Genomic DNA, 282517 nt, shown 5'->3' on the forward strand with positions numbered 1-282517 from the left:
GTGCAGGGCATGGGTCCTGGGCTCCATCCCGCTGCCCCACGGGCTCCTGCCATTTCCAGTGAGTGGCAGAATCTCGCGCCGCCACCTTTATCAAGTGCGGCTGCCGTCCTGCTTGCTTCCCCAGCCCGTGGCTGTCTAGCTTTTTTTAGAATGTGAATTTATCAGAACAAAGACTCTTTTCCTATGTGTATTGAGAGCATCTGGCACCAATTATGAATCAGGCTTCTAAGTGCTTAAATACTATAAATGCAAACCAAAACTGCCAAAATCTCTTTTTTTTTTTTTTTTCGTTTCTATGAAGCTGGGTGAGTTTCTGCCATCTTGTTATCATAAATGACCTTGCTTTGACTTTGTGATTTATTTGACACAAATTTAGTGGGCGCAAAAATAAAGTTACCTCCTTTGATATCGCCATACAAAATGCAGAGCTCTGCATATAAAACCCTTGCACTCTCTGCCAGTCACTGTGCCTGCCTCCTGGAAGCTGTCAGTATTCCAGGCAGGTTGAACGTCACACCCAGAGACATAGCTGTTCCCCAAATTTAACCAAACTTTTTTCTTTTTTTTTTTTTTTGCTTTTCTTAATCTTGGTGATCAATAAAATGCAATTGATTTTTACAGGCATAAATCATAAGTGCCTCTTAGTGCACAGAGAGTACACTCAGTCTTGGTAATGAGACCGAGTGATGTCCTCTTTGTTTTGCTGGATGAGCTGTTTGTCATGTGGAAGAGGCTGCTGTGAGTGACTCACTTCACTTTGAACAGGGTTTTGTTTTTATAAACCATTATTCCTTGTCGTGCAAAAAACATGTTCCCCTCCACCTCGGTGAGATGATTTTGATTCACGTTTCCACAAAGGCTGCGCAGGGTGCGACCCGGGTGCCTGTCCCTGCTCCCGCAGCGCTGGGGGCATCGGGGCTGTCGGCACCGGGTCCTGCCCTCTGCGAGCTCCCTGCTGCTGGGGGGGCTGGCAGCCGCTCGGGCTGTCCCACTGCAGCGCTGCAAGTGCTGATCGAGCTCATTCCCAAATATGAGAGAGAGTAGGCAATGCTCGTAGGCAGTACTTCGCATCGCGAAGCCGTCGGAGTGATGTAATTCCCAGGGGAGACGGGAGCATATGTGGCCTCCAACTTACAAACCCGAGCTGTTCGCGTACCTCCCAGTTGTGAGCTCTGCTCGATGGAAAACAGGTTGGCGGCTGCTGCTGCTCTGTAGCAAAATTAAGCATCCACTTAGTTCTGCAATCCAAAGTTTTGGTAGTTTGTCCATTACTGCTGTAGGACTTTTGTCACAGTGAGCGCTGGAGAAGCAGGCTCTTCTTTTGAAATTCATTTGTATAAAAAGTAATATCCACCTTGTCTGGGATCTTCTTGACAGTGACTTATAACTGATGTTTCAAAAAATATGCAAAAATTCTTGCAATGTCTCTAGCCTGTCAGCAATATATGCAAGAAAATTGCTTCCTGACCTCCATCATTTCATAACCTGAAGCATGAGGACTCATAATCTCAGTAACTGTATATGCTACAGCTCCTGAAGCTGCCGATTCTCATCTTATTATTATGGACAGATTGGACGCCAAATAGTTATAGCTTAATTTAAATGTCCATTCTAATCTTTACTCTTTACTTCCTCTCCAGCTTTTATTGAAGTAAACAATCTATTTGCAAAATGAAATGCTTAAAACAAAATATGAGGGTTCTCCTGTGGGGAAATGCAGACCTAGAATTATTTATATTAGCTGGTCAGAAACTGGTATCTATTTTATTTGAGAAGTTAAAAGCTTTTTAGACAGCTTTCTTTGCCTTCAGAATGTAAATATAAGAACAGAGTTCAGTTTGTCTTAATGTTTTGTTGACAGGAACTAACAGCCTTATGGCTGCATGCTAATGAATAGTGTATTAGGTGTACATTTCATTTTTGCTGCCTGTTTTCTTGAATTTTGGTGTTTGTCTGCATGGCACATGCCATTCACGACGGCACAGCTTGGCCGTGGGTCAGGCATTTCCAGCACCCTTCCATGCTTTGCTCAGTGCTCGCTGCCACCGTGCCCGGGGCTGATGGCTTTGCTGAGCTCCGTGTCTGCTCTTCTCCCTGCTGTGCATTCAGGTGCTGGCTCCTCCTGTCCCCACTGCAGTTAGCGAGGAGTGCACGCATTGATTTCCATGTCTGCTCTGATCAATATTTATGTGCATTAGGATTTTGTTCCCAGCATCTCACCAATACGGATGTGAAGCTCTAGCAAGCTCCCCTGCCTCCGCATTTTAACATTCTGGGTAGCATTTTAACTCCCAGGCACCACCTGTTGGGAGCGTTGACGTAGCATTAGGTAAATGCTCAGCAAACCACGGGAAGACCGGATTAACAGAGCCGAATAAATCTACCAAAGACCTTGCTTCCTTCCATTTTTCTAATCAGGAAAGTTGCCATTTTCTGTGACAGATTATTAGTGCTACACACAAGCCTGTAATAGAGATTGTGTTTTTTCATTCAGGATTTTGGCCTGATAAACAGGCTGACATAGACAAGTTACCCCAGTCATTGCACGAATGTTTGCCTTTAAACTCAGCCAAAATCTTGAGAGCCGCTGGCCCTGGTCCAGGAGCCCTCTGTCATCCCTCCTGGCTCCTCCTCTGCCATCCATCAGCAGTGACCCCTCACCCCGGCACCCACCCGAAGAAATCTGGCATCTGGCGCATGGTTTTATCTCGTCCTAGGTCCTGATGTCTTTCCTTTATCTCCGTGTCTCGCTCAAAGCTGCTGAAGCAAATGGAAATCTTTGTGTTGAATTCAACAAGCTTTGGATTACGCTTTTCTTTCCTGAAACGTGTCCTCTCTCTGCTTAGTTTTGATGTTCTATTATGCTAATTGTAAGGGAATGAAAATTAACCTTCTCTCTGTTTACTCTATAATTTTACTCCGTCTATTCTCCATGTTGTTTTTACTGATTACTCATTTCTAGCTGTTTACTTGAGCTATTCCGTATCCTCGGCATTTCTCGTATTATGGGATGGCTTTTGAGAGCTGGTAGTTTATGAGACACAGCATTTCACAGCTAGGTCGGCGGCTCAGGTAACCTAGTTCAGAGATGAGTACAAGTCGTGCAGATCGGGGCTTTTTGCTGGCTTCCACAGATCCAGGCTCTAGACTCCATGTCTGGAGCCCCCTTGGTGCAGGATATTTCCCTCGTGATGCTCAGGTCTGATGTTTTGGCACCTCGACAGCCGTGCTAAGAGTACCAGGAGCACAGTTATGCTCCACAGAGCACCGTGACAAACGGGGTGACCGAACGCTTAATGGCTCGTGGACCTGCAGTCACCCTGCGCGACCCTAAAGGCCAAGAGGAAGGCAGGCATCTCATCTATCACCGTGTGCTTTTGCTCGGGAGGCACAGCCAATGTTACCACGTAATTATCTGTTGCTCGCCTGGCTGGAAGTGGAGTGCCCCTCTGGCAAAGGTGTGCCCAGGGCTCCGGGCACCGACCTGAGGACACCACTGCTCCCAGCTCAGCTGCCCCCCAGCTGGCTCTGCCCCAAAATGTCTGCCGTGGGCACAGCTCCCCTCCTTCTGGGTCGGTTTGGGGCCGGGAGCTGGGAGCAGGGAGGTGCTGGGCAGGGACAACCTCAGCCTGGCCCTGCCGGGGTGCTGCCCGGGGAGGCTGCAGGAGCGCCCGCAGGAGAGGCAGCCCTAGCAGGGCTGGGGTGGTTCTGGGATGCCCCAGGCTCTCCGATGGCTCTGGAGGTGGACTATCCTCTTGCAGTAAGGATAAAGACAGACCCCAAGACATCAGGAAAGGCGCCTAAAGATAAAGAGGTTCAGCCCCGGAGCCTGTGTCTGCGGGCACGGAGAGAGCCAGTGGGTACAGCGTAGCCAGGCTCTGCAACTGTGCCTCCTGATGTGACACAGAAGCTGCTGCTTTCAATTATTCATTCGTGTGCCATAGTTTGTTTGTTTTATATTTAGTTTGACATGGTCTAGAGGTTGCAGTAATTTTCTAACTCACTGAATGATCTTTTTTTACTCTCTTAAGCACCTTCTCTGTCACACAAAAACAATTTTCAATCAGGAGTACGAAGGACCCACTTGCAGCAGACGGACTTTATTTCCTGCGAATATAATTTAGTAGCTTTGGATACATTTCATTTAAATACATTTGCGTGGCGAAGCTGCGTTAGCCTTTGACTTAAGGTGAACCAAGCTCCTTTCCATGCAAATACTTACAGAAGGGAGTGACCCCTGTTGCATCCAGGTTAAATACGCTTTTGCATAATGGTGTGTGCTCTGAAATGCAATTAGAATATTTCTGCTTTTTTTTTTTTTTTTTTACAGGAAGTGATTTAAAGTGCTTGAGTAGGGTTTTTGATTGTTGTTGGTTTTTGGTTTCATTTCAGGCCACGCTGCATGACCAGCCTTGCAGTGGAAGTGCCCTGCTGGCGGTGACAGCCGGTGAGCCTGGCCAGAGCTCCTTCCCTGGGCCAGCCTGGCGGAAAGAATTGCTGTAATGCTGCTTTCCTCCCCAGATTCTCTTCCTCTGAGTAATTTATTAATTACAGTATGTCCACTGGAGAACAAAACCTTGGCCTAATTTAGTTTTGAGTGCCAAGGGATGAGAGCTAGCTTGGAAGCTGGAAGCAGAGAGTGCAAAGGGCAGACTGTAGCTGGACAAATGAGGTTTGGAAGAGTGATATTTGCTGTTTTTCATTTCGAGATTTCAATGCATCTTATAGAAGAGGGGAAGGACTACTTTACAGGTTGGCGAGTTGAGGTATGGGGAATAGGAATGACCCGGTGAAGGGCACACAAAAAGTGAGTCACGGTCTGTGTCCCCAGGGTAGCTGCTGGAGTTGTGCTTCTTGCATTCATCTTATTTTCTGGCTGTGGGTTGTACCTTCAAAGAAACGGCGAGAGAGCATGTAAGTGTACAGCCAGTGTTATATGGGAGGTTAGATGCAGTAATTTCAGACTGTTGTGGCCTCTAAATCTACAAATTAATGAAGTATCATCTGGGCTGTGGTGAAGTTCAGAGGTTCTGGAGCAGCCCACCATGCAGTCAAACGTGCCAGACTGGCATTTTTTCAAAGTTGCGTTTAGATATTTTTGAGGAAAACTACTTTGAAATGTCAGAGAAATTATCCACACCAGCAATAGTTACTCACAATCATAGGGCATGAATAACATAATTAGCAATATGACAAACAGTTTATATTTGTAGAGAACCCTAAATGTCTGAACCACTAGTTCAAAAATATTGCCAAAGCATGTGAGAAAATCAAGCCTTGTTGATAAAAACCAAGCCTTGCTTTTGGAGAGTCTGAGGAAAAAGAAACTTGGAAGAAAAGGCATTTTGATCAGTTACTTCTAGCAAATCATTTGCTGAGCTCACCAATGTCCACGTTCTTCAGAAAAGCACTTAGAGGCAGTGGCTGTCTCCTAAAATGATCTGTGTGTTCAGCACCTTCTGCAAAAGAGGTTTGAGCTCTTGTCAGTAAACACTAAATAAATTATAACAATAATTAAGAACCTGCCACTTTCTATAAAGCCTGGCTTTTGCTCCACTTTTCCAAAGGTGAAGAAGACAGCAGCTGTTCACGGAGAGCGGTGTTTGTGGTCCTTGCGAATGTGAACATGAGCCAGATTCTGAGCACGCTGGTCAGTGAAGCCCCCACCAGAGAAACTCCACCCCGAGCAGTTTTGTGAGTGCAGAGGAGGAAACGAGCTCCTCTTGAACTCCCTGAATGCCAGCAGGACAAGTTCCAGCTCCCACAAGCATTTAGATTTCCATTGGTTTTTGCCTGATGATAGAAACTGAAGTACCTTGACGTATCTTGGATGTAGCACTCAGCCGTTGTTGAGTATTTTAAGCTTTACCTACTAACCTGAAAATTCATTTTGCTTACTATAATGTGGAACACTTCAAATTCCTATTGTTTCTAAAATCACTGCAGAAAAGTCTTTTTAGCTGTCTCTATAAGCCTTGGAGGTGTTTATATTTGCTGGAGTATTCACTGCTTAAAGGAGATACTTCCTTCTGCACTGGGGAAAATAAGCTGAGGCTTTTGGAAGCAGAAAATGAGCAGACTGTGCTACAAACTGGCTTTGCAATTGCAGTTGCTCCTTGAAACAGCACTGCACTCCAGCCATTTTGTTTTCATAATCCATATTCTTCCAGTGGTTCAACTGTATGACCCTTAAACTCAGGAGGGATCCAATATTGTGAATTTAATCTGCCTAAAACTGGCCAAGTCTGAAATACTGAGTCAAAATTGAAATACAGCTAATCTAATATGTATTGATTTAAAAAAAAAAAAAAAGAGCTTGCTGAGCTTGTCTAGGAAATGCTGCAGGTTTTCAAGAACTGTCTGTCAAAATTCAGTTATTCTTTTGTTAGAAAGCACGAATGATAGTTTTGCTATAATGTCAGTGTAATATTCAATCTGTACGTTTAGGAAAAGCAGGAGTGTTTTAAATCCAAGTTAAACACTAGATCATTTCAAGTAACTGCTTTCTCAGATTTGCTTCTCTTATCTCATTGATGAAAATGCATGTAACTGAAATCACCAGGATTCATTAGCTCACCTGAAAAGAAGCTGGTTGCTTTACTCCTCCATGAAAGGGCAAAATTGGTTACAGTACCACTAGTCCCTGATCAGTAGCTAAAGCTATTCAAGCAGCTGAGGTTGTTCAAGTCTATGGGTAAAGTTTTTGGAAGCTATCTGTAGAAAATCAGTGAAATTTGGGCTTGTCAGTTACAGCTGTGGAAAACCTTACCTTGCAGGAGTGAAGCTGGCAGAGATCCTTTTCCCCTCGTTTTTGGAGGGTTAAGCACTGAGTTTATAACATCACCTTTCTACAGCCCCAAGTCCCACCAAAAAAGTTGCATTTTTCTTATGCTTATTTGAGATAAACTATTTGCAATTGTTACATCCAGCCTCCATCACACTGAGGTCTAATAACTCCAAGAACAATAGAGCTAAATGACATGAGCTCTGAAAACATGTCAGGAGCAGTGAATCCTGCTTTCTGTGGAGGCACAAACCTGAACTCTAGCCCAGCTAGACAGAAGACAAAACTGACCTAAAGTTCATGGAAATCCCTGCAGTGTGTTAAAATGCAAAGATGTGTTGATTCACACCAGATAAGACTTGATCCAGAGCACGAGCTATCCTACTACTTAGCAAACCCACACAGAAATCCTGCCCAGAAATATTTTCGTAAAGAAGGCATCTAATAAATTGGATTTCTGCATAAAAAGATAAAACCTTTGAGAATATTTTGCAGCATGTTCCCATGGAATGTAAAAATTTCCTTGGCTGGGAAATGGTGTAACTATCATATTTAATTAATCTTCTTCCTCAAAGAGGTTTTTATCCTCCCACCTTTGTAATGCAGTTCAGGTCACTCTGCTGGGACTTTTCCCCCATGTCTGGCATTAATACCAATTCAGTGCCTCAGTTCAGATGAGAAGATGGAGGAGTTCAAACCAGAGGTGAGCTGGGGTTATGCAATTTGGAAATACGGGAGCTCTTTTGCTGAATATAGATACTGCCTCCCGATGCAGACTCAGGCAGGAGCTGTGGTCTGTTCAGCCTAGGAAAGGCGTCCTCTTATTGTGCTAACCTCGCCACAGCTCTCTGCTCCCTGCAGGGCATTTGTTTGTGATGCCTCGGATATAATATAGTGCTTCCAAATTCAAAACAGCATGCAAAAGCCAAACAAGTAATAAAATATTTTCTTGGTCTTTATTTATTTTCCCGTGCTCTGTATTTTCATTCCTTTAAGGCCCCCTCGGCTTACCCCTGCAAATGTCACGTGCAGTGCAGGCAGATGTTTCCAGTGGAGTGTGTGTTCGCTCCAGTGATGCTCCTTTTTGGGCCACCATCCTTTAAATACCTGCATCCTAATGTACTCTGCCTAGCCTCAATCTGAAGTGCATTACAGTGATGGGGATCAAATACAAAGTTTGGATTTGATTCAAATCCTGAATCTGTGATAAACTGAGGCTATTCTTATCTGAGCTTTTAGTTAATGCATTTAACAAGAACAATTCTGCTGCGATGGCTGCTCTCTTCTGCGCAGCAGTGAGAACGTGCAGCACTACAGACACGTCTCTGATTCTTGAGGTTCCTGCTGAAGCAAAGCCTCTTACTGTCTGCTCTGAATTTTCCCATCATCATTGAAAGAAGGTCTGAATTCAGTACTTTGCTAGTGGATGTTCCAGGCAGCATCACTGTCCAGCTAGCCATTGAACACCGCATTCAAACAAAGAAAGGCCAGGCTGATTTCTTCTCACCCAGAAGCATTATTTCTGGGTTAATATACAGCTTGGCTCTCCCATGCTATCCTCCTACAGAAACTAACAATATCATTTTCTTTTCCAGTAAGGTGCCCCTTAACCAATATGTGCACGTCTTTTAATATTTATCTTTGTTTAATTTAGTTCTCATAAAGCCCTGGAAGGCAGCATGGGTGTGCTTTGCAGGTCCAGCCTGGTGCTGATGTGACCCCTGCAGCTCTTGGCATCCCGAGGCTTGTTTTGTAGAGCTCTTCTGCTTCAGAGGTTACCTTTGACAGATTCAAATCTAGATTTATTTGCTGAGCTATCAATAAATTATCATGGCATTGGTGAACCAGATGAACTGAGAACACTTGGGGAAATAAACAGGCAATGAGAAATTTATGCCTTTACATAAACTGTCAAACCTCTGGATGATTTATGTCTGTCTAAATATGGTTTTTAATTGTTAACTTCTATTAGAGTTTCTATATGCTGATGGTGGGGTAAAGCCCCTAAAGCTGGTGTGTACCTGAGGATCAGCTTGTAGGCTTTGCCAGGGTAAATGAAAATTTCTTTGGGATGGAGACAAAGAAGTGGAAGCCATCAAGGAACGGTGACAGCGAAGCTGTGTGTTACCTTACTTTGTGCTTCAGCTCCTTTGAAACAGAAGGGAAACTTCATCCATTCTGACTCAATTTGTATCATGATCTAGACTTTAAGACATTTTACCTTTTACCTTTTACCTTTTTCCTCCTATGTACACAGGATCTAGGACAATAGGGTATCTGCCTATGAGCTGTTGTGGCACAAAAGTTGGGAGTTACCCCTTAGAATAGCAAATGTAAGAGCTGGGCAGATCACAAAAACAATGTCAACCAAAAGTTTTTTGGAAGGAAGTTTTCTTATCCTCTCTTCTGCAGTCTCTTGGCAAATGCTGAAGAGGCTGGCTCTTCCTGGCAGCAGTATTCATGTGAGTCATCAACAAATCTGTTCCTAGGACAGTTTCTCTCCAACAAAGGGTTAAAACCACAAACATTCACTGAAGAGAAGCTTTTTTTTTTTTTTTTTTTTCTGGGTAGATGGGCCAAGGAATACTTAATTTAACAAACCTTCTATTTCCTAAAGATGACTGAGCCAGTGAAATTCTCAGACAACCCCCCATGCTGTATCAAACACATATCTTATCAATTTTGAAGCACAATTTAAATTTTTTTCTGGAAATAAAGGATGCCCTTCCCCACCCTCAGTGCTGTCTCCTTCTGCAGAAACAAATGCCTCTTAAAACCCTGGGAGCTTAGCAAACTAAGAAAATCAATGATCTTCCTTTTCCCCACCAATATCTAAATAGACATTTTTATGTGTTTTTACATTGCTAGCTGTTGAACAAAAGGTCACTACTGATTTGAAGTCAGGCTTTATAACCCAGATGGCTTTCAAAAAAAAAAAGGCGGCATTTCTTTGGCTTTTATTTTTATCACAGGGTGAATAAAAAGATAAAAGAAATGTACATATCAGTATGCAGCATCATTGCAACAGCTATGTAAAAAGTCAAGCCGTTGACAAACTTGGGATACAGCCACACCAGTGGACTTGTATCTTGGTTGGCAGCAGCAGCCTGACTGATAAATTGGATTTGCATCAGTTTATAAATTGCAGATTTAGGGACAAATGTAAAAACAATAACCTCCCTGCCTTCTGGTACTCACCTCTTAGTTCGCATTGTAGTGGAGGATTTTATCCTGAGCTATTCCTTGGAAATGTATGCTGTCGAAGACAATCTGTTAGAAGTGCTGTCCAAATTTAAGCCAAAATGAAAGAGAATTGGGCTGAGACTAAAGGAGGAAGTGGAAGTTAGTGCAGTTAAACTGAACCTGTCATCTAACAAATGTCTGCATGTAGAATTGCCCCAAAGTGAGTTTTATCTGTGTGAACAACCCCCCCAGGTGTCTGCAGGGCAAGTGACTGAGCCAGGTTGGGCACCATGAGGACAAACTCAGGCAATTTGTGCAGGCTGGTTTCTCCTCTCGTCGCTCTGTGCAGTTCCTGGGCCTTTATACCTGGTGACAACTTCAAATACTTATCTTCTGAGGCAAAGCTCTGTTTCCAAAGCAATGCTGGTCAACCAGGCAGACCTCACAGCGGGGGTTTCTCCGAAGCAGATCGCTTTCCCTTCACCCGCACAGCGGGACGTGGTGCCCTGCGTCGAGGGGCTCCTGCCCCGCTCCGTTCGGCTGGCGCAGCCGTTCGCTTGGCTTTGTTCTGGCTGCTGGGGGCTCCCGGGGCTGCTCCGCTGCCTGGCAGCAGTACGAAGAGATGAAGTTTTAGTGACAAATCTCTTTTAATAAAGACAAACGTTTTTTACCTATAGTAAGGCAAACAAGTACCTGGGCAGATGTGGAGAGGGATTTGTGACTTGGGTGAAATTCTGGCATTGCTGGAAAAATGGTTGTTTTTCACTGGCTCCAGAAAGGCCAGAGTATTATTATTACCTTGGGCTTTTTAAGGGCAAACATCCTTTGGTGGACATACAGCAGAAGGCCTCGATCTGCTGGCAGTCGCGCCGGCTGCCCGAAGGAGCCAGGTACGCATCCAGCCACGGAGCCAGGGCTGGAGGGAGCCCGGAGATCTGCTGGGCCCAGGCAGGACCAAATCCCAGTAAACATTTCTGACAAATCTTTGTCTAACCAACACTTAAAAGACCTCCGGGGATGGATATTTCATAGGCTCCACAAACAGTCCCTTAATAACCTGCTACAAAATGAAAAGCAAATTTAATGAGGACTCCAGCAGCTCCCAGTTCAAACATCACTTTAGAAAGACAAAGAAGTAAAAGAATTGAGTCAATTTACATATTTTGGCAGGGAAGTGTAAGTCACTAGAAGGAAATAAAGGCATACAGTAAAATAGACCTTGGATAGTAAGAAAGGGAAACTGTCACAGCAGCTGCATTGACCAGCTGAAATATGAAAAAATCAAAATTGTCTGTAAAATATCAGCTACAGCTCATAGCAGTGGATATAGAAAGCCTAAAGGACTAAATGTCAAAGGGACTGCACTAAGTACAGTCCAAGATATACTGGGATGACACAGCCCTGTCCATGGGCTACGAGACATCTGACTGCCTGGGAAGGAGAAGGATTCTGTGCAGCCATACCTGAACGAGAGCTGCCACTAAAAAGAAGTTTCTTCCCTGAGAAAAAAAATCAATGAATGTCTATTGCTTTTATTTAAATTTAAAAAAAATGCAATAAGTTACAACATTAGAGGTGAATGAAATTATTCTTTGAAAAAATCCATTTGTAACATCTTAATGTGTCCTAAATATAGTAGGCTCCGAGGTGCATCTCCAGCTTCCCAATAGCATCAGTGATATTAATCACACTTGTGATGGGTGTGCGGCAGCTCTGCTTAGGACTGGCTTGCTCCAATATGATTGCTCTGTCTGGTGGAAAAAAGTTTAATGTGACATCATCAATCTAAGACCAAGAACAGGATAGATTTTCTGATTACGAGGTTAAGTGATGCATCAAGAAAGAGCGAAGCTTGGTCATTGCTAATCATTTAAATTTAAGAAGACCGAGGACCATGACATTATTGGCTGGCATTAAAGAGCAGCTCTTTGATGCCAGCCATTTGTATGTGTCCTTTCTTCTTCATGACTGTATTTATTATCCCAAGCAATAGGAAAAATAGGCTTGGGGAAGCCATTTTGTTCAGTCTTTTGGTCCTCGGTTCTGTGCAGCTGGTACCAACACCGTGGTGTAACCCAGAAACTGAAGAAATGCTTGTACACAGCCTGAACACAGCACAGGTTCTGCTCTTGGACCAGTGGAATCTCACTGAAACCATGGGAGAAGTGGGGAGCGTAACTGGCGTAAGGGAATTTGTCACTAGATTTGCAAACCATTTTATCAGGAAGGTGATATTACTGACGGTGAACTGAAATAATAACACATAAACAGGCCGGTTCACCCTTGTCTCCTTTACACAGATCTTAACGCTGTTCTGGTGTTAAATACAGCTTGCAGTCTCCAAGAGGGTTCTCACGTTCCTACCACCAACTCCGTCCATCCTGATGGCCTGAGTGCTTCATGTGCTCGTCCTCATCACGGAGCTCTGCCTGCATTGCTTCTTGAAAGACCGGGGCAAGACCCAGATCAGCTGTTGGGATTTTTGTCTTATTGCTGTGAGAGCAGAGAACAACCTGGGAACAAGCAATGAATGAAATGAATCTGACTGTCCCCCATGTTCTTGCTACATGACACCTTCTACTACGTGATATAATTTCTTTCAAACCACTCCAACAATTGCCACTAATGCACTTTCTGAAATGCCCTGCTTGCTCCCCGTAACGCCCCCAGACCTCAAAATTCAGTGAAGTGAGTAGATGAATCAAGGCAAACTGTCTAACTGAGGTGCTGACTCTATTTCCCCTGGCAATAATCCTGTCATTAAACCACTGCTCCCCTGGACCAGAATGTCATATTTTAGCAGAGGATGAGATTCCTTTTTTGTGAAAGAAAAAAAGACAAGGTTGGACCCTCCAGAGTGATTTTTAATTATTTTCAGATCTTCTGGATCATTAGGAAGATGAAAGATGGCAGCAGTTAAGATGCAGGCTGCACTGGTATAATGTAATTGATTTTTACATATATTTAACTGATGATTCATAAAATGTGATATGGCTGAAGCAGCACAGCCTTAAGTGCAGTGTGAGTATGAAAGATCCAAGCTCATAATAGAGAGATTACCGGGTCTGCATCTTCTGAAGGTGAGAGCCTGAGGACAGGATTCTTGACATTCATCATCATTATCCTTATTATTTATTATTTGTTATAGCAAGGTCTAGAGGCTAGGTCCAGATGCTGATTGTGCTAGGTGCTCACAAGTAGGGTAGAGAAATGAAATGCAAGAGTGCAGTCTTGTCATCAAAATGCCTGCTGGGGCAAGGATTTCTCCCGTGGAGCCTCATCCTGACTGCATGATGCTGTGTGCTCTCCAGAATCCATTAGCTCATTTTTTTTCTAACTTTATATCCACTATTTATAAAATCATCTACAAAAAGACTTCTTTCCTCCGAAATCTTTAGGTGTTCTCCCCGGCTCTGGCTTCCTGGAATCTAACCTGCCTGTGGCCAAACTGGGGGTGCTCCCGGGCAGCCCCCCATGCTCAGCATCCCGCAGAGCTCCCAGGGCGCTCTGCAAGTGGTACCGCAGGAAGCCAGGCTTCCCGCTGAGCTCTGAGTGCCCCTAGGAGCAACTCAGAGGCTACTAACAGCAGCAGGGCTCCTCTGCTATCTATTGCAGTGCCCTTTTCCCCCTCCTATGTAACTGTGCTACTTCACGGCCCCAGACGAACCAAGAGCCACAAGAAGAATATTTCTCAGGAAGCATCACCCTGGTGGAGCGAGCGGCGCCGTGGAGGCTGTGCCATGAAGGCTCCCTGCCCGAGGACCCCACCTGGCTGTCCCCACCAGGGACAGCTTGCAGGGCAGCGGGGCAGGCTGAGCCCACCTTAGGTAATCGGTATCACAACCGCTGTTTCTCAGGGTAAGGAGGCTGAGGCTTCGATCTGACAGCCAGCCCAGAAAACCTGTGCAAACTCTTCTCATCTTTGAGATGTTCCAGGCTCTGATAGCTTCAATTTTTCATTTCAGGGACTTGTATTGATTGGCTTAAGAATTACACACACACACACACACACATACGTGACATATGGGAAAAGCAGAACAAACTTTTTTCCAAACAGTCACATCCCGAGGGACTGGGAAGGATTGATTTTACACATTTGGCTTTTAGGCTATTCACAGCTCAATCCAGACAATTTTCTTTCAGGAGAGTCCACTACAGTCCATTTAATTGTATTTTCTAACCAACTAGTGGAGAGAGATTTGTTGGCTTTACTGTCCAAAGAAGACACAAATCTTTTCTTCCAATTTTTTTTTCCCTTGAGTTGATAATATAGTGAGTGAATTTCTGACCCTAAAAGCAATAAAATATCAAATTGTTGAGTCCAACACCAGAGGGAAAAGATTAGTTCATGGAGGAATTTAAAGACTTGGAAAGGAGGACCTGGCTGTATATTTTTCTATTTTTTATTGGGTAGCAATTACTTTTAGTATAACTTTCCAATTTGGTCAGGACAGTGTGCTAGGTTTGGTTCTGTACTTCACGTAATAACTTGAAAAAATAAGCCCAATATGAGCATTAAGAAAACATTCTTTATATATTTTCTTTGGCTCCAAGTTTAATAGTTGGGTATATCATACTCAAACAGGTTAGGTATTCCAATGACATCTTATAAATTGGGTTAAAAACACATTTTTTTAATACCTCCTATCCAAGTTTGGAAGTTTATTTAAGGCTCAGCAGTTATAAAATAATCAGTTAAAATGCCTGCTTTTATTTGCAAGTCACACCACACCTTGCTTACCTTGGAAGTGAGGCCACGAGACACAGTGATGTTAGAAAGATGTGGTTTTGTTGAATAACAACCCAGTTATCTAATCATCTAACCACTTGGTTCAGCACTTTTGCTCCACTTAGTGCCAGCCTGCCCCCAGGTCCCCCGGGGAAGCAGCGGTGCCCTCGTGCCTTCTCGCCCTGCCACAAGAATGAAAATAGTGAAAACTGGTGAAACGCGAAGTGAAGTTTCCACCCACCTCGTTTCTGCAGACAGAAATCTCTGCCCTGGGGGGAGGGAAGGCGGGGGGCAGTGAGCACTGACCCTTAAACGCAGCATTACACACATGAACTTGTAATAAGAGTTCCTGCGAATAACTGTTTATTCCACCCCAGCAAAACAAGCAAATAAACTGCCGATGGTGGTTTGAAGCTTCATGCAGTGTAATATTCCTGTAATGGAATGCTTTTAGAGAGGGGCAATAAAAATAAATTGAAAACTGCTTTTCTGCTGTATACAGCTGGCATAAGCACCATCTGAACAAACAGGATAACACGCAGCTTAACGTAACATCTCCGCTTTTATTACTCGGAAGCGACAGGTCTTATAATAGTATAAATTCACTTTTTAAAAAATGGGCCTTTTTAGAAGCCCTCTGTGTTAATTCTGAGGAGTATAATTACAGGTCTTTTTATGATTTAGGTTAGAGACCAATTAGCTTGCTTGTGAGACTCCAGCAAGACTTCTTCCCATTCCCATGCAAGTCTCGCTCGCTCTGAATGTATCCACATGAAGTAGTAAAGTGAAATTGTTCATAACCGAAGGAAGTGACTGTATCTGTTGGCTTGGCTTTGCTTTAAGTACATTTTCTGCAAGACAGCTGTCATAAGAAATGCAAATTAGCTACAAGCACTTGCTTCTGTAAACTGGAGTACATAAAATGGTTGTGCACTTCTTGGAAATCGGCAATGTTTTGCAGCCCTCTGGCTGTTCCCGTGTCACTCCTTCCTCTTCACAACCGATTCCCCTTTCCTTGTGCAGCCGTGTGCCTTATTCCGATCCAGATCTGAGTATGTGCACCCAACCCGAGCTGTCAGGAGTGCCCGACCCTCCCAGTCCTACCCAGAAGCTTGCAGGTTTCCAGCAGTTGAGGTCTCTCAGTGGGTTGTTACTGAAGGCTTGTATGCAGGAGGCTATATAAAAACACTCAGTGCCCTTTAGGAAAGGTGTTCCAAGTCTTTGCCAGGTTCTGTGTATAAATTAAAGTATAGTATGTCTTAGCAGTTATATAAGAAGTTGCTCAAGTTGGTATATTGTCTTGCTTTTATGTTGTTCTGCATCTCTCACCAAAATGTCCTTATGTGGGTTTTATGTGGGTTGCAGAATGCTCTTACCTAGCAGTTTCAGAGCTAGCTCAATTTATCCCTGTCAAAACTGAAAAGCATGTCTTACTATAATGACTATAGACGGATAGAGAGGATTTCTTATTATTAATCATGTTACTTAATTTTTAAGCCAGGTCTTTAGCTGGGATAAATTAGCGATATTCTTGCCCAACTCACTGCTCTTGCATTTCCTGCTGTGCTTACTGTCACCTACTAATGGCTCTTCTAGCACGACGCGGACTCATCTTAGTGAATCCGGAATGGGATTTCATGTGAAAAGTGCACAGAAAGAGCATGACCTCCTCGCTTACAGCTGTTCTTGCAAATAGAGCCTTTAGTCTTCAAATTTCCCTTTCGAAGGTCACAAAGAGTAAAAGCTGAGCTATAGCCTAAGGAACCTGCAGCTCTACCACCAAATCCTTTTGCCATTTTCTTTACTAAGCAACCACATTACACTTTATTTTCCTTGCCTCGTGCTCAATAGTATTTGATGGTAATCTTAATTTGCATTATTCTTTGAATTCTAGCTAAAGACTTTTACATCTACATTAAGGAGTTGCGTCATTGCTGCAATGCAGTGTTCTGTGGGACAGAATCTGTGGGCTGCTTAGCAGTACCTGTGCACAGCAGCAGTAGACGTGAAGCGACAAATCTGTTATTAATAAGTAGCCCAAGGGATCAATAATATCTTTCTCTTCAAGGTCACTAGTTCAAATACAACACAAGCTGGAAGTGGAAGTTATTACCATTTGATGGCTTTTTGTTAGTCTGTATAAAATTAAGATTGCCTGTCTTGCACATTAATGGACTTTCTCCAGGACATGTCTTAGTGTCATATACTTGCAAGATCTATCAGATGTGCACTTATGGTTCTTTAGCAGTGAGCAAACACTTTGCTCAGCTGGTGTTGCAGAACCAATGCCAATTTGCTGTTTTCATAGGCATAGTCCTGATCTCTATTCTGCTGTCTTCTCTAACATACGTAGTTTCTGCATTTGAGCATGTTATCGTGGGTATAGTGACACAATATGCTATAGGGAAATGCAAGCTTACAGTGCCTTCTCTTCAAGCCTTCTGATCTGGAGGCTGTACTGTCACACTTAACCCCATATCTTTGCAGGATTAATAGTTTGGGTTAAGTAATGTGAGGGTGCACAGCCTCTGGTCGTCTTGGAAAGCAAACATCTTTTACTTTCCTGCCTGGTAGTCCCGTGGTACAGGGAACAAAACAGGCATCAGTGCTCGGTCGATGCAGGTCTGCTGCTGGAAGGCTCCTAAGCAAACCCGACCTCGCCTTCCTGGGAGCTCCAGGAGCCCGTAGCAGAGCCAAAACCCCATCACATCTTCGTGATGGGAATTGCCATGGTCCCTGCGTGAGTGCAAGCTGACGGGAGCTGCAGCATGGAGCTTGCCTGCTTCCCGTTACTGCTTTTAATCGAGCGTGCAACTCTGGTGATTGGGTCTTTAATATGTGACAAACATCTGATCTGTTCCTCATTCCTCAGGCCTGTCTTGTTTCCTTTCTTGTTACAGGGGAATGACTACAGAGCACTTTGTCAATAATCCAGCAAACCTATCATAGACTCGATCAATGGGAGCTGGTTTTGTCCAAACTTGCCTTAGTTTGTGTCTGAAGAATGCCAAGGGGAGGGATATTGCTTTGCCACTTATCAGGAGACATTACCCTCAGAGATATTCCTCTCTGTCTCTTTTGTCTATATAAAACCTATTGTTGCTGATTGGTATCTGGGAGCTCTGCATAAAGCAAAATCCCCCGAGTCTACTCCTGCCATCCATCAAGTCATTACACGATTAGGGCTTTGGTGCGCAGGAGCTCCAGACCTGCACGTCCCAGCGCGCAGTGCAGCAGGAGGCGGCCTCCCCTTGGAGCTGCGGGCACGGGGCAGGGGCAGCAGCAGGGAAAGGAGGTAGGGGCTGCGGGGCCGAGGTGCCAGGCACAGCCCCCTGGAGCCCTGCTCTCTCGGGACGGGGTGCTGGGCACGTTTGTCCCTTGGAGATTGTGCCACACCTGTGAATTTGTGATAGGAAGAGGCTGGAGCTGTGGGGTGGGTGGCCTCCTGTAAGCGTCCTGCTGTGCCTTTTTGTGCTTTGTCAGAGGCTTCACTTACTTGAGGCAGTTGCGCTGGGAGCAGAGCTGCACGAGAAAGAGCCAGCGAGACCTTCCAGAAGGTAATGCAGCCCATCTGCAGCCAAAGAGCTTCCTGAGATGCCTTTGAACAGCTATTAGCCACAGGATTTCCAACTTGGAGACCTCAGTTAAGTGCTTGAAGTGTGGTAAGATGACTCCAAACCCTTAAGTTTCCATTCTTGCTCCTTTTAAGCCTCTTACGAATCCAGGGTCTCAATCCTGGCCATAATGCTACAGCATTTCTGTTTACTGGTAATGCTGCCGCTGTGGCCTCAGCGACTGTCTGTGACCTGTATTCACTAATTGTCTCTGCACTGCAGTCCTCCCCTCTACAAATCAAAAGATGAAAGCTGTGATAGTATTGCCAGGGTATAGGCTTGTTGTTTAACTTAACAGACATTTTAAAGAAAAGTATGGATGGAAAGAAAAATAATCTGTTAGCTGGCAATTTGTAGGAGCTTTTGGAAAAAAGTCCACCTGCCAGGGCTGTTTCCCCGGAGCAGGGGGCAGGAAGAAAGGTTATCCCATTTGGTTATGTGATCGATCAATTCCCGCAAGTCCCCAGGTTTGCTGCTGAGTTTTTTTTCCTTGTTAACCATGTGAAGAAGGTGCCCGATGGCTGGGCCAGTCATTAAGGTCCCCTTCTAGCTACGTGCTCTTGTGCTCCAGCTGTCTTACAGGCTCCTGTAAGCAGGAGGCTGGCAGCTGTCCAGCTGCAGAGCAACCCTTTACCTTATGTTCAGTTCAGGCCAAAGTTTGCTCCTGATAAGCCAAGGTGGTGGATCTGAAGGTTTCCGGCATAAACTGAGAGGTGTCGCTGGTTCTTCTGGGTCCAGAGAGAACTTGTGTAAAAGAAGGATGCACTGAATTTGATATCCAGGGATGCTGTCCAAGGACAAAACAGTTTGACCTAAATTCTTCCATGTAATGGCAGGGCTTGCGGTAATGAATTCTGTCTTATCTGTGTGATGGGGTTATGATTTGCAGACATCAAAATCTGTAATTTAGTGAATGCTGCTCTAAACTTGGGAAGGCAGCTAAATAAATAAAATTTGTCAATGCAGAATAATATGCTTGCACATGGTTAGCAATAGCCAGGCAACTGTATATCACAGCGAAGAATAATGTCAGGTTTGGGAATCAGATAAATTGCAAATAACAATGGAAAAAGCAACTGAACCTTGAGGAATATCAGCGGCTAGACTAGATGAGGTGGCTGCGAAAAGCCGTTGTTTGGGCAAGAGGAATAGAGACTGGCAAGAGAGGGAGGGGAAGAAATGGGGAGGGAACGGCAGGCCATAAAGCTGCAATCAAGTGCAGGAGAGATGATAAAAGGCTGTGGACAGCCCAGAAAAAATATTAAGAAGCAATAAAATGCAGCATCAGTGGAGATAAGATGATAATTTGTTATTCTCAGAGGAGCCATTTCTGCACTGGGGCTCTTTCTAGACTCTGAGCTGAGCTCGGTTCTGCCTTGCACCTTGTGCAGTGATTTACACCTTGACAAAGCGGGAGTAAAGTGCTCCGACCAGCATGTAAGAGTAGGTGCACATGTGCGTTTTGGGGTTGGGGAGGCAATGTAGTCATAGCAGAGCTTAGACTTATCCCTGAAAGGGGTTGAAAATCATTTCCAAACTGCTTTGGCCAGTAAAGAGTAGTGCATTCACAACCTCGGTGTAAATGAGAATCAGACCCACTTCTGCCTAGGAAAAAAAAAAGGCTTAGCTCGGCGGCAGTCAGCCATGGGAGTCTGAGACACCGGTAACTCAAAATAAAATAAAATATCATTGGTTTTGGCTGGCCGTTAGAGACTTGTGGTTAGTGTGAGCATAGGAGCAAGCGGGTGCAAGCGTCCGCGTGCCACTGGGCAGAGCCACCCCAAGGGGTGCAGGAACTGGCCCGGTGGGCTGGGAGCGGCAGGGAGCTGTCTCAGCTCCACCTCTGCAGCCCCTGCATGGTGCAGGCATTGCTCAGCAGTTCGCAAAGATGCTGATAACAATGATACGGATCCCTGATACTTATTAAACTGATAGCTCTTAAACATTAAATCCCTGCTATAATTAAATTAACTGAAATTGTTGTTGTTGTTCAAAAAAGAAAAGAAAAAAAAAAGAATTCTAAGCACTCCCCAGTAACATTTAAAAGGTGAGGGAATTGCCTGCAGGCCTAAATAAGCATTGCTGCAGATTGCATCCAGGACTAATTTGTGAGCTAATGACTGAAGTTGTAGTCGGGGCCTATCGAGAAGAGGGGGGAGAGGGAGGAGGGACAAGCTCCGTGGCTGGGGAGGGCTTTGTGGTGCTGCTGCTGTTTTTCCTGGAATGGGATTCCAGGCCAGCCGCCTGCAAAGCCAGGGAATTATCTGCAGAATGACATGATCATCCTGCTAATCAGGAAGTAATTTCTTATTAATTCTCTTCAGTTCCAAGTAGTTTTATGCAATCTTCCAGCTCAGATCTCTCCCGCCTACCCTCCTACTGGTTAGGGGGTAGCCATCCACCAAGGAAGAAAAGCAGTTAGCTTCTGGGGAGTTTTAGTAGATTTTACAGGATTTCTTATCCTCTCTGTCCCACAGGCAGCATTTGGGAGGGGAGGGGAGATGCCTCCCAGCGTGGTGCTGGTAGCAGCAACATGGGAAGGGATTTCCCCATCCATCCCAGCAAGGGGAGGTATTGTTCACGTGTGGATTTCTGATGTGGGGAAGGGAAAGCGGTGCAGGAGCCTCTGCTGACCTCAGCCTGGGTGTAGTCAAGAGTCAGGTTCCTGAGCAGGCAGCCTGGAAACTCTCCTGAGCCCCAAAATCCATTTTTAAAGAGAAGGCTGAAGGAAATGACAAACTAAGTTACACAGACTCTAACCTGGCCTGCTGTTCTGTATTTAAATCCATCGTTATCGCCTCAGGCATCCTTGAATAATTACTTGTGATGATAGGCTGTGACAGGCTCCACTTGGGTTTAGAGGACGGCACACAAGGGCATGCCATGGCTGAGTTCAGCAGCCCAAATGTGAGGCCGAGGGGGAGGATACCCCGCTGCAGGACGAAGCCATGTCCCAAGTGTCCCTGTCCCCATGTGCCTGTCACACACGTGTGCACGTCCCAGCCACGCAGTAGCAGCCACCAGGCCGCCCTTCACACCAGCGGCCAGGCCCAGGGCCTGGGGCAGCGTCAGCAGCGCCCACAGACGGCCCCGGGTCCCTTTGCTGCAAATGGGAACACAGAGGGGAAAAACAGGGCCTCTTAATGGCCTGTCTGTGAAGGACTTGGTGCTGGGTAAGCCAGTTGCCACTCCAGCAGCACTGGGAGGGCAAAATGCTCTGCAGGAGGCTGACGTGAGCTCCAGGGGAGTGCTGCCCAGCTAAGAAAATGCCAACTGGGAACTTCAGGGGACGGCTTGTGGGGAAACCGCAGGTGTAGGCGGCTCTGCCTAAATCCAAGTAGCCACAGGACAGGCATGCGCTCCAGGCTGAACTTTTTTGAGCTCAGCCAGGACGTGTGTGCTGTATCAGCCTCGTGCCTGTGCCCCAGCACGGGGTGAACTTCCTTCGTAGCCTGCTCGAGTGGGTGAGAACAAAAGTGACCGTGAATGTCAGAATTTGCTCTTTGGTTTGTAGCAGAGGTTCTGAGCTACAGCAAATGCTTTAGTCAAATCACCTTCGCCAGGATCACCTCTGCAGAAATCACTTCTGAAAGACATTTAACATTTCTGTTCTGGCTTTGAAGATCTGATTAAATTACATTCTGTTTTGAAGGAATTGAAAATATACTTGTTAATTTAATAGATGGCTTCCTTTGGTTGCAGGATTCATCTCTTAGGCACATCATTCAAGAATTATCTATTGTGGTTAAAAAAATAATTCCAAGACAGCTGGGTTTGTGCTAATATCTGTGAGCAGCAAGTCTTCAGTTTCCTTCATACTTCATTACTGGCGTGCCCCAAAAAGCAATCCTTCCTTAATCAGGGCTTGTTTCTCCTGTCAGGTTATTGTTCATCATGATGTATGAAGCAACAAGAAGACATTTTTGTTGATTTTCATAAGTTAAACTCACCGTCCACTGCTGACAACCCTGTTAAAACAGAGCAAGTTAAATGTTTAAGTCAGAGTTTTATATCATATCTATCATTTTGATAAAGTGGATATTTTTCCCTTCTTCCCACCCTTTGGACTCCTTTTCTGGTTGAATAGCTTAACCAGCACTTGGGGAGAGGAGAGAAAGGATAGGCAGATGGACAGAAGCACAGATGACTGACAGACTGACAAGGCCATCATGGACCCCAGTTATTACAATATCCCATATGATTTTCTGATTCCTAATGGAAGTCAAGAGTGTGGCAGGCTTGGAAATTGCACTCTTCCGTGTCCCATTTCATCTTCCTCTGACCCTCTGCAAGATAGTGACCTCCTAATTCATCACAGGGAAAGCACTGCAAAGATTAATCATTTAATACTAGTGCAGCACTTTGGATAGCCAAAGCACTACATACCTCCTAATGAACAGTAAGAGTGTCTGAGCCATTGAAAATTAACACACTTCATTTCCCAGTGTGAATTCGACAACATGGGCAAGTAAAGGATGGCTGCTTTATGGGAAAAGGGACAAGGGACACAAATTCCTGTCTCATGAAATGACCACAGGTGTCTGAACCCCTCTAGGTTTTCCCTTTTCTCTTCCTGTTGGGTATCCTCAGTGTATCCTCTCTGCTGTACTTCAGTACTATCAGGGCTGCTGGAAACCAAAAAGAAAATTTTGAGTTAGTAGGTGAAAATGCCCTGAAGTCACTGAAGATGCCCCATATAAATCTGTAAATGTAACCCAATACATCCAAAGAGATGTTTTTCCCTTGCTGAAGAAGTTGCTTTTGTTCTTTGCTCTGCCTTCTCACAGCATGGATGTGCATAGACATAATCTATGAAAAGTAACAGATACCAATCCAAACAGCAGCAACACCCAGCGCTTTATTTAGCATGAGAAGTAAATCACGGGGGTTGCAGCATACATCTTTGCTAACCTGTCTCTGTTCTGGAATGAGTCATTTTGACTTTCTTATCTGTACCCTGGAAACCTGCGTCCTTACATCTGAATTTTATACACTGATGCAGTATGCTAGGAAAAAAAAAAAAGTAATAATAAAAGATTGTATCTCTTCTACCCACCAACTGGTGGTTTCTTCTGTGCTCCTGACCAGTTAATGCCGTTAAGTTTATTTCCATTAGTTATGTTATTGCCCTTTATCTTCTTTTCCTCAGGGCACTTATTGTAACGTCAAAGCGCCAAATCTATTTTTATGAAATTGCCCTGTAAAAAAAAAAAATTAAATTGGCAAGAAAAAAGCTGATGGATTAGATCTTAAAGCATCTGAACAGCTCCTTAGACTCCTTTCTGCCACCAGCTTAATTTCTATTTCAAAATGTTTTGTTCCTTTGTCCCCTGATTTTCCATGCTGTTTTATTATGGCTTTTGTTATAGCATTCATCTAACACTATCTTAAGTGGGAGGCTCTTGAAGAGGCTCCACTTTGCGGAGGAGATGGCGAGGAGCTGCAGAGCTCCACAAGGCTGGAGGAGACAACACGTGGGGTGGCGGAGCCAGCTTCTCCCGTTCTCGCTTGGTTTTACCCATTGAAGTCTGTTGTTGACCTCTCACGGCCCTCGTGCCAGACCAGGCAGTCAGCAGTGCCGTGCAGGAGCACCTGGGACTTTTGTCCTCAGGTACTGCATAACCAGCAGAGCCCACAGCAGGAGAACAAAGCCACAATTGCTTTTCCCCGTAGGATCTTAAGGTTTACTGCGCATCCCCAAACAATAACCTTTGCTAAGTTATACATGAAAATAAATATTCCTTTAAAACAACGGAGGTAGAATAGTGTGGTGAGTTTTAGAAATGGAAAAAGACACATTGAAGAGCTGCATACAGAAGCAGACACTCAGTTCTCCAGTGGTATTTTGCATCACCAGCAGAGAGGCAATGGTTTGGAACAAAAATCTCAGACTGCAATCACGTTTTTTTCCCCCAAAACTGTTTATTTAGATATTCTTTCACCAGCCAGAGGTCACATTATCATGGCATCCCAAATAATAATATCATCCAAGAGGCACAGCTGCAACTCATCCCAGCTCCTAGGTTAGATGCCAGGGGATGTAATAAATGGGGCAAATGAACACGTGAATGCTGAGAGCTTTTTTGCACAGATCAGTTCTCTTTTGGACTGTGCAGTTTATCTATCACAGCTTTAAAAAAATAAAACCATAAAAACATTTAACTTGCAAAATGCAGTGGTATATGTGGTTTTCCATTTATCCATGTTTAGGAGGTGTTAAATGTACTGGAACACAGCAATAACTATGGACTGCAGCTGTATCCCAGGCTGAATTCGTTAAGGCAATAGGTGCTAAAACCAGAGACTCCAGCTCCTTCCTCTGTGTCGTGCCCAGAGGGAGAGGGTTATTTAATCCACCTGAAGGGCTGTACTTTAATGTGAAACTCATGCTTCTTGCTGGAGGTATCCAAGGTGGAATGACTCCAAACCACGAAGCAGTTGCAGCCTTCCCGTTCTCTAGCACAGACCTGCCAAACCCTGCTCGGCATGGACCACCTTGTGCTGAACGAGGAGCATCTCCATGGCATTTTGAGGGGGCATTCAAAGGCTTGATTGGATCTTTGAAGCAGGTTGCTCATTTTAGATGCGTTAAACTTGGCAGTCCAGTGCCTATTGTGCATCTACATTTGATGTCCTTCTGCCGCCTTGGCTGCAGAAGAGCGTTAGCATATTTCTTTATAAAATTATGTATGCTAAAGGCTCAATCTTTAACTCATATGAAACTGATTTTCTAGCATTCCTTGGCAACCTCAAAGCTGCTCAGCGTTACCTATCAACTCAGCTTATGCATGTTAAAACTGAAATGGAGAAAATTTTCTAATCCTGTGTGCAACTTGATGAAAACTTTAAGCTTTCATTGAAAATGGCAGCTGTTACATTTGGAGTTCCCAAGCTTCCCCTGAACTTGTTAGGATTTCTTTCGAAACCTCTAAATTTTAACTGCAGCTTACGCCTGTTCTTTCCTTCCTCACTTCGGCGTGTGACTGAAAACGGGGGTGACTTGGTGTGAATCTTGCTGGGACGCACAGGAGCAGGTTTTCCTCCCAGCAGGATGAAATCCCCGCTGCTCTCTGGAGCAGCTCGATTCTGGGCAGGGCTCTGCACCTTGTAGGTCGGGGTGTCAGGAACGGGAAGCAAAGGAAATGCCGGCTGCAGCACCATTAGTTAGAGCTGAAAGCTGTGCTGACATTTGGCCTTGTTTGGGAGCTTCAGAGGAGGGATTCTGAAAAGAGATGGAGAAAGAGGCCTTCGGTCTTTTTTCAAGTCAGATAAAACCATCTTAAGGACACCATTAAGTAAAGAACTCTTGATGATAAAGGCCAATAAAGATGTAGCCGAATCTTTATTCAGCTGGAGAACTACTGAACCAAGAGAATCAACAAAGTTATCTTTCTGGGCTTGTATTTGAACTTCTCTGTTTCATCTGAAAGGGATGGATTTGTGCTGGGTTTGGCTAGAGAGCTGGGTCCCACATTGCTGCCTTGGGAAAGGGGTGAAATTTGTTGTATCAAGGGGTAACCCGGCTGATGAAAAAATACTGGAACTGGACATGCTGGCATATAGTTAATCAGATAATCAAATCCTGGCACCTACAACCCTCTTAACAATGGAGACAAAAGTTCAGCAAGGCATGTTAACTCGTTAATTAATAATCCTGGCACTTAACTGGTCTGCTGCTACCCATTAAGCTTCTGCTGCCATTGATGGAGTAGTGGGGCACATCGCGAGTGGTATGTTCGGTGGAGCTGGTGAATGGTGCCTGGGTATCTCTGGCTCATGACGGATGCACTTTGTGTGTTGTTCACCTCCTTCAGCACTTTTCCTGGAAGTCACGTTTATTCTGTGGTTCTTCTGCAACCGCAGCTGGAATGATGAAGGGGGTCTGTTACCTGACTCGGGCGTATATAAACTGTCAAGCTGCCGTCTGGTTACACCGGTGTTGACTTCTCCATGCCCTTGGAAATAGCAATGAAGTCTGCCTCAGCCCCAGATAGGTCAGTAGCATGTCATAGTGCAGGAATCTGTGATCATCAGGGGTCTGTGGTTCTCTGAGGGTGAGAGGAGAAGACGCTCTGCCACCCAGGTAAAGTCTCTACGAGGGGAGCCGCAGAAGGCCATATGTTCAGAAGGGATCCTTGTGATAAGTGGAACCCTCTTGTCGGTAGAGGAACGCCAAAAACTGAAACAGACCATTCTGAAAAATTATGTCCCGTGCACCACCCAGCAAAAATACAATATACGAGCTTTGGATGAACTGAAGCGTGAGCAATGTGATCACTGATGTGGCTCATGACCTTTAATTGCTTTTAAATTTTTACATGCTGCAGAGTGTAATGTGATACCCTCAATGTGACAAAAATGTAGTGTTTCATCTCCCAAATGACCCAGAACATAGCCTGTCACATTCTTTTGTATTAGGACATCATACTATGCTCTTCTTTTAAAGTATTTCTGAGTAAAATTAAGTTGAGCCAAAGCTTATAATTCAGCTGGCTCCTACTCATCTGAAATTTTAGGGCAAGAGTCAAAACCGAAGAGCTAAGAATACCATAGTTTTGACCATGATACGACAGACGTGGCTTTCCAGAAGACTGTTGAACTGCAAATGCAAATTCCTACCAAAAGTGCACTTTCACACTATCTTTTCATCTTTTGCATAAATCATAGTGCCTTTCCCTCTGAGGAACTAATGCTCTTTACCATGCACTAATAGCAGAGAAAGTCAAAGGAACAATAAAGGAAATCCTTTGTTGTCTCTAAAAAGACAGTCGAAAGCCTGAAAGAATCTTCAGTGCTCTCCTCTATATCTTAAAAGCATGGATTCCTGGCTCAGAAAAATCCATGAAGACGATGAAAGTGTGTCTACAAGCTGAATGCTATCCCCCTGGTAAGGTGTTACAAGTAACCATAAATCTCTTGTCCTGACCACTCAGCAGGCTTTGGGCTTGCCCACAAAATATAGTACAGTAAATAGCTCTGAGCATACAAATGAGATTCTACTCCAGAAAAGTCTTTAATCTCCCTTGTTTTTATGGATCAGCAAAGGTGTCAGAAGTTTGACACTCTAGATAATTGAGCTCTTGCATTTAGAGCACAGCCTACAAATAATGGCAACTTTGCTTTGAAATAGTCTTTCTAAACTTTGGTTTGACAATTAGCATTTCAAAAGGTAGCAACTATGTAGCTGCCATCGCCTAATGCACACTTTGAGTCAAATGTAAGGATTAATAGCACAGCGCTAAAAACAACCATCAAACCTACCTGCCTTGGAAGTGTTCCTGCTAACTCCCTAACAGGTGAAAATCCCAAGCCCTGGTTCCACGAACCATCAGGTCTTCAGCAAAGCGCACCTCCTCTGCTGCTTGGTGCCCACAGAAGGTAGGGATGCGTCCTCTTATGGCCATGGTGAAAACAGAGCTGAGTCAGTGCTACAGATTTCATCAGCGGTCTCCGAAGTTGTCAAGGGAATATGTAAGATGCAGCCTGAACAATAAAAATTCTCCATCTGCAGCCACTGTAGCACACAAGCACCACTCAGTCCCACTTCAACACTAGCTAGGGATTCAAGGGTTTATCTTCAAGGGCACTGATGAACTAATCAATGCCATATGAATTTAGAAGACAGAGGTGGTGTATGATCAAGGCTAAAGCCCCACTGTGTTCACGCCGGGGTGCGCGGAGCTGGAAGCAGCAGTTTGGGTGCTGTGCTCGGGTGTTATAGCTCTGCGAGCACAGGAATGCAGCACAGGCACCAGAGCAGAGCTTCTCTGCTTGCAAACCACCAGGAGGGGAGAATGTTTGCTGCTTTTCAGGATTGCCTAATGCTAGGTAGAAACGCTATTATTATGGGCTTTTTTCTTCTCCTTTAAATGAATGCAAACAACAGGGGTTTTCTTTACAGCTCATTCTTTAATAACTTGGGTTAGTCATAATGAAATCCATTCTTACGATAGAATTAATATGAGATAGTAATGGTGATTAGGTAATTAGCAAGTACCAAGAGTATTTAACCTTCCTGGTGACAGCATGTCTGACATCACCTGAGCTCGTGCAGACTTTGTGAAAAGAATTAGCTATTTTAAATTACCCCATTTAAGTCATTAATTCTGAAATACAAATGGACCCAGAAATAACGCCAGTGGTGCCCAGTATCCTGGTAGTTTTTCCACCTCTGCATATCTTAAATCTGTATTTTCTGTCTTCCATTTTATTATAAAGTGGAAATAGGATTGCAGACATTGAAGGATGCCATTTGCACTGGCAACCATGGGCTACTCCTAGTGGTATCCTGCTGCCATGAGTGACCAAGAAGGAAAAAGGCTGCATTTTCTGCTCGCTTTACCTGAGAATGCAATTCCAACTGAAATGTTACAGTGGCCAAGCTTTTTGATCCTTTTTATCTTTGTGCCAACGTTTTCCTTTGGAACAACGTTCATTTTACTCGGTAATGTTTTTCACCTTGTCACACCTGCCTTTGCAAGAGGTTTTTGAGCAGCAGCGATCCGACGATACCTGGATTGGTGCCTTTGCAGTGCGATGTACCCGCTCCCTGATGCCTCACCTGGGACACACCTGAAGAGTGCAGCCTTTCCTTTCCTCTTTGCTTTGAGAAGCAAAACAGAACAGAACAGAACTGCCCCCACCAGCCCCTCTGACAGAGACTAGCAATGTGACTCTTTTCGGGACGTCTCACAAGCAAATTGTCTAAGATATTTATGTGCTCCAAATCCTGCTCCAAAGGAAGTTTGCAGACATTGGCTCCCATAATACATGCTTACAACTTTGGAGTTTGCTTTCATAAATTTCCTGCTTAGTCACACCATGGATTGTAAATGTGCGTTTGTGAGGGCATAAATCTTGCACACCCGTGCATACCTGTATGTTTCTGTCCCATCCCACTTGACCCTCTCTTTAGTGCACATTTATAGCTCTTCTCCAACTTCCTCACACTGCATTACAGTTTCTCTTTATTAGCAGCCAATAATGTATTAATGCATTCCTTGGTGGGAAGTGTGCTTCTAACTATTACCTTGGACACTCATTTAGTTGAATTTGATAGTGACAACACATTGACATTGGTAAGGTTAATGATCCAATACTTTATTTCATTGAACAAGTTGAACAACATTTAGTACATTGTTCCACAATGTCCTAGAGAGCTGTCTGTGCTATTACTTTAATGGTACTATGGCATCTTTGCCCTTTAAATAATTGGCACCGTGAAAATATTCTCCAGATCCTGTCACAATTGATTAGTATCGCACTGAATTACAAAAAAACCCACCACTTTTATTTTCCTTTTTTCAGTCTCTTTTCAGGGAAGGAAGAAAAGCAAAACTTGATCTTCACGGATATAAAGGGCTGACAGCACTACAACTAGAGTTGGGAGAAAAGTCCTGGCAGCTGCTTCAACTTTTTGCATCTGGAACCGACACAAAACTCTGCCCCTACCTCGTCCTGACCCGCAGAGCTCGTCCTTTCTGGATTTCACAAGGTCTGGGCCTCCCTTTATTTTATTTCTTTTTCTTCTCAGCCACGTTGAACACTGCAGCTGCAGGAAAGCAGCTCCAATGGGTGCTGTTGGTGGAAGGCTGGCTCCTGCACCAAACTGGAGCACACCAGCATCCCTGCACGCTCCCCAGTAAGACATGGACATTACTGGCTATGCTCATACTTTTCAGAGGGGAGGACAAAACGAATATGGGGATTAAATCCACTGATGACAGAGTACAGCAAGGGAGGCTCCTATTTGTCTCTGCTGCTAGACACGGTGACGTGATCGCTTTGCATCGTATTTGCCAGGAGTTTAGTGCAAAGTCATGACTCAAAAGCAGGGAATTCTCCATCTCCAAAAGAGGCTGGAGGATGAAAGGAAAGATGTGTAAGATGAATTCTCTGTTCAGTACAAGAACCAAGAGCACAGCTCTGAAATTGCAGCATCTGTAGAGACAGAAGTGGCATTTGGTGGCAGTGACCCGAAAGACAACCAGTGTTTTCAGCATGGGACTCGAAGGTGCGAAGTAGAACATCATTTTTGTGCTTGTGGCAACAACAAAGAAATTCTCAACTTTGGATTCATTTTGTCCTTCTATCACCTTCCCCCTCTCTTTTAAATTACCCTTGATTGTACAACATCTGCTCCCTTCATGCTTGCATATGGCTCTCTCCTTAAATCTGCATTTCTGTCTAGGGGCTGCATACAAATATCCAGCTGAAAGTTTTCTTTCAAAGATCTGATTAATCATCTTACTCTGGAAAAGGAAAATTAGTATCAGCTTAGCTGTGAGAGCTAGCAGTGGGGGCAGGGGGTACCTGTGCAAAAGGATGGTAATGACAGGAGTCAAACAGGGACACTGGCAGGGACCAAAGACAAAGCAAACGAAGGATCAAACCCTACATCTTCAGACAGGAGGTTGTGTTTCATTCTTCTATTTTAAAAATAAAATCCTCACAGATGTGGAATACTGAAGCATGAGAGGAATGTCATTCTTTTCAGACACATGAGAAAAATTCCTACAATTAACATGCTCACAATGTCTCCTCACCAGGCATTTGCTACCCAAAACACTCACCAAAGATTTTCAACAAAGCTCAGGGTTGCAAGTGCATAGGACGGCAAGGTAAAGGCATATTTGCATGTGAGCTCTGTTTAGTGAAAAGTTATCCCTCTTTTGATTTTGAACCTTAAAAAGTGACTATGTAAAAATACAGTATTGTCTTCTGATCATCTATATCTGCTTACAACATAGTTATGTAGCTTTTTTTTGCTGTCTTTATATGATACATTAGGTGTATCATTTTAGTTTTACGGTAGGGAAATAGATCCATATGTATACGGGAGGAGAAGGCTGAATTCAAGGGTTAAAGTATCAAAAATGGATTCCTTGCTAACTTACAGTGTGGCTGTAGGCTGCTTAATGAACTTCTCAGTGCTTTGACCTGGAATGTGGCAGGTTGTTCTGTTATCTCCTGTTCGAGTCCTTGCTTTATGGCCATCACCATGGCATCTGGCTGAGCTCTGTCACCCCCTGTGTGAGATGAGGATTGTCCAAGGGCACATCCTGGATCCCCTAGAAATAACACACAGTGAATACCCAGGGATCATCACAGATGAAATAACAGAATCATAAATACTGTGCTGGCAAGTTAATTCTTTCCCAGACCCATGCCATTTGTGTTTGACTTTCTTCCTGCCCAGAAATACCCTCAACAGTGGTGCTTTGAAGTCAATGTCACCCTGCAAGCCCTTATGGCTCACGAGAGGCTTTGGCACCCCAAGAAGGTGCAGGGCAGAGGGTAGAGGTAGGGCAGAGCCATTGAGCACCATGTGGTGAGGCAGAAGCATCTCCCAGACGTCACAAGAGAGAGGCCTCGTTGGATGACCAAGGTTATCCGGACTCTGCACCAACCCTCCTCCCTGCTGCCTTCCCTCCTGCTGCCCACCCCCCGGCCCCGTTACCTCCGTTCCCCAGCTGAGCCTTTCTGGAATATACTCTATATTTGTCTCCTGCTTCCCTGAACACCCATTATTATGTAGAATAATAATGCAGGAGCTCTGCTCGGCACCTCTGCTCAGTGGCTCCAAGTGGGTTGAATTGTAGCCAGCGGCAGGGGGTGATAAATGTAGCGTAAGATGCCTTTTCCACAGCAAACTGCAAATTGCCTCAGCAGCACGGCCCACAAAAGGTTCCTGCGGAGCAAATTTATCTCCCATTGTCGGCCCATGGAGGAAAGCAGAGAGGACCAGGCATCCTATTTTTAAAAAGTCACATTTGATCTTGTTCAGGCTCAGAGTCCAGAGTATTTTAAAGGACTTTTCATGGAAAATGTAGGCCTGAGAATGCAGCACAGATAAAGGGATTTATTTTTAACTGCAGCCTGGGTTCATGACCATGTAAGCATTTCAATTTTAAGCCACTCTGTTTGAATAATATATTTCGCCAAAGTGAATGTTATGTCATCTAATAACTCATGGGTGGGAGGAGGGATGGTGACTGGGGAGGGGAAGAATAAGGCTGTTAGAGCAAAATCACCCTCCAGAGATGGCCACGCACTTGTTAAGGCAAGGGGAGCATTGGAGCGATGCTTTGGGGTTTCTCTGTCCACCCGGGAGCTCATGCTGCACCTCCTCCCATATGGCTCAGCCCTTGAACAGCAGCATGATGGACTTTCCTGGGGAACGTGAGCTGATAGATAGTTGGAAACCCACGGTGATAGATGACAGAGAAAGGGGGGAGGATGACATTTGATGATTGATGGATAGCAGCACAACTGCAGTATCCACAATTAAAGCCACGAGACACCTCTGATATATTATAACATTAAACACCTTTGTTTTTGAATCTCGCTTGTCATGTTTCTGCTCTACTGTCCGTTAAATGTCAGTTGGTGAATTAGCTGTGGATATTTGGTATTGCTGAGCCTGGCAGCAGCAGGACCAAAACTGGGTTATTGGGGTGGCCAAGGAGGAGCACCCTTTCCAAGCCTCCGAGCAGGTTGGGCCAAGGGAATTTATGAGCACGTTTCCAGGAATATATGCGAATATATGCTTGGCTGCCTTTAATTGTATCCTTCATTAACAACTTCAAGTTATTGTTTGTGTTGCAGTAATTGTGAGTGCCCACCTCCGAGATCAAAGTTCAGCTTCGCCGAGCGATGGGCAGGCATGGAGCAGAGCAGCTCGCGAGCACCTGGGAGGAGAAGGCCAGGAGGGGAACCAGAGGCACCGAGAGGTGGGTGAATCGCTCGGGAATGCTCAGTGAAGGAAATGAAAAGGCAAGGCTTTAATCCTGCTGCCCCTACTCTGCTCTGTGCCTTCCTCGTGCAAAATCCCACCACGAAAAGACATTTTGCTCATGTTCACTTAACTTCAGAATTAGATTAATGACTTCAAAATCTGGTGTATGCTTCCTGTGTACTTTTCCAAAGCAAATTAGTAACTGCAAAGGAGTTATTCTGGAATTAGGAGTGAGTAAATGAAAGTAGATTAGTTCTCCTTGCCTCAGTGTACCTATTTGTGCTATAATGTTAAGTAAATACTTTAATGCTGGTGGGAAGTCAGGCTTAATTTATTAATGTCACGCCTAATTAACATTTCAAGATCCTTCCTCAGAAAGAGGATTATTAGTAACAACAATATTATTATTCTGCTGGTGTTGATTTTAGCTGAATTCGCACGCATAGATGATTAGTACCTGCGAGTCAGGAGGTGATTAGCAGAGCCGCTGGCAGCCTGGCCAGCGTCAGGCCGCTGGCAGTGATTCCTCCCAGATCTGACATGGGGCATGGTACGGGGCAGGAACGGGATCGGGTCTGCAGGCAAAGAGTCAAAGGAGTTAATAAGGAAACCTCTAGACTGACTTGCACTATATATTCATTTTCCCTTAGCTGAGTTGAAAACAGATCAACCTATTTACAATTCCAAGCTGAATTTGAGGGATTAGAACCTATTTTTCTGTGTTAACAGAATGAAAAGTAAATATAAAGTTGTGGGATTTTTTAAATGGCCTTTAAACTTAAGGTTTATTTATACACTATGCTTCCCAAGGACAGAAATGAAAATAAAGAAATTCACTCCTCGTCTTCATCTAAGATATCTTCGTATCTTTTTCCATGAAAATAATTCATGTCGCTGAGAAAAAAAAAAAAAAGCCTTCTGTGAATCACTGATGAGTCTTTGATGCTTAATGTGCTGTCCAGCATATGCGTGGAGTTCTCTTGGAATTTAGTTTAACAAGAGAATCTGATTTTCCTCCCAACATCATTAAAGTTTCCCCTTCAAATTTCACTTAACAAGCAAATGAATGTTCTCCTAGCATAATTATAGTTTCTTTTTTTGAATTTCATTAGAAAAAGAGTCAGCCTCATGCATTTGGTGTTTTTACACAACAAGGAGCCCAGCCAGCTGAACCATGCTGTGAATTACTTCCAGTATGGCCCACAGCAGGGCTTAACACACGGGTACGACAGGGCTCGGGGAGGCTGCTGCCCAGGCTCAGGGGGAATGCAGTGACAGCGTTCGGGTGGGAGCTTGGTGGCTTTTGGATCAGTTCCCTACAGAAAGCTAGATTCTGCTAGGCCAGCTTTTGTGGGCATTTGTTCCAAATTTCAGCGGGTGCTTGTCTGGAAACTCGTTGACCATACAGGTGTTTTGGCACGGTTGTTCTTTGTTCAAACCTCCGTCCTCACTCCTGAGTGAGACTGCAAGCACCCAGGAGCCTCTCCATTATTAATATACTTCCTTCTCTGTCCACTGGTAGCAGACTGGAGCTGTCACCACGCTGCCCTCCTGAGAGCAGAGGCGTTGATGGGTGCCATAAGCACTGGGGCCGGCTGACATCAGCTGATGTGAATTAGCCCCCTGCCACCAAAGACACCGCAGAGGTGCGGGGTTTGCACATTCTCACCCCGCACCCAGCAGCTCTGCTCCCCCAGTGGCTGGGCTGATGGGGTCTCACAGGGACACCAGCTCCTGCCCGCAGCCAAAAACAAGCCCCAGAGCAAGAAACCTGAGTGCTGCTGGTGTGGGGCTACATGCAGTGTAGCAGACTTTATCACCCTGATTATTTTCCCCACATCAAGTTCTTGCTCCTTCACTCTTTTCCTGGTACCTCACGCTCTCCAGCATCGCTGGCTGTGCATCCCTGCAGTGGTTCAGCCCCTTGTTCTTTCTACTGTGGGCCTGCAAATGATGTTCCTTTGGAATAAATGGCACATATCCCTAACATCTGAACTGGTGGAATGTGAATAATTAGAGCCAAGTGCAAGTAATTTTTGAGTCAAGGCCTTGGTGTGTCATGGATTGTAAAATTTAATCTGCCAGCAGCTCCTGGCCTCATATCAATTACATACAGTAAAATGAGGAACAGTGTCCCATATTTCTGTGCAGTTATGGGAAATGCCATCCTTGTGTTTGAACATCACATATTATCTCCGTTCTTGTCTGTATTGCTAGGTCACTTAGCCAGAAGTGTTGGGAATTGTTTCTGTTATATGCATGTAAGGAGTTATCTTTCTTAAAAGCACCCCAGAGGGCTTCTTCCTCTTCCCTTGGCGTGCTGTTCAGCATTTGTATTTGTAGTTCTTTGTTACCGATGATGGAGATTGCAGATAGGCAGGAACCTCCCTCCCCTGCGCAGAGAAATCAGGCCCTGTGAGCAGAGGTTGTCTCACTTGCTGTCTCACCCGGACAACTGGCCTGGGTGGCACTGCTGGTGTGTGTGTTCCTGGAAGGACAGCCAGCAAATAAAGGGAAGTTAATGGACAGTAACGTGGTGGTCTTTCGACTGATGCCATTTCTTGCCTTGTTGAAGTGTGATGCAATCAAAATAAAGAAATCATGGAGCAGAAGTGGAGGCAGATGGGTGCTGTGGTCTGGGTGGCAATCCCACGCAGGACGACTGGGTGCCGGCTTCCCCACCCTCCTCTGCCCCACCATCAAACACCTGCAGGGCACGAGCAGCTCCATCCAACTCCTCCTTCAGCTGGGGGTAGGCGCCCTGCCCTTACCTGGCCTTTTCCAGAGGCAGAAAACTGCACACGGACGTGTCCTTTGGAGCTGCTCCAAGTCCGAAGCCATTCCTGCCCCATCTTTGCTCAGGCTGCAAATCTCGCCCTCACTGCGTGTCCGCAGAATGGTTAAACAATTGCACTACAACTCAAATAATAATAAAATATATAATGCATCTCAAAGTGCCAGAGAGAGAATGAATAATTAGCCATATAATAGAATATATAAACAGAAACTGCATTAAAACCAGCTGAAAATATGTAGGGAACAAGCTATCATTACTGCTCTCCCCCCTCCCATCTGAATGTGGCTGGGGATGCTTAAATCCCTTTTCCTGAGGTTTGAAAAAAGTCTTCTCATTTCAACTCTATTTGTATGCTACTGTAACAGTAACAGAGAAATTAAAAATAATTGATACATTCGAGAAAGCACAAGCAGTAACTACTTCATATTTTTAAAAGCTTTGCAAATATCCAGGAAAAAGTGCTGCGCATGCAAAATACTAACGCTCAAATCTGCTCAAAGTGATGCAATGAAGTCCGCTTTTATGGGAATAGCTGGGACTGCATATAATGAACCAGTAGATGGAGGTTTTCTGTTGTAGCTGTGCAGAACCTGGAACGATCCCGGGGTTTAAGTACAGGAGCTCTTTTTGCTGGGTGGGACAAGTCTTTCCCTTCCATCAGCAGAGGTGCTCTCGAGAGAGCTCCTGGCAGCCGCCCCTTCCACTAAATGTGGACTCAGTGCTGGCCTAAGACACCCTCATTCTGTAATGACAATGTGTTAATTACAAGTAATTTGGAAGAAGTCTTGATAGCTATGCATGCATTAAATGGAACAGATTAAACCTGAGACCAGGCAGTTCTGTGTGATACTGTGGCAGCAGTTCTGTACAATATTTTTGATGAATATATAACACATCAGTGCCCTCAGCTGTACACAGTACTCTGCAATAGGAGTAATCATGCGGACTGGACCTCCAAAGGAGGTTGTTTTATTAGGTAAAAGGGAATGAAGCACAGAAAATAGTATTAAAGATGAACAAATGCCTCCATTATTTGGCAAAATTAAATGTACTTTTCCGAGTAAAGAAGGCAAAAGTCAGTCATTATCTGTCTGTAGTACATCGCAGCAGATAAAACAGAGAGGTTTATGATCTCTGAAAGCAAATTAGAGGATATTTAAACAACACATCTTTCTATAAAGGAACGATAATTACTAAATCAGGTCAAAATGCAGAACAATCTAACCCTGCCCCATGCTAATGTTACTTGAATAAGCTGAAATCTCCTACATTCTCTCGGAAGGATTCACTTGGGATGCAGCTGTTCTCATTATTGTTTATCATCTGGACTCCTAAGCCCTTGTTGGCGTGTGTTGGTACGTGTCGCATCCAGGCCCAGCCCTGCTTTCTCCGGCCCCACATCGCTGTGCTCGCCCCTGCCCCGGAGCAGGCACAAGGCACAGCTCCTTCCCGCTCCCACCTTCACCTCCTTCTGCATTTTTGGGTGGAAAACTCATCTTCCCCTAGCTTATAGCTGCACAGTTCCCACTGCTGGTACACATACGGTCCTGAGGTTTAGGATTCAAACAAATGCTGATTGTAATCATGCAATGCAGTTGCATGGTCTTCAGGGCACCTGGCATCAGGCATTTCGGTGTGCTCTTTTCACTGCTGTGTGCATATTCTTTTTTTAGGTACTGCTAATAATACATTTTCTGTAATACACATCTCCAACAATGTTTGCTTCAGGTTGGGCTTTCAAAAGGGTGTTTGGGTAACTTGCTCTGATACAAACTGATCATCCCAGGCAGCAACAGGAGCTGCTGGGGGTGTCATCCAGGCTGCACCCAAATCTGCTCCCACTGCACTTGGTGGGGTTTTGAGCCCCGTTCAGGTAGGGATGTCATCACTGAGCACATCCAGGGGCTGGAGCCCATGCGAGTGAGTGACAGATGCTGCATGGTTTTGACAGACAGAAAGAATTAGGTTCTAAATCCTTTCGTTATCTTTTGCAGTGTTACCCGTGGTCCATCCTGTAGTGATTTTAATGACCTTTCTGGGACAGCTGCTTGCATAGCAGGGGGACTGTGCGATGACAGCCACGCTGAACCTTGCAGAGAACGCATAATGATCAGTCCTTACTGGTAGCGACAATATCAGGCTAAAACAAGAATGTCAGATTCAGGACACCTCTTTGCTATCTCCCTGGCATATGAGCTCTGAATTATCCAGCATTCAGCAAAATACTTTAAGTTTCCCACTGGTTTAACCAGGAACAGAATTTTTGCTGATAACAAAGGATGAGCTGATTCCCCAGACTTTCCTGTTGTCTAATCCTCTGCGACCCACAGGACAAAAATTGAACTGATTAAAGCGCCAGAAAACGTTCTGTGGGAACCCTGCGTGCGTTTACCCCCGAGGGGAGACTGGAATGGCCTAAAAGGTCTTTTCCCTGCTCTAATTTCACCGATGTTTATGATCCTCTTTGCTCTGCTGTGGGAATAAAATGCAAAGGCAAAGCACCTGGACAAATTGTTCCTGGCCTTGGGTACTGATGGAAAGAGAAATGTCAGGGTGGCTGAGGATGGGGCTGCTCTTGCTGAAGGAGGGCAGTTGGGGGGATCAGCGTGCAGCCGCCAGCTCTGCCCGGCCTTTTGCTGGCATCAGGAGGAGAGCCCGGCACCGGGAAGGCCAGGAGCAGCATCACCCGGCCAGCTGAGACACTCAGGGAGGGAAATGTCTCCTCTTCCCCATGAAATCCTGTATTTTTTTTTTCCTTCCCAGCAAGAGCTGGGAAGATCAGAACCTCCCAGCTGCCTCTTAGCCCAGGTGTGTGTGCCCTCTTCCCTCCCAGAGGCTTTTCTCAGCCATCTCACAGAGGTGTCACAGAAATTCCTGCCCTGGGTATGAGCTGACGCCTTCCTGCCCCCAGGGCAGCTTGGGCTGCGATTCCCTCGAAGGATTACTTCAGCAGCAAGTGCAGCTTTAAAATTCAGCCACCTGTGGTGGCATTTTCAGACCACGGAGCCCTCTTTTGGGACAGATTGTGTTCACGGAGTGGTGGAGCACCGTGTCCTGCAGTCTTCACACTCGGCCTTCACCTTGAGCTGCTGCTGCTGTGCCTCCTGGTGGCACGTCAGGCCAGGTCCTCCTTGGTCCCAGACACTAAATGCCTGTTCGTGGCTGGAGAGCATTAAATGCAGTCCTGGAGCTCCTTTTCTGTTGAAGTTTGACCCAGAAGTAACCCAGTTCACGTGCTCAGTGCCTGCCTCACAGCATGGACCACCCTGTGCTCGATGGGGGCAGCCAGGAGACTGACTCCAGGAGCAAGCTCCTCATCGTGGCAGAAATATTAATGCAGCAGCATGCTTGGAGGAACTAGAGAGCAGTCACTAAACAAGCAGCATTTCTGTCTCAACTTTGCTCCCAGGCATCTCAGGATATGTCTGCAAACATTAACTTTCAGCACTCTGCTGTCTGACAGTTTGCTACTGGAAGCAGGGCCAGAAGAGACTCAGAAGCAGATCAGATGGGTGATAACTGTGTAATTTATGGGACTCTTTCTTATGTTACAGAAAACTAATTGCAGCCGCTAGCATAAAATAATGAGATATGTTTGTGCTGCATATTGTTTTCTCTTACTTATGGCACCTGACACACAGTGCCTGCACCGGACAGCAAAACATTATGGAAAGAGTCATTCATTACAGGGTGTAAGTAAGAAATAGTGATTAAACCTGAGCTCAACTTGAGCCTATAGAGTGCAATGCTCTCAGGTGTACCACGGTGCCACACCAGTGAGGAGCAAAGCCATTCTGGGAGAGGCGATTTAAATAACGGGCTGCCTGGCTAAGCCAGTGCTGGGGGGGAAAAAAGGCAGAAAATAAAATAAATAAATAAAAACAGCAGCCCAGAACTTCAGAGGAGGATTTCGTGCGACTTGGAATTTTTTCTAGTAAAGATAACAGTCAGGCACCTGGCAGTTCATGGGAACACAGTACCTGTAGGCTCAGAGTCACTCAGAACTGTCCAAAGAAAAACAGCACCAAAAGCCCCGTGAGTGCTAAGGTCAGGCTGCCCTACAACATGGCGCACCCAGTAATAATCCCAAGCAACTACACACTGTTAGCAATGCAGGGAAGGTGTCTTTCTTTAGGACAAGGTTTTTTACTACAGGGATTTTTCTGCTGCCTTTTTAACAGCTATGGCCAGACTGAGGAATACAGCCAGAAACTGTCTGCCTAGAAAATTCCTAAATACCACTGTAGGTTTTAATTGAACGCCTTCCTTTCTAGGTAGCAGCCATCACAGGTACCATTTTCTCCATTGAACAGTGTAATTTATTGTGATTAATTTTGTAGGTCTTATCAAGTACATGCCACATTGGTTACTTATTTTTGAAGCCCATTCCCCTAAAACACGTCTTTTAATGGATTTCCAGGGGAATGGAGGGAGGGGAGGAGGCCGACCACTTGAGATGCACCCGTCCCTCTTTCCCTCTTACAGCAGCTCCACCAGTCAGTGGTGTCACTGGGGTGATGCCTCAAAGGCTACAGCCTGGGTGCCCAGCAGTGTGCTGAATGAACTACTAAAATAACAGCGGCTTGAATCGTGGAAGTACCGAGGCACCGCTGGAATTACCTGGATATGTGAGAAGGAATTAGCTATTTCCCCGTCCTGGGAAGAACAGCTCTTCTGGTGATGGTGAGGCTCAGGACAAGACAGCGGTTTCGATCCCAAAAGGATCCAGGGAACCCAGCAGGAATAGGCAAGGGAGCTGGGAGCCCTCCCGGCCCGACAGAGCCCGTCCCGAGCAGCTGATCCGCCGGGTAAAAAGGATTATTTGGAGTCACGGCGCGTTCCTGCAGCCCTGTGTTTCCTTATGTGTCTCTCCAGTTAATTAGTTATGCTCTTCTTCCAGTTAATTAGCTCAAAGAAAAACAGCCCTTTGTACTTAGCCTTATAAATTACAGACTTTTACTGTCTTATATTTTATACGAGATGACACTTTCTGCATTTTCTTAGCAGGGTCACATTTACAATTCTTAAAGATTTGGAAGGAGTCTCGCTTAGCCGTGCTGCAGAGCATGGTCATGGGGAAAGGCGTTTCAAAGTTACCTTGATAACTTAAAAAAAAATTACCAGAGCAATGGAGAGAAAAATTTGTGAGGATCAAAGAAAATGAACTCTGTTAAAAAAAGACTAAGTAATGAAGTTACTGAAAAAAATACATGAAAGTGGCAAAAAGGACTTCAGATGTTCATAAGATACCATCTGCAAAAGACTAGCTAGTGTGCAATTAGCAGGTTGTAGGATGACAGCAGGTTGCTACAGTCATTTTAAGGTTGCGAGCTCATGGGAAAGGCTCAGACTCATCTACTAAAATAAAAGGACGTGCTGGCTTTTACCCCCCTGCTGGGCAAAGAGGAGGCACGAAGCTGAATCAGGTACACACCAGATCGCCTCGGGTTGGGGAGATACCGCTCAGCCACCAGAAGGAGCGAAGAGCTGAGCTCTGCCTGTGCTCAATGTGCTGTCCCTGTCCGACAAAGAAAGAGGCCGATCGCGGCCGGGACGTGTGCTCCTGTGCTCTGCTGCAGCATCGTGCCAGGGCCCGGCACCGACACCTGCAGCGTTCGCAATGTGTCACTGTCAGTGAAGGGATGAACAGGAATGCAGCCTTTTGCAAACTTGTCATCCAGGTTTCTGGGTGATTTTTTTTTTTTTCCCCAACACTCCAGCCAGAAGTAATGTTACACCAGACATCTCTCTGAACGGTGTTTGTTGTTACAGAAGATAGTCATGTGCTTTATCATCTCTTTGGGCCTTTCAGACTCATTCTGGGGACCGGACATTGATTTCCTCACTGCATTCAGGGTGCATTTCTTAAGCACACCATATGCTTCATAAAGGTAGTTGTGTGATATTGAGATATGAAGTTTGGGCTTGTGCTTTCAGTCCTCAGGCCCGAGCTATGCCATGGCAAATAAATCTGGGGGCCGAACTGAGAGCAGAGCCATCTGTCACGCTCGCCCTGCCTCCACAGGCAGGCGGCCTTGCACCGGGGTTAACTGAGAATGGGAAAAATCTTCCCCAGAGAGGGGTGGCAGAGCTGCAATGTGTCTTATTGATTGATCTGCACAGCAAAAGTGAAAGAATATAAAGAAAGAGTTTAGATAATATAAAGGTAGACATTTTCAATACCAATTTAGGGTCACGAGAAATTCTATAATCATAACTTAACTCATCCGCTTCCCTTAGGTCTTGCAGCACCGGATAATAAATGGCAAATCAGTCAGAAACCTCGGTGGCAAGCAGGACAATATTTTGAAAGCTGTGCCCTTGGAATACTGTCAAAAAAAAGGAAAACCAATGCATCATGAAGTACATTTATCTATCTCCAGACTATGTGCTCCATCCTCAACTGTTAGGAGAAGAGAAAAGCTGGGGTTTGCCATGAAAAATTCCCAGAGCAGCCGATCTCACCTTGATGTCTTCTGTGGGTATGGCTGCATAAATCCAAGCACTCATGGTTAGTGCTCGGCTGCAGCAGCAACATATATTGAGAGATTAGATCAGAGAGACAGCGCGGGAGAGGGAGAGGGAGAAGGAAGGGGAGAAAAAAGATTCAAAAGCAATCAAGATCTTAATCCCACCAGTGGAAAGCTGAGAGTTTTCGAAACAACCACGGAGCTGCTGAGTGTTATGAGCAGTGGGCACGTTTCTGATGCTGCCGGTGGTGGGATGAGCTGGTGTGCCAAGTGCTGGGACTAGGGATGGGGAAAGGGCCCTGAGTGGCTGCTCCCACCTTACAGCACACAGTTCAGGGCAAAGTCTTGGTGTTTGAGGATCGGGAAAGAATAATATTTCAAAAGAACTGATTTTCCTAGAAATGCGCCTGAAAGTTTAATCAAGCGAAACCCTTCTCTTCCATCTTGGACTGTGAGCCAGATTGGGCATTGGTCCCTGGCAGGGCGATAATAATTATCTGGCAGCCATTCCATGGGCAGTTTTTAAATTGTAGCCTGTCCCTTAATTATTTTGCAGGTTCACCCACAGACACGTCTTTCACCTCCAGCTAAACCCCCCAGGATGCCCCATCTGCTGAGGCTTTTGGGGTGCTCCTCCCAGCAGGGCTTGAGCTGCTCTGCTGCAGTGCTCGGAGCGGGGCAGCACTCATTGGTGCAGAGCAGACTTTGCTCAAGCCCTTTTGTCATTCAGCACCAAAATTCTAGAACCAGATAAAAATTTCGCCCTGGGATTTTTGGAAGGGAGCCTAAACTCCAAAATCCACATGGTTCCATTGTGCCTAATTACAACCTGTCTAAAATTCTAATGGATCCCAGCAGCACAATATTAATCGTAGAGAATTATTGCATTGTACGTACTTTACAGTTAATCTAGTTGTCTAGGTTATTGGACAAAAAGGTTCAATAATAGGAAAACAGCCTGCTGTTGGGTTGAATTTTGCTGGATTATAGATTGAGTTTTTAAGTTTAATGCAATGAGATGGTTGCATAGTACAAAGCGTATTTTAAGTATCTATTTATTAAAGCTGATTTGCACTAGAACTTGTGTTCAAAAGTACACCTGACAGCTAAATGAATAGCAAATTATTTCACAGCAATCTGTGCTATTTTCTGTTGTTTCTGTGCAGCTAGCTCCTGCATGCATTGCAGGTTAAAAGAATTTTCAACCTTCTATTTAATACAATGAAGTTTGTCAGATGTTGTTATTAGTTTTGCCAAATGCCATATCCGAGTGTAATATATGCATAAAAGCCTCGCTGACTCCTTGAGCAGTCTAAGTCTGGTGGAAACAGGCTGCAGCAGTAAGGAGAAACCGAGCAAGGTGGTTTTTGTTTAATCTGGTTCAATCAGCGCGTAATGATAGGCATTAAAATTGCTGGCAAATCCAGTAAAACAATATTATTCCCATTCACCAAGGACAACTCTGGCTGTTTTCTCTGCAGAGGGGGAAGCAGGGGCTGGGTGCCAGCGCTGCACGAAGCAGGATGCTCTAGGTGGGACAGGGCTCTGAGGGCTGCAGTGGCCATGGTCCATGAAATAACAACCATGTTGCAATGGCATCAACAGCCTGAGCACCCCAGGGAAGGGATAGACCCGTAAGCTTGCCAAGGAAGAGTTAACAAAGTGCAGCTGGGGGAGCTCCCCAGGTGTGTGCCCTCAGCAGTGAGCCCAGCTGGGAAGAGTCCCCTCGTCCTGCAGGGAGACCCCCTGCCAGCATCCTATAAAGGCCAAGCCTTCCCCTTAGCTCTGTTTGGGAACTCTTGCTGGGTTTCCTGGTGAGATCATGCATGAGAAATGATATTGAAAGAAGAAATGGAGACTTGCTTGAGGTTTGCTCAAGAGCAGGTTGTGGCAGCATGCCTCCTTCAACCAAAAGCAGGTATGAGAAGTAATGGGGGGATCCATGCTGTAAGCCCCTGAATGGTAGGAGCTGGTTGTGATTGATGCAGATGGTGTGCAGTCTTTTTTTCCCCCCTGTTAGTTTCCTTTCCTAACTTGCTGTGTTCCCTGCCAGGTGCCCCTTGCAGGGCAGAGGAGCTGGGTGCTGGGCCTGGCTCCTCAGGTGGGAGCGGAGAGCCCTGGTCATGGGTTGTGTTCAGAGCAGTGTTCCAGGTGAAGTGGGACCTGTGCAGGTCCTGCCCTGGGGATTTGCTACCTGGAGCCCTCCCCAGGGCAATGTGCCCTACTGCCTCCCTGCTCTGAGGGCCCCTGATCGATATTAAGCAGCATTCAGGCTGTGTTTAACATTGGCAATGCTGAGAAGTGGCTGGAAAGGGGAGGAGGGAAGTCACTGGGGATTTTTATGTGCCATGGGTGGGAAAGCTGGTCACAAGTTTGACCTGATTTATTTAGTTTTCTGGGAATAATAATAATTTTTCTTTGAGCTGACTGTCTGCATGTCAAAGTTTCAGCTCGATTTGAAATGGCTGAAAGATGAATCCCAGAGGAAAAATAATGCTGGTTGTGTCTGAGTGTACTGACAGTCTCTAACTGGAGAGTTGCTCTCCACCTTAATGCACAGCAGTAAAAATTACAGGCTCGTAGAAAGGTCTGTGTTTTGTGTGTTTATGGATTGTTTGCATTGCTGCCCAAGGAAGCAAAAAGGAGAAAAGTGTTTGGCTGTTTCATTGTTGTTAGTTTTTCTAGGCTTGCAATGGAAGGGTTTTAATATGGAGCTACTGAGATACTTGCAGGCAGGTTTTGATGACAGTGTAACTACTTAGGAGGGAAAAACTTGTACAGTAGCAATTCCCAGAGCAACAGCAGCAAATAGAAGAGAAGGGATAACTATTTAACTCCCCCTACCTGCATCTGTGTGTTGTGTATGTGGAAGGGAGGGCTTTGCAAATGCACTAGGAAAGTAATTGAACTCAGGGCTCATCATTATTAAAAGGGAGTTAGAGAAATGTTTCTGACTTTGGGATTATCTGTCCATCCTCGTTGCAGCATTATGTAAAGCTCGAGGCTTGGAGGGAACAAAATCATCTGCAGGAGCACGGACGTGTCTCTGTCTCTGGATAACAGCAAATTGGTGGTTCTGAGGGGCAGATGTATGACAGCACCTTGTATGCTCTGCAGCAGGGCCCGTGGTGAAGGGACAAATGTGAAGGGACATTGCTCAAAGGAAATGATGCAGATGAGAAAAGAATCCCTCTGGTTAGTGAAGTTATTCCAGCAAGTGGCTATATAAATGTCTTTATATTGTTATTTCTGATATTAGTTTGTTGTTCCTCCATGAAAGCTGATTTATTTGAAATGTTATTACTTGAAACACCCTAATCTTTTTGTAATAATTCATATACTGGAGATTACAGTTTTGGAAGGCAGCCCAGCTCTGGCTGGAATCCTATTTATGGATTAAAGGATTTGAACAGCATTGCAAGCTAGATCTCCAAATAGCAGGATAATGTAAACCTGGTTCCATATAAAATGCTTTACCTCTGCAATAGTAACCCCATTAAAGGCAGATTGTTGGAGGATGTTGGACAAGAGGACTTTCATTACAGTGAAGCGGAATATCTTGCACCCCCAAAGAGCAAGGATTTTCCGAGCGGGGTCTTCCCATTGCTCAGATGTCCTGAGCTGCGTTTTGTATCTCCTTTCTTCTGGAAGCCACCAAGCCAACTAATTACAGGGTCTTTGTGGTAGGTTCGAACAGACTGTCTGATGACAGAACCATTGTTCCTGGTGGGAATTGAGACACCACAAAAGGCAAATGAAGTACCCCAGCCAAGTGCTGCTCTCCTGCCCCATTATGGGAGGGAGGCAGCTGGGAGCTGTAATTTCCATGTAAGCAGCAGCACGAGGGCCCACCCCTGAATTCATTAGTGTCACTGGAGGGACAATCCAACCCCAGGAAACTGTAAGCCTTTGGGAGTGTTGTTATTAATTTACCATTTAATGTAATAGTGCAGGGGGAACCCAGTCACAGGCTGGAGTACTGTTGTGCTAATAAGTGCTGCGCAAAATCCAAACTAGAGGATGGCCAATGGCATAATTTAATTATAAGTATGCTTATAATCTGTGCAAAGATAAGTGCAGAAATAGTCTAGAAAATGACTGTGTGAGCCAACATTAAAATTAATGGTTTTAGGACACAGGCAGACTAATTGTTTTTGAGCCTTTTTCATACACTGCAGCAAGCAAGTTTTGAGATGAGGTTTGAAGGAAACCACTGAAGTGGCTCTGTGGGTATTTATGGGCAGCTTTTACCATGATAAATGTGTGCTGAAGCATGGCATTCTGAGCCAAGCAGGGAAACAGCAGCTGAACAAGAGGTGAGGAAGGGAGGATGGACTATGAAGAGCTCTGAAAACTAAAGCAGCTTGTTTGAGGCACTTAGGGGGGATGAGCCAGTGGGAAAGGGTGAGGCAAGCAAAACCTACTAATGCTCCAAAGAAGGATGAGAATTTTGTGGTGGTTGCAATAATTAGGCCACAAGATGATGAAAACCTGGAGAAGGTTAGCTGTGTGCCCTGCAGAAGGCTGAATCTTAGAGATAGTATGCAAAAATCTGCAAGATGTATTGCTACTGAGGATGTAACACCCTGGAGAGACTTTGCAGCTTAAGGTGATGCCCAGCTTTTTGTGCCTATAGAATTTGAGAAAGGCATTTGGGAAGAGTGCTTAGGGGAATATTAAGATCTGTGATGTATATGTGCAATGCTAACACTAAGGAGGAGATGGGGAGAGCATACTGTGACCAGCTGCACAGGGCTGGGGGTGTGTCTGTGTGTGTGTTAGAGAAGAAAAACATGACAGGGATCACCCTTCCCAGGATATCTCACTTTTATATGGTGCAAATACTAATCTGTAAACATAGTGTGTCAGGCTATAATAATCACTTAAAGATGGGGTTTGAGACACGTGTGTTTGTAGGTATCACTTATATCTGTCCACCCAAGTGTGGTTTAAAAGCAGCAGTGTGGGCTGTGGAGCTGGAAATGGTTGCAGCCCCCCTTCCTGAACTGCAGCGTTGCCCTGGGCAAAAATCATTTTGCTGCTCTGGATCTCAGCTTCCTCCTCCATGGAATGGGGTAATATCATGTGCATCCCAGAGGATTTGAGCATTACTTATTTCTATAGGGATTTGAAGGTTAATAGCTTTACGCAAGCCTAATTAATTGCTATTATTTAGTTTAATATTCTATCCAAGTGCTTGGTCCGTAGAAAGCTTGCTCTACCATCCTCTGTGCAGAAAGATTTTGAAGCAGCTTGGTGCATCTGTAGTGCATAAGTGTGAATCCACAAACAAGACTGTGCAACAACATACAGGTATAGTGGCACTTAGTGTGTGCTCAGGGTGTTTTGATGCAGGCAATGGTAGAGCAGCTCGGCAGTGGAAACAAACTCAGGTGGGACAACAAAATAAATGCAGATCATAAACACTCCCTCCTATGATGTGTGTTGTCTAAACACTGTGTTGCTGGTTATTGCATGGCCTTCTACTAATTGAAGATAGATTGAGAGACTGGCAGCTCGAGTAAAATTTCATGTCTCTTAAGACTGTTTTCAGAGAGACCAAACTTTTTTTAAGAACCATTCTGTTAATGTTTTTGCAATAATTTATGGAAGCTTTTGATGTGGCCATGTTCTGGCTGGCAGCCCTGAAGTTTAACGGGATCTGAGACTGGGCTTTGGACATCTGTACCACTTTGAATGCTTTTGCATGTAAACAGAACCAGCGTGGTTCCTGCTGTAAGTTACTTTATTTAGACCTGTGGTAGGAAAATCTTTGCATGCCCATTTGCTAGATCCTGCTTTCCCAACACCTCCTCTCTGGGAATGGTTGTGCAAGGCAGGCTAACTCTGAAATTGGGGTGCACTTGCTGATGCTGCTGTTGTCCTGTTGGTACCACTAGACAGGATGAAGGAGGCCGCTATCAGAACAGGAACCATGGACCAGTCCTGATTAAAGAAAATGTGATGTTAATAACAAACAAAAAGAAAAAAGCTTTAATGTTAGTGCTTTAAAAAAAAACTCACAAAGGATGCTGTAATGCAGTGTCATTTGAGTGGATGCGTGGCATGTCTGAGAAGAAAGATGGATCGCATACATGGTATGCCTGACAGTAGAACTAATAGCTATTGGATGGGGTGTTAAGTATATCATAAAATCAGTGTTAGCCACAGTCAAGATGATGCATTCAAACTGTGCTTTGCCTTCCTGTGCTGAGCCCGTGGGCAGCAGTGATGGGAGCTGAGGGGAGGGCTGAGGAGGAGCTCTCCCAGCCTTCAGTCCTGGCTGCTGCCCTGCAGTGATGGTGGTGCCATGGCATGCGGGGCTCTGGGGAGGCAGGGCTTGCTCTGATGGCACTACTTCAATGTGGCAGCACCTCCTGAACACCCACCTTCCTGTGGCATGGAAGCTTAGTGTGTTTTCTGCAAGTGCACTAGGTCTGAGATGAGGCCTTCCGAAGCAAGAAGGGAGCACAGACCGTCCTGGTCATTGCTCCACAATAACCGCTGCTCTTTGCAGGAGGCAGTTCTAATTTACCTGTTTTCGGCTCCTTCCCTGTTTTAAGGGCCTGTGTTTAGCAGACTCAGGATTTGCCTATGTTTTTGAAGGCTGCTGTGCAAATAGCAGCACTGCAAAGGGCCCAGGTGTGCTCACACTGGAACAAGTGGGAGATTTCCAGGTGCTGGCACCCTCTGGATCTGGTAGTAACTCTTTCCCCTGTACAAATGTCTTTCTATGAGGTAGCACTTTAAAAGAAAGGTTTCATGACAGTGTTAGATATCCATCATCTTCAGCCAGAGAGATGTTGTGTTCCTAAAATGTCTGTCTCATTGAAATCCAAACTATGTGAGGTGGCAATGTTTCTCTCCTCAAAGCTTCTGATCGCTGCTGGGTAAAACACACTTCATTTTATTCTGAGAAGAGGTAATTAAGGAGGAACAATTAACTGAGGGTTATCCCCACTGGGGAAGCAGTGGGGGGAGCAGCACTTGGAGCAGTGCCTCCCAACCTTTTCCAGCCCTGCCTGCACCTCAGGAGGCTCCGGCTCTGGCTCCTGACATGGCCCCGAGCGCTGCCCCCTCGCAGCCTGGCCGCTTGCCCTGACTTGAGCGGGGAGCTGGGCGAGGCGAGTGTGGTGCTGCCTCCTGGTACTGACCTCCTGCTCCATAAATACAGCACTTGTATGTACAGAACTGAGCATCCTGAACCCCCTCGTAGGGCAAGGATGTGGGTGTAAAAAGAGTGGTGCTTCCATGGAGGAAAGTCAGTGGAGACAAACAGCTTGTGCAACACTACCAGGTGCTCCTGCAAATGGCCCAAAATCCCAAGCCCTGTGTTCTCCCATTTGCAGAAGGCTGACATAATGTTTAGCTGTGGTCCCATGGGGGAAAGCTGGAGGAGCTTCTGGAGGTCACGGAACTAGAGCTGGGCTTTGTGCAGCTGCTGCTTTTCTCTGCAGGCAGTGGTATGGCCTGGCAGCCAGGCTGTGGGTTAGGCAACACAATTGGGGATTTATCCCAATGCTCATTTGGCAAAAAGATCTCAGTTACGTGGTGGCTAGCCCCAGGGGTTCATCCATGTTCCTTTACTGGAGCCAACATACTCCCTTGGAGTCTCTGGGATTTTCTGGGGGTTTTGTTACAGGCACTTGGATGCTGCATTGCTCTAACAGATGACAGGAATTTTAAAATACAAGGCAATGAGGAATGCTGTCTTTTCCCAAACTGTCACATGAGCTCCAGTGAGTGCTAAAGCTGATGGAAGATGCTGAAACCCTGGCTGCAGGTCTATGAACCAGTTCTCCAGCCCATTCCCTCCCTGTGCCAGTCGCTGCTGTTACCCAGCACGCCTGAAGCAGCTCTCATGGCTGCGGCCACCTCCTGCTGCAGAGCTGGCTTAGCTTCGTGGCACGGGGAGGTGATTACAAAAGCTACCGAGGGCTTCCAGCAGCACAATTTCCTCAAAATAACAGGCTTTGGCATTTTCGGTCCTTGCCACCAAGCTGAAGAGGGAAAGACGGAGCTGCTGTGGGTCCCATGAGTCCGGCTGCTCAGCAGGGCTCCTCTGGGGTGACCTGCAGGAAGGGGACTTCTGCTTCCTCGCAGCTTGCTGGAGAAATCCAGGCATGAGTGGTGAGGGCTGCATCACGGAGCTGCCAAGCAGAGCTCAGCACCATGGAGCTGCCTCCTCGTGGTCCTGGGCATGGAGCTGGGCTCTGGCTGGTGTCCCCCTGCACCGGCTGCTGCTGCCAGAAGCTGTTGCAGGGCTGTCAAAAGCCAGGTGTGCCCCCGTGTCCTCTTGTGACACTGGGTGGATGCATGGGGCTGGTGGGCTCCTTCCCTGGGCAGGTTTTGGTTCTCAGGTCTCTTTTCCTAAGGGTGTGCATCTTTCCCTATTAATAGTTCCTCCTGGTTTCAGCTGGTGTTCCCATGCAGTAGGGAAATGCAAATATAAAAAGTGTCCCTGTAATTCACCAGTGGCTGTGGAAGAGGCTGGGAGCATGTCCATGTCCATCCCTGGCCGGCAGCAGGACCTGCTCAGGCTGTTGCAATCTCCCTGGCATCACTGGAGCTCTTCCTGCTGCACACTGGTACCAGAAAGAAGGGAATACCTGGAGCTTAGATACAGTATTACATTGTAACTTCTAAATTTTACCTGGCTCTATAAATTTTTTATGGTAAGTTAATTAAAAGCCCAGTTATGGGAGCTTTGGAAAGAAGACATAAATATTTAATATTTATTAAAATATTCATCTGTTACATGTTTTTAATCTTGAATAAATATTTTTGGATAATCAGTTGTATTTTTGTTATGCTAAAAGTTTGCATTGTAAATCCAACCACGATTGATTAAAAAAATGTGCAATCTATTAATTATATAAGAGCACATATGCCACTCAGGACCTGGAAGAGATACAGATGCATGTTTTCCATAAGTTATCAAGGTAATTTGCTTATTGAAACTAAATGAAGGCTTTGATTCATGTAATTACAGCAAGATCTATACCTTCATCTCTATGCAGAGACAACTTTCACGTTTCTTCCGTAATTCTTCCTTTCAAATAAATAAGAGATGGGAAGGAATGATCCTTCCCAGAGGGCTGGGGATGCCTGAGGTCTGGTTGTGGTAGTGGTAGTGAGAAGCTCTCAAGCTCTATTTTGTTTATATACATGGTATTAACTGAAATACTGTGCTTATCGGTCATGTCTCAGGTTGGGATATGGCAGGTGTCTGCCAAACCCTGCGCACAAGGCAGGGCTCACAGGGACTGGTGCCTGGTGCTTGCAGCACAGCATGAAAGTTTTCACTCCAACCTTTTTTTTTTTGCAGTTCCTTGCTGAGAGGAGTATTAATGGCAAAGTAATTTACCAACCTTTTTTTCAGGGTTTTTAAGACCATTTCTAGTGCTTCTTGGACTCCTGTGTTCTCTGAATGAATCACGGTAGCACAAAGTTTCAAAGCAAATGGTACTTAGTGCACGTTTTTCTTAATGAGCTCAAATGCAAGCAGCAGCACTTGCTGACCCTGCCTTCTCTGTCCTGATTTATACGCAGCTTCGTACTCTGTCACTGAAGCTTAAGGATCCCTTAAGTCTCTTTTCCCCTTTGCAAGACAAATAAAAGGCTGTTACTGCAAATTAGAATGGAAGTCAGAGCTGCTGAAGATACCAGAAACAAAACAAAGAAAAAAATGCAAGGATTGTTTGGGGCTTTTGCTGCTATTCTCAGTAGAAGGATTACTGTTGATTTTTATGAAAAGTTCATCCTGGAGGCAGTAGGCAGTCGCATTACTTTAGCAAGATTGAGCTGTTTAAAATTTCAGGGTTGTCCGCCAAAAAAATAATAATAGGAAGTTGTATAGAGAGGAATGTGCTGACAGCAGTAATGTTTGGGTAATAATTCATGTGTTGTAGATGATGCTCTGGAAAGCTGCCCGGCTGGCTAATGCAGATTGGGGATGCTCGTGTGCTGATGGCTGTACAATTGATTGGCATTTCTGCTCCATCATGAAATCAGTTTGCAAATGAAATGGAGGTGGTTTCAGGAGGCAGGGGTGGGCAGGGACCTTGCACAGCAGTGCTGGCTGTGGCTGCAGAGCACAGGCTGTGTTACAGCCTTGGTTCAGCTTCAGGCCCAGGTCATCCAGTAGCACAAAAAGGCAAAAATTCTTTGTTTCTCCCACCAATGTAACCTTGCTTGAGCCTCTCCACAAGCTCCAAAATGGGGGATGTCTCTTAACAGTTTGTGGATTGCTCTAAGCCCAAACAAGGGGACCAAATGCCAGACGCATGATCTGTTGGTGATGTATTTAAAATTTCCTCGTAGATTCTTTCTTTAGAAGGGGTTGAAGTGACAAATAGCTGTTGTTATTTTGGCTCTGTGAACACTTCAAAGTCCCCATCAGCACACACAGCTCACTAAAATGCAAATTGCACACCATTGGCAACTTTATTGCACATGAAAAACAAATTTCATTTAGCTCATAAGTTATCAGGAAAAACAATTGTCTCTTCCCACTCCTGAGCAGAACTGAAAGAGGAGACAGCACTGTCCTTGAGAGACCTGGATGCCAGCCATGCTGTGAAATAGGCTATTGGGCACCACCAGCATTGCTTGGAGCATCTTCATAAATTATTAAAAAATAAGCAACACCTGAGGAATAACTAAGTGTGCTTGATGACCTGAGTGCTTTGTTCTGTGTTGCTCTTTGTTGCCATTATCACTGTTCAATCTCAGCTGCTGCTGAGTGTGCACAAGCCACTGGTCCTTCAGGATTTAAAAACAGGCATGTGCTGGATTGAGCAGGACCCTGCTGCACCTTCTGCAGGGAGCTGGAAGTGGGGTTACTTAATAGCACCTGGCTGGACATGCAACCAGGCACCTTCCTGGGCGATGCTCCTCAGGCAGTGCTGCTGCAGTATGTGCTGAGTGACAAAGGCTCAAAGTGATCTTACTGACTTCACCAGGTTCAGGGGCAGCTCCTTCAGCTGCTGCCCTGTCTTTAGGTGTTCGCACCCCAGCTTGGTGCAGAAACTTAGCACAGATAAATAATCTGGGGTTTGAGATTCCTTTGGATATCTATTTGGAGACATGACTGAGATCTGGTGCACCTACAAATGCCGAAATTACCCCTGCAAATCTCCTCCAGAGTCAGGATAACTTTAGTGTCATTTAGTGGTTTCTAGGAATTACAAGCACAAAAAGTATTAAGGCCTTTAAAACCTGACTGAGACCTCAAGTTAAGCCCCCAGAAATAACAAAGTTTAGGGAAAAACACACAGTAAAGCTGCAGAAAAGGATTAAGAAGGCGGGGGGAAAAAAAGCCAATGGGGACAAGTAATTCTGGCTGTATGTGATGAGGTGATATAATGTTTATGCTATTGATGGAGCTGGGGACTCCTTCCAGGTTTATACGCAACCACTCCTTTCTTTTTAAATCTGTAGTCGTTCTCCCATATTTTTGTAGGATACTGACATCATTTAAGAAGGAACTAAATTTTTAAGAGCAAAGATTTTGATCTATTTCCCAGTAGTATTCAGAGCCTGAAAGTGTTCTGCTGCCTCTGAAGCCCTCACCAGGAAAACAGGGAGCACTCAAAAGCCAAAACCCAGGGCCATGGTGTGGGCAGCTGCGGAGACCCAGCCTGAATGTGATCTGGCTGAAGACCCCAAAAGCCAAGGGAACATTTTGGGGTTTGGGGGCTCTGGCTCTTGCTCCCTGTCCTGTCTGGAGAGGCCTGTGTGTCCCAGGAGCTGGAGTGGCAGTGGATGCCTCTACCCAGGGCACCGCCACCTGTTCCACCTCGCCTGAATCTGAGAGTGTTCCTGTGTCAGATCATATTAAAAGGGTTATAAATTCTTCTGGCAGGAGTCTGCATTTTAGGATTGATGAGTGTGATCAGCAAGCTATTCAAATAAGTATGCGTATTATTAAAGCCCTGCTAGGAGCAGGATGACATGCAGAGAAACTAATGCAAAGCAATTTCTCCTTCATTTCTGAGTCTTACCCAGTTTTAATGGTGGATAATAACATTAGTTTTTAATTGTTTCTTTGGGTAGATTTACTGCTTTTGTTTGCATTTGCATGTTTCCACAACTTGGGATTTGTATGGCTCGTGTGGGAAGTGGACGTACATGCACAGACACATGCATCAAGCTAGCCAAAGGCATTTGAAAGACAGCCAGGGCTAGGACCAGAAAACTAAAATGGAAAAAAAATCAAGTAGCTTTCCAATTATCTACATTTTTATGAGCTTGGATGTGATATAATTCCCACCTACTGGGACAATTCCGGAGCTGTTTGTTCAATATTTATCTGGTTCCAAGTCAGACAAAGTCCCCAGATCTCCAGGCAATGTGAATCACCGTGGATCTGGCCACTTTGGTGACTTGCATTAGCTGAGATTTCACCCAATCTGCCCAGCAGTTCCAAGACACCAGGTGTACTACATGTGTGTCCTAATGTTAGAGAAGGATTTGGCTTGTGCTTCTGTAAACCAACAAAGAAATCTGATGAGTGTGTTGGGCAAACCACACGGCAGCCCCCTGGGTCAGACTTGGCTGCAGGAGTGTGGACCCAGGTGGTGCCAGCCCATGGCCATCCTGCCTGGGCTTGTGTGAGCAGCTCTGAATGCTTCCAGCTGCTGGGCTGAGCAGGGCACCCATGTCAGGAAGGTGTTTGGTGGGCAGCCAGCCCAGGGGCACCCTCCTCCAGTGCAAACGGGTTGTATCTCGTGACTGCAACTGAGAGGTGCCCCAGGGGAGGTGTTTTCTTTCAGAAGAAGTCTCTCTAGGTATGTCTAGTACATGTCTTTGTTTTGTTTCAGTCTTTTAAATTGATACACTCCCATTTCCTGAATGGCTTAAGGTGTTTTTCTATAATTACAGTAATAAAAACCTCTGACCAGCAGTAATTAGCTAGTTACAAAGCAGTCCTCTCAAGTGCCTCATCCCAAAGCCAGGCTTCTGCTGCATGCCGGAGAATTTTTGCCTGGTTTTCAGCACAGAAATTAGGAGATGGTATAAAAATCACTACTTTTTTGAGGTAGGCAATTTTTAATGTGGTAATCATCTGTTTCCTGAAAAAAAGTTAAAATGGAGACCTGGGGAAGAAAATGCCCTACAAAGTGTGAGCAAAACCCTTCGGAGCATCCTAAGGAAGCTCTGGGTTTGACCCTGCACAGCTGCATGCAGCTCTCACCAGCACAAACCCAGGTGCTCTGATTGCTAATTTAGGCCAAGGGTATTTTAAAATGGGACATCTAAAAGCATGAAGCCCAGTGGCATGGGTTAAGAGCAGCTGCTGCTGCTGGAAGGCCACCTTCCAAATGCAACTCCTTATAGATGATGAGCACTTCTGTAAAGTCTTGCCACTTATCTGTGAAACTCCAGCAGATCAAGACCTATGAATTATTAGTGTAATGAGATTAGGCATACATTTATACTACATGGTCTTAAGTTGCTTCAAATTCTGAAGATGAGATAGGGTCAAGCATGAGAGGGCGATGTGGCAGGTGCTGGCATCAGGCTGTGAGTGACTTGTCTTCTGATCTGCGCTGCCACCTCCCTGCTGGGTGCATTTCCCATTTCCTTCTCTCCCCAGGATTTGGCCGGGGAACTTGATCTCCAAAATTGGCAAGGAGCAAAAATTGTTCATGGGCACTTGAACTGGAGGAGGAAGGAATAGAGGGGAGAAGGGATAGAGGGAATTGTGAGACAGAATAGCGGGGATTGGAAGGAGGGATAGGGTGAAAGAGGCGGTGCTGTCAGTGCTGCATGGAGCAAGTGCAAGTGCTCTGGGTGTTTCCTGCTGTGCAGGTTTATGTTGTGCAGATTTATGCAACCTCTGAATGTCAACAGCAGCACCTGACTCCCCCCACCTTGTTTTCTTTCTGGAGAAGCTGAGATGAACCCCCTGAGGAGAGCCCTCAGTGTGCAGACATGAGAGCAGCAGGTTCCTTGTTGCTCACAGCTGCCTGGGGGCTTGCCCCACATTGCTGCTAAAGGTGGTGGAAGGATGGAGGGCAGCTCATGAGATCTTTCATGTCCTGCCTCAAAACTGATTTGTGAAAGAGATGCACCTTCTGAAAAAAAAATTGAAGACTGCTGTGTTGTTACAGCACCTCTCACCTGACAATGAGTCAGCTCACTGTCCAGCAAATGTCTTTTCCATCTCTGAAATCAGAGCATCCACAAAGAGAAATGAAAAAGGCTTAAAATTGTCCTGGTTTCGGTTAGGACAGAGTTAATTTTCCTCCTAGTAGCTGGCAGGGTGCTATGTTTTGGATTAGGATGAGAAGAGCGCTGATAACATGCTGATGTTTTAATTGTTGTAGAGCAGTGCTTACACCAAGCCAAGGACTTTTCAGCTTCTTGCTCTGTCCTGCCAGCAGGCAGGCTGGGGGTGCAGCAGGAGCTGGGAGGGGACAGACCCAGGACAGCTGACCCAAACTGGCCAAAGGGGTATTCCATACCATCCGATGTCATGCTGAACAATATATAGGGGTGGCTAGCCGGGGTGGGGGGCCAGCTGCTCGGGGATAGACTGGGCATCGGTCAGCGGGTGGTGAGCAATTGCATTGTGCATCACTTGTTTCGTACACATTATTATTAGTAATACTATTATCATTGTTATTATTATTGTTGTTATTATTTTCCTGTCTTAATAAACTGTCTTTATCTCAACTCACAGGCTTCACTTTCCTGTTTCTCTCCCCCATCCCAGAGAGGGAGGGGGGAAGGTGAGCGAACGGCTGTGTGGTGTTTAGCTGCTGGCCGGGTTAAACCACAACAAAATGTAACAGCCTCTAGGATATTTTGGTCAATGATCATGATGTAAAATTGTGTAGAGATGGATTGGTGAATGGATAGATGGTTATAAAGTTAAAGAAATGTCACAAACTAATTTTAAATTAATGACACCTTATAGGTCTTTACTGCCTTCCATCTGAGGATCTCAAGCTGACATACTGGCACTTATTAATTAGAAGTCATTTTACAAGAGAACAAGCTGAGGATGAGAATGGAGAAGTTGCTCTTGGCCCATCGTAAGTCAGATGCTGGTGATGAAGACAGCAATAAAAAACAAGGACGTGGGCTCTCAGCCGCGTGCTTGGAGTGTGTGGAGATGCTGATCAGAAAGGCAGGGGAAATAAATTCTGCAGAAAGGTGAAAACAACTCTCAGGTCAAATAAGATTTATTTTGCTCAGAGTTGAAGTCAACGAGGCTCTCTAAGGGAGAAAGGAGGTAACAAATTTGTGCCATGAAAAAAACCCCAATGTGAAAACCTGCATGCAGCATAACCCTGCTGAATTCATTACGGTGTGATGGGCTCTGTAGATATGCGATGTTCTGTTCATTTATCTGATCTCATACACACTCTAAGCTTCTTTCAATTCTTCATGTTTATTTGTATCTGCTTACAGGTTTAATTAAAAGCAAAACATTTTAAAAGAAAGAAACAGAAATGAGAAGTAACAAAGGTGAGGAGAGAAGTGAAGTGAGAGCAGAGGAGGGTGGGGAGAGAAGCGAGGGGCCTTGCTGACTCCTGGCTGCCTTTCACTCAGCTTTGAGAAGCCATCAGGTAAAATTAATTTTTAACAATGCAGACTGTACAGACTAATTTCTGTGCTGGGACCAGGCCGGATCCTTTCTTGATCAAGCTTAACAGGAAAGGATTTAAATTGAGGCTCTTGCACTGAAAAGATAGGACATTAATCTAAGCTCTTACACAAGTCAGGAACAAAGTTAATTTTTTTAATGATGAAATAGCTTATCTGCGGGAAGATATCCTCCCACACTGACACACTACCCACGACTGGAAGTCTGTGCAAGATTAATAAAGCCATATTAGGGGAAAATTGCGGGTTGGCCAAAACTGTAATTAGCTTGTGTCCTCTTGGGGCTGAGCCCCTTGGAGAGGTCAAACACTGGCTGGATGAGGATGCCCAGCTTTCTAAGATGGAAGTGGAAAGATGCTGGCAAAGCTGCAGGAGTCTGACACATCCCCTGGTGATGTGCAGGAGGCTTTGCACCAGGGCAGCATCAGCTCTTCCAAAGGTGCTTTCAGGGTTTGCACCGAATGAAGGAAGACGAGGTACCCAAACCGTGAGAACCCTTCAGCTGCAGAGGCACAGGGTGATGCCTGTGCTCCCCATGCCTCCCCAGGAGGTAGTGAGTGATGCAAAATCACAAGCAAGCTGTGAACTTTTTCACCCTTTTCATTAAATTAGCATTTGTGCTGCTCCAGGGGCAGATTCTTGGGGGGCAGAAACCCTTCCAGCCCTGCAGAGACCGGCAGGGCTGTGTGAGGGCCCATTCCAGGAGGCACTGGTGGGGTAGCTGTAACTGGGACCACCAAGCAGGGCCACCTACATGTTGCTTGCTGGCTGCGTTGTCAATCAGCGCTGTAAGGATCTTCTGTTGGGTGGTGTGCTTGCCACAGCCATGTTCTGATGCGATATCGTGCCACCAAGGTGAGATTTGCTCAGACTGAACAATAAGTCATGTGGAGGCAGAGCCAAAAAGATAACACTCGCTGCTAGCATTATCTTTGCTTTATTGTAGATGAGCCCTTTCCTTGTGGAGCCTAGTCATCTGTTAGCCCTGCTAGAGTCCAGAAGAATTTAAGGTAAATTACATAAATATTAGGGGTTGCCACTCTAAACATTCCAGTTTGGCCCGTTCTTTTTTCCCCAATGAGTATAGCTTGGTCAAACAAATAGCTCCTTAATTAACCACCTGCTTTGTTCAAATGGGGCAACTGTTTGATGGCATGGGAAGGATCAAATAGTATGCTTGATTTTAATTAAAAAAGGGGGGGGGGTTGAATAGCCCTTAATCCAGTTAACTGGAGAGTTAACCAGGTTCTGTTCTCTTCTGCACCGGAGTCATCTCAGTTACCCACCGACTCCGGGTATCTTCTGTGGCAAACTGGGGCAGCGTGCAGCCAGGTGCCAAACTTCAATATTAAAATGCAACAGAATGAAAGTGAAATATTAGTTTTTCCTTCTCACATGCAGCCCCACTCTGCCTTTGAAGAAAGTGAGCCACATGAAAAATGGATGAAAAGGTTCCTCTGGAAATTGCAGTGTTTGCCTTTAGCAGAGATTGAAATTTGGGAATAGGTCAACAAAAGTGCTCGGATACTTAAAGGGATTTACTAATTCACTGTGTAAACCTAAACAAGCTTTAGTTGCCACCTAATGAAGAGAAAAATGATTAGTCTGTTATTCCAGCCCTTTGTCTGCTGCCTCAGAATGAGCCTGAGCACCAGAGTGATGCCCCAAACCAGTGTCTGTGTTTATCCAAATCGGGGGGCTGTGCTCTGGGTGGGGAGTCCCTGGGGTTTTGGTGCCTGCCTCTGGGGATGGGGGCACAGGGCTGGGGGTGCTGGGGGGCCTGGAGCCCACCTCCACGGGCCTGTGCGCAGAGGGGCTCTGCGGGATTTATGTTAGCAGATGCTGCTTGGCTTAAAAATCCATCATGTCAAATGCTCTCACCCATTCAGGCATTAGCATGTGTTTATTTTTGTGGCTGCATTGTGTGATGGTCTAGGAGCCCAGGCTGGAGAATGCTTGTTGGTTTTTCACGCTGTGTAAATCACCAGATGTGCTTTATTTCTGCAATTTTGTTTCACTTTAGCATGACAGAATGGGACAAAAGGGTAAGAGCAGGATGATGGGGAAATAGTTTGGTTTTCTTATCAGAAACAAAACAAACCGCGCACACTATATCCATGGCATGACCCCAGGCACTGGGGCTCAGCCACCTAGTGCCAAGAGGTGAGCGGAGCTGCAGCAGGCGGTTCTCGGGCAGCTGGGCACACCCAAACCACCAGCTGCAGGTGGCTCTTGGGGTGGCCCCTCAAAAAAAGAAACACACTTTTTTTCTATCTGCCTCCCAGACCCAAACTGCTCTGTGCAAACCGTTGCTGTGAGGCTGAGCAGCCAGTGTCTGTCCCTGCAGCCGGTGGCGGGGATTGCTTGGTCCCTTCAGCCAAGGTTGCCTCCTGTGCTGGTTGTGCAAACAACTCTTCTGTCCTGAAAATGTTTGAGCTGGATGCTGTGCATGGGGTTGCAGCTGGAACATCCTGGGCTGCAGGACAGACGTGCTCCTGGACAGCTCTGCCAGATCCTGGGAAGATCCCCAAATCCCAATTCTGGGAAGCTGTGCGGAGCCAGCCTCTCCAAGCTGGTTGTTCATGAGGCTGAAGCCTTGCTTTGCTATGTGCTTCAGTGAGGGCCCATAGAAAAATGATCTGTCCCCTTCAGAGAGGGGCTGCACCAGGGTCAGTCACCTGCCGAGGTTTACAAGGGGATTCAGTTATCTGTGCTCCTCTGACCTTAAGATCTGAAGCACCAGAAAATGTCTCCGTTTAAGCATCTGGGGATATAACCGCATCAGTCTTCCTCCTGCGGGGTCCTCTGCTCTGCCCTTTTTATTGTCTGAGATCTTGTTCAAATCCTGGCTCTTTCACATGAGATCAGCTGCTGCTTTGCTGCAGTCAGACGGAAGGGAAGCCAAACAGACCTCTGTTCCCTGTACAGCTGCCATGCTGGGTCATACACACTCCTCTGGCTGCTTTTCCTGCAGAGGCTTCGAGCCCTCAGCAAAGCGCCTGCAGGACCCCCGACCCCTCCAGCAGGGAGCAGGACTGCAGGGGCTGGGAGCACGGCGTTTCCAGTGTGTGGATGCTTATTTGCTGGAGGAGGAACATCCCCTGTGCCAAACCTACCTGCGGGATATGCTGATGGGGGAAACCCTTGTGAAAGAAAAAAATGTATTTTTCTTCTGGTAGTAGTGGGAAGATCGTGGAGCAAAATCTGTGATCTAAAAACTTAACGGAGTGCAGCCAGAGGGGTGTGAGCAGTCCCAGGATGTGCTGTGGTCAGACCCGGGTTTGTAGCATACCTGAGTGGCAGCTGCATACCCAATGCATAATATTTCATTTTAATGGGGGATCTGCGGTACTCATGCTCCCATCACACACTTCACAGGCTGAATTAGTGGTAAGTATTTGGTTTAATTTTACAGAACAGGAAAAGCTGCAGTAATGTAAAGCTGCTGTGACATGCTTACACACACTCAGGCTCCCCTTAGAAATGATGGATCGTGTTTAAGTATTGGCATCCAGCTAACCTGCCTGCTGTCAAGAGCATACTATATTTTCTAGGCTACTTTCCATTTTCCGTATTAGCATACAGAAGGAGAGAGATCATGCTTAAATGAATTTGTTTAGCTTTAATAACATTTTTGAATGTCTCCAAAAATCACACCACCGCTATTGGCTCAGTGCTGTATTTCAGGCTTTGATTTAAATGTCTCTCCATTTGTTTGGGGTCAGATTAGATCATTAGCAGTGTGTGCGTATAGCTTACCATTCCCGTCTTGGGGAAGATGCGCACCCTGAGCACCGCATTAGCCAGAAAAGCTCATAGAAATGAGCTTTGCAGTGGGCAAGTCTGGTGTGCGATGGGTCTTCTGCTAAATCAGACCTTCAGGTCTGTGCTGGGCCTCCCCTGGGATTTTTGACGCTACAGCCCTTGTAACCCGTACAATGCATCCCATCCCCACGTGCCCTGATGACTTCTCCAGTTTATTCCCTTTTCAGTTCAGCATCTCTTGCTGCACAGTCCTGCTGCAGAGGTTCTTACCTAAGAAATGTAATCAATGACTTGATTTCAGTGCTGTAGGTGTTCCCTATAGAATTTCCATATTCCATCAATTAGTAGGACTGAATTTCATATTACTTAACATCTAAATGCCTAGAAGGCAGGCGAGTCCAGCATCTCCATCTATATTTGCTGGGATTATTGCTTAAAGGTGGCTTAGCTACTAAGCCACTGCTGTAAAAGCTCCATTAACTTCTTTACGTGTTGTACACGTGAGCTGGAAGGATTTCAGTACCACAAGTTGAATAAAGAAACCTGACACCCATTCTTCAGGCAATTAGACTTTGTAAAGTAAACTATCTGTATTTCATTAAGGAAATGGATCCTTCAGCACTGGGAATACCATTTATGAATATTTCCTTGTAATGGAAAAGTGAGCATGTTGACAGGATGAATTATTAGATGTATTTACAAACAGCTGTTAAAAAGCCTATGTGCAAGTCCCAGCTGTATTTCTTCCCTTTTTTTATGTAGGGTTTATTGCAGTTACACTTTGAAAAGCTAGCCTGATTGGCTTTCTAGCAAGGAGAGGTAAGCTTGATTAATTTATTCCTACTCCATGAGGCTGCAGTCACAACTGGTGGAGCGGTCTGTCTGTCTGCAGTTTATTCACAACTGGAATTAACCCAAGGGCAGACAACAAGTACGTGGCCTGTGTGTTGTTTAATTACATCTGTTGTGTACATCTGATACCGAAATCAATAACTTTGCATCTTTCTGCAGTCGTGCCAACTTCTCACAGAATTCTTCTTGTTCGTGTGGGTGATAGAAGAGAAATGAGGGCATCAGCGGAATTTGTCTGCGCACCGGCTGGGGACGAGGGTTAGGATCCCAGTGACACTGTGATGGCTCTGGCATGGTTTGCTGCCTGATACTGCAGGTTGCAGGGACAGATAAAGAAGGATTAAGACCAAGATATTGCCACTTGAGGTATTGTAAATGCTACTTCTAAATTTGTCAACTTGGAACTTATAGGATATACGAATCCTACAGCATTAGACAGATCACAAGTACAGAATATGCAATGAGATTATTGCCAAGAGTCAGATTTCTCCTGTCTGCACCCCCTCCTGCTGTCACTTCACCATCTCAGTCATTCTCTGCTTTGTTGATGAAAGAGATACAACAGCCCTTGGCTCTAGTGCTGCACCCGAAGGGCTTTGGGACCATGGATGCATGGCACTGCAGCAGCGCGAGCTTGACCTAAAATAGCTGCTGCTGCACTCCGCGGTTAATTTCACCCTGTATCCCCAGCCAGCCTCTAGCAGCTCTGTTTTTTTCTTTGACTAGACGCCATGTGGAAAGTTCCTTGTGTTGTTTCCATCTGACTGCAGCAGCATCTGCTGCTGCTGCTAAATCCGCGACGAGACTCGGGCACGGCGGTGCCAGCCTGGCACTGCCCGTGGGTGGCAGCAGCTGCTGGGTGCGTGCCGGGGGCCGGCGGGTCTCCGGGCGGTCATCACCCACCTCAGTGAGCCTCGGTCTTCTCATGTCTCCTTGTTGGTCCTCTTTGCAATGCTCTCTGGCATGAGCTCGAGTCCATCTCTAGCTACCAAGGCTGTGGAGCATCTGCTGGAGATCACAGTATGCCTGTGCTTACACATAAGGACATGCTTAAATGCGTTTTCTCTTTGGGGACCTACTGCCACCTCGGGTTTCCCTGGCCATCCGTGTTCTCAGGGTGTGTGTGAGGTTTAAACCTCTCCTAGAGGTTCTCCTGTTCTCTGCTCCAGGGCCGGTTTCACCGAGGAAGAGATGGTGGAGCTGGAAGGTGGTGAAGAAGGGGAGTACCTGGGGCATTAGAGCTGCTGAGAACATCCGGGAACAAGCTCTAGGCTTTAGTGACTTGGTTTGTGAGGTTGGTTTTCACCTTGTCTGACTCTGGGTCTCCCCTGGCTCCAGCAGGTATTCATTTGCCATACAGGACTGCAGGAGAACGTTGTTCCTGAATGGGAATGGGAGACAGGCTGTGTGAATTCTCTATTTATATCCATAGCTTTTACGCATTTACTCAAGCCAGCTCTGTTTTCATGTGTTATGATTCTGAGTATTTCAGGTCTCTCTAAGCTAAATCCATAAAACAAATGTCATTTTTAAAAGATTTTAAAGTTAATTAAAGAAATGGAAGCGTATACTTCTAAAGAGGTTAGATTTGCCATAGTACCTGTATATAATGCACCTAGTTTCAAAGGATGTCTAATGAAGGATACGTTCTCTCTCCTGGGTGCTTAGGTTGATGAGAAACATCTTTGTAAGGAAAATTGACTTTGGAAATGGTTCAAAGCAAGCGGCTTTTTTATAAGTTCATGCCAAGTGACTGATTTGGTCCATAGATTCATCAGATCGTTGCATCCAATAATATAATTTTGCTTATCTATTTTATATATGATCAATATGATAAATATTACAGAAACAGGGAAGTGCCAACTAGATTATTTCTGGCTGTAGCAGAGTGGCGAAGGGGCATGCTCCAGCTTCCACTGTGTGCCTTGTGAAGCAGAAAAGCAATTCAGTCAGGCTAAAGGCTACAGATGAGGCTGTATGTTCTCTGCAATAAATGCAAATGATTTGAATTCATTTCACTGGTAAGAGAAAAAAATTAAAGCTGAAGATGTTGCAGATCAAGGAATTCAACTTTAAACAGAGGCAAAATTAACATAAAAGAAAACATGGCAATAAAGAGAAGGGAAAAATAGATTTCACTAAAATAATCTGTTAATGAATAGACCATGATCTATTTCTGAAGTACCTCTCTGTGGTGTGTTTTCACCCCATCTTTTTTTTTTTTAGAGCATGTACAATAGCATTATGGCCTAACTGCAATCAGTCTGCTGCGAACAGCTTGTATATATTTGGATGTTCACTGGTCCATGAGAGCAAATCGTCCTCCCTTACCATCAAAGACCTTCTTTTCCAGTTCCTTTATTAGGTAACAAACAGTTCCTATTTGTTTTGTTCTTCAGTGTTGAGCACATTTGTGGTTTTTTTCTGGCTCTATTTTTATTTTTGTTTAGATTTGTTAATGAATTATGTTTTTTATTGTTTGCAAGGGGCAGTGTTGCAGTGTCTACTGTTTTTCACTAAGAAATACTGCAAAAATACCTTGTAGTGAAATACAGCGTAGAGCTTATCAATACAGTGTATAGACCCAACTGGGATTCTTCCATGAAACATTCGCTACAGCATGATGTTGGGGTAACTTTTCTAAAGCCTCTTTAGTGGAAAGTAAATTCTCACTTGTTCATGGCAAGTGCCATAAATACTAAATGAGAGCCCAGCATCTCACACACCTGGTGTCCAGGGCCACAAAAGATAAATGATAAAATCTTCTTGAAGTAAGATGTTCAGATTTACAGATAGCCTGCTCAAGTCCCTTGTTTAAATTTAGCTCGAATTCTTTCCCTGCTTGGGACTTCTGCTCATTTCAGCATGCGGAGGGGCGAGCGGGCAGGGCCGTGCCCCATGGTGAGGGCTCTGCATGCTTGGGAACGACCCCATCTGGCAGAGAAATGGGCTCTGAGGCACATTTTGGGAGTCATCATGAATAACTTGAAATGGTTCAAGCCCTGAAAATGCCATGGGATGTGAAGCCTGAGGACGCTGTGGTGCTGGAGGTGCTGAGGGGTTCAGAGATGGCAACCAGACATTGCCACGAGTGTGCATTTGGTTCCCCCCCTGCCCCTTTCCCCTCTTTCTGGGTTAAATCTCGGGCCCAAGCAACATCAGAAATCATGGAACAGAAAAATCCTTGCATTCGTAATTAGGAACAGCCTTTCCCCTTTGTCTGGGCTGGGTATATTTAATATTTAACTGCTCCAATTCCACTGCCAATGCATATTTGCCAAGGAAAACTTTCTCTTTTAAACCTTCCACTTACCCAAATAAAGAGGGAGGTGCTGGAAGTAGGTCTTGGCACAGCCATTGGGGGGATTTAAGCTGGGAAGAATAATACTCGGTCTCCTTATTTTCTGATCTTGTCCATTTCCCTCTCTTTGACACAGTGAGCTGCTTTGCTTATGGGGATGCCCAGCAGGCACAGACCCTGCAGAGCATGTGGTGGTGTTTCTGGTGTCGGACACGGGGTGGGAGTACGGCAGGATTTGTCCCAGCACAGAAACCACATCAGCGAGGATTTGCTGGCACCAGGAGGTGCCTTCACCACTACCTGGAGTTATTCTGGGAGAAGAACTCCTTGTTTTGGTCCTTGCCTCATGAGAAGGAACCTGCTGGGAATCAGAGCAGCTCCCTGAGGCTCGGTGGAAGCTCTGGGCTTGCTCCGAGGAAACTTGATGGTTTCTCCTGGCCTGGCACAGGCCAACATGGACTTCCATGGTGTGTGGCTGTGGGCTTGCTCCCAGTGGGAGCTGGGGCTGTCCAGGCTGATTTCTCCCAGGCCTGAGAGCTTGGGTCAGCACTGAATGGCTTCCTGCAGGTGGCATGGAGGGCAGGAGGCAGCTGGCTGCAGGGCTGCTGCCAGCTCCTTTAATTAGGCAATGCAAACGGGCTGCAAGGGAGAAGGTGCCAGGGAATGTAAAAGCAGCTCATGAAAGGGAGTGCAGACAAGGAAGGGAGAAATTATTCAGATAGCCCTAAAGTTTACTTTTAAGATGTCTTTTATTTTTTTCATTTTCATATATTTTCCTTGATCTTTTGAGAGAAAAAGATTGGTCCATAGACAGATCTCCAAAGAGATTATTTTTTTCAGCCTCGCTATTGCTTTAATCCGTGGTCTCTTCAGACAGGGAATATTTAATTGGTGCACTGGTGAAATAAAATGTTTAAATAGCTTGTACAGCAATCTTTTTCCCTCTGTTGTGGCATTAGTTCCCCAATATTCCTTGGCCGCTTGCTGGGTATTGAGGCAAAGAAAGGAACCAGAGGAGGTCCCTCTCTATAAATCTGTCTGTGATGTGAAAACTCCCTGGATACACTTATCATACATGATCCAATACATCAATTAACCCGAGACCTTGCTGCAATAATCACACACAAATAAATCACTCTCTGTGATGCATCTTTTTTTGACTCAAGCAGGTTTCTGTGCAGTGGGGATGCACTGCGGGACACAGGAGAGGTGAGCCTCAGCTTTGTGCTCAGCACTGGGCCCGAGCATCTCCCTGGATGCTTAAAATTAGGTGTTCCTTGGGCAGCCCTGCCTAAAACGCATGTGCACACAAGCACTGAGAGAGGTAGAGGGAGCTTCTGGAGAAGCAGATTAGATGGAAAGATATCCTGCAAAATAATGAGGTAAATTAAAAGGCTGGTGCACTTGAAGTCTATTTTTTTTCTCCCCCCCCCCGGGAGTCTGTATTCTTGGTGATTGTATCAAGATTGATAATAAAAATGTTCAAAATGAGCCTGTACCTGTTCTGGGTTTCTCTGACTTTGGCTGAATGCTCTGAAGAGAGAGGAGTTTCTTTTAACGTCTGCGTTTGCTTTTGACTATGAGTATCTCCCTCCCCACCCTTTCCTGAAAAAAAAAACTCCTAAAAATACTGAAAAGAGCATGAAATGATAAGCAGACTTCAGGCTCTGCATTCCTCAGTCACTTACAAAATGCTTTGCGGAATTCACAGCAGAAGATTAACAATCACAGAGCCACAAATCAAAGGATTTCCAACTCCATCCCCCTTCCCACCCATTATACAGTGAAAAAATCTCAATCTGCTCAGACAGGAGGGAAAAATCAGATGAAATTATGGCTTTAAATAATTTAGTTTTGCATTGTTAGTAATAAACACTGCCTACAGGAAAAATTAAAAAGACTGTTGTAGAATAAAAGGCAGAGCTTACAGCATCTTTGACAATATGTTTCATATTTTATGTTCATTAGGACAGGGAGCCTGAAGTACTCATTTCTTTATGATGAAGGAACTAAAGATTTCCAATGAACATGCTGCGATGGAGCAGGCAGGAGAGATTTATTGCTAAAACAGCTTGTTAATCACAGTGACCACCTTTCAGGCTTCCTAGTGTGCCTAACCGGGTCGTGTGGATGCTTCTCCCCAAAGACACCCCTTCCACATAAAGGAATAGTGGGAAGCCTGCAAACTTCAGTTGATCCCAAGGAATTTGAGATGCGGCTCTTTAGACCAGCAATTTTGGAAAACACCCAACCACTGCAGTTAAAGTGCTCTGTTAGCAGTCCCCACACACACTTTGATTGCCCAGCTCTTAAAACTGGATGGTTGTGTCACTAATGCAATTTTTGAGGATTTCTGCAAATCTTGTAGCCATTGGGGCTGGGGACCATGCAAGTCCCCAAAACCTCTCCGGGGTCCCCTGGGCTGGAGGTGGTGGGAATTGAGACTGGGATGAGGACCAGCTGCTGGGAACCAGGCTGGAGCATGGACCTGGGGCTGTGCGTGCGGGGAGCTCGGTGTGATGAAGCCTTTTCCCCTGCAGCCTCTGCTGTTACCAGAATAAACACAGACTGGAAGTCTTCAAAGGCTGCCCCAAGCTGTGGGCTTGTTTGTAAATGTGTTATTAGTAAATAATTAATAATGTAGACAAACCAATGACAGAAAATCCAGCTCTCTGTCTTGCTGCGCCTGCCTCAGCCAATTTATGCGAGCAGGTCAAAAATGGACCCATTTTTTTCCCAGTTTCTTGTGGCACCCACACTGGCCACGGGGGAAGATTGGGGCTGCAACCTTTGTGTCTGTGGTGCTGCACTGAGCTGGGCAGCACCGGGGCTCCCCAGGCGAGGTGAGTGCTCGTGTGCTGCTCACTGTAGGGAGACGTCCCTGCCTCGCTCGGAGCATGCCCCTGATTGATGGCAAAGCAGGCGCGCTCGTGTCAGAACAGGATTTGGCCCTTAGGAAATCATTAAGCTGTAAATCCTTGACGTGACAAGCTGGCGTAGCGCTGGTCTTCTGTTTCATGTCAAAGGCTGTGCAGAGACTCCTTAGTTAGCGGGCTGGTAATTGGCTCCACGGGCTGCAATTGCGCCCTGTGCCTGGCACTGCCCAGCCCTGCAGCCCCCCTGGGTTTTGCTGGATGCTGCCACTGGCCCCCAGCATCTCTGCAGCCACTGGGGTGGCAGCTGGGAGCAGGGGTCAGTGGTGGAGCTGGGTGACATTCTCAGCAGCTCTTAGGGGAAAATCCTGCAGAGCCAGAGGATGTCCGGCCCCAGGGGCCCTTTCTTGGGACAGTTTTGTTAGCGCGATTGACATGGCAAGAGCTGTCCGTGCTCCTGGCAGCACATTCAATGGGAGATGTGGGAAACCCAAGGATGCAGTGGAACATTTATGTAAAACAAGAGCGGAGATCTACACAGGGTGCAGCCCTTGGGTGGTCACAATATGGAGCCAAAGGAAGAGCCAGGCTAAGACGATGCAGTTGCCTTCTGGGGATGGGCCAACATGACCAAGGTTTCCATGCTTGTTTGTCTGGTTTTAAATAGCAAAGTGGAACTAGTCTTTTGGCAGGGTTATTTTGGGCTCTTCTCTGTACGATTCCTTTGGTTTTTTTCAGCTGAGGTAATTCTTAGCTATCCGAAGCCAACTCGGCATGGCATATTGTCTGCACCTTGCATTTCTGACACAACCTCAGCACAGATGTTGTCAGCAATTGTGTTTTTGACAGTAACAAGACACTCTATAACTCAGGATCCTGGGACTTTTTGTTCTCCTGCCTTTGGACTTAATGAAAACAGGGTTTGTTTTAAAAAAGAAAAAAAAAAAAGGAAAAGAAAGAAAAGAAAAAAAAAACACCTTTCAGAGTTAATTTCATCTCAGTTCGAGCCATGGGATACAGAGGCAGGAACCAAAGCTCACATTTATGAGAAAATCTGAGGAAGGGAAAGGACAAAGGGGGTTAGGAAAATAAAAATCCTTTCCATTTTCCACGAAGATAGTATGAACAGTAGAGGAAAAATAAAAAATAAAAATAAAATAAAAATATTTGACAAGGTTCTTGTCCAGAGGAACAGCAGGCTCTGCCCAGGGGCGCGGGGGGGCGCGGGGCCGGCAGCCGCCGCCGGGGCCTCCAGAGGGAGCTCGTCCCCTGCTCCGCGCCCGAGCGGGCACCGGCAAGGAGCAAAAAAGGAGAGGTCCTGCTTCGGGACTGAGGGAAAAGCAGAGTTTTTTTTTTGTTTGTTTGTTTGTTTTGACCCTTGGGGTGGCAAATGCAGAGCAAATGAGAAGGTCGGGTGCTGCTGCATGCGGCTGCAGGCAGCGGGAGAGGCATCAGGGAAGGCATGAAGCCTTGTGGGGTCTCCTTCTCTGGGGATATTCGTGACCCGTCTGGACGCCTACCTGGGCAACTTGCTCCAGGGAACCTGCTTTGGCTGAGGGGTTGGACCCCATGATCTCTTGAGGTCCCTCCCAACCCCTACAATCCTGTGATTCTGTGAAGCCGCCTCAGCCGGGCCTTGGCCAGAGAACGGAAGCAGGGGGAGAGGCCTGGGGCTGCTCCCAGCCGCCAGAGCCATGACCCTGTGCTCTGGAGCAGGGGACTTTGTCTCGGAGGGGGACAGAGAGCAATGGGGAATACACAGGCAAGCAATCCTCCACCGACACCTCGCCTCCCCGCTGCCCGAGGACTGCTCCGGCATCTGCGGTGACTGGGTGTGTGTAAATGCATGCAGAGGTTGTGTGGAGCTCTGGGTGCACAGGATTGCACACTTACGTGCATGTGCATTCTTATGCACTTGCTTAACTCGCTGCGTGAGTGTTTGCCACCCTGTATATTTGATGAAATTAGAGGCAGATCCTTTCTTCTGTTTGGGCTCCAGACTTTGATTCCAATACTTAGCACCTATTGTGCTTTTCAGGAAAAGGTGAATACAGATATCAACAGAAGGATTTCTGCAGCAGTTGCTTCAGCAAAGAGCTTGCTAATATTTAGAGCACACAGACAGCTCGTGAGACAAACAGCACATCCATCACCTGAGCAAACCGAGGTGAATCTCCACCTGTTTTGCTTTGCTCCCCCCCAGCCCTTTGCTCCCATACCCCATACACGAGCTACTCTGCGAGTCTCAGGGCTGCTCCCCGGCCAAGCAATCCTGTAATTAGCCTGAGACAGACTCTCCATACATGAACATAATTGACCATCAATAAATAATGTACAGAAGACAGGATGCAGACGGTCCTGCAAAGAGGAGAGAAATGGTTGTTGAGACACTCTGACCTGCCTTGTACAGCTTTCTGCGAAAGGGGAAATTGCATTAGTGGGATGCGCATTTAACCAAGGATGGTATTTGTAGTAGGATTTAGTACCATTCGCTGTGAATGCATGACACAGTAAATGTATTAGGGACAGAATAGTGAAAGAGAAAAGCTTGCTAAGGAACCAATGCTGCCATCCACTGAGTGTCTTCTGTTCCCTCTCCTGAGCTAAACAGATTCAACTTGCGGATCTCTTCAGGATGTCAAAGCGCCCTGCTCTAGAGCTCCCAGCAATGTCAAGGGGACCCTGTTCATGGGAACGGGACTGGGCTCTTGACTGTGCCATGTAGGGAGGTAGGCTCATGCTCCACTGAGTGTTATACAGGCAGTATTGGAAGGGAAAACCTTTTCTGAAGGATGCTAAATACGATTAGGACGGAGAAAGATGGGGAGAAAGGCACACAAGCAAATGTGCCATTTTTTCTCTGGAGCAGGGCAGTGCATGTCCTAGTTTACAGCCCTCCCAGGAGGGGAAAATCCCCTTGAAAGGGAAGGTGCAGGAACCAGAGCTGTGAGGCAGCACGCAAAGGTTGTTGAGCCCTGTGCTTGGGTCAGACAGCAGAACTAACGGCGGCTGGGGCTTCTCCCCTGAAAATACTCCTGCGGGCAAGGGGGGACGAAGCTCTTCCATCGGACTCACCCCTTGACTTCTCTCTGTTCCTCTGCACCTGGATGTGGAGCACACACAGAGGTTTTCTCCTCTGCCTCCCTGTCCCTTCAATGCCAGGTGCCAGCAGAGGGCAGCCGGTGGGCCACACCGCACAACCCGGGGGGTTTGGGGCAGCCCCTGGGGGAGTTCATGGAGTGGGACCCCTGGTGGGCCCCGGCTGGGCAGCGGGGGGACGGGGCCCTGTGCCCAGCAGCACTCATGGGAGGATGTTGTGGGGCCACATAAATAAATTGGAAAGGAATTCTGGATGACAAGAAATGCAAACCAGCACTCCATCGTGCCTTTGATTCCCTCCATCAGTTGCCATCCTAAAACTTGCTCCCATGCCACCTTGCTCGGACAGGCTTAGCTGAAACACAGAGCTCGTGGGGGCTCGGAGCAGCGTGGCCGGGCTGTCCTGCCGCAGGCTCCAAGCCTGGGTTGCTGCCCGAGCCTGCGCTGTGCCGTGCAGACATCACAGCGTGCTTGGGGCGAGCTTGGCTCCCAAACCTGGAGCTGCCCTGCAGCGCGTGGATGTGTTCCCAAGGCCCTGCAGGCCGGGAGGAGTGACCTGTGTGGCTCAGAAGGGGCTGAACAAGGGGGCTGCAGGTACCCTACAGCTTCCAGGCATTTCTGAAGCACTTGTGCTATGCCTGCAGGAGAAGCCAGGCGGTGGCTGTGCAGTGAGCCACTGGATCCCACGGAGTGATCCCCGTGTTTGGGAGCTGTGGGTACTTGCAGAGCTCCCATTCCCAGCCAGCTGCAGCAGTGGTCTCTGCTCACTTCTGGCAGGCCAGAGGTGACACGGCTGGTGGCTTCAGAGACCTGCAGGGCGTGCACAGCTCTTGCTCTGCTAGAGCTACGTGGCCTCGGTGGCAAACTGAGTTGTCAGTGTAAACCCATTTCCCACATGGGGAAACTGAGGAACGGAGCACTCGGGTGCCCCTCATCCTGCCCAAAAGGCAACAAAGGGCGTACCAGGGGGTCAGGGCAGCCCCCAGCTCCCCTCCCCGAGCTGGTGGGGGGCTGTAAGCCAAGAAGGGCACAGCCGAGGGGGCAGGCGGGCAGCCTTTAGGAGGCGGCAGCCCCTAATTCCCCCTCCCGCTTGACCCCCACCCAGGTGCGGTGCTGCCCGGGGAGGCGCAGCCCCCCTCAGCCCCCCGGGGGTCGGGCAGCCTCCGGAGCTGCCCGTTCCCGAGTTGGCTTTAGGGCTTTGTTCCAGCAGCACCGGGGCCGCTTCCCCAGCAGCTCGCTCGGCTCGCCGGGGGCACGGGGACGGCTTTGGCGAGCGGGGGGGCGGGACGGCGGCGCGCAGGTGGGCCCGGGGGCCGCGTTCTCCTGCTCCTCCTGGCCGGGGGGGGGGGGGGGGGCGGACGGAGGGGGCGAGCCCCGCTGCTCGGCGCCGAGGCGGAGGAAGGGTTAAGGCGGGGAGCGGGGGCGGCGCGGGGGCGGCGGCGGCGGGCGGGGAGCGCCGGGGCTCGGCGGCGGGGAGCGGAGCGGGGGGCTCGGAGCGGGGCTGCGGGGGGGGCTCGGAGCACGCCCGGGCTGGGCGGCGGGCGGATGCTGGGGAGGGCGGCCGGGAGCCGGCGCTCGCCGCCGCCGCACTCGGGCAGAGGCTGCGGAGGCGCCGGAGGCTGCCGAGGCACCGGAGGCTGAGCCCAGCCGCGCCGCACCCGGGGAGGCTGCGGGGCTGAAGGCGGACGAGCAGCGCAGGCGGCGGCGGCGGCGGGCGCCCGGCCCTGGATTCGCACGGTGGCGGGGGCCGGGGCCGTGCGGCTCAGCCCGCCGTGAGCCGGGGAGCCCCAGGAGGAGGGCGGCAGCGGAGCCGCGAGGTCTGGTGAGTGGCCGAGGCTGGCGAGGGGCTCCTGCCCCGCGGGCACCCCGGGGTGCCGCTGCCCGGGAGGGTGCGGGGGGAGGCTGGGGCTCGCCGCCGCCGGGCGCTGCGGGGTGCGCTGCTCGGTGGCAGGAGCCGTGCCGAGCCGTGCCGAGCCGTGCTGAGCCCTGCTTCGCCCAGCCGAGCCGTGCCGAGCCCAGCGCTCCCGCGGAACCGGCGCGGCCGGCAGCGGCTGGGGCCGGGAGCAGCAGCCCCAGGTGCTGCCCAGCGGCGGCCGCGGGGGATGCAGAAATCCCGGGGAGCTCCCCCGGGCACCTCTCCTTCCCTCCTCCCTTCCCGGTCCGTTCTCCGTGCGCGGCAGCGGTGCGGGTCCCCCCGGCATCCCGCCGGCACTTGTTAGCGCTCGGCCGTGCTCTGGAGCAGGCAGCGCCGGGACGAACTCCTTCCCGGCACAGCTACTGCTGGCGAGGAGGGGTTCTTAGAAAGCACCTCCTGAATCTGGGGAGAAAAATCCCTTTTAGAACTTTCCTAAATCCTTGCAAGACCTCTGTTGAGAGGCAATGAGGGAAGGGAAGACGAATGCGTTCAGGCTCCCTTCAGGGAGATCCTGACTTGTGTGCGGTGGTCCACGTCTTCTCCAGCCCCGGAGCTGTGTGCTCGCAGCAGAGGCTGCGCTGCGAGGACTCGAGGTGCCTCTGTCCTCTCGTCTCCTGACCTCCCTTTAACCTGGCCTGGTCAGGCAGTACAGGCTTTGTTCCCATTCACGCACGTTCCTGGAGGTGAAGTGAATGATGTTCAGTTAATCTGCGTTCAAAGGGGTATCAGAAAGTCAATAGTCTGATATTAAGCGACGCGAATAGTAAGTGGTGGAGGGGAAAAAAAACAGCAGACCCTGTACATCTGTGACCTGCAGTTCAAGATATTGGCTTGGAGGTGAGAAAATGTGAAGTTCGCAGAGCACCACGATACAAAAACCTGCTGCTGATCGGGTTTCCTTGCTATTTGCTGAGCACTTGATACTTCGCTGGTGGCTTGAATGTGCTTAATAGATCTCAGCTGGCTTCAGGGAGCTGGTCTTGGCTGTCCTTCTCTGCATGGCCTCATTGATAACGGTGCTTCTAAAAGTTAAATCAAATGACCTACTTTACAGCTGAAAGATGGATGCCTCGGAAGGAATCTGTGCTATCTTCAGAGCAGATGTTTAGCTTTTTTCCTTTAACACAGAGGTGTTAGATCCTTGAAAAAGTGATTTTTTTTTTCTTTATTGCTGTCCTTTTGCCATTTGTTGTCACTCTGAGGACCTCAAAGCTTAAATGTGGTTTTGGGGTGGTGCAGGGAACCAGATAAAATAGCTTTGACTTAAGAAACTTGGCGCCAGCAATGGGTAATGTGGATGCGTAACTGTTGTGAAATGGCTTATATAGGGAACCAGTCATGTTTCTCAACCATCTCCACAGTGCTTGTTGCAAGAAGACTAGCACAATTCACTTTTCATTGTTTTTATAGTGTTATTTGATGTAATTAATTGTGAGGTTCCCCCCCGGCTGGTAACAAGTTTGTGTGGTAGAAACAGGTAACAGATGCTGCACGAAACGTGCACACAATCCACCGATATGATAGAAACAGCTTTTCCTGGTGCTCTTATCACTCTGTCTTGCTCTTCGTGTTAACCCTGAGCTTCCCTGCGCCTCTCACAGAAGGGAATTTCGGTTTTGATGCAAAAGTGAAAATGCAGATCCAGGCTGGATGTGGGAGTCTAGAGAGAGAGAAAAAAAAAAAAAAGGTGACTGCTACTGCCCTGTGCTCTTTAACTCTCTTCAGCAAATTACATTAGTATGTGACAAATTGGCTTGCAAAACAGCTAAATGGAAATGGCATTTGGAGCCGTTTGCTGTGCAGACCCTGTGGCGTCTCAGGGAAAGGTGTGATTTGCAGTATCTTCCTGAGATCCCCGGTTAACCACCACTCCGAGGCTTTCCAGAACTTACTTCGGGAACTCCTGTTGCAGCTAAACATTGGAGTCAGGAGCGTGTCTTGGAGCAATCGCCCAAAAGCTGGGGCAGAGGTGGGTGCAGCCTGCCTCATGCAGTAGGCAGCTTATACGAAGAACTGAACTAGGAAAGAGCAAAAGCTAACACCGAGAAACTGCATGGGGTATAGGGGAGGAGGGCTGAAGGAGGAAAGCTCTTCTTCTTTTTGGGTGCCAGTGTGCTGCTCTCCTGTAGGAGCTGGCTTCTGCCTCAGCAGCACCTTTGTTGAGCTGGGATTTTCAGCGGCTCTCAGAGGAGCGAGCTGAGCTGTAACTGCAACAGGAAAACGTACACCTGCTTCTCCTCCTGCTTCTCTGCGCGCATACACGTCTGCCTGAACGTGGCAGTGATCAAGCTGTTTTAATTGGCCCCTCTGCAGCTTTGCACAATAAATATGTAATGGGGAAGAGTGCCCCCCTCTTCCGCCTGGTGTCAAGGCTGTCATTTTTGATGGGGAAGCGTGCGCTCTGCTCGCCTCGTCCCTGCACGCTCGGCACCGTGCGCTCCCACTCTAGCCTGGCTCTTGGTGTGTGCAAACTGTCCTCCCCCGCCGGGGTTTGGCATCCTTAAAAAGAAAAAAAAAAAAAGATGAACCTGAGTGCGCAGTGCTCCTGAGACGAGCCCCTTCACATTTCTAAACACTCTTGATTATTCAGCTAATCTTTATTTCATGGGCCTGTTATGAGAAACACAAACGGGGGAGAAAGTGGAAGGCGGTGACACATTTAAAATACACAAGAAAAGCGCTGGCAGGAATATAATTGTTCTTATTCCAGCGATTTGAAATATTTATGGGCCCGAGTCATGGTGAGATTCTCACCCCCACAACTTTCTGAAGCTTTTTCCCCCCCAGTAAGAGAACAACTGGAGGCCCTGTCCCCCAGCTGTCCCCAGGGCAGCGGCACGCAGCTGTCCGTGCGCGCAGCATCCGTCTGTCCGTCCCCGCGGAAGGGAGGCACGCAGTCCTCCAGCCAGGCTGCCCGGTTCGCGGAGCGTTGTGTTGCGGTCTGCTAACTTGAAATAATTCCGAAGCGTCCCTTTGGCCAGCAGTGAAAAGCCCCCTTTGAGGTGTTTTGTAGGAGCCCGCTGCTCCCCTGGGGCGCTGCGCTGTTAATTCATTAGATCTGAGGTTTTCTTCCCCTCTTCTCCCCCTCTTTTCTTCTTTTTCTCCTCTCTCTCCCTGGCAATTCAAACAGTGATGAATGGACAAAAATCCCTCAAGGGAAACATTTTTTCACTTAGTTACAAAGATTTCATGGCTAATTAGAGTAAATGTGGTTTTTAGAGTGTTAATCTCTTAACCAGCTTGGCTAGGAGGCCACCGCCACACCAAAAGAGGGGAGGGCAGGGGGAACCCGGGGTGGTTGGGGGGAAAGGTGCTGCCAAGTCCTGAGCCACAAACACCCCGGCTGGATCCAATGCATCCTTATGACCGTCACTGAAGGCGTCCTGTGCGCGGCCTCCCTGCGCCACCCGCCGAGAGCCCCGTGGGTGCTGGCACGGGGCTGCCCTGGCGCTGCGGGGCTCGGAGGCGCTTTGGTGCATGGAGGCCACGAGTCCTTTGTCTGCGGGAGCGGCGCAGGGAGAGCCTGGGCCCTGAAAAGAGAAGTGAACAAAAGCAGGCTGGAGGGCAGCGTGCTGTCCTTGGGCGGCAGAGGCGGCTGCCTGGGGGGGGTCGCGTTCAGATTCGTTCTCCGTGGTTAAAATCCGAGTGCTGGCCGCGTGCTGGTGAGGGAGGGGGCTGTGAGCCTGGTCTGCCTGGGCCTGGTGCTCCCACCCTGGCTGCGGCTCCAGCCCGGGCATGGAGGGCTCTGGGAGCAGACGGCAGCGGGTGGTGGGCTTGAAATACCACCTCGTCCCACTAGAGGGGATCCTCTGGATCAGGCTGGCGGAGCCAGACCGGAGCCTCCCTGCAAAAATAAATGCAGAAGGAACTGGCGGAGCTGTGGCCGCTGCTGCGCGTTGGCGGCTGGTCCTAGGAGGGGGGATCACAGGAGCTGCAGGTGGCTGCGGGTCTGAGCCGTCGTTTTGCTGCACCTGGTCGCTGAAAACAGCACGTGTGGGGGAGGCAGGAAGGGTTTGGTGCTCTCCAGAAATTCCTGGCTGAGGCAGGCTGGCTCTTCCTGCTCCTGGTCCAGGAATGTCTGGCTCCCTGGCACGGCTCGTGGCTCCTCTGCCTGCTGTGGTCCAAGCGTAGGCGCTGGGAGCTGCTGGGGTGCAGCTGGAGCAGGAGGTCACCAAGAAAGCACACAAAGGCTTACCAAACACACAGGTGCAACTTATATCAGTGATGCACCTAATCTGTGTGCTCCCTGCTGGGTTTTGAGTCCAAATTAGGATCCACCTGTGTATTTCAGAGGGCCTGAGCGATGCTGTCGGCCTGGTGCTGGCTCCTGGCAGCCTGGCTGCTGTGGCAGGGGGCAGGCAGGGACGGGGTGCTGGGAAAGAGGTGCCCTCCCTTCTGCTGTCTGATAGATCCCATCTCATGTTTCTTGCTGTAATCATTGCTTCTGTTTGGGTGAAATCGAACTGGGAGGTGGTGATGGGGTGAACAGAAGCGAGATAAATGTATCGTATTATGAAAGTTTAATCCTGCTTTGCCTGGGCTAAAATTACATTCGGAGCGGGAGATAAAAGGCATCAGAATCGCATTATATAAAAAAAAATCTAGATCATCTTAAAAGGCAGAGTGATAGCCTGGGAGAGCCCCGCGAGCTGGACCTGTGCTGTGCCACAGCAGCGGGGACAAGACCGGCTGCTCCCTGCCCCGGCACCAATCCTGCCCTGCTCTGAGATGCTGGCGTGGTGTCTGGCTGTGTTAACAGCGCTCTGTGTGCAGGCACGCTCGGAACCATCTCGCCGCTTGGCAGAGGGGATGGTTCTTCTAAGGAACCGAGGTCTGCTGGGGAAATTTTGCCTCCCAGCTCATGCGTTTCTATTGCAGTTCCTTGCACCGTGTGCCTGATCTCCCGCAGGTTCCTTAAAGCTGCTGGTGGTGCGATGGGCTCCGGGCTGACATCCTCAAGCACAGGGGACCTGGAGGGGGTCTCTGCCTCCCTGACAAACCCCTTGGCTCCCCTGTGGCAGTGGGGATCAAGTGACAGGGATGCTGAGCCGCCCGGAGCCGTACCTGCCATGTGCAGTTTCAGGGGGGTCCGGGGGTCTGGTGGAGCCTCCTGCCCTGGCTGTCTGGGGCTGCTGCATGCTGTTCTCAGTGCAACGGTGGCTTCCCAGGCTGGAATGTCCCTTGCAGCCCTTTTCCTGCTCCGACACGATTTCCCCGCTTCATAAAAGTGAAAGGTGATGTCTGAGTAAATATTACACTGACCTCTCACCTCACCGCCTCCTGCTGCCGCTGCTCCTCTCTGTGCTCGTTAACAGAGCTGGGGGCTGAGTCGGGGCTGCGCAGCTGGGGAGGGGGCTCAGTGCCGAGGCAGGAGCTGGTGAGGAAGGGCAGCCTCCTTCCTGGCTGCCACCGAGCCCGAGCCTCCTCTGAGTGCGGTAAGTGGCGTTGGATCTGCTTTTGCCTGGGCTCTGGGGAAGCTGTTCTGGGAAGCGCGGGCTCTCCGGGTCGGTGCGAGCGCCACGTAACGCCGTGCCCACGCTGCCAGCTGGGCTGCGGCCACCGGTGCTGCTCGGGAGCAAGGGGAGCTGCTGCTTTGTGGAGTGTCTGTGCTAGCAGAAGCCTCTGTGGAAACAGTTATAGCTGCAAAATCCGGTATTAGCAGGAGGATGTCCAGAGGAGCCAGCACAGGCACCCAGCCTCTGCCTCCCGCAGTGCCCTGGGTGCTGGGTGCTCCCCTGGGCTGCCCAAGACAGGGGAGAAGCTCTTGGGCTGCAGGGCAAAGCTTACTCCGGTGCAGATGAACTCAGTATCTCTTTGCTATCTAGCAGTCCAATGATGCTTGGAACGGGGTGTTACGGTCTGTGCAGAGGCTGCTCCCTGTGCATTATCAGGAAGGTTAAAGGAAACGGCTTATTTTGCTTTCAGCTCCTGGCTGGCTGTTAACAGCATTAGAAAAACAGTAATTTTAACTCACTCAGCAGCAGTGACGGGGGGTCGGCTTCCAGCACCCCGTGCCATGTCTCGGATGCTGAGCAGCAGTGGGGAAAACAGGAAAGCTCTCGGGCAACTCTTGGCTCCGGGCGCGTGGGCTGGGCAGGAAGCGAAGCCACCGCGGTGCACGCGGGACCTCCGTCGGCCGCTGGCTCAGCGTGGGACAGGCGCCTCGTGGCATTTCCAGGCTCGGCGAGCTGGGAACAAATGCCTACTGGAGAGATTTATGAGTGGCTTTTCCTCTGTAGCAGTTTTGTGTCCTCATTGAAAGAAGGCTGGGAGCAATGCCTCGTGTGCGGCACAGGGCGCTCGAGGTTGGGAGGGAAGTTGTGGCTCAGCATCACCCCGTGGCACCTGGAGGCTGGCAAGGGAAGAGCAGAAGCCTGGCAGCACGTGGAGGTGTGTGTGGGGTTTCCTCCATGCTCAACGTTTAACACTGCTTTGCGCTGTTCACCTTGAAATAAGCTTCCAAAAAGTGCCTTTCAGCCCCAGCATTTTGAGATAATAGAATTCAAAACCTGTTTTAAGTATTATTTGCTTCCTGATCGCTGCGCTTTCAGACTTTGCCTTGTCAAGGCTCTTTTCATAACCCCAAAGAGGCCGTAGTCTGCTAGCAGTGGGAAGCTGGGATTCTCCAGCCTCTGGGAATTGGCTGTCAGAAAAGCAAGTGCTGTAATGAAGGTGTGCACGTCAGTAGCAGCGTTAAAACTTCCCCAGTCATGTTACTGAAAAGTGCAATTTCCCACTTTGAGAATATTACAGAACAGCAGCGAGCGCCACAGACCACAGCGTGCCGGTGGTTTGCCTAGGTAGCCAAATATGAGGAGTTCGTGTGCAGCCAGTTCATGTTAAGATCTTTGTTCCCTGTGGCTGGGGAGATTTATTGATGTCAGAGCAGGAAAATGGTAAGTTGGCTGCTTAACAGGGATGTTACAGTTCAACTCCATAAAACATGCAGGCTGTCTCCTTTACTCATTCATTTGCCAAGTACCCAAAAAGTCACAGTGACAGGAGCAGAGGATGGAGCAGTGCCCTCATGATCGTATTTCCTGTCTTTGCTGGTTTATGTCACAGCCTGCAATGTTATTTTATTAAAAAAAAAAAAAAAAAAAAAACCTGTGAATTTCCTCTTCATTTTTAATGCAATTGCGATGAGGTGGGGCAGGGAAGGAAAAGGGAACACTGTCATAGGTTTCCTAACTGGCTAAATTATTCCTGTCCTAAGGATTTGCCATCTCACAGGTGTTACGTCAGGTCTTACCTATTGCTAAGTACTGTGTGTGATTCGGGGGACATCTCGGCATGACTGTGCACACTCCAAGCACCTCAGCTACCTCGGGTTTTGGTGAGAAGTGTCTGTATGGATGCAGTAGGCAGCCACGTTATCAAAATCCACCCAGGCACAGGGAGGCACTGCACATGGATGTCAGTGCACATGGGCGCAAACTTTACCTGTGCTGCTGCAGCCCCCCGAGCATTAATTCTGCTGCCTTCATTTTATTAACCGCTGGTGCTGAGGGTAGGGCACAGGTAGGAACGGAGATGCCCAAATACCTTCCTCAGTTCAGCCCTCAGCTCTGGGAGCTGTAGGTCAGCAGGAAAGGCAAAGCTGCTTGTCGAGGCTAGGCTGCTAGAGGAGAGCAGCTTTTTCATTATTTTTTTTTTTAGGTGGTGATGGTGTTTTTTTTGTTATTCTGAGTCAACAGCTTGTATATTAACTGTTCCCCAAAGCTGCTGCCTACATACTTGCACTCCAGACGCTGAGAAAAGCTTGCTGCCTGTTAGCAGGGAGTGTGAGCTCCACAAAGTCCCCCTGACATGGAAAATGCTTCTGTTTGCCCTTGAACCTTCTAAAAACTGACCTTTGGGGCCTGCCCCTTTCCTTCTGAATCAGTCCAACATTGTGGAGGTATCGCCTGTTGTTTAACAGAAGCTCCACGGGCCAGATGAAAAAACGCTTGCAGTAAATCATCCATTTGGCTGAGGTCTGGGGCAGCAGCAAAAGTTTGGTTGCAGACTTTGTCTCCAGGCTGTTGTGAAGCTGTCTGTGCAGTCAGCAAGGAGCTCATCGCGGTGGCAGCGCGGAGCCCTCCCTGAGCTCTCCCTGCCTCCCCTGGCAGATGAGGGGCCTTGCAGGGCAGGAATTGTGCTGAGGGCCCGTGGTGGCCACAGGTTTAGACAGTTTTTAAAGTCTCATAGCAACCGAGGAGCACGGGCAAGCACTCGGAGTTCACTGGAAGAAAGAGGCAGGAGCCCCTTTGCTTGTCCACTGGTGTATAATAAGGTGCCGGGACAAGTGCTTGCGTAACTCGGCTTTTCGGGGCGTGAATTGTGTGACAGGGGCAGGTCTGTTCCGTCGGTTCCACCAGATAAATCGGCTGACTTGGAGGTGGCCACAGCTTGTCTCGGGCTGAGCTGGGGAGTGCTAGAACGACTTTTCAGAAACAAACAAAAACAGAGGCTCTTTCAAGGACTTCCAAGGGTGTTGTGTAACTTGTTTAAAAAATTAACTTTGCCCAGAGCACTGGGTCACTTGGAGGCTTAACCTCAGGGGGGAGAATTTGGGTGGGATCGGGCTGGTCTGCAGCCAGAGGTTTCACTTCTGAGTGTGAATCCAGCAACGTGGTTTTTAACCATTCGTTTCCTTGTAGACTTGTTTGAAATTTCCATTGTAAGCACCACACGTTGCCATATTATCTGCACTAGCCATCTTGTTTCTGAAGAGGATATAATATTAATTTCCTTGTCACTTAGTTTTTCCCCATGTATTTGGGCTCATTTGATTAATAGTGTTATAAATCTTCCCACAAGTCAGTTGGGTTTTGTTTCTGGCCTCCAAAAAGACGATGGAGGCAGCACTGATTGCTCCTGGAAAATGCACCAATTTTCCCTCAGAGCTGCATGGAAATTCAGCTTCAAGTACAGAGGGTTTTTTTGACAAAGCATCTCAACCTTGTTGTTTCAGTGGAAGTTTTGCAGCTCTCAGGCCATGAAAAGCTGAAATCACTTAGTTTTGCCTTGTTCTCGTCCCCAGTGATCCTGATGAAATTTTGACAGAACTGTTCAGTGGATCTGGAAGACCAGTTTGTGGTTGTAAAGGAGATGCATGTAAACTGATCCCGATGAAAGCGTTCCTACAACCTGTGCCGGTTCTCACACATTGCTTTGCTCCCCCTGTATTTCGTGGCACCAACTCCTTGTGGCTGCAGCCTGCCAAAAGGCCCGTCAAGTCCCACGTCCAATTCACCATCCTCGATCCTCCATGGGCTGAATGGGATCGAGGAAATTTCGTTATTGGTTCTTAGCTCACGGCCCCTGGGTGATGCTCAGGGAGTGTGCGTGGGGGCTGCCCTGGGAGGTGGGACAGGGATGGGGCCAGACTTCCCCGCGATGGATCCGAGGGTGTGCTAGGAGCTCTCACAGCAGGCGGGCTTGCTGCATTCCTGTGAAATATGGCCTTACAAGTCCTTGAAGGATTTATTGTTTTCCGGCCACTGCTGGATCTGGTCCGATAGTCTGGATATAGGAAGGAAATGACTCAGTTGCTCTACAGACAAGTGCAGCTTTGAAATTCAAAGAGGCAGGAGACAGCTGAGCGGCTCCAGCTCAGCCCCATCGGGAGCGGGGTCCCTGTGGGTCACTCGGTGCTGGCCCGCGGGCGTGCAGGCGGACGGGGCAAAGGTGGGAGGAGGAGGAGGCTTTGCCCAGCAGTGGTCGCACTGATAACTGGTCGAGGCACAAAACCCTCCACACGAGGACAGCAGGGAGAGCAGGTGAAGGCTGGGAGGAGGACGGGGGCTGCTGGCCCCCGCCGCAGTGGCAGAGCAGCTGCGGGACCCCACGCCTGCCCGGCCATTGCGAATTGATTGCTGCACTGGGGGCACAGCCAGGGGGTTGCAGGCAGGGTGACGGCTCTCAGGCTCACCGAAGGTTGCTTTCTGCCCACAGTGGGGTGGAGAGGCACAGGGATCCACGCTCTCCCCCAGCTCTGCCATTCCTCCCGGTCTCCTTCCCTCTCCCCTGCGTGGTCCGGAGCTGGGCGCTGGTCCCTGGTGTTTGTGGCCTGGTCTGAAGCCATGCAGGGATTTGCTACAGCAAGTGGAGAGAAATAGTAATCATTTCACGGAACAAGTGCAGGCGTTTGGGGCCTCTTATCCATCGAGGTGTCCAGCCCCTGTGCTGGAACTCGTGGCTGATGTCAGAAGTGGACCGAAGCAGATGCTTTTTCTGTCCTGTTATCAGCTTGCTTGGAGAGACAGAAGTTTAGAAACGACAGAAAGATCCTTAACAAAGAAACAAGAGTTAGTGTTAAAAATAAAGAAACAAGACAGCTTGTTTCATCTAGACAGAAGGGTTATTAAACAGGCTTGAATTAATCAGTGATCTGCCAGAGCTCTGAAATGAAAAGCAGGGCAGAGGAGCACGGAGCAGATGAGTGGGAAGCAGCCACGTTCTCAGGTGCACTTTGACATCCAGACTCTGTAGGAGAGGGGCCAGAGCTGATGGTGGGATGGAGCTGAGGCAGCTCCAGGCTTTGGGCTCCTTGGCTGGAGCTCAGAGCCTGGGGTGGGGGACATCAGGCTGGCGGTGCTGAGCACCCCACGGGCACCCATGCATGGGACCTGCTGGCGACCGGCCTGCGTCCCGCGGTGGTGCGCTCCGTGGTGGTCGCTGACCGTTGTGTTCAGTAGCACCTGGGGAGGAAGCGAGACGCCTGAATCCTGGGAAATGTGAAGCATTTTAAGCCCTCTTTCAAAAACACATCAAGCACCCCAGTGATGCACTTAAAAGGGTAGGCAGGCAGGGGCTTTGAGAGGTAAAGTCACTTCCCTAATGTCATTGATAAAGCTGGTGTTGATTGCAGTTCATAGCAGGTACTTCCACTGAGACAGGCCTGACGAGGGCTGGTTAATGGTCCCTGAAGGGTTCTTCGGTGCTGTGCAGCTCTCTCCTGCATCAACCTGTCTGCTTCAGTTTGGTTGTTAACTTAAGGGCTTTTGCAGTTACGTTCTGCCTTTCCAAATCCGTGTGATCCCACAGGGTGGTATCTGGATGATGATTTCTGCCAGTTCTGCAGTGGGAATGCTGGCATTTTGACTGGCAGCTGCAATTTGGAGTGCAGCAGCGAGCCCTCTGTGCCCCTCGGCTCTGGTCATGGTGGTCACACACCAACTGAGCCAGTCCATCCGTGTCCCTCCACTCCGCATCCCTGCGGATCCTGCCCAAGGTGGTGCTGCCTGATGTCTGGCTGCTGATCCTCCTGGTGGGGTAAGGGAAGGCACAGCGACGGGCAGCATGTGGCCTGCGGTTGTGTAGGTTCCACTTGGTGCTTATTGCTCATAATCTGAAAAGATGAGCCCATTCTGGAGTGGCACTGAGTATCATAACCGGTAAACACCCCTCCAATGGGGAAGCGTGCCTGAATGTGCACGCAGGCAGTTGCATGCTCTTAATAATTTCAGTGCTGCTGGCTGAGTGAAATCTATAGCTGCACAGTTGGGGATTCAGCATCTTAGAACCTAATTTTAACAAATGTACAATTTCCTGGTTTACTTAGGTAACAGCACTGTGGCTACTGTGTAAATACATCTGGCTGCCGTGGGGAGTATTGGGGATAACGAACACCACTCGCTGTACGGGGCTGGCACAGCCAAAGGATTTCTGTTTCAGGATTTCTGTTTAATGGAGTGGCTGGGGACCCATTTAATTTGAAGCTGGGGTTCTTCACTTGCCTGTGGTGCACTTGGAGTGAGGCCAGGAGAAGCTGCTGCTTATTTTTCCTCCTCCAGTTCGGTGGCCGCTCTGTGATCTTCCCTGGTGCTGCGCTGTAATATTCTCCTGTAATAAACTGCAGCTGGATGTCACCTGGGGAGAGTGCCAGGCTGTGGCTCAGGAGATAAAACTCCTAGCTTTGCCACAGGGACCTTTTGACTAGCCTTGGGCGAATCATTTAATCATTTAATCTGCTTGCAACTAAGGTCACCACCCGTTAAATTCTATTCTGTTGGTATTGAGGTTCTTGAATAACCAAACAATGTTCAGATGCGCCGGTGAAGCGGGGCAGGATACACCTCAGTCCAGCAGGACCCAGGTAAGAAACTAGAAAAAGCGCTTTGTAAGGGATGCACTGACATGGACTGCCTGGAGGAGTTGTGGGCTCTGTTTTTGGAGGTTTTTATCGACAGTTTAGAGAGAGATCTCTTGAGTGATAGTTATAGCTGCTCCTCGCAACAAGACTGGATTAGGGAATCACAGCTTTCTGGCCACACATTTTTGATTTACTGCTGTCCAAAGCCATTGACCCATGTTCACAGGTTTTGGATGAAAGTGAGACTTCCCAAAACTTGAATAAACCAGTCCTGAAACTTATGAAGTGTTAAATTTCCCTTCGTGTCATACTTCAAGGCAACCAGGAGAGCAGGCGTCTGTTCTGCGCTGCTCCGGTGCGCAGTGGTGTTGGCAGCCCCGGTTCTGTCCTCAGCGGCTGCATGGAGAATAAAGCCCTCTTTTCCCAGCACCTTCTCTATTGACGCAAGGTAATTTATAAGCTATTTCGCAGCAGTGTGCTTGAAGCTCGATAGCTGCCAGCTGTAGTTTCTGAGATAGCAGGTGTCAAGTATCAGCGCAGCGAGAAAGAGAGGTGTCTGATTTCTGCCACCTAGGTGTCCTAGGCTGATTAAGAATTTTGCTGGTCGTCTTTTGGGGCTGGTGGGTTAAATGTCTCCAGCTGTGATGCACGGCTGGATGTACGCCGTGCTGGGGCTGCAGCTGCAGTCCTGCTTCAGAGTTGCCAGAGGAGCCTGAGCTCCCTCAGAGACGGTGACAATTTTGTCAGCATTACGGCAACACCACCTTGCTGTGCTGCAGGGTTCTCGAGCATCCTTGCGGTCAGAGATAGCTGTGCCCATGCTTCCTTGTCGCCGTTATCAGGGGAGAGTAGCTCTGCTCTGCTGAACAATCTCTACTCAGAGCATTTATGAACTCGGGCACGGAGAGGAGGCACGAAGCACTAAACCAGCCCCTTGCACATCCTTTACTACAGCGGTTTACGCCTGGTAACTCCCCTTTGATTTCAGAGCATTTCCTTTGATTGAACATGAGAGCCTCTCGCAGAAAAGCTTTATCCCCAGTTTGCAAGGGAAACGGCTTGTGCTAAGAGGAGCGTGCCTTGTCCAGGTCTATTCAGCAAGTCTGGGAAGAAGCCAGGAGCACCGTGAGCCCCGGTGAGGGTGCTGAGCTGTCCGCAGTGCGGTTGCAGCGCTGAGGCTTGCAGCGGTGCTCTCCTGGCTTTCTCTGTTTCTTTTCGCCCCAGGCCTGTTGGGATCTGTGTGCTCAAAAGGGAGACTGGGGGAAGAGGTTGCCTATCCGGTATGCATTGTGTAAACAACATCCAAAGGCTGGACAATATGAACGAATTTTGTGCATAATTCATGCAATCGTGTTTGTTATCAGGGAAATGCCTTTTCGTGGCTGAGTTTCGCTCTTCCTCTCCTCTTCCTTGTCCCAGGACTGGAGGAAGCAATGATCACAATGCTGTGTTTTGCCCTCTTAACTTTTTCTCAGAAGTCTGGTGAGCCCGTCCAACACCCAGGGGCTGGGGAGTGGGCGAGCAGCAAAGCAAGGGTGGGGGGCAGGAAGGTGGCTGCTGTCTGAAACGCAAGGGGCTTGGTGTGCATGTAATCCTTTGGGAATGGCTTGGTGTTTGCTGTCCCTCTGGTTTGATAACTTCTGCTTTGTCCGCTCTCACCGAGGAACACTGTGGATGAGGCTGGGGCTTGCAGCTTCTGTGTTGTTGGCTGCAGAAATGAGGCAGGGGGCTTGTTTTCCCACAAAATCGGATGTAAAAAAGGTTTTTTCTCATCCTGAGTCAGGAGGGTTTTCAGGATGGAAGCACAGAGCCAAGCTTTGCTCTGGTGACACTTCTCACCGGACACGTGTGCATTGCACCCACTGTGGGTGAAGCACCCGTGGGCTGGCAGCGGTGTCCCCGCCACCAACACTTGCCAGAGCTGCCGGGCACCTCGCTGGTGATTTACAGCTTGCTTTTACTGTTCGAGCAAAATCCTTCTAAAAATAAACAAAAGGTGCTGGGAGTCCTGGTCATTGCTTTATGTTAGGAAAATGTAATTACTTCACACTGAGCAGGCTGGGGCAGGGCTCTTGGGCAAGGGCTCAGCAGCGGGGACTCCCCCGGGTGCTAAGAACCGAGCAGGCAGGGCTGTGACCAAACCCCGGGTTTGTGTTGGGAACTTCCCAGCGCTCGCTGATGCTCAGATCAGACAGTTTGGCTCAGATCTGTTGTCTAATTAAAACACAACAAAACGCTATTAATTATTGTGAGGTCTTTCTCCACGGCTGACAAATGTCCTGAATATCACGTCTTTGAAGGAGATGCAGTGATTTATCACTGCAATAGCTCTAATGGCTGGAAATATTTCATAGAAAGATTTCTGATCAGCTCCAGGAGGGAAGCAGAGCAGGAGTGTTCTCACTACCACAAAGTGGACAACTCTCTGCTTTTTTGCCCTTGTTTTGCATGACAGATACTGTATGGAGTCAATGTGAAGAGGAAGGATCGGGCTGGTGCAGGGGTGAGGTTGGTCCAAAGGGTTTGCTCTCGTGTTTTTAGTTTATATAGTGCAGCCTGCCCTTTCGGTGACCCTTCCTATAATTCTGGGGGGTTTCTGGCAGGCTGGTGACCTGCAGGGGAGGTCAGGGGAGCGAGCCAGCCTGCTGCCCCGCTCCTGGCCTCACGGCAATGAATCTTACAGGGCTATAAAAAGCAAAAAGGGCAGAATCCACCTCCAGCTTAGAAAATAATCACGGCCCTCTACTCCCCCAGCTGCCAGCCCTACCATTTCTCATGAGGCTCCGTCCTGTGAGACAGCTCCCCAAACCCGCCCGGCCCCGGGGGAGCACACCAAGCTTTATGGTGTGCCGGAGCCATTTGGGGGGTGCTGGCTCCTGTGCTCACCGCGAGGCTCGGCACCAAACGTGCCCTGCAGGAGCAGAGGTGAGCCACGCACTGGAGCAGGTCTCGTTGGGCAGCACAGAGCCGGGGAAGCGCCTCCAGCACCTCTGAGACCGGGTGCGTGGCCAGGCAGGGGACAGCGAGGTGCTGCCAGGTGGCACTTGGGGACCCTCGTGGGGATGATAACGGCCGTCGGACCGCGAGCAGCTGAGACCTCGGTGGGAATGGGGCAGAGGCACATGCTGGCCGGGGGCTTGCGTCTGAATTACTGCCTAGGAGAGCAGCCCTGCCCCTGAGAGAAGATAGCAGTGCCACGCAGAGAAGGCAGCTGCTGCACTGATGACATCAAAATTGTTCCTTTGATCCGTCATTTTCCATGGGAGATTCTCTTCTTTTTATTTGGCTTTAATTTCCTTTTTTTTTTTTTCCATGTGCATAAAATACAACTAATGACAAACTGTGGTGCCTGTGAGTGACTGACAGCTGAAATAAGAGAAATGACTAATCATGCCTCCTGAAGCCCTGTCGCATGGAGATTAAATGAGCCCTTTTTTCTTCCCCCCTCAATGAGAATCATGGGCATTTGAATAATAATATTATAGTCTCCATTAGGATGACAGTGGGGGAAAAAAATCGGCTCAGACCTGTGATTATTCCTTCAATCTAATAATTATTTAAATACCAGATAACTCCTTTCAGCCTAATTGAGGTCTTTCAGCTGCTTGGGTTTATATTGTGTCCCTGAATTTACTCTCTTTTTTACCTTGCGTTACTAATAGCTTCAGATTGCTTTTAAAGCCATATTTTAAACTCACTTCCAAAAAAAAAAAAAAGGGGGGGGGGGGGGAAATTAATGGCCCAAGGGTATTAAGAGCCAGAGTTAAAAACACCTACTGTCTCTTTTCCCTGGTGTTTAACTCTCCTGCCACGCTTTGCCATCCCTGACCTCTGCCATAGATTTTCCTCTGGTGCTCCGTGCCATCCCAACCATGTTCTGTGCCACACGTGTCCCCCTGCGTGCCCTGTCCCACCCATGTTCCAGCTCCTTTGGGCAGGGGAGATGTCAGTTCACGGCCATGCTCTGTCATCTCCAGATGATGTTTGAAAGCACAGATTCTTCTTCCTAGATGATCTGTCCTGCCGCCGGCAGCGGCTGCTCCCAGTGCCCTGCCGACCCCTCGTTGTAAGGCGCTGCCTGCAGGCTGGACTTCAGCTGACAGCTCCGCCGCAGTGCGAGGCGGGCTCGTGCTTCTGGGCTGTCTGCAGGGGGAAACCCAGCTGGGAAAACATCAAGCTGCTGCCATCCAAGTGAAGCTCTTGTCCCATGCATACATACAAAGGAAGATCTTTAATGTCTAGTTGGTGCTGCTCTTTTCTCACTTTGGAATGAAACAACTCTTTCAAAAATGTGAAAGCAGGTGAACCGCTGTGTCCAGAGCTCTACAAGAGTCTCTTGATTCTTTGCAGAATTTCCTTTTCTTTCTGAGCCTCCCTTGAGTCCCAGAGCCCTCTGTCCCAGAACCACCTCCTCCTTTCCCTGCGTGCCCATGGCCCCTCAGTGTCCTGCCTTGGCCACTTGGCCGTGTTCCCAAGGGCGAAGATGCACGTGGTTGTGGACCCTGCTGCGGGCACCAGCAGCCCTCTGAGCAGAGCCTTGGGAGCTGCTTGCTTGTTGTCCTTCTGGAAGCTTCTCGGGGCAGAGACCAGCTTCAGGGTGCTCCCCCAGGAGCTTGGCAAGGAGAGCAGGGATGGCTGAGCCGCGGGGCAGTGGTCGCTGCGGTGCCACCCTGGGACCCCCACTATCGCCGCAGCAAGAAGAATGCGGCTGTGTTCGGGTGGGAGCTGGCAGGGGCAGAAACTGCTTCAGCCAGAGGTAGAAATCAAGAAGCTGGAAATAAGAAGCAAGCAGCCGGGGAAATGTATCCCTGAGCAGAATGAGAAACCCATTATCGTGCTCCTTCCCCTGTCTTGTCAGTGACACTGAAACGTGCAGCGCGGGGACAGAGCTCCTTTGTCACCTTTCAGAAACACCCGTCTCCAGCTCCCGGCGTTAACAAGCCTAAAGAGCGGCCATTCGGTGACACTCGCTTATGAGCTCGGTGTAGGTTTTCAGCAGCATGAATTATTTTAAATACCAAAACCGAGATCAGCATCAATCAAAGCGGAGGCTGCCGACAGCCCCGACAGCTGCGTGTGGGGCGCGCGAGGGAGTAGCCTCCTGCGTGCGGCGCCAGGCGGGTGAGGGCAGGCAAAGAGGACTGATGCCAGGAGGGGTGCGAGTGAGGGAGATGCGATCCCTGTTTTCTAAGGTTTTGCTGTGGTTTAAATCATGTACATCCTCATACAAGCTTCCCCCTGGATTGCAGAGCCACAGAGGAGGGCAAGAGGGAAGGTGGCTCATCCTCTGCATCATCCCAGGGCTGGTGTGATCCTACGGTGCTGTGCGGTGGTGGAGAGCATCTGTCCCCAAAAGAATATGAGATAGATCCCAAGATCATCCATCCTGGCGCATGTAAGGAGTGCAGAATCTGGGATAAAGGAGAACTTTGTGATAGTTTTCTGAGTCCAGGTTGTTGAATGCATCTGTGGTGATGAGCAAGGCTGAGGTTGAGCTGGGAGCCCAAGTCAGGGTCAGCAGCAGGTCTGGAGATGGTACCCAGGGGAGATGCAAGCCAGTGACTTCCAGGCACATCCCTGCTGCCAGGAGAGGTCCCCAGCCCCCGTGCAGGGATGTTCTGGGGGCTGATGTGAGCTGCCCACCTCCCGTGAGCACTGAGCAGCTCCACCAGCTGTGTCCTTGCAGTGTTTCAGGGTGCTCAGCTGGCAGCACTTCCAGCAGGTTTGCAGGAGCCCAGGGAGGTGCAGGCAGCACACGGCTGAGCTGGGAACCAAGCATGGGATGGTCCATGCCAGGTCCCCCTTGCACGAGACAGACACAGAAATGCATAGGTTTGCGTGGTCTCCAATGCCTGTTGTTGTTAGCAGTTTGCCCTCTCGCTGGAGGTGCTAAATGCCGAGCAGAGCAGGCAGAAAGGTTCTGAATGTCCTGCTGAGCAGCTGCGGTGTCCCCGTGTGCACACTGCCCGGAAGGGCGGACGAGGAGCTCTGCTGTAAACATGCCTCACGCAGCCGAGGCCGGCGCTCGTTTCCTAAGGAAATTCCAGGCTCGTGAGTCCTGCCTCGGCCTGCCGGCTGTCGGGCAGGCAGGAAGGGGCAGGGGCCAGCGGGCTCCGGCACCCTCCCAGCGCCCGTGGCTGCGGTGCTGGTGGGGGGGGAAAGGTTCAAGGTGCCGGCGACTCCGGGCTGGGGCTGGGCATCAGCAGCTAAAGAAGAGCAGGGCTCTGCTGACCCCGTCCTGCTTCATTAAGGGTGATGCTGGGGTAAGGCTTGGGTGTGTGCCCTTCCCTGAGTGTCCAGAAAGGACAGAAGGGATGAGCTGTTTTCAACACGATGGAGCGCTTGCTTTAAATCCCTGTGTAGCTCTTCCTGTGGCAGCAAGAGCTCTAAAGCATTCTTAGGTCATTATCTCTTCTGATTGTCCACCAGTCGTCTGCTGGGAGGAAGGTGGGTTTAGTGGTTACTCGTGCTCGTGGGGTGTGCGGTGGCTGTGCTGCCCCACGGTCTCCTTGCCTCTGCCCAAGACCATGTCTTGTACTGCTGAGTTCCTCTCTGTGATAATTTTGGGTGGCTGGTGGTGGGAGGGAATTTAAGGACCACATAAAATGTTTTCCCCAAATTGACGCTTTCTGTTAAATAATAATAATAATGTCTTCCATGCCTCTTTGCCACAGAGATTGTGGCCAGAGTTATCCAGCTCAAGTCTTATTCCTTCGCCTTGTCCTCACATTCTCACCCAAATGGCCACGTCATGCAGAGGAAGCCCTTCTGATGGTTATCCACAGAGCTGTTAGGAAGGGCACAGGGACAGTTTGCTTGGCATGCGTCTCTGGGACAGTGTCCAAGCTGCTTTGCATAGGTTTTCATGATCACCTGGAAGTTTTGTTAGAGCAGGAAACTTTTCCGAGCTTCCCAAACTGGTAGTTTCTCCCCTGCACGTGGTGCTGCTGGCTCCATTTGCATCTCATCTACCCGACGTGTGCCTCCACCCCAAATCAGCTGCTTTTCGGCAGCAAAGTGCCTTCTAAAGGCTGAGAAAAAGGCTGCCTGAAAAGCACCTGCGCAGGTAGTGCTGGCTCGGGGGAGTGGTGGAGAGGAGTTCCTGATGGCTTTGATGTGTGCGTGCTCACTGCACTCGCCTGCATGAGATTTCTTTTGCAGGTTTTCAAATTAAGTCATAGAGGATTTAAAGGTAGAAAACACCTCTTATTTCCTCAGCTGCTTCCAACAACATACCCTGCAGGAGACATCCTTTTAGCCAAGATTGCAGATTGATGGTTGGGTGTGTGAACTGCGGGCTTTGTCTTGGGCTGAAGCTGCTTATCCCCTCCCATGGCTGAGCAGAGCACATTACGAACAGCTAAACCACGTAACAAATTAAAACAAATTAACACGCAGAGCCTGAACCAAGTGGCAAAACATCAAGCCTGAACTGTTTACCAATAAGTAAGGAGACCTGCTTAATTCTTGTTGGGCTTAGAGATGTCCTCACTTTATCTCAAGGACTGGGTAATTAGAAAGCCTCCTTTGAATTTTATCTGCAGGCACACTGGGTCTAATCCTTTGCTCTGTCTGGTTTTCTTCTCTCCCCTAGAACCATGTGAGGGACGTTGCTGGGGCACAGGACACGCGCGGGGAACACGAGGTTTGCCTTTCCCAGGATGGATCAGAGGAAGAACTGGCCTCGGGTACCGGACTCCGATGGCTGGTCGGTGGCTTTGCTCTGTCTCTTCCTGGCATCGCTGTCCCGAAACGTGTCCGGCAGCGCCTTGTTCAGCACTTTCCACTCGGAGAACCGGGACTGGACTTTCAACCACCTGACTGTGCACCGAGGTACCGGAGCCGTTTACGTGGGAGCTATCAACAGGGTTTACAAGCTGTCGGGTAACCTGACCATTTTGGTGGCTCACAAAACCGGCCCCGAGGAGGACAATAAATCCTGCTACCCGCCCCTCATCGTGCAGCCATGCAGCGAGATCCTGACGCTCACCAACAATGTCAACAAGCTGCTGATCATCGACTACTCCGAGAACCGGCTGCTGGCGTGCGGCAGCCTCTACCAGGGGGTCTGCAAGCTGCTGCGCCTGGACGACCTCTTCATCCTGGTGGAGCCCTCGCACAAGAAGGAGCACTACCTCTCCAGCGTCAACAAGACGGGCACAATGTACGGCGTGATCGTGCGCTCGGAGGGCGAGGATGGGAAGCTCTTCATCGGCACGGCGGTGGATGGGAAGCAGGATTATTTCCCCACCCTCTCCAGCCGTAAGCTTCCCCGGGACCCAGAGTCGTCAGCAATGTTGGATTATGAGCTCCACAGTGACTTTGTCTCATCCCTGATTAAAATCCCCTCAGATACCTTGGCCCTCGTGTCGCACTTTGACATCTTCTACATCTATGGCTTTGCCAGTGGCAATTTTGTGTATTTTTTGACTGTCCAGCCAGAGACCCCAGAGGGTGTCTCCATCAACTCTGCCAGTGACCTCTTTTACACGTCTCGCATCGTCCGTCTCTGCAAGGACGATCCCAAATTCCACTCCTACGTCTCCCTGCCCTTCGGCTGCGTCAAGGGGGACACGGAATACCGCCTCCTGCAGGCAGCCTACCTTTCAAAGCCAGGAGATGTGCTGGCCAGGTCCCTCAACATCACGGCCCAGGAGGACGTCCTCTACGCCATTTTCTCCAAGGGACAGAAGCAGTACCATCAGCCACCGGACGACTCCGCGCTCTGCGTCTTCCCCATTCGCACCATCAACGCCCAGATCAAGGACCGCCTGCAGTCCTGCTACCAGGGCGAGGGCAACCTGGAGCTCAACTGGCTGCTGGGGAAGGACGTCCAGTGCACCAAAGCGGTAAGGATGCCCTTGCAGTTGACTCTTGTAGCCTTTGGTATTAACACAGGGCCCTGTGGTGTATGAGTTGCAGGACAGGATTAATCTTTCCATGCCTCAGTTTCCCCAAACATAGATGGATGTAGCAGTCCTTTTCCTTTTTAATCCCTATTGTTATCAGGCAGTCAGTGATGACAGTGAAAGGAAGGGATAGCACTGAGGCAGACAAATAAAGGTGTGCCGCTTGTCGGAAGGGTTTGCTGTTCCCTGCCTCGGGCTCTGGGAGCCGGAGGAAGGCTCTCACCCTTCCCGCAGCAGGAGGGTGGTATCAGCAAACCAACAAATGACAGTTGCATCTTTTGTGGTTTCCTTCAGCTTATTTCTTTAATCTTGATCACACGCAGATTGTTCTAGGGCTGACTTGAGAATCCCTGGGGCCTTCTTTTGCCAAGCATATTAAGTTTGGCTGCTGGGAGGAGATAAACGGGTAGGTTAAATGAAATGCAAGAAGGAAAGGAAAGCACTGGCTCGTGCAGGGGAGAGTTATCCCATCGCGGTTGCGGCTGAATGTGTCTGAGCCCTTGGCAGTTGCTGAACGTCCCTTGTGGAAAATAAGCGAGTGGATTACAGTCAGTGTGATGGGGAGCAGCCCTACGGCACTGCCCTGCTGCGTGGGAGAGACCGTTGAGACCCCACGGGGATCTGCTGGGGGGCTGCACTCCCTGCTGCTGCCTGGGAGCGGGGGAAACGCCCCACGGCCCCGCCAGCCCCATGGCCCTACTCCCCCCACCGCCTGCTCCCCTCTCTGGGAACCGGCTGCTCCATGCCCTGAGCTTCACTCACGGCTGCCCCTAATCTTCTCTTTCCAGCCCGTTCCGATCGACGACAATTTCTGTGGGCTCGACATCAACCAGCCCCTGGGTGGCTCGGTGCCAGTGGACGGGGTGACGCTCTTTACCTCTAGCCGGGACCGGATGACTTCTGTTGCTTCATACGTTTACAACGGCTACAGCGTGGTGTTTGTGGGGACTAAAAATGGCAAGCTGAAGAAGGTAAGGTTATTTCTGTGGCTTTGGAGAGCCAGGATCCATTTTTCTTTGCTATTGGGAATCTCTGATACCTGTGGCTGCTGCTGTATCTTGCCAGTATTTCCCAGCATGAAACTGGGAGCCAGTAGGGAGCAAAAATTGGAGGGCTTGGGTCACAGCCCTGAACTGGTGTGGCTGTTCATCCATCAGCGCTGTCAGTGCAGAGCAGAGTTGTTGTGGTTTCTTTTGAAGCAGAGGTGTTTTGAAGCAGCCTGGTCCCAGAAAAGGGACTGGACGGGGCCATGCGGCTCCGCGTGCTGTGCAGCATCACAGCTCTGGAGCATCCCTGCCGTCGGGCTGGGAGCAGCCCCTTGCTGTGCTCGCACCACCACCTTCCTTCAGCAGCGGGTCAATGCGGGTCTCAGCACCGGGCCAGCTCTTTCACACGCTGCCTGTCTGTATATTACAGTATTAGCCTGTTTGTTTGTTGGGTTTTGCGTTGTTTTTAGCATTTGATCATTCAGAGAACTGTGGTGTGTGTTCGTGGGGCTGTTGCAGAAATTACCAGGGCAATAATGGGCTGGGCTGGTCAGAGGGAAGTGAGGAGCTGGCTCGGTTTGTGGAGTGCGGCCAAGAGAGCGAGCCTCAGCGAACCGTGCTCAGAGGTCTCGGATATTTCCCTTTTTGGGACACTCTGATGGAAATCCTGCAGTAGTTTTGAGTTGTTTCACAGCAATCCTTCTGCAGTTTGTGTAGAAAAACGAGCATGAGAGCTTTTGGGGTTTGCTTTGGTGATGGCAATAGCGCTGACGGTGGCAGATTTTGGGCCATGGAATGGGTTAACTTGGCTGCACTTGGAAACCAAGCCGCAGGGCAAAGTCCTCCTGCTCTGTGCCTCCCTCTTCCCCCAGACAGCTGGATGACTGATCCAGCCTGGAAGATAAAATTCCTCACCCTTTGCATCACAAAAGCTGGGGCTAGTTGCCTAGGGCTAAGAAGGTCTCCACGCTGTTTTCTTCTCCCAGCAGCAGGAGCTGGGGGACCACTGGGTGGGTTTTAAGGTTCTGGAGTTGAATCGGGATTTTTCCCCTTCTATTTCCCCCAAACTGCTCTTCAGTAAGTGGGCTACAAAGGCTGGTCTGGTCAATTACCCATCTGTTGAGTGTGGTCCTCAGAAGACCTATATTGCAACTGAGTGTGGAAATGGCCTTGGGGACACGGAACTGGGACCAGGTGCTGGAGAGGACCCCCCTTGCTGTGCTTCTCCAGCACAGCTGCAGCTGGAAGCCAGCTCCCCGGTATGTGCAGACACTGGGTCCGGCCCCAGCAAAGCGAGCCTCAGAGATGCTGCTCTGGAAAGCTGAGATCCTTCAAATTACACTAACACGTGAAAGGCAGCATTTGGTGAACCTGCTAAATGTAGACCCTGCTCCCCTGTGCCATGGAAAGAGTTAACAAATGTAATCAACAGCAGGTTGTTAATTTTTTGTGTCCTTAAGCAGCAGGGAATTTCTTTCTCATCTATCCAGGAAGATACAAGGACGGGCAGATACTACACTTGAATGTCTGCATCATTTTAATTACATCAGTTCATTAATATTCATTCGGCACTTTACAAGTGCTGAGCAGTAGTAAATTAGGTGCCTCCCTGGTGCCTCTCAGCTGCACTGGGGCAATGCTGAACGTGGGGGAGAAGGGGCTCGAGCAGAGCCCCCCTGTCCCTGCGCAGCCACACAGGGGGCGCCGGCTTCTCCTGGCCGAGGGGATGGAAGAAGCACCCTCAGCATATTGCAGATGCATATGCTACCGAGCTGTGCAGGCTGCCGTGGTACTTGCTGTTCAGTGTTTTGGGGGGAGTCGGGGAGGTGCCTCATTTAGAGGCAGTTAGAGCAAACAGCTTGTGCCTGCACACTAGGTATTTACTGTAGCGTTGCATTAATTATGTAGGATTACAGAATAAGCGTTCTCTCCAGCAGGGTTTAATTCCTTGTGCTAGTCTACATTGAAGACCCACTTAAACATCTACCTTTCTGATGCAAAGTTAATCTATTTATGCCCATCCACTTCACTGCCTTGGGCAGGAAGGGAGCCGTGCGGGGCTGGGGGAGGAGGGAAGTGGGGATGGTCCAGGCTTTACCTGCTGTTGGAGCTGGTGGCGAACAGGTGCTGAGAAAATTGGTTCATGTCTCCAGCGAGTCTGTTCCAGGCGTTTGCTACAGTCAGCCTTCGGTGGCATCTGCCAAGCACCTTCTCGACATGCATCAGCGTGGTGTGCTGCCGCTCAGCCCCGTGCCTCCTGTTACCCGTATCGCTGCCCTGTCCCGTGCTGCATGGGGCTGGGAATGCTCTCTGTCTTCTGGTCCTGCCCACGCTTTCAGTAAATCTATTCCCTTTTGGCACGTGAGTTTATCTTTTATGTGGCCTAAGAGGCTGTATGAAGCATGAGGAGCAGCTTTGCTGTGAGCTGAGGGGCTCCTGGGGCATTTGTTGCCCTGGTGGTCCCTGGATCCGTGCGTGCTCCACCACCAGACATGTCCGTGAGGGTGCGGGATGCTCAGGGCTGTAAACATTTCTGTCTCTCCTTCTCTGTATGTGAAATGAGGACAGTAAAAATGTGCATACTTCTGTAAGTGCCAGAGATTTACAGATAAACACCTCTCCTCCGTCTCACCACCCTGCACATCTACCTACACAACGATGTCTGAGAGCTGCGTCATGCCTATTCCCTCTCCCGCAGTTGTTGATTTACTTTGGAAGCGAGCTGGCGGCTCAGTCTGGGATTTCAACGGAGAGACTTTTGTGTAGCTGCAGGAAAGAAGTCAGGGAGCCAGCTCTGAAATCTCTTACATTTGTCTGTGCTTCCCCCGTGAGAGTTCACTGCTGAAAACTCCGTGTTATCTCACTGCTGTCCTTCCTGTTAGCCACTCACCTGCCCGCCTCGTGCGCGTCCCCCTGGGGGCAGCTGCTGCTGTGGCCTCTGCCCCGAAGGAGCTGGATTGTTAAGGTCCCCAGGCCCCTATTTTTTCCAGCCCTACCCCTTTCTCTGTTTCCTGGGGTGTGTCTGAAGCGCCTTTCTCCAGCTCCAGCAGGGGCTGGGACCTGTTTTGTGCCTCTCTCAGCCACCTCGCGCAGCCGGTGCAATAGCGCGTGCACCTCTCTGCACTGTCCTTGCTGAAGGGAAAAGAAAGAGTCAATAGATCCATTCGTCATTCAAACCCTGTGCCGGCAGAGGAATTTGCTCACATAGCACTGGCTCATCCAGCCTGACACCCTGCCATGGGATTTGCCTTGGGCAGGGGGTGCTCAGTGCCTGTGGCCGCCCAAGGGGCACATGCTGCAGGATCGCTCCTGGGGCTGCACCCTGTGCACGAGGCCCCATGGCATGGGAGATGAGCGAGCAGCTTGGATCCCCAGCAGCCTCCTGTTTTTGAGAATTACCCACCCTCAGCAGTTTTCTCTAAGTGGGTGAAGAGCAAATGTGCTGATGAGGCTGTGACCTTCCGGATAAAGCACGGTACGCGGGGTCCTGCTCTCTCCGCAGCTTGGTGCTCTGGCTCTCCTGCAAAGGGCTCGGCTTTGTGGCTGGGGGAGCAAAGTGGGTAATGGGATCATATTAGAGATGTAACTGCTCAGAATTGTGGCTTCCTGCAATAAAGCAATTTTCATCGAGCAAAATTAGAAGAGACATTAATGCAACAGTTAACAGCAACTAACTGCTGGGGGGAGATGTGTCGGCTTGCTTGCTCTGTTTATGGGCTTTATACAATTCCATCAATATTGATGTGTGATGCCTTTGATTTTGACACTAATCATTGCTATGAATTAAATTTGCAGCCATATAATTAGGACTGCTATTAATAGGGCCTCAAGCTAAGCACTGCTGCGTTAGTTGTCTTTTTCCTGATGGAAAACGGCATCCACGGAACTCAGCTAATGTGGTTTGCCTGGTAGATGCTGAGACTGATGTGAAGATTATACTTGCTATATTTAGAGGGGCTCATCTGAAAGGCAGATGAATGGGAAGGGTCAGACTCTGAGGTTTCCTGAGAACTACACTGGAGTCACTCATAAACTTCCTAGCAGTTTGCTGCATTTCTCTTCAGGTGCAAAGGCTTAGTGGGAGAGAGCAGGGTTGCAAGAAGAAAAGAGTAAGCCTCAGTTGTCAGGCCCGAAGGGCTGCTATTGCAAGCTTTTTTCCTGTTTTAGCTGCCCTTGTGCAAATCTTTCCGTTTATTTCTCCTACCCAATGCTGTTTCAACTCTCTGTCCCTGTGCATGCCCGGTTTCATCTCAGCAGGCTGAGCACAGTGGCTGGTTGGCAGCATGGCTCACCACTAAAAATCAATCTTGTATTTCATCCCAAGAGGTGTGTTTCTTATTACATCTAATAAATCAGTGAAGTGCCCTTCATTCAGCTTGTCAATGGAGGACATTGTTTGTGATCAAGAATAAATAAATGTCTCTTCTATGTCTGACAGTGCACAGTCCAAGTATTATTTTGCCGTCATGCTGTTTATGCCTGCTCTGGACAAATCTCAGTTCCTGCAGTGGCTCGGAGCCTCGCTGTGCCTTGGGAGGTCTAGGACACACTTCCCAGCACTGCCTGAGTTCCAGCTATCCAGGGCAGGCCCAAAGGCTGCTCTCCGCATCCAGAGATTGCTTCTACAAAGCCAAGTGCTCTGCGTTGGCTGTCTTCGGTGTCCTTGGTGTTACAGACAAGAACTCAGGATTGGGGGTTGGTTATTCCAGGTGCCAGGAGGTGAAGGGGATGGTGTTTGCATCTCAATTCATGCCTGATCCTCCTGGACAAATGGGGTCAGTCACTGTCCTACACAACCGTAGCACACTGTCCCAGTTACCCTTGTACATGGCTTGAATCAATTCTGGTGTGCAAGGTCACCCGAGAGGAGCTGGTTGGGATCTGTCGGGAGGAAAAGTACTACAGAAAAATAAGTAGTGCTGTGCCCGGTTTTCATGTTTGGAAATGGGATCATGCCTACCTGTTGAATGCCCGATGCACAGCGCATAGTGCTGTCTGTCCTTGCTTTCAGCAAACCCCCGCCGTTGTAGGGGACGGTGATAACTGATGGGCTGACACAGGCAGGGGAAAGGTGAACTTCTGAGTGTATTGTTATGTCTTGGTATGCGATGGTTTTATTCAGCCTGGATGATCTAATTTGTTCCATTAGTGGGAATAAAATAGATGTTTCACAATGAAATATATGTCTGGACCTGTCCTTATCTGACTTCATTCTACGGATAGTTATCTCATCCTTTTAATTTATCCTTAATTATCTCCTCCACGCACATTCTTGGAGCACTTTAGGAAAAAAGTCAGTTGCATCACTGTGTAGAGAAGCCAAGAGGACATCGGGCTGTTATTGAAGAGATGAAAGTCATCTGCTCACAGCCTCCTTCCTGAGGAGTTTCCCAGTGCCGGCAGTCTGCTGCAGCTCGGTGATCCGTCCATCACGGGGACGCGGACCTCTGTGTCCCAGCAGAGGTGGTAGGCAGCAGGTGATTCTTGACTAAGCTTTATAATTGAAAGATCTGAGAAACAAGGCTCTGTTTCTTGCCCTAGGAAGTGAAATAAGGGGCATTTGGCATTATGTTGCTTGTGATTTGCTATGGTGCGGTGGGAGAAGGTACTCCAGCCTCAGACAGTAATTCCCCTTTGAGTGAAAGGGGGGCTCTCAGAGCATGGCCCTGGCAAACAGGGCCTCCAAAATCAGCGCCTCCAAAATGCCCAGAATTTTTAGTAGCCAGAAGCTGGAGCCTTACTTTATAACTGGAAGTTGTGCAAGGAAATATAAGAGGTCCCTTTGGACTGCAGTTTTGATGGAACGGTTGAGGAATGTCCCTACGGCCCCTTAAAGGCATGAAATTGGTCCTCTCTTCTCCCAGCACTGCCTCCCTCCTTCTGTTATCTGTTGCCTAGCAGAGTAAAATTTGAAGAAAAAAAAAAAAAGAGAATTTGAGATGTGTTTTATAGCTGCTGGAGAGCTAAGGGGCAGGACATGCTATGTGAAATCGAGCCAGGTGGGCTCGGAGTCTGCTTTCATCCGTTTCCTGGCTCAGGCGATGACGACTCTGGTTCTTACTCAGGTTCCTTGAAAAATCAGCTTGAAATCTGGAGTGCAGCAATTATGTTTTATTCGTTTCCAAACAAAGTGGAGCTAGTAGAGGCTGAAAGCAGCTCGTCTCTGAGGGCTCACCAGTCCTACCAGCGCCTCAAAGGCCGGGAGCTGCAAATGCTGGGAGGGTTTTCTTGTGATGAGCTCTTGGTGTAGGTTCTGTTTCTCTGGGGTTTGGTCCTGGCCCTTCCTTCAAATGCTCTTATTAATTGTCCTCAGCAGCACAAGTGCAGGACGAGCTCTTGTAGCCGTGCCCACGAGGTTGGTTCTCCCACTTGTGCATGTGTTGTTTTTTGTTTTGTTTTGTTTTGTTTTTTAACATGTTTAGAAGATGTTTAACCCCCATACTTTTTGTAAGAAGGGGTGTTATCTCCTTCATGAGGATGAAGTGAGGCAGAAGTTACTCTTCCTCCAGTTCATGCTGGAGGCAAAGCTACATTTTTCTGTATTTCAATAATGCATTTCTTGTTGGAGTCATCTTAGTGAAAAACATCAGGAAATACCAAACTACTTTGTGAATTCATGGCACTTTTTCTGACTGTTCGTTGCTTTCCTCTGGGTGTGAATCTGAAGAACTTGCTGTATTCTGGATGTTTTCTTGGCAGGGTTGGACTTCTGCCTTTCCATTTGTGAGTCAAGAAGTTCGTGCTTTCCTTAGGGTATATGTTTTTCTGCAGGCTTTTACAGTCCTCACTGGGGTCAAAATAACATGAGTTTTGGTCCATTTGTAAGTTCTTAAATCCCCGCGTGGCAAGAAATGCTGTGAGAAGACCGTGCTGTGTTGCCTCTATAAAGGCCTCCTTGGGGCAAAAGGAACGAATGTGGAAAACACAAACATAGCAGGAGAGGGGGAGGCTGCAGGCAGAGCCCCTGCGTCTGCTCTCAGCCCCTGTGTTGCTGCACAAGGGCTGGGGTTTGGGGACAATCGCGGAGCAAAATGTCACGTGGATGTGGCATTGCCATGGCCTGTGACTGGTCCTGCAGGTAGGCTTCGCCTTGTTCCCCTGACACACTCCTCTTCTGATATGTTTTTCAGTTGCATGCTGAAGTTTACTGCCCATTGTTGTTACCGTTGCTTTCTGCTGCTGGCCAGAGCAACGACAGCGTTAGTGAGGCTGTAAAATGTTGCAAGGCTTGCGAAGGCGAATCCATCACTTGAATGCCTGCCCACTGTTCATGGGTGTGCCAGGCAGGTGTGGATTGGATGGGGCCGGTCTCTGCATTAGCATGAGTCCATTACGCCCGGCATGATGCATAGTCTCCCCACCTCCTGCTCCTTTTATTACTGCCTTTTCATTGCTGCGGGGACTCACGGAAAGGCAGATGCCTACATTTCTCAGGTTTTCAGGGAGCTTTTTGCAGGCAGCCCAGCCTGAGCAATAAAGAGGGAGATGAAACCACCCTGTGCTGCAGGAGGCTCCAGTAGCCTGAGAGCGCAGCAAAGAGAGGGCACAAAGGGCGACAAAATGCCATGTCTAAATGTGACTGCTGCTCGAGGGCCAGAAGATTGTGATGTGATGTCTCCTTCTTCATCAGGTGTGTCTCAAAGAAGCCTCCAATGATGCTAATTATGCAGGAAGGGAGCCACATCTAGTGGCTGGGGAAGAGGAACATGGCACTGCAAGGTACGGGTGTTTGTGCTGTTCTTCTCACTTCAGCCACTAGTTTCAGTGATCTGATCTGACGTTGAATACATTACTCAAGCTTGCAGCTTTCTGCTCTACAATCTGAATTTGCGTGTTGTGATTTACACCCCGTGCAGCGGCAGTAGCAGCAGTTTGTCACATGCCTGTGTCCCACCTTGGTCTTGGCGAGCCCGAAGGACACTAAAAGGGACCTGAGGCCCAGTCGTGTGAAGGTCTGGACTAGGACTGAGGAGGCATGGCACTAGTTCCCATCCCCGTCAGGCCATTCTCCAGTACAGGCAGGTTTCCTCGTGCATCTGTTTCCTGCCTACATGATGACCAAGGTTTTCTCACCGCTGAGCCCTCTGGGCCAGGCGCTGGGCCGCGCAGCACCGCTGCGGCGAGTTAAATCCTGGGGACAGCCTTGAGGTGTTGTACTGCAAACAACGTTTTTAAATACAGCATAATTGGAATAAAATGGAGTGGTGGCTGGTGGGGTTGAAGTTACCTGGTGTGTGCCTGGAGCCCTTTCGTGTGGTATTTACTGGGACTCCCCAGCGCCTTTGTGCCGTGCTCCCAGCAAGGGCAGCGCTGAGCTGGGGCAGCTGGAACGAGCCCCCTCTGCCCCATCATCAAGGGAGGATGGTGGAGGAATAATTGGCTGAGCAGGGATTTAAGATTCTCTGACACACACATGCAAACAGGAAGCTGCAGACAGCAGCAGTGGCCCGGGCAGGCCTGGAATAATTAGCAAGTGGCTTCACCAGAATTAGTGCCCGGCACGCGCCTTCGCCAGGGCCCCCGCCACCTTCTGCTGGCTGCTCCCTCCCAGCTGGGTACAAGCGTTTGCATCAGATAGATGCATGTAGATGAAAGTGATGTGTGTTTAAAATGAATGTACATATCATACAGCCTCGTCATTATACAGGGTGGGATTTATTTATTTTTTTTATTATTTTATTTTTTTGTGGTAAGCTGCTAAATTATTTATTGTGTGCTGGGCTTTAATCTCATAAACCTGCCTGCAGGCCTTACGCAAACCAGCCTGAGCATCCTATAAAGCAGGGAGTCAGGCAGCACCGAGTGCTGCAATGACTGTAGGAGGTAATTGTTCACCCCACCTCAGCCTCCTCCTCCCCCTCATCAGCTCATTAAAAGCAGTAGGCCTGTTAAGTTGGTCATTGCCACTAACTTAAGGAGCAATTTGCATTTGCTGCTCGGAGAGGATGCCAATCCCGAGATCCGCAGCAGTGGGAAGAACAAGAGCCAGTCCCTTGAGCTGCTCAAAGTAAAGAAGAAAGGGTGAGGAAGAGACACTTGGGTAAAACAAGGTCTTTCAAATAAACACCGCGGTGCCTCCAGCTGGGAATGCTTACCTTCCTGAGCGGCTGGGAGTGCTCGCAGCCTGCTCCCTCCCAGCTCTGAGTTAACATTTGGCTGACTAATGTGGTGTTTGCTTTTGCTAGTCATCCTGCAGCCAGTGGCTTATTAGCGGGAAAACAGAGCATCCTTTTGCCTGCTTTCAGCTCTCGAGCTTCTTTGATGCTTTCTGCCTGATGCTCTTGAAGCTTCGCACTCCGAGAGACTTTGTGTCGCAAATGCAGTGGGCACATAGGGGAGAAGGGGTTATCCTGGCCTTGTAGGCTTAAATTAGTAAATGGCAGTCAGAATAAAGAGAGTCCCCTCTTCCCACCTTCTCCTTTCATTTACTAGCAGACCAGTTGCACCTCTTGAGGACATCTGGGCTAAATCATTCTGCAGAGGTTTGAAGCAAAGGGAGCAGGGCTGATCCACGGGTCTCCCAGGCTGCTGGGTTGCAAACCCCTCCTGTCCTGGGGGTGCCATCCTCTCCCGACCTCCTACAGCACCATCCAAGTCAGTTTTTGGGCCTGGCACATGCCCAGCTGTGCTTTGGTCAGGCTGGGACAGGGGGACAGCAGCAGGTGCTCTTAGCTTACAGTTCCTTCATATTTCATTGTCCTTTTTTTGCTTCTGAACAAGGAGTCTTGCTTCCTGTGCTGCGCAGGAGGTTGGATGTCACAGCGATGAGGAGCGTTCTGGCACAAGGATGTTTTCCGCAGGATGCTGGGGAGCCTTTTTCCTCGTGCTTTAAGAACAGGCAAAAGCCTCTGGGATAGTCTGTAAATGCATGTGATGGGATGAGCCAAATGTATTTTTGTTCTTCATTTCTCCGGTTTTCTTTTTGTGCTTTCTTTGTGCAGAGCCTTTCATGCTGGGAATTTTGTCTTGTTCTTGAGAAATAAATAATTAGAATAATCTGGAAGATATGGGTTGAGGGACAGGTAGAGTTGGAGAGAGTGAGGAGTTTGAAAGACTTGGGGAGGTTGCTCTGCCTGTGGTTTTCCCAGTGGGAAAGGGATAACATCGCTCTCTAACTTCCCAGGGAGTTTGTTTGAAAATTGCTTTGTAATCCTAAGTGGAAAGAAAAGATAAATGCTGAGCTTCACTCAGGATAAATAGTTTTGTGTGTTATTTTGCAGTACAAAATGCATCCCATTGAATGGGGCGCAGCTAATATTTGCCCTTGATCTTCCGGGGCTGCCAGCTCTAATGCCTGGCTAAGTGACCTCGGCTTGTGCCAGAAATGCAGCTGATTTGGGTCACCCCGTGCTCAAAGCCTGTGTGCACTGGGTACCAGTGATGAACAGGGCTGGGTGGCAGTGGTCTTTGCAAGGTTTCAGCACTTGTGGCTCTGCTCCCTGCCTTCCACAGCGCCCAGTTTTTGCCGAACTTGGTGGAGGGGGAGCGTTGCTGAAGGGTCGTCCCCTGCTTCCCTGCTGCTTGCTGAGTGCAGCCATGGGATGCTGCCACGGGGAAGGGGCAGGATCCTGAGCTCCTTTTCTCACCCTGGGAAGCTGTTCAGGAACAGGGCTGGGGAATTGCTGCCTATAAACTCTGAGGACTTAACTTTGGACTTACTTTCAGCAGTTCAAACCGGATTTATCTGTCCCTGCAAGAGGGAAGCACTGACCTTTAGAAAAGCTGTAGGGCTTAAATGATTGCAGCAGTATCAGAGGGGAAGGCATCCACGTAACTAATAATGGCAAAGAGTTCGATATTGGTAGCTGAGAGGCAGCGATCAAATTCTCTGTGTGCCAATAGATTAACGAGGACTTGGAGTGCTCCTGCAAGTGGGAGCGGAAGCCAAGGGGAGCAGGAGACGTTTGCAAAGCTGGAAGCGGATTGTCCTGCCTGCCTCACTCGTGAGCGCAGCGTTTGGGATGGGTTTTGCAATTCGGGTTTCACTTTGTGTTTTCTCCTCCTCCCCTGGCTCTGCCCATGAAGAAATGCCTGCTGCCACTGCGCCTGGTCTCGGATATTTGCTGGGAAAGTTTCCAGGAGGGTCTCTCCTGCTGCCTGAGTTTCAGCGTCCTTCACAGACAGTGACCGTATGGGACCTGGGGGCTGTTCAGGCCCTGTGGGATGTGAATTTAGGCAAAATCAAACACAAAGCAGGGGGAACCCCGCTCAGCTGCTGGGGTTTGACTGGTGCGAGGCTGACACCAGCACAGTTCAGAGCCTGGATGGCCGTGCAAAAGGAACATCTGCAGAAGCCGTGCAGATACATGGCAAACAGCACAAAATGTCAGTTATGGGGCATGAGACTAGCGGCTCGATATTTGCTTGAGAAAACAAGCAAGCTTAATGTTTTTCAAGTGTGCTGCATCGCGACTGTGATTGCTGAGAAACCTGTGATCAGAGGCACCGAGCAGCCCAGGTTCAGCAGGATCAATGTGCTATTCCTCGAGGAGCATTAAAGAACAGCCAATGCCTTCTGGAAAACGTTGATAAAGCTCTCTTTTTAGAATAATTTCTGCTTCTCTAGCACAAATGTACTGTTTCTTGTTTGTGTGTGTTGCTTTCTTCATTCATTCTCTTATTATTAGGAACATTTACATGAAAACGGCGTCTTTTGCTCTTGCAGCATATTCCCCATTTGCAGCTGCGCTTTCTCAGCCCATACAATCTCCACCTTCCCTTGAAATGGGGCTGCCCCTCTCCTGGTCGTGTGTTGGTGCTTGCTCAGGGCCCTGCATACAGCAGCAGTTCATTGCAAAACGAGATTGCTGCTGGGGTCCCCATGCTCCAGAAAAGGGCCTCATTTTTAGGGTTCACCCCTTGCTCTTAGGGCATCTCGTGAGCCGGTAAGGATGCTCAAGGCGCTGTCCTTGTGCCATGCATAGGAGATGTTGGTGCTCTTTCACCAGCCGCAGAGGCCAGTGTAAAATCCCCAGGCAGGGAGCAATCCAACCGGGTGTCCCAAGGTGACTGGCTTGGCTGGGGAGCTTTAGGCAGCAGGAGAAGCAGTTTTGGAAAGAGCAAATGGAGGTCTCCAGCAGGTAGTATACATGATAATGTAGATTAAAGGAGGGAAAAAAAAAAAAAGCTAGCGTTTAGGGCATATGTGCTCTGCTTGCTCCAAGTGCTGGCTCCACATGCTGGGAATGCAACTGCACGTGTGTTGAGCACAGCTTTAAATTCCTCTTGCTCTTTCTGCTGTAGCTTTGTTTTGGGAGTTTGGCACTTAGGCCAACTTTAACGCTCCAGCATGGTAGGCTGAAGCACTGTAGGTGACGCCTGCAACCTCCTGGCCAGAATCTTGTGCTGTAGCTGGTGGCAGGGCTTTGCCCAGCATCCCAGCGCCCCCGAGCCCCCTGCCCGTGAGAGGGGTCTGGCCCTGGCTGCCCCCGCGCTGCCAGGGGCTCTGCTGCTGGTTCACGGGAAGCAAATGGTTGGGGAGAGGTGAAATTCCTCCCCTCTGCTTCTCTCACCTCTGACCCCGCTGCATTGCTTCCTTCTGACCCCTGAATTTCAGATGTGACCTTTCGTACCCCGGGGGAGGAGGGCGGGCAAAGGGCAGATGAATTCGGCTGCATTTGGGGGTGGGGAGGTGAAGCCGAGAGCCGAGCGAAGGCTGGAGCCGAGCTGGGGGTGGGCAAAAACATCGCGGGCTGGTGTGGAGTGATGGCCCTGATGGCACCTGGCGGGGCAAACGGCGTGATGCTCGTGGTGTTTGGCTTTTAAAGGGCAGGTCGGTGGCAGCTCCTGCCCCGTGTCTTCTCAGGCAGCAGACGGGGTATGGCTCAGCCTCGATGGGCTGCGGAGTTTCTGCATCCCAAGCAGGCAGAGCTCCCGAGGGGCTGGCACAGCCCTGCAGCCTTGCTGGGCTCTGGCACACATCTCAGAGCCGTCCCCCGTGGCAGCAGAGACCAAAGGCTGTTCACTTAAACCGTGTTGAAAGGCTTAATGCAAGCCAGAGACGGAGGAAGAGGCAGCGAAGATGCTAGCTGTTCCCTGTTTGCCCTGTAGGAAAGCTTTGCAGCTTTCAATTTCTCTTTGCTATTCTCTCTAGTAAACCCTGAGTTCATGTTGTGGCTAAGGCAGAGGTGGGTTTGTCAGATTCAGAAAAGAAGCAGCGTTTTGCTGGTGTGCCGGAGGAGGTCGGTGACTCTCCCTATACTGCAAAATATGCTGGGCAGCCACAGCTCCTGGCTGCCTGCAGCCTCCCCAGCGCCCTGCACTGACTTATTCTTACTTTGCACCGTGCTACGGGCAGGGCAGGGCTGGCCCCAGCGCATGCCCGGGCTCAGGGTGGGATGGAGATGGGCGCAGACTGCAGCAGGGGCTGCCCCCTGTGGTCCCGGACCTCTCGGGGTTTTCCTGCCCCCTCGCACACACCTCTTGCAGAGAGCTGGACCTGATGTCGAGCTGTAAATTCTCACCTGTTTCGAAGAACAAAGGCAGGATGTGCTGTGTTTCACCTGCAGTAGAACGGCAGAGGAGCCAGCCCTGGCTGAAGGAAGCCCACATGCGGAGCCCTGCAGCACAGACGGGACTTCACGGCCCTCCTGGGACCGTCAGCCCCCGGTCAGGGGCTCATTCAGCGCAGCCCTTGGCCCCCAGCCCTGACTGTGCTATGGGAAAAGCTGCTGGTTCCAACCTCTGGCACGCTGCCTGGATGGGCGAGGGGGTGGAAATCGCCCTGCTGTCTGGTGCAGAGGCAACCCGGAGCCGCAAAGTGGCCCAATCTGTCTCTGTCCCTCCCCGGCGCGTCGTTGGCTGTGAACCCCCTGGGACGGTCCCTGTCGATAAGGTGCTGCGTCTTGTCGGAGCCGAGCCCAGGCCTCTGCAATGGATGTGGAGGCTGGGAGCGCTCAATATCCTCCCTGACAGGTAGAGCCTCATTTAAGAGCCTCCTGCCATATTCATTACCCCGGCAAAGCGGCTGGCGGCCAGGAGCGCAGGTGCAGTGCGTGGCCCTGCCGCCTCCCCGCTGCCCCCGCCTGCACAAAGGCGCTGCGTGAATAAGTATGCAGTAAATGTCTCCCTCTCCCAGATTTATTCCTTCATTAGGTATGTAAATACATTCTGCTGTATAGGATGCTTCTGCGAGGCTGCTGCTTTTTTTTTTTTTCCATCTGTGGAATAAACGTGGTGGCTGCAAAAAGTCTCTCCCCGGGCCCCGTCGCAGCACGGAGCGGGGCTGGGAGGGTCCTGCCCCGAGCGGAGGTGGCTGGGAAGGGGCTGTGGGTTCATGCCTCAGCCTCCATGGACACGGATCTGTGAGCCCAGGTGTGCAATAATTCAGCCAGCAAGCAGCTGGGAGACCTCCTGGGGCTGGTGGGAGCCCCAGACCCCACAGGTTTTGCTGCAGCGCTGGTGGGACCGGGGCTGGGCTGCCCTGCCACTTCCTCTCACGCTGGTACCCGAGCTGGTGCATCCACGTGCTCGACATTTTAGGCACTCGCAGCAAAGTAAATGCTCTAAAACCATGCAGTCATTGAACCAAACAGCTCGGGGAAGAGCGGAGAAACTAAAATTAGCAGAAGCGCCCCAGGCAGAGGGCCACCTGGGGCTTTGTTTAGTTTCGCTCTAAACTTTCATCTCTTTTATTTATAATTTGTGGCTGACATTTTTTTTTCCCCTTTCCTCCTCTGAAAGCGAGGAGCTTTGCTGGGCTGGGATGCAGCTGGGTACCATCCCCACAGTTCTGGGGCTGCGTTGCCTCCTGCTGCCCTTCCTGCCCCGCTTCTGCCCGGTTCCCCCCGAGCAGGGACAGCCTTTGCCCCCTGTCCTTGCCTAAGATGTGTCCCATGGATGTACCTGAGCCTTGCCCACCACACTTTCTACTCCCAGCCCTGCCTTAGCTGCATTTCTGTGCTGCTCTGACCAGCTCTGTACCAGCCCTGTCGTTCCTGCCTGTGCCTTTCCTGGGGCTCCAGCCCTGCAGCACCCTGGTGCTGTGATTTAGCACCGCAGCACCCTGCTGCCTGCTGTGCTTCGAACCTTCCCCCGTGATTTAACCTGGTGTACCGGGCTCTCTCCCGAGCTGTTGGAACAGACAGGTCGATCCCTTCCCCTGCTGCCTCTGGGCTCCTGCCCTGGGCTTGTAACTTGGTGAAATGTCAGCTCGTTTGCTGAAGTCCTGATCTGTGGACTCACCAGGCTTGTGAGCTAATTAGCTTGTGAATTGCTAGCTCAGTGGTAGAATATTTAATTGGGCCTGTATTTTACAAACCTGGGTTTCATTTGGGATGCTGAGGGAGTTGGATTGCAGCAGCTGTTGGGCAGGTAGGAGTCTGAACACCAAAAATTAAGGGAAGCAGTGGTACTGAGGCTCTGATGTGTGAAAGGCTTCAAATACAAATGCATCTATTTAGCTGTGTCCAGATAACACTGTTAACTTTTATTTGCTGATGGAGGGACATCCTGACACATATGGCTGTTTTTTTTATATCTGATTTTTCCTGCCAAGTGTTGTCTGTGAGACCTGTACCCTTCCTAGTCTTGCTGTGCTCAGTTTGGGTTTTGCGCAGTCTTTCTACCCAAAAAATTTGCTGTGTCCTTGTTCTGGAGGTGGCTTGGTTGCAGGGCAGCAGAAAACTTGAGTCTCTGGCTTGTTTTGTTCCTGGCTCTGCTCGGATCCCAGACCTGTGCCAGCTCTGCTGCTGCTAGAAGCAATGTGCCTGCAGTTGTCCTGAAAATAAACAAAATCTCATTCAGCACTGGTCAGCAAGGCAATTTTTGGCTGATTTCCAGTGGAATGAAAGCTGGGAAGGACTTAAATCAATGACCGACTGGTACGAGGCTTAAGAGCACCCCACCAGACCAGAGCAAAGCTTCCCCCCCTCTTCATTATATAGTTTATTCTTCTAAAGGGTGTTACTTCCACTGAGCTGACCCACCCCGCTTTCCTTTGGTGTGAGGTGCCCTGACCCCTGTCGCACTGAATCACTGTTATTGCTCCGCTGCCTTCCCCAGAGCTTTCTCCTGGCCCCGGCTTTCACCTCCTGTGGCTGCGGAGAAATTCAGAAGCAGGAGCTGGATGAAGCCTGGCCCTCGGCGTGTCCCAGCTGCTGCAGGCAGCAGCGAAGTGCAGGGCTGGGCCGAAAACCACCTCTGGGTTTGTGGCAGGAGGGGTGCAGCGCTGTAGTCAATGTGGATCACAATTTCCTTTTTCCCCTGGGAATGGCTCGGTAAATGAAATATTCATCTTAAACAAAAGCCTTTAAACAAAAGCTTTTAAAAGCCTAGAAAATCCAGTACCTTCCACTGAACCATCGTTCTTTCCTACCATGTCTCTGGCTAAATTAAGACTTTCTTAGAAATGCACAGGTTAAAAGTTTAAAAGCTTAAGGTTTCATTCATAATTCACGTATCAATGAGGCTTTGATTCCTCCTGGGGAAAAAGCCGCCTCTATCTGCAGTGCATTTTGATAGGGTTACCCCGTGCCAGAGCTGAGGACCTCTTCGCCTTTCCTTTCTAAGCTCCTTTTTTTCAGAGGCACTGCAGTGGAGGCTGGCTCCCAGGGGCTACTGATGGGGAAAGCAAAACCTCCTCATTTTGGGTCATCGGTTTGAATCTGACCCAGGTCAGCGGTTGCCAAAAGTCATTAATGTCTGATGGCTGCTCAGTGCCCTGTGAAAAATAAGTCGCTGGGTCCTGGTCCCGTTCCCAACACGGGCAGGCATCCATAGCCCAAAAACCTGCTGTCATCGCTGTCTCTGGCCTTGTGTAGGTGAGCGAAAGACCAGCTGGATGCTGTCACCAAACGATGCCTGTTAACCACAGCCCGGGCTCGTGCAGCTTTCCTTACCCGAGGGGTGGTGGCAGCGCGGTGCTCCTCACCTGCAGAGCGGGAAGGCCAGGCTTTGTCTGGCCCTGCACCTTCCTGGGTTCCCAAAACCACGTGAAATGGGACCAAAGCTGCACTTCCCATCACAGACCTTCCATGTCCCACGGGCAGGTGCCGCCAGCCCCCGAGCCCCAGCCTGTTGCTTCCCCGCCTTAGAGTGAGGAGGAGGAGGAGGGAGCTGAGACCTTCCTCCCCCCCGGGGCTCTCCCTGGTGCCCTGCCCTCCCTCCCCTCTCCCAGATGGTCTCTGCGGCTCCTAGTCAGGCATCCAAAATACTTCCAATGGACCCTTCCCCGTCTTTTCCAGCAGCCTCCCTGCCCGGCTCAGCGCCTTTCAGCCTTAATCTCCTCTTTGTGCCCGAGGCACCTCCACAGCCTGGTGGGGAGGGCACTTTTCGGGCAGCCTCTGCTCCTTCCCCTTTGGGGAGTGGATCCCTCCAGCCTCCTGCATAACACTGACGGTTATGAGAGGGATTAAAAGAGAAGTGGAGGAGCCTGGCAGTTTGGCTTGAAACTTGTCCCTTTTGAGAATCTTTTGCCTTTATTATCCCGCAGATAAATCTGCTTTCAGCGGTCCCTCTGTGCGGTGAATGGCCGTGGCAGGCAGCAGCCTGTGCGCTAATCCCCTCCACAGGTGTGCTGCTGGGGGCTGGCGCTCTCCTCCCGCCGCTCCCCGGCCATTCTCCTTCAAAATTAAATCCATTTGAGATATCAAACCCAGGGAGGAGGGTGGGTTTTATTTTTTCCTTTTTTTCCCTCCTCCTTCCCCTCGCCCTCCCAGACCCTACACAGGCATCCTTTGGCAGCGGCTGGCAGGGACTGGGAGCAGGAGTCTCTTGGTGCTGCCCGACACCCCTCGTGTTGTTTTTTTTTTTTTTTAACTTCTCAGGATCTGTGTCAGAAATCTCTGTTGGAGGACGAAATCAGAGCTGCGCTCACTGAGCTGCCTGTGGTTCAGAAGAGCACCAGGGCGGGCTCGGCAGCGCTGGGTATCGGACCTGGGGCTGGGTGGGCTCGGTCTGGGCTGTGAGGAGCCCCCGTGCAGGATTGTGTGCAGGGACGAGGCCCCGACCTCCCTGCCCTGAGCTGCGCAGGGGAAGGGCTCAGCACTGGGCACCGCTTGCAGAGCTGTCGGTCGGGTCAGACAGCGGCGTGCATGGCTGTGAGGATGAAGGTGTGATAGCACAGGGATGTTTGGGGTCTGCTGTCTGATCTTCCCACCAGAAAATCCCCAGCTGGCTCCCACTGATCTCCTTCCCCCTTCCCAGCAGGGCCACTTTGGCCTCATTTTTCTGCTCCCCGCAGGCAGCACTTCCAGAGAGCCAGGGCACTTCGCTCCCCGGCCTTCTGCTTGCACAAAGGACGGCCGTCCCCTTTCCCAAAGCCCACCTAACATTCAAAGCTGTCCGTAGGCTTGCTGCCTGCCTGATGCATTAATAGATACCAGTCCAGTGCATCATTAGCAGTGAAGGTACTGGGGCAACGAAAGAAAAATCAATTTTTTTCCCAAAAGAGGGAGGAAATACCACCCCAGGCAGATGGGAAGAGGCACACATCCTGCAGCATGCCTTGCTGCTGGAGGGCATTGGGCTATTTCATATCCAGGAGGCAGGGAGAGTCATTGCCAAAGTCCTGGCGTAGAAAACACTGCTGCTGCTCTGTGCTGGTGCCTTTCCCATGTGCTTCCTCCCCTGCAGCCTCCTCCTCCTCCTCCTCGCGCATGGCGCAGCACGGCGCGGGCTTCCAGCAGCCTCCAGCGGCTGCGGTCCCAGCTGGAGCGGTGCAGATTAGAGCCGAGCCCGTCTGGGCTGGCAGATGCTGTGGTAGCTGATCTCCTGCCTTTAGTGCTCCGCTGTGAACCTCCGCAGCCATTCCTTCAGATTTTTCCAGGGGTCAGGTTGATAATGAAGGGATTAATTTAATTCCCCCCCGCCTTTACCCCAAGCTTCTCGTGCAGCTGGTCCGTGCCTGTTCATCTGTTGGTGTTTTTATTGGCATCGTTCGGTCCTTGGCTGGTGCTGAGCTCGTGACGTGGCTGGGTCCTGCTCCTGCTGCTCTGCCCCGGCGGGCAGGATGCTGCGAGGCAGCGGGTAGGGTTCTGCCCAGCATCTCTGTGTTTGCAAACCCAAATAATAATCGAAAACGTTCGTACTGTGATAGAGCAGGTCAGATCAAAATCATCCTCCCTGGGCACCGCCTGCCTCCCCACAATGCTCAGAGCCGTGGGGGCTGTGGGGCTGTGGGGTCCAGCCCCAGGGAGCAGATTCCCCCCAACGGCAGAGAGCAATGGGTTTGAGGACGTCTTTGGGAGAAAGGCTGGCTGGTAACCACAAAGCACATTAGCATTGCTGGCTGCAGTTTTCGTGCCTCCGAGGATCTCTCGTTGGAGGGGGGCTGCGTGTTTTTGTTGTTTTTTAATTCTATCCCAAACATGTTTCAGAATAAACCAAACGCTGCTGTACATCAGGGTGTCAGTCACTCTAGGCCTAATGGCTAAAAATAATCTCACCTACTCTCCTCTCCCCTGCTTCAGCTGGGTAATAATTGTTTCAAGTCATGTCAGCCTTTGTTTAAAGTTATTTTCATGTTTTCCTCGAGGCTCGTGGAGAAAGCAAAGGCTGTGCTGTTCCCTGAAGGGATGGAGGAGAGGCACTGAAACAGTGCTTGCTGGAGGGGCAGGGCGAGAAGGCGAGGGGATGCTCTCAGCCTTGGGGTGCTGAAGCCCAGGACAGAGGGGGAGCCCTGCGGCCGATGCCACCTTGGCTCTGCCGCTTCACTTTCGGGAGCAGAGCTGGGAGATGCTTGGGATCCTCGTGTGCTCGGGGTGGGAAGGGATGGGCGATGCTGAGGGTCCCTCTCCTCTCCTGCTGCAGGCCTCAGCTGTCCCGCGGGGCACAGCCCTGCCCCGGCATCCCCTCGGCTTTGCAAAGCACCTCAAGGACAAAGGGCCCCCGAAAGATCCAGCCCCCCCCCCAGGGCTGGCACACTACTGCTGCCCCGGATAAAAGCCTTCGAGAAGGGCTCTCAGCCATGAAAGAGCCTGGCTGCTCGCTGTGTGTGTGTATTATTCCTTTGTAGGCATCAAGGTCCGTTTCCCGTCAGGCCCGGAAAATAAGCCCTTCCACTGATTTTGATGCATTTTGATTAAATATTAGTCTGCACCGTGGCTCCCTTCACTTGGTTTCCTACAGGTAGAGCTGGATGCCATGGCCCAGAAGGGTGCTCGTGCCATTTGCACGTCACTGCCAGCACCCTCTTCAGTTGTGTTTTCCCTGTGGGTGCTGTGGGAGCCCAGAGCCACGCAACGTTTGTGCCCCTGGTTCCCCTCTGCTAGGGCCAGCAGCGGTGTGGGGTCAGCGCCGAGGGTTTGTGCTCGCAGCAACTTCAGCCCTGCTCTGGTCCAAGGTGGGGGGGGCAGGTGGAAACGCCTCTTGGGCATGAGATTGGGAATGGATGGGGGCTTTCTGTCTGAGGGCCGTTAGGGTGAAGGAGGAATTTGTGGGTTTGAATGCATAAACTTTAAAGAAACAGCTTTCCAAATATAAGAGCGTGCTGGTCTAATGAGGAGGAATAGCTCGGATCCCTGAAGTCTGCAGTTCCTTTTTTGGGTCGTTGCTCTCTCGAATCAGCCTTCTCTCCATCACCTTCACCTGCATGTGTGGATGCATATGCTCACAGCTCTCTGGGCACACGCATCTCCGATGTGCCCAGGCAGATAAATATTGCATACTTGCTCCTGTACATGACAGTTACCCCAGGCTGTCATGTTCTTACCTGGCTGTGCTGCTCCTACTGGTTTTGTCCATGAAAAAGAGATTGACAGTGCTGGGAATTGGCTGCCAGTCCCAGGAGGAACCGGTCTGCAGGTTTTTCTGGCAGCCCATGCATCCGGACTCATCAATCCACAAATGTGGTAACAGCTTAGCAGGGAATTGTGGTTTGGATTACAGCAAAATCCCAGGATGAGTGAAGCTGTTTAATCTGAGGTGCTCCATCAGCCTGAGTGTGATTTCTAAAAGGAAAAAAAAAAAAAAAAGGATTTTACAGCAGTTTTGTGTGCCCTCTGGGAACTTTCTCCCAGATCAGGCCCTGTTTGTAATGGCCAAGTAAAATCATCTGTGGTTGCTCCCTCTTATTTTTTTTGCCACCCTGTATTTACCTTTTCCATTGCTTGTTTTTCCTGGCAGTGTTGCTCAGTGCTGTAGACTTATTGCTGCTTGTGAGGGACAAGGTTTGAAATCACCCTGTTTCTGAATAAGATGCTCAGGGGTAGGTGCAGCTCATGTCCCACCCAGCAGCCCTGGGGGTCTGGGGTGAGAACCTGCACATTAGGGGCATTCGGGTGCATCTGCGAGTACAGTGACTTCAACTCCACCTTAAATCAAGGGTTGGGAAGCATTTGAGCTATAATGCTCCTGTGAAATTGCCAACTGGACTGTTAAATAGCTGTGGTTTGTGTTAGGAGGAGGAGATATTTTTAATGCATGGTCTTGCTGTGCTGAATTCCAGCTGGTGTTCGGTGGCGTTGAGGAGAAAAGCAGCCCGTGCCTTACCTTTCTGTACCCCCACCTCCAAGAATCGTACGTTAAGCTGTGGACTCGAGCATATGCAGATAAATGGGATGTGGAAGAGGGAAGGTGGCCTGATGTGCAGTGGGTTGATACTGGTGGGAGCCAGGGAAGCATCCTCCAGTGAGGTACAGCCCAGGCAGCCTTTTACTTCACATTGCCATTCCTGTTGCATCTCCCTCTGAGATTCAATAGCCAGCCCTTGCAGGAGACAAAGCACCAAACCCGTTCTGCTGAGCGGGATTGTTTTCCTGTGCTAGCACAGATATTGCAAGGAAGAGTCACCACAGCACTGGTGAGACCCTTTGAATGTGAAGCCCCACAGGTCCCCAGCAGTTTTAAACGTGGGACCTGCAGGAAGCTGGTGGGTTGGATGCTCTAAACAAATTATTTCCCTTGCCCAGCTGCTTCTGAAGCTTTCGGTGTGTCCCTGATCTAATGTGGAGTGAGAGTAACCACAAACGTGATCTAACGAGCGGCGAGCAGACAGCCCACCTCCCTGGGTTGTGCTGCCTCTTCTAGCCTGCATTATTCAAAACCATCGGGGGATGTGATTTGCATTCTTTATGGCCAAGCAAAGGCACCGTGGGATCTCTGATCCCCTTTGGGGGGAGATTACACGAGATTGCAGAGAGGCTGGCAGGGAAATTGCTTGAAATTGCAGCTATCATAGCATGCATGCATGCATGTGCACGTCTATGCGCACGTGTGTTTCCCCGTGCTCCTCACTGAAGGGTAGGAGAGATGGCTTGGAGCAGGGTGAGAGCGAGGAATGGGGGTGGATTTCTGCAGGAAAGATGTGCCCAAGAGAAGGGCGTGTGTGATTTAGGGACGCTCGTGAAGCCTTGGTGCTCCGTCGGAGAGGAGTTAATTTGAGCAGGAGGTGGTGAAATGAAATGCCAGGCAGCATCTTTTCTGGGGAAAGCAATTGGAGAGGAAGGTGGAACGTGGACAGATGGGATTTGACTGTCCAAATCTTTGAGGAAAGTAAGTCTGGAAGCACGCAGGATTCTGCTGTGAGACACTTTACTTCACATCCTAATTAACACAAGCAAATACAGGAACACTGAGCACAGGATACATGTGTTGATATTTAATTATATACCAAAAGCCAGGTCTGTTACAGCCGCTCCTGGGAGTGGGAGCACAGGCGATACAAAGGGTGCCAGAGTTAATTTAAAAATACTTTGATTAATTTATTAAGGAGGTGTCGGATCCTTCCCATCAGCAGCGTCAGGCTGGGTGCCGGTCCCTGTGCCCACGGGGAGCCCGTGCCCGCTGCCCACAGCAGGGTCCTAGGGATGGATGTGGTGTTTGGGGCTGGGGAGAGCATCGCCTTGTCCCTCTCATTGTCCCCCCTGCACAGTGGTCACTGGGGGCTGCCCTGGCCACCAGCTCCCACTCTGTGGGGTGCTCTGCCACCAGTGCTGATGCCTGAGCTGGTCCACGTGAGACCTGGCGTTATGGTAGTGGGCTCGTGGGAGAGGTGGGTGATGATGAGTATGTGCTGGCTCTGCGCTGGGGTGGGCAGCAGCTGGGAAGTGGGCTGGGCTGAAATGCAGGGACTGAGCCCGAAGGAGTTGCTCCGTGCTGCAGGGACCGCTCAGCACCCCTTCGTGGTGGCACCACGCAGCTGGCACGGGGCAGGCACTGGGTATCCTGCGAGTGTGCCTGACGTGCGTGGCTGTTTCCAGCCTAGCGTATGCTGAGCCCCTCAAATGGTCTCCCAGCAGCATCGACAACAGGATAAAGAGACCATAATGCTGCCACTATCTAGGCTGGGAGAAGCAAGAGGAGCTCAGCTGACGAGCTGAAACAGCATCTGGGTAATCAGCTGGGAACTGCACCGCTCTCTGACTCCGCTGCGTTTCCCATTCAGTTTGCCTTTATTGGCCTTCCCAGCTCTAAAGGTGCAGCTTTCTCCGTGAGCCTCCCAACAGCCCTACAACTTCTTGGAAGAAAGATCAGGGCTTGACCAGTGCTACTTTGGTTTAAAATGCATTCAGATCAAGGGACTTGAGTTTTACTAGAGCATAAAGAGAACCTGTGCAAGCTCCTTTCGTGCCTCCTCTTGCCTTCTTCTGCTCAACGTTTTTGCTCAGATATCAGCAGGGATCTGTGCATTATTTATACTGCAGTAATACATAGCAAATCCCTCCACCACTACTGTGCTATCAGTTCCCTGTACACAGCCCCAAAGAGAATATACTAGGATGGAAAATGAAGACAAATTTTATGTCCATTTTACAACTGGAAAAGGAGGACAGAGTGATGTGCCCCAGGGCACGAAAAGAAGATTGCTGGGGCTGGGTTAGAAGGTCGTATCCCTCCCCTTCTCTTCTGGCAGGCTGCTGTTGCCCAGAAGGCTCCTTGCTATGCCTGGCAAGAAATTTACTTGGGGCTGAAACTTTAGGAAGGGCTTAAATGTGGGGAGAACCCATCCCAAAATCCCACAGAGTGCCAAACCGCTGTCAGCAGCAGCATCTTCCAGTCTGGACTGGAGCCAGTGGCGTCGTGGGCAAAGGCTTCATGTCGCAATCCGCCGCGCTCCACAAACCCCTGCCTGGCTCTGGCACCGGTTCTGCTGCTGTGATGCTTCTGCAGCTTCCCCCCGAACGGCGCCGGCTCCGGCAACCTGCCTGCCTGCCTTCACCGCAGGCCCCCCGATGGCTGCATTTCATCTTTCGCACAATCTGGTCACGCTGGGCTCAGCTGGAGGTGAGCGCATCTCTGAAGGGCTGGCAATGGGAAGGACTGTGAGGTACTTTGGGGCTTTGAGCGGCTTAGGGGTGCTGCAGAGAGCTCACCCTAAAGCTGCGGGCCAAGCCGTGAGCAAGGCATAATGTCAGATAGCAGCAGCAAGTTGCTTGGGGCCACTTTTCAGTGCTAAAGTAACCCAAAACCCAGGGCGGTTGCTCTTGGAAATAATGTCGGTGCCCGTACCGAACAAGACTTGGGCTCAGATGTGCTGCTGAAAATGGTGAGAGCCGCTGCTGGGTGCGGGTGAAGCTGGGCCAAGGCAGAGGGGATGTCCTGGGGAGCTTCATTTTACCTGCCCCTGGTGCCCCCGCTCTACGTGCGGGCAGCGCGGCCGCTCCCTGCGAGGGACGTGCGGGACAGGCACCAGCCACCTCCCGCTCCTTGTCCCTGCTTCTTCCCCGCATCCCCCTGCATCACGGGCGCGTTTCCTCCCTGCCAAAGAGGTAATTGTAAAAATCCCAGGGATGTAAATAATTAAGGCTTGTTGTGGTGTATGGCGAGCGTTCTCCCAGGCCTCTTGTCAGAGCAGGTTAGTGCCCCCTGACTGATAGGCAGTCGCATTGATCGATGTCCCTAACTCAGGGACGTTTGCGTTAAAGTGACAAAGCTGCTGTCATTTGGGCTGGGTTTACCTCTCCTTTTCCCACCCAGCCATGGGATGTCCCCCGTCCCAGCGGGCTGGTTTTCAGTGGTGCTATGTAGCTTAAAAACTCACTTAAAGATTTTTGAGGATGGCAATGTTTGGGATGGCGAAAGCAAAACGAGGGCTGTGTTATCTGGCTTGCTTTTAAGCAAGCTGTGGAAGCGATGAAAATGGAATGGGATTTTCATCCTGTGATTCTAAGCAAAGAAACCATTTTCTGGACAAACACCACCAAGCCTGTGCTGGATCTGGGCCGTCCACAACTGCTGCTGGAGGCTCTGCTCTGCCTGACCTCAGCGTTGCCTCCGTCACTGCTCCTCCAGCACAGGCCCCGAGCAAGAGCTGGAGCTGGAACCAGGCGATGAGCAAAGCGTCTGCCATCGATGAACACAGCGTCTGCATCTGCGCCAGGCGCACAGGGCGTGGTGTGGGGATGCAGCCCAGATCAATCGGAAGGGCTTTGCCCCTTCCGTGTGTAAAACACCCAGAGCAAATGCAGAGTGACAGGGAAAGGGTCACTGGTCTGGGTCACCACCGAGGTGGTGGAGGAGATAATCAGAGCCTCTTCCTTCCAGTTCAGTGCCTGCCAAAAACGCCAGAGTGCCTTACAAAAGTGGCCGCGGAGTGAAGCCTGCGGAGGTGGAAGCGATGCGCCGGCCTCGTGGAGGAGGCTGCCCTTCATTATCCAAGGCTGGCCTTCATTATCTGAGGCTGGCAATGGAGAGGATGGAGCTGCCCAACTCCAGCATCCCCGGGTGCCCCTGCAAAGCCCAGCTCTGCCCTGCTCGCTGTGCTCTGCAGGTAGGAGCATGCCCTGCGTGCGCTGCCTCGCATCGCCTGCGAGGTGGCCGCATGTTACTGGCAAAGTTTTCCTTGCCGGATGCTTTCGTGAAGTGTTTTGCAGTCCCTCGGGGACCTAGGGGCATGTTGGAGCATAGCAGCCAGCTTGTATTAGCATTCTTATTAATAAAAGTAAATAGCATATATGCTCCATGTAGGCATTAGCAAAAACAGATGATGTCATTAGTTAAGACAGAGCCGCACTGAACTAGACACCACTAACACTGTTAGGAGGGTTTTTCTGGCTGCCAGTCTCACAAGGAACATATTGATAGTGTGCTGCCGTTTGGTTCAACTCTTCCTTCCCAAATAGGGCTTTGCTTGTGATACCATCTTTGAAAAGGCTCCCTGCAGGGGATATTTTGACAGAAAGTGTGATAAAATGTAATACGCTGGATATCGTCCCATTTGCGATTTATGAGGAATTTTGTAACCTAGGGGGATTAATTCTATATCATGTTACAGCACATAGTATAGATTCTCTCCTCTTGCTTGCTGTTTTGCTGCATACATAATGAGTGAGCCTTCTTATGATTTTTCTGTTATCTGAAAAATGTTGTGCTAGAGCTTTAGCTAATCAGGTTCCTGTCCACAATACCTTCTTGTTCTGCCCTCGGATGATCCCAGGGAACCGCAGTTATCCCAACTTCCTCAGAAGGGCAAAATAAAACCCTTTCTGTGAAAGCTGCGATCACTTGGACAGCTTGGTGGCTCTTTGCAAGCGGGAAGCCACAAAAACCTCGCGATTTCCCCCGTGGTGTGTTCCCAGGAGTGGGTCTCTGCTTGGAGCTTTCCCCGCGAGCTGCCCACCAGAAGTGACTCAGCCGGAGCAATGAGCCGGGCTCCGAGCGCGAGGGCTTGCCAAGGACGCTGGAAATGCGATTTCCAGCTCCCAGCCCCGGTGAGGGCTTCCTGCAGGAGCTCCGGCAAAGCCCATCCGTTTGGGAATTCAGCTGGAGCAGTCGTGAGTCAGAATGTGTGCTCGAGCCTCTGTGGGGCTGCGACTTTCCTTTTCTTTCCTCTGGGCCCAGATCTGAAAATCAGGGTGGTGGTCTGGGGATGCTGGGGCACCCTGCTCACTTGGAGAATTTTCCGTCGCAAAGCACTTTGCCTGGGCACACTAACTAAGGCCTTTGCTAAATGTGCTCTTTAATGGCAAGCAAACACAAAGATGGGGACGTTTTGCTCGGACAAACCCCGCCTGCTTGGCCAGGGCTGGTTCCGTGGGACAGGTGAAGCCAGAGGGAGCTGGCAGCGAGTCCCCTGCTCAAGTGCACTTATTTTTTTCCAGACACGAGGGCTGTTCTCCTTGAAATCAGTTTCCAAAGCTCCCAGGGAAGCTCAGCACCACTTCTCTGCTCCTTCATGTCCTCTGTTGTCATTTGCAGCAGGGTGAAGTGGACGTGAGTGGTGCGCGTGAATGCAATATGCTGATCGAGGAGCTTTGAGATGTGTGGTGTTCAGAGGCACCTAGACAAGTTAGCAGCGAAAATCAATGGGACTTGTGTGTTTTTGAAAATCTATCCTTGCTCACCGAGCACACGTGCAAATGATCAACAACTTGAGACAGGAGATTTGTTCCTTGCTACCTCTTTCTGTCAGCTTTTATTTGCCTTCTGTTGCCCTTCTGCACAATCTATAAGCCCTCCTCTTTTGCATGATTGTCTCAATTTGCATTTCCAGCAGATCCACTGACATTTGGCTGGACTCTGGGTGAAACACTCCTTGAAATTAGCCTGCATGTTGAGTTTGTTCTGGGAAGATAAGGAAAGTGGCAGGGGGGCCGGGGGGAATTATGCATGTGAAACTGCACTGTGAAATTAGCACCAACGGTCGTACTCTAGGCCAGCAATATTTCTCTGGGATTTGTTTTGGAAGTGGAATTTTCTACCATGGGCAATAGACTCATCTCCCTCACCCCACTGGCTTTCAATCCCAGCACAAGCCCGGCTGAGGAAGCCAAAGGATAAATTGTCTGCTAGCTTAGTCTGAAGTTGCTCTGTAGTGCTGGCAATATGATACTGAAGAGGAATTTTAATTTCATGCTGTGTAAGAAGAGTGCATGCAACAGTAGCAACCGTATGGATTTTCATATGAATAGACGTACAGTATTCATAACAGGGTAGCAGTGTTGTCCCGCAGGTTTTCATTCTTCCCGTTTCTTTGCTGTTTTCACATTTTCCTTTGCTGTCCACCCATTCTAGCACTTGCTGAAATGGAAAGTATGTCCTTGCCAGATGGATGTACAAAGTGACGAGCCTGTTTCTCAGTTATATTGCAATTGGCTCCAGAGACCTTTTGTTGCTTTAATTTCTGTGCAATCCAAGTGCAAGTCTGTTTTGCTTGAGCGGGAACATTTCTTAGCCTTGTGCCCCTCTTGCTCAGCTTTGCGGGTATCTAAGCAAGAGCAGTTTTCAGACAGTGGAGCCCATTAATGCTTCTCTGTCTTAAGGACACTCTTAAATAACACGAATGGCATCCCTGCTGGGGGGATGTAGGGCACGGGAGCAGCTGGAGCTCCGGCAGAGGCTCCGCAGCACCAGGTACACGGCGCAGGCCTGGGTGCGTTTGATGGATTTCAACCTTTCCACTTGGAGTGCTAGTGACCTCCTTAGTTTTCACGCAGAAGATGACTTCATCTTGGTGGCAAAGGATTTCGCTTTTAAAATCATGTCTAGAGAGCTGCTTTATAAGCCTTTTTTTTTTTTTTCTTCCCTTGGGGGAGGGGGGTTATTATTTTATTTTACGTTTTTTTATTTATTTGGTAGGAAAGGAGAATGAAGTGATTTTTCTTGAGATTGCTGATCTAATGCATTCACCACAGCCTGATCTAATGCTATTCACCACATTTACTTAAATTTGCTTTAAGTAAACTTCTAATAACACCTGCGAGGTGCATCGCTTTGCCAGTTTTCATGCTAAACTGTTCATTAATGCATCTGCACATCCCTGCATGTCCGTCAAAACCAATCAGTTTTGCCAGTTAGGACAAGTGAATAAATCTGCCTGCCTGCAGATGCTGCTCTTTCTAATATTGCTACTTGTAGGGAAAGGCATGTGCTCGGGAAATCCTTTTCTCAGCTGGTGAAGAGCTGTGTACGTGCAACAGGAGACAAGCAGAGAAATGCAAGGGAATTGTCAATGCCGAGCTGGCCAGGACGCCGAGGTTAGCAAATGAGGCCGTAGGAAGAGTTTGCAGCAATGCAAATGATTCTCTCTCCTGTCCTCATCTCATCTCTTTGACAGCTGCTGGCAGCTCACTAAGCCGAAGCCCAGCAGCGCCGGTGCCGGCTCCTTGCGTTTCTTTGCCAGCCGGTGTGAAAGATGGAGAAACCCGGCAGCATCACCAGCTGGACTCTGCCTCGCGATCATTTACAGTCCTGAGGGGTTTGTCAGGGCACATCCTCCCCCGGTGCCCCCTGCTCTGCTCCCACCAGGATGAGGTGTGGGATGCCCCCAGGTGATTGGGGACCTGGAGCCACACACCTCCGGGCTCCCCCAGAGCAGCAGCACCGCTACAGGCTGCGGGCATCCAGGTTTGATGGCTTCCTTCACGGCTGTAGGTCGGTACAGCTGGGAAACACATTAAAGAGTTCAGCAGCAAAGCAGACACGTAATTAATAAAATACAGATTTTCATTCGGAATCATGGCCTGAAACAGCTGGCTGATGGAGGGAGAGCTGTCTGCTTAGTTCACGAAGTGCTGAGCCTGCCAGTGGCCCATGAGACCCGCTGCCTGCTGCCACGTCCTGGGCAGGGTCCCTTCAGGTGACACCACAGCAGCCGAGCAGGAGCCCAGGCAGCCCCAGAGCCAGGCGAAATCCTGCAGCTGCTCTGACAGCCTGGTTTGGAGGCAGTTAAGTTAGCACAGGCTGTGACAAAGCTGTTTCAAGTGCAGGTTAAGAGGGAGGCTAAAGCGACAAAGAAAGCATCCCTTTAGCACTTGTAGATGCTTTGGGATCCTCTTGTAAATCAAAGCGCGCAGGTAGCCTCCAGGTGCAGGAGCGCAGGAACCATGGAGCGGTGTTAACGAGGCCACCGAGCATCCTCCCCGGCTCTTCCACCATGGTGCAAACGGAGCCGGCGTGTTTTATCTCACCAAGCCTCTAACTAATGACGGTGCAAGTTTGTCAGAAGTAAAAAGGGGACAGTCTGGGGAAAAGGGCCTTCTGGGCTGGCTCATTCCCAAAGATGCAGGAGCATATGAAGCTGCTCGTATTGCTTCTCTGCTAATTGGAGTTGGCTGCAACTGATTTAGAAAGTGACGGCCTTAGGGAGACGAGATTGTTGTTTGTGTTTTTTGTTTGTGTTTGTCTGGGATTAAATACAGATGGAATTCAAAAAGAAAAAAGCTTGATTCAAGGAGGAAGCTTTGATGGAAATAAATTCATGCTAGGAAAAAGAGCAGATAGATGCTGTGGCTCACCTGGCCTGGGTTTCCGTATCATTCCCACAGAAGTGGTAGGGGAAAAAATGAAAGGGTAGACGGAAATAGAAAGCAAAAAGATAAGTGGATGCTGATGAAAGAAGTCATTGATAATGATACTGGAGTTTTTGAGGCTGCTTTAGAATAAACTTTCAAGGAATAAATCCTCTTGAGAGCAGAATCCCTGGAGGCTGGCTCAACCTTTTGGTGAAGCCATGACCTGTAGGGCTCCAGACGCAGAGCGCAGGACCCAGCTCCAGCCAGGCTCATGCCCAGGCTTTCCCGTCCTCCTCAGCAGGAACCGACTGGAAGAACAGACGGGGAAATACCAGGGGCATAGCAACAGCTAGGCCACAGGACTGCAATGCCAACATAACTTGAGTCTTGTGGTTTTAGGTCACTGAAAGATTTCTTGGCAGCTGAATGTTCAAATAACATACCTTGTCAGAAACTTCAGCTCCTGTGGGTAGGAAGGGGGCCTGCTGATGGCCGCCCAGCCCAGAGCTCCCCGTCCTTCAGGGCACTTCGGAGCTGGCCAGAGGTGAAGCCGAGCAGGTCTGCTTCCTCCCAACACCTTTCTGCCTTCTTCACCCCCTCCAGCACTGCTTGCTGCCTGGCGTTAAATCTCCTGCCAGTGTCATTTACATGAATGCAGAGGCTCCTGAGACTCCTGGTTCTGTCTGGAGACACTTCCACCACCCTCTGGCTCGGTGGTGGCTGAGAAGAGGTCCATCTCTCTGGCAAGTGGCTTTGCTGTAGCTTTATCCCCTATGAGCGGGTAGCAGGAGATGCTGGAGCGGCTGTTGTGTGCCACCAGTTGGTGCCTCAGCCCCAGCATCCTGCCAGGCTGCCCTGGGACTGCTCCTGGCTGCTGAGCGTGCAACGGGGAGGGAGCACAGACAGCAGCCAGCCCCCGACGAGCTGCAAGCAGCTCTTCTCAGCAGTTAGCAGCTCTCCACGGGCCTCTCAAACGCCTCGCTGTGGGAAGGCACAGGGGTTTGGGAGAAGAATTTGTGTTGGATCTAAGGCAAAGAGACCACAAACCAGTCAACACATTTGCATGCCAGTGACACATGAGTGCTAGTGGGGTTTTTGGCAGGAAGAATTTCCCCAAAGCTGACCAAAAGCTGGAATAATTACTGAGAGACTGAAAAATGAAATACACCCACATGGCTGTGACCACTTCAACCACAGTGTGCAAACTTGATATCCCGCCTGGAATTCATTAGTGAAGAGTCTCCACCGAAGTGGTTGACTTAGTACAGGAACCGTGGTCGGAAAGGGAAGGGCCGAGAGCGTCCTCACCTTGGGTGGTTGGGGTCATGACTCGGGCCGTGTCTGCAGGCTTGGTTCTCCGAGGATCCTCCCAGTCTTTACAAGTAGCAAATTGGGGTGAGTGGAAAGATCTTGCTCACGAGATTCTAGTCAATTAGGGGGATTTAGTACGTTGTAATTGCAGGAACTGCAGCTACACAGTACGCTGTCTGCTCCTACCCAGGATGAAGGGGAGGGAGGTGCGGGTGGCTTTGAGCTCTGCCATGTGAAGGATGGTCATGGGCTCCTGTGAGGTGTGGGCTTGCTGGCTGGGATGCAGCAAGGCCGAAAGGCGTTTGCTTGGTGTGCAGAGCTGCTCCCATGGGACAGCAGGGTGGCAAAGCACCAAGCCGTGCCATATCACTGCTGCTCGCTTACATCCATATTGACGAGTTGCCATCCAGCCAGGAATCTGTTCGCAGTCGATAGTTCATCTACAGTGCTTTCTGTGTAACGTGGTGTTTGTTTGAAGGGGGGGAGAGGGAGGAATTGGCTTACCAGTGCAATGCAAGCGAGCATCTGGGCTCGCTCTCCTTGGGGGCTTCTCTTTAAAAGGGGCTTTGAGTTGATAAATTTTTGCTTGTTTTTGTAGAAAGAAATCTCCCTGGCTTTGATACAAAGGAGCAGCTCTCTCTGCTCACTGCTGGTTTGTTTACAGCCCGTCCGTGTGATGAGGGGGAGAGAGAGGAGCAGGCCGGGGAGCCCGGAGCCTGGAGCCCAAACATGGGCATCGCGAGGCGAAACCCCGCGCCTTTATCAGCCTTTGGCCTCTGTCAGAAGTAAGAGTAATAGCTGCAAAAGCATATGTGTTTGGGTCTTGCCTGCCACAGCATGTAAACAACTATCCTATAAGAATTCGGTCTGCAGAACAAAGCTGAAGCTGTGAAATGATTTTCAGCCTCCTCCTTATAGAAAGCAGGCTGCTTATTTTGCAGTCTCCGGGGCACCGAAATTTGGCCTCTGCAGCAACGTTAGCCAAAATTAGCAAATGAGAGATTGACACCTGCTTCCCAAAATCAACCAATCAAACCCACAAAACCTTCATAATGTAACATAGAGTACAGATTACAATCCCACTTAGAGAGACCCCAACAAGTACCTCACAGACATATCTCTTTCAAATGCTGTACTCCAGGAGACTGTCTGTATTAAGGCCAAAGGTGAAAGACGTAACTAGTCCAGAGCTGGAGGAGTCTGTAATTTCAATCACAGTCAACTTTTAGAAAGGCAGCAAACATACCTGACAGTGGCTCAAGAGGTCCCAATCCTTTCCTTTCTGCTGGGGATGGACTGAAGTGTTACATGAAGGTATTTTCTGGCTGTACTTTCTTTGTTTCCTACCTCCCCGTTGGCACGTACCTCTGTGTTCTCCATTCCTCTCCCAACTGCTCCCACTTTCCAAATGTCTAGCATTTTACTCATAAAATTTTGCCTCTCTTTACGTGAATGGGAAAGAAACATGCCACCGTAGGCCATAAAGTGGCTACGATGAATGCTGACCTATGCCACAAACCTCCCTGTAAGAGCTGCCGTCACCTCCAGCTCCCGCAGGCTGTGGTGGCAGCGGGGACATCGCTCGCAGCCAGACTCCATCAGGGTCTCAGTCATGAATGTCAGCTCCTGAGTTTAGGCACTTAGGGGTGAAATAGTCTTGATAACTAGATGGCCATCGTTAAAGCTGCAGAGGAGGCAGGGGGAGCACGCCAAAACCAGCAGCTGGTGTGGTTCTTGGGGTCTGGTTTGCTTGCTTCATTGCCTGTCCTCGAGGGATGTAACTGGTGGAAGAGCAGTTGTGGGGATGTCGGGCCTGTTGCAGTCATGAATCCAGTTAGCACCGTTCAGGAAAACAAACCTGTAAGGACAGCAGAGGGGGTGTTGTCTCGGTGTTAAATTACTGAACCACACACAGTATTTGCCTAACCAGCTAGACCTGAACCGCTGTTCAAACAGCACTTTTCTGCCTGACATTGGCAATCAGGGAGCTAATTACACTGGATTAGGGTTTTTCTCTTAATTACATGAAAAATTTAGCACGGCTGATGTTCATGAGGCTGCAGGGGATTAAGGTGGAAGCCATGTGTTTATCTACAGGTCAATTATGGAAGCAAATTCAGTAATGCGGTGTAGCTTTGTCTCTCCCATCCATGGACCCCAGCCTTAACCTATCTCATGATGTTGACTTTGGGCCACGGGCACGATAAGGGATTAGCCGTGCTGGCTACTGCGTGCACAAAAGCAGGCGCTGGGCCTGGGGAAAGAGCTGCCGCGGTCCTTGCAGCACGGTGCCTCGCAGCCCCGGGATGGATCTGCTCCACCTCGCCTTGCAGAGGATGCTCGAGCAAAACCCTGCAGCCTGGCACCAGGCACAGGCTCTTTTGGCCTTGCTGGAGCTGCTCTGTGGCTCGCTTCGGCAGTCCCAGCCTTTTAGCCATGGCCCTCCCCTCTTTCCCTCCCTCCTCCCAGTTTGGAGACATCTAATTTTGGCTGGATCGCCCCATGTTGGGTTAGCACGGTGGTGTAGCTCTTGTGTTCGCGTGCCAGCAGCATCTGCTGGCTCCAGAGGAAGAGCTGTGGCATCAGCTGAAGTGACCCTGTGGTGTGCCACCAAAGAAGCTGTGAGCAGCAAGCTGCACGGCCTTTGGCACATCCACTCGTCTCTGTTGTGGTTTCTTGCTGTGGATGAGGGAGAGCCCTCAGGAAGTCCTGAGCTTCTTGCCCACCTGTCCCTGGTCGGTGCTGCTGGGACTGGAGCAGGCTTTGCTCTGGGAGGCTGCAGCTCGCTGTTGCCCTGCGCAGCTGCCCCGCTCCCTGCTCACAGCATGCTTCGGAGCCGCACAGTGCTCGGGTGGAAGCGTGATTCCTGGGTGCTGACTGCATCCCCGTCCTCACTGAGCACCAACCTGCTTCAGTCCTCTCCTCCTTCCCCAGCTGCATCTGGACTTCAGCTCTGAATTTGGACGTTTGATGATCAGATTGCTGGTCCACCCGTCAGCCTCTTCCTTTACTTCTCCTCCAGCCTGATTCACATCAGGGTGTTTTGTGCTGTCCTGGCTCGGTGGTGTGTGCCTGATAGCTGCCCTGTCTCTCCTGAGGCAGGAGTGGAGGGGAGAGACGTGTGTGTTCAGCCCCGCAATCTCCCCGCAGCACTCAAGGTTCAGCAGTGTTACATCTGTTGCATATACAGATTATTCAGAGCCAGTTCATCTGCTTATCCGGTGTTCAGTTCAAAGATGCTGGGAAAGGGCATGTGCCGAAGGCTTAGTGAGCTACAGTGCAGAGATGGAAGACAGATTTGCTTGTCCTTGATCTGCCCCAGAATAGCACCGGGGAAGCAGCTCAGGGGGGCAAAGCAGCCTTCCTCGGGGTGTGCCCTGTGTGCCAGGAATGTGAGCTTCCCTTCCTCAGACCTCTGTCCCCTGATGGTTAGGAGATCTGAGTGTGAATAAGCAGACAGGAATGCACCAGGAGAGATTCAGCTCTCATGCATTTATACCCATCTGAACCCCATCAGGAAACGTGAACGCTTCCAGCTCGGGGCCCCGTATAAGCGAATATCTTTGCACAGTGCCAGCCCGGCTGCGCATCGTGCGTGCTGCTCCTGAGTCCTTCTGGTGCAGGGCTTGGTCCAGCCCCGATACACCCAGCAATGAGCAGAACCTGCACGCAGGATGCCTGCCCCTCGTAGGGGGTCAATACGGGCGAGCCAAGCTGCTGCTGAGCGCAGGGACGGGGAGCGGAGCTGCTGGCGGGGCCATGCCAGCTTGGCTGTGGCTCTGCCCTGTCCTTAAGTGACCCCCTTTGCAAGGCCGGTGCTTCGGTAAAATCCAGGCTCAGCACAATCGGCATTGTCAGCCACAAGCTGGCAAGGGTTTTTGACTCCTTTATGCTCTGGGTCATTTCTTAACTAAAAATTACCTGCTTGCTCCCCGCAGCTCTCTGCCCGCTGGGCAACGCAGCAGCCTTAGCCCGTGGGTGTGATGCTGTCGGCAGCAGGTCGGAGCCTGGGACAGACGGCAGGCTGTGGGAGAGCCTCGTTTTCTGGGAATTAAGCTAAGGATCTGTGCCTGTAATTCTCTCGCACCCTCTGACCGAACAAGGTTAGATCTGATCAGCAACGCTTGGCTGGTTCAGCAGGCATAAATGACGCCAAAAATATGCACGGCTGCCTCGTTCACCTGGTCCCTCCTGTCTGACCTCAAGCACTGCGAAATTACCAGGCAGGATTTCTCCCTGAGTTTGTAAAAGTGGTTTAAAATCTGAGGGTTTTGAAGCCAAAAGATAGCAAAATTCTTTTATTTCCTTCTAGGTTTTGGCCTTCAGCTGTGTGCAGTTTGGCTGGAGCTGCAGCGTTCCCTGGGTGGTGTTGTGCAGGAAGTCCAAGCCATTTGAAACATGTCACTTACACGATGTTTTTGAAGAGGAAAGGGAATAATATTTCCTGAGGAACTTCCTGGTTCCCACCTGATCAGCTGGAAACCCTGACAAGGGCAAAGCAGGGTTTCCACGTGACAAATTGAGACAGTCCTTTAGTTTTTTTTCTCCTTGGGGAGAAGCACGGCTCCCTGCTGCTCGTTTAGAGCAAACTCCCCATTAGACAATCTTGTCTAAGTGGCTTTTTATTCCATTTTACATGGCCACTCAAGGTCAGCAAACCAAACTAAGCAAGACCAATCCCTTCAGCTGTGAAATTTACTGCTGTAGGAGGGCGATACATAGGAAGAGCCTGACACTGAGCAGCGGAGGATTATTCAGCTGGAAAGGCACAGGTGAGGTGTGGATGGATAACACAGATACAGAGCTATTGTGGGGACCTTGGGGAAGAGCTGCAAATGGTGTGTGACAAGCAGTTCTGAGCAGGTCCCCCAGTACCTCCATCGCCCTAAATAATAGCAATAATATTATATCAATAATAATATATAATAATATATAATAATAATAAACATATCAATAATAGCCAATATATATTATTATAGCAATAATAATATATATAATAATAATTTTGCTCTAAATAATAATAGCTGTGCTTCCTCTCATTTTCCGTTGGTTGCAAAAGATGTAGAGAAGCATAGCACCCCAGCCTGTCCTTCCCTTTTTGTCCCATTAACGTTCAGAAGTGCTCTTCCCACAGTAAAGATGAAGAAACGGGGACAAATGGTCTGATGGGAGGTGGCTCCGATCAGGTCCCCATCAGGTGCGTGCTGATGCCGAGCCCAGCAAGGAGTAGAGGACGCCACCGGGTGCTTGCCATGCCTGGGGGTGGCAGGGCAGAGCCACCCCTGCCTGTCCCTGTCCCCACAGCCCAGGCTGCTGCTGCACCTATCTGGCAGGGTGCTGGAGGCTGCCAGCACCACCTGCAAGAGGATGCTCTGGGAAAAAGCCTCTGCCTGTTCCTGGAGCTGTCCTCTTTGCTCTCCTGTGCTTTCATTTACTTTCCAGCTGTAGGGGAAGGAACTGGATAAAAGCAGCAGAAAGGGGGAGAAGCAGGGGTAAGTGAAGGAAAGAATGGCAGAGTCTGAAGGAGTGCGTTGCAGAGAGGTTAGCGTGCGGTGCCTTGTGATGCAGTAACACCTACCTCGTTCCTTTCTCTTGGAGGCCAATACTCAGTCTCTTTGATGATTTCCTTGTTCAGTGCCAAAATGTAAAGCCTGTAAGCAGCAAAGTGCTGCTAACTCAGTGATTCCCATTTCCCAGAGCAGCACTGAGCCTTCTCTTTAAAAATAATACAGGAACGTAAAGGGAAAGGGTGCTTATTGCTGAACAAAAGAAAAGGGAAGTCATTGCACATTGTGGCTCTTTATTAGGGGACAACTTAGAAGAGAATAGGTTTTGTAACATGCTGCAGACATGCCCCGAGCTGTCCTCCTTCCTTGGAGTAAATCCACAGGATGCTCTCAAGCATCTCCACTTTTAATGGGTTGTGCTTTGATGCTGGAGGAAAGTGTAAGACCAATAGCCCTGAACCCCCAGCAATTGTCACTTTGCAACAAGTGCTCCAAAAAAGAGCACTGCTGCTTTGCAGCCTTCCCTTCCTGGGAGCCTGATCCCTGGGGCCCTCTGAGTTAATAGACTCTGCTTCCTGCTTTTCAGCGGGGCCTTGCTCTGCACAGGCATTCTGGAATAGGAAAAAAAGGAATCTTTTGGGCCCTTCAATTCTAGTGTTTTGGGTTTTTTTCATCCCACTAGAGTTGTCAGCCGGGCTAGGTGCAGCAGTCAGGAGTTGGGGGGGCCTGAGGAAAAGGCAGAGCTGCTGATTGCAAGTGCAGTCCAGAGGAAGACAAGCTATCCAGACAGCCTCCCCAGATTCAATTCTAATGAATCCATCCCCGGAAGAATACTACTTAATTAATTAGCAGCTCATTTGCATGAGGTGGCACGCTGTTAAAGTTCTGCTGCTGCAAGGAGGGCTGTGACAAGGTGTGAGCTGACAGCTTTTCAAATAAAAAGTCTTTTAGAGGAATGATCTTCCGAACTGGCAGCTTTGTTCTAAACGAGCCTCTCATGCAGTAATAAATTAAAGACATGGGGGCTGCTGATTAGTCTCTGCATGGTGCCTCTGTACCATCCTCCCTGTTTTATCTCGGAGGATCAGCTCTCCAGAAGGGTGGAGGGAGCAGAAGGATGGAAGAAGGAAATAAGGGCTCAGTAGAGAGGGAGAGCAGCTTCAGTGGCAATCTCTCTTAGGCTTTGTGATGGCCCCGGGTACGATGTCTGAGCTGCAGCTTCAACCCAGCAGCTGCCTGCTTTTGCCTTTGGAAGTCAGTAGAGGGGCAGGGAGGGGACTGCAGGGTATTTGGGAAGGGGCCGATCCCTCTTCCAAGCTCCTCTTTCCACCTGCGAGTGGGAAGGGCTGTGCGCCCTGTTCTCCCGGGACAGGTCCGAGTGCCCAGCACCTTGGGCCTTGGTGTCACAATGCCGGTGTTGGCCAGGGGACACGCGGGGTGTGCTCAAACAGCCGAGATCTTGGCGTCTTCGTACGAGAGCCTGTTGGCTGCAGCTGAAGCTTTCCGACAGAAGGGCAGCTTTTTCTTTTGGTTTTGTCTTTAACGTATCTCTTGCCTTCCCGTTAGGTGGGTTCAGACTCTTTAAAACTATAAGACTGAAAGCTTTCAGGTCTCTCTTCATCTCGGCTGCCTCTGCCAGATCTGGGCAGAAGGCTCGCAGCCTTCTTGTCGGGCTTGGGCGAGAAGAAAGCCTCGCTCCTGGGAGCAGCTCTCCACCCCAGTGCTGGGGGTGCTGGAGCTGAGAGTTAATTTGTGCAGCTTTGTTACTGGGTTGGTGGTTTTGCACTGTGCTGCATATGTGGGTGCTAATGCCAACTGCACTCCTCCTCCCTGCGGGGCGGCCTGGGGAGGCCGGGAGCGTTTCCCTGAGCAATTCTCCAATTAGCCTGCTGGTTTCTCTGACTCGCTGTTTCCCTGGGGAGCTGCCGCTTCCCAGGTAGTGGCTTTGAACACTTAGCTAACATTTCCAAAGCCGAAGAGTTGTGAAACACATGTGGGTGTAAAAGACACATGCATAGAGACATTTTTGACATGAGTATGGAATTCGCCGAAACCTCAGATCTATAAATAATTTGGGTCATGAAGCCTGATCAGAAAAAGCTCAGGATGGAGCCCCCCTGCCTTCCCCCTGCACCACACAGGGCTGTGCTGCTGCCGACACCTCATTACCTCCTCTCCCCACTTACAAGATGAGCTTCCCAGCTCTCCCACTCCCCTCTCCCCCGTCCCTTCCCAAGGCACAAACTGATGCCCGTAGCCACTCTGCTTGCAGGCAGGGACCAAGGGCTCCTCTGGGCACCATCGGGGGCTGCAGGGCAGGATGGGGTAGAGGTCCTCTCACACCTGGAGCTGCCCTCAAGTACAGGGAGGGGATGGAGGAGGAAAACACCTCCGAAAAGGGTGATGAGGACTCAGAAAAGAGGAGCAAAGACGTGGTCTTGGTTTGTGCTGTCTTGCTGCTTTGCCTGCATTGTACCCAGCAGCAGGAGGGAGAAGCTGGGTTGGGAGGATGGATTTGCTTGAGTGGTGTTTTTCTGTTTCATGGAGGTTCAAAAGAAGCAGTTGGGAACAGCGGGGCCTGGCCGAGTGCCTTGGCCAGCACTTGCTGGAGGGGAGGAGCTGCAGGAGAGCTCGGACGCCTTGTGCGATGATTTCCCCACTGTTTGCTATTGCGTCTTAGAATTGAGCCTTCAAGAGCTCACTGAATAACCCAGGGCTGCTGCTTAATGCCCAGCGGTGAGCAAAAGGTGCCGATGTGATGCCACCGGGCTGCTGGATAGTGCCGGTTCGTTCCCTTGGGGCATGGGGCCCAACCTGCTCTCTGTCCCCCAGTAACTACGGCTGTCCTGCTCTGGGGCACTGCCTGGAGCTCTGTAAGAAAGATCTCTGTCCGTGTCAGTTTAAGGAATATTCATGGTAGCGGTGGGCAGTACTCAAGAAAAACTCCTGGTTGCAATGCCCCTGCAATGCCTGTGTATGGCCAGGGCTCGCTGTGCAGAGATCCCCTGGTGATCCTGAGGAGTTGTGTAAGGGCACCCCAAAGGCGATTAGTGAGTGTATTTAATGTTTAGTCAGTGCCATTCTGGAGAGGATGGGTTTTCTGCTCCCAGGGAGACGAGATCATTTTGGTCCTGGGGAGCTGTGTTGGGACAACCCACTCAGCCTGGCAGCGTCGTGCCTTTCGGGATTGAACCTCTCTGTCAAGGCTTCCCAGTGCTGTCTGTGGGGTAAAACTAAAGGTGATGCCCACCAAGACAGATGCCTTCTATCCTAATTTGGGAAAAATGCATAAAGAAAATATGACAGGAGAGAAAGAGACTGGGATATGAGAGGGCCTCCAGGTAATGAAGTTAATTGGATATGCTGATTTAAATGGAACGTGCATGTAAGGGTTGTAAGGGTTGTCATTAACTTCCTCACGGACATATCCATGATTTAAGGAAAGATACTTAATGGGATTACTATTTCACTTTAATTTCAAGGGGGAGACTTCCCAAGTGGAGAGCAGTGAGCTAAATCACACTGCTGCTGTTCCTGCGAGCAGAAGGTGCGTGTGGGGAAGGTCAGCTCCTCAGCGCTGGGTTTCTCCTCCCGTAGATGAGAACACGGTGGGGGTGCCCTGGACCCACCCACACCTGCATTAGCAGATTCGGATCCCAGATCCACTATGGCCTTGCTGTTCCATGCCCAGCAAATCGCTCAGCTTCCCTCTGGTTTATTAATGACCTGCAAATGGCTCCGACCCAGCTCCCAGGAGCATCCCAACGTTACCAGGGGGAATTAGAGAGGTACTTTACTCACAGAAGAATTTCATAGAGGGCCTGAAGGGCTCTTGGAAGCTTCTTGTCTAGAGATTTGCAATTTCTATTCCGTGTTCTCCCCTCCTGGAGACTGCTGTGCTTTTTTCTCAGTGGGTGTCAGAGGCAGATGATGCAGGACCAACAACGCGCGGGCACCAGCATGGGTTATGTGTGATGTGATGATGCTGTGGGGAAATGTGTACGGGTGGGAGAGCGAAAGGGGCTGATCAGCCCGTGCATCTCGCCTCCTGTTCGGTTTGATGTGCTTGTGGAATAGCCCAGTTTAATTAAATTGGATTAGTAGATGTAAATCCCTTCTGCAAAGATTATTTGGTGGAGGCACACACAGAAAATCTGGACTGATATTTATTTATCTTGTCTTGTCTTCAGGGAGCTTTTGCTCTCCTGAGTCTCTTGCTTGTGGAAACTTCCTTTAGTGCCAGGTTGAGGCAGGAAAAACCCCACAGAACCAGGGACAGAAGGAGGAAGGTGAAGGCTATCCAAGCTGTGCTGTGCTCCAGCCTGACTCAGAAGCCTGCTGCCAGTGACAGTCTTTTTGCTAAATTTCCAGCACTGAAGCAAGAAATCCATCCTAGAGCTTTATGGGGAGCTTTAATGGGAAATGCCCAAGAGCTGAAACGTGCAGCCTTAAACGGCAAAAAATGTGGCAATTCTGCAGAGATGAACCTCGGTAGCGAGGGCTGTTCTTGTCTCCGGTTTCTATTTCAGGCAGGAGATACAGTAACGCTCCAGTGCGCATTCCCAGCGCTGATACAGTTCTACTAGAAACGTCCATTTTACACAAATGCAATGCTATTTGATAGTGTTCGCCCCGAAGGGCTAGAAATCCTAGCACGAAAGGAGCAGTCTGAAGGCTGCAGGGTTGGCTGGGCTTCTCACTTTGTCACCGTTAGGTACAAAAAGGCGAAGGGAAGCGCGTGCAGCCGGCGCCTGGTGCTGTGTGATGAGGGGCAGACCTCGAGTGCCCACCCAGCACGTTTGGTGAGGTGCCCCCAGGGCAGCAGCACTGCAATGCCTTGGGATCCGCTCCCCGTCAGGTGCCTGTGTCCGTGGGGACGCCCTGAGGCTCGGGGAGGTGACGGGTGACCTTGCATCTGGGATGGGGAATCAGTCCCTGCAGGCATGGACTTATCGAGCTGTTTTTCTGGCACCGAGTATTTCATCACGAGAGCCACCCTCATTGAAACACTAATAATGAAAGCAGACAGGTAATTTAATCATGGAAAGTTCCTACAAAGAGATTCAATGTCTTCTAATGGGAGCCTGCTGGGAGGACCTGGAACGGAATCCAAATGTTTCTTAGTTCTGGTGCAGGCCGGGCGAAATAAATAACTGAAGCTTCAGCACAATGCACACGCTGTAGCTCCACGTCACGTCAGAACCTTGAACGGCTCATACACTTATCACCGTGGGTGCTCCCCTGCTACAGATACATGACACAATGTGGTATTTTGCTAATCTCCTAAGATAATGCAGAGCTTATGCGTGCTGCCTGCATTGTGGGGGTATTAAACGCCGAAGTCTGTGCGATGCCTTGGAAGGACAGTGGTTTCCTGAGCTGAAATGCGTTCTGCCTCGGCACGTGGGGTGTTCTGCTGGCCCTGCGTGCTCTGAGCCAGTGCTGATATTTGGATTTGCAGCTTATGTCATTAGGCACTTTTCAAGCCGTATTTGTAAACACGCATCAAGAGTGACTGAGAAATACTGTATCTGTCCCAAGTGACTTCTCCGATTCACATCGCAGTGTGTGAGCCCGTGCTCTGCCCTCCTGGCTTTCCTCCGGCTCTTGCAATGAGCGTGTCTCTTGCCCTGGACACCTTTGGTTTCTACTGCACTGGCAAGCTTCTCCCTGCACCCACCTCCTGGCTGTTTTGCTGCATTCCCACCCGTTTTTGCACAGCTCGGCCTGCACCGCTGCCCTGCTGCAGGGTAGGGGTTGAACAGCTGGGGGCCCGGTGGGCACTGCTGCCTCACACAGCCAGAGGCGGGAAGGCTCCCCCAGAGCCCCAGACCATTAAAAAAGATCACCTTTTGGGCTGTCTCGAGCCTTCCCCCTTGTCTTCCCAGTGTCTGCAGCACCGTGTTTGGATGCGCGCCTGCCTGGCGCTGGAAGCACACCTGTAAGTTGGGCAGGGGAATTATTTCTCTCTCCAAACGTCAACAAGAAGCTTCCTGCTGCGGAGATGATCCCTTTCTTCTTCCGCATTCGCAGGAATCATCATTCTTCTCGTCTGACATCGTCATCTGTTGGCATGGAAACCGAGCCCTCAGGAAACCCGGCAGTGGAGCACCCTGGCATCAGCAGGCGCATCGCATCCCCGTCTCGCCGGGCACGGGGCTGGGGCTGGGGGCACAGGGGGAGCTGCAGGGTTCAGAGCCCCATGCAGAGCACCAGAGCCCTCGTCGCCACCAGGACATGCTGCAGCAGGGCCAGCTGCGGGTGCCCGGCCATGGGAAGGGGCATCCTGCACCTGGCCAGGCTCCCCACGTGGGGCCAGCTCACCTGGACAGCCTCCTGCCTCCAGCCCGCAGCTGCAATTCCCAGTTGGAATTGGCCTGCACGAGGCTTGTCCGGTGGTATCTCTCTTTATTAGCCCTGTCTGACCTCATTACTAGGAAGAAGCTCAATTTAACGAGCTGCCGGTGCCCCTGAGGGAACTGTGGAAAACAGTTGTTTTTCACAAAGGCTGCTGATCCTTCGTGTCCAGCGTTTCCATTCCCGTCTGGCAATAACCAGGGGTTTGCGTGGCAGCAGCTGTCTCCCTGACAGCTTGTCCCTGCTGTTCATTCCTCGGGTGACTTCGTGGTGTCCCCATGTCCACAGCACAGGCAGGTGCGGGCCTGTGAGGTGTCCCACCTGGCACAGGTGTAACGAAAGCAGGATGTGACTCTGTTTGCATTTTCCCATCTAAAATTTCAGGGCTTTTGAGCCAGTCTTGGGCTGACAGCTTAACCGTGCCGGAGGCTCCCTGGATCTGGCCATGGGTGTCAAGCCAGACCTCCTGTTACATTCATCCCTACTGTTCCACCACAAAAAAATGGTGGAACCATTCCAAAGAATGGAAGGTAATGAGGAAGGACAGAAATCCAGAAAACAACTGCATCTGTGTACCCAGCACGTCTGTGCATGGCAGGAGGCAGCGGGGCTCTTTGCTAGAGGAGGGTTTATTTAGAGGAGGGTGAAGAGGAGCACCACCCCCCGTATGTGGGAGGATGCCCTTGAGTCTCCCGCTGGGGTGGCACATTTCTCAGGTAAACCTAAAGATGCTTGACAGCCTGCTCTCTTCTTTTAAGGGGATGTGAACCAGAAAAAAACCAGATATCCCTCCCTGCTGCTCTGCCCTGCCTCTTCTGAAGGCTCCGACTGGTCCAAAGCCACTTCCTTGCACCTCTGCCTCCGTGCAGCAGCCAGGCATGAGTAACCGAGAGCACAAGGGGACCGGGTACAGCAGCCCAGAGCAAGGCTTCAGCAGGTGGCACCTCTGGGATGGAGGCTGTTTGGGGATTGGGGGGTCCCCAGTGCGTCCCCCCTGCAGCACAGCCAGCATGGGGCCACTGTCGGCTGCACCCACCCCGGGCAAGCGGCTGCTCGCGCCTCCCCCTGCGGCGTGTGCAGCTATGTAGACACCGTGTTGCAATCAAATGGCTCTTCAAATATGCAAATCCTGGTAGGAAAGACAATGTAAATTGTTTGTTTATCCTCCTCCCTTCCCCTCGCGCAGCTCCCCAGGCCATAAATTATTAACTTTTGGAAAAGATGGCACAAGCTCAACAGCAGCCGCTCAGTGGTGGGATTTGTCGCAGCTCGGGCTGTTTTCCTGCAGGAGCAGGGAGTTGTCTTTCTGTGGGGTGGTTTGGTACTCAGAGCCCGTCCGAGTGAACAAGCCATATGGCCGCCGTGATAGCTCCCTGCTCGCGCAGCAGTGAGGCTGGGCTGGTTGCTCCTCGCTGAGTCCTGCGTACTCGAAAGGAACAGGATGGCAGCAGCAGCTACCAGTTGTTAAGAAATGGGGTTTTAGGAAGCTCCTGTGGCAGCAAGAGGCAATGATGGTTGTCTGAGTGTCATTCCTTGTGTGTCTGGAGAAGAAAAAACAAAACATCTGCATGGTAATTTGGGCCAGTTGTGCTGCCTGTGGAATCCTGCAGTCGTTTGGTTTGGGGACAGTCTAAAAATCTTACTTTGCAGTCACTATTGCTCTTGGATGCCCGTGATCAGTCATGGCACGAGGACAGCCTGTAAGCTCACCTTGTGGCTGAAATCTTTCTCCTTACTTCTCAAGGGCTGGGGAAATGACAAGAACCTTTCCTTTAGCTCCTGTGTGTGTGCTGCCTGCCAGCTCTTTGCTCTGCCTCCAGGTCGCAAGCTGAGATTTTGAATTAGCTCCCTTTCCTTACCTCATCCTCTTCCCTTCACCCTCCACCCCCAAAATAAAATCTGCATTTGGCTGCTATGAAATCACCTGTAATCCATTTGCGCTTCTTCCAGATCCGAGCAGACGGTCCTCCCCATGGTGGAATTCAGTACGAGATGGTGACAGTGTTCAAGGACGGGAGCCCAGTGCTGCGAGACATGGCCTTCTCCGTTGACCAGAAGTATCTGTACATCATGTCGGAGCGCCAGGTAGGGCACCTGCTTCCTTCCACGTGGCGCGGGCTGCTGGTGCTCCTGGAGCAGGGGATGGGGTTTGGTGTGGGTGACATGGTAGCAGCAGCAGCTTTTATCTGCCTCTGACCAGAGGTTTTCACGTGTGCATGGAGGGACAGAGCTGTCCCGGTTTGTTGTGGTCTGCAAGTATTAGGAACTGGGCTGGGCTGCTGCGAGGGAAGTGTGCTTTGGGGATCAGACCCATCGCTGGTTGATGAGCCCCTGAGTCGCTGGCCTTACTGGTGCGCTCCCTGCAGTGAGTGGTGTGGGTTGGCACAGCTTTGTCTGAGCATCCTTTATGGTGGCTTTATTTTTTATTTACTGGTGTATTTGAAATGTTTGTTGGTGAGCGATGTTAGTACGGAGGTGGGACCAAGCGTGGTGTGGGCAGGTGCTGTGCAAGCAACGTCTGCAGTAACGCTGAGCCTGTGCTGTGCCATCGCTGTGTCCATCACTTGCTGTGCCATCTATCACAGTGCCGTCCATCGCTGTGCCATCCATCGCAGTGCCATCCATGGCTGTGCCATCCATCGCACACCTCAGGCCAGCCCTGCCCACAGCAGCCCCTGCCCCTTCTTGGCTCTGCGTGGTCATAAACAAATCACGGAAACGTTCTCATTTAAAAAAAAGGATTTGTTTTTTCCTATGTTATACCATGATATTACGAGGAAAATGTCATGAGTGTTTGCATAGTGTATAAGTAGAGGTGGCGTGAATCTGTTCACATGTTCAGTGTTTTGCCCGTGGGAGACCATTCACATGCATCAATCCTGACCAGCTGAACTCCGCAGGACAGAGGCAGCTTCTCATTCCCAAAAGGGGATTTCTGTGGAGGCTGCTTCCCACACACAAACTCTTCCTGGGGATCGTCAAAGCCATTAGGTGGAGGCAAGAAGCGACCCCCCTGAGATGTCACAGCCGGGTGGCTGTGCTGGTGTCTCTGGGACTCGTCCCTGCAGCCCCTCCTCTGAGCTTGTTTATGAGCAGAATAAACTGCTGCTCCGCAGAGAGGGACCAGGCTGTGGAAAGCAAAACCAAAATGATTATGATGGAAATTTATGGCCAACAGTGCATGGGAGCCTGCTGCTGAGGGAGCCAGCACAATGTAAATAACGCAGGGCCTCAGCTGCAGCAGATCTGGGGTCTTCTGGTTTCTTCTCTGAGACAGGAAAACACAAGGAGTCCCAAGCACTAAGCCAGACTTTTGGGTTCACTGACTGTTGAGCGTTTTATTGGCTATTACTCACAACTGTGTAATTCAGATTAATAGGGCTGGTGCCTTGTGGGTGGTGGAGACAGAGAAGGGTTACATCCGAAGATGTCTGGATGCCATTAAATCGTTGTGTGTTGAGTTAACCCTCTGGCCACTGAGAGCTTCCTGCGGCTGCTGCTGGTAAGCAGATACCTGTGCTCCCTCCACCTGCTCCAAGGGAGATGCGAGGGGAGAAAGCAGTGGGAAGGGCTCCGAGATCCGCTGGTGGAGGCAGAGGGCGAGCAGCCGTCCTCAGAGCTCCTGCTGCACTGGGGGGCTTGCTGCTCCTCCAGCGCTGGCAAAACTGTTTTGCTAACCTGTAGGAAAACGAAAGAAAAAGGCAAATATTTTGCTTGGTTATAAAGTGACTTAAAGCCAGGGAATGAGTACTTTAGAAGAGTGCAGAATCCTCTCCCTGCTAAAAGACTGAACTGGGTGAATTCCTGTGGTTACAGAAGACATAATATGCTTGTCATTAGCCACTCAGTGACAGAAGCTGCCATGAACAGGCACACATTTAGGATCCCCTCCCAGCTTGAGCTTGGATTAGATGGTAAAAATGAGGATATCTGCAAATTTTGAAATGAAGACTTGATTAAGATGTTAATGTCATGGTCATTTTCTCCAGGAGCCACATACTCCTTGTGCTCGTACCAGGGAGGGAGCGATCCAACACGCGTCTGAAACAGTTCCTAAGGAAAATCCAGCAGGAGTGCCTCCAACTCATCTTTTATGAGGCGGGAGAATCTTAATATTCACCGAAGTGCTAATTTGCGTAATTGTTAAACAAAAAGATGTGAAGAGAATTAGCAAAGAATAGAATGTTCCTGGAACACCAGTTCTGCCTCAAGCCATGGCCCCGGCACGGTTGTGCCCAGGGCGAGGCTCCCGGTGCGGGGCTGTCGCTCGCAGTCCCCAGCCCTTGCTGGCCCTACCGTAGGGCCGGCCCTTTGCCCTCGTGGAGATGTGAGCTCTGGCTCCAGAAGCCCCGGCATGCTGTTACATATGGATTTTGTCAGCTCCCGTGACCCTCACCGCCCTACTCCTGGCAATGTGATTGTTCAGCAAAATAGAGGGGGGAATATTTTTTTTTTTCCTGAGCGCCACGTGTTAAAGGAGCCTGGTGATTGAAAAGGGGTCAGCCCCAAGAAAAGGAGAAAGGTCCGCCGGATTGTGAGATCTGAGGCTGTAAAGAGTGGGAAGTGCCCTTAGAAGTACTGAAAATACACAGCAAAAATGTCTTCTGAAGGCTTGAAATCTGGAATAAAATGAAATTCTGCCACAGTAGAATGACACACAGAGCAGCTGTTCGTAGCGCTACGCTGCGGCGTGTTAGCGTGGTGGGGGAGGATTGTCCAGAGCCTGTCGTTTTAAGTATCTGCTGAGAAAGAAATAGGATATATGCCTAGGGCAAAACATATCTTTCACAAACTGTGTATTTTTGTGAGATTCAGCAAGGAAATGCGCTCCCCTCGTACAGCTCGGTAGCAGGTCCCGAGCTCTTTGTGTTTGTGAGGTGTTAGGCACCAGGCAGCGCATGGGGTGCGATGTTCTGCGTGGTCTGTGGTTATGCATGGGCACACAATGAACTGCGATGTGCAGACAGATGCTTCCCAGCACAAAGCATACATGTCATTCCTGTATCAAGCCCGTCTTCCTTCCATGCTAGCACCAGCTAGGATCAGCTTTGTGCTGAAATGCGCTGGGGAAAGCGGTTGCTTTATCCTCAAATCTGGAGCTCTGGTTGTGTGTTCAGTCCTTCCACACTCCCACTGGCTCCTGTCCCAGCCCTGTCTGTGCTTCTCTCCAATTTATCCGCAGTCCTTTTGAGCTCTCCATGAGCCTTTCATGTTTCATTGCCAACTTCTTCCAAAGCAGAATATTTGACATTTGATTTCACTCCCACAAAGCACAGAAGCAACAGTTGCACAGCCCAGTCCGGGGGAGAGGAGGATAAAGAAACTTTGCTTCCAGGCACTTATTCTGAGTTCTTTAACCGCATGATTTAAGAGTGCTCATTAGGAGCTTTTACAGGCTCTCTTCCCACTGCACCTGGCTTCAAATAGCTCTTGTGGCAAAAGAAATGCGATTCTGACCCTGGCTATTTAAAACAGAAATCCATTTCTCAGCATTGCTCTAGCAGGCAAACACCATTTCTGCCCACAAGCTGAGCGAGGCTCGAACAGCGCGAGATGCTGCTGAGCGGGAGACGTGTGGCATTAGCAGGTCTCCGTGGGGTGCCGGGGATGGAATAGGATCGGTGGCTGCTGGGCGGCACCGGGAGGTGTTGGTGGTGCTGTGCGGTGGCCCTGGGCTGCAGCAGCCGTGGGTGCTGCGGGTCGGGCTGGTGGTGGGGCAGGGGATGCCAGCCACATACCTCCTGGGGCCACCAGGAGCCCCCGGGTTAAAAATGTTCTCATTTCAGTGGTGGGTCTGCTGTGGAGCCCACACCAACCACCCCTGCCTGGGCAGAAAAACCTCTCAGTTTCCTTGCTTTCTGAGAAACACTGGTTATGTTCAGACAAAGCGGCTCTATAATTCAGTCCTGAAGCATTAATTCTCAGTGCATCAGGAAGGTGGTGGGGATTTTTAATGTATGAAATCTCAGTTCACTTCAATTAAATAAGGTCCGTAGGACAAGTGCAATTTTAAGACTCAAAGGCTGCAGCCCCTTTTCACTCGATCTCTCTGCTATCTGCACAAGTTCAAGCTGTCGCAGCGCTGGTTTCATATGCAGCAGGTTTGATTTCGCTCCCACGTACACCTTCAGCAGTCGCGAGTTAACCCCGTTGGAAGCAGTGGGCCCACTTCAGCACACAGATTATATAAGCAACAGAGGAACCAGGGCCAAAGATTTTTGCAGCTCTTGGTAGAAGAGCGAATTTTGTTATTTTTAATCTGGGAGTGAGCGGAGGCTCAATCAAAAGCACGGCAGGCATCGGGGCAGGAACTGCCATCTCCAGAAGATTTCACCACCTAATCAAGGGCTATAAACATGAAATACAAAACTGTGGGATAAAAATACTGCAGGGCTTGTTGGAAGGAGCATCTCTGAGCTCAGAGCTGCAGACGCTGACCGTGGGCTCTCCTGGCAGCCGAGCTGTCCGGCTCCAGTAGCAGGACCCGGCGGAGGGGCTGCCCGGTGCTTGCAGATGTGGGGGAGCCAGCCCTGGGGACTGTCACTGCTTTTTCCCTACCTGCAGACATGCCTGCACTACAACATGTTTTTCCTTCTTCATTTTCCAGCACCTTTTTTTTTTTTTTCCAGCTAATGATCTCTAACTTGTTTGTTCTCATCACGTAAATCCCTTTGATAAGGTGCTGAGGTCACAGGATGTGGCTCTGTTCCCTGCTGGGTGAAGCAGCACCTCCCTAATTAGGTACGTGGCCGGAGCATTGCAAATGCAAAATGCATCTTCCATAAGCAGCCTCCAAAATCCTTGCAAGTTTCATCACCTCCGAAGCATCGCTGCTCTGAGCTCATCTGTAGCTACTTTGGCGATTAATTCTGCCACGGGGGGATGATTTCATTCCGCTTTTACACGGTAGGTAACAGAGCAGCATCCTGCTCCGTGACTGGGAACCTCACCGTTCCCGTGGTAGAAAAGATAGCAGTTAATCACCCACTGAAATGCAGATAACATCAATTAGCAGAGCAGAGCTCCGGGGACTCTGCAGCCCGCGAGGTGCGGGAGCATCCATCCACCCATCCATCCATCCACCCCTCCTTGGCTCCCCGCTGCGTGCAGGTGGGCATCGGGTGCCCCGCGATCTCCCTGCCTGAGGGCTGCCCCTCATCTGCCTGGCACCAGCAGCACTGCCCTCGGGCTCTGCTTTTTGGGGACAGACAAGGAGGGTTTGGGCCGACTTTCTGTTGTTTTCAAGCAAGAACCTGGGCAATTCCTCTTGGCCGCTGTGACGCTGATACACCTGTTGGACGCCATGCAGAGCCCCTGGGGCAGAACGCTGTGAGCAGAGCAGTGCTCCTGCCCCTTGCTCAGTGACAGGTGGCAAGGATTAATGCTGGCCCCTAAAGATTCCCCTCATGCCGTGGAGAGAAGGGCGAGCAGCGTGGTCCTTGCTGCTGCTGGCTCCGAGGAGGGGCTGTGCATTACAGAGGGGTTTGCAACACCTGCTTGTGCAACGCTGTCCTAAAACGCAGGAGTTGATGCAAGCTTCTTTCCGCTTTCCTCCCTGTGGTCAATTAGGAGTAATTAAGAAATTCAGGTAAAAACATGTCTGAGATCATTAACCATATCCACCTGCTAGAAGGATGCTCTAATTAAAGTCAGTTGACCCCAAAGCCCCAGCCCAGGCAGGTGGGAGGGCGTGCTGCCTCATTTCCTAGCTCTGCTGGCAGCCTGCTGTGTGTGTAGCTCTGGTGGTTTTGACGTTTGTGCCTGGCTCTGGGGTGTTCCTGCAGCCTCAGAGTTCACTGAGGTTTATGTGCAAACACCAAACACCCAGGATTTCAAGGGTGCAAAGGTAAGTGCAGAGACCTTTGAAGTAACAAATACCTGAAAGGTAAACTTTCCCAAGATGCAGTAAAAAACACCCCAATGTAAAAATTCAACATTGGGGTCAGTGGGTTTGTTTTTGTAAATGAGATGTGTTTTAGACACTGCTCACATCGTTGTTCCTTTCAAGTGCTTGCTAGGTTTGCTCTCAGGATTTGTTTGTTTTGTTTTTGCTTTCTATTAGTCTATTTTTTGCCCTGCCAGTCACAGCCACAGGGTTCCCATGTATTTGCTTCCCTTTCCAATTCCTCCTAATCCGCAGACCTATTGTTTAATTTTCAGACAGGCAACCCCAGTCCTGAAATACTTCCAGAATTTCCCTGCATGCACGTACAGAGCCACACACACACCAACCCTCCTTCTCAGAGCCCCAGTGCATCAAGTGTTTGTAAGGGGACAAATGGGACGAGGAACAACCCCATCAACTGCTTTTTGCTGTGCCTTTGGTTTCTGCACATCCTCATGGCTTTGTGGTGTGGGACAGATGGGTGACCAACAGGTGAACACTAAACCCCTTTCTATTTGAAAAGCAAGCTGGGATTTCTGATGCATCTCTGGGCATGGTGGTGATGTTTGGGGACCAGGCGGAGCAATTCAGGGACTGCGCTGAGCTGTTTTTTTTGTTTTTTTTTTTTTTTGCCCCCCATTGGACTCGGGTGACTTTAGCAGGGCCAGATTCTGGCAAGGACTCTGTGCAGGGCACGGTCAAACCTGCCTGGGACTGCTCCGGCCATTGCAAGTGGGGACCCTGGCGATGCTTGGTGCTCTTTGGACTTGCGTCTTCTTCAGAAGGCTGCTGAATTTGCGTGTTTGGACAGGTAGATGCAGGTCTCCTTAATAGGAGTAATGAGAGAAGGGAGAGAATTGCATTCCTGAGACAGAAAATCAGTAGAAGGAGAAATCTGTAATTTCTGCCCATTTCAGAAAGTGCTCGGCTATGAAATTTAACAGTAAACCTCTGATTCCTCTTCCTTTCTATCAGAGCTTTCTAGAAGTATTTTCTCCCCCCCCCCCCCCCCCCCCCCCCCCCCCCCCGGCTTCTGCAATAGTTAGTCTTCAGCAAATGAGTTTGGCGGCTATTCAGCCGGTGAGGAGGGGAATTGTTCACACCGGGCGCTAACAAAAAGGAAACATAACTCACAATATGGTGAGGGGAGCTCTGAAATTGCACAAATTATTCTATTTTATACTTTAATTAGTTTGAATTAGCATTGGGAATAGATGCATAAAATGATCCAGTGAAGGGTGAAATGGAAAAAGGGATACGGTGCAGAGTGTCACTTCATTATCGTGAAGTTTGCAGGAAGTGCGCGTAGGCGACGTGCAGACGCTCGCCCCTCCGAATCCTCTTCCGATGAGCTCAGAGCGAGGACTGTGCTAGGAAGGACACAGGCCGTCTCACGCAGCGCTGCCACGGACACACGCTGTGGAAACACCACGTGGCGCTAGGCAGGATCAGGCCCCTCCTCAGTGAGAGGCGGAGCAGCACCCAGCACACCACACTTGGCTCTGGGCTCCTTCTTGAGCCTCAGCATCAGCCTCAGACTGAGCTCCATGGCTCAAGGGACAGAAGGATTTAAAGAGAGTTCAGGTTCAACCTGACTCTTAACCCAAGCATCTTTGGCTGTTTTATTTTATTTTTTTTGCCTGCAAGGTTCTGAAAAGTTCTGCAAAATCAGATTGGCTGGGTTTTGGCCAGCTCAAAATTACAGTACAATTACAGTACGTGTAATTTTTTTGTTTCAGATCAGATGGGGGAAACGCAGCTATAAACATGGTTTCCTGCAATAACACTGAAATGAGCAGGGCTAAAAAATGCAGACTGGGTTCCAGCCCAAACCTCTGAATGCGCTGACCTAGTGGGATCCTTGGGCTGGTCCCGCTGGCACAACAGCACAAACAAGTATGCAGCTTGAAAACCAAATTCCCACCAAACCGTTTGAAAAGTTTGGAAATGTTCAGGGGGGAAAAAAAAAAATTCCTGCAGATTCCAGATAGCTTGGAAATGATGGCTGTGCCCCAGGGGAAATGGCTATGATGTGTTTCAAGCTGGGACTAAATATAAAAGTTAAGGCTCGTTGCAAAGCAGAAAAACAACTGTTTGTGGGTTTTCTTCTGCCTTTCCCTCCTCCTTCCTCTTCCCTGGCAAAGTGTCTTCCCTGTAAAAACTTAGCTGTGGTGAAGATGTTGAGACTTTCTGGAGCGTGCCAGAACCTGTGAGCAGAGGAAGGTGCGGGGGGTTCGCTGGGAAGCCTGGAAGCCTTTCTCTGGGGGCTGGGCTGGGTCAGCATCCCCAGCAAGGGCCCTGAGCCCCTCAGCTGCAGGGTCCCTTTCTCCTGGGTGAGGCTGGAAGCGACCCCCAGCTCCTGGCCGGGGCTCCCTGAAGCAGGAGCCCCCCTGCCCCGCGGCTGCTGCAACCTGGCCCCACGCCGTGGAGTCGTGCAATAGCTCTGGCATTTCTGGGCGATGCTAGTGAGGAAAAGGAGCTCCATTAATAATCCTCTATTTATTTTAGCAGTGTGCAGGAATGTGCCCGGCAGACTAAACACGTTGGCTCCCCCTGCCCTGGGGCTGGGAGCAGGGGGGGCACTGTGGGTGCCCGCTGCTGGGCTCCCCATGTCCAGACCCAGACGAGCTCCGTGTTCATCAGAGCCAGGGTCTGTACAAGGTGACACCAACAGTGGGGCCCGAGGGTTTCTATGAGGGTACAAAACAATTCATTTTTAGTACAGTCAAGCTTAGGAAGAGCTCCTTGCACAGGGAGGCTGCTGATCTCCCTCTGTCTCTTCCCTCCGTGCCTGCGCAGCTATCACGACTGCCGAATTTTCACCGGCTGCCTTGCAGCAATCAGCACCGGCTGAACGTTTTGCTGTCTGCTAACAGATTTATCCTCCCCAAAGCCCTGTGAGACAGAGCAGCAATATCACATCTGAGATGAGGAATTGAAGCACAGAGATGCTGCATGACCTACCCGAAGTCACCCAGGAAATATACGGCGTAGGAAGAGATTGGACTGAAACCTCCCCGCTCCCTACTCCCCCAACAAAGCACCGTCCTTCATTTCATCACTGAGAAGTTCCGTGCTCCGTAGTCGCAGGGAGGTGGATTTAGGAAGAGAAGGCACCAGTCATGGCCTGAAGTGATGAAGAGCTTACAGAGTCTTCATCAACATGAGCAGCGTTGGTGCTGCACCACCAGCTGGCTCCTGAGCGATGGGATCACGTTCCCCATCCTGTGCCACAGCTGCAAGGGGCAGTAGCCAGCAGTGTGTTTCCACACTTGGTTGAGAAACAGCTGGACCCATCTGTGGCAGCCTTCTGAGTTTCAACCAAGACTTTGTGTGCCTCCTTGGTGCCAAGCTGCTCCTTTGGGATCAATAAGAATACATTAACATTCCAAGTGTAAACTTTTTTCTCCCCTTTAAACCTTCTTGACCTTTGGCAGGGCCAAAGTGCTGGTTATGATGGCAAAAGCTGAAGCTCAGGTGGGATTTAACTGACTTTTGTCTTGATGTCTCCTACACAGAGCATCTCTATGGCTCTGTCACTCCGAAGTACACACGAAGCAGCATCCCTGAGTTCAGCATGTGCAGACAAACACGAACGTAGGTTTTGTGTCTAACACTAACCCCATCACAGGCTCAAGGAGCAGGCTGGTGCTGTGTTGGCAAAGGGCTGACCGGGGCGACAAGGCTACTCCATAAGCCGGTCTGCCTCCCGTGACTGCCCACCTTTATTAGAGGCAGAAATGGGAGGGTTTGATACTTTCTTAATTGAATAGGTGGCAGGAAAAGATCGTGCTTGGATCCCAGCTCTCCTCACAGCCTGAGGACTGCAGCCCAGAGGGCTGCTCAGTTGCCGAGGAGCTGGCACGGAAATTGCGCTGTACCCAGCCTTCGGGTGGAGCGAAACGCTGCGTTGTGTGCGTAGCACTGGGGTCAGGGCGGCCATGTGCATTGCAGTGCAGGAGGAGGAAGGTTTCAGGGCAGTAATGGAAGTCCAGCACGCTCATATAGCGCCAGCTTTGGTTAGGTTTATGCACGTATTTAAAGTGATGAGCGCTATTCTGAAGCTCTGCCACCAAAAACAGTGACACATTCCCTCCTCTTCTCTTTGGCTCCACTTCAGAGTGTGTCTATCCAGTTTCTCTTGCAACACACATTTGTCTGCTCGGTGCCCTTATGGCTGTTTAATTAGTATTCATGTTTCCTTTCAAGTAGCAATGGAGTCGAGTGCACAGAGCTGGAGCGCTGCAAGCGTATCGCGTGGGCTGGGCACTGCCGCACGTGGCACTGAGGGACCTGGTGGCGACCAGGCCATCAAGACATTTCACGTGCTTCCAAAATAATTGAGTTAGAAAACCTCTTGGAATCTCATCTCAGAGGAATATGAAGGCTGTAGCAATAGAGGGGGCATGGAAATGAGACCCGAGCCTTGGGGTCTCTTAGCAGCTGAGGTGGTTGTAAGGGTGTGCAGGCTGCGTGCTGCACAGGGCAGCAGCTTGCTGGAGGCAGGGACCTGCCTCGTGCTGTGTTAGCAACACGCCTAGCATTTCTGCTCGGTGCTTCGGACTCATGATGGTGACAGAAATAAAGAGGAAGCGTGATAGCACAGCACGGCCAAAGCCAATTGATGCTGAAAGTAGCAATTCCATGGGGGCTTGCAGCCTGCCCTGCTGTCAGCTTCTTCTCTTGCCACTTGTCCACATAGGGGCTGGGTTTTGCAGCTTGAGAAGAGCTTCAAGTCACGCGGGGTAGCCCCAGCTGCATGGGATACACACTGCACACATGTGAGCATCTCATGTGAGCATCTTGTCTGCTACGGTGAGGGTGGTATTTAGTGCTGCAGCTCGTGAATGATATTTTCATTGTCTCCTAACAAGCCACAGTGGCAGGCTTTTCCCCCATCCCTTTAAGAAGTGACTCACAGGCAGGCAACTGTCAGTGTCTTGGGTGCTATTAATATCTCTGTAAGAACATGGTGATAAGTGTTTTTTTTATTATTTTTTTTGGGGGGGAGGATGGGTGTTAAAATATAACTCCTCTTCGTGTGGCTGGGCCTTTGTGTGAGCAAGCAGACAGTCCTGCCCACAAAAAGAATTTGCTTAAAACCCTTCCATTTAAAAAGAGCTGACCATGCTGGAACAGCATTATTGGAGAAACTGTGCCAGAAACAGCACTCCTGTGACTGCAGAGAGGAAAGGGCGAGCTCCAGTTGTTAGCCAAAGGCAGGCTGGAGCCTTTCAGTTCAGGTCTTTGCCTTCAGTGTGCGTGGCCCTGCTGGTGGCCTGGGCAGCTCAGCTCAGTCCCCAGCACCTCGCCCCAGCAGGATGCAGGCGAGGGATGGTTGGATCCTGGGAGAAGCATTGCTGCAAAGCTGGACGTCAGGGGGCTGGGATTTAAACTTGATACGGGAATGGGTCAGAAAAGGGTATGCCACTCCAGAAAGCTGCACCCCGCTCCAGCAAAAGGCTTTGATCCTTCAAGCCCTAAATGGAGGGGTGAGCTTAGGGCTTTCTACCCTTCCAGCGGTGCAGTGGGGTTCAGCTCGGCTGCCCCCACCCAAGTGCAGAGAAAACCCATTCCAGCAGCCCGCGGTCGCTGCCCGTGATTTCGGCAGGAGGAGAGCGGTGTCTGGGCGCCACGCAGCCCTCCTGTGCCTGGTGCCGCACCGCTAGGAGGAGAGGTGAGGATGTCATCTGGATCCCAGCTGGCAATTTCCTATCCTTCCTTAATGGACTGAGCGTGGTCCCCATAACTATAAATTTTCCTGGCTTGGGTCAGTTGAAATTGGAGACTTAATGCTGTAGAAGGGCACGTTCTTATTTTATTTTTGCACTCTGTGTAATCACATTGATGGCAGCAGTGTAACAGTCCTGAATTATGGGTGACCAGAGAAAAAGAAGGCATCTCCTTAGCTCCCTGTTGTTATTGTCTCTGGGTGCAGAGCAAAATGTGTAGGCTCCAGGCTAGATTGTGTAAATCTCGTTAGAAAGCCATTCCCAGCTAATGAAACCCTGGGAGAGAGGGATTTGGCTTCCCAGCCTTCAGCCTTATAGCAAAGGCTGGAATAAATCCATCTTCAGCTATGTGTAGGCTGTTTTCCCCTCTCCCCCATTGCGAGGCTGTATTTATTGGTGGAGGCGAGATGCTGTCGCGGCTCTCCGAGATCAGCCGCAGGTCAGCAATTTGTTGCATCTGCACCTGACTGACTTCCAGTGACAATTATCTCCTCGTAAGGAAAAAAATAAAATAAAAGCTAGTATGCAAAGAAATCTCACCTGGTCTTTAATCCTCATATGGAAACGGGGAGCAGACATGTAAATAATTATATCTCCCCCACTGCGAGCCCGCTCTGCAGCTTGCTTGGCAATATGTATTAATTCAAGGGAGCGGAGCTGTTAAGGAAAGCTGTTGAAACGAAATATCTGAGATAAATGCATCTCATCTTTCCCTGTTTGTGCAGGCTGAGGCTGTGCCTGCCAGAGCCATAGATTCCACTTGGGGTCATGTTTGTTTGGCTGCGACTTCGCTGCTCAAAGCAAGGGTTTACCAGCTCCTGCCGCGTGAAATACGATGGCCTTTGTCCTTTCTGCTTGATGGCCATTATGTTGTTTGCTGAAGTTTGGAGTGCATCTGTTGTGTTATTGGTGTTATTAATATAAAGAGAGAGCAGAGCTCTCATAATGCAGACTCCATCTCTGGGATTCAGGCTGCGTGCACTGCCGTGTTCCTGCCCTGCAGCTCATGGGGTGACTGGGAGCCCCCGGGGCACGCTGCCGTCAGGTGCCGGTAGAGATCTCTGATCCCCCATATCAGAGCCCGTCTCTGCAACCTGCCCTCTTCTTGCAGCTTCTCGATGCAGATGCTGAAGCAGGAATGTCTATTGCTCTGTTCTCTGCTTTTTCTGGTTTCATCTCATTTCCTTGCCCAACACATACAGACACGGGGGATCTTTCTCCCCGCCTCTGCTCGCCACTCTCGACTTTTCTCATTGTCCTTTGCGTCCTCCAAGCGTCTGCTGGTTTTTGCTGTGCAGAACAAAGACCTGGCCAAGCCTGCAAGGCTGGAGGACAGTGCCTGGTGCCAGGGACATCCCTGCTTCGACCTGAGCTCCTCGGGCGTTTGGGCAGCACACGAAGGGAACTGCTGCAGGACTCTGTTGCTGTGGCCAGACACGGGCTGGGCCGCCAGTGGAGCCGGCGGAGCATGGCAGGCCATCAGTGTGTCAGGAATGAGCGCTTGCTTTAATGGAATAAACTTGCTGAACGTGAATGCAAGCTGGGAAATTTGCTCGTGTAACAAAAGGTGCTGGTGGAAGCAAAGTCAGCTGGGCCTGTCTGTCATCGAAGTGCGAGAACACAGCCCTCAGTGTGCAGCAGGGGGAAACTGTACGCAACAGCTGAGATGAAAACCCACGAGTGAGAAAGCATCCAGGCCCTTCTGGGAGAGCACGGGCTGCTGGAAATATTTGCATTGTTTTGCATTCTCTTTATCTCCTGCCTGTCCCAAAGAATAGAGGGTATCCTGTGCCTATAATGAAGTCTCTGAAGGTTTGAATACTTGTTTTTTTCCTGCTCTAACTAATCTTTTTAAATGCTTTATGGCCTCAGTGTTCTGTAATTGAATGCATTTTATTTAGAAAATAACATTTAGTGCCACTTTGGATTTCCAATTATTCTTCAATCGGACTTTGAGGACCTGATATTTTTGTCATTTTGATACGCACAAAAGATGGCAACATCAGAGCAGCCAAACAGCAAATTATTTCCACTGCTGATTACTGGGCTCAGGAGTAAAATATGCAGGGCCAAATTTAGTCTCGGCACAAATCTCTTGAAATGAACCAAAGTATTACACCAGAGGCAAATTTGCCCCCGAGCTTCCAAGGATGCTGGAAGAAATCAGAGCAAACAGAGCTGTCAGTGGCAGTCGTGGCGATGTCTCCGTGCTGCAGCTGCCGGCGTTACCAGCGCTGGCTTTTCACATAAAGCCCCTGGGGTGGCTTCGCGCTGCGGTGCTGGCAGCGCCCACGGCTCCCTGCTCTGCCTCCAGAGCAGGAGCAGCACAGTAAGGTTCTCCCACTCATTTTTGGGCACCAAAGCCGCCAGCAGAGGGAAGGGTGGGAAGTCGGCGGCTGCTGTGGTAGCTCCGGGAGCCTGTTCCCTGCGAGGCGGCACGGCATGGCCAGATCCTCGTGGTGACATGCGGCTCCTGCCCCGAGCAGGTGCAGGCAGGGCACTTGCTAAGGGCGGAAAAAGCCATCCCATCTCGATCCTGTCGTTGGCACGTTTCTCAAACAATGAGGGAATACAGAGGGCAGAGGAGATAGTCATTCATGGGAAAGCCTCCAAAAAATGGAAGCTGCAGCAGTGCTGGCCGTATCTGTTGGTTAGTGTCTGTGATGGAGCTCGAGGTCCTTGGCGACGCTTTCTGTTCCAGGAGGAAAAAATGAGTGCTGTGCAGCAGTCATTATAACCGTGTTATAATGATACAAATTTTCTTGGAACTTGCTGCGAAAGGGCAAGCCCTCCTGTTCCCGTGTTGGTGTGTCCTTGTTACCTGGAGAGGACGCGGTGTTTCCTCAGTGTCTGGGAGAGCACGAGCCTGAGCGCAGCCTGCACTGAGCCAGCCGATGAATGGCACGGGGAGGGGGTCCTGTCACCCTGTCCCCTTCTTGCCTTGTGGCATTTCCTCTGCAGGCACAGGACAGAGGAGGGATGATCCTGTTTGTCTGCGTTTGCTCTCAAAGACAACTATTGCTGTGGGGCCGCTCTGCGGCCTTGAGACAAGAGGCACGAGCCGTGGGGCTGGATGCCCAAGGCTGCCGGTGCCTGAGTGTGGCAGAGCCAGCCCAGAGGCGATGTTCCTCTGTTCTCTGCAGGAGATGTGGGATGTTGTTGCAATAGCCATTGCCTAGGACATCCCACGTGCATTTGTGTTCTTCAGGTTTTGGTGAAAGCCGTTATCTTCACCTCCACTGAACGACCCTGCTGGGGAAGCACAGGGCCAGCCCTGTGGTGCTGAGGGGGAACACCAGGTGTTGTGGCAGCAGCCCCTTGTTTTCTTCCCTCCTGATGCTGTGTGTCAGCTCCTGAGATGTTCTTTGGGGCTTTATCATGCTCCTTTGTCACCAGCCCGTTGCAGTGATCAAAGGCCTCATCCGTGTGCCGGGGCGTGATGCCGGCGCCTGCCATGGGACAGCGGTTTTCTTCTTTGGGGAAAGGGCTTAAACATCATTTTCTTTCCGAACTGGAGAGTTTGGGATGTACTTAGGAGGGTTCGTTTCTCACGCTGGTGGTCAAGTTCTTAAATTATGTTTTTGACAGGCGTATGTAATGATATACAAATGGAAAAGTGATAGAGTAACAGAAAATTGACTGGCAAGGACAGCATAATGCAGTTAGAGAGCAGTACTTAGCAAAAAGCCACTGAGGTTACAGCAGTGTTTCTGGAGCAAACGAGCAGTAGGACCACGGTCAGACTGTGAAAACAGTAATGATACGACTCTGTGACCTTTAAAGCTACTCAGGGCATTCAAATGCTTTGGATTTTCCAGGCTCTATGCAATTACACACACCGGTCATGCCTGTGAATTCCCTCGTAGGTTTCTGGTGTATTTAAACAATTGGAGAACCCTGAAATGGCTCATGGAAGGGGGAATTGAGGGCTGTTGGTGTGTGAGTGCTGCAGGGTGCTGAAGTCTTTCATGACTGTGGACAGGAGCCCGCTGGGGGGCCGCAGCAAAGGTGCTGCTGGTGCTGCTGCCCAGGGTGCAGCGTCCCTGAGGGAAAGCAGCATGCCAAGGCGCCCACCTGCACAGGGACATCCCCACAGCTCAGCCCTCCCGGCCAGGCTCCCTTAGCCTGGGACCCAGCCAGGCAGGGAGGTGCCGAGGGGACCCGCAGGAGCTGCAGGGGCTGGGAGCCGTCCTTCCCGGCTTGGCCCATTCTCCAGGCAAGGCTGCTGCTGAATACTAATGTCGGTCACACGCGAGGTGCAGGGCAGAGCTGAGGTTGGGCTATTTAAAAGATACTCGCGTGTGCCAAGAAAACAAACAGAAAGGGCCAGTCAAACCTTTCCAGTGTCATTGACACCCGCGGACGTGCCAGGGCTGGGAACAAAGCACGCATTGTGGCGGAGCACAGCGCGCGAGTCTGTTGGGAGCGGGCAGATGCGGGGCTGCCCACCCCGCTGCGCCGCGGCCAGCTGGCCACGTGGGAGCCCTTTCAAGGTGGGTGGCCAGACACATCCCCCGGGCAGCCCCGGGCTTTCTGCGGAGCAGGGAGGGTAAACAAAATGTGGCCTCCTTGTCTGCGTGCGTGCCAGGGGTGGCAAGTGGCCAGGCACTTGAGGGGCGATGCTGTCAGGACAGGATGGGGGAAAGCCGCAAGTCAGAGGAGCTCCAGCGCCGTGGCCAGCAGGAGAGGGGTGCTGTGCTGCCCAGGCATCTCGACACTGGCCCCAGTACTGGGTGTCCCACATGTTTTTGGGCCTGTTGGTGCAGGCCACGCCTGCAAAACCCCAGAGACCTCCAGCTGCTTGGGCTGTGGGTGATGAGTGCTGGAGGTTCATTGAGTGCACCCAGGAGCGCAGCCGGGCTGCAGCCTTTACGCCATGCCCCACTGCGCAGCTCTTCCACCAGTTCCCGTCCCTCCTCTATAAAAAAACAGACAATGTTTCATCTGCTTCTTGGAGCAGCTGTGCTCTGTTATGTCTGTGTGCATGTGTTGGCCATTCCTGCAGGGCTTCAGCCCCTCATCGAGCTGCTGGGTAGGGCAGAAACATGGGTACGGTGCTGCCATTTGGGCTGTGCCAGGTGCCTGTAGTTATCAGGCACAGGATAAGAACCCCATGGGTTTTGCTGCTCTGCCCCACTGCAGCAATGGAGCAACGCAAGGGTTAAGCACAGGATCCACCGAGATGGGGAAATAACCAAATAACCAGAGTGAGCAGAGCCTGGGGGTACCGGGGCGCTCGGCAGCAAGCTCGGGGCTCCAGCTGCCTCCCATCCGCTTGCTGCTCATTTTTCATGCTGAACACAGCTGCCGCCAGCGTCTCTTTCCTACCCCTGTTCCTGCCAGTTTTATGAGAAAAGAATAAAGAGGGGAAACAGATAACTGCAGAGGTTCATTTGCCAATTGTCAGGCAGCCGGTGCATCAGAAATAGAGTCATCGGTCTGCTTCCTCCCCACGCTGGGCTGCGCAGGCATCTTATCATTAGCGGCATCATTTATTCATGGCTCCCCGAGCCACCCTCCTTTTTGGAGGAAGGGACCTGCTGATGCTCCCATTTTTTCCAGGGTGGCTCTGGCCTTGACGAGCTCGCTCTGGCTGTGGGTGGAGTGGGAGAAGCTGCCTTTCCTGCCGACCCCAACCTCTGCCTGTGGGAGAAGGCTTCCTGTGGCCAGCGGGCTGCGATCGATCGGCTCAGCAAGGGCAGGAGCAGGCAGCGGGGTCTGCCTGGTGCCTCGGGCTGCCCCTCTCCCTTTAGCTTGGTAATTAGGAGCTCTCGGAGAGAGGGAAGAGAGGTCACGTACGGAGTGGGCCTATTAACCCTGTCCCTTGCCAGGACCCCGTGGAGAAATGCCCTTCAAGCAGCTGCTCCCCTGCAGCTTCCAGCAGAGCAATGCTCCCCGTCCTCCTCTGCTGCCCTGGCGTGGGTCGGGGTTTGCCTCCTGTGAGAACTTTTCTTCTCCAGCCCTGCTGGAAAACAGTGCCAGAGAGCAAATCTTGCTTGGGAGCACTGGGAGAATCGTCTCTTCCACGTGATAGGAAGCCACTGCAGTGGTTCACCTGGTGCACCCTCACAGATTTTTGCATTCCCTGCTCAGAGGCCGGCTCTTGCTGGGCTCCTGTCAGTGCTTCTGGCCTACTGTGGCAGCCCCTCGTTTTGGGGGTTCTGAGGATCTTCCCCCTTGCTTCTAGCCTTGCTACAAGCCGAGCGCTACTGATTTTTATGTAAACCACTTTATTTTGTGATTTCAGTCCAAGTCCGCTCGGCCCCCCGGCTGCTCCTGGAGCTGTTCTGTAGGTAAACTCCACGGCAGTCGGCAGGATCCCCCTGCAGCCCGCCAGGTCTGGTCCTGCACTGACGCCAGCGAGATTTATGGAAATGTATGCACAACTTCCTCAGGCTCTGATGGAGCAGAAATAGTTTCATGGCGTTATTTGCCTAAAATGCCACTGTTTTGAGTGCTGAACCCGGACAGTGAGAAGCTGATGTCAGAGGAGCTGTTTACAGCAGGACCTGATATGGCTTCGGGGGACAAGTGACTTAGCAGGGCAGCTCTGGGAACATTAATGCAGCAATTCTGAAGTTTTTGTAAGCTCTGAGCCTGTGTTGCCTCTGCCTTCAGTCAAAGCAGTGCCGCAGCCCCAGAGCTGCTCTTTGATTCTGCTTCTCCTGTGTAGCAAAACAGCAGCCCAAGGAAACGCAGGTAAAGATGAAAGCTAAACTCTTTGCCTAACTTTCTCTGGCTGTAAAGCTATTGCAGCTTGTATTTCAATAACAGGGCCCTTGGTTGGTTTTCCTGGTTTCCCAGGGGAGCTTCCAAGCCTCGGGCAGCGGTGTTTGCTCGGTGGGGTGCGCAGGGAGGGGACGTGGGTATGTGAAGTGCTGAAGTGGTGGTGGCACCGAAAATTGAAGTCAGGTCCCACAGAAAGGGGATGTTTTGGGGAAGGTTTGATGGGAGAAAACCGCCATGCTGTGACTTGGGACCTACCGAAACCCCCTAATTGTGTGTCAAAGCAAACCCCAGATGAGCGATGTTCTCCTGGCAGCCTGCCGTCGGCTCCAGGGCGCCCATCGCCTGTCCTGCGGCTCGCTGGCCCCAGCTTGGGGAAAGGAATGTGAAAGGGCTGTTGTGTAAACTACCCGCTGTCTGAACAGACTTTGTTTTCAATGTAAATCTGCTGCAGGGAGTGATTTAATCTTCATTTATTCTTTTTTTTTTCCTTATTTCATTAAATAAGATTTATACAGGTATAGGGCTGGAAAGGTCACCCGTCCCCTGGGCTGTGGGAAGAACTCTGCGCCTTCCTCCCTCTTCCCGCTCCTGCCTTACCCCTTGTTGCAGGGTGGGAAAGCACCACGGCTGGGGTTTGTTGCCTTTCTGGAAAGTTAATTTATATCTGCGTGGTACACGCGGGCTCAGCAGTATTTCAGCTGAGCCTCCAGGCCCTCATCAGCTGCGATGGAGCACCCTGAGGGGCAGGACAGGGTCGTTCCTCTCCTCTGCTCCCCTGGGAGAGCCCAGGGTGAGGCAGCTGATGGCCAAAGCAAAGTCCTGGGGTTTGGGTTCAGGCTCTGCACTTGACGTACTGCTGGCAATTTGCTCTGCATTCCTTCTGCAGGCTGCTTTCGTACCTCTAAAATGAGATATTTTATATTTGTCTCATTTGCTGGTGAGTTATGAGGCTGAACAGGTTTTTTTTTGCCAAGCTTTGCAGACATAAGTGATGGGGCACACCTGTGTCCATGTGCTCCCAAGCCCACGCTGTTTGTCCTGTCGGTCGGGCTGTGACCCAGCTCTGAGCACAGCTCCCAGCGAGCAGCATCCCTGCTCACCACGCTTCCTCCCACCCAGGTGCTGAGCTCCAGCAGCCTCCAAAGTTTGCAATCCAAGGCAGCAGAGCTGGAAACGAGGTTTCGCAGCTTTCTGAGCAGCAGTCTGCTCTCCGGGGCTTTCCTGAACCCAGAAAGCAGGTGGCTGGCCTCAGCTCCATAAGGGCTGGAGGCTGGGATGCAAGGACGAGGGACTCTTGTTGCCATCACCTTCAGCAGCGCTGCCTTTCATCGTTAGCGTGTAAATGCCACCGAGCACCCAGGAATTATCCATCTATGATCTCTTCATTAGAAGAGCCTTCTGATCAGCTTAATCTCACCTTCCCCATGTGGAAAGGAGGATGCTGAGCAGCTGTAAGCACCAGGAGTGTAGGTAGAGCCAACCTCTGAGCAGGAAGGATGCTGCGAGCACCGGGTTTCGAGTGAATTGGAAGTGATTGCTCAACTCTGGCACAGAAGTAGCGGTGCTGAGGGACTGGTCCTGGGCTGCAGGCGCCCTGGGATATTTGTGCTGGAGATGCTGCCTGGTGGAGGCCTCCTCAGAAGGGAGGGAGCGGAGGAAGCTTCCAGCCTGATGCGTTTTTTCCAGCCTCTCGGTGGTCTGCTCTCCTCTAGGGAAGGATAAGCCAACGCGAACGTGGGGGAGGGTGGAGGAAATGTGTTTCAGCAGTAAATATGGCCTTGTTATTTATCAATGCGGAGTAATTGAAGTAATTTCATGTCGTTTTTAAATGCAGTGCCTAGGGATCTAATCTATCTGTCTAATATTAATGGGTAATATTTGGTTGCCTCATCCATTCATTACTGTTTTCATTAAGACTCTAATCCTATTTAGGAGTCTGTTTGTCATCTTAAACTCCTCTGTTTTATCTTAGCCTGCCACAATCCTTTTTAACAACTTAACTGAATTCATGAGTTCTAGGCTAGCAGCTTGGGGGAAGGGGCCTCTGCTGTCTAGCATGTGGTTTTTATAGGGAGAGAGGAAAAACAGACGGCTGAAGGCAATCGCAAGCAGCAGGCACGGAGCTCGCCTGTGATACACACCGCCGAGATCTCGGTCTTTCAGAACAGATCGAGATGACTGCATCTCGGAGCACGGAGCTCCCCTCGCTGCCACACACTGCGCTGACACCTACTTTGAAGCCTGCAGCATTCCCAGGCCTGTACGAGGAGCTGCTCGGAGCGAGGCTGTCGCTTGTAACCGCTCGGGGAGCTCCCAGCGAGGCGCTCTCAGCCCCTCCAAGGCTTTCCTGCTCCCAGTCACTATCGCAGCGCAGGGCTTTTAGCATTGTCTGCTCAAAAAACTTCCCTAAAAACCTTCCCATAGGTTGTTTGTGCTGACTTGTAAAGTGTAGGGCCTTCATGTGCCCGCCTGGGTGCCTACCAGCGCGGGATTCCTATCGGTTGGACCGGGAGCAGGTCCCAGGGGATGGCCACCGGTCCTGCTGTCCCTTGTGCTGCAGATACTCACAGCAAGGTTCCAGTTTGGCTGTTCCCATTTCAGCTCTAAGGGCACCGTGGCCGTTTTCTGCTCAAATTTGCATGCAATAGAAGACAATGAGCAAAAACCTGGCTTTTTTTCTGCCTAGAGCCCTACAGAGCATCACACAGAAGAAATAATGAAATCTCCTGGCACACCAGGAGATTTCTCTCCTAGAAGAGAGCCAAGATGCCCCTGCCTGTGCTGTGCTACCAGTGTGACTGCTGTGGCCAAAAACAGCCTTTTCCCTTTGCTCACACAGCCGTCACCTCTCTCAGGGCTCCTCCGGAGCAGGTCCTGGTGTCCTGGGGTCGTGGTGCCAAGGTCCCCACGTCCCCATCATCAGGGCACTTTGGGGGCACCTGCAGTGGGGCCGTGCTGTCACTGCATGCCCTGAGCTGCGAGGTGTCCGAGGCTAATGAGGGTCCCGGGGAATCGAGCTGCTTGCTCTTAATGACTCTCCAGCTATCTTCTGTCTAAAACAGTAATTTTAATAAGTGCGGCCCAATTGCAAGAGTTCGTCGAACACCTAATTACATTGGTTATAACTCCAGAATTATTCAGAATTCTATTTTTGTCACTTGCTTGCAAAATAGAGAGGGAAAGAAGTGCATGTTTTATAACTATTCACCTTAATTAATTTTCTAAGCTTCTGTTAAAACTTTCAAATGACTGCAGGGAGTGCGCTACGAGTTACGTGGCAGCAAGGCAAAGCACTGAACACGGGGGCCGTGAACTGATGCAAGATAAAAGTTTACTGTGTTGGATTGATCCCCACCTGAGCCCAGAAATTTTGGAAAGCATTCTCCTTTTATCCTTATTAATTAGTTCCCGGGAGGCTCGGGCTAATCAGTGCTGCACAAAGAAAATTTCCTGTTGGCAGGGTGGTCTTGCTGTGCAACTTGCCATTTGCCAGAAGCCGGTGCCAACGCTTCAAGAAAGCCACTTCTGAGGACAGCAGTGCTGTGGATCCAAGTGGGGCGCCCCGGGGAGAGGCGATGTGCTCCCGGCCGGCTGGGTGCCAACGGGTCGGTCCTGCAGACCACGAGGCCAGGAGGCTTTGGTCGCTCGGGGACCCCGCAGCTCTACTGCCCGCACGGAGCTGAGGCCTCGCAGCGCGGACGGAGGGAGCCCTGCAGCACGTTCGGGACCTCCTTCGAACTTCTTTGTGATTGAGAACAAAAATGCAAATCCCTCGAGGAATGGTGATTTTCCAGGGAAAGAACCACGTGGGTGTATTACAGCGTAGCCTGGTTTTCTTTGTGGAGACCCCAGCTTTAGCATCTCGTTCCTCATTATCAGCTTGTGTTAATGTTTAGCACATCCTTTCCTTGCCAGACAGTTGAGTTTCTCTGGAGCAGTTCGGTGGAAGCCCGGAGCAGCTCTGTGCCAATATTTCAGCCAGTGTTTTTATTCCTATGGTAGATGAAAGAATCACTTTCCAATCTTGCCCATGCCACGTGCATGAGCTGTTCCCAGGAGCCTGCTCTCCAGTACCAGCAGCCACGTGCCGCTGGCAGAGCCACGGTTCCGCTGCGCGTCCCCAGCTCCCCGCTTGCAGATGGTCCGTGTGAAGCAGTGGGAGAGCTGATGCTGCCAAGGCACTTCGGAGCTGATGCTGTCGCACGCAGGCTCATGCAGGTGTGCTGCGGGGAGCCTTGGAGCAGCTGGCAGGCACGTGAGTGTCGGCACGTGGTCCAAACCGCTGCGTGCACACCGCCATGCTCACAGTGTGTGCAGCGAGAGATGCTGGGGGTAGGAAGGGCGGCTGGGGTGCTCCATGGGAGGGCTTCCAGGCTGCCAAAACCAGGCAGGGTGCATGGACGGGACCATTCCCAAGCACTGCAGGAGCCCCATGCTGGGCTGTACTCAGCTGCTGGGTTTGCTCGGTGATGGTGGGAGTGTGGTCGGTGCTGTGCCCGGCGAGCGGTGCCCTTCTCATGTCATCTCCTGCACAATCTGTGCTGTGCTGAGGACCTAGGAGGAGCTGGTAGATTCAACTGATGGAGAATTCGGTGCACAGCTGTGGGCAGCCCATGTCTGGGAGGAAAAACCCATTTCTCCTCCCCTAGGTTTATATGATGCTGTGCTTCCCCTGGGAGTGGGGATGTGATCTCTGCCTGGCAGTTTGTTATCCCAACAAATCTTGCTCAGACGTTTTGTGCTGATGCAATGATTAACTGGAGTTGTGGTGAACCACAAGAAAGCATTTGTCTGCAGCAGCCCGTGTGCCAGAACATGGGGCTGCTGCAAGCCTGAGTCCTGCTGGCTGGGGTGGGGTGGATGGAGGAACCTCTGGTGTCAGGATGATTTTTCAGCTTCATTAAGCCTTACTCTGGGACAGTTGCAGGTTTTCCACTCGCTCTTGCATCCCAGAGGAGGCTGCCCATACCTTTCATCACCTCCCTCTGGAGTCTAGCGCAGAACAAGGGGGCAGCGATAAGGCAGTGGGAGCCAGGTATGCAGGGAGAAGGTCTGGTTGCTCCCTAGGACAGCCATCTGATCACCTGTGCCCCGACACAGCTTGTCCTAGTAAGATGCTAATGAGGTTCTTAGAGCAGTACAGCCGAGCTCATTGAAAAGGTTGCTGGGATCAGAGTTTAAGGAACTTTCTCCGTGTGCTTCTGCAGCGCTGTAATTAAATAATCCCTTTGTAGCTATGGAAACGTTGTCTCGGTGTCCTCTCCCACTCGCTGCTCCTCTGCCAAAAGTTACAGGCGTTGATTTGCTTCTGACAGCCCCGCGGTGCCTCTGGGGACCCTCATGGTGGAGCGGCGGGGGAGAGGAGAGCAGGGTCCCCGCAGCCCCCAGCTCGCACCGTGCACCCTCGGGTGAGCTCTGCCCGCCCCAGGAGGCTCGGCAGCACGGGGCAGTGGTGCTGCGGGGACGCTCCTCAGCACTCTTCAATTCACACATTTCCCTTTGCTTTCCTCCCGTCCACCTGCTGCCCCACACCCTGCTTGCTGCAGGCACCAGCCCAGAGCACGTCTGAGCTCTGCTCGGGTCCAGAGCCCGGCGTCTCCGGGCAGGGCAGGGCAGAAGGGGTCTGCAGCACCTCGGCTTCTCCAGCAGAGCAGCGAGTGCTTCCCAGCCCAGCCCCTCACGGTGGCTTTTCATGGTGGAAACTTAAGGACTTGGAATTCAATCAGTGCTGTCTGAGGAGGCAGGGAAAAAAAACAACAATAGGAAGAAGAGTTTGACAAACTTCTTACAAACTTCTGAGGAAGTTTCACGTTGTTTTTCCCAGCTCCGTCAGCCTGACTCCATCGCAACTGGACCTGGCAAGTCCTTGCTCCTTCCCACACTTCTTCGTGTCTCCTGCAGCTGCACAAAGCAGTGGTTTTTCTTTTCATAAATGAAGAAAAAAAAATCTCAGTGGAAAGTTCATCAAGTTTGGGCTCCTGCTCACTGAGTGATGGATAGCTTTAATTACACTGAACTGGTTGGCATCTCCACTTCACTCCCCAAAGTCATTAAAAATAGATTTTCTGTGTGAGCTGCAGCAGCCTGTGGCTCTCAGGGCAGGGTGATGGGATGGGATGCCCCGTGGCTGTCCCAGTCTGCAGGGCAGAGGCCCGTGCTGGAGCAGGCGTAAGCTGTGGAAACTTGGCTTTGTTTGGTTCTGGATGTATTTGTGTATTTATGCATTTGGAACTGGATTCTTGCACTTATTGTATATTTTTCTGGGGTCTGGCAGAGTTTGAGTTCATGTGTTTTGGAGAGCCTGTATTGATTTCCTTTGTTTTGTTTAGTTTTTGGCTGATGTTGTGGTCAGGCAGTCAAATAAAGCAGTAATGAGACTTTACATTTAATTATTGAGGAGTAGGTTCGTAAACGGGGAACTGAGAAACTCAGCAGCAGAGCTTGGGCATAGGCAGGAGGAAGAGACACAGCGGTGCGGCTGGAGGGAGGAGGGCTCTGCCCTGAGGATGCTCCTGAGGAGCCGGAGTCTTGGCTCGTGTCCCTCTTGGTGTCCCCCTTGCTGGTGCTGCTCAGCTGAAGGCGGCAGAGGCTGAATTGCTTTACCAGTTGCTTCGCTGTTGACCATGCTGATGCAGAGTGCCCGTTGTCCTTTCCTCTCCCTGACTTCTGCTTCATCCTCTCGCAGCCATGGCAGTGCCCCCTGGCGCTGCAGGGATGCTGCCGTGCATCTCGCAGCAAGGAGGTGCAGGTATTGATGTTTCATTTAGGAAAATCGCTGCCTGCGTCTGCTTGGCCTCAGGACATCTCAGCTCGTGTTTTGGAGAGCAGGAACAGAAATCTCAGGGCATCCAAACTTAGTATCCACTTTGGAAAGCTCGAGGCCTAGGCCTAGGTCTGCTGGTGCTCTGGGCCGAGGGCTGCAGTCAGGAGCCCCGCTTGCAGGGTACGGAGGGGCCACGTGCCCTGGGGGTAAGCTCGTAGGTTCAGGCAGCAAAGTTTCCTGGGGCCTGGGCTGGGGTGGGAAATGCGCTCCTGGCGCAGCGGTAGACCTTCTGGGTGTTTGTTGTGAATGCCAGGAACATTTCCCTGGCCCATCTTCTCTAGTGTAAATAAAGAGAGGTATTTGCATTTAAAAACTAAATAGTGCAAACCAAAGCCCTCTCCAAATAAACCATCCTGCTCCACGAAGCCTCGCCCCCGGGGATGGGCGAAGATGAGAGCAAACAGACGGGGCTGTGCCAGGCGCCGGCCACCTCGGCTGCGCAGAGCCGCGAGGTGACGACGGAGCTCCTGCTGCCATCGGAGCAGGGCCGGGGCTGGCAGGACACGGCAGGGACCCAGCAGAGGCCAGGATTTGGGGCTCCTGCCCATGGGTGGCAGAAGGGGGCAGGGGGCAGAGCGCTCGGACCTGCCCCAGCAGTGCCGTGAGCGAGCAGACCACAAAATCAAACCCCATCTCCAGCCAGGTGCTGGGGAGCACAGCAGCACCCTGCCCTGCTGACGTTTCCAGCTGCCTCTTGGGTTTTGCCCGGCTGAATGTCCAGCACTGAGTTTTCAGCACCCTCTGGAACCTGTTTCTCCGACCTCAGTGCCTCAGAGGTGTTTTTTTAATCAGCACTGATCCGCGTTGATTTCCTCCTGCCCGCAGACACAGGTCTGAGGCACCGTGTTCCACATCTTCTGTTCTCTCCTCGGTGCGGTGCGGTGGTTCACAGGCACAAACGCTTTGGTCTGCTAACGATAATTAGGCCGGCAGAGAACAGTTTAAAAATACTTAAAGCCAAGAGAGCATTTCCAGCCTGCCATCAGGCAGGGGAAGGGAGTCTGAGCCTTGCTTCTGTACTGGCTGTGAAGGAAACAGCTTTCAGTTCTCTGTGTCTGTGGTAGGCATAGGAGAACGTGCAGATGTACCCTACTAATGGATGTGTCTTGTTTTTCCATTGAAATGAAACATTCTTTAGAGCGTTGGAGCCTTTCAGGTAGTTGGATGGATGATGGTAAGGGTGGTTGAATGTGTCCGTTCTGGGAGAGCTGGGCAAACGCTGCAACCCCCCAACCTTTTTCATGCATGCAAATATTTAAATGACTTCTGCCCACGGTCTTTTTGAGCTTCTTCATTTGATCACTTAGTTGGGCATTGCAGGTTTCCTGGCATTAATTCCCAGGGTGAATTTCGAAGTTGTAGGCCTAAGCACTTGAGAAGAGCAGATGATAAATTCCCTCCCAGAGCCCTGGGCCTCCCTCCAGGCAGGGGCCAGGAGCCCGACCAAGCATCCAGCCGGGGCTGTGGGCGCTGTGCGGGTGTGCGGGCTCTGCTGCACTCACCAGAGATTGAATGTGCCAAGGAGGTGAAGGGGTGAAATTGTCTGCCCTGAGTTATGCAGGCATTAAAAAGAAAGGATCAAATGGTCCCGTTTGGGCTAGAAATCTGCGACTCGAGGAATCGCTCAAAATTCCTGTGTAATTTTTAAAGAATTATCACGTACAGAAGCCACAGCTTCTGAGCAGAAAAAGAACCCAAATGCATAACATAAAATGATCTGCAACAAACTGTTATTCGTATAATTCAAATCCTCTGTTATTTATAGAGCGCCGCGAGAGCACACAGCTCCTCACAAACACGAAAGCAGCCCTGAGCTGCATACAAATGGCAGGGACGGATCCTGCAGAGCCTCACCCCACGGGTAGGAGGAGAGGATCAGCAACACCCCGTGGGTTTGGGATCGGCGAGAGGAGCCCTGCAAGGAGCTGGACGGATTTTAAGCAAAACCTTTTGACCTTCCTTGGGGTATCCTGCGGCCACTGGTGGCTCCCACGGGGACTGCTCAGAGCCACGCTGGCTCCCACGGGCAGGTTGGGTGCTGGGCGCCCTGGGGGAGCCGCTGCTGCTGGGGATGAGCTGCCCCCACACCAACGTGGTGCCTGTGAGGGGCTTTGCGTGCCCAGATGGAAGAAACCTCACCAAGTGTCTGCTCGTGCTGCTGTAAACTCAGCGTGCCTTTCACAGGCATCTGGGGAGATGCCTGCTGTGTGCGCAGGGGGAGAAGTCCCCCTCCAGAGAGAGGGTTTCCCGTAGACACCGGCTAAAAGGAATGCTGTGATGTTGACGGCGGTGTTGACTGATGTGAATTGCGCGTGCAGAATGAGACAAGGTCAGAAATAGGTCGAACGCCTGGTGAGACGCAGGAGAGGGCTAAAACGGAGCTGCCCATCCTTGCAGGAGGTCAGAGCCTCCCCAGAGGGGATGCAGCCGCGGCTCTGCCCCAGCAGCACGGGGAGAGCTTCCTTCTGGCCTTACACCTCCATGTCGCTCCTTCACCCCCCGTTTCTCTGTTTCTGAAGCTCTTTGTGCAGCCAGCCGGGGCTAAATGCGTGCACATCCCGCCCAGCTCTGCCTCTCGCCTACCCACTGCTCGCTTACCCCGCACGCATCCCACAGACTCTGGCTCTGCTAAAAACCCTAAACCCCCGCCCGAGTTCTGTTTCAGGCAAAGCTGTTAAGTAGGGCTCAGGAAACAAGAAGAATAGCAGCCCCGTTGGTGTCATGTTTAGAGAGGAACTGGGTTCTCACTGTGTCAACAGCACTTGGCGTGAAAGTGGCCTTTGTCTGGCACACACTGCTCCTTTCACCCCGCACCCCAGCTGCTGCCCGCTGGGTGCTGCGGTGACGGACGGGGCGGCTGCGGGCGGGTGGCGGGGCTGGGACCCCCCCGGGACCCTGGGAGAGGTGAGCACCCGTGGGAGCATGCCGTGTGCTCAGACCTGCCTGAGCAGGCAGGCTTTCTGCCTTCTCTTTAAAGCAAACGAAGCCGCTGCTTCTGCTCGCTTCCATCCCTAACAGCAGGGACTCCTTTTCCTTCAATTTTCCATTTCCCTTCATTTTCTGTGAAACCGTTATGTGTGCACCAGTTTAAGGGATCCCAAAGCAGCAGACCGGTTTTGCTATTGGGTTTTATTTCTGAATTATATAGGGTCTTCTTAATTCACGATACATAAAGCCGTGGCCCCACAGCTTTTTGCACAAGCACTGAATGTGAACTTGGGCTCCTGTGAATTCACAGCCACGCTACTCTGCTGTGTGGGCATGGGGAGGGGGCTCAGTGGGTTGGTGCTGGCTGTGCGCTCCCGGCACCTCGGCTTCCTCCTGCGGCCACCTGCAGGTGACGGCTTCGTGCCTCAGTCCATGCTGACTCCTATTGTTGGCTGACTTCTGCACAGGTGTGAGAATTAATTCAACGTTTGTGACTCGCTTTTGTGTTGCTTGAACCAGGCTCCCCCAGGAGAAGCCGCTCCTGGTTCCGCCTGCCCGCCGTGCCGACAGACGCGCTGAGGCTGTGCTTCTTCCTTGCAGGTGTCCCGGGTGCCCGTGGAGTCCTGCGAGCAGTACACGACCTGCGGGGAGTGCCTGAGCTCGGGAGACCCCCACTGCGGCTGGTGCACGCTCCACCACATGTAAGTCCGGCCTCAGCTGCCGCATCTGCGCCGGTGGCGGCGATGGCAAAAGCAGCTTTCAGAACCCCCAAGAGCCTCCCCCACAGTCTTTGCAAAAAGCGAAGTAGGTTGAAGTCCCTCGAATCCATTCTTCCCTTCCCTGGGTGTTTCCTGCATTGCAGTGTGAATGCCACTGAAAATCCCTGAGCTCCCGCGAAGAGGTAAAGGAAGACAAATCCTCTCTTTGGGAGAGGTGGAGTGCGCACAGCATGCAGGGAGGGGGCCACGGGACACCACAGAAAAGCAGAATTAAAGCCTGGGGGAGCAGAGCCCTCACATTTTGCACGTTCATCCTGGCTGCCCAAGCCGCCAATCCCTCCTGATTAATGGGAAATGTTGAGAGGCAACAGGAGGCTTGCTTAGATGAGCAGGGCTTTGCTTTCAGTGAGGTTACAGCACTGGAACAGAGCGGAGCACCGAGCCCTATTAAACATAGCTGGAAGAGATGTTTAAATTCAGCATGGCAAGGTCAGAGAGCATCTGTTGCAGACGTCCCCATTGGGGCAGACCCGGCCGGGGCAGCGGGGCTCAGGGCTGGCAGCACTACTGCACACCACCAGGCCCCGCGGGCTGAGGGCTGGTGCTTTCAGGGGAGCTGCAGGAAACGCGCTCTGCATTCAGGAGGTGTCTGTGTTCTTTCTTTCCCCTGCCATAAGAAGGATCACTTCCTACAGCGGAAGGGGACCACCAGGCAAACGCCGATGCGGGGAGGAGGGGCGAGCCCGGAGGATGCTGGAGGAGAGGAATAGAAATCCCTCCGGCCCCGTGCCAGCGTGCAGAGCAGCCCCCTGAGCTGCATGGAAATCGGGGCGGAGGCAGAGTTCAGGGACCCTCACAATAACACTTGGCCACATGCCTGAGTAGCAGGTGTTGGAGGGTGAGAGAGGAAAAAGGCAGGCTCTTGTGCAAAAATCCGGCCTGGATTAGGGACCTGCGTGCTTTGGGGTGCAAACTGGCTCCCAGCACCCACCAGGGCCTGTTTGGTTTGCAGGGTTGGTGCCGCGCTCAGAGGGATGCAGGAAAACCCTCGTGGTGCTGAGCATCCTTCCCATGCCCTGGCTTTCTCTGGGCTGGGGGCACGCACAGAGTGGCCCCTGGTGTCCCTGCCAGGAGCACAGCACTGTGGGGCGCAGTGTCTGGGCATCTTCATTTTTAGTTTTCCTCTCAGAGGAGCCTGTCCAGCCCTATAGTGAAGCCCCCAGATGTGCTGGCATGGTGGGAAGCCTTCACTGCCGCAGCAGCTTTGAAACAGGGAGGTTTTTCAGGTTTTTCAGATGTCTCAGTGCCAGGGCGAGGCAGTTTGAACACATCGGTGGTGTGGCAGTGCTGGGCACTTTACCTGGGAAGCAGATAAAGGTTGTCTTAATTTTGCAGGGAGAAACCCCTCGATGTCAAGAGGAGAGAAAAGTGCTGTTTCCCCTGCCCTCGGCCATGACATTTAGGCATTGACATCTTCCAACAGGACTTTGTTCCCCGATGGTATTTCTCAACCCTCCCTTCAAGTGTCTGCACTTTCCCAGCCTCCTTAGAGCAATCACCATTTTTCAGCCTTTGTCTTTAGCTGTAAATAATTGAGTTTATCTTGCTCTTCCTGAAGCCTCTGTCATATTTGTTGGGAGGCCCCAAGCGCTGGCGTGTTCGTGTTTAACTTGTCAGCTCTCCTCTAATTCTTGCATTTCCCCCTTCCAGCTGGACCAGCTGCTCTTTGGCCGAGCAGAAAGGCTGCGGGTCAGGGTGGGATGCTCACCCTGTTTTTTCTGAGGGCTGGTGGGAGGGTGAGCAGCAGAAGGGCAGAGGTTTGGTCCTTGACGCAGCAGGAGAGGGGATGGCCTTGTGCGCAACGTGGCCATCAACAGCATCTGGGCAAGCACTGATAAAAACCAGCACCAAGTCTTGATCAGGGGCTGAAATCCTGTTGTTTCTCCCCAGTGCATGTTATGGGATTTGCCTCCCTGGGGTTTGGGGTCTGTGCCCTGCGAGACCCCCAGCAGCTGTGGGATGTCTCTGCAAGAGCTCAGCAGAGCCCAGCCCCGCAGCAGCTCCCACTGAGCCCAGGCACCCCCATCTGCAGCTGCAGAGGCTTTTGCTGAGAGTGTGGGTGTGCAGGTACCGAGGAAGCCAGAAAAAGGTTCTGAGTTGTAAATAGTAATGTAATGCACTGGGGGTGTGAGCAGGTACAAGTGTGAGACAAACGGGTGGAGCAGCGCCCTGTTCCGGGTGGCGTTGGGTTATATGTTGCTGCCAGCCAGAGAGGTTTTACACAGCCAGTAATGAGGGGAAAGCAAAATGATCCGAGCTGTCCTGGAATGAGAGTTTCATTATCTGGGACTGCACAAACCTTTCCCTGTGTGATCTATTACGCGTTATTGTCTCTTAGCAGCCTGAGTCAGGGATTAAGGCTTTGCTGTACGGTGGGATGCTTGCACAGGCATGTGCACGCTTAGAATTTAAGAGTAGTGATGCTCCTGAACGAGCTACCTGTGAGGATTAAACCAGTAAGTGCAAGCAGGAATCGGCCGCATTTGTGGTGCTGGCTGCTTGGGCAGCTCTGATGGTGCACAGGGACCAGTGGGGATGGGCTGGGCGCTCACACCACTGCCACTCATCCTGAAGGAGGAGCTTGGTGCCGTGGTGGCCATGAGCAGTGTGTGCGTTGCACTGGGTTTTGAGGAACCCCGGACATGGGATGCTTTAGAAGGTGCTAAACCACCAGGGAGGGACAGATGCTTGTCCTTCTGCAAAACTCCTTTGCTCTCCCAGCAGAGCCTCTAGCAGCAGCCCAGCTTGTCCCCACTGCAGCGCCGGGGCTTTGCTGCCTTCGCGCGTTCCTCCTCTCCGTGCGGGCGAGGGATCGCTTGTTCTTCCTGCTGCTAGAACCGTGCTCCTCGGGAGCAAGCAGAGGCCTCTAGGAGGTTGTTAAAGAGTCTCTTCAGCCCAGTGGGATTTGAAACCTGCAAGGCTCTTCCATATGCTGCTCTCTGCAAGTCTGTTATTGTCTACAGACCTATTTATCTCTGTTAGGGCTGTTGCCATAAATAGTATGATAAAAAAGAGCCGTTCCGGCGAGTCAATGAGATAAAGGCTCCAGTCAAGAGCTCACTTTAAAGCTATCTTACAGATTCACTTAAACCTCAATAAGTCTTCCGTTGGTAGCGTTCATATTTAGCTCCATTACGCTCCAAAAAATAAAGAGGGGTGAGGGGAAGAGAAGAACAGCAGCAGTGTTTGCTGGCTGTCACACTGGGGTTTGTAAGGGAAGGCATAAACTTCACTGTTCTTAACCAAAAGCCAACAGTCCTGCAGGGGGAACAACAGCACCCTCTTGGCACTGTGAGCCCTGATTTTGGGCGCTGCGAGGCGCCCACCAGCTGCTTGCAGAGAGATGCAGAGTGGAAACTCGGGCTCTGCGTGGGCAGGAGGCGTTTCGGCTAATGCCTGCGTCTTTGCGGCTGCCCAGGCCTCTGCGAAGGGAAGCAGGGAAACAAGCAGTCTGACGGCAGCACCTCGTTAAGTAGCAAATGCACTCGGGAGAGCTGTCAGAGAGGAGCTGGCCGGTGGCACGTGGGTCTGGTGACAGCATCTGGATCCTCTGACCTTTGCACCGTGATTTTAACTAGGGTCCAGGATCATCACTGAGCGAAAAGTGATAAAGTTTGCTGATAGTTTATTAACACCATTAACATCAAAAGGCCAATATGTCACCTGCTGCCAGGGAGCAGGTTTTGAAGAACAAGATTTTCCCTAAATTACATGAAACAGAAAATCCCTGAGGGATCCCAGTGCGGTGCTGCATTGTCTGATATCCATCTCAAAACATTAATAATTCTTCCCTGGTTTCCTGGTGGGCACTCATCTACCCACTGTAATTAACTTAGGCGCATACTTTCCCTTCAGCAGTTATAACTGCAGCCCGAGCCCTGGCTGTGCTGTCATTCCCTTCATTTAGTAACTGCTTCTGCCCTGCTTCACCTTCTTGTTCTCACACTGGACTTGTTTTTCACATCTTACCTGATTCTGCCTCAAAATTTCAGTTCACTCTGAGGACACCTGCCATACAGAAATAGGGATAACCAGCTGCGAGGAGCAGTCCTGGTCCCCTTGGCATGCCCAGAGGGTTGCATTCCTGAGGGTAGGAATGGGACAGAGCTGGGAGGCTGAGGCAGCACAACTGGCCAGAGAACTGCGCGCAGCCACAGGAGAGGAAGTCCCAGGTTCTGGCACTGCTGCACTCTCCAGCACCAGGAAAAGACAATTAATGAGCTATGTGGTTTTGGTTTAATTGGAACGAGGCATCCTCTTGGTGTGCTGCCTGTTGTTGCTTTAAGTTTTAGTTCCTGTGCAGCTTAGGAATTTATGGCCTGCAGGAATGAGGTGTACGGAGGACTGGCCCGAGCACAGAATATTTGTGTGCACTTTGGTCCTAACCCAGAGAGTCTGTGCCTGATCCTGGTGCAGAGCATTGCCCCCGGCCCTGCTCATGCTTACATGGCCGAGGCTCTGCTCTCTAAGGCCAGCCGTAGCCCTGGTGCTGTTGGACACCTTCCCCGGGGGCTCCGTGTGCTGAAGTGTGCCCGTGTGTGCCAGGTGCTCCCCGCGGGACAGCTGCGAGCGAGCCGCCGAGCCGTACCGCTTTGCCGACAGCATCGGCCAGTGCATGAGCATCACCGTGCAGCCCAGCAGCATCTCCGTGTCCCAGCACAGCCTCCCGGTAGGTCGGTGCTCAGGGGGAGGGAGCCGTCGGTTCTCGGGTTCGCAGCGGGCAGTCTGTTCTCCAGTCTTTCTCCCTTCCCAAAAGCACAACTGTTTTCCCATGAAGTCAGGCTTGCAGGGGACTGGTAAGGAGAGCAGGGTCTGAGCCAGGGGACGAGGGGGTAGGGATCACAGAGACAAATTCCCCTTCCCCTTGGGCCCCAGCTCGCATTTCTCTCAGTCCGGTTTCATTAACCGTTGAAAGGAAAGGCTTTGTTTCCCAAGCAGCCCATCTGTGAGCTGTGCCAAGCCCTGGCTCTCCGAAGCATCCCAGCTGTTTCCCTTCGAGCCCCCCAAGCACCCACACGCTGTGCTCATGGACAGGCGCTGTGGCAGCTGCAGCCCCGTCCCGCGAGCCCCCGGGGCCGCTGCATGCCCGCGGCCAGGCTTGGTGCTGGCGGCCCTGGAGGTTTCTGCTGCTGCTGCACGTGCTGGGGCTGCTCCGATTGTGCTGCAGTCGGTGCTTCTGCTGCAGGCCTCGAGGGCAGCGATGGTTCTGCAGAGCAAGTGGAGGCCAAAAAGCTGCCATTGCCACCTCTCCTAAATTGCAGTAACCAAAGGCTCAGCAAGGTGTTTGTGCATCCGTAAACCTGCTTTCTTCTTCCCCCAGTGAAAGGCAGTTGGCCACTTTGTGTGTGGATGGGTGATTTAAGGGCAGTAGCATTCAGTGGGAAAGCAGTGGGTACTGAGGACACGAAGGACACTGGGGCAGCTCTCCTGCTAACCACTTGCTGGCTGTTTTGTTCCCTGGTTTCTTCCCCTCCGCCTCTCCCCTGGCTCCAGCTCAGCCTGCTGGTGAGCGATGCTCCGGACCTGGCCGCCGGGGTCACCTGCCTCTTCGGGAACCTGACGGAGGTGGAGGGGCAGGTTTCGGGCAGCCGCGTCGTCTGCGTGTCGCCAGCAGCAAAAGACGTTCCTGCCATACCCGTGGATCAAGGTGAGTGTCTGCTTCTGGGTGGGAGCACCTGTGCCACCAGAAAGCGTGGCTGGGAATATCTGCTGGGTAGAGCTGACCCTTTGGGGTTGCTGACGGAGAAACTCATCACTCTGTGAAAGACCACTGGCCCCGGGGACCTGCATGTGCTCGTCCTTAAGAGATGGGCAGGCAGCAGTATGTGCATTCGCTGTCCTTGCACCCTCCCACAGCTGCCAACAGGACCTGGGGTTGCAGGAGGCCGGGGGGGGCTCTGCAGAGGGCAGGGGCTGGTGGCCACATAGGGCAGACCCAAGCAGTAGGAGCCCTCCCCAAGTCAGGGGAAGCACCCACAGTAGGTGGAGACATATTTCTATTTTTTAGTCTCCATCTTTGGGTTGTTTCTTCACTAATGTCACCGCTGTCTTATTTTCACTTCCCATAAACAAAATGCTACTTGCTTAAAACTCATTTTCTCCTTGGCATCCTTCCAGGTGTCGGCAGTGCATCCCTGCTGATATCTCTGTTTCTAAGACATTATAGGGAGCCTCAGAACTGGTGAACACTGGGGCCAAGAGCCGCAGCGGTAGCAGGGCTTTTGCAGACTTACCGTGGCAGCTCTGGAAGAGCAATCTGCTCTTAATTAACCCAGGGAGGAGGCTCCTAAAAAGAGCCGCTAATGGCCTCACTTCCACGATTAGTTCCTATTCTAGTCTTGGGCTAGACTGAATTAGTGTGTTTTTGTCCTGGAGACAGAAATCCTGTAGGGAAGGGGATGCGATCCCGAGCTCATTTCAGCTGTGACCTGGGGTTGTGCTTGGCCCCGGTGCCTCCCATGGGTTTTGCCACCAGGGCTGATCAGGCCTGGAGGGGCTGCTGCAGATGGGCAGCCCCTGGGTCCTGGGGTGCTCAGGGGAGTCTGGATGGGGGATGCTCAGCACCGGGGTGCTGGAGGAGCAGCCTGGCTGCACCACCTGCCCTGTACTGAGGGCTCAGCACCCTGGCCAGCCAGGGAGCCCCCCTGCACCCACCGCTGCTCCCCCCTGTTACACCTGGGGTGCTGACTGCCTCTGTTCTGCCCCGCAGACTGGTTCGGCGTGGTGCTGCAGCTGAAGTCACGGGAGACGGGCCGGACATTCGTCAGCACGGAGTTCAAGTTCTACAACTGCAGCGCCCACCAGCTGTGAGTGCACTCCCCCCCTGCCAGCCCCCCGGGGCTGTTCCTCTTTGGAAGCCCCAGAGCCTCTCCTGGGACACTTTGGGGGGGGGAAGCTCCCTGCAGGAGGGGGTCTTTGGGCTGTTTTCTCAGCCAGCAGACGTGTGGGTGCTCTGTGCCCCCCGTGGAAGGCGAGCCCACCGCTCCCTGCCCTCGGTGCGCTCCTCTGAGCGGCCTCAGCTCTCCGGGCCTGGTGAGGCGCAGGCTGAACGAGCCTGACAAAACCTTAACCTGCTGGTGCCCCCAAGCTGCTCCATCCTGCAACTGTGAACGTGGATGCGTCTCGGTGGGAGAAGGCAGAGCAGGGCCGGGGAGGTGGGCAGTACGCAGTCCCAGCACGGCGGTGGGGTCGGGGCTGGAAGCCCCCGGGGCTGGGGGCAGGAGCCCCCTGCCTTGTCTGCTCACCGAGCTGGCTGGCCGCGCAGTTGTGTTTATGCATCTGAAGCGTTTGCAGACTTCTCTCTGGAAACAAAGCAAGTCCCAGAGCACCCAAATGAAACACGGGCAGGACCTGGCACAAGCTGGGTAGCGAATGGCTGTCCCTGCAGGGCTGGGTGACGTCTCCCGCTGCAGGGGTCAGCTCTCAGCTCCATTTTTGGAGCAGGATTTGCTGCCCAAGCTGCCTGGTAGGAGCCGAGAAGTGCCAGCATGGCGTCACTCAGCCTTTCTGTGCTGGATTTGAAGCCTCAAGCTATGGGGCCCTCCCTGCTGCACTTGGAAGAGGGCTGTGTGCTCTGATGATCTTGGCTAGCCTGGAGTTTTTCTAGGCATGCATTCAATTTTTCTTTATTTTTTTTATTTTTTGAGCCACCGCACACAGCAGAGGCACCAGGTTGAGAGGAGCCCTGACGGTCCTCTGTTCCCTACATATCGTCTCTCCAGCGGTCTGTACCCGTCGCCCCGTGGTCCCTGCCTCCTGCCGTGTTACCAGTTCCACACAGTTCTGTCTGTGCTCCCTTGTCCCTCAGCCAGGTTTCACAGCACCAGCTCCTGCTCCACCGCGAGCACTTGTGGTCCTGTCCATGGTTCCCCTGGGTTCTTGTCTGCCTGGATTTGCTTGAGGGGTGACTTTGTGGTGACCCCTATTTTCTCCTCAGAGTGGGTGTTCGGATCAGGAGAGGCAGTGTGTCTTCCATCCTGTCGTTTGGCTCCATCTGACCATGCCTTTCTCAAAGCTCGTGTTTGGAGATAAAGTGCTAACACGGTTGTAAATTCTGTAGCACTTACATCATGCTGCACTCATTATCAGTGAGTTCAACAAGGGCATGAGGCAGCCTTGCAGGAATGAATCACAACATGTGAGAAGCAGAAAGGAATACGGGGCTCAGCTAGCATCGGAGAGAGACCTGTTGATCCTGAAAGTCCTCATTGCAACAGGCAGAGCACTCGGAGAGCAAGCAGTGGAAGAGCTGTGGGTCTGCAGCAGCACAGGAGCATGTGAAGCGGTTGTGGTGCATGGAGCATACACCCGTGGGCATTTGCAGGGGGCTCAGAAGGGCAGGAGGGGTTTGTGGATGGGCAGGAAGGTGTTGGTTTTGCAGACAGGTTCTGCTGACCGCCCTGTGCTGGATCCAGGTGTGGTGAGCCCACCAGAGATGGGTGAGCTCTCAGGGCATGAATTTGTGTGCCCAGGGAGCTGCAGGCGGGTCAGGGGCCTGGGTGGTGGCTTCTCTTTTCAGTCCATTTTAACAAGAGAAAGAATAGATGCAGTGGGGACATGCACCCCCATTTTGAAGCAAAGCAGAGACAGTGGTCCTTAAGAAAGCAGAATCAGGAAAGACCAAAGGTGCTGACCTTCTGGAAGTCCTGGGGAGCTCAGGAGCCTGCAGGGAGCTGGGGCAGAACAGAGCTGAAAGCAGCAGCCAGAAAACCACACGGCAGAGAGGTGCCAAAGCAACCCCTTGGCCTGGGCAGTGGAAGAGGTCCTCTGCTGCTCCTACCAGCGGTTCTGAGGGAAGCAGGGAGCTCCATCGGCACCAGACAGGAGGCTTAAGGCCAGGTGAGGGAGGCTGGAACAGACAGAAATGGGTCAAATAAATGAGTAATTAAATAAGTTTGCAGCACCTGATGGTCTTCCCCAGATTTGTGTGATTAGAATAAGCTTCCTTAACTATTAAAGTCACTATGACTGCATAAGAAGGAAAATACCACCGAGATCATACCATGCATCCTTGGCTGGGAACGCCCAGGTCTGAGGAGGGTCTGCATTCTTTCAAACACATTTCATAAACAGTTAATTTCTTCCAACATGAGTCAAAAGTCCTTGCTGGACACTGCGCTCTGAGGCCAGCAGAAGTGTTACCACTGACTTTAAGCATTCCTGACTTGTAAAATAGCTGATCCAATTTTTGCCAGGCTTGTTTTGTTTTCCAGATTTTACCAAAGCTAAAGATCAAGCCTGGTGTCTGTGCAATGCCGTGTTTTATTTTACACAATGCAACGATGTGCAGTAAATCCAAGCTTGTATTTTATTACTGAATTAATTGTGTGGTTGTTTAAATACTCTCTTCTGAGTGTTTGTTTTCCCAGACCCAAGACTGTGCTGCTGTTTGTTACTTTTGTTGTACCAAACTCCATCCAAAGAGGCTATTTTCCTGTGAGGGACCCTGAGCAGGGACTCTGGCTAGGCCACCCCGTTGCAGTTGGCCTCCTGACCCGATAACCTGCTCCGTAACCCATCTTTTCTCCCCGCCAGGTGCCTCTCTTGTGTGAACAGCGCTTTCCGCTGCCACTGGTGCAAGTACCGCAACCTGTGCACCCACGACCCCACCACCTGCTCCTTCCAGGAGGGCCGGATCAACGTCTCTGAGGTACCAGACCATGGTTTCAGCACTTCCTAGCTCTTTATTCTTTGCTTTTCCTATGGCACAATTAGCAGAAGCGATGTTTATGTGAGGTTTTTTGACTTTCCATGGGTTGAGGCGTGTTCCTGCACTCGTCTCCGGGCTGGCACCTGGACGTGCAGATGCAGCAGGGAACGTAGCAAGAAAGTGTTGGTCTAGCAAAAGCGATGTGTCCCAGCCTGAATGCCAAAGCTGATCCCCCCTTTGATATGTGGGTATGCTTGGATTCAGTAAGAGCTGTAATTCATACTGTAATTGCTGTAGCGCTTTCCTTTGGGGTCTCAGAGACTCCATGTTATATACAAAGCATGCAGGGATTTGCCCGACGGCAAGCAACGAGTGTGCAGAGCTCCTGGTGGGACTCCTGGTGCCTTCTGCACTGGGTTGTGTTGGCAGGTCTGAAATTTATGGGTGGAACCTGACTGTAAACGGATTAAGAAGGCCATTACAGATGTGAATAGCCCCAGACTTTGGAAAGGAGAATTGCTTTGGGTTCCAGCACTGTGGACCAGGGGCCATCTCTCTTAGCAGTTCATAAAAGGTGTGGGGCTCCATTCCAAAAACGCTTTTAACAGTTGGAAGGAGGCAAAGCCCATTAACAGCTCTGCCAGATCTCTTCAGTATGACCTGGGGTGGAGGGATCCATGAAGGAAAAGAGTTTGTTAGCACAAATTCCTGATCAAAGTTAACCAAAACCCCTTGATTTGGGGTATTTGCACCTTGTCTGATTGCTTCCAGCAGTAAATCAGCAGTAGTGAACTTGGGCAAAGCTGCACTGCGCTCTGCTTTAGTTTCTCCAGACATTGGACAGATATAGCCCCCAGTGCTGGTAGGGTCCTGGTCTTTGCTCTCTGTCCTTGCTGCCCCTGCACACCTCTCCGTGGCACCTGCAGGGTCACTTGTTATACAGGATCACCACCACCTTGGGCAGGCCCCAAAGCAGCAAGAAAAAGGTGCTTTGAAAATCCTGAGTGTCTTGGGAAGTGGGAAAGGTAGCAGTGGGGACACACCAATATTAGGAAAAGGTAGGAGAGAAGGATCAGCCAGCGTGAAGACAAACACCTGTCAGTGGGTAATGGGGATAAGGAAGGGTCAGATGAGAGCAGCAGGAGAGATCGGGCAGCGGGGTAAAAACCACTGAAAAGAAGTGCCACAAGCTCTGGGGCTGCTGCTAAAACAAAGGTAAACTTGGAACTTAACCAGCCCCCAGGTCTTTCTGGTTAATGTGCTGCCAGGAGGCACAGGGACAAGGCAAGGCATGTTAATGAGCTGCATGTGTATAGGACAGGGGGTCTGCAGGAGCAGAGGGACGGGCAGGACAGGCAGTGTAACCGTGAGCTCTGCTGGCCTCGTGCCACCTCCAGCGGGGACGAGAAGAGGCACAGACATGGCACCTTGAAGAGCTGCCTCATGCAGCGAGGGTACAAACACCCGAGGAGAAGCATCCACCCTGGGGACAAACCAAAAGCTTCCCCAGCCCAGTTCAAAGCCAAGAAACTTCCTTTTAAGATAACAAGGGAAAGCAAAAACCTTTGCTTTGGCTTCTCCAAGGGGTGTGGGTTTTTTTTTTTTCCTTCACACTCAAAGCTTTACTGTCTTCCCAGGCTTTACATTTGGAGTTCTCATTTTTATAGGTCTTCAACCCCAGGATATTAAAAGTGTTTGACAAGTCTCTGGCAAAGTAGGGCAATACCGTTGCCTCCGTTCTGCTCCCAGGAACACACAGGACTTACCTGAGATCACAGGGCAGCGAGTGGAGGAGACACAGTACCTCTGCCGGTTCCTGATGGGATCACAGGGCTCCAAAGGACTTTCTCATCCTCGTCCTTTTAGAGTTTGTTTCTTCATGGGGCCGTTAGGTGTTAATGCAGCACCCTTCTGGTGACTGTTTTTGATAAAGGCTACCCATAATGATACAGATGCTCTGCTGCTCATCGTGACTTCTCTACACCTCTGAGCACAGGCAAAGCCAGCCACTAAAAACTAATTTGTTTGCTTATTTGAGGTAAATGAATTGTCACTTGTGTACACAATGCAGTCCTACTGCCTTTATTATGGGCATTTCACTCCGGCTAACACAAGACATCAAACAAACGCCTCATAAAGAGTTTCCTCTCCTAAAATAATTCAGATCACAATGCCCTCATTGTGTCACAGCCTTATGTATTGGCAAAACGTTTGTGCTTATCAGCATGGTTCCCTCTGCAGCAGCAGGTTTGTATGTGGAGCCACAGAGCCATGCCCCAGCCAGAGGCTGTGGTGGAGCTGGGCACCTACTGGTCTGCCCGGCCCGGCCCATCCCCTCAGCTTGTTCTTGTGTAATGCTTGCACACGTACTTGAATGTTCTCTTTTACTCCTGACCCATCAGAATTTGTGTCCCAACGGGACTCAGATGTGTAACTGAATCCCTTTGATGCTCCCTGGGGTTGTCTGCCTTGGGAAGAGAAAAGCGCACGAAGCCTCAGCCCCTTTGCTGGGCCCTGGGGGAAGCAAGCCCTTGATAAGCCACACACTTCTTGCAGTCCTCTGGCTGTACCGACTGAGCTAACTGCTGCTTTTCTGCCCCATGTTCCACACAAATACAATGGAGAGGAGCTTTCTGTCTCTGTCTGCCCTGTCCTCAGGGCAGGGCTCGGCAGCGGAGGCAGTGGCCCAGGGGCCCGACTCTGAAGGTGGCTGGTGCCTTGTCACAGGGGTAGAAGCTGGCCTGGGAAGTCATCAGTGAGCTCTAGCACCAGCAACTCTATTTTCTCAGCCTTTTTCAGGTGGCCTGAGGCTTCGTTTGTCCACAGAAGTTGTGTGCTTGGACTTTGCTATCCAAAGAGCAATGGGAAGGTGTAGCCCTGAGGCTAGCTTGCACCCACACAAGCAAAGCCTCTCCAAAATGGGGCCTCATGGGTGCGTAGTGCTGATTGTCTTCTGTTACAAAGCTTCAGTCCCCCAGGTGAAACACGGGGCCCTCTGAGACTCGCACAGCCCCAGCTCAGGCCTGTAATGTCATTTTAATGGGTCTGGGGGGGTGCGTGTGAGTGCGTGTGGCTTATGGCTGTATGATGTGTCTCTCTAAGTGTACAAAACAGAGATGAAGAGGAATGTAGACACATATATACTTATACCCATTCCAGTGGAGAGCTAGAACCAAATAAATCCTATTAGTTTCCCAGAATGTGGGAATCCCTTCCCTCTTTGATGTCCACTGCGTGTGGATAATGCCATTTCCACATGTGAGGTGCTGAATCAGGGGAATGGAGCATTTCAGATTCTGGAAGTTAAGTGCAGAACCAGATTTCAGCTCTGTCCTGACTCCTTGGAGTTTGGGTTTAAATTATTGCTGCTTTTAGGGCAATATCTTTGCACCTGGCTATGCCCTTTGATGCTGAGTGCAGCCTGATGCACCTTGAAGGAAATAAAACAAATCAAACATTCCTCATATCTGTTCCTACAATCCCCATTTTGAATGCCTGAATGGGATCTTTGGTGTGTAAGAGGCAACCAAGGACCACCTCTAAGTCCACCAAAGTCAGTGAATGACTTGGCTGGGTCACATCTAGCTTCTGCAGAGATGTTTATCTGAGACATTACCAATAGTAATAAGAAGTCCAACTGCAGCAAGGTTAACTGCTCTGAAAAGATTGGGTTGAGCTTATTGGCAGCATTTTTTTTGCTCAGTAGCTTTATGGAGTAGAAACTCCCAGTGTCTGCCCTTCAGAGGGGAACGGAGCCGTGCAGGAAGATGCTCCTCGGGGACATGGGAAGCTGTCCCCGGAGTGCCCCATCCATGCCCAGGGACCAGCTCTGGTCCTCACCTCTGCTGCACAGAGAGCTGCTGATGGGCAAGAAATTGGCTCTGCAGGTGTCTGTGCCCTGCTTCGCTGTAAATATCACAGGACTTCGTAACTGACAGGCCAAGGCACAGGGTACGGCGCAAAGCACAGGACAAGCGGTCGGTTGTTGAGAATTTACTGGTGAGAAAAGTCCTGCTTCAGTTGACTTTCTTTGCACGTTTGGTTCCTGAGGAGCAAGGTCTGCTCTCCTTTCCACTAGCGTAAATGAAGAATAATGTGTTTGCCTGAGTGATGGGGTTCGTAATTCATGTCATTGGGAACACAATGCTGAGCCAAGGGTTTACGTTCATGTGCCAAATTTGCTTATGTTTAGAGCTTTAAAATGTGAGCAGCTAGTTAACGTTTGTAAAGGGTTTTTGGTTTTGGTGAAAAATAGAAAAATGTTGTATTGTCTTCTATTTGGTCTAAATCCCTTAGTCGAAAGAAATGCCTGCTATTTCTACGCAGCTTTTTTCCAAGTAAGAGCAAGGAGGTTTGACCTACTAAAACTGCTCTGTTAAACACAAATAATAACCATGGGTGCTCTGTTCTGCTCCAGGGACAGATGCTTATCTCTGGTGTTTAATGTATTTATAGACCTTGGAATTTTTGAGACTAAAAAATGTTGTAGAAGCATAAAATGTCTTTGTAATCTCTGCGCAATGATGCTTCATACCCGGAATATTCCCTGAGAGTCTGTGCCACTCGTGCGTCAGTCTTGTCTTTCTTCAGCAGATCTTCTGATTTGTGTTTATTCTGGTTTACAGAAGTCAAGAAGGATAATGAGAGAATTCAGCGTGTGTTTATTTAGCAAGAGGAGGTAATAATGGCCTTTCTAACTCGCTGCAGGATTTACTTCTCATGAATTAAAAACAAAGTAAACTGATTATGGAGCAAATTGCATATTCGGCTGGCTGGAGTTCTCCCTTTTGTTGTGCATTCTCTGGACGCTCAGCTCGTCCTGGCACAGAGTGGGGAGTGCAGGACGGAGCACCCAGACTGGTGCTGAACAAGCGAGGGGAAGGGCTCGTGGTTTACTTGCATGGGGGAACCTTTCCAGAGCCTGCATGCGGTGTGGGAACAAGGTGCTGCTGCAGAGGCACCTACGGCTGGGCACCTCTCTATCCACTTGCAGACATGCACGCACCATATAAAAGCCTGTGTGGGCATGAATGTGTGTACATTGCTGCTGCAGCAGCAACTGGGGAGGAAAAAAAACAACTGAAAACTGAGCAATGAGCCTGGATTGGAAATGGCACAAATAGGGAAGAGAGGGCCCGCAGCAGTGCTTTCTGTAATGCACGCGGTGTCAGAGCAAGCCCCGCGCCCCCCCCGGCCCCTGCAGGCTTGGTGGCTTCACTCACTCATCTGATAAAATTCAGCAGCAACTGCCAGCAGCAGTGCGGCTCCCCACAAGTGCCTGTGCTTTCACTAGGAGGGCATCTTCCTGCATCCCTCTCCATCCCAAAATGTATGTCCCTTATTAGTGTGATCACTGGAGCTGTCAGGCCAGCGTGGAGGGGCTGCGCTCGCAGGCTGGCAGCCCTTCTCTGCACCACAGTCCCGATGTGACATTTTTCTCCCACTGAAAGCACTGCTCAAAGAGGAAAAAAAAAAAAAAGAAAAAAGAAAAACTATTATGTCCTCCTCATCTCTACTGATGGTAGGACAATTTTTGCTACCAGCGTTTTCAGCATTACAGGACAGATTTGGAAATGCAAGTCCTCTCCCGTTCTCTATGGGAAGAAGCATTCCCTTAGCAGTCATCTCACGAATGACGGTGGCCAGGAAGGATAATGGTCCAGAACATATTCATTATTTTCAGGACTGTGTGCTGAGCTTCTCCCACTGGTGAGATGGCTGGAGACTGCTGGGTTTTAATCATCATGTGCTGAAGGATCCCGGTGCTGCGGGGTGCCTCTCCTCCCAGACAAGGAGCTAGGACTGCTGTGCCCTGCAGCTGTGTCTCCGCGTGTGCTGCTCTGTGGCCAAGCCCTACGCGCAGCCAGGTCTCGAGCAGAAGCTGGGATAGGTGTGCAGTGTGTAACGTGTGTGCAAAGACAGCCCGGCACAGCTCGCAGCTGGATGGAAAACACCCGGGATCTCAGCAGCTTGCTGGGAGTGATGTGAAGGCTGAGCTGGGATTTGAGCCCCTGGTACTGCGATCTGTGGGGACCCGAGAGTTGAGCTTCGGGTGGCATTCCCGTCCAGCCTGCAGACCTGCATCACTGCAGGGAAGGGCTGCTCTTTCCTTCCCAGCACGGCCAGCTTCCTGGCTGCTGGAGCTAAAAACCACTCTTGGCTGTTAATCCGTGAAAGTCCCTGCTAGAAATAAAATAAAAAATATATAAGGAAAAGTGCCACTAAAAAGGTTTATGAGGCAGCAGCTTAAGCTACTGGCTCCTCTAAACTTGGGCAGCATCTGGTTCTCATTTACAGCTCGCCGGAGCCAGTAGCGAAACAACATCCCATGGCCTGGGAGTGCGGCTCGGCTGCCTGCTGGCCCTTAGCGAGACGGGATTTCCTCCCTGGGGGATTTCCTCCCTGGGCATGCTCCTAGCCTGAGCTGGAGCCCGGAGGACAGCTCTCCTCACCTCTCCATCCGCATGACTTAGTTTAATTTCTAGGCTGGGTGGCAAAGGGCTTGGGGTGCCAGTATGGAATTTGGCAGAGCAAAGGGAAACATTCTGGTTTTTTTCCCTCTAAAACTTCTACTTTAGCTTGGGATTAATCATTTATTGTCAGCTACTTACAGGTACTTAGGTATCTATTTCCATTAGATCAAAGCAAATTAGAGCTAAATGGAACGTAAATACTTCTGATGGCCAGAGCCTATGTCTGTGGTGTTGCAGTTCCTGGTATATGAAGTGAGGAAAACCTGCATCTCCCAATGTGCTGTGAGGAGATAATGCTTGGGATGTTGAGAGCTATTGGGAGAGATGTCATATAGTTACCACGCACTGATGGTTTTTTTTGTGGTTCCTCGCAGATTATCATTCAGACATCCATCGAATGCTCCTGGCTTGCGCGGAGCTGGTGATGTGCTCATCTGTGAAGTGACGTTCGTAGGGACAGTTTCACTTGCGTACAGCATCTTCTGTAAAGAAGTCTCGAGCTAGCGCAATAGCAGTGTTGGTAGCCAATATTAAGCTTGCTATTAATTTACAATTGCATTATTTTGGCCAGATAGTGGCAGAAGTGGAAACAAATAATGCTTCCCTGCTTACTGCTTTAGTTACCGTGCTTAGCTGTTTAAGAGCCCAAGACCAACCACTTCCACGCTTTCCGTACAACAAATACGGAGTTTTGGAGGCAGCAGCATTTTGCTCTTCTCTTTGTTCCTTTATTGCAACCACACTGACGTTTGAAATATTTTCACATGGTTTTAAATGGAAAATTTAACAGACTGCTTCCAGTTTCATGGTATTTTGTACACTTCAAAGCTCAGCACCGCTCCCCAGCAGGGGAGCTGTACCTTGGGGTTCTGCGTTTCTGCATGGAGCCTGCAGCTGCGTGGGCACACCACGAATTGCCTGCCCTGCGTGCCGAAGGTGTGCTCGGGGCATCGGCCAGCTCACGGCGGGCTGAGACGTGGTTGGAGCCGTGGATGTCCCATCCCTGCTGTGACCTCCCGCTGTCTTCTCTTGCCCCCAGGACTGCCCCCAGCTCTTCCCCACGGAGGAGATCCTGATCCCGGTGGGAGAGGTGAAACCCATCACACTGAAAGCCAGAAACCTGCCCCAGCCCCAGTCCGGGCAGCGCGGCTACGAGTGCGTGCTGAGCATCCAGGGCGTGATCCACCGTGTGCCCGCCCTGCGCTTCAACAGCTCCAGCGTGCAGTGCCAGAACAGCTCGGTGAGGGTGCCTGGGGCTCGGGGTGCTGCTGGGTGCCTGGGGACAGCGTGGGGACGGGGCTGGGGCTGCTCAGGAGCCGCCAGCAGCTCTGGAGCATGGGGTTGCCTCCCGTCGTGTTTCTTTTTTAGCTGAAGCAGCCTCCCCTCCTCCCCACGCAGCGCCTTCCCAAAACAGGCTGCTGCGAGGGAGGTGGGCTCAGCAGCGGGGAGGGAAGGGGAAGGAAGGAGCAAAAGGTCCTGGAGTTAAGCTGGCCCCAGGCGCAGGTGGGAGCCGCCGTGGGTGTTTTTGTGGTGCTGGCCCCGTATCTGGTGCTTCCTCGCCCGACTGCAGGGGTCAGCGAGGGGAAGGGAGGAGGAGGGAACGCACCAAGGTGTCAAGGCGAGCTAATTCACATGGGAGAGATAACGAGAATCGCAGACCCCTTATCAGGGAGCTGTCAAATTCCAGGTCACGGTGGCTTGATGAATACAGAAATGCTGAACCGCCGCATGGTGCGGGGAGGGAGGGGGAAGGAAAAGTGCCAGGGGAGAGAACGCAGCAGAGGGAAGGAAATTTCCGGAGGGATGCTGCTGAAGAAGCAGGCAGGGGAAGGCAGCTCGGCCTCAGCTTGTACAGGATGGGGCTGAGCCCTGCAAATGGACCGGGCAGGATTTTACCCAGGGATCATGTATGGCCAAAGGCAGCTTCCCTCTGCCCAAAGCCACCCTCCCGGGCACAGCATGTGTTGGTGCAGCACCCAGCACACATCTGCTGGCGGCAGGGCAGGGGGGAGCCGCGTCCTCGGCCTCCTTGGGGGCCTGGGGTCAGGCAGGGTGTGCTCGGTTTGTTTCAGGCAGCAGAACGAGGAACTTCAGGGGCTGCTTTAGTATTCAGTGCAGATGGACTTAAATTGTTAATCAAGTTTTGAATTTTTAAAAGTTTCACTGGATATTTATCCATCACTGGCTGTCTTTGCGCCTTGCAGCTTGCTGGCTAATAAATGTATTAATACTGTGTAGTACTTTTCCTATCTAAAGCAATTTATAAACATTAGGGAAGCACTTTTATTCCTGTTAGGCTAATAGGAAGTGGTAGACAGAGAATTCAAGAGCAATTCTACTCTCACGGCTCCATCAGCCGAACAGAAGATCTGGTTTCATACCAACTCAGTAAAACCCAGGCAAGGTAAATCCCTGTGACCAAAAGCAAGTTAAACAGTGCACCTGTTGCACGGAGACAACCTCTGAGCAGTCTGCTTTCATTTAATCATCGTTCCCTCATCCCAAAGATGATGGCAGCGCTCACTTTTTAAAGATTTTTTAGCAGCTCTTGATTGACTTAAAGAGAGCATCTGGACGAGGCCTCATTGGTGCTAATGGCAATGATGGGAATTTCAAAACACACTGGGAATTCACATGAAGCATCCAGCTTCTCTCTGCAGCCCCCGGATGTCCACGAGAAGGTGAATAATTCACGTCAGTGCTGTCATAGACTCGACTGACGCGCAGACACGGCAAGGCCCTCTCTGCACCATCTACTTTTTCTCAGCTGATGCCTATTTCATCAGCCAAAGCTGTGTAGCGTGATTTTTGAGCTCCCAGTCACGCTAGGGTGCATGGTGACTGTATAAGGAGTTAGCCTGAAGGCAGCAGTCCTTGCAGTGTGATTATCTGGAGGGGCTGTATTGATAAGCTAGAGACTGAGTGACAAGAGCAGCCACTGCGAGTGGAATAATTAATCTATCGCCTCTCACAGGGACTAGATCTGATTTAATTATCTCTCCCCGGTGAGGAGGAGGAAGCCAAAGCAGGACCCTAGAGCTGAAGTGTAGAAGTGGTGGTGGTGGTTCAGACATCAGCGCATGATGCAGAGAATAATCACTGCTTGTTAAAAAATCTGCGTTTCCTGGTAGCATCCCCGCAGGCATCTCACTCTGGTTTCTTCCCCAGTACCTCTATGACGGGATGGACATAAGCAACTTGGCCGTGGACTTTGCTGTGGTGTGGAACGGGAACTTTGTCATCGACAACCCGGAGGACCTGAAAGGTAACGGTGCTTGGGCTCGTCCCCGCGGCACCACGAGGGCTGGGAGGGAGGGATGTGGTGGTCCTGGGCGACCCCATGTTGGGCAAGAGCAGCTCCCACACCACAACAGTGGGAGAACCGCTGGAAGGCCCCAGACTAAAGCTCAAAAAATGACCCGTGGGGAGAAACAACTCATTGCGTGCTGTCCTCCCTTCCCGCAGTGCACCTGTACAAGTGCGCGGCGCAGCGCGAGAGCTGCGGGCTCTGCCTCAAAGCCGACCCCAAGTTTGAGTGCGGGTGGTGCAGCGGGGAGGCCAAGTGCACGCTGCGGCCCCACTGCGGCCCCCCGGCCGCCCAGCCCTGGCTCGACTGGTCCAGCAGGAACGTCAAGTGCTCCAACCCGCGCATCACTGAGGTAAGAGCGCCGCTGGGCTCTGCCCACCCCTGGCCCCATCTCGGGGGGGCTCGGGGCTGTCCCCAGCACCCTACTGCCCATCCGGAGCTGAAGGGTGGGGAACAAAAATGCTCCATTGCTTCCTGCGAAGTCACCTTGGGTGTGAGCAGGGTTTGCAGCCGCTGCCCCGCCATGCAGCTCTCACTCGTCGCGATGCTGCCGGTGGTGGGGTGACCGCTGCAGACCGGTGCAGGAATGCTAATTAAACTAGGGAGCTAATTAGTCTGTAGCTGATGTTTCAGATGTTTCCGTTCAGACCGCTGAGTCTCCCAGGAGCACTTCTACCAATAAAACTGCTCGTGGTCTGTTAACGTTACTATTAGAAGTGACACTCCTACCAGGTGGGAATGGAAGAAGATTTTTGTTTCTCACTTAATCAGCTTCATTAACAAAATAGTCTCCCTTGCCCTGAGCGTGTGTCCGTTCTGCAGGAGGTGCAGGTGTAGCATGATGATGTGTCCAAGTGGCCTGGTGCACTGATGTCCCTGGCTGAAGAACAGCTGGCAGGGAAGCAGCAGGACTCAGCACACGCGTGTGCACCAGCTCAGCCGGGGCCCCTTCATGTGGAGAAGCTTTCTCATAGTTCAGACTGGTTTCTACACCAGTTCTGTCAGAGCGGCTCATGCTCTGACCCCCTGGGAGGAAGGCATTCACCTTGTTTTTATGGAAGAAAGGCACGGAGGCTTGCTGTGTTGTCTCAGGGTTGGATGTGAGAGAGGGAGGATGTTGCTGAGGAGAGTCTGTCTTGGAGAGTTTTGCAAAATTCCTGAGTAGCCAGTTGTATAGAAAATGGGAAAGCCTCAGCAGAAACCCTGCAAGGTTGATATTCCTAATCCCGAACCCTTCAACAGCAGAAGTCAACATCTCTCTCATCCCGCTGTTCCTCCAGAAAAGTGGAGACCGTGAGACTGTTACAGTCTTCATTGCTGTTGGGTGCTTTTAATGGGTATTGGAGTTCCTTGAGTTCTTCAGGTGCCATTTGCAGTGTCCCTTGCTGCACGGAAAGGCCCGCGGGGAGCACTCTTCTGGCAGGGCCATCACTCAGGTTCAAGCCGGAGCTGCTGGCACGCTGCCTCCGCTCCACCGGCACTGGCTTTAAAATCTTAGACTGGAGAGCAGTGCTTTCCCATATGAGTGCCTGTGTTACAAACACCCTGCATGACTCAAGCTAAAAGAGCATTTAAAACAGGCTGTTTTCCACTTCTTTTGCTTCATCTGGCCACTTTCACTCTTCCTCTGAAGCTGAAGGTCAAGGGCTTTACTCCCGGGTCCAGTGCCTTTGGGGGACATGTAACTAGCAAGAAGAGATCACACTTTAATAGTCATAAAAGCAAGTGGGCAGCAGGCTGCACGCAGCCCTTTTTTTTTTGCCTCATCTCACTGTGAGGCCTTGCCATCACCAACAGTGTCCCTTTAACAGCATAAGACTTCCATGCAGTCTGTGGTCTTAGCAATAAATAAATAAAAATCAGTTTTCTTGTGAACAAGCGGCACTCTGATCTCCTATTCATTTATTTGCAGGCCTCATTAATATAACATCAGTGCAACAAACAGCTGAAGGGGGGGCAGTGTCAGGCTGAATAATGGAGCTGCTCTGCGGAGATAACAATTAGGTTCTGAATGTGCTATCAGCCGAGGCAGAGACGAGGAAGGATCATGCCGGGATGACAATGCTCATGTGCTGGTTCCCTGCTGGGCTCATCAGCTGGGATCCGGACAGCTTGGGGCGGGATGAAAAAAGACAAAGAGAGCGAAGGTGGATGAGGTTTGGGAGGGGCAGGGGTTGTGCCATCCGTTGTGCAAGCAGGGTGCTCTCTCCGCACCGTAGCAGATGCCAAGGTGTCGCAGGCTCTCAGCTTCCCCCAGCTCCAGAGGGAAAGTCCTGTCCTAGGGCTCCCTGGCTCATGCACAGACTTCTAGCTAAATACTGCTTTTTGTCAAATGCTGAACTGTGCAAGACATGGGGCTGACAACACGCAGCTCGTGTTGTTACAGCAGCATCTTCTGCGGGCTGGGGAGGGAAGCGGGGCGCCCCTGCAGGGTCCCTCAGGTGCCAACCTCGGTGTCAAGCACCAAGAGCAGCGCAGTGCGGTATCCGTGTCCCTTATGTGGTGTGAGGGCTGGGCACAAGGATAATCAAGCTCCTATCACCATCTACGTTGTGTATTTGAAGCCTTTCTAGGAATAACTCAATGCTTTGCACTTGCTAAGTCCTCTCACTGTGCAGCAGGGAACAGGCGTTATCAGAGGAGGTGGGTTGCTCGTTTGTTCCAGGCTGAGGCAGCGAGCAGAGGTGGACAGCTCAGGGCATCAGCATACCCAAAGGCCTTCCAGGCCCCACCTTGGATAGTAGTGTTTTTCAGACTGTTTTCAAGACGTCCTAAAAAATTTCTGGCAGAGGTATAGCCCCTTCCGCAGCCAGTGTATGAGTCCTGGTAACGGCCTTGCTTTCCCATAGCTGCTTTTTTTGGGTTCTTTCCATCCTCTACAGAGCTCCGAGGCTGAGAGCTGCTGTACCGAGCACACCCCTACGGGTTGCAGCGTGAGTTACTGAAACACCGCTTTATTAGGGCCGATAGGAGGCGAGCAGGTGCGGTGTGGTTGTTTGGGGTGTATTTCTTCCTCATGCTTTCTGTCTGGGAACAGAAACCTGGGCGGTCACCGCAGGGAGCCCTGCAGCCTGGGCAGCCCCCCAGCACCACCGGCCCCAGGCTGGCCCCACTGAGCACACCCAGGGGTGCTGGGGTCGGGGCGCTCCTGCTACTGGACCTTTAAGGCTCCTCATCTTCCTGCGATTTTGACTGAATCTCCCCAGCTGTAATTAATTGAATGCATCTGTTCTAACCCTGGGGCTGCTTTATGGCACAGTTACTTCAAAACCGTTCAATTAGCGACCACTAAAATTTAGGTCAAGTGGAGCTCCGTATTGGGGATTTTCCAGGTCAGGACATTTTCAAAATACAGAATCAGCCCTGCTTTGTTTGGCAGGGCCGTTTGGCTCCGCTAGTCGTGGTAAGGTCAGGAAATGGCAAACTGCAACTGCTTTCTGAAGAGGGGAAGGGGCCAACGAGCCTGGCAGTGCAGGCGCTACAACAAAACGCGTTTTAGTGTAATCTGGAGCTGCAAAGGACAGTTGTAGCTGTCAAGTACATGAACTGCCGAGCTCAGGTGATTCCCAGCTAGCGGTGTAAGCATTAGCAGCGCGGGCCTTCAGGACGCAGTGTAATGCAATACAGCTTGATTTTGTACTGTGTCTTTTGTGGGCACGCAGTGCTTGGCGGAGCTAAATGATACAGGACGTGACATGCTCTGCGGTACGAGGTACAGAGGGCAGCAGCACAACAGGCAGCGTGTGATGAATGGATCAGAAACCTCCGTCGTTGGTCGGGGGGAGAGGGAGGTAGAAGTTGAAGCAGGTGCAGAGGAAAGCTGAGGTGCTTCGAGATGCGGTGATGCCCACACCTGGGCACAGAGAGCAGGCCGAACCCCCCCATGTTTTGCCAGATTCGGTAACAGAGCCTTAAACAGGAGCAGAGGTGGAGAGCAAGAAGTTGAGACGTAAGGATGGGAGAAGGAAACGGCTCAGCTGAGACCTGAAATGTGGCACAAGCAGAGAGGGCAGGGAGGTGGAAGGGTGCTGGGGGCGTCCTGCTGGTGTTGGCAGCTTGCAGGGGATGGGAAGGGGATGCGGGGACATGCAGCACACATGGGGCTATGAGGAGGGTGCAAGCGGGGCTGTTTTGGGGTGCCGGCCCCACAGGGCAGCGGGACACAGGTACGGGCTGGGGCTGGGGCTTGTGCCTCTTCTGAAGCTGCTCACGAGCAGGGACCAGCGAGCTTGTGGGAAGGTGGAGGAAAAGCTGCCAGGCAGCCAGAAACACTGAGGAAAGGGACCTGAGGAGCTGAAATCTGTTGCCAAAGACAAAGGTGGAACTGACAAGCATAAACAAGATTTATCCATTAAATTAATTAAAGTGCATTATTATAGATTGTTTGTTTATTAATAACAGCTGTAGCATTGAGAAGATTAGTAACTCACCCAAGAGCAATAACAGGCTGGTGGCAGATTCAAAACAATTGTTTGAGAGTCTTGGGTCCAAATCTTGTGACTATACGTTACTGTAATTTATACTGCTCATGGAAGAGGATATTGTCCTTGATGAAAGTCCATAGAAGCAGGGCTGATTACGGCTGAGGTAGGCTATAAACAGGCAGCTTTAAAGCACACACCTCGCCCTTTAACATTTCTAAGTCACTCGAGGTGCCAACTTACTAATAAAATGTGATATTAACATTCAGGGAGCGGCCAAGGCAGAAGTTAACAAGGTTCTGCAAAGCAGCGGGCAGCTTCTGGAAGGTTACTTACTGTCTGTTGTGTAGTCTATGAAAAAGGAGCCAGGTTTATTCTGTCTGCGGAGTGCCATTGTCCAAGCTACGGGCTCAGGGACCCTCGATGTCCCCTCTGAGGACAACACACGGGGGTTTTAGCTTTGTCAGCTTCTCTGGGTTGCCCTCGGTGGCTGTGGCAGGGGGAGCCTGTGGGTAGGTGGGGGGCATGGTGTAGGTGGGCAGCCTGCACAATGGGGGCTCCTTTCCCAGCCAGGCATGGGGTTCCTGGGGGAACCAGCTCCCTTTTCCTCCCGCAGCTTGACCCACGTTGTGCTTCCCTCTAGATCCTGACGGTGTCGGGCCCCCCGGAAGGAGGCACCAGGGTGACCATTCGTGGCGTGAACCTGGGCCTGGACTTCTCGGAGATCGCCCATGGCGTGCAGGTGGCGGGGGTGCCGTGCACGCCGCTGCCGGAGCAGTACGTCGTCGCCGAACAGTGAGTGGCCTCAGGGATGTCGCCTCTTCCCCAGCCTCCAGCCATGGAAGCAAACGCACAGGAGGGCAATAAATCCTCCAGCCCCTGGGAGGTTCCTGCACCCGCTCCAGCTCTGCAGAGCTTCAGGAACGGGTCCGGAGGTGGATGGTGCCCCTGCGGCCGGGAGGGGACAGGGTGCTTGGATGGTGTCTTGGGGGTCAAACAGCCCTTTAAGCTTTCATTAAGCGTTTTGTTCCCTTCCACACGGCAGTTCCTGCTTTGCTAAGCAACTTTTCTGATGAGCACCTTGCTGTTGATGCTGAGCCTCTCTGCCCCCTCCGCTCCCCCTCGCACTTGAAATTCAGCCGGCGCCGCCGGCTGCGCGCAGCCATTTGTTAGGCATGTGAGGTGGTGACAGCCCCTTAATCCAAATGGGCCTCCGCTGGAGTCAATTCATTTATTTCACTAAGAAAAACGTCAACCAAAAATTACAAAATAGGCACGTAACAGAAGATGGGCGAATAAACCTCCCACGGTGACACCTGGTCCTGCTGCTGCCTGGGGATTGCTCAGGTCAACCGTGGTGCTGGGGGTCATTGGTGCTGGGCAGGGGAGGTGCAGTGTGTGAAGTGTCCCCATGGGCCCTCCGATGTCACCTGCTGGGGACTAGGGTGGCCGGGGGGATGTGGCAGCTCCCCAGGGATGGCCACCAGCAGCACGGACGTGCCCCAGCTCCGGCAGCAGCTGGAGGCAGTTGTCATCTGGCGGTGACATCCCATCGGTGGTTCCTGGTCTGAGCCCCAGCGCAGCAGAAGCGCCCGTCACTGGGACACGTTGGCACAGGTTTGTTGTTTGCTCACTCCCTGCCACCATTTTCCCCACCTGCAGCCCAAATCCCCTCCACTTGGAAGCAAGCAGTTGGTCGGTTGGTGTTCTCTGGCCACCGGGTGAAGGGTGCTGTGGCAGCACAGCACCACCAGTGTTAGTGCAGCTGTGGCTCCAGGCGTGCACCGAGCGTGCCGCTGTGGCTTTTGGCATGGGCTGTTCTGCTGAGCAGCATTTTGTTTTATTTTATTTTTCAAATAAAAGGCAGAATATTATAAAATTGTCCTCCTTTGATGGTATGAAACCCTGATTTTATAATCATGACTCTAATTATGGCTCTTGAGCTTTCAAAGTTTGTTAACATCATTAAAACATTTACCCTGGGCAGATAACAGCAAGCGTTAGCATGAGAGCTGCCTTTTAAAGATGAATACAGATAAAAGGACCCTCTTAAGGCTTCTGTGGGCAGACTGAATTCCAAGACTGTAATGACTCACCATATGCTCCAGCCACGCAATCTATCAGCCAGCAATTAGGTTAATGTTGGTGAAAGGGCCACTTAGCCCAGCAATCAGCACCCTACAGCTCTGCCGAATGCATCATTTTGTAACAAGGTACCTGCTGGGGATTTGGCTTTTATCAGAAATCAGGATCAGGTGTACTGAGGTCGTTCGTGCCCCTGTCCCTTGCAGGGTCATGCCTGGTGCTGTACCAGAGATGCGCTCCGTGCCCTCGGCTGCTGCTTCAGGGGCCAACAGTTGAGTATTTGGTGTTCCCCCTGTGCATAGCCCTTGGTGTGTGTATCTCGAGCGGGGCTTTGTTTGCCCGCCTGCTGCGGAAGTACAGATTACTGCTCCCAGATTGCAGCCCTCTGCCCTGACCCTCGCTGAAAGCCAGCCTCCTCGGCACTGGCTTGCGGGAGGAGAAGTAATGAGGAGGCAGGCGGAGGAGAGAGGTGCCCAGGCGATGGCTGGCTGAAAGGCAGAGCAGAACACGTGGCAGATTAAGGCATGCAGCTGAGATGCTTCCCTTTCTGTTCTGCAAAGGCAGCGTCTCTCTAGGCAACCTGTTTTGATCTGCAGCAATAAGGACTTTCACACGAGAGCTCTTTATTAGCATGTATGTATTTCGTTAGGCCTCCTGGCATCACCTGTGCATGCTGTTTGCAGGTTCTTTCTTCCTTTCGTCTTTTTATTTTAGTTTGCTCGTAGTGAATTTAATGCTGCTGAAGGCTGCTGAAATGCTGCCTTCACAAATTGGATCCTTTCATGCATTTGCACATGATCAGTGGAAAAGCAAGCATTTCCCCTGCCACTTTGCAAAAGCACCTTCAGCCTCAGCAGGGAAAGAAAACTCTGGTTTTTCCTCCAGCTCTGGCTCTCAGGCCAAGCACTGACAAGCATTTCCTTGCCTTCATCACTGCTCCCTCTGCCGAGGCAGGTTACTCATATCCTCAGGTTTCCAGTGCCTGGCACAATGCTCTTGACTTTCTTTCCAGCATTGCCATGGGAGCAAGCAGCAGATCCCTTAGGTCTACCTAAAGACCTCAGCCAGCTGATGTCCCTGTGGAAACCTCTTGCTGCATCCATGACAAACGTGCTGGCACGGCGGCGTTCAGTGCTGTCAGCTCCAGGAGGCATCACCAGTGCCCTGGGAGCTTTGGGTGGCGGGGCTCAGCCCCTCCGGCCACCACCGTGCACGCCAGCAGCCCCTGTCTGAGCTCCCGATGTCACCTTGGGGTGCCCCCGAGGGGCTGAGCTGGGTGCAGAGGAGCACAGGATCCGTGTCTCTGGTTTCCACTGACTCCATCCACCAGCGTCAGCATGCTCAGCCCTGTCCCCACGGCAAAGCTTGCTCGCCGCGTCTGTCTCTATCATCCCAGAGCAGGTTTCTCCATTTTTGATTAACTGGGAGACTGCAGTGTGAGCTGTTCCCTTAATGAACTCATCTGTTACTCTAAGGACTTCGCACTCACTTTGCTACTGGCTAATATATTGCCATTAGTGCTCTGCTTTGCTCTGGAGTTTACAGCTTGTAATAATTATGTCTAATTTTGATTTTTTTTCTTTAAATCACTACATGGGGTAAAAATAGACTCAGTAATTAACTTCTTTCAGAGAGGCAGATATCAAAGTTAAAGAGGGGGGAGGGGAAAAAAAAAAAAAAGAACCTAGCTCCGCACAGGGTGCTGCTGGCACCTCCTGACAAAGCCTCACTGCGGCGTTTCTGCTTCCAGGATCGTCTGTGAAATGGGGCAGGCGCTTCCAGGGATCAGCTCCGGCCCAGTGCTCCTGTGCATCGGAGAGTGCAAGCCCGAGTTCACAGCCAGGTCCGCGCAGCAGTACTCCTTCGTGGTGAGTGCCCTGCGAGGCGGGGAGCGCCCTGCAAGGCTTGGGCTCTGCAGGGGCACGTGGCAAACGCTGGGGCTCCGACACCAAAAGGCAACCCCAGATTTTTCAAATGCTTTCCCCATAATGTTGCACGAGCTGCTTGTTTGGAGCTGCCCAGTCAATGAGCCTGGTTTTCAGGATGTAAAGCTTGTGTGGGTTTACAGAATAGACAGGATTTAGATGGGAACCTTCAACCAGGGTTTCTACAGCATTTGGTTTCAGCTTTGCACCTCCAGAATAGAGATAACCCTTGACTTGCTGGGCTAGGTTACTCCTTGCGAAGTGCGTTGGTGTACTCGGAGCAGGAGCACTTCGCAAAGCATGGCTTTGTTCTATACCCAAGGGCTTTTCTGTGCATAATTTTCCAAGGAATTGGAGTTGGGACTCAAATTTTTATCCCGTCTTGGGTAAGGAAGAGTGATGAATGAACATTGTTACTTTGGGCCTTAGCTAAGGGCAGAAATCTACAGCAGTGCTTCTGCTTGGTTTTGAAGGTTTGCTTGCCTGTGTATGCACAGTACAGGCACTGGTGGGGCTTTTTGCTTGAACACAGAAACACACAGAGAAAGAGAGCAAGCACCCGAGTCCACCCTTAACTTTAGGGTCATGAAGTTCCCATTTTCTGTACCATGATATTCCATTGTACCTTCAGAAACCAGTGTTACAGGCCAGGAGTGCTGCTGCTCCCAGGACACCTCTGTCTACTTGAGAGTAAAGTGAAGAGATTCAGGGATCACGGATTCCTTCTCTCCTTTGGGTATTTCCGTGTTGCTAGATGAGGTGAAATTTTGCTTAAATACACCAGAACAGCCTTTGATCATCACAGGGCACTGCCAGTCCCCAGACTGGCCATTAGTTAAAGGCAGATTCCCAGGTGGCACAAAAGAGGATGCTCTCTTGGTTTGTGTTGAACAATAATCAGGAGCCAGTGGAAGGCAATATCAGCAATGAGTTGTGGAGTAGTACCTTGCAGCAACCTGGTAAGCATATGTCGAGCATCATCCTTTGCATTGTTGCTTCTGATTTTCAGCACCCACTATGATTATCGTTTCTTTTTTCAGGCATCTAAAACTTCGCATATATCATTTCCTTTTGTTACTTGGCCTCTATTTTTTCTCTTTGGGGCCGCCACAAATTCCATTACAGCTGGTTTATGCCATTAAAGTCAGTAGTAAAATTGATTGGTACCTTAAAGCAGAGCTGTGCTTTGACCCTGGGAGGGTTCGTGCCTTGGTGAGCTCATCTGGTGTCTGCTACCAGGCGGGAGCTGTGCTCGCACCCTAATTACACCCATTTCGTCTGGGGAGGTGGAACCTTGGAGCTACTTCGGATCTGTAAATCTGTCACAATTATCACCAAATCATGAGCTGAAGATGGAAAATTCTCATATAGCTTTCAGACCCTCATCCGCTGCCAGCCTCCTTGCCTCAGGACTGGGAGGTTTTGCAGGTCTCTGGTTTGCGCCCTCAAATCTACAGCTTCTCGGGGTTGCAGCCCCAGCTTCTGGGCCTGGCAATGCTTTAAATTTTGGAGGATTGTAAGAAGCTGGAGCTAAGAAATGTGTGAAGTACCCGCTCTGGGTGTCCCTGGGTTCCCACGAGCAGCCTGTCCCCAGTGCAGGGCCGGCAGCAGGAAGAAGGAATTTCCCCCCCTGTAAAATTATTCCATAATTATCCACAATGGGGTGGATTGTGTGTTTTTCGTAGGAGTGAGGAATCAGGGTCAAACGGGCTTTTGGTCTGAGCTGCTGTGCAGGCGCTGCGCACCCAGAAAACCCCAGTTGTGTTTGGAAAGCAGCACAAACGCAGCGAGCTGCCAGGCAGGTGGCACCGAGGGAGTGGGGCTGGGAGGCTGCCAGCTGCAGATGAGAGTCATAAAGAGGGTAATGGGGAAGCATTAGTAAAACAATTTGGTTATATCCACTGATGGAAAACAAATAAAAAGGTACTATCTTTCTGCAAATTCCATTAAGGGGGACAAATAGCTATCACGAGCACGAGGCAGGATAAAGAGGTGGCACTGCTGCCATAATATCACTGACAAAATGTCAAGTGGGATGTATATGCACTCACCGAGATGTCTTCCCATCGGCAGTAGGAAACAGGCTCTGCCCCCACGGTGCCAGCATGCTGCTTCACATGAGGCTGGGGCTGCTGGCGCTGCGTTTTGTTAATGTGGTCCAGTATTTCCCATTACCGTGCCCTGGTTTTAGTTTTATTTTTTATGTTTTACCACAGCAGCAAACTTTAGGCGGTTGTGTTCGGATCTCCATTGTGGCAGTTTGCATGGTTTGCACTCCAGTTCATTTTTGAAACCGCAGTGCAAACAGCTGGCTTTGTTTATTTATTGAGGAACAAAGGCAAAGGTAAGTACTTGAGTTTGCCCAGGCTGAACTTGCAGTTACTTCTCTGAGGTGTGTTTCGTTCACAGCAGGGTTCAAAATTTTAGCAGGAGGTTTGTCAGGTGTCTGGGACACGTCTCTGTTTTGCTTTGACAAGGGTTTTCTTTTGCTCCCCGTGCACAGGCAGGAGCACTGCTGACCTTCTCCTCGTCTTTCCTCAGACGCCGGCCGTGAGCTTCCTGACGCCCAGCCGCGGCCCCGAGTCGGGCGGGACACTGGTCACCATCGCCGGGCACCACCTGGGCGCTGGCAGCCGCGTCTCCGTGCTGCTGGGGAACCAGAGCTGCGCCTTCCAGGGGTAAGGGGCCGAGGCCGGACACGGGGCTGCTGTAGCCAAGCATGCATCAAAAATTTTTGAGCCTCAAAAATGCATCTGGGAACCCCTGAGAGCTCCCCTGCTTTCATTTATTTTGTGAGGTTGTTGTCTTTCCTATTGTCACTGAGCCTTACTTGGTGAAGGATGGGGCGCATCTGTAGTAGTGCTGGCCATTGGTCCGCTTTAAGGCTGTTAGGTGTTTAACTGGTCCAAAAATCTCAGGCAAACAGCACTGCAGTTGTAAAATGTTTACAGCAGTCATCAGTACCTGCCCCCAGACTGGTGTGATCTGATGAAAATGTAATATTTATAGAATCACAGAAACATTTAGATTGGAAAAGACCTAAAGGTCGTCAAGTCCAACCGCTAACCTCGCACAGCCAAGTCTGCCACTGAAGAAATGTTTTGACAAACTTCAGGTTTCTCTTTTCACAGACCAGCACCTCACACAACTTTTGTTGCAGCCCCTGCTGTGGGTGTCTGCCCCTTCCAAAAACCATCAGAGCTGGGGGGGGGGGCCCTGAGTGGCGGAGCAGAGCCGGGATCCTCACCCGCCTGCTGCCGAGGATCACACACAGCCACAAATCTCCCACGGGATATCTAGGGCAAATTTGCTTTTTACCCAGCAGTGTAAACGCCGAGTTGACATTTGCAGGGTTTAATGGGTTTTCTTGAGGCTTAGTTAAAAAAAGACACCAGCAGTGAACATCTGTGTGCATCATATACGCACCCCGCACTGGGCGCACCCAGGCACCCCGCTGCCACTGGGTGCCACTGGGTGCCACGTGTACCCGCGAGCCTGAGCCAGGAGCCTGAGCCACAAGGCACCAACTCGGAGCCCGTGCCCAGTCCCTGCAGGCTGGGGCTTCCCTTTGCTTTTTCTCTGCGGCTTGCAAGCCTTGGAAATGCCCAGGAACCCGACCGAAGCGGTGTGATGTGTGCAGGGATTCTGCCTTCTAAATCCCAGCTCGGGCTGCCCAGGAGGATTGAAGGAAGTTTCTGGGAATGCAATGACCCCTGGAGGTGAATTTCTCATCTGGAAGACGACAAGGTTCACGGTTATGGGATCTGTGAATATGCAGACATGGGAACGTGTTGGGATATTAAGTGATCATTCCCTGTCCGTCTTCAGCCAAGCACCACAGGAGCAGGCTGGGCCTTGGCCTTCCTTGCACCTGTTGTGACACCAGATGAACCTGGCACCATGGTATGGGGCCAGTGGAAATGCTGAGCATCAACAATTATTTATTCCATCAGCCTCAGAATAGCTAAACAGCTTCTTGGTTCCCACTTCATGGTGTAGATGAGAAGGGGTGGATTATGAAGAGCCTGTTAATAATGCAGAAGGCTTTAATGGACTTCCTCAGCTCTTGTTGTGTGCCTGGTGTCTGCTATGTATCTGAGAAAACAGGAACTGAAGGACATTGGAGGCATTGACTGCATCTGTTGCTCCTTTTATACTTCCTTTTCTTGGATGATTCCCTCTGCTGAGCCCTGTGCACTCAGGGATGTTCGGAAAGCTCCGAGAGTCTGCCAAGTCCCAGGTGGCACTGACACACCCTGGAGCCTGCCCTTCCTGTGCCGGATAGCACCCATGGGGACGGATCCCAGCCAGAAGTTTAGAAAGGGCACAAGCCTCACACCACTCCCAGCCCTGCTGCTTAACTCCTGGCCGCTGCACTCGCCTCCCCATCATCCCCACCCCAGGAATGGAAGGAGGACTTGGGCATGCCTGGGGTGCTCCAGGAGGTGTGGGCATGCTGCAGACGAGCTCTCCGAGTGCTAAGCACTGCAGCCCATCCATCAGCATTTCTTCCCGTATCCGAAGCAGAGATGCCAGATTGGCTCCTCGACGCACACAGGTGATTGCGTTACCATCAGCACAAGCAGCCTGCAAGCCAGCCTGGGGGTAGAATTAGCCTTGTAATAAAATCCCTTAAATATATGATTATATTCAGGCAACCTGCAGATACTGACCTGCAAAACCTGGAAGTGGTCTGAAGTCTTGGCGTGTTCTAATTACCCCAGGCAAGCAGAAACTTAAACAAAACAAGCGGCAGTATATAAATGACTCCATCTTTCTTGAGGGGTCACACTGTGCACTTTGTTTTGCTTGGACTGTTTTGAGGCAATGAACTTCAATTGTACGAGAGGGAGTGGGGGAGCTTGATTAGATGAAGCGGTTCCTAATGAGATTCACTCTAATTACAGCTTCCCCCATTCTCACGTCTCTGATCGGAGGAGTGGGTAGATTCACCATGACGACACAATAATAGCACTGAAAGCTAATTAACTGCTCGCGGGGAGCGGCGGTGCCAGCAGCCCTGCGTCACGCCGGGGCTCACGCCGGAGCTGAGGGGCAGGGAGAGGCAGCACAAGTGTGCAACGTGAGATAACGGGGTGGGAGGCAGGGGGTGCAGGCGGCGAGCGCATCCATAGGAGCAGCCAAGGCTGGTTTGCTTCGGATGCTTCAGGAGCTTGTTGCTGTTGCCTCAGTTGTGCTGGGTGGGTGTGCAGAGGTGTAAGGCTGGAAGCACCATGGTGCAGTCAGAAGCCCTCCTAAAAAGCCCGGTGTGGAGCGGTGCCTTCCTCAACGAGGTGATGGGTACGTAAGGATCTGGAGAGAGGACCACAGCACATAACTCACGTGGAGACACCACTGGAAGCAGAGCAGTGGGCATGCTGAGTGCGAGCCTCAGCCATTGAGGCACCTCCGTGGGTTGTGCAGCATCTGAGGAGGGTGAAGATGGAGCGTGCAGGAGTGCCAGGTTTTGGTTTAAGTGCCAAACAATAACAGCAGTGAGATGCTGAAGAGCTGCCTGTCGTCTCCCCTGTGCTGGCAGAACAGGAGCCAAAGCTCAACGAGCCGTGGAAGCAGCGTGGCCTTTCCTACCCTCGGGGCGAGAGCAGAGACGCAGGCTTGGGCACGGGGCTCCCAGGGACGAGGCTCCAGCACTGCACGCCGAGCAGCAGCGCTGCCGGGCTGTGTGGCCATGAGCAGCTCCATCTCCGCTGCGATTCCCTTGGCCCTGCAGCAGGACATCAGAGCTCGTTTTCCTTTTCCATCCACTGCCCAACTCCCTTGTGCTTTGCCAGCACCACGCTTCCCAAGCCAGGGCTTCCGTGTGTCCGTCCCGCTGCTCACGAGGCCCCGTGTGTGCGGGGGGCGGGGGGAAGAATTTGGCTTTTGAGCGAGTTTACGCATCCCTTTTAAAAAGCAGCCATCTGTTTTCACACACCCAACAGAAGGCAGCAGGTTCAGAGAGGGATGCGGGAGGCTGCAGTTTGGCGCAAAAAGTGCTTTTCGCTTCTCTCCGGGGAGGCAGGCAGAGCCCCTGCTTGCATGGAGCTCTGCCCTCCCTCCCATGTCTCAGCAGCTCAGCACCTTTGTGGGCTTCAGAGCACGGGGCTTAGTGAGGGGCCAGCCTTGCTGGGAGCTGCGGGGCTGCCCCACGGGGACGGGTTTGGGGGCTGCCCAATGACTCTCCCCCCGCTCCTCTCCTGCGCAGGCGGTCCACGAACGAGATCGTGTGCATGTCGGCCCCGTCAGCCCATGGCCTGGGGCCCGTCCACGTCTCCGTGAGCGTCGACCGGGCCCAGCTGGAGCAGACCTTGCTGTTTGAGTACATCGATGACCCGAAGGTGCAGCACATCGAACCCGAGTGGAGCATCGCCAGGTAACAGAGCTCTGGCAGCAGGTCACAGAGCGACCTCGCCTGGTCTGGTGGTCTCCTCTGGGTGAGGGTGAAAGAAGGACAGTTGGGAATTACACGGTCCGTCCAAGGTCCTGCATTCATCAGTGCTAGACGTCTGCAGCACTCGCATTTACTGAAAATCAGGTCCGGAGTTACTAAAGTCGTAATTGCCAAGGCAGTTACAGCAATAGCAGCCCACACCGAGACTCTGGGAGCACGAATAAAGCCCCAAGAACACTTCCATCTGCTGAAGAAGTGCACAATTGCTCATTAAAGGCTTCTTTTTGTAGTTGTGGGATAAAACAAAACCAGCAGCCACCGAGAAAGGAAAAAGCTGATGCTAATCAAAACGCACTGTTTATCCAAGATTGACTGCCAGGAACGGTGGCAGGCGCTGTCACGTCGCTGTGACGTGGTTGCTGCTAAAAACCCTGGGCTCTGCTCGTCCCCTGGCACTGCTTTAATGGCTGTGCTCACGAGGGATGTAACACAGCCGTTCATCTCAAATTCCAATTATTTTTTAAAATTACCCATGAAAGAAGGAAGTATCTCGCAGCAGGCTCTGTGAGATGTTTGCTTTGAGCCCCAGTTCAAGATTGCCTCTTGGTTGGGGTGAGGCGGGTTTGATGGGCTTGTCAGAACTGCTGAGAGATGATCCGAACAAAACAGCCAGCCTCTGCCGTAGAGGAGCTGGAGATTTGGGTGAATTTGGGCTGTGCTGCTGCAATGAACACAAAAAAGAAAAAGCCAGGAGGGGAAGACACTTGTGGTGTCTGCTGCTCAGGTGCAGCGTGCGCCCGTCCCCCCGCCACCCATGCTATTTGTCGTGCGCTGCCACATTCCTTGGAAACATCGCTGTGGAAGCCATTGAATGCTGTGACTAATTTATTGTTCTTAGTTAGTCTCGGCTCAGTTGATTTTTTTGGTCCCATTTCTCGTCCTGCTGTCTTGCAGTGCTGGCTTGCAGAAGGAGGCAGGCTCGTTAAGTTGTGAGCCGTTGCTCCCGGCCGCTCGGGCTGGGCTGCACATCCCCATTGTCACCCGGTGCTCCCACATCTGCAGAAAGCATCTTTCTGAGACCAGCAAGCATCCTCATTGCCAGGCACAGCCCCGGCCCCATCCTCCTGCCGGTCACTAACCGCCTGTCTCCCGGTTCTCCGCAGCGGGCACACGCCTCTGACCGTCACAGGCTCCAACCTAGACGTCATCCAGGAGCCACGGATCCGAGTCAAGCACAACGGCAAGGAGTCCATCAACGTAAGTGCTGCTGCTGGGCTGCGTCCCAGTGCCGAGCCACACAGCGGGACCCCTTGTTCTTGTACGTTACAGACAAGAATTGTACCTCCAGTACACTTGGAAATTATTTTGACCCGGTAAAACTGAAAAATACTGCTTCTACGCTGTGATCTTTCTGTATTATCTTGGAAAGGGCAAATCAGTTAGCAGTCTTTTCCTATTCACTTTCTCCCTTCCCCCAAAGACCTTTTTCTTCTGAGCTCTTTTTAAAAACATCTAATTTTGTTGTTAGCAGTAGCAGTTACAGTGTTACAAAAATAATTCCGAAGACACAGAATTGAGCGAAATTAAATCTTCCACTTCGAGTTGGGCCCTTGCTGCTCTGGAAGGCGAGAGTCTCATAAATCGTCAGCTCCCTGCTCCCAGGGCTGGAGGAGCCGCAGGTGTCCTCAGCCCGGCAGGAGCTGACCTCCCTGCTACCTCCACCATGGGCTGCCAGGGGATCATTCCTCTCTCCCCCAGCACCAGGGAACTGCCTCTAATCACCAATTTGTAGCAGAGGCCAGGTATTCATTAAGGGTCTGCTTCAAAGCTGGCATTGCCCACAAGGATGCAACGGGAAAGGAAAAGAGCAAGTGATCGGGTATGCAATCCTCCAGCTGCCTTAAAACATCTCTCACTTTGAAGCTCTCTCTATCTCTGCACCCGTGCCTGTGCTGGCTGGAAGGGAAGCAAATTCCCCCAAACTACGGGCGTAAAGTATTGAGCCTGGATGACATATTTCTAGCAAAGCTTGAATCCACCAGAGTTTTCAGGGAGCATTTAAGGACGGAGAACATCACTGTGCAAGTCAGAACTCGCCAGCACAGGGATGAGTTTTTCGCTGCTGCTGCTCACAGGTCCCAAAAAAGCATTTTGTCTTTTTGCACAGGTCTGCAAGGCTGTGAATGCCACGGCGCTGGCGTGCCTCGCGCCCGCCCTGGCCCCCGAGCACCGACCCGGCCTGGACGCCGTCGAGCGGCCTGATGAGTTCGGCTTCATCTTTAACAACGTGCAGTCCCTGCTGGTCTACAACGACACCAAGTTCATCTACTACCCCAACCCTACGTTTGAGCTCCTGAGCCCCACTGGGGTGCTGGAGCAGAAGCCGGGGTCGCCCATCATCCTGAAGGTAAGAGACCTCTGCAAGCCTGGCGGGATGCTGTCGGTGGCTTACTCAAGCCCTGCAGAGCAAAATGGGGGGCAAAATAGTTTCATATCTGTGCACACCCTATAGCTCTTACCAACACAGCTTTGTAAGGTAAAACCCAGGTCCTGTCCCATATAGTTGGATCAGTAAAGCTGTTGCAGCTCTACATGCAATGGCTGTGTGAAAACCCTATCATCTCCAGGAGGAAACAGAGCTTCTGCTAAGGGGACCTAGAAAGCAGGGGGTGAGGGAGGAGTTTTGTCCCCCTTTGGAGAATTGGAAACACCCGGAGGAGCCCCAGCATTTGTGCAAGTAATGACAACCAGAGAAACGCACCGCATCTCTGTAAAGTCTTCTCCACCTCTGTTGCCAGGGCAAAAACCTGTGCCCGCCTGCTCCCGGGGGAGCAAAGCTCAACTACACCGTGCTGATCGGAGAGACGCCCTGCGCCGTCACTGTCTCTGAGACCCAGCTGCTGTGCGAGCCTCCGAACCTCACTGGACAGCACAAAGTGACGGTAGGGACCGGCCGCTCCACTTGGCAGCACTTCTTCCCTGCCTCCTCCTCCTCCTCTCTGACCTGCTCAGGTACCAAGTTAAGTTCCCTGTCCAAGGACCAGTAGGATTTTAGATCTTTATGGCTAATTGGAAGCTTAAAATATTGATGTGGAAACATCTTATTGCCTCCTTGAGACTCGCTGCCCGCTGTCAGAGCCTTCCAGAAGCAATAAATAAGTACAGCGTTCAGCACCAGTTTCCATCCTTTCCCTGGTGTTGCTCACTCTCCCTGCAGGAATGGCGAGGCGAGTGTCAGCGCGCTGAATTCCCCCTCCTGCAGGACAGGGAAGCATTTTGTCAGTCCTCATAGCCAGGCTCGCTTTGCCAAGGGGATAGACAGAAGGTTTTGGCTTTTCCTGAGGTAGAAAGAGCCAGCAGTGTCTCAACACCGGACTGCCTGGATCAGCAGCCCCGTCCAGGCTGACAGTCAGTGCCTTCGCTTTGGTTTTGGGCACTGCTGCTTTCCCTCATCCGCTCGCAGACCAAGCACGCAGCTGCCGAAATGCTTGAGCAGAGCCCAAATGAGATTGTAATTGTGATTTATTTCTCTTGAAGTTCAGCATCCAAACCATATTCATATTATCACAGCGTGATGCACAGCAGCGCAACCTGGCCGGGAGCTGCTCGCATCTGTGGCCCGGGCGCGGCCAAGAAAAGCCGGCGCCGCCGTCAGCCTCGTCAGCCTCGGTGCATTTGCCCGTGTCTCTTCCCCTCTCCTCTTTCCTTCCTCCCCATTTGCTCGGGGTTCTTGTCAGGGCAATTGTCACCGGGTTGCTAATGTCCACGGGTTACAAAAGGGGCCTGAAAGCTGTAAAATGAAAGTCAAATGGAGCCATCAGATAAAAAGAACAAAGCCCTGATAGCGGAGGGCTGGCACATTTATCATGACTCGAAGCCTCCCTGCGTTCACAGGAGTTGAACCCTTTGTTTCTGATGGTGACCAGCGCTGCGCTGGCCAAGGCAGTGCAGTGCCTCTTCCCTAGGCATCTGTAGGGCGTCTGGGGCCAGGAGAGAGGGGCTTTGGGACAGGATAACACTCCAGCAGAAATCTCTGCTCACCCCCGCTGTGCTTTGTAGGTGCGCGTTGGTGGCATCGTCTTCTCCCCTGGCTCAGTGAGCATCAGCTCCGACAGCCTCCTCACCTTGCCGGCCATCGTCAGCATCGCGGCCGGCGGCAGCCTGCTTCTCATCATCGTCATCATCGTGCTCATCGCCTACAAGCGCAAGTCCCGGGAGAACGACCTGACCCTCAAGAGGCTGCAGATGCAGATGGACAATCTGGAGTCCCGGGTGGCCCTGGAGTGCAAGGAGGGTCAGTACCGTGCTGCCCCGTGCCTGGATGTCAGCCCTCCCTCACCCCTGCAGCCCTTCCCCTCCCTTTGCTCAGCCCCATGGGGACCGGTCCCTCCCCGTGCATTGGGTCCCCTGCCCTGGCCCTCACCACATCCCAGCCACCCGATGTTACAGGGGTAACTGTAGGGCTGGGACAGAAACCATTTGTCATGTCGTACATCCCTGTGAATTGCCGAATCCATCTGGAAAGGCACTTAGTGGATCAAAGACAAATAAATAGAAAGCTGCAAATTTCATAGTGTGACCTCTGGATGTATCGATAGGTGCATTGGATTTGTTCGGCTGATTTTAAAAGGGTAGCCTTGAAAGTGTGAGACAAAGCAGGAGTTATATTCAGGAGAGCCCACAGGTTTGTCATGGACACAGCCTGGCTGGGCATGTAGACCCTCCTGGGCCAACGTTTTGTGCTTTGGAGAATGAACTGCTAGGGCACGCGTACGGCCATAATATCCACGTTGAGGTCATGTCACGAGAGGAGGAATAAATTCCTTCCTGACCCCTGCAGCAGGCAGTTTCTGCTTGGATTTGATCTGCATCAGATTTGATTCTTTTGGTAACTGGTGGTGGAGGAGGAGGAGGAGGAGGACAGAAAATAAGGGAGGCACCAAGTTACGAAAATAGATCCTCATTTCTATCTGCAGCCTTTAAAGGTGTTTTAGGTGTGTGTACACAGGTGTGAACCGCATACAAATGAATAAGCATCTTTTGTTCTCAGTGTCTGTTCTCTGCAGCCTGTGCTCTCGGCTGCTGAGGGCGATTCTCCGAGGGTGAGGGTCTGCCTGAGCTACTGGCAAGGTCTGCTCGGCATCCACTGCTTGTGTGGGGGCAGGCAGCCCGCCCCAAGACTCTGCCCCGCAGCCTTGGTTCCCCGAGCTTGTGTCTGACCGTGCTGCTCTTTGTGTTCTCCCCAACAGCCTTTGCAGAGCTGCAGACAGACATCAACGAGTTAACCAGCGACCTGGATCGCTCCGGCATCCCCTACCTCGACTATCGGACGTATGCCATGCGGGTCCTTTTTCCTGGCATCGAGGACCATCCCGTCCTGCGGGAGCTGGAGGTAACGGACGGGCAGTGCCCTCCATGCCGAGTCTTGGTAGAGGCCCTGGAGTTATTAGCAGGCTGAGCCCCGAGCTCATTTTAACGAAGAACCTGGTGCTGTATCTCCATCGCACGCTGCTTGCTTCCTCTTTCCCAGTGCTGCTTTGGTTTTCTTTTCTCGGTTTGTATATTGCTGTAGGCCAGCAGCAAAGCAGGCCAGGGAATTCCTGGTGTCCTTCAAAGCGCTCCTTCCCCAGAGCCGCCTTCTGCTGCTGTTCGCAGTGTGCCCACAGGAGGGCAAGCGCCTGGCCGGCCTCTGGCTGTGCCGTCAGCACCTTGCTCCTCTCTTGAAGGGCTTTACTGAGGTGCCTGAGTGCTCAGTGCGCTCACACGAGGGCTAATTAATATTTGTGCATCAGATTAGATTCCTTCCCAGCGCGGAGCAGTTGCTGCCATCGAGCCGGCATCCCCAGCCGCGCTCCCGCACCCCGAGTGTCCCGGTCCCACGCGTTTCCTTTGCTGCTTTGGTCGCCAAATAAGTTGATGAGCTAGCAAACAAATATGAATGCTTCTTATTTGTTTTACTCATGAAAAACAGAACTGCAAAAGTGATAAATGTGTTGCCAATTACACAGTTGCTTAATTACGTAACGTCAGTAAAACCAATACATAAGTCTCCAAGATGTTTGGTAAAGAGTTGCTTAACGCTGTTCATCATTTCCATTCGTAATGAATTACTCCAGTCTGGAGCTGGCTGAAAGCCTCAATTAATTTTTTATACTTGTCCCATAATAAAGCAATAGTCTAAATTGGTATTTAATTTACTTATAAGAGTGTCACTTTTTGTGCAGAACAAGCTAAATCGTACATCATTTATAGGGCCGTTAGCCTCAAAGCAGCAGCTTTATGGCAGGCAGAGTGCTCGGAGCAGCGATGAAGATGTGCTGGAGTGCTCGGGGAGCGCAGGAAGGGCGATGTTAGCGCTGGCTAACTGTGCAGACCACATTTGGGGTGCTGAGAGGCAGAGCTGGGGTGTTTCTTGTGCGCCCAGGGCTAAACCAGCCACACGACCCCCGGTCCCCATGGCAGCACCAGCGGGGCTGTGGGGCACGGAGTGGTGTCCCTGTGGCAGTGTTTGCTCCATCCTGGACAGGAACAGCAGCATCAGTTCTGCTGTCATCACCCTGCTCTTGGGGGATGCTGCTGGTCCCCATGCCTTGATCTGAAACTAATGGGCTCCGTTGTCCTGTGCCAGTCTCGTGGTGGACCACAGTTGGAGAACTCGGGGCTGTGCTGTGCACGTGGTCCCCTCCGGTCCCTTGCCCTCCTGATGGGTGCTCTCTTCCACCGCAGGTCCAAGGGAATGGGCAGCAGAGTGTGGAGAAGGCGCTGAAGCTCTTTGCCCAGCTGATCAACAACAAAGTCTTCCTGCTCACCTTCATCCGGACGCTGGAGCTGCAGCGCAGCTTCTCCATGCGCGACCGCGGCAACGTGGCCTCGCTCATCATGACGGGGCTGCAGGGCAGGCTGGAGTACGCCACCGACGTGCTGAAGCAGCTGCTCTCCGACCTCATCGAGAAGAACCTGGAGAACAAGAACCACCCCAAGCTGCTGCTGCGCAGGTAGCGCGGGGCCGGAGGGGCCGGGGCCGTGGGAGGGCGGCGCGGCACAAGGGAACCCCGAGCTCTGCCCGGGGGTTTCGCTCCCACTGCCGGCCCCATCGGATGTGGGGCTGTCCCATCATGGCAGGGAGCTGAGGTGCACAAAAAGTGGGGCTTGCTGTCACCGCCACACCAAGCAGCACCCTGTGCATGCAGGCAGGAGGAGGAGGAGGCAGCTCTGTGTCTGGAGGGATCGAGATGCAGCATCTGCAGCCTTTGCACCAGGCTTCAGGTTTTTAAGGACAAGAGCCTGCTTTGTTAGGTGTCTGTACGGTTCTGAGGGCTCCTGTCTCCCATCAGCCGGGGTGTTCTCATTGTGAGCAGATCGTTAAAAACCTGGTTTGGAAGAACAAACCCATCAGGTCGGCAGTGCTGGGTATTGTCCCTGTGCCTCCAGGGAAAGGCAGGCTGTCCCAGCTCTGTGTCCCCACCTCTCCTCTGCAGCCCAGGCACCTCCGTGACCCTCACCCCATGTCTTTTTTTTTTTATTTTTGTTTTTAAATAAAAAGGGGGGTTTATCCTCCCAGCTCCCAGGCTGGGTGCAGCAGGGCCATTTGTGTTTCACAGCTGGGGAAAGGAGCTCGAGCATGGGTTAGGCAACTAACCCAAGGTCATGCAGGGAAATGTCAGAAAGAAAAGAGGAAAAAGGTTTTATAAATAGAGGCTGGATGAGCCTATAGGCTAGGCCATGAGAAGGCAGCTCCCTGTTCTCTGTGTCATGAGCTGCTGCCATCCCGTGTCCTGCTGGATCCTGTCCGTGCTGCCGACTGCAGCTCCTCTGGCATCTTGCTGGGGCGGGCAGGCGAGGGAAGGGAAGGATTTCACAGCTCCAGGAAAATTTCAGGGATTCCTCCAGCCATAATGAATATGCTTGACAGGAAATTGCTTTAAATCTGGCTGTGTTTGCGGAGGCAATAACTCATCTCAGAGAAAGAAGCCGTCTTAATTTCCCCCGTGGTTTGACGAGTCGCTGGGAAGGCGCCTTCTGCCTCAGCCAGCAATAATGACTCTGCCGTGCTCCAGGAGCATGAGGCTGGCGATCAGAGCCCTGCCCGCTCTGGCTGGCGAGGCAGCATGCCATGACCGGCCAGAGCTCGTGTGTGGCGTTCTCCTTGTGCTGGGAGGTCAGAGGCCAGGGAACAATGACAGACACAGCTCTGATGTGAGAAGGGTTCGGGTCTGGTGTCCCAGAACCACCCAGGAGAGGAGTTGAGCCAGGAGCAAATGTTCTGCTGCTTTAAAATGGGTGAGAGGAGGAGAAGCCAGGCTTGATGTGGTGGTGGCGCTGGCAGTGTGGTGCCAGCAGGAGCTCGTGGGGGCAGAGCTGGGTACACACCGCCCATGGAGCAGCCCTGCAGGGACAGCCCCATGCTGCTGCTCGTCTGCTGTGAGCACTGGTGTCAAGTGGGTTCTGAGTGTCAGAGATTACAAGTGGGCTGTGAAGGGAGGTGTCTGCATGGGGACAGGAATCCTGCTCTGTGCCCGCTGCTGCACAAAGTCCCCAGGGGCTTCTGGAGCACCCAGGGGATGGGGGACAGCGCCCCACGCTACCTGCCGCCCCATGGTGTGCCTGCTGTGTGTATTTACAACATGGCTCTGCTCTATCTCCTGTCTTGGTATCACCATGTGGTGACAAAACTCCTGTCACTTCTTTATGAGGGGCCTCGCTGGGGCATTTCATCTGTGACACTCTTCCCCGTGACACCGAGCTCCCGGTGCCAGCCAGGCGAGCTGGGCTGCTGGAGGAGCTGCGGTCGTGCTCCCCGCTCCTGCTGGCAGGTGGTGCACACACACACACACACACACACCCCTCCCTCTGTGCGTCTGCACACCCAGCCCTACATGCACCCGCTGCTCCGAAAGATCATCCGTGGCCCAGGGGGAGAGCAGAGCAGTAAATCAGCAGCCATCTCCCTGCTAAGCTGGAGCCATTTCTTGTTCTAGAAATGATGACATGGTCTGCTGTTTCAATTATGACTTGTGGGGTGAGGGCTGAGCTTGACCCCGGTGCCGAGGTTTGTGGTTTTCAGCGGGTACGTGGGATGCAGGCACTCAGCCCTTACTGACCAAGTGGCCGTGGGACTGAGATAGCAGACCCCAGGTGGTGAAAATCGCGTCCTGTTTGGCTGCCTCTTGATGACAGCAGCAGCAGGACCCCCGCTCCCATGCTGCGAGTGCCCCTTCCCCACAGCAGCAGCAGGGGCAGGACCCAGCAAAGCGCTGCTGTTGCGTTTTGCTCCGAGCTGGTCGTGAGTGAACAGCCACGGAGTGAGACGCTGCTTATTTTTATTTTTTTGAGCTCTCTGGTGGCAGCAGTTGCTAATCAGCGCTCCATTCTTCCTCTCTTTCTTCTTTGTTTTTCCCCTCTCTTTCCTCCGCTGCTGCCCCTCGGGGGAGACAGCAAAAAAAGTTGATATTAAATCAAATAACTGCTGTGGTTCCTGGCACAGAGAGCAGGCAGTGGTTGGGAGACCTAGATAAAGCAGGGAAAATTAATAAGATACATATTTATTTTGGGGTTCTCTCAGCTCCTTTTGTTTAGTTTTGCTTCATTCCCAGTGCCTCAGCGGGTCAGGGGAGCAGCCCGGCCTTTGGATGCTGGCATCGGACCCCCCGTGGAAAGTCCTCGCCGGAGCGTGCTTTGCCCTTGTTCTGTGGTCAGTCTGAGATGGGCTTTCTCCAAGCCTAGGGATTGTCCCCTGCCGCGTTAATCTTCAGGAGCTTATATTTTATTTTTAGAGGCAGATTCAAACGGCGTTGCAGGCAGCAGCCTGGCCGCAGCGTGCAGGCGGTGCCTGCTGGGGTGGCAGCACAAAGCTCGGCAGCCCCCTGCCCGCTGTGCAGGGCAGAGGTGGCTCCTGCCAGGGGCTGGGGACAGCTCAGCTGGGCCCAGCTCAGGCCGAAAAGTCTTGCTGTGCCACGGGAGGCCAGGGGCAGTAAGAACAGGGGATGTGTTTGCAAGGAGCCTGCTGCGGCCAGCAGCGCTGAAGGCTCTGAGCAGCCCCTCTCCTCAGCTGGCATAGGACAGTGATGATTAATTTCTTAATTGGTGGCAGTCCCTGGAGCTGTTGCACTGCAGAAGTCTCTCAATGTCGAGGTGAGAGTGAGATTCAGCACTCGAAGGTGAGGAGAAGTGGGAGTGGAAAGCTTTGGAGCTGCTTCCTTCTTTGCTGCTCCATTCAGATGATTTTTTATTTCTGACAAAGAAGCAGAAGGTAACGGCCAGCCACGGGGGTACCACTCTCCCAGACAATATGTTTTCATTTTCTGCATTTTTCTCCTATTCTTTAACATGGCTGTGGCAGCAACTCTTCATTTTCTGTGGCTTGTGGCTGGCTGGCGCAGCCACGGCAGCGTGCTCGTGGTTCTCCTCCTTAATTGGGTGCTGGAAACGTTTTAAATAGGTGAACCATGCACGTGTCAGTTTGTAGGATGAGTTTTTAGGCAGTTAATCAATTCAAGCTCAAATTCTTTGGGGATCTGCAGACATTTTCACAAATTTCTGGCAGATGTTGTGATCCTAGGAGATGATAGATAACGTAACCCCCGGGTTGGGTTTTTTTATTTTTTGCAGGCTGGAGTCAGCTTTTGTTTGCTGAAATCTGTGGTTCCCGTTTATACTTGATCCGCTTGACTTTGTGATCAAACCCTGTTTTTTTCCATTAAATGCCATCATCTCCAAACACGCTGGATGCTGTATAAATACATACCGAGAAGCAGTCCCTAATTCAAGTCAACAGAGCAGCTGGGGAAGAACAGAGAAAATGGGTCAGGAGCAGGACTGGGACCGGCAGGACCCCATGCTTTGCCGTGGCTGCTGCAGCATTGCACCACCCTCGTGCAGGGCAGCCTGTGTGCTCGGCAGGCTGGGGGCACGGTGTCCCACGGGCAGTTTGCAGGAATGGCACCAGGAGCTCAGGTGTGGGCCACGAGATGTCCTGCCACCAGCACAGCCAGCCTGTCCTGTCCCAGGAAAAGGCACCGTGGCACTTTAAGGAAAGTACCCCCCCGGTCATGCAGAGCCAGCATTAAAAACTATCATTAGGAGGCATTGTATTTAAATTAGAAATAATCTCGGGCACAATGTGGGGAGAGGATGCTGGGTGGGACTGGGGAGAAAGCTGCAATTTTCCTGCCATTGTCACTCTGCTGTCCCTGATTGCCAGCCACCGCTGCAAATCCCAGTGATTTACTGCGCCAGGCTGTAATTTGCACCACGTGCGAGGAGCCGAGTGTCACCAGGCTCCCCATCACCATCAGGGCTGTGATGGGCTGTCAGCTGGGCGCATGTGGACAGCGCTGGCTGGGCTGGCCTCATCCTGCTGCCTGCCTGCATCGGGAGCCATGCCAGGCTGGCGGTGGTGCTGTGAGCTGTGCCCACTGGTGCGGGGAGCAGGAGAGAGGATGCTCGTCCGCTCCCATCTCTGGCTGTTCCCACTTCCTGAGGCTGGCTTGCGAAGGGAGACATGGTTTGACTTTGTCCGTAACATGCATCTCCTCCTGGCTCCCCTAGGACAGAGTCGGTGGCCGAGAAGATGCTGACGAATTGGTTCGCCTTCCTCCTCCACAAGTTCCTCAAGGTAAGGAGGGATGGAGCTGGGCCCCCACTGCTGCTCTGCCGTCCCACCCACATGGGCTGGAGCTGGGCTTGCAGCTCCTCCAAGTGAAATGACACAGCAAGGCAGCTTTGAGGGAAGTTACCTGAAAATGCCTCATGAAATGGATTTTCCACTGCTTCCCCTGAGCACTGTTTAAAGGCTCTCCTTGGGAGAAGGTTTTCTGCTCTTCTGTTTGATGTTCCCTGGTTTTGGTTACACCTCGTGTCACCTGGCTGTATTCTCTAGAGTACCCCAAACTGTTCCCTCTTGAGGGCTTGCACCTCGTTAGTACTTAGGGGCAATTCTCACTTACACCTCCATGCCTGGCTTTCATATTTTTTAACTTTATTTTTGGTTTCGGAAACCCCCCCAGAATTGACTTTATGAGGATGAACGACGAGATCAAGATCTCAGATCCCCACTTTACAGCCATACAGACTCAGCAGAGCTCCCAAGCCAAGGACAACACACCCAACAAGCAGCGGAGCTCGCGGTTTTGGCCGCCCTCTCCAGGAGCTGCCGGGGGCTGAGCCTGGATTGCACACATGCTAGCGATTAAGGCAATGGGACCGTGCCTCTGCTGAAATCAGTCATGTTCAAAGTCAGTCTGTGGCCAGTGGCCCTGGAGGAGATGCACCTTCACCTCCGTGTTAGTTTTGCTGTCTGTCTCGTTGGTAGGAGTGTGCCGGGGAGCCGCTCTTCATGCTCTACTGTGCCATCAAGCAGCAGATGGAGAAGGGCCCGATCGACGCCATCACGGGGGAGGCCCGCTACTCCCTCAGTGAGGACAAACTGATCCGGCAGCAAATCGAGTACAAGACTCTGGTGAGTGATCCCTGGGGATGTTGCCATAAATTGCTTCTGTCCTCCCCACTTGGACGTGAGCCCTTCTGGCCCGTGGGCCAGTGGAGGGGGCACTGCCGTGAAGCAGCGGTGGTGCCCGTGCAGGAAGGCCTCGTGCTGCCAGACCCAGGCCCGAGGCAGCAGTGTCCCTAGCTGAGCTATGTCCCAGCAGCCCGAGCTATGGTTTTGAAAGGCAGGGTTGGAGGGGAGCATTTTATCTCCCCGTGCATCGACCATTAGCTTCCCTGTAGCAAAGGGAGGACTGCTGGACTCTGGTCTGAAGCCCCTCAGAGAATGGTGTGGTTCCCCTTCCTTTCCAGATCCTGAACTGCGTGAACCCAGACAACGAGAACAGCCCAGAGATCCCTGTGAAGGTGCTGAACTGTGATACCATCACTCAGGTCAAAGAGAAGATCCTCGATGCCGTGTACAAGAATGTCCCCTACTCCCAGAGACCGAGAGCTGTTGACATGGACTTGGGTAGGAGCCCCCCACATGCTGGAGGGGGTGGGTCGGGTGGGGGGTGTTAGCAGTGGTCCTCAGTGGGTTTCGCTGCCCAGCGGTTGGGCAGATGTTGGTATCAGAGCAGATCGAGCCCGTGGGTGCCCTTCCCCTCGCTGACTGCGTGGCTTTTGCCTCTTGCAGAGTGGCGGCAGGGCCGGATAGCGCGGGTGGTCCTGCAGGATGAAGACATCACCACCAAGATAGAAGGAGACTGGAAGCGCCTGAACACCCTGATGCATTATCAGGTGAGAAAGCAGCCCTAGCAGGTGGCTTCCAGGAAGCTGCCAGGAGGAAGGAGAAAGAAAAGCAGAAATTTAATTTTCCAAGTGTCTCGCCTACTGAGGCAGGCGGGGAGGTCACATTTGTATGATAAACCTGACTGCTTCAATGTGCTTCTGCATTAGACAGGAAAGCAACCTTGACATGGATCTTAAAGAAACTAGCAGAGGTGAAAATTGTCTAAATTAAAACCGCCAGCCGTGCTGGCGAGATAGACAGAGCTGGGAGAGGGCTGAGCTGCTGCTGCTGGAGCCGCAGGGCCGGGCGGGGATGGCATGGAGTGGGACAAGCAGGAGAGCAGCCGGGGGAGGAAGAGGAGTTTGTGCCCTCCTTCCAAGTCCCAGACCTAGTTCTGAGCCAAGTCCCAGGAGTTTTGCCACTGAAGCCATATAAAACCAAGCTAGGCAGTGAGGATGCTCTATTTTGTGTTGGCCAAGGTGAGCTAAGAAATTTTTGCCATCCTTAGCTTTTGCAGCACAAGCACCCTGGAGAGAAGCGTGGCGGTGAGAAAGGACTGCTTAGGCTGTGCGAGGTGTCCAGAGAGGTACAGGCAGAGCTGGGGAAGTCTGAGAAAGGAATCAGAGGCTTTTCCTCCAAGGCTGGCTGCAGCAGAGGATAACTGCATTAATTGGGACTGGTAACCTAGTACTGTCCATCACTAACTACGCAGCAGTGTTCAGTATTTAATCTGGCATCCCTCCCTGTTTATACACCATCGCGAGTCCATCAGTGTGACTCACGCTGTGTAAGCTGAGCGCCAGCCAGTATTGACAGGAGCCACAGCATCAGGGAGCGAGGCACAGGGTGGCATAAATATGCAGAGTGCCTGTAAAAAAGCTGCTCGAGGGTCAGCTTCCCCAAGCAGCCCGAAGGATTACGCAGATCACCATAAAATGCCGTGGGAGTCGTGCAGATGAATTGCATTGTATTTAAAACCTCTCCTACCTGACAGTTGCAAGGGATTAACCAACACGCAGGGAAGCAGGGAGATTTTATTGTGCCTTGATCTTTAAAAGTCATCTGAGGAAGTCACAAGTGAATTTCATGTTGCTCTGATGTGTGCTGGGTGCTAGGGGAGCAAGTATTTTCACTTCGGTGCCTGGGGGAAATCTGAGCCATAAGTTTACCCTTAAAATAAACAAAATCCTGACAGCACTCAAGACACTGCAGCTATTCCTGCCACTCGAATGTCAGTTTTGCTCTGGAACAAAGTGGAAGTTTGCTGCCAAGTATCTAAATAGGTAGCAGTTGCACATGGCTCTGGCCACAGCTCTGCGCAGCCCGAATGGAGCTGTTGCAGCCATAAAAAGAAGCCAAGTTCTCCGCGCTGCAACAGAAATCTTGTCAAGGCAGGGCTTTTGCCAAAAACAAACAGCAGTGATTTTTTGTATTTCTACCAGTATTTTTTTCTGTTTGGGTAATAAATGTTTTTATTAGGTATCAGAAATACAGATGCTCCAGGACTACACAGTAAAACAAATATTTTGGGCAGAGGCACAGCTTAGAAGAGGGCATAAAATCACCTGCGCCCCAGGCGCTGCTCTCACCGCTTTAACCAGGGTTGTCGAAACACAGAGAAAGTGCCTGGCAAAGGAGCGCGGGGGGAATTCTGCGATCTGCAGGAAGGCAGGGAAGGGAAACCATCCGTACGAAACATCTGTGGTTCAGCCATAAACATGAAGTGTAGATTTCCTCCAGCTTGTGGAGGACTGGCGAGATGATTTCTGGATTTCTATAAATATAAGATCTAGCTCTGTAAAGCTACCTCCCCCTTTCATTCAGAGCTGTCCTTATTTTCAGCCGGGTGTCTTTCTCTTTGTCACACACCTTTATCTGCCGATTTAAGCGATCTCTGTGGATTTGCACACAGTCACTGGAGATGCCCAGCACATGATTTCCTCCGATAAAACCATGTGCGTTTTGGGGAGGCACTGCTGCCTCGGAGCAAACGCTGAAGCAAGGACCAGCAGCGCCTGGTCCCCACCATCCTGCTGCTGTGCTGAGTCCTGCAGCTCCTCAGGGCTCAGCACCATGCCCTGCCCTGCCAAGCACCAAGCAGCCTTCCTCCTGCTTGCCGTGCTCTGCCAGGGCCGGGGCAGTTTTGCAGCCCCACACCTGCCTGTCAGGTTTTGAACATGTTTAGGATGATAAAAATACAGAATAAATACAGTATATGTCTGCAACAGTGGATAAAATGTATTTTTCATTGTAAATCTTGTCAAAAGCCAAGTTAGATTTAAAAGGAAATATTCACCTTTCTGTAACATTTTTGAACCACGTTAGAGAATTATATGGAGAACTGCATGCCTGCTGCTTATTTCTTCATTTTTAAAATAGAAGTATAGGTTAAATAGCTGTAATGCTTTGTTAAAATCTCTGGAGCTTTTAAAACCAAGTTGTAAGGAATTGTGTTACATTTGTGTGGTGTCCTTTTGGTTTCATGCCTATTAAACTCCATGGGAGAGTCTCACCCCGCGTGGCTTTACTCAGGGAAAACGAGGCACTGAATCCAATATCAAATGATTTACAGCGGCTCGTGCAGGGTTAACTGGGAGGCAGCAGAGCATGAATACCTGTCAGCCACTGGGAGCCTGGAAGGGCTGAGAGATTAGAAAACTATTTTAAATGAAAAATTAGAAGCAGAGAGGGAAGATTTGTGCAGAAAACGAGAGCCAGGATCTGGCGGCGGCCATGAAGCTGCTCGGGCTGTGTCCTCGCTGGCCTAGGTCACGGGGAGGTGTCGGCGCTGCCAGACCGCGGCTCCCCCCGGCCCTGTTTTCATTTTTTTTCTCTTTAAGGTGTTTTGTGCAGTGCTTTTCCAGCTGGTAGAAGAATCAGAATATTTATAAAGTTGTAAACCAGCCAGCCAGCTTCTCAGGCGTCTCCTGGGCTTTACGGAAGTGTGGCAACAGCAGAGTGAGATGGGGAAGGAATGCATCTTACATCTGATGCTAATTTGTACACTGGTACTTTTTAGCTGACGAGAGCCATTCGACCCAAAATTTAGAGAGTGAGAGCTCTTGATGTGTGTGCAGTTTCTAACGCCTCTCGCCCAGGTCTGTGTGGCTCCGGTGAAGCTGCAGCACCCAGCGCCAGCGCTCAGCTTCGCCCGTCGTGAAACTGAGCTGAAGTGGCAGCTAATAACAGCCTAGGAAAATAATATCACCGCTGATCGCTTCTTCCATTGACTTAATAAATTGGATGAAGTGAGGCAGGAGCAAAGGAGGAAATAACAGAGGTGTTTGAAGTGTTTTGCTTAGGAATATCTCACTTTTGTGCTGTGAAACACAAGTGCTATTATTTCCACTATCACTAGCAATAATAACAACTTACATTTGCATGAAACCTTTCATCTTAGCGGACCGCAGAGCCTGGAAGAGAGCGAGCTGGCTGTGCGGCTCCATGCTGTGTGTGCTGGTGCTGAGGGAGGTGCTGGATGCAGGTCGCAGCCCCCCAGCAGCTCCTGTCCCCTCGGGACACTGCAGCACAGAGGTCACAGCCAAAAGGCCCCTGGCAACCTGTGGATCCCTAATTATCATAAATAAGCTAAAAAAACATCCAGTGCCTATTAGATTTATAGGGAGGGTAAAATTAAACATGGCTACTAAAGTCTGCTATAACAAAACCTTGTTAGCACTAATGCTCATTTATAGTTTGACTTCCCAGCATTTAATTCCTTCTCTGGTGCAGCAGAGGGACAGACAATTTAATACCCTTGAAAGATGGCTTTATGACGTGCCAGGCTGTAAATCAAACTTTTAAAGTTCATAAAAATTGTTAAAATAAAAAATGGTTTAATAGGAATGTTTTATGGTCCATAACGTTATTATAGCTGTTTTATTCCCTCTGCATTGTTACTTTAATTGGATCACAACAATTCTTGAGATTCTCATTTTTATTGGATAAAATGTAATCTTAAATCAGAGCAACCCAAACCATCTTCAATATGTCTTTTGATTTACACTCCTTTCCTTCAGTCCCTTGCCATTAAGCTGCTCCTGACCCAGCGCAGAGCTTGGCTGGATGAGGAGCACCTCTCCCCTTGGGAAGGCCAAGGGCTCTTTCCCCTGACCAAGGACCCAAGCACCAGGTCATCGGCTCCTTGCCAAGCCTGGGCCCTGAGGATTTCTCTTGGCTGCATTTGCAGATAAGCACCCAGTGCAGAAAGCAGCTCTTGCTGATGTCTCCCCCTCTGTCTCCTCCCCAGGTATCGGACCGCTCAGTCGTGGCTCTTGTTCCCAAGCAGACCTCCTCATACAACATTCCTGCCTCTGCCAGTATATCCCGCACGTCCATTAGCAGATACGGTAAGAAGCAGCCGCGTGCTGGGGGGTGAAGACTCGCAGGAGGTGGCTGGGTGCTGCTCTGCCACTGAAAGCCGTGGGGCCAGCTCATGTCCTGATTGAGGATGTATCTGGGTGAGCTGGGATTGAAGCTGCCTTTGTTGTAGGAGGGCAGCACCTGAAGGGAATTAGGTGGAAAAAAGCAGCAGCTTCCACCAGATGACCACGGCACGCTGTCTAAAATGACATTACGTTCACGTGCCAAACAGAAAAGGGTGCTTGGCTACTGATTTTTTGCAAAGGCTTTTGCGTCTGTGAGCTGAACAGCAAAAAAGACCTGAGAGGTGGGAAGAGGAAATGCCAAGCACCGCGTGAGCAGCCTTTGGGAATGTGGGTCTGGAAAGGGCCAGGGAAAGGCTTTTGGCTCGGCGGGGCCAGATGCTGCAAGGCACCTCCTGGCTGCTGCTGCAGGAAAGCAGCCTTGTGCACCCCCATGGGAGCAGGGCTGCACGAGAACAACCCAACTCCTTCATCTATTTCTCCTCTAAGTGGAGGATCCTGGATTCTTAGCTAATGGGTCAAAAACGGGTAACAGCAGTCTTAACTCGGCGTGCACCTGGGAATTCGGTATTTGCATAATAGCACTGCTAGGCACTTTGCAGATGGTCCCTAAAGGCTCCCCAGCCTGAATAAATGAGTCCGTTAGGTGCCAGGTGTGCATTTATAGCACTAAATCCACAATCAGAGTAATCATATACTTCCATAAAAGGCAGCAGTGGCAAAATCTCTAGTGCACTGATCTTTCATTATCTTTCGTTGTACGGAGTGTTTTACAGACGAGTGGGCTCCTGACAGACCCCTCTCCTCTTGCTCGTAGCTCCCAAAGCAATTCTTCCCGAGGAGCCCTCCTTGTGGCAGGATTCCTTAGGTAAAAGCCACGCCGGGCTCTGTGGATGGGAGAAAAGGCATTTCTTGCTGTGCCCCGTGCCCCTGCCCTTCAGGTGAAGGAAAAGCCGAGCCCGGGTGACACAACAGGAGTCTTCAGTGCTCATTGATCTATGCCAGATGCAAAAGCCTTTGCGAACCACCAGTATGAATCATCGCTCACGTTAAGATTAATACTTTTAATTGTGCCGACAGAATTTCAATGAGATACTTATTTACTTTCCCCATGATATATCAGTACAGAGCTATGCTTAAAAATAGAATTAGTAGATGCTTTCCTAGCCATCCCCCTGTCTGTCTCCTTAATTATATCAGTTGGAGTACTCATTTATCTAAGCCCTAATCAGGGATGAAAATCTAGCTAGTTTTGTAATGACTTGCGTACTTCCCTCGGCTGATTTATGATTGATCTCCTTCCTCTTGCTGAGAAGGGTAAGAAGCAAATCGGAAGGCTAAATTTGAGAAAACACATGAGGTTCCTGGAGAACAAAGAAACGTAGTGAGGGGAAGAAAATGAGCAAGGCACGCTAGGTGTTGGCTTCTCTGAGCCATGTTTTGGCTTGAAGAGGCCGTGGATGGGATCCAGGGCACGCGTTGCTTGGGAAGTTAAATATATCTCATGTCCCCACATGGTGTCTGTGCAATTGGAAGAACCCTTTGGCTCCTGCACTTGGAGCTCCTTTTGCCCGCTGGGCAGCAGGGCTGGCAGCTTGTTATTATTTACGTACACTGGTACGGGGACTGGGATGGTGCAGGTGTTGGGGCACAGGGTTGATGTGCGTGAGCTGGGGCACACAGAGGCATCCTGCAGGGACCTGTCGTGCCGTGGTCATGTAAGTGAAGGGTGTGAATGAAGAGGGAGAGGTTCCCCCATCTGAGTGCAAAAAGGGAAAGGCTCGAGGCTGGGGGCTCTGTGTTGGGTGAAGACCAAGGTGTATCATTTCTAAGTACGCCGTCTGTTTTGGCACACGCTCCCATTTTGTGGGTGTCTGTGTGGTGTTGCATTCCACTGCCCTGCAAAAAAATCAGAGCAGATGATTTGGGCATGAACGAGCACAGTGGCATCACCAAGACGAGGCAGGGAAATGAAAGGAGGCATGTTCTCTGAATGTGGCTGACCTCTCCTCCCACTGCTCAGACTCCACCTTCAGGTACACCGGCAGCCCCGACAGCCTGCGCTCCCGGGCCCCCATGATCACCCCGGACCTGGAGAGCGGCGTCAAAGTCTGGCATTTGGTCAAAAACCACGACCATGGAGACCAGAAGGAAGGGGACCGGGGCAGCAAGATGGTGTCTGAGATCTACCTGACCAGGCTACTAGCTACTAAGGTAACTGCCGTGTGCTAAATTTGCTTGGGAAACACACGGGCAGGTCTGTCCGGGCCCTTGTGAGGGTGCTGTGCAGTCACTAGTGACGCTCAGCACCAAGGTGGGGACTGTCCCTGTAACGCCCCAGGGGTTGGGTGGCTCCTGGAGCAGCAACAGAAATAGACTCATGCTCACCATGATTGCTGCATAGTTCGTTCTTCTATATGGTATTAAAATATGAAGAGTTTTATGGACAGCAGTACCTGTAGATACTTAACTGTTTTTTTTTTGCCATAATTTTCCTTCATTTCACTGTATGTTCATCACTGTGGATGACACGGATATGATTTTGAAAGCAAAAGAATTGTTTTCTGCTAGAAGTAGAGAGGAAGCTCAGCCCTGGGTAGCTGCAGCCCCCAGTCCTCCTGCAGCATGGGCAGTGTTTGCAAAGCTCCTGACCTTGCTTGTTCCTGCGGGACCTGGGATCTGTGGCTGCACTTTGTGGGGCTGTGCAGAGCACACGTGTACCTCCATCCCTCCTTCACCTTGCTGGCTGCTGCTCCATTTAGGGTACGCTGCAGAAATTTGTGGACGACTTGTTTGAGACGCTGTTCAGCACCGTGCACCGCGGCAGCGCGCTCCCGCTGGCCATCAAGTACATGTTCGATTTCCTGGATGAGCAAGCAGATAAGCACGGCATCCACGACACAGATGTGCGGCACACGTGGAAGAGCAACTGGTGAGAACGGAGGAGGGGGTGGGAGGGCGGCCAAGCTGGGGAAAAAAATCAGAGATGGGGGAGAGCTGCAGGAAGGGCTGGGGGCAACCCAGCTCCATAGCCCCAGGACGTGGAATGTAGCACGGAGCCATGCTCACGCTTCGCCCCCCCCGCTACCCTGGTGCCCCATACTGATGGGGCAGTGGGTGTTGATCCAGGATCCCGCCCCCACCCCGTGCACGCACAGGTGGAAACCCCAGTGCTGTGCTAAACCCCGAGACCGTCTCCAAGCCCGCTGCAGAGGTCAGGTCTGCCCGCACCGATGACATTGGTGATGGTGGGGTGTGCAGAGCCGGCCTGCAAGGGGGCTCTGGGGGTCCCTGCCCCAGCTTGGGGCAGCTGCAGGAGCAGGGGGCAGGAGCAGGGGGCAGGAGGGGGTCAGCCCCACACGCAGCCCCTGCCGACAGCAGCGAGGGCTCAGCCTTCTCCAAACAATGGAGCTATTACATCTCTGCCTCTGCCATTATTTTAGGATTAAAAGCTCTGTGGGTTAGAAATTTACCTCTGCGAGAGGGAGGAAAAAAAGCACAACAAATGGCTGCTCCCTGAAGATTTTGTATTTTCCCCCAAGTCCCGCGTGGTTTTAAAAGCCTCTAATCACCACGTCTGCAAAAGCCGGATTCCCTGCTAAGGCAGTGGGAAGCTAAAAACAATTTATTGAAAGCCTTAGAAGAAGGAGTTATTAGGATAAAAACGCTTGAATCACAAGTAGAGATGAGACTTCTTAAAGCAGTAAAAAAGAAAGCGCCGAGCGGCGGAGGTCCCTGTGCCAGGGCCATCGGGCTGCACAAACCCCGGCCCTTCCTCTGCACAGGGGCCGGGGGAAAATTCGGTCTGCGAGCTAGCAGTTGTGCTGGGCACTCTGCTCGGCTCTCACCATGCCCTCCGCAGGCTGGATGCTGCTTGTGGTGCTGGGGGCACCCGGGGCAGGTTAAGCCCAAGCGGCGATGCGGGGGCTCCAATCCTCCAGAGGATGCTGCAGCACGCAGGGCAGCACCCTGGCAGCCCTGGGGCTGTACGGGGAATGGGGCACGCGGCATTCCCAGAAAGGGAATTTCACTGGAGAATTGGGAGAGGCTTAGGCTGCTCGAGCAGGTCAAAGCAAATTGCAGTTTGTAAGGCAGAGCTGGAGAAATGGGGGTCTGGAGCTGGCATTGCAGGGGATGCAGCTGCTGGCCTGCAGCGCAGCAAGAGTTAATGCTGAAGCCTTCGGTGCAGCTAGCTGGTTGGAGAGAACCGAGACTTGAAAGGTAATAGAAAGCAGCAGCTGGTTGTTTGATCCCGCTATACAGCCAAAGAAAAAAGGAATAATAATTCCCCTTTGATTGCAAAGGCCTCGGGATTTGGGGACGGAGCCTCTGAAGCCTGCTGCCCTGCTCGCAGGGGATGGACGGCGAGCGGCCGGGCAGTGGCTGGGGGGCACGGGGACACGGAGGTGCCCCATACCAGGGCCACCCCCTCCAGCGAGCCCTTGTGGAGCTGCTCAGCCCAGCACCTCTGGAGCTGCTCAGCACAGCCCTGGTGCAGGCATTGCACCCTCAGCACTGCTTGCCCAGCTCTTGCCTTCTTCACCTTGCTGCTGAAGGATCAGACATGGGGCACGCAGCAGCATGAACCTGTCCCAGGTTCTCTGTGGGAACACACAGCGCAGGAAGGGCCCGTTCCCAGCCTTTGCTTTAACGTTCGCTTTTGTTTCTTGATTTCCCCGCAGCCTCCCTCTGCGGTTCTGGGTGAACGTCATCAAAAACCCCCAGTTCGTGTTTGACATCCACAAGGGCAGCATCACAGACGCCTGCCTCTCCGTCGTGGCTCAGACCTTCATGGACTCCTGCTCCACCTCCGAGCACCGCCTGGGCAAGGACTCCCCCTCCAACAAGCTGCTGTACGCCAAGGACATCCCCAGCTACAAGAGCTGGGTGGAGAGGTCAGTGGTGGCACGGTCCTGCTGAGCTTCTGCCCCAGGACCTGCAGGCTGCCTCTGCTCTCGATGGCAAGTGCTGCAGCACCAGTGGCTCCTGCAGCGAGCTGGTGGCACGGCTCCTAGCATTGCTGCTCTTATTTTCGGTGCTCAGCCACAGCCCGGGATCCCATTTTGCTAGATGTAGGCATAAAGCAAACTGACATCCCCTTCCCCACAGTCTGAGTCTCAAGGAGAAGAGGGGCATTTTAACCCTCCGTGTTCCTCACGGGCCCCTCGCCTTTCGCCCCCGCAGGTATTACGCAGACATCGCCAAGCTGCCGGCCATCAGCGACCAGGACATGAACGCCTACCTCGCCGAGCAGTCGCGCCTGCACTCCGCCGAGTTCAACATGCTGAGCGCGCTCAACGAGATCTACTCCTACGTCAGCAAGTACAGCGAGGAGGTGGGTGCCCGCGGGCAGCGCCGTGCCGGTCCCCTTGCTGGCCACCTCCACGCATGGAGCACAGCTCCTGCTTCGTCCCAGATCACCCTTGGTGCAGCACGGCCGCTTCTTGTGCTGCTGCTGCCTGCATCTGCTCTGATCCTGCACAGCCAGGTTCGGGTCCTGCTCTGTAGGGTGCTTCCCAGGAGAGCTGAGAGCTCAAACACTGTGTGAGCAGCTGAATTCCTCAGCCTCGGCACACGCCGAGTGCAGCTCGCTCCTAAATGCAGTGGAAAATCATCATGGCCCAGTGACCCCCCCCAGAAACATCCCTGTTTTTTGGGAACAGCACAATACAAATCCCCCGGTGCAGTGGTGCAGGCTCCTATTTGCAAAGATTCCCTGGCAGCCTGAGTGCCTTTAATGAATGCATCACTTGAAACCAAGTTCTCGCCATCTGTTCCACCCCTTCATTTCAGTGTAAGAAAAACCTATTTTGCAATTATGTCCGTTAAAAGGAAGGGTTTTGTAATTTAATTGCATGTATGCATTTGTGATACAATGCCACAGCTATTTTCCGATTAGGGTTTAAAATCTGATAACTTTCATGCTAAATGAGACAAGAAATGTGGAGCTCAAGGTACAAGAGCGGGACTGACTGTGTGGTGCTGGTTGCATGCTCCGAGCTGGCCAGCAAATGAACGAGCACGGCTGTGCGGAGGGGAAGCACTCATTGCGTTGCTTTGCCATTTGTTATTCCAGGTTCTTTACTGGGGCAAAGCCGAGGGAAGGGATTTATTGTCACTGGAAAACCTCATCACTTCGTGTCATGAGAAAGCATTGTCTGTATTGCTTTGTCACTGCCAGCTGCTCCTGAGGAAATACCGGGCATTTTGGTGGCCGTGCTGTGCATCCATCCCAGAAATGTTCCCAGGCTATCCCCAGACCTGATTTATCCCGTGTTTTTCACTGACTTTCTGTCTGTCCCTTGAAACACAGACCCGCGTTTCGAGTTGCTTGCATCTTGCTGCCACCCACCCCTGTCCACCCCTTCTCCCTCACACTGACTTCTTTCTCTTTTCTCCTTTTTTTTCCCTGTACCAGCTCATTGGAGCTTTGGAACAAGATGAACAGGCACGTAGGCAGCGTCTGTCATACAAAGTAGAGCAACTTATCGGTGCCATGTCTATTGAGAGCTGAAGAAAGGCTGCGATGCTCACAGACAGCAAGGGGCAAGAGTACTGCACGGACGCTCGGGGCTCGAGAGGGAGAACAAGCAAGAAAGGCACACGTAAATGCCAAGGCTCATCCAGAGAGAGCAGAGACTGGCCCAAGGACTGACTGCATTCAAAATCATGTAGGATCTGGTTCAAAAAGGCAGAAAGATAAAAAAAAAAAAAGACAAAGCATCTCAATCAAAGTCAAATGAAGATGGATTATTTTTTCCATTATTCATGGAAAGAAGGAACCTGGAAAGTCTGGACGTCTCCCTGACTGCTGCTTTGCATGAGAATCATTTGATGTATATTAGGAAATAAAACTTTATTTAAAGTTTTTTCTTTTTTAGAAAATAAAAAAAAGAAAGAAAAAGAAGAAAAAAAGGAAAAAGGAACAGGGCAAAAACGACAGAGGCCACAGAGATTATCCTGGCAGCAAGGTTCAGTCCTGAATCCTGTCCTCGCCCGACCCCCAAGGATGAGGCTCAGGCGTTCTGCAGATGGACTCTTACACCAATCAGAAAGTCTGGAAAACTGAAATCTTCTTTTGGGATCTTATAAAAAAAATATGAGCACAAGTTTGCACCACACCTTTCTACACAAGTGAAATAACAATTTAGCCAGAAATGGTTCAGTGGCTGAGTAACCTATAGGCACTAGAAGGAACTTTACATGAATTGCAAATCTACCCAATCATCCAACCTGTCTTGAAATCCAGCTTTATCTATGTATTTATATAGTGTCAATATATATATATATATTTTTTAAATCCCATTTGCTGTTGAATGAGGAGGGACGTGATATAAGTGCTTTCCCCTTTCCCATCCCCGGCGTGGCGGTGCTCCGGCAGCGAGGATGGATCGGGGCTGCCCGTGCTGCCTGGTGGCAGCCGCCCCGACTTCTTGCAGTAAAACAACCACGAACCTGATGTTTACAGTGAGCGATACTTGAAGAGGCTAGAGGTAGCGAGGTGGCGTATTTATTGTTCTCCTGTTTGACTCACAGAGCAGCGCAGGCTCCGGCCGAGTTCCTCGGTCTCAGTGCACGCGATGTCACCCGCGGGCCAGGACTTTCATTTCCATGAGGGAGGGGAAAGAAATCTTTGCTCTAGGCAAGGGAAAACCATAACCAGCACTGCAAGTGCCAGCTAGCACTGCTGTCTGTGTGTCTGTCTGAGCGTCTCGTTGTTATCTTCAGTTCCTAGCTGGCCTGCTGGCACGTGTTCTTGTGGCCAGTGACAGGCAGATGTCTCTGAGTGTTATTTCTTTCAAAGACACCAAAGCTTATGTGTCCCTTTGTAGAGTGCCAGGAGGGGAAGGAACGCTGTAAATATTTCTCTCTGTAATAAATATTGATGTTTGCGAAGGCTGCAGCAGGGAGGACAGGGCCATTAGACACGATGCAGATGGAGGCATTGACCATGGGACCTGGGCAGAGGCAGCAAAGCTGCTCCTGGGCTCCGCTCAGCACCAGGACCGGTTGTCCTTGTTGCCAGATGATGGGATATCTGGGCTGTGAGGGGTTGGGAACTCGGTGCCAGGGGAGCAGGACCTCTTGGCCACCGGGTGGGATGGCCAAGGCGCCCGCTGGCCAGTCCCAGCCCAGACCTCAGTCTGCAGCCCGCGTGCAGTAAAGGAAAACCAATTTTTTAGGCGCCCCTCCTTCCCCACGGCTGCTCAAGGAGCCAGGAGAGCACCAGGAGTGTGGTCCCAAGGGGAGCTAGCACAGTGAAGAGCATCGAGATGTCTCAGGAAACTTGCTGTTGCAATTACCTTTCGCTGAAAGCCATGTCAAGCCCACTTTTTTTTTTCTGGTAATCCACTTCTGTGAGTTTCTCTGGGCCCTATTACCAGTGTGGGAGAAGTACTAACGATCAGCCTCGTGCAATAAGCTCCTGACATTTACAACAGCCTGAGCTGTGTGACTGGAGGGCTCTGGTTTACTGAGACAGGGAGAGAGCTGGCACAGACCGTAGGAGACAGAGCAGGCTGCAGACTGCCTGTCACAGGGAGAATTCCCTTCCCAGGGATCCCTCTGCTGCACAGGAAACCTAGCTCCAGAGGCAGAAAAGGAGGAAATGCCCAAGGTTGTCCCATTAACGCCTGGCAGCCCAAGCCCAGCTGCACACACCATCATTGTGGAGCTGCTGCTATTATGAAATCCTCCTTATGAAAGGAGGTCTGAGTTTTTCACAGGTTTCTCTTATTGTTATTGACAGAGATCCAGCATGAGGTTTCCGTGGGTGATTTTATAGATATATACAGTAGATATTCTAGTTGTGGTCCTTGTTTTGAGAATTCATATTCAGATTGTTCACCAAATTCTTACGGTACTCCGAAACCCAAAGAGAGCACTCAAAACGGTTTCCAAACACTTCTGCTAATCTGAGTAGTTATTTGCACAGGATTCACAAAATATGAATACTGCCCAAAGCAAAGACCTGCTTTTCCATCGCCTGGACGCCGGTATGCGTGCTGGCCGGACAGCCTGAGCCAGGCCCTCGGGTTTTTTTTGTGTTCTTCTCTTCTACTTGCAGGGTTTTCGCCTGCCAGCCAGGCTGCCCATGAGCAGCGCGACCACTGCGTGCAGGGCCCTGCTCAAGGTGCAGGGCGGGCACACCTGGGGTTGTGCTGGAAGGTGAAGGTGAGGGGAAAAGTAAAAGTAACTGCAGAGCCCGGAGGGGCTGATGTGTGAGCAAGGATCAAAAGAATCAACCGCGCCCAAGCTGGCTAAAAAGAGGTCTGTATTCCATGAATACACATGAGCGCCAAGGAGGGAGGTGGACAATTAAGTTTATTTTCTGTGTTGTTGAAGGAAGTTAAACAGAGGAGGAAAGGGAAACCAACAGGAGCACTTTGCAAAAGAGTAGGCTATTGAGTTTTGACTGGCTTCCAAGGGAAGCAGCAGAAACATCTCTTCTTCCATCGCCTAAAAAGGCTCAGAAGGATGGCGTAGGGAACGGCACGGTGCTGACTTGAAGGGGTGGCCTATAAATAATCTACCAAGCATCTACTTGTGGTGGTTGACATGAATTATGGATCTTTACAGGCAATTACATGGAATGAAGCAACATATCCCCTTGGGGCAAAGCGCTTGTGATCTATTGCCCTGCTTGCATCCGACTTTCCAGTTACTCCTTTGGGAGGAGGAAGCTCAGAACGGCATTTTTGCCACGCTTGCAGCAAACTGGACTCGAGCTTTGGTCAGGAGGGGGCAATGACTGTCTTAGATGAAATGATTTCACCTCCCTCTCACTGCCCCCTTCCTCCTGCAAGGCTGATTGGTGTTGCGATTCTCCAGCTCACTTCGTTTCAGGTATTTTGACATCAAAGTGGGAGACGTCACTTTCTGGAATCTCTCTGTCTGGTGTCACTGCTTAAATAATTCCATTTAATCTTCTGCTCATAAGCTATCAAAGCACCCACTCCAAGGGGGAGCAAGGTGCTAATCAAACGCTTCTCCACGTTGAAAGCCTTTATTAAAAACCCACATACAAGAGTCTAACTTCTAGGCAATCTTGTCTCTGCATGAGCCCCGCTGTGGAGCACCATGACACTGCAGCCACCGAAGTACAGAGGACGCGGACACCAAGTGCTTTGCCATAAAGATGAATTTATGTTTAAAGGAGAGAGAAGCACGGAGAGGAGCCAGCTCTGCCAGCTCCAGCTTGGACTGGCCCATAGTCTCACGAAGACCTGCAGGAGCCAGCACCGAGGAGTGGGATTGACACAGAGTGTGGCCGTGCCCTCCTGTGCTCGTGGTGCTGGGACACCCGGGGATGGCGAGTGCGACAGCTCGACATGGTGGCCACAGAGACCTTCATCACAGCAGTGCCTTCAACACACTGTCTTAAAATCCTAACGGCCCACCCCCACATAGGCTAACTACCCTACCTTTAAACAGACTTCACCAAAAATGTCATGATATACCTATGCTTCAGTTGGAGGACAAAAGCAAGAGGACCTAATGCTCTCGGGTTGTGTTCCTGCACGATGCTGGCTCTGAGCACCTCAGTGCAAGTCCCTTGTGCCTGTGCCCGAAGGCTCGCAGCGCATCCTTCCTCCCGTGGCCAGACAGATGGACGGACGAGGTCTGGCTTCCAGTAGTGGCGGGCAGGCAGCGAGGACGAGGAGCGCCTCGGGCAGCGTGGGATGCTCCTGGGCCTCTCCTGGCAGCAGCCTGGCCACGTCCCCACCTGCTGCTGGCTCCTCTCCACCCCATTCCCAGCGCTGTCAGAGCTCACCTGCCACGAGGACTCAGCTCACCAGCCTGAACGAGATGCAAAGAGCCTGACATGAGTAAGCTGAGACGACAGGGCAAAGTCGGGAGTGACTGTACCCTGGAGAGAAGGAAAAAACGTTCAGAGAAGGCTAAATAACTGACATCAAAGGCACATTACAATGCCACAAAGCTTCAGCCATCCTGTTTCAGAATTGCATTTGTACCATAAACCGCAAGCCAATAACGCAGGGAACTGCGACCTTGTATATAGTTGCGTGCTAGGTAGAGCTAGGTGAGCCGTCCGGTCTGTGTCGTGAATGTGTCTTCGGTGAAACCCCCCCGTCGCCCCCAGCTCCACCCAGCCTTTGCCCAAGGCCACCAGGACCAGCAGGCTGGAGGCCGGAGATGAAGGGCTGCTGACAGCTTCCAGGCCACCCAGCACCCACATGGACAGGATGCTTTCTTTATTTAATTAGACATTGAGTGGGGAAATAATCGGAGGAAAAGATACGGGTGTGCACTGCAAAAAAAGATGCTGTTCAGGATCTGCTGGGCTGAGCGACCCTGAATGTGTGGTTTAAACATAAGTCGGTCAGATTGGTTTTATGGGGGAAGAGGAGGGAAGTCCTTGACCCGATGTTCTCCTCCTGGAAGTCTCTGCTCGAAGGACATGGATGTGCCTGGTGCTCATGTTCTAGGTGAGAAGGGCAATGCTCCAGCTGCAGAGCCACATCGGGATGGGGATGTGGGGTCAGCAGCCATTGGGGCAGCCTGGTGGCACGGGGTGGCACAGGGTGGCAGGGACCGGCGGCTGCGGGTGCCGTGGTTGCTCCAGGAGCAGCCCAGGCGGCTCGGCTCAAACGCAGCAGAAGGGTTGTGGCCGTGTTCTGTGTGCTCGTTCTTTCCTGTCCCCATGTGCCCCCATGTTATCCCCTTCTTCCTTTGTGAAAGTGGAATATGAGTGACAACATGTACATCCCTGCAGCAAGAACGTGCTCAGAAGATCTGCAGGGACCATCAGTCTCATGGACAGTACCCCAAACTCTCTGGGCCTCCTGAGGCTGCCAACTCAAACACAAAATCTTTATGGCCTTTCCTTTGAGATTTTTAATGCCTCCATTTTGAATAAGCTTGGAAGTTTGTGCAGCAGCTTCCGCGTCAGACATCTGCATCTCGCGACAGGACAGCAGAGAGGCGCCTGGAAGAGGAGCCGGCAGAACAAACCCAAGTGCTCGGCTGGCTTTGTTCTGTCACTTCCTCGCTGCAGGAGGTGCTGCAGCAAAACATCCCTCTCGTGTCGATGAGTTTGTGCTGACGGCACCTCGGGGCTTGTATGAGAAGCAGTGGGAAGCAGGAGGGAAAACACAGGTACTAAAACTTCTGGGATATCCCCCAAAATGAGGCCCCGTGGTGTCGCAGAATGTAGAGGTATCGGTCGTGCAACAGATTCTTATTTTTTCTGCCCCACTCCTTAAAATTAATGCCAGTTCTAGGGGGTTGTGTATTGGCAGGAATAAAAAATGGATTCGTATCCGTACCCATTCCACCGTATTGTTCTCTGGCTCCTCCCCTCCCCATTATACTTGACACACTGGAGTTCTGTATTATTTTTTTTTTTTAAGATGATTGTCTGTTTTTTTTTTTGTTGTTGTTTTTACAAGTGTTGTGGAAAAAAATGTAAGAAAGTTTAAGTATTTAAAAATGTTCCAAGGAAAAAGGGGGTTTTGTTATTATTCTAATATATTATTGTGTACCTATTGTAAATATGAAACACTCCTATTTTGCAAGCCAAGGACTCACTTTGTACTGTTGTTATATATAAATAAAGTTTACTGGTTAAAAAAACCCTCCTGAGTGGGGCCTTATTTTCTAACACGGTGGGTAGCATTTCGTGTATAAGCTGAGGACATCGGTGAGAAATATTGGCTTACTGAATCACAGCAACCAAAAGGGGTTAGCTGGAAATCTGGACAGGGCTGGACAAGCCTCCAGCCTTCAGAAAGCAACTTCTGCCTTTGCAGCAGGAAACATTTCTTCCTAACAACTGGAAAGCTCAGTGCTCCCCGAGGTGCTGCTGGTGGATGCTCGAGGGTCGGAGGGACCATCCCCCCGGGGCGCAGGCAAGGTGAGGCTGGGGATCCCCCTCTGCTTTTTCAGGTCCTTTGATGCAGGGCTTTGGCATCTTTGCTAAACGTCCTCAAGCTCAGAAAGGTCCAGTGAGAATTGCTCGTTTGTCATCTCGGAAAGAGCAGCAGAAGGGCTGAGGTGTCCCCCGAGGAGCACCTCTGCTTGCGGATCCAGACGGACCGCAGTAAGTAACGGGAGCGAGTGCTGCTTACAAATAACAGGCCTGGGTGAGTTCTTCATTTTTCCCCTCCTTGCAACGATCAGTCCTCAAGGTACGATGTGTTTGCTTCCATTTCATAAATTCAAGCTAACATTTGAGCAAATGCTGAGAGGCATCTGCTGAGTGATAGGAATCAGCAAGTGACTTCTCCAGCAGCTGTCTGTCAACTTTAATGACCAATATGGTTGCAATTACAGCAATGAACTTTCTCTAACAGCCCCAAATTACTCCGGATGATGATAAGTGACAGAAAAATGGAGACCCTTAAGGAAGCATTAAAAAAGAAACATGGGATCTGGAACAAGAGGTCTCAGTGCTCTTTCTGAAGGATCTTAGCTTTTTCTTTTTAAATTAGGTATTAGAAAGGATAAATCGGAGCCGGAAGGGGAAGGCACAATGTGCCGTGGATCTCAGCAGGGAGTTCAGTGCCGCTCCAAGATGTAGTTTTTACGCAGCCATTTGACACCAAGTCCGCTTGTTTTAGCGCCGTGCTAACAGGCTGATGTGAAGCTTCTCCTATTTGAAGCTAATGCAAATATGTCAGCGAGACAGTCTGCTCCTCAGGCGGGTCATTTTATCTTATTTCCCTCAGATCGAGAGCAAAGCTTGACATGAGCCCTAGGAAGGCAGCTGGGCCGCATCCTGCTCTCTCCTGCTTGAAGCCAGCAGATTTTGGGCTCTGCAGATCAATCCCGTGCTTGCGGTCCTGCAACTGTTGCAGTGCTGAGTGTTGGCCCACCACAGGGTGACTTTTTGCATGATTTTTGGAGCCAGAGAATAAAAGAGGAGGTGATTGTTTTTCACTTGTGCTTTGGGTTAGCCTAAATTTATATCAAGGAGAAAACATGAACTGAACTGAGGTTCCCAGAGCTCTCCAAAAGGCTGGAGGAGAGGGGTGTGACATTTTGCAGTGAGCATCCAGGGATGCTGAGATCTTTGGCAGAGGCGTCGGAGGCATGCAGCAGGGCACGTTTCCACCCCACGTGAAGCCCTGGAGAGGTGATTGACTCCTTCAGCTCAGCAAAGTCGAAAGAAATTCCAACGTGAATCAAAAGCATTGAACAGGGGGGTCATTTGTATTCATCTGTGCTTTGTTAATATACTTAATATAATAAGTATACTCAATTAAAATCACATTTTATCTGGCATGCACTTCACAGGGCTTTATCAGCACTGACAAGGTCAAGTGATGCTTAATAAAGGTTATATGAAACACAGATGGCTTGGAGCCCTCAATCATTTCCCGTGTCCGAGGTAGAGAAGTGAAGAGCCACAAACAAATGAAGGCATCGCTGAAGCAGCACCTCTGGCCTTGTGGTCCTCTGAGAGGCCAGGGTGAGGCTGGGATGCCCCGGTCCTCCTCTGTGGAGCCCAAATCCTGCTTCCTGACCCCTGACCCTGCACCAGGATCTTCTCTGGGGCCAGCAAAGGCTCTGGTGACCCCAGCTACTGCTTCTGGCAGATTTTCCTCCCGGAGCCAAAGAGCCTGGGACCATCCCCAGCCTCCACGGAGCTGCCCTGGGCCCCCTCGCCATGGTGGGGACGGAGCAGGGGCACCCGCTGGCATCACTCGTCTGCGAGAGGTGCCTGAAACGGGAACACTCATCACCTGCCTCGGCACAAACACCAGCCAGGGCTTTGAAACAGCAGCAAAACAGGACTGAGTCCCCCTGGTGTCCCCATCCTAGCTTTGTGCTCACCTGCTGCGTGCCCCAGGCCAGCCGCTATGTCCCCTTCCGAATGTACAGCATTTGCCTGTTGCTTACAAATCATTCTCTCTCTGTAAATAGTGGAGAGCATTTTGGACATCCCGGTGCTGGCTTTTCAAGCCTAGTTATCAAAATGAGCTAATGGAGGTGACACTTTTAATTATCAAATGCAATTGTGACATTAATTTTGACCTGTTTAAATTCCAGCATCTTTTCACTTCTGTGAATGCTTAGCTAGAGGGTGACATATAATTGTATATAATCAGACAGTTATCCTAAACTGACAATAAAACCCACAAAAATCTATTGCTTTTTATTCCAAAAAGCATGCGTGGTGTTGTTACATGTAAGTGGCTAGCTCATTTGTAATGGAAATTTATTTTGAGTTCTGTGTGGCAGACAGTTAAACGCATTCAACAAATACCAAGTCCAGAACTTCAGCCAGTCCTTGTTTTTAGGGACCAGTGCTGGTCCTGGGAGGGGTCAGTACGGAGCTGCTCCAGTATGTAGCTATGTTGGTGCAAGCATGTGCATATAAAATAATGAGAATGTTTTATAACGCAATGTAAGATGGATGTGCAGCGTAATGCAGAATGAATGTGTCTGCTCATATCCCAGGGTTCATGTAAAGCTTGAAATTACAAATATCAGTGCCAAAACAAAGGATTTGTTTTTAGCTCAAAATAATACTTACAAAAATGGAAAGCACTCGGGTTTTATTGTTGCTTCGTAATTAACTCCAGCGAATGAATCTAATTACAAATGTTCGATGCTGCCCTATGGTAAAATGTCTAAGAAAAAAGAAGGATGGCCAGACTTAAACAACTCAGGTAAAAATTAACTCCCTGGTAATATTTGATAATTAAGAATGTCTCTATCAGCTTGTCTAGGTACTAATGAATTGGGCCGTTCTTTTCACATTTGATTACTGGAGTTTTATGACTGCCATTTCACCCTTAATGCTTCTGGAAATAGGCTTTCTAGTCTGAGGACTGAGCGCCAGGAGTAACGGTTGGGGATTTACAAACAGATCCCATTCTCTGCCTAGTAAAACTCTGCTGTTCTTTTCATCCAGACTTCCTTCAAGGCACATTTTGCAGCCCTGTCACTGGGTCCATGTGGATGTGTGTGTGTCCTGCCAGTGCTTCCAGCTCATCCCACACCACCTCTGTCTCTGAGCAGGGCTGGGAAGGGAGCAGGAGGCTCCCTTGGGAGTCCGAAACATGAAACGTGAGTTTTCTGCTTAGCAGCCCGTTGAAAACAAAACCAGCACTGATCAATACAACCTGAAATTACACTTTCAGTGTGCTTGCTTTGCTTCGCTCCACCTCAGGAAGAGCTGTGGGGATTCGCTGTGCTCCTCGTGCAGCCCAGGCACCTCCGTCCCTCTGAAGGGGGTCTTGTCCCCGAGCTGCAGAGCCCTGCCAGCCCCTCCACGTCCCCGCAGCTGCTGCCTCGAGCCAAGAGCCCAATACCAGGACCTCCACATCCACACACACTGATGCTGGAGATGCTGCAGCCTCCTGGTGTTTCAAAGCAATAAACGCCCTCCATTTACTCCTTCAGTGGAGAGAATTACTCTCCCTGTGGTTCACCCACAGCGTCACTGCTGACTCACCATGTGAGCAACCTGCCTGCCTTTTTCCAAAAACCATAATGGTGCTCCCTTCCCATCCCGTATGCAGGTGCTGGGAGACCTAATTAAATTCAGAGTGCCTCGGAAGAGAGGCACCGGGCACCACCACCCTCATTAGCCACATCCCTGCTGCTCAGCTCCGGCCACACTGCGGTGCCCGGGGCTGCGCGGGGCCGCCTGCCTCCTGCGCCACCACCTTCATCGCTCTGCTCCAGCCACCGCCACTGCCCAGAGAAGGGGAGGTGTTTTCTCTTTTGATGGCAATTAGACTGAGCTTTGAGGGGATGATATAAATGCTTGAAAGTTCTTTTTTTTTGCCGTGTTCGGCTTTCACAGAGGGAAGTACCAGGATGATCTCGGGGCGGGAGTTGCACTTGCATGAGGTTTGAAGCTTTCTTGTGGCGTTCATTTGATTTCTGCAATGGGAACGTGCGCTCTCTCTGAGCTCACCACAAAGGCATTGCCTCAGGCTGTACCAGAGTTTATAGACTAGGTCACAGACCTCATGCATATTTTATGTGCGCACAGGTCGCATTTTAGCCTTTGAGAAGCGCAGGTCAGAGTGCGAGCACCCTGCCCAGGAGGGAAGTGGCTCAGGGCTACTCACACAGAGCAAGTAAAGCAAGCAAGGAGATCAAGCCCCAGAAATACTCAAATTCACTTTGAGAGATAAATCAAAGGGTTGCTTTGTTCATGGTCTGGTCTTCCTGCCAACACAGGTAGCAGCAGGAGGATGGCCCTGTGGCTCCAGCAGCGCTGTGCTGGCTGCAAGGCTGGCACCGAAATTACCGCCCTGGCCAGCAGCTCCTGGATTCACCTCTTCCACAACAGCCATATAAAAGAGCTCGGTGCCTCAAGAAGATAAAGCCACCCCTGCTGAGCTGACTCACCCTCTGGCGCTGCTGCAGATCCCTGTCTGGCACATGAGAGCCACTGGGGCTGGACCAGCCGGGTGCTGCTGGGGCTTGGTGTGCACTGGCATGGCATCCACAGTGGTCTCAGCACTGTGCTAATTGCAAGTATCAGCCAAAGCCGTCATTCAGGCACACAATACATCAACTGCCTTTTGATACGGAGCTGCCAAATGAGGGGCTCTGCAAGGAGCTGGCTCCCAAGGCCACACCTCTGAAATGGCGTAAAGTCCTCCTCCATCTGCAGAGGAGCAGCGAGGAGCCGGCTGGGGGGAGCCGATACCCCCGTGCATGGGCTGGAGGATTAGCTGCTTGATAATGACTATGAGTTGAGTAATAACCTGTGGAGTGATTAATATGGATATGATTTTTGGATTAATAAGGATGCAGCAGAGCTGCCCGCTCAGAAAAGAAGTTTGCAATCACCAGTTTGAATGCACTGACTGTTACCTTAATGCTGTGATTAAATACACGTTTAAGACACCCCATTAAATTAGAGTGTAAGTGAATTCTTATAACCCTCAGCAAGAAATACATCCAGTCCTGGTGGGCGAAGAATGCAAGAAGCTCCCTGGAGAGCCTCCGGGAGCATGCCTTTCAGCCGCAGCCTGGCGGGCAGCCCGATGCTCACAGGCATTTCTCTGCCATCCCCTTCACCCTGCACTGATGGGCTGCTGCCTCCAGCACGGCCCCTGACCCTGGGCACCTGGACACCAGTGGAGCTTCTCTGCAGCTGTGTTGCTCTCAGAGAGCTCAGTCCAGCTGCAGGACGAGTCTTGACAAAATGCATCCACGTGCACCTCAGGTGGATTGAGTTTTCCCATATCTGCTGAGCCCTGCCACCAAGGGTGTCCTCACATATAAAGGGGGTTAAACCTACAGCCAGCTCCCTAGAAAGGAAGGAGCCCTCCAGCTGCCCCATTCCCTGTCCCACAGCTCAAAGCTATGGACCACATCTCCCTCAGTCACCCTTCCTAGCTGTTGGGACAGATGAGCTTTCTGGCAGAGGGGACAGGAGCACTGAGGGGCTGCAGATCCTCTGCTGCAGCACAGGCAAGCACCGCAGGTCACCCTGGGAGGGACGGAGGGGACTTGCCACCTGCCCAAAGTCAGGCCACCCCACACACCTGTGTGCATGCAGGCACATGCCCTCTGTCTGTTTGTAAAACATTTTTTTTTCAATTTTCTGGTTGGCCTGGCAAATCACAGCTGCTCCTTCCCCAGAGCTTGGCAGCCACATTTGCACGGGTTCCCATTTACATATAGTGGGGTTCTTAATTTCCTTCTCACCACGTGTTTCACAAATAAGCCACCTGAAATATTGCAGATGGCTGGGACAGGAGCAGGGTGTGGGACACGGCGGGGCTGAGGAGCACAGCTCAAGCCTAGGTTTGCTGTGGCTGCCCTGCAGTGGACGAGTTCACCGGGTTTGCTTTCCGCTTGTTTTTGCTTTAACTCCGTGGCTTTGCATTCACCAGGACCAAGCCAAGGTGCTTGAGTATTAATTGATTCTTGCTGCTGAGTGAGGCTCATTAAGCAGCAGCTTTGGGGTGCAAGTGGCAGCTCGCAGAGGCCGTAATGAGCAGGCCGAGGTCCAGGATTAAAACTTTTCTCTCCTCCAGCATCTGTTATCGCAATCACAACCCAGAAACGCAGCCACGCAACACACACACCTGCACAAAGAGCCTTATTAAACCGAACAGCTCTTGCCAGAGCCTCCTAGTCAGGGCAAGGACGGGGATTTCTCAGTGGGGCCACCTCCAGCCCCGTTGGGGAGCGCTGCCCAGGGGCCAGGCAATGGTGAGCAGCGTCGTGGGGTGGTTCACCTGGTGCACATGGAGCAATGACGGGGATAACTGATGCATGCAGCTGATAACTGCCCAGCCTCTTTGCTGCTGTTCTGGGGTTCCCAGGGCCCGGCTCAGCCGCTCCCGGGGGGTCCCGGGCGTTTTGCAGAGGGAACCGAGCCCGGGGGCTCTGCGAGCGAAGGCACCGGGCAAGGGGAGCGCGGGGCAGCGCGGCCTGGCGGCGGCGGCTCCTGCAACTGCTCCTCGTACTGCTGCTGCTGGTGCTCCTCCTCCTCTTCCTCCTCCTTCTCCTGCTCCCCACCGCCCCCTCGCGGCCCCCCAGGAGGTTCCCGCAGCCCTGCAGTCGCTCCCCGGCTGAACCCGGCAAATAAATAGCAGCTGGCGCAGGGTCAGTGTTTTGCGGAGTGAAATGGGACCTCTATTTCTAAAGCACTTCGCTGCAGGATGTTTGCTTTTGTCCGGCTCTGCTTTTCGCCGGTTTATGCCTTGCCCGTGTGTCTGCCCCCGTGCATGCAGACAATGAAACGCAATCCTTACACCATCCTTTCTGTGCGGGTAAGGAGATGTTAATGATGGGCTCAGGGATTCATGCAGAGTGAGCCGCGTGCCACGGCTTTAGTCCTGATAATCCCAAAGATTAAAAAAATAATAATAGTTTGAATTTGGCAGTCCCCTCAAATCATGAGAAGGGAGATGTATGCGAGGGACTGTGTGAAAAACAAGCAAACCAAACGCTTCTGCTTCCACATCTCCAGGTAAATAAGTTCGATCTGACCGTGCTTTCCTCATGCTTGTGTGAATATAGATGAGAGTGTTTGCTTAAATGTCTGACAAAAGAATGATTAACTTGAATAATGCTGAAAATTGCAGTATGCTCTACCCTCCCCTTCCTTTCTTTGAAAGAGTCACAGAGATCGAGGGTGCTGTGTTCGCTCCTGTGACCCAAGATGCCTGGTCTTTGCGAGATGCTTGGGGTCTGACTTGTAGCTGTGCACCAGGGCAAACAGTAAACAACACCAAAACTTTATGTAGAGAGGCAAAGGATCATAAGTGAACTGGCTTTAGAAGTATTTGAATTTATCTCTGTGAAAGGCTCGTGCTGTGTTTAATGCAAGCTGGGAACATGGCTGGGACGTTGCAAGAACTGGTGGCGGGTGCAGCACGAGTGAGACTTACCCAAGCGGTGGGATAAGTGTGTGTTGGAGCACGAGGGTCCCCAGGGAGCAGGCTGAGCACAGGGATGGTTCAGCTCGCCTCTGCCCTGGTGATGGCTGCTTCTCTCTGCTGAGAGATGTGAGCCTCAGTACTGAGTCTGAAGCAGCTTGAATTCCCTGAAGGGAACATGCTGCATAAATGTACAAGAATCCTATTTCGAGACTGGCTTCATGGTGTGTTATTAGCAGAGGCTCTGAAAGGCACAGACATCAGCGTAAATGTGACCATCTTAAAGACAGCTGATGATGCAAAGGTCAAAAAAGTGATTGACGGGGAGAAAAGTACATGCTAATATTTCTCCAAGAGGAGAAAGAATTACATATAATGGGTGTAATATTCTAAGAGAGCTAGCACATATGGTGAGTGATGCCAGCATTTTAAAGGCACTTAAGCCTTAAATTTCCCCTTGATAGAAGTTATGTCACTCTTACACCGTGCATCATACTGACATGTTTTGTGGGCAAAGTGTCATGCAAACATACCCAAAGGAGAGAGGAAATGCCAGCATAAACAGCACTGCTGCAGGAGCAGCAGGCGGGGAGGTAACCTGCTCCCTGCTCGGGACTGGCATCTCCCGCAGGTGGAAGCCTCTCGGGTCACCTGGGCTGTGGCCATTGCCTGTGGCTCATCAGAGGTCTAGGTGGAAGGATCATGCCTGTGGCAGGTGGTGTTTTTCCTTGACTGTAAGAAAGCGGGCCACAAAAAAAAAAGTCCCCTTCCTGCTCCCCCCTCAGGCGCTTGGCAGCTGGGTCTGACAATTATCTACAGCATCGCTCCCTCAGCTTGGCGTTGCCCAGTGGTGAGACCTCACCTCATAAATCCTGAGCTTGTCTTTTGTCCAAGCCCAATGTCTTTGTGTCAGAGCTCTCTATTGCTAATTGAGGAGTAGAGGCTGGCACGAATTTGGTGTGTTGGGCAGAACCAGGCGCATGATGCAGGGCAGAGGCTCCAGCAGTGTGCTGGAGCACCAAGCACCACCTGGTCAGGTCCAGCTTTCTGTGTCTGGGCAGGGAGCTGGTCCCAGTGGCACAGAGCATCAGAAACCCCCACAGAGATTTATTGGCGTCTAAGCTGGGTGCACAAAAAAAATCAGGATAGTAATCAAAGTGATAAACTTTACGTTTCTCTATCACAATGAAATAAATGTTCTGCCTGAGCATCATTATCCTGCCATTTTTCTGCTCCCATGTCACTTACTGAAAATAAAGGCTCGCTTCTACCATTATAATGAGCTACAGTTTCAATAATTCACAAGGATTTTTACTGGGCTTTATTTTTTAATCTTCATCACAAGGTTATAAAATTTGTGCCACTCTTCCAAGTATTACTGAAGCAGTGGCAAAAGGAGAAGACAAGCACAAATTTGCTGCAGTTCGGTTAGTGGGATTTTCTTATAATGTGTTGGAACACCTCTGAATTTTCTTTGTACTGCTCCTGTTATTGTTTCCCCCCCCAGTAGGAGTTAAAACTAAGTCTGGGAAGACAAATATGGATGTGGCTAACTATGGGATTTGGGCCACAAAGATGCCAGCAAGGCTGCTGGTTTAGAGGCTTTTTGTATTCCTGGTTACTTTGCTAACTGGAGAAGTTTCTGACACAGCGTAATCCTTGCACAATTATTCAAGGCTAAAGAATTTTTCTCTCCCACTTCCATTTCTTATCAGTTTTGATGTACAATACATCCATATATGCTCTGAACATACACATTTAATTTTCCATATACAAAGTTCTGTCCCTTTTCAGGAAAAGGATACGGAATTTTATTGTCATTAATCTGGTAGCATCTTGAATTATGGTGCTATTTCTGAAAGCTTTCTTAATATGTATGAAATTATTATTTGACAGAACAACATTCAATATTGTTGGAATAATTATTATGCCTGTTTTAATACATCAATTTAAGCTGTTATCATGGGTTCTTTGAAATGCTGCATAATTACATAAATAATTATAAAACATTCTATCAATGCATCTTAATGCAAAGTATTGTTGTTGATCCTTTATAGACCCAGAAATAAAAATTGCATTTGTGAAAGGGAGAGGGAATCCGTGGCGCCGTGCCGAGTGGGTTGTTTCCCTCATGCACCTATCTGAATACCGGGCGATTCCAGCAACAGCTAAAGACAAAACACTGTCTCCGCTCCTGCTTCCCCTCTCTGCCCTTTTAAAAATCAGGTTTCATTTTCTGTACCGCTGCTGCCCAGGTATATAGCCAAGAGCCACCCACGGCTCTTGCTGAACATTGCTTCCCCACCTTCAGAGGCTGTTGAGCAACACCCTGTGAGTTGAACAGTTTGTCTGGTCGGTCTCGCTCTTCTCTCCGAAGCTGATTATCGAGGTGGCAATGGGGACTCCGAGCAGCATGCCAAAATCCTCGCTGCTGTGCTGGCGGTGCCCTGCTGCTGGTGGTGGTCCTGGGGGCAGTGGGCGCCCCGTGTGGGTGCTGTGGGCTGTGCCAGCTCCTGCACTGCTGGCAAAGTGTGTCTCCCAAAACTGCTGGGTATCGGCTTGTGGCCGGGCCCCTTGCTCCAGCGAGTGTGCTCAGCAGAGCGGTGTGTTGGATCCGGTGCTGCGGGGGCGTCAGGCAGGGCTTGGAAACGCAGCAGCCTTATTGATCTGCATTCTTCTGGAGGTTTATTAACACATTATTAATTAGCACGTGAGGCCAAGGGGAGGTTTGTTAGCACTTCCAGCTGCCATTTCCAAACTTGTCATCACTCTCCTCTATTTGCACTGGCACTTAAGAAATGGCTTTTTTAAATTATTATTATTTATTTATTTTTTAACCAAACAGAGAGATGTATGGCTATTGCTGTGAGTGTTTAGCAAGCCTGAAAAGAGGAGTTGTGAATTTGGGAATGGTGGGGGGAAGGAGGCTCCAGTGCCAGCTCAGCTGTGGGCAGCACTTCCAGCAGTAGGTTTTGCAACGACACCTCACTGCTTCGGATTCGGGAGGGTCTCAGCTTTGACAGAAAGAAATTTCCCTTCCTTTGTTCAATCCTGAGCGCAGCAAGTGGGTGGGAGCAGCCCCTCCAGCGGGAGGCAGCAGCTGGTGCTGGCGGCTGAGTAGTCTGTCACCGCGCCGCTGCCACTGGGAGACGCGGTGGAACGAAAACAAAAGATGTGACAAATTTGTCCTTTTCTCTTTTATAATTAACCAAAATATCTCGTTGTGTAGCAAAGCATGGCTCCTAATTAACAGACAGGCGAGAGGCTATTTTTAAAACCCAGACCCCCAGTAATTATATTTGCAGCAGAGAATGATATTTCAGTCAAATGCGACAGACAGTGAGCCAAGCTCCCATGTGAGGCAATTAATATTTCACACCTGCCAAGCAAATCAGCGGCGGGGAGAGGAGGGGATGGCATTGAAAAGGGGCTGCTGTGCTGGCAGGGGCTGTCGCTTTTGACACAGACCAAAAGTCGTTTACTTGGCTGTACAGTGGCCAGTGAAGGAGCGCTCGCTGCTGTGAGACTTGCAAAGAGGAGCTGGACAAATCTGGCGCGGGCAGAGAGGATCCTGAGCCCTGCAGGAACCCCATGCCCAGTCCCACGGCAGGAAAGGAAAGGGAAAGACGTAATGAAAACCTCAACAGTAACTTGGTCTATGTGGGAAAATGGATTGAAAGCTTTCTTAGCTGGCAGCACAGAGCCAGCTGCCTGGCAAGTGTGGGCAGCGCCTTCACCACTGCTCTTAAACAGGCACGAGCAGGATTCTCCTGCAGCTCTTCAGAAATATCTGAGGTTCTACACCAGAAAGAAGTCTAGTTGATAAACCACAGGCATTTGATCTAGTTCAAAGCATATGGTACCTGGGATGCGATTTGCCGTTGAATTCTCCGTTGGCACGTGGTCATTCCAGACGGAGTGCTTACTTGTTTGCATGTGTTGTTTGTTCTTTTTGGCTGTGCACGTCCTCCTGGTGCCTCCAAGCTCTGCTGCTTGTTCTCCATGCTCATCACAGACGTAGCTTCACCTCTCCTGTGAGTTGTACATATTAGCGTGTTCATTTTCCCTGTTACGGAGACAAAAGCATGTATTTTCCTTCCCACTGTTTTTGCTGTTCAGGATTAATCTGCCCATTAATGGATAATCTGTCAGCGTTTAGATGCATTGAAGCTGGGAGGAGATTTGCAGGCTTGTGATACCATCTGCTTTATTAGAGCGGGTTGAAAACCTGACGTTCAATTTGTTCTGCGGGATTTGACAACAGATTATTCTCTAGATTCCAAAACAATTAACAAAACCAAAAACCAGAGAGAGTGGAGATGAGAAGGGGAGGGGAGGGAGGGGAGTAGGCTCTTGACCTGCCCTCTCTGTATGACTAACCTCAGCAAAGCAGCCTGGGGCGCAGAGGTTTCTGCTCCTCTTTGTTCCTGTCCTTGGTAACAAAATGCCATCAGAAGCACGGTTCAGAGAGCGTTTAGCTAGAAATCCTGAGGCTGGAGAACAGCAGAGCCAAAATCTGTCTATTAGGCCTTGATATTTAGTAGAAAGCTTTTGTGCTTGAGGAGGAGGTTGGCAGAGGGAGGTGGTTGTGTGCTCCGTAGTTTGCTTTGAAAGGCAGAGGAACAGCGGTGAGATCGGGAACGTACCCTGAACACGGCACATCCCAAAGTTTCCCTTTCAAATTATGGACGAATCTCTCTCAGACAGGGGACTCTGTTGACCTCTTGCCACCGTCCTAATGAGAAAAGATGATGGTAAAACTCCAGGGTTGGAGAAAAAAAAAAAAAACCACAATCAAATCTCCTTTCCTCCATAAAAACAAACCAACAAACCTGTAACAATTAATCTGAAACCATCTAGGAGAGGTCTCAGGAGAGGTCTCGCATTTCCAAAGCGCTCTCTGAAGCACTTCTTATAAGTAATGGAGCCTCATCCTCCGTGTATCGATCGTGTGCCCCGTGTCTCTGGAGTGCTTTAGCTAAATGATGCGGCGTCCAATGCTCTCCCGAAGATTACAAATGCTGCTGAAGGGGCCACGTCCTGAAGGGTCAGAGAAGTTTTTGGCAGTGGGGAAAAAAACAAAAAAAAAGAAAAAAAAAAAAAAAAAAAGTAGATTTCTGGTATTCCTTATCCAAACAAACAGGGCAAATTGCCTTGGTCTTCTCACTGCCCCAGCCGACGTTGTGCTGAGCAGCACTGAAAGCCGTGCCCATCACGATCCTCCCCATGGGGTGCGATGGCAAAGCAGTTCCTGGTCCTTACAGGAGGTTCTGCGCACTGCTAGGCTCCTCACAAAGCTGATGTTTGCTCTCATGCATCCACGTCATGCATGATCCATCCTGCTCCTCTCATTCCCCACTGTGGCATCTCCCCAGCTCCAACCACAGCATCCCCCAGGGCCTCCCCTTCTCCACTCAGAGCAGAGCCCTGTTTTCTGCCTGTATAAAATGCTCCTTCTTCCTAATAATTGCTTGAGATCCTTGCAGAAAAGACTTTCTGTAGGCACAGAGCAGAAATATTCCCACATTGGAGAGTCCTGCTCCTCACAAAACAGCTGACGGAGGCTGTCCTGCATCATGTCAGGACCTTCAGCAGCAGTAAGGCCTGGGTGGTACCACAGGAGAGAAATGCATTTGGTGGGGCTAGGAAGAAAATATCTGAAGGAAAATGTAATTGGAGGAACCAGAGGGTCTGTTAATAGTGGCAGGGTGGAAGGCAGCAGCCCACCTTGGTCGGGGTCCCGGCATGGACCTGCTGTGACGCCGGTGAGGCATGAAAATGGAGAGAGCAACGTGGGGTGGTTCAATGTCTGGGGACTGCAGGGACACATGTCGGATCTCAGTGGTCCCCAGCGTTAAGAACTGATGGAGCAGGCGCCTGTTGTGAGCCAGCGATGCTCTGCTGGAAGGAAAAGGCCAGCTGGTGGGTTATGTTGTCAGGGGAAGCCTGTGGTGCTGCTAGTTTAAGCACAGCCCAGCAGTTGGCTTGGCTGCATGAGGCTGAGTGCCGCTGCCAGGGCGCACGGCAGCAGCACGGCCTCACCCTCAGATTGTGCAGGGCTGTTGCTCAGCTTGGGCTCAAACCACAGAGAAATGGGTCAGTCCTGCAGGAGGCTGTTCCCGGCCGAGCCCTGGCTGTGGAAAAGGAAAGGGGCCGAGGAGGTGCCATCCTGAGCACAGACAGGACAAAGGTGCTGTGCCTGGAAGCTCTGCTTGGGGCTGAAATCCTTCCTGCAGCTCTGGGAAAAACCGGGCTCGTTACCTTTCTGTTACTCCAGGAAGTTTCTTCATCTTGGTTATTTCTAATGCATCTTTCATTGCCTCATAAATAGATATTTTTTCCCCTACATCATCATAATACTGGGAACGCAGGTTTGGGATTGTGCCCACAATTTGGATGTCTTCCCCTTGCCTTGTCCTTAGCTGGACCTTATCAATAGCACTGTGTCAGATGCCCTATAGTTAGTGTGGTGAAATATGATGAACTAGCACGTATAATTTTAAGCTCTAATATTGTTGGCTGTTTAGATTTTAATGCAACTGTCCTGTAATATCCATCTCCTCCTTTGGCAAGAGCTAGGCTCATAAGATGCCCCTCGCTCCCCTTCCCAGGAGGTTTAACTGGATAGCATCTGATTGCATATGCGCTTTGATTTTCGGTGATACTGGAAGCTTTTTGTTCTATTATTCACTGTAGGTCTGTGTTGTCTGTGCTTATTATGTGCCATCAGAAGGTATCTAGGAGTCTGCAGCCTTCCCAGCCACTCCTATTGTACAAACGCATCAATAAATAAGTGGTGTCTGAATTTAGCTGTGTGCTCGGAACTGTTAGCAGAGCCCTGTCATTTTTTCAGGTCATCTAGCACAGAAGTTGAAATAGTTTTGCTGTTGCATCCTTCTCTTCAGGAGACAACCAAAGAAGTGGCTCTTAGATTTCTGTTTCATTTTATTTATCCCTCCAAGACCAAGGAGACGACTTTAAAATCAGAACAAAAGGATGTTTTGGAGGAGGGCTGTTACTGTTTCCCATGTGGTGGGTCAGTAGCAGCAGGAGTTGGTAATGACTGGGGATGCTCCTGTCTATGTATTTGAACAAACCCTCCTTTGAAAAATGGAAAGACTCGTACCTCTGGGACCTCATTTCTCAGGTAGAAAACAGCAGCACTTTATTATCAGCAATTGCCAGGGTGGAGATGAGAACCCTTTACAGTCCTTTTCCCCTGGTGCTTTTAAAGCTGCCTTTCATCGCTGCCACTGATGAATTTTACTTCTCATCTGATGCTTCAGTAACACCTGGCTCTAACCTGATATTTACTCAGTAAAAGCCAATCCTTTATTTCATAATTACAGTTTGGGTTTCTTCTCTGAGAAATACCATCCTAGTTTTTAGGCTGGAGGGGTTCTTCTCCCTGGACGCAGAGGCAATGCAGAGCTCTAGCCCCCCACCCTGTGTCTCTAGCCCAGTGACCCCTGTTCCATGGCCAGGAGCCACTCGTGGTGGGGCTGCGGGCTTCCTTTTGGGACCATGGGAGGGAAGCCACTATTCCGTGATACACCAGCCCCAGGGCACTGCAGACAGCAGCAGGAGCTCACCCTGCGCTGCTCCAGGGGATGGCTGCATTTGGGGTGTGCCAAGGTCAGAAGCCAAAAGCAGCTGCCATCGCCATGAAGATGAGCACTGCTGCATACGGTGGTCGTTCGGACTCAAACCTCACTCCAAGTATCACCTATGTCCCTGGTGCTCGTCGCTTGGAGCATCAGTGGGACTGGCTCGCAGCCCTGGTGATGGATGGAAGGCCCTAGCAATGACTCCGGCTCACATGTTTATATGACATCCATAAATGGGAGAAATAAATTGCAATCAGCAATCCGTAGATCTGGATGGAGAAGCTAATCTTTATACTAAATTGCGAGACTTACGCTTTAATGATTTTTATTGGTGTTTTGTGGTGCTGCTGTTTATTATAGTTAAGTACCTTGGATGGTGCCGCAATGAAAAGCAGTCAATGAAAGCAGCCAGGTTAATGAGACTCTGATACAGCCCAAAAGTAGTGATGGATAGTAATAGGAACATGACTAGTTCATCTGTCCTCTCCTGTTCGTTCTCTTGCATTGCTGCAAGAAATGCCCCTCGGCCCCTTTCCTTTCACCCTTTTCCAGAAATACAAAAATCAGACCTCGAGGACATCTCATTGCTTCACAGCACAGGCAGTAGTCACCTAAAAACATACTTCTGTGCATTAGGCTGCACCTAGCTCAGACAAGGGGTACTGCCACATCCTGGACAGGCATGTAATGGGCTCATGTTCTCTTTCTGAGTCATTGTCATGACGTTAGTGAAAGCAAGTTCTCTTTGACTGACAAACCCAGTATTAGCAAGAGTTTTCAGCTAGGTTTCATGGCTGCTGGTGGCTTTTCTTTGCCCCGCTGGAGCTCGGAGGCTCCCTGACCGCTGGCTGCTTTCCCTTGCAGGCAGGGCCCGACGGTGCTGCAGAGCTCCTGCACTGCTGCTTCTGTCCGGCCGGTGGCGAGATGCAAGCTCTGTGCCTCTGGTTGTTCCGTCATGGGACCGGGAGGAATTGCATTCAAACACAACAAAGGTTTTTATTTAGCACTTCTGCCGGGGCAGCACTGAGGCGATCGCAGGGTTTCTGCCTGCAGTGCTCGATACGCAGCAGCCGCTTTCCAGGTCACGGCAGCAGCTCCGGCTGAGGACCTGCTGGCTTTTTGCCCATCCTGTGCTGGAGGATTGCTTTCCTCCCGTTCAGGCCCCTGCTCTTGCAGCTGAGGAGAGCTACATCTTTTTGGAGGCTTCTGATGTTGCAGGTCCTTGCCTTGTTTTCCACGGCAGTTCTTTCTGACTCGTTCAACCTCCCGTATTGCTGCGGAAAATATGCATCTAGGGAACAGTTTCATGGGAAATGCTTAAGTGGTTTGATTTACATTGCAGCCTGCCCCTTAAAACTAGATTAAGGACCTAGTAATACCCTGCAAAGCGCTGAGCAGACAGAAGGTAGTAAATGAGCATAGCCTTGATTAGATTTGAACCAACAATCTTGAAGTAAAAGTTTGAGGCATAAAACTGTTAAACAATGTATTCGCCATATGGTTTGTTGAAATGTGGTCATGTGTATGCTCCATATCCACTTATTATTTGAAGATATTGATTTTTAGTGGAGTAATCATACTAAGTGATTTGTTTTAATACACCATTTTTGTAAGCAGTATGTGATAGTTAAAACAACCATGAATCTTATTTTTTAAGATTTCCAAAAGCTTTTTAAAAAGAAAATATATGATCAATGAATCAAAACACTGATATTCTTGGTTTTTTTCAGCTGTCTCTCTGAGGAATAACTCTGCTGAGTGTAAATGAATAAGCAGTAGCTGTGCAAGGGCATAATAAATAACAAAGGCACCCATTAAATGTAGTTGCAGGGATTATGAAGAGGCAGGACTTTGCCTGAGTTAAAATATATACATATATATATGCACACATACTATATATATACATAGATATGGTCTTTAATTCTGAAAACTGTACTTAAGACTTGGGAAAAGAACGCAAACATAGATAAATATATAGATAAATAGTGGTGTAGCAAGGCAGTGTTCTTTTGCAAATGATGGTTTTTAACAGCTCTGTGGACTCTGGAAGTGAATTTAGGAGCCCAGACAAGCCTAGCACTTCTTGCTGAAGCAGGAAGTTTTCCTCTGAGATTACAAAGAAGGGAGGAGAGGAGGAACCTTCATTTAAGGTTGTAGGCAAAGGTGAGGTGAAGGGGCAATGGCGGTGTCGTCCAGCACCCTCTGCTATCGGAGGGCAGCGTGCCCACGCAGCTGCAGGGATGTGTCTTCAAGGGTGAGCGGCTCCTACGAGACTGGGGGACACGGGGGAGTCCAGGGGTTTTGGTGAAGCTCTGATGTGGAAATTCAGGCAGTAATCTCTCGAGCAGCCCTTGCACAAAGGGTGTCCTGCTAAAACTCTCAGTCTCTAGCTGAAATGCTAATAAAGGAAGCATTTCCTGCACGAAGAGTTACAGAATAAATATCATACGTGCGAAATCAGAGATAAAACAAATAGATGTCAAGATTATAAGGAAGTAGTGATAAGGGTGATCAGTATAAGGGAAGCATTTGGGCTCTTTGCCCTTCGAATCACAATTGCACTCAGGGCTGTCTGCTCAGAGCAATGTGCTTACATCCCGTGCTCATGGACGAGGCTGCCCATTGCTCACAGGATTTGGTCCCATGCCTCCTGTTAACACAAAGACAGTGGTTGTTCCAGCAGCATCTTGGAAGCTTTACTAGGAAAAATACCCCAGGCTTCACTCAAATACTGTTTCATCTGCACATTTGTACACTGCTGTGGTGACCCACCCAGTAGGGGTGCAGGGTGCTCTGCTCAGTACCCCTCCAGCGCAGGAGTTTGGGTGCAATTGCCCCAAAGCACGTCTCTGTCTGGGCAGAGGAGTGGTTGGGTTGCTGAGGCTGAGGACTGAGAGGCAAAAATTTGGGGTTTTGGCTGTGGCATGGCACTGCTCCAGGCGCTTCCATGTGCCTCTGTTCCGCCTGAGCAGTGGGAATGCCATGAGGTGCTGACACTCGCCTGCTGGTGATTTAAGTGGGAAAGTTATTGAAGTGCTTTGAAACTCTTGAATGGGAATGCATAGGTGAGGGTAAGGTTTGGTTTCTTTGATGGGTTTTTGTACAGAAATAATTTTCTAACACTGCACATCCTCTGGGTCAGTAGTGCTGGTGTCTTGGGAGGATGGTGGGAATTTAATTATTTCTTCTGTCCAAAATAGCAACTTTTAAGAGGTGGGGAAATGACTACACCAAAACTATTGTGTGCCATCTGCCTGCTAAAATACTTATAGAAAACATGTTTCCTGGCATATAACTTCCTAGCCATATGTCTATTGCATCATTCACAATTAAATTAAATCACCCTTAAATACTTGGACAGATTCCCAGCCTATGTGAACAAGTCTTCATCACTGAGCTGTTTGAAATTTGGACACTTGATCCTATAAATGGTTAGGTCAAATTGCCTCAGCCATTGTTAACCTTAGACAGCTGATGCTGACTACTTCAAGATAATTCAAGTGCATGTTCCCAATTTTGGTCCTTAAATTTTCAACTGTAAAAATGTTATAGGTCTGAAAGGAGGAAATAATTTCACACTATTCATTTGCAATGTGCTCAAGCCCCTTTAAGCAGAGGTTTAAATGGAGAGTCATGTCAATGAGAAAAAGTATTATATTCCGCTCATCGAGTAAACAAAGGGAAATAGTTGAAGTGTGGGGTTACAGCTGGATATTCTGACTACTCAGCGTGTGCTTGGAGGTGTGTACAACCCAAACCACAGCAGAGGAGCTTGCCTACTCCATGGGAAGGGACAGCAGGCGCCCAGACCTGGGCTGTCCCCACTCCAGCTGGCAGTGCCACAGAGGTGTACAGTGGGTGCTACCACAGCCCTTGCGGACACGCGGCAATGCCCACCTTCAGGAACAGCTGAGACCCCTGTTCCTGTGCTGCGCTATAAAACCGGAGTTCTGAAAAATGAGTTTTTAGCTGACTCTTCCCCAAGAATTCGTTTATTTGTCCACAGAGTCTCGGCAGTTTGGATGGGTGGAAGGAACCCTAGGTAGCTCTTCTAAAACCCTCCCAGGACATTGCTCTCGATTACAGAGAGACCTTTCCAAGCACATCATCTTTTTTTTGGTTCTTCCTTTTGAGGATGTGCTCGCTTTACCCGTTGTGCCACACAGAGCTGAGTCACCGTCCTGAAATGAGTTGTACGGCGTAATCTGACACACTCGGTGCACACAGTGGCAATGGGGATTAACAAAAACCTACATCTTTGTCACAGGGAATTTCATTTAAACGCAGCCCGGCTTCCACTGGAAGCTGAGCACGCTCAGGTCTGTGGTTCCCAAGCTCGCTGTCTGGCAGCCCCGGCCATCGCCTATTTTTAGCCCCGCTCGCTATATTTAGTTTGTTTGTGAAAGGTGAGATAAAACCGGCAGCCAAGCCCAGATGATGCTGTTGGTTTCTTTCATTGACGAGCCTGGAGCAGCGCTGGAGGAGAATGGCAGGAAGCGGGGCCGGGCGGATGGGAGAGCCCCGTGCTGGGCAGGAAGGGGCTGCCGGGGGCTCGGCGGGATGGGGGCACCGGGGGGCTGCCCCTGGCTGACGGCACTGCTTAATTACATTAATTCGATTTAACTTTATTGCTATGCAGTGTGGAAGAATGCTGCTTTGTTTTATTCTTCCCCTACAGTTCACTTCTTTTTTTTTTTTTTTAAGTGTACTTTCTGTGCATTTCTAAGTGTTTGCTGTGTGGGTGTGTGCGGTTTTGGGTTGTTTTTTTCCTTCATTGCACAAGAGTGATCCCGAGCCCTGCTCTGCCAGAGGCAGCTCAGCAGCTTTTCTTGACACTTTTCAGTGTGGTGGGGTTCTGGTCCTCACCAGGTCATCTTTCCTCCTAGAGGCTGGTACGTTGAAACTTCAAGTTTTTATTTTCGGTTGTGCTACTCAAGCCAAATTCTCACTTAAACGGTAATAATAATAGAAAGAAAAAGTTAGACAGTGTAACAGAAGTCTTTATATAGAGGTTGGAGCACATTTCTTAGCTACAGATGTTTCCTTCCAAGAGACTTTTTCCTGCCTAAAAACTAAAAACAAAAGCTACTGGAATTTTGTCATAGCATTTCCATTATATACATTTATTGGTATTTGGGGATTTCCAATAATACCATCATTTCTTTCTTTTTCTTCTGTTTAATCCCTTCTGCTGACTGGAGCCATGTGACTGCAGAGTGTAGCGGGGCACCCACAAAAAGATAACACACAGAGTTTTATTGCCCTTCCTCCCATGGCTGTTTTCCCGGCCACCTCATTTTCGATTTCCTGCAGGCAGTGCCTCCCACAGTGACTGTACCATTTAGCTGTACAAGGAAAGGAAGAATTCCGACTTAACTAGGGTTTAATTTCTCAAATGACCAAACCTTTCCTTTTTCCCCCAAAGGCTGAAACAATTACCCAGACGTTTCTATTGTCTTTGGATATAAAAATCAAGAAATGAAAACATCAAAGTGTTTTTAATGTGAAAATCGATCATTTTGGACACAGTCATGCTTCCAAGGCCACATTCTGTTGCCTGTTGCACAAACCCATGGGTCAGGCAGTGCCGGGCCAGGCAGAGCTGCCTCCCCCCGGGGCAGGAGCAGTTCCCACACCGGTGCTGCTCCCAGCACTGGTCCCAGTTCCCCCCAGTGGTGCAGCTGCTCCAGCACAGGGACAGGACTGGCTGCTTGCACGTGGTGATGTTCAGCCTGGTAACAAGGGAGAATTCGGTGTTTCTGTACTGGCATTCATGTTTCTATAATGTGTTCTTAATGGGGATGGGCTCCAGGAAGTTATTTATTAGTCTCAAGTCCCTCTTCTGCTCCAGGTTTTATGTGGAGGTTTTTGCCTGTGAATCCTGCTCTCCCCCAGACCTTCCCTAAACCATCCCACTCACGTTCTCTGTTTGACTGAAGTAAATTTAGTGAAGCTAATGGAGTTACTTCTCTCCAGGTCAGTGGTGATTTCACATCCTTGAGTTCCTTGCTTAATTTGCTGAGAAAATCTTGGATTCAAAAGACAGTTTTCGGAGTTCCCCTCTTCCCACGGCACAGACAGTGCCCGGTGGCTGCTCCCTGGGGCTGGGGCTCTCAGGAGTGGGGCAGCAGATCTCAGGAAAGGGTTAAGCACGGCCAGGGCCTTGGGCTCCTTTGCTGGGGGAGACGGTTGCTCGTTTGTTTGTTTGGAAGTGCTGGCAGGAAAGCGGGGAGGAGAAAATTACCTAAGTGATAGTGAGGTTGCCATGAACTATATAAAACTGTGAAATCAAATCAGACAGAACTCCACCTCGCAGTCTTGAACCAGAAGCACAACCCCTGAAGAGAAACCCACCCCAGCACCGAGTGATCTCAAGGACTTGAACTCAAACCAAGCTATATGAGCTCAGCAGAGCTGCTGCAGAGCTGAAAATCCAAGTGCTGTCAAAGTAACCTCCAGTTGTACTGGGAGCTGCAAGCAGGAATGCTGTTCTGGGGAAGCTTTAAAATAATGAAGTGGAGGCAGCTTTTCTGGATTGCATTCTGTGTTGTGAAGTTGTCTGGTGAGTATGGACTGCAGAAAATATCAGGGTTACAGTCACTGAGAAATAACACAGCATGGGGATAGTGCATGGGGCAACTGCTTTGTAACTTCTGAAAGAGCAAGTTGGGGGGAATGCGTTTTAATGAGCGTTTAGTGGGACTGGAGCAGATTGCAATTTCACATAAAGAACTCTGTAATGACATTTTACAGAGCAACGCTGCATTAGACATCCTGCCCAACACATTTACAGCAATGTGCTGCAAACAGAATGCTGCTGATTTGAAAAGGAGAGCAATCAAGATATGACAGCTCCCTAAAAGAAGGCATATTCAAGATAACATAAGGGGATGCAGGCGCAGTGTGCGAAGCTGTGGAGTGCGTCCACAGTTCAAGTCTGCATTGGTGTAAAATTAGCCTTGCTTTTGTTTTGTGGTGGGAACTAAACATTTTCTGAAAATTAGATGAGCCTCTATAAATATTAAAATCTCCTATTCCAGCTCTTCAAATATTCATCATATGAAAAAATAAATGAATAAAGGGCTATATTTTATGGAAATATTATCATTTTTGTCCCAAACCCAACAACCATAAAGTAATAAAAAGGGACTAAAATGTGAAGCAGCACTCCGTGAGCTGCATAGTGTGCTGGGACAGAAGCCAAGAACCTGCGGGTGCCTCGTCAAATGCAATTTTTCCTTACTCCCGTGAATGTGAGTGACTGGCTCTATTGAAAGAATTTGCTATATTCTGTTCTTCTATTTCGTGGCGCTCCTTTCATGTTCCCTTTGCTGCTAGGGTGGATTGCTCACCCAGCCATTGTGCCTGACCTGCCAGTCTATGTTAATTTTACACGAAGGGAAAAACAAAGCCTCTCAGGTGAAATTCAGGAATACCTTGTGGTCTGCAGTGAGCAAGGTGTGAGACAAAAGTGTTTACCTGAAATGAGAAATCTGAGTTGCTTGTAGTACAAAGCAGAAGTGATACAAAAGTGATAAAAAGCTTTGTCTTTGCAAAGACAGAGCTACCGGGCAACGGGGTTGGTTTAATGCTGCAAAATGTCATTCCTTTTGCTGGCACAGGCAATGCTCTACATTTCTGCAGGCTATGGCATTGCTTTATTAACACTTCCAGCTCTCCGGCAAGTAGGAGAGGTTGATTTTTGTCCGGTGTAACTGCAACGCAGAGCAAGGGAAATGAGGAAGCTCATCCCGGGAGCTGTGCGTGCTCCTCAACCATTTGGGGAGCCCGAGGGAATTCAGTGAAGGTTTCAGTTGTGCAACTCCCGTTGGAAACCCTGATTCTGGGGATTTTGTGCTCAGGGCGGCTCCTGGCAGCACCGCTGAGGGTGGCCCTGTCCCTGGGATGCCCTCCAGCACAGCTCCGGCTGAAGCTGCTTGCTTTTACAGAAGGAAAAAGCCCTGTGCCAAGCCGGGGCTGTTGCGGGTCTTCTACAAACACCTCTTGTAGGTGCGGAACAAGGAGGACGAAGGCCCCGTGCCCAACATCTGCCAGGCACAGTTTGGCTCCAGAGCAACAAGCAGCCTTGCCCAGCCTCGATGGGAGCAAATTACCTGTGAAATGCTCAGTGCTGGGCTTTGCCTGGTCCTTCAGGGAGCTGCTGAGCTGCACTGAAGCTGTAGAGCAGGAGGGAAGGTGCAGCAGGACTGGAGCCACTGGAAATGGGGTGCTGATAAACCACGCGGCTTGGCTTGATGCCTGTACGGGGAAGAGAAGCTGTGTTCTACTTGTTCCAATACGAGCACTTTTGGCCCGTATCATTTTTATTCATCTTTGCCAGGCTTGATATTTTTCCTTCTTAAGTCTCCTGTCATTGTAAAGCGTTCTTTCCTTCCTTATTTTCTTTTGCAAGAACTAGAAAAGGGTTGAAAATCAGGGAAGCAAAAGGGGCTTTTGAAGCACCAGCCATGCGAGCTGCAGGCCCTGCGGAGGGCTGCACACCACGGCCGTGCCAGGCAGGGGTAGCAGTGGGCACCGAGCGAGGACCAGACCCGGGCTGCTCATGGGGCAGCCATGGGGGGAGCCCCCAGCATCCCACAGCCCCTCCGTGCCTCGGCCCCACACCCATATCCTGTCTGGGGCTGCCGGAGAAGGGAACGGGGGCGGGAAGGGATTTTATCAGATATTTCCAGAGGGAAGAGGGCTCCGCCCGCCTGAGTTCCTGCCACATGGCTGAGAGCAATGAAGCTGGAAATGTGTGAGTAATGTAGGCTGGAGCCCTCCGAGCAGCGGCTCCGAGAGTTGCTGCCCTGCTCCGTGCCCCACTGGATCCCATGGCGCTGGCTCGCTGCGTCGGGGATGCTCGGCCGCAGCCCTGCGGCTGCTGGAGCCTTGGGATGGCTTTCTCAAAGTCTTTGTTAAACGCAGAGCTTGAGAAGCTACCTTGCCGGGCTTTCTGTGTCAGAGCACTGAAGTAGGCATGCCACTAGCGGCAGGTTCACCGGGAGAGCTGGTGGCGGCGCAGAGCAGCTGCTCTCGGCACAGAGTCACCGTCTGGGGAGTCTCCCAGGGGCTTCACCTTCTGCCTTGTGGGATGCAGATGCAGGGGAGAAAACGCTGCGGTCAGTTTGGTGGGGGTGCGAAGTAGGGCACAAAGTATGGAAACTTTTCTTGTGTTTTCTGAGTTTTTGCCATTGTGGAGTTTTGCTTTCTACATAGGTATAGCACACAGGGATGAGTGCTGGACCCAGTCATCTGCTCTAACATCTATAATGTTGCCTTTTTTCAGTTGGTCTGAGCTGGGATCATTCCTAAACCCCATTATTAACATATCTTTAACAACAATCATATACATCAGAAGCATTTACTATTTTTACTTTTTTTTCTTACTTATTTTACTAATAGGTAAATTAGATACTATGAAGTATGGTTTTCTTCCACATACCTACAGTCTTTTGCTCCTGCATGTGCTTCACTACCAGGTGAAGATTTCTCTGAGGTTAATAAATGGCTTGGCTTAAACTCTCAAACCCTTAATACTAACAAATTGACAAAGTTTAGCAAAGCTACTAAAAATGTATGGTGCAATAAATGACCCACTTTAGTGGAGCACCATGTGGATTATCGAGCTCACATCTGGATCATTATTTATCTCATGAGTCCTAAGGCTTGAAAAAAACTTAGCCCTGTTTTCTATAAAATTGCCTGCATATGCTACAATAAAGGGAAGAAAAAGAAATGCTATGCAACAAGTCTTCTTGCAAATTGCACTGAGCAGTAATCCAGGCTTCAATTTATGATATTCAGTGGTGAAAAGGCTTTGATTAGAAATACCTCTGGTGCTGTACAAACATCTGGAATAGTTCAAAGGTGCTTGGGTGGCTGTGGCTCTTTGGGAGGTCAAGTCCAGTTCCAATGATGTAAAGTTTCCGGCTAATGTCCATGCAAGCACAAAGCCGTACGCAAAGAGTGGATTTCACTTCGTGCTACTTACGGTTCTGGGCACGCAGTCATGTCTCCTGGTTTTGATTTGTTAAAATTCATCAGAAAAACGTGGTGATTTAACCGGCTGGAACTGAACTGCCTGTGGAGGGGAGAGACCCCTCCCTTGAACAAGAGCCCTGCCAGAGCCCCTAATCCCGGCTCCAGCCCACCTGCACCGGCCCTCAGCAGGGCCCCACGCTGCGGCCCCACAGCAGCTGCAGCCCGGCCAGCCGCAACCACCACACGGCCCCGCATGGGCTTCTCACAGACCCCAGGGTCCTTTGGACCTCTGCCAGCACAGTGCTGATATCTCCATGTAGAAACACAGCAACCACGGTGGTGCTGAGGTGCCCAGCACCCAAAGGTGCGTTCAGGGCATTCGGCCTGGCGCTGGTCGGGCCGGGCCGGTGCTGCTCACTGTCGGGAAGGGTGAAGTAACGCTCCTTGGAGCGCGGGCTGCTGGGCAGGGATACAAGTGAAACAGTGCATTTTATATTATTTTCTCTTTAGCGTCTGGATAAGAGTCTTAAGCAGAAACAGCCCTGGAGTAGGGACCAAAGCTGCTTGTAAGAAGTGGGAGTAGATCTCAGGAATATAAAAGGTTAATAAATGCATTTTCACTGACTCATAAAGTTCATGGCAGAAGGGAAAGCTGGAAGTGTCATCTTTGTAACATACCAGGAAGCAATACATAAACTTTAAGTTAGAGCAACAAGCGATTCTCCAAACATTCTGTTTTACCTCCAAAGATGTTTTTGCTCATGAGTCAGAGCCTGATCCCAAGCCAATGGGAATGTTTCTATTTACTTTGAGATTGTGCCTGCAACTGCAAATCCAACTTATTTTTCCTGAGGCACACAAGCGATCTCTTCCAAGGCCTGAGTCTTTCCTCCAAGGGTTATAAACTCAAACTGCTATACAATCCAGCTTTGTGCTGAGCTCTGCTCGCTTGTGCATCCCTTGATAAGGCCAAGGATGCACAGGTCAGGGGCAGAAACAATCCTGCCCTCCTCCGGCGCTACCCCCGGAGCCTCTGCAGGGGCTGTGCTGAGCCTTTGATGCTCACCCCATTGACCTGTTTAGTCTCTGGACTTCCCCCATGCGAGCTCAGGGCAGCCTGCCATTTTGGGGCAAGAAGAAAGCGAATTTGCGAAGGCAGCTGACCCCTCCCTGCGTTGCAGGCACCCAGGGGCCGGGTGGGGGCCGGCTACAGCTCCTAATGCTCCCTCTCCCCCAGGCACCGCTGCTGACAGCCCGACGGACACCCCGGCTCCAACAGCCCCGGCCACGGAGACAGAACTGAGCGGAACTGGCAGCTTGGCAGCCACCGGCGCCCTGGGCAGTGCCACGCCGACACCAGAGAGCCCCGGTAATCGCGCCCCTGCGTTCCCCATAGCAGCTGTGGTTTTGATCAGGTTTATTTAGTGCACAGGTGCAGCGTGCCCTAAGAAACCATGCGGTCAGGGTATGGGTTGTGCTCTCAAAAATGAGGCTTCTAGGAATGTGCGAAGCTTTATTCTCGTGCAAAAATCACACCTGGGCAACCTGGCATTATCTGTCTTCAGGCCTGGTGGCTTAGACCCATTCCCTTCACAGAACAGCCAGGAGGTGATGGGATGAAGTGCTCGTTAATCTTTTATCCCAGCGTACCTACGGCACACTCAGCAAATGGCACCCATAAGAGGCCTGCCAGCCTTGCTGATGAGAGGCCAATGCTGTGGCGGGCTTGAAGCAGAGACCCTCAAACAGCTGAATGTTGTCTGTCCCTGTGATGTCTGAAATTGGAGCAGCAATTTGAGGACTCTGGGTCAAGGAGGGGTGAGGGCAATGCAGGGAGGTTAGGTAATGGCATCTTCGCTGTGTTGCAGCGTGTGCCCAGGAAATTAGGCAATTGTAAACAGATTACAAAGTGCATGTAACAATTAGGTAACTGAAGCAAGTCTAATGCGTGTTTCTTATACAGCCAATAACATGTTCTGGTGCTGCTGGCTATGACAAATCAATATTGTACTTCAGTCATCGCAATGCCACGCACTGATTGTACAGGACTTAAGCTTCCCCTGCATCTTTTTTCACTGCATTTCTTCTAAACTGCAGACACAGACGGACCCGCTGCAGCCAGCCCCAGCTCCCCAGGGCTCAGCAGTGTTCAGACAAGCCCACAGCCAAGCTCACAGCCCAGCAAAGCCCCCCCGCAGGTGCTGGGCACCCACCTACCCCCGGAGGATGCAAGCAGTGGGGTCTCCATGACACCAACCCCAGAGGTCCACATCAGCACAACAGAAGCCACCCAAGAATCCACGCTGGCCCTGCTGAGCTCCACGGCCACCCCTGAGCTGAAGTCTGTCTCAGAAGCCAGCACACAGCCACACGTAGCAAGCAGTGTCCCCAAGGTGAGAGGAGGTGGCTGGAGCTGCAGCTCGCTTGCGCCCCTCACACTGGTCCTGACTGGTGCTCCCGCACTGCTGGGAGGGTGGGCGGCTTTGCCTCAGGGCTTTAAGTGATTAAGAAGCATGAGTCTTGCTCCCAGACCCATCTGGATGTGTGGTGTAGGCTGCATGGTTAGGTGGGGCTGAACCTCAGTGAAAGCCAGTGATGGAGCTTGTGCAGTCCGGCCTGGACCGGCAGGCACCGCAGAGCCCTGCAAATTGCTGCCGGCAGCACCCTGCGTGCAGGAGGTAATCGGGGACTTCAGCATGAGCCGGGGCTTGCAGCTGTTGAGCAGGGGTGAGACAAGCACAGGCTCTCTGGAGGGTCTGTCTTTAAAACCATGCAGCTGTGCATTTTGGACATCGTGCAAAACCCCAGCAGTTCACTAACCCTAGCACTGCTTTTTGCCTTCCAGCCCATCACATGCCACAACGTCAAAGACGTGAGCGACACTGGAGCCATCTGCTTGCACCTCAACGAGTCCAACACCTGCGTGAGTTGCAGCCCTGTGTTTCCAAGGGGGTGGCAAGCAGGAGGAGACAGGGGGCAAGCAGGCACCAAGGGCGTGGTCCTGCAATGTTCTTGGGCTGGCAGCAATGGGGCCACCATACCTGGGAGTCAGTCTAGGGTGGAGAGCTTGCCCCATTATTTGGGCTGTGCCCAGTAAACTGAGATGGGGATGACTGCAGCAGTCTCAGGAGGATCCCAAGGGGACAATTGCAGCAGTCCCAGGGGAATCCAGCCTCCAGGTTGCATAAAACCTCCTTTTTCATCATTAAGCTCTGGGACCGGTTTAGCTTCTGAAGTCTCTTCAACCATGTTCAACGGGAAATCGCCTTTGTTGTTGTTCTTCCTCTTCCCCGTTGGGAACGCAGTTGCCGTTTTTTGTCTTGCCAGCTGCCCTAGGAAGGTGACCAGGCCATCTGAAGGAGCACGGCTAGCAGCACAGTGTCCCCATCCGTGCTCACTCCCAAGGGAAACCCAGGCGCTCTGCAACTGCCCTTGGCTTTTTGCACCAAGCCCGAACCATTTATAAAAGCGAGGCACGGTCGGCTGAGGTGCTGCTGAGGGTGGGAGGAGATAACCCTTTCGTGCAGGAGGTGGAACCTGCAGCAGGGGCCAGATGGCGTTGGACGTTGTGGGAGAGCAGACTTGGCAATGCCCTGGGTGTGGAACGACAGTGATTAATTTCACTTCTGCTGGCCAGCCGTGCTGCGACCGCTTAGGATGAGTGAATTCCTACTTGCCTTCTCTCCGCAAATGGCCTATTAAATAAAAGCCGTTTCGGCTTGCTCGTGTTTCTGGTGGCTGCGGTTTAGCAAGGATTGGTATGGAAACCCCAGCGGGCGGGAGCGGCCCGATCTCAGCTGCCATCTAGTGGCAACGGCACCTCCTGGCTCAGCCTTACGGGTGGCAGAGACATAGATGGGTGCGCACGTAACATGCAGAATATCCCCATGGTGTCACCACGAGCTCTTAGCCTTCCTTTTGTGCAACGGGAGCCCAGCAGCCCCGCTAAATCCACGCGTGCAGGGCAGCCTTCACCCGCAGCCCACCTCCCGGTGCCCCCCAGCTCGGCAGCGGGTGGGAAAGCGGCTCAGCCCCGGCCGTGGTGGCGGCTGCTGGACCTGGGAAACAGATAAGAGTGCCTGAGAAGGGGGCAGATAGGAGGGACCGGCCATGTGTCTCTTTCCTGCTGGCCTTTCCCAAAGCAAATGAGCAATAAGCTGGCACCCAGCGGTGCTAATTGCAAAGGGAAATTCTGACACGCGGATGAGTTCTTTCCACAGTGGAGAAAGGAAAACACGCACTCGAGCCTCTTGTTCCATCTTGGCCTTCCTAGCTCCAAGCCAAGCTTTACAGAGACAGCTGAAACTGATTTGTTTGTTATTCTCCCACAGATAGGTCTCTGCAGTTTTGCATGCTACGCGTGCGTGTTGGCGGGGGATCCCAAGGCCAACCCGGAGGGCGCGGAGCTGCGGGGCAGCAGGGGCTGCGAAGCCCCCCGTCGCTGGACAGGTCGAGGCTGGGGCAGGGCAGGGGGTTCAGCTGCTCTGTTAGCAGCTGGGGGCTGTGCCTCCGAGCCTGACTGCCTCCGAAAATAGATGAGAGGAGAAGGCCTGCCCTGTCTGAGGCGGGGACTGCCCCTGCAGCTCCGCTCACCTCTTCCTCTTCCACCCAAGAGTCGGTTCAGCTCTAAAAAGTGAGAAATTTGTATTTTTTTGCCTAGCCTTTGATCAGCAACCTAGCAAAAACACTGAAGACATTTCCTAAACAGGAAGGCTAAATGCTTCTTTGTTATTTCCCTCCCTTCCCAGCCCCTGCCTGGGATTCTGAAACAATAGGGCTCTTCAGGCTGCTTGCTCAGTCCAAAAACTGGAGGGACTTGCCATGCAACACAGATCCTAAATTTAGCTTCGTTTAAATGCCGCTTGCAGGATTGCTATTAATGTCTTAATTTCATTTATTCTAGTTAAGTTAGGAATCAAGAAATAAATATCTCTATTATTTTAGCTGTCGGTATTGGGGCACAAAGCAGTGTTGAGGTGGGATTTGAAGGTCTGACACCCTGGTGTTGTTTGTCGCTTGTGCTACCTCTGCTCAGCTGTGCACAGCACAGATAAGCCACCAAAACACAGAGGGTGAATGCGCCTTACTACTAGGAGGCACATCACAAGTGTAGGTGGGATGGAGACTTAGTCGTGTGGCTGGTTTAATGGCTGTTTGCTTGAAAATTTTGCAGAAACAATTTTTAGAGATGAAGGGATCGGACTTGTGGAGTGCAATATGTGAGGAGAGCACCCGCCCCGTTCCCTCCCCCTGCCACATTAAACTCGCTAAGTCTGAGGTGGACCACGACTGTCTGCTCCTCATCCTCGTCAATGAGACAGGTCAGTGGTGTTAATTCCTTCGGCTGGTGGTGGTGCTGCTGGGTAACAACCTCAGCGTGGGCCATGGGAGAGGGGATGGTTTGCGGAGAGAGGCTGGTGGTCTCTGCAGGACACAAATCCTCACGCACAGCCTGTGAGGAGATGTCTCTGCAGCTACGGATCTTTCTTCCTGGGTTTTGCTAGAGCCATGGAGCCATGGCATTGCCTCCAGCATGGTGAAGGGGCTCACAGCTCCGCTGTGCTCAGCACCAGCCAGGCTCTCCAACGCTGACATCACCTGCGGTGTTACCTTCGACATAACGTGCTTCTCCTGTTTTAAAAATTGCAGATCCTGCTACAGATATGCTTCAGGAGTCTCACTGGGAAAAGGTAAATTTTAGGGGTGTATCCAGCTGGAGAGGCTGGGTGGTCTGAGAGGCTGGGAAAGGAGACCTTGAGGCTGCGAGTTGAGCCTGGAGCAGGTTGCCGGTGCCCGCCACGAGCAGGCAGCATTCGTTCCTGTGCTGGGCAGGGCTGAGCCTGCTGATCAGGACATGCCATCTTAAATTCTTGCACACAGCAGTGCTCTAAGTCCACTGGTACAAACACTGAAGGCAGAAATGCTAGAAATAGTTGCCACCAAATTCTGTAGTATTTTCTTTAAAAAGGACTGGTTACCAACAATAACTCTTAGGATGTAATTGGCACTCTGCATCTTCAAAGTACCATGCTGACATTAATTAATTCCTTCTCTCAACACTGCAGTGAGGCTGCCATCAGCTTGTAAAGCTGAACTCCAGGTGCCTATATAAATGGCAGCCAACAGAACTGCAGCAGCAGTGCACAGAGATAGTTCCCCCGTGCAGATACATGCTCTAAATCTCCAGGCCTGAGCACTCTTGTCCGTGGCAGAAAGCCTTGGTGTGCTGCAGCAGGTGCTGGGATGGAATCAAGCCCACGCAGCCCCTCCGGCTGAGGATGCGCAAGCTCACAGCACAAGTGCAAAGCTCCTCTCTTGGGCAGGGAAGCCCAGCTCTGTTTATGTGCAGCTTACAAGGGAGGTGAAGAGCAGCATTGTTTGAAGGCCTGGTGCCTGTGGACCAGATGCACACGTTTCCTGTTTGGGAGACTCTTGGCTCTCTTTGGTGTTTTTCCAGTTCGGAATAAAATCCCTTCAGCGAGGGAGCGTGAGGAGCCACCAGGACTTTTCTCGGAAGACCCTGACTGCTTTGGTCACTTCTGGCCTCTTGCTGGCGTTCCTGGGCATGGCCGGATACTTCCTGATGAAGCGGCGGAGCTGGAGCCCCGCGGGACAGAGGCTGGTCAGTGCTTATAGGTGGCAAAATGCCCAATAGCGAGGAGCTGGCGGGATGCCCATGGGTGGCCCTGCACCCTGTGGTTCATTTCCATCAGCCCGTGGGTGTCCCCAGCATGGCAGGATGGCCACCAAGCCAGCCCGTGCTGGCTGCCACCTGGGGATGGTGGCTCGTGGCTGGGTCAGCCTGGGCACGGGGACAGGAGTGAGATGCAGGGCGAAGGGAACCTGCTCTGCCCTTTGGAAAGGAGCTCTCTGCTTGGGAAAACCGCCCCTTCCCTCCCGTGCCTCTAGGTCTAACACTTGCTTTTGCTCAGCAGTCAGAACTCATCCAGCAAGACCCCTCCAGAGACACCGAAACCTTATGAATTTGCCATTAAAAGTGACACACTTTTAACTTTCCATTCGCTGCTTTTAAGAATGAGTTGTGTGTCTGTCTTGTACTGATGCTGTAATAAAGGCTATTTCTCCCCTCACTTAACAAGAAATGGTAATAAAATATATCAAGAAAGAAAGAAAAAATAAATTCTCCTGTGTTCCCCCCTCCAGGCAGGCTGTGCGCTCAGGGCCCCACTTTGCCAGTGATTTTGGGGACTGCAGCGAGGACGGGCCGGGCTTTTCCCCCGTTGCTGCTCAAGCCGTTAGTGTTTCCTTGCCAGGAGGGACTTGATCCAACGTGCAGCCATGGAGTCAAGCACGTGTGCAAGATGCAAGCAGCACAGCCTGGGCCATGGTCCCCTGGTTGCTGGAGCCAAGGCGTGCACGTGGCCGGGAGCTGCCTGTGTAGACGCGTGGCAGTGTCAGTCCAGTTTCCAGCGCTCAGACCTTGCTGCCACGGGCACGGGTGTCAGCCGAGGGCCCTGCTGCTGCTCCGCCTTGCTGGAGAGGAGGCGAGGAGTTAATGAAAGGCTGGGAGATGCACATGGGATGCGTGGGGCTGGCACCCAGCTCCCTGCTCTCCTCTGCTGCCAGCTGCGATCTTCACCCTCAGCCCAGGGCCACCAGTGCGTGCTGCAGCGCCATCAGATCTGCTGCTCTCGGGCACACGGGGCACTACCCTGCGGGGAGATAGCGGCAGCTCCTCACGGCTGTGTGGGTGACGAGCCACAGAGCACAGCTTGGCATTTGCAGGCCTGCACACACCTCCAGGCTTCAGCCGCTGGAGAGCAGTCCTGAACTGCTAGCGTGCTGCTGCGAGCTGCGAACCTGTTTGCAAGCCGAAGGACAGAAGGACAGGGAAAGGAAACTGGGAAGTTCCCTCAGCTTTCATTCCATGGCGATTCTTGGCCAAGGTGAAAGCAGAGCTGGTCTGTAGCAGGTAGCTCTGCAGTCCTGAGGCAGGTCCAAAGCCTGGTTACCCAAAAATAACCTGACAGCTTCTCTTTTCAGGTCCAGGAAAAAAAAAAAAAAAAAAAAAAAAAAGAAAAAAACAGTTTGTGGCTGGCATTCCAGCTTGGGGCACGGTGTGGCTCAGGCCCTCTGCTCCCATCCCCATGCCCGTGGGTAGCCACAGCTCGGCGGCAGAGCTGGGTGCTGCCAGCCCTCGTCCTCCTCTAACGCTGCCTTTCTTATCGATGCCCCTGTTTAGGACGAAGACCAGTACGACATGGAGAACGGCAGCCAGGGAAGCCCCACGCTGACGGTGGCCGGCCCCGAGCCGCAGGAGAAGCCCAGCCTGAACGGGGCGCAGGAGAACGGCGCCTCCTGCAACGGCCGCTCTGCCGGGCAGCGCGGCCTCGCCGACACCCCGATGTGACCCCGCGGAGAGGGGCTCTGGGGGTTGCCGGGGGGCAGCGGAGAGCAAAGAGGGGGGCAGGAGTTTTCTGTGGACAGCGAGGGACTGCAGACTTTTTTTTTTTTTTAAATCATTTCTGTGAAGAACTTCCAAATCTGCCTAAAGCACATTAAACTCCAGCGCTACCCAAGTGCTGCTTCTCTGCTGCCTCCTACTTCTCCTGATGACCACACAGGAAACTTTTTTACTGCCATTCTCTGCTTTTGTTGTTAAAAGCACATAATGAGAAACGCAAGTGCACTTAGCCCCCGAGCAGCTTCTCAGCAGAGGCAGGCTGAAGCCTTGATCCAGGCTCCAAACAGCCACAGTTTTTGGTGGAAGAGTGTTAGGCTGATTAAAGTAGTTAAATCGGGATTTCGGTGACACAAACCTCTCAGGTTTCAGGGAATTATGGTTAACAGAGTTGTTTTTATCTCATCTTTAAGTGCAGGACTTCTTCCTCTTTTAAGAACATCAGGCATTTAATCCCCTCCTTGTGCTTTGTGCCTTCTTTAGCATTTCCTTCTCCTGTAAAATCTGCTGAAGCTCTGTGTAAAACTTTCCATGGGGAATTGGAGGCTGAAGTGTGACCAGACCTTGAACTTGTTTTTGTTAGTCCTACCACTGTGCAGGTAGTTGTTTCAGAGTGACGCCTTCCCCGGTCTCCTCATCTCCCAGCTTGGAGACAGCGTTTGACAAGACCCAGCAAGTGCCCCGTCCCTCGTGCGCAGGGGAGGTGCAAACAGCTGAAGTGGCTCTGGACAGCTCTGCCCGTGCCCGGGGCATCGCCCTCACCCTGGCACAACTGTGGCCATTGCAAATAGGACATTGGGAATAAAAGACACCAAAGGGCTCCGTGTCTGACAACCGCTAGACAGAAACCCTGATCCTGCTACGGATGTTTCTCCCTCTGCATTCAGCAGCGGGTAGGTGGGGGAAAAAAGAGAGAAGTATTTTCACTTCGGTAACAAAAGGCCAACACTGAAATGCCAACAGCGGGAGCAAGTCCTACCTAGTTCCGCTTCCCTGCGAATTGCTCCTCTCTAACCTAATTGTTAATAATCTCAGTGGGGGGAAAAAAAAAAAAAGTGAGTGTTTTAAATGAACTTCGCTGCCGTGTCCTTGGAACAACTGCGTGTTTATCCCCCTGGGACGCGTGGCTCTGGCTGCGCCGTGTGCCAGCACGGCAAGCGGACAACGCCTCTCGGAGACCTTGTTTTCCAGCAGCAGCACGATGACTAAAAGCTGTGGCTTGTTCTGTGCGCCTTCTCCCTGTCTTTCAACAAACACGTTTGCAGGACAAGTGACGTACATCGAATTATTAAACCTCGTTTGTTTGATTTTCTGATGTTTACGATGTGCTGCTAATTCCTGGATAAATAAATGAGGCTGCAGTCTCACGGCATGATCCGCTGGCTGGGGGCTGACCTGGCAGCAGGGCTGTGTGCGCATGTGTGTGTGTGTGAAGGTGAAGGTGAAGGCTTCCTCTGGGCACTCAGGGAGTTGTGATTTCACTGGGTTTTCCACCTCCATCCCTCCCCTATGCGGGCGGAGGGGCTGAGCACCTGGGGCAGACCCGCGGGCTGCGTTTGCAGCAGTGACCGGGCTGTAGGGTGCTGGGAGGGGATGGCTGGAAGTCACTGGGCGGAGGAGCTGACACGGTGTAGCATGTGCAGGGGGGCTGTCGGCTAATTATTTTGTGAGTTAACGCGTGGTAGGTGATTTGTCTAATGATCCCGGCTCAGACCTGGGAGGACTGCAGCTTTGACTCGGAGTGGAGCTGAGCAGCTCGGTTGGTTTGCTGGTGCCGGGCTGTCTGCAACGGCTGGAGAGAAACGGAGCAGGGCCGTGCACCAGGCAAACAGAGGCGCTCAGCCCCTGGCTTTGGCTCTGCCAGCAGGGGAGGAAGAAGAGCTCGCTCCTCCCTGTGCACTGCAAGGGAAGAAGTCCTGCAGAAGCAGCGATATTTTTGCTATGGGGTTTTGCAGCTCTCAGTATATAGTTAGGAGGCTTTGCTATTTGGAATTGCTCTTTGTGGCCCCGAGAGCCGCTGCCTGATGCTCGGTATCTGGCTGCAGGAGAGGCTGTTCCTGCAGACCCTGCCCCGGGCTCTGACCAGGCACAACCGGGATGCCACCAGCAGGGCCTGGAGGCCCAGGCTGAGTTGGGTCCCTCAGCAGAAAGCATGCACGGTGGTCACTTAAATCCCTTCCTCCTGCACCTCCCATGCCTTTTCACATTTTTACATCAAATGCTTTTAATTGCTATGCAGGTGGTGCCTTCAAAGCCTCAAAGGTACTGGTAGGGCTGCCCGGGGTCATGTTTTTGGCTGTGCCATCACCTCTCAGGGTTACATGGGCTGGCACCCTGGGTCCTTCAGGCACACTCCAGCAGAGACGCTCGAGCTCCCCTGAGAACAGGAGGTTTGGGGCTGGTGCCTCCTCTCTCCAGGACTGCATTCGGCTTCCCTGCCCTTTCCTCGTGCCTGTTTGCTGGGCGTGAACCCCCAAGCCCCAGGTATTACCCGGGGTTGCACTGAGTATGGTGAGAAACCACCGCTGCCTGTTCTGGTGCAGGTGGGGAAATCTGATGTCCCAGCAACGGGCTATGGGGAAATGAAAGGACTTGCCTGAGAGCCCTGGCCTCCGCAGAGCACAGGGGACACTCTCCTGGAGGCTTCATTGTTGCTGCAGCACAGAACAGGGGTGGTGTGCACTTTTTGTGTGTGTGGTGTGTGTTTTGTTGTTGTTTTTTTTTTTTTTTCCCTTTTGGCAGCTGTTTATCTAATCAGCACTATTTGCTACATCACAAGTGAGAGATCTAATCAAAAGTCAGGTGCATTTTTCACAGCTCAGAGTATGTCCGACAGCCAAACTGAGACAATAAAGCTGCGGTCAATTGATGTGGCAAAACAAAAGCATTCTCTAAAACATCCTGACGGGCGGAAATGCTGAGTGCGCTGTGGCCAGGCAGGGAGCGAGGGAGCGAGCCCAGAGGAAAGGGCTGCACAACGGCTCAGGAAGCTTTCTGCCCATGTGCAAACACAGGCAGGCTCAGCCCTGGCCAAACCGAGGGGTTGTTGTTATTCCTTCCTTATCAACCTCCTCGCATCCCTTCCTTGCCTGCCCCGCCGCCAGCCCTTGCAGGGCCTTGCGCTGCCGCCGGCTTTTCTTCTGTTAGCAGTCGCCAAATCTTTCTCGGCTTCCCCTAGCGCCTTGCTCAGCCACCAAAGAGCGGGGTTCAGGGCTGGAGCCTGCTTCGTGCTCTTGTCCTGCTCATCTCTGGTGTGTGCACAGTCTCTGTAGCTGCTGGGAACTCTCCTAGCGGCATCAAATGCCCCGATGAAAATAATCAGCATGAAAGCATCCTCTGGGAAAGAGGGGTGGCAAATGTAAATACAAGGTGTTAAATACAAATATAAATATCTCATGTTGCAGCTTAATGGTGGCTGCATTTCAGTGTCAGCTGGAGTGACATGAACAACATGAGCAAGTGCCAGTAACATAGGGAGTGTTTAAAACTGGGAGCAAGGTTGGGTTATTTTTTTTTGTTTGTTTGTTCATTTTTTAATCTACATATAATATTTCCATCCTGGAGCTTTGAAGTGCTTTAAGCCTCACAGAACTTCTGCTAAGTATAGAGGGAGGTACTCACCTGCGTTTATGGGTGGCTCAGCAGTGACATAGCCATTAAATGACACGTCCGTGTCCTAGCCTGAACCAGAGGCAGGAGCTCTGGCACCCATCCAGGCAGCCCCAAGTCCTTCCCGAGGCTGAAATCGTGGACTTTTTTCAGGAATGAAGGAACACCTTTGAATAGGAATGGCCATAAAATGCTACTGAGAGTTTAAGATAGCTTGCTCTGTGTATTGCTGAAACCAATCAAATTTACCAGAGCAAACAAGCTTTAATTTAACGGTTGGCCTTGATGATCTTAGAAGTCTTTTCCAACCTAAATGATTCTTTAATTCTGTAATTGTATTATTAACTATCTTCCATGTTGTGCACAGTAAAAACAGCACAACCCTCTCAGGTGAGCAGACTCCTGCACATCAGTACTGCAAACCCTTCACAGAAAAGCGGCGAGTCCCAGGCCAGGGAAAAGCATCTCCTTTCTCTGCTGTTGGTTCTTTATCTCTTTTTTTGTTGATGGGGAAGTGGTGGGGAAGGGGTGGGGAAGACCCGTCCTGGCGGCAGAGGCCCCTCAGTGGCAGGATCTGTCACACACAAGCACCTACTCATGGTGCTGTCCCGCAGCACCCACCAAGCACCTGCCTGCGTCTTGTGCTAAAGTTCCTGGTTAAGGCCTCACATGCCCATCGCACTGTGGCAGCTACCAAAACCAAAGCCAGATCCTGGTGAAACCCCAGGCACCGCTAGGAAAATGCCCAAGATCTGGGACAAAACTCCTGTGCATCCCGGGGATGCACATTCCTTTGTTTGAGGCAATTTAGTTTAGAGGGTGCAGAAGTACTATTTCTCGTTAATTTTAGCAGGTAAGTGTTTGAAGCCTCAGCATATGCTGCAGCCAGATCAGATGCTTGCTGTGTGGCTGCCCACCACAGAGCGGAGCCAGGGCTCAGGCCATTCACCGAGGTTCCTGCATGACTTTGAAACCGCAGCAGGAGCAGCCTGAGGTATATACACATATACGTATAGCAATGCTGCTATCTGCTGGCTGTGCTTTGCTAAAACATTTAACACTTTGCTCTAGAATGGGGCTGATACTTGGACAATGGTGTGGGCGCCCAGGCAGAAGCAGCACCCAGTCCTGCTCCAGTACAATTGCCTGCTGCGCCCCAGGGTGCAGGACATTCCCCCCAGAGGTGTCTGTAGCATATGAAATCATGCAAGAAATACGTGGGTACAATAGGCTTTGAAGCTGATATTCTAGAAGCTGGGAACACCTAAGATGAAATTTCTAAAATGAATTTCCCATCGATGCGTTTTACATCTGCTTGTTGCGAGCCGTGTTCTGCAGGAGTGGCATGGGAGGTTTGCGACGGTTGCTGCTCCATCTGCCGCCAGGCCGAGCGAGCTTTGCAACCCCAACGCCGTGAAGGCAGAAGTGCAGGTGGCTTCCCAAAACGTCCTGGGTCAAACTCCAGGCGCCTCACAGAAAAACCACGGAGCCAGCCAAGGAGGAGCGTGGCACTGCTGCGACCAACCAGCCCTGGGCATGGCGCTGCAGCCCCCGTGTGCCCTGCGTTACACCGCGGTTGAGCGATGCAGTGCTGTGTGTGGTGAGACAGCCGTTCTGCCTTCACCTTCAGGAGCAGCGTTTGTGTGGAGCTTTTCCATCCCCCAGAAAAAAAGAAAAAAAATTATTGTTGTTATTATATTTACAACTACTTGTGTTGCAAGTGCCTCACAGGTGTTTTAATTCTAAGGCTTTAATCTTAGCCTTCAGATCCATTTAATTTGCCGGTGTTTTGATTTGTAGTAGCAGACATAAATGAGATTATCTGTCCCTCGAGATAAACTGTCAAAGACGAACGCTGAAGAGTTGGGCTTTAAAACCACTTTAGCACACTGTTGCTGTGAGCCCTGGCATGGAGTCGCAGATGAGCACAGATCGGCGTAAGGTTTGCATCACCCCCTCAGAGCAGGGACAGAGCAGGGCACAGGACAGGGTTTTTTGGAAAAAAAATGTTGAAAGTTTGTCTGTTATTTTTTAATAGAAAGCTATTTTGTTGGGGAAAAAGGAGCCTAGTTCTGGCTTCTCACTCTACCTGTAGGAAACAAACAGCCTGAAGACAGCTACGCTTCTTTTGTCTTGCATAAGACAGATGTCCCAAGGGCCTCTACCAGGCAAGTTTATTTTCAGGTTACACATTTATTTTATTTTATTCCTGTAAATTAAACAATGTTTTACCTAGCCTGGGTTATTTATTTGCTATTTCTGGTTCTTTTACTTGTGATTATTATTTCTTCATTTTTTTAATTTTTATGTTTGCATCTTCCTTCTTTTCTTATCTACTGCCTGCCCCAGAGGCTCATTGCTGCTTTGGCAACATGTTAACGTGTTTAGGAATGATAAGACATCTAATTAATAGTTTAATTAACAGTACAAGGTCCTAATAGCTTATTAAAGGAAAATCATTCAGAAAATTATTTTTCTTGTCTTGCGTTGGTACACTATAATTTATGAGCAAATGATAAAATGGTTTTGAATGGTGTTCAGACTTTTAGTAAGGAAAGTGGCACTGGATTCCAGATTTCATGGGGGATTTTGCACTACTAATTCTATTATTTTTTCTTGTTTGAAAACAATTTAACAGATTAACAGAAGCAATTCTGAAGGAACAATGTTGCTCTGGCGTGGCTGGCAGAAGTCTGGTGATTCTGAGAGAGGAATTAAGTAAAACTGCCCTCCCTACTGTGGCATATAAACAAATCCAGGGGGAAGTAAACTTGCTCTGTAAGAGGTTGAAGAGTCGGAGCTGTGGCAGCGTGGAGCCCACGGCTCTCCCCGGCCCTTGCAACCTTCTCCACAAATACACGTTAAAAGTGATTATTTGTACCTGAAGGACTCCTTGGCTTACCATCCCCAGAGGAGTTTAGGAAAACCTGAAATCCCTGAGGACCCTCCTGCTTTCCCAGCAAGAAGCTCAGCACGAAGCCTGGCTCCAAGGCCCTGGCAGACGGCAGGCACACCGAAGGGAACCAGGCTGCGCCGCTGCAGCTCGGATTCCAGAGGCCGCGGTGTTTTTCCTCTGACCCACACAAAGATTTCTTTCTAAATTTATCTCGCCGTTCATCGGCAGTCCCACTTAGCAGCAGATTACGAGGCCGGGCAGGCCGGGCCAATTCAAACGAGGGCAGGGGAGCCCGAAGAGCCCGCGGCCCAGGCGGCAGCGGGTGCTGCAGGAGGCTGGGTGGGAACGCAGGGGCTCGCTGCGTGCACCCAAATGCCAGGATCCCGGAGCCTGGTTTGTTCTCCCCTCTGGCCTGACTCTGCTGGGGAATTTCCACTGGGCTGTGGCAGGAGCTGAGGGACCCTCATGTGCTTCCACATGAATCGCCAGGCATGAAGCAGTGCTTGGCTCTGGCCGCACATGTTGGCAGGGAGCTGTGCAGCACCCACGCAGCTGAGCATCCCTCGCTCCCCTCGCTCCACACCTGCATGGGACAGACCCCAGATGCTTTGCAGCAGCCCGGGGGACCACCAAGACTGCAGTTCTGTGCTGTTCTGTACCCTGGTGCTGAGCATGCAGCGTGGTGTAACCCATCCTGTCATGAATGCGTGGGTGCCAATGCTGGCCGCACGCTTTGCAGGCAGAACTGCAGCCCAGCACGGGGAGTTTGCTCCATGTTTGGAATCACAGAGAGAAATTATGCAGTTACAAGGATAGCATAATTGAGAGAATGCTTGACTAGCGCAATTTTCTTATGTGCCTGTCAGCAAATCACTTAATCTGTGCTGTGCCAAGTTTCCCATCCGTTAAATGGGGAATGATTATCCCCCTGCTTCCTAGGAGGGAGTGTGAATAATACCCACTAATGACTGTGGAGGTACTGGAAGGTGGCCACGGAGACGCGCAGTGACACACGGAGTAGCTGCAGAACTGGAGAGAGCGAGCAGCATTTCAAAACCAACCTTCAGAAACGGATTCCTCCTCCTGCTGCTTTTTTTTTTTTTTTTTTTTTTTTTATGTATTTATTAAAGAAGATCCCAAAAGAGGTTCGCCTCTCCTGCTCCGGATTTTTAAAGCTTTCTCAGGCATTCCTGGGCCAGGACACCCCGGGTCCTATGTGCAAGAATAGGAAAATGCAGCCGAGAAGAAGCACCCCGGGCAGCAAGGAGCTCTGCCTCCGCCCGTCCGACGGCCCCCCCGGCCCCCCCATCGGCCGGGCCCGGGGAGTGGGGGGGGCGATGCCCGCCGCCTCCCGGGAGCTGCAGGCAGCTCGGGGTCACCTTGGCCGCATCGAGCCGGGGGGGGGCCACCGTGGGCCGCCGCCTCCTCCGCTCGGGAGCCTCGGGGGGGGCTCCGCTGCCGCCCCCCCCGCCTCCGCTCCTGCTCCGGCTGCATCCGGCCCGGCCAGGGGCAGCCGCTGCCGGCCCCCCCCCCCCCCCCCCGCCCCCGGAGACGTGGGGATGCTGCGAGCAGCCAGGCAGGTACCGGGGGGGCACTGGGGGGACGTGGGGGGGATGCAGGGGGACACACGACGGGGAATGGGGCTGCGTGGGGAGCGACTGCGGCTCGGCACATCCCAGGAGCATCCCTGGCGTGCACGTCCCATGCACATCCAGTCCCATCCCATCCCCTGCACGTCCCGTCCCATCCAATAACAACAATAATAACGATAATAATATATAAGAATAATAGATATACATAATATATATAAGAATAGCAGATATGCATAAGAATAATAAATATATATAAGAATAATAAAAAAACTAATTATCTTGCATTTAATATAATAATAACAATATATAAGAATAATAGATATACATAGTATATATAAGAATAATAAATATGCATAGGAATAATAAATATATGTTATAATAATAATAATAGAAACTAATTCTGTTGCATTTAAACACGTGGATCCGCACAGATAAAGTCTTTGGCAACTCTGCCCAGGCTCACTCCTTCCTAGCGGATAAGTGGGAACGTCCCTCCGGGGCTAAATGGGAGCAGGAGGTGGGCTTTAAGGGGTCTCTCGTTTATTTCTGCTTTAACAGAAGACCACGGAGGTTGAAAGTGGCTGCTTTGCAGCTTCGTGCTTTCTCTGCTTTTCTATTTAGGGATAATTGTTCCATAAAGCATTGTAAGTTCTAGGCAATGGGTTGTTATGTTCTTGTTCTTTTTTTTTTTTTTCCTCTCAGAATGTATGATGTCGTTTCTGTTTGTAGACTCTTTTAATAGCGAGGTGGCAGAGACAAACTTTATTCAATAAAGTTGCCTTTCCCTTGGGCAGCTTTAGCCCAGATAAACAGGCTTTAAAGTCCCGGTTTAGCCTCGGACTAGGACTGTTTATCATTCATCATTGTTAGTTAATTGCTGTTTGGTTAAATATTTAGTTTGGATTAAGTTCTTTTATGCTTTATCTTACAAAATAATAAATAAAGGTGTGCTTAGTAACATGATAAAAGGCTTTCTAGAAGGTTTTTTAAAGATACTCTGCAATAGAAAAGCTTCATGAAGTTATTTTCTATATTTTTCTTACTTGTAGTTTGCTGTGGTATCATGTGCAATTAGCCTAGCTAAAGCAGCAGGGATATTTGATTCCTGCCTACCTTTTCTTCTAAAGTTATACCAAGCTGCATTTCTCACATTATTGCATTGTTTTCTAGAGTGTTTCTAGAGTTTTCATTATCAGTTTCATTCCTCATTCAGAAAAGAAAAAAAAAATACAGCTTGCATCATTGTTTAAATCCACAAAATCGAACTTGTGGTCTGCAAATTGACCTGCTCTATAGAAGAGGACAGTGCAACAGGATGGTTTTGAGAAAGGCACTGAGAATGAACAGCACTTAGCACCCTTAGCGGCAGCACGCCTGCTTTTCCACCCCTTTCACCCCAGTGGAGGTTTTAATGAGCAGCAAGGATGAGGATCAGTTTTAGGGTTAATTCTCAAGGCAGCCCTTTGTTTGCAGGTTCCCAGAAGATCTGGATCCGTGCCCTGCAGAGGTGGATGGCAGCAGAAGCTGGCTGGATTTTTGTTGGACGTGGCTCCGGAGCAGAGCCCAGCCGCTGTTCAAGCTCGCGGGGTTGCTGCCTGAGACCACACCGTGCAGGCTGAGCGAGTGGATCAGCGAGTGGATCAGGTCCGGGAGAGACAGAAATGAGCAGAAATCCCCCACTGCAGAGGCTGCTTCTGCAGGAGCTCGGTGCCCCGTGGAAAGGTCTGAGCTTCACAGTGCCTTTTTTGGTACAATGCTGCCAACTCCCGTGTTCTGCTGCAGTGACCCGATCGTTATATAAACAAGGGTTTAATTTTGGAACTTTAATATTTAAGAGGCTTAAGTTTCTTTTGCTCAGACTTATTTTCATGCACTGCCCATCTGACAAAACACTTCTTACCTACATTGTCAGTTGCTAACAAAGTATCCTGCAGCTGTGTTCACGGTCCTTTTGAGCAAATATTTTATTGGAGATAATTCCTTGCCTTAGCGTCGCTGTCAGACTGGAGCAGGGCTTAGAGGACTGCATGGCCCTGGCTGGCCCTTCTGAGTTCTCAGCCTGACTACCTCCTTTGAAAAACAAAAGGCAAGTAACATGGAAGGGTGTGCTGGTGCTAAGAGCAGCAAAGGCTGATGCGGATGGTTGCCTATAAAAATATTAACCTTACAAACCAGCGTCCTTTGGAGTATAACCACAGGACTCCATCCTGAGATGGGACCTCTACTAGAAGCAACTTGTGTAACTCATATGCACCAGCTCCTGCAAGGAGAGGGGCTGGAGCAGCATTGATCCCCTCTTGCTGTCTTCTGCAGATAGGTAGTTTGCTTTTTTCTGTGCTCTGTAAACATTCAGTTTAGCGATGGTAACACAAATGTCTCTCTGGTGGGACAGAAGCTCAGCTCATCACATGCTGTCAGAGACGAAGATGTAGTTTCTCATCTGCTGTCCTGCTGCAGGTGTGCTACCAGCTCTCCAGCCTTGACTGTTCTGTTCTAAAGCCAGCAAAGAAACTAGAGGAACAGGGAACAACTTAAAAGTGCTTTGAAGGAAGGAGTTACCATGGAAATGGAAGCCAGGTATTTTTTTCACATTCTATTAGAAGGCAATAGGTCTTTCTCAAACAAACTTATGTGCCCTCCATAACATGACTTCTGTCTCTCTTTGCAATGGTTCAAAGTTGTAAGGCATCTGCGTGTTGGTTTTAGGGGTCTCCATCAATGCCTTCATCTCTAGTCATTGAACAACTAAATGTGCAGCGCTGAAGCTCACTGACACACTAACCCTGGACTACTCAAAGTAGCTCCCTTCAAATACCAGTTACCTAAGCGTGATAGATTTCCCTACCTCGTGGTCTCTGTGAAATGGGTTTACAGAAGGAAGCTTTTGTTCTTTGTTCTGTAGGAATTGCACTAGTTTTCTAGAAAAGAAATATCTGCCTTTAAAGCAGGACTTCACATTTCTATTACAGTCCTATACTTTCTTACCTTTCATGGGGTGGCCTTTCCACAGCATACCAGTCGCATCGATGGAAAGAAAGTACAACTTGCACCCTTCAAAATGTTTTAATGGTGCTGGCTACGCTGGGCTGTGAAATGAGTAAGACCTGGGGCTGGATGCAACACAAAGCTTCTCTCTGGTGTGTTTATCCAGCGTCCTGCAGTTTCACGGTGCCCTGTGACCATGGACTGTCACGCTGCCTGCTCAGTACAGTTCGTCACGTAAACGGAATGATGCAAAGGCAAGAGTTAGCCCTGCCCTGCTGGGGCTGCACGAATCTATCATGCCAAGAGCCTGCCTTTCCCCTGCCTGGCAGGGAGCACCTCGGGAAGCCGGCAGGCACAGCAGTTATCTACCTGTCTACCGTCATCCCCACATCCTGCATCAGCTGTCCCTGAATTTCCAGTGTAACAGCATTGCCACCACTTGGAAGCCTTCAGTCAGAGGTGCATTTTTAACCTATCACTCTGAGACTTTCTATAAATTCTGAAGTCAATCAGTTCATTTTTTCCCCAGCCCACTGCCTATCGTGAGATCCTTCCTTTACTCCTCCCTGTTTTATTGTGAATGAGCCTCGCTGGTTTTGTATCATCTCCAAATGTTGCCAGCTCATTTTCCACACCCTGAATGCTCAAGTGACTTTCAGCATCCTAGCTCTGTGTTAATGCACACTCCAGCACCCAGCATTTCAGTTTTCCCCTGTGCCCAGGGTCCGGTCCAGGCAGCAGATTGTCCTCCAGAGCCGGCTGCAGGCCACAGTCAGCTCTCATCTTGGATGACCTCATTTTAACCTCCCCGTTTCGAGGCAGCAGTGGCATTATATAACCTAGATTTCAGCGGGTGTGCCAGTGAGGCTGTGCAGAAACAAATGCGCACTTGCAGGAGTCGGGGCGAAACAGGCGCCTTCTGCTGCTGCCCTTGCCCGCGTCCCTCCTCCCAGCTGCTGGAGGAAGCCTCCATCTCCCAGCTCCAGCACGGCAGCCGCAGGTCTCCAGGCTGACATTGCAGAAAGCATTTGCTGCATATCGGGGAGGGCAGTGCTAAGGAGGGAGGCTCTTAGCAGCTGAAAAGCAAACCCTCGGGGAGCCCAGGGCTCCCACAGGTAGTCCTGTTGAAAGAGCGTGTGTCAGAGGGAAGGCTGAGACTTAGGCCTCGCTCATTCTTGGCTCGTTGATGTGCACCTCTGATGGCCTTATTTTCACCTGTCATATTCAAGCTGTTTCCCTATATTCCCCTTCAGCATCTCCCTCTTCTCACCCAAGGCTTATTACTGATGGAAACAGGGTATGCTAAATGCCAGAAGACAGTTTCCCGCACAAGCTTCCATTTCACAGACTCCTTGACTTCTTATAAATACCCTGGACCTTTTACCCTGCTGTAGATTTACCTCTTTGAAAGCTAAATGTCCTACAGATGTGGGCAGTAAAGTGAGACAGTGTTTTCAAAAGGAGAAAAGCTCTGTTACTAGGCTGTGGTCGTTTGGGGACTGTAGGAAAATGATCAAAACAGAGCAGCAAAGTTAATGCAGATGTAGTTGTTAGAGTCACAGCTCCCCTCGCTGCCCCGAAGCATGCAGAATTTCCTTGTGTCCTTGCACTGGGAGGCAGAATTACCACCATATGCCGACATGCCACTCTTGTGTGCCTCATCCTGCACACTGTTTCCCCAGGCTTTGCTTGCTTTGGCTGCCAGTCCTTCGGAGTTAATAGCCTGGACTGGGTGCCCATCGCATCTCCTGGGCAGCTCTGCTCGTGTGTAGGTGATGCTCGATAGCTCATTTACACCAGCCTTTGCTTTCTGTGCAATTCTTTGCCTCAGAGATGAAACCAACCCCTCTAGTACTGTTGTGCAACAGAGAAATGAGTATGGAAATTATGTTTATATGCTTACAAAAGAATATAGTTGTGTTTTCTGTCCTCCTTCTTGAGTAAGGTGAAATACTCAAAATGAATTGGAATTTGAGTCTTGGTGCATCAGTGCAAGCAGGACAGTTGCAGTCCCTGACTGCTTAGAAATTACTTTTCTTCTAATATTAGTACCGAGTTAGAATCCACTCAATAATCATTTTAGAATCCATTTTCTTTTAATTATTTAAGACGTGTGTGTGTGTGTGTGTCTTCCCTTTATCTTGGTTTTAAAGACTTTATGAGGAAAACTTTTTAGGTCTCTCTCCGGTTTTGACATTGCTTTTTACCTTCCCAGTGCTGCTGATTTTGTGTACAATGCAGCAGGCTTGCACACGTCCTTCTTTTCCCCCTTAGTGCTTTTAGGCCATATTGTAAAATCTTGTAAAAACTTCCCAATGATTTAGGTCTCAGGAAATCTGGAGGCCTTTTCCTCTTTGAGGAATACCAGTTGTTAGGATCGAGCTGATCCTCAGCACCTCCAGAGCAGTGGCATTATGAAATCCCTCGGGACAGCCTAAATGATGGAGGCATCTGGGCTCTCCCTGGCTGGGTGAGATGGCTCCATGTAGGCAGAGGGTCAGGACAGGCAACTTTCTTCCTGTTGAACCAAATGCTGTTGCTTGAAAAATATTTTCTGAGAATGGGCAGCAAGGGACCTGACGCTGTTTTATAACGTGCTCGGCGGGAGGTTGCTTCCAGGTGTTACTTAATTCTTTCCTTTTATGTGCTCCATGGCAAAACCAGACGAGCTGTACCGGCCGTGAGTTTCCTCTCTTCTGGAGCTGTTGCTGGGGCTGGCGTATGTGTTTGTGTCCCATCCCCTCTGACACACCTTGCTCTCGTTGCCAAGTAACTAATCATATTGCTGAGAGCCAGTATTGTGCCTGAACCGCTCTGGCATTCCTACTCTTCCTCTTCCTTCTCCCCACCTCCAACTCTGCCTTCGCTGGGATTGTGTTGAAATGGCAAAGGCGAGCTCCCGTTCTGCCCAGCCTCAGGCACCTCGGATGCGCCGGTGAACGGAGCGTGCCCAGCGGTGGGCTTTGAGATGTGGTTGCGACAAACAGGGCTAATGCACACCTCTGCGAGATAATTCGGGTTACCATGGTTACGTGTGGAAAATAGGGCTGTGGGTGAACCCAGGCTAGCGGCGCACAAAGCGCACCTTGCGCCGTGGCGAGCCCTCGCCTCACGGCACACTGAGGTGACGGAGGCCGAGCGGCGGCCATCTTCTGGCCTGCAGCCTGTGGCAACTCCCCCAGGCTTCCCAGCCCATATCAGCCTGTATTGAGGAGCTGGGCCAGGGCCAAGTGACCCCCTGTGGGCTCCCAAGTGACCCCCAGGTGGCTCCCTGGCCTCCATATGCAGTGTGTGGACCTGAGCAGGAAGGTCCGTGCTGCAGCACTGAGGTCTGTATGACGAGAGACGGGGTCCAAGTCTGCTGGAAATGT

At 50.7% G+C, this 282517-nt stretch overlaps 2 protein-coding genes and 1 long non-coding RNA gene across 9 annotated transcripts; all 3 read left to right on the forward strand.

The window, feature by feature from the left end:
* Window positions 1-43830: 43830 nt before the first annotated feature.
* LOC121059131 lies at window positions 43831-67265 on the forward strand. Its single transcript, XR_005814442.1, has 3 exons — window positions 43831-44232; window positions 64776-64914; window positions 65987-67265. It is a non-coding gene; the product is annotated as an uncharacterized LOC121059131 (long non-coding RNA).
* Window positions 67266-73340: 6075 nt separating this feature from the next.
* Window positions 73341-234315, forward strand: PLXNA2 (plexin A2). 5 transcript variants are annotated; one of them, XM_040535550.1, is made up of 32 exons: window positions 73341-73644; window positions 93411-94665; window positions 95514-95696; window positions 140947-141081; window positions 169694-169794; window positions 174418-174541; window positions 175366-175519; window positions 176582-176678; window positions 179407-179521; window positions 187034-187234; window positions 189163-189259; window positions 189460-189653; window positions 194366-194517; window positions 197558-197675; window positions 200274-200410; window positions 203938-204105; window positions 205287-205380; window positions 206291-206530; window positions 206922-207065; window positions 208183-208417; window positions 209373-209515; window positions 210850-211118; window positions 215671-215737; window positions 216434-216580; window positions 216919-217078; window positions 217244-217347; window positions 221589-221688; window positions 223748-223938; window positions 224487-224656; window positions 226407-226619; window positions 226909-227059; window positions 228143-234315. In XM_040535550.1, exons 2-32 carry the CDS (start codon window positions 93478-93480, stop codon window positions 228236-228238), a joined length of 5688 nt encoding a protein of 1895 aa, XP_040391484.1. In that variant the 5' UTR covers window positions 73341-73644; window positions 93411-93477; the 3' UTR covers window positions 228239-234315. The 5 variants fall into 5 exon arrangements, with proteins under 5 accessions (XP_040391484.1, XP_040391486.1, XP_040391487.1 ...); XM_040535551.1 differs by lacking the exon at window positions 73341-73644 and adding an exon at window positions 78683-79172; XM_040535552.1 differs by lacking the exons at window positions 200274-200410; window positions 203938-204105; window positions 205287-205380; ... (13 more) ...; window positions 226909-227059; window positions 228143-234315 and adding an exon at window positions 201121-203834.
* Window positions 234316-255950: 21635 nt separating this feature from the next.
* On the forward strand, window positions 255951-269371 carry CD34 (CD34 molecule). Of its 3 annotated transcripts, none has more exons than XM_040536058.1 (8): window positions 255951-256220; window positions 260880-261011; window positions 261740-262035; window positions 262488-262565; window positions 264816-264963; window positions 265292-265332; window positions 266100-266264; window positions 267846-269371. In XM_040536058.1, exons 1-8 carry the CDS (start codon window positions 256142-256144, stop codon window positions 268011-268013), a joined length of 1107 nt encoding a protein of 368 aa, XP_040391992.1. In that variant the 5' UTR covers window positions 255951-256141; the 3' UTR covers window positions 268014-269371. The 3 variants fall into 3 exon arrangements, with proteins under 3 accessions (XP_040391992.1, XP_040391993.1, XP_040391994.1); XM_040536059.1 differs by lacking the exon at window positions 267846-269371 and adding an exon at window positions 266575-266733; XM_040536060.1 differs by lacking the exon at window positions 267846-269371 and adding an exon at window positions 266578-266733.
* Window positions 269372-282517: the final 13146 nt, after the last annotated feature.

The sequence above is a fragment of the Cygnus olor genome, chromosome 24 (genome assembly GCF_009769625.2).
Source record: "Cygnus olor isolate bCygOlo1 chromosome 24, bCygOlo1.pri.v2, whole genome shotgun sequence".
Lineage (NCBI taxonomy): Eukaryota > Metazoa > Chordata > Aves > Anseriformes > Anatidae > Cygnus > Cygnus olor.

What these genes read in the sequence shown, in the direction of transcription:
- PLXNA2 (XM_040535550.1), top strand. Translation starts at nt 93,478, where the DNA reads ATGGATCAGAGGAAGAACTGGCCTCGGGTACCGGACTCCGATGGCTGG. An exon ending in CAGTACGTCGTCGCCGAACA is followed by an intron (nt 194,518 to 197,557) that starts GTGAGTGGCCTC and finishes TTCTGCTTCCAG; the next exon opens with GATCGTCTGTGAAATGGGGC. An exon ending in CCCGAGTGGAGCATCGCCAG is followed by an intron (nt 204,106 to 205,286) that starts GTAACAGAGCTC and finishes GGTTCTCCGCAG; the next exon opens with CGGGCACACGCCTCTGACCG.
- CD34 (XM_040536058.1), top strand. Translation starts at nt 256,142, where the DNA reads ATGCTGTTCTGGGGAAGCTTTAAAATAATGAAGTGGAGGCAGCTTTTC. An exon ending in TCAACGAGTCCAACACCTGC is followed by an intron (nt 262,566 to 264,815) that starts GTGAGTTGCAGC and finishes AAAATTTTGCAG; the next exon opens with AAACAATTTTTAGAGATGAA. An exon ending in GCCCCGCGGGACAGAGGCTG is followed by an intron (nt 266,265 to 267,845) that starts GTCAGTGCTTAT and finishes GCCCCTGTTTAG; the next exon opens with GACGAAGACCAGTACGACAT.